This window comes from Gorilla gorilla, chromosome 4 (genome assembly GCF_029281585.2).
Source record: "Gorilla gorilla gorilla isolate KB3781 chromosome 4, NHGRI_mGorGor1-v2.1_pri, whole genome shotgun sequence".
Lineage (NCBI taxonomy): Eukaryota > Metazoa > Chordata > Mammalia > Primates > Hominidae > Gorilla > Gorilla gorilla.
Genome location: NC_073228.2, coordinates 10,197,696 through 10,455,725, shown reverse-complemented (window position 1 = coordinate 10,455,725; position 258,030 = coordinate 10,197,696). Strand labels below are relative to the sequence as shown.

At 54.9% G+C, this 258,030-nt stretch overlaps 13 protein-coding genes and 1 long non-coding RNA gene across 32 annotated transcripts; 7 read left to right on the top strand and 7 right to left on the bottom strand.

Moving 5' to 3' along the window:
* The first annotated feature begins 2,577 nt into the window (after positions 1–2,577).
* LOC129533959 (large ribosomal subunit protein eL21) lies at positions 2,578–3,158 on the top strand. Its single transcript, XM_055389449.2, has one exon. It carries the CDS (start codon positions 2,613–2,615, stop codon positions 3,093–3,095), a length of 483 nt encoding a protein of 160 aa, XP_055245424.1. The 5' UTR covers positions 2,578–2,612; the 3' UTR covers positions 3,096–3,158.
* A 15,182-nt stretch (positions 3,159–18,340) lies between these two features.
* ACTG1 (actin gamma 1) lies at positions 18,341–21,239 on the bottom strand. Of its 2 annotated transcripts, XM_004040824.5 has the most exons (6): positions 21,105–21,239; positions 20,604–20,732; positions 20,275–20,514; positions 19,560–19,998; positions 19,299–19,480; positions 18,341–19,203 (listed from the first exon to the last, which is right to left on the bottom strand). In XM_004040824.5, the coding sequence occupies exons 2-6, from the start codon at positions 20,724–20,726 to the stop codon at positions 19,060–19,062; spliced, it is 1,128 nt and encodes a 375-aa protein (XP_004040872.1). In that variant the 5' UTR covers positions 20,727–20,732; positions 21,105–21,239; the 3' UTR covers positions 18,341–19,059. The 2 variants fall into 2 exon arrangements, with proteins under 2 accessions (XP_004040872.1, XP_055245423.1); XM_055389448.2 differs by having other exon boundaries at positions 18,341–19,480.
* A 115-nt stretch (positions 21,240–21,354) lies between these two features.
* Positions 21,355–45,266, top strand: FSCN2 (fascin actin-bundling protein 2, retinal). 2 transcript variants are annotated; one of them, XM_063705998.1, is made up of 8 exons: positions 21,355–23,777; positions 26,169–27,402; positions 28,784–29,024; positions 35,327–37,620; positions 43,029–43,185; positions 44,089–44,210; positions 44,569–44,736; positions 44,822–45,266. In XM_063705998.1, exons 4-8 carry the CDS (start codon positions 36,795–36,797, stop codon positions 45,025–45,027), a joined length of 1,479 nt encoding a protein of 492 aa, XP_063562068.1. In that variant the 5' UTR covers positions 21,355–23,777; positions 26,169–27,402; positions 28,784–29,024; positions 35,327–36,794; the 3' UTR covers positions 45,028–45,266. The 2 variants fall into 2 exon arrangements, 1 of the variants encoding a protein (XP_063562068.1); XR_010133700.1 differs by lacking the exons at positions 26,169–27,402; positions 28,784–29,024; positions 35,327–37,620; ... (2 more) ...; positions 44,569–44,736; positions 44,822–45,266 and adding an exon at positions 23,913–26,095.
* Positions 45,267–47,770: 2,504 nt separating this feature from the next.
* On the bottom strand, positions 47,771–60,882 carry FAAP100 (FA core complex associated protein 100). 6 transcript variants are annotated; one of them, XM_055389445.2, is made up of 9 exons: positions 59,863–60,861; positions 59,625–59,749; positions 57,956–58,902; positions 56,911–57,067; positions 55,042–55,268; positions 53,489–53,625; positions 51,749–51,865; positions 49,182–49,268; positions 47,771–48,825 (listed from the first exon to the last, which is right to left on the bottom strand). In XM_055389445.2, the coding sequence occupies exons 1-9, from the start codon at positions 60,025–60,027 to the stop codon at positions 48,694–48,696; spliced, it is 2,094 nt and encodes a 697-aa protein (XP_055245420.1). In that variant the 5' UTR covers positions 60,028–60,861; the 3' UTR covers positions 47,771–48,693. The 6 variants fall into 6 exon arrangements, with proteins under 6 accessions (XP_055245420.1, XP_030867505.1, XP_055245418.1 ...); XM_031011645.3 differs by having other exon boundaries at positions 55,042–55,397; positions 59,863–60,857; XM_055389443.2 differs by having other exon boundaries at positions 54,628–55,268; positions 59,863–60,857.
* Positions 60,883–64,600: 3,718 nt separating this feature from the next.
* NPLOC4 (NPL4 homolog, ubiquitin recognition factor) lies at positions 64,601–145,808 on the bottom strand. 4 transcript variants are annotated; one of them, XM_055389439.2, is made up of 18 exons: positions 145,612–145,806; positions 138,436–138,516; positions 130,823–130,935; positions 120,780–120,956; positions 117,989–118,037; positions 116,492–116,586; positions 114,461–114,584; positions 112,290–112,469; positions 108,089–108,175; positions 104,997–105,068; positions 103,872–103,998; positions 96,995–97,155; positions 79,774–79,845; positions 76,785–76,880; positions 75,196–75,312; positions 73,279–73,381; positions 68,287–68,400; positions 64,601–67,123 (listed from the first exon to the last, which is right to left on the bottom strand). In XM_055389439.2, the coding sequence occupies exons 1-18, from the start codon at positions 145,624–145,626 to the stop codon at positions 66,966–66,968; spliced, it is 1,941 nt and encodes a 646-aa protein (XP_055245414.1). In that variant the 5' UTR covers positions 145,627–145,806; the 3' UTR covers positions 64,601–66,965. The 4 variants fall into 4 exon arrangements, with proteins under 4 accessions (XP_055245414.1, XP_055245415.1, XP_018881997.1 ...); XM_055389440.2 differs by having other exon boundaries at positions 68,267–68,400; positions 145,612–145,764; XM_019026452.4 differs by lacking the exon at positions 68,287–68,400 and having other exon boundaries at positions 145,612–145,808.
* Positions 145,809–145,846: 38 nt separating this feature from the next.
* Positions 145,847–157,059, top strand: TSPAN10 (tetraspanin 10). Its single transcript, XM_004040812.5, has 4 exons — positions 145,847–146,102; positions 150,947–151,088; positions 153,309–153,946; positions 156,218–157,059. The coding sequence occupies exons 1-4, from the start codon at positions 146,095–146,097 to the stop codon at positions 156,609–156,611; spliced, it is 1,182 nt and encodes a 393-aa protein (XP_004040860.4). The 5' UTR covers positions 145,847–146,094; the 3' UTR covers positions 156,612–157,059.
* Positions 157,060–158,711: 1,652 nt separating this feature from the next.
* Positions 158,712–165,232, bottom strand: PDE6G (phosphodiesterase 6G). The gene is given in 5 exon segments (XM_031011685.3): positions 158,712–159,449; positions 159,945–159,985; positions 161,484–161,688; positions 164,855–164,936; positions 165,227–165,232. Coding segments are annotated over 5 exon segments (411 nt in total). The 3' UTR covers positions 158,712–159,372.
* A 9,853-nt stretch (positions 165,233–175,085) lies between these two features.
* OXLD1 (oxidoreductase like domain containing 1) lies at positions 175,086–176,674 on the bottom strand. The gene is made up of 2 exons (XM_004040821.4): positions 176,568–176,674; positions 175,086–175,634 (listed from the first exon to the last, which is right to left on the bottom strand). Exons 1-2 carry the CDS (start codon positions 176,625–176,627, stop codon positions 175,251–175,253), a joined length of 444 nt encoding a protein of 147 aa, XP_004040869.1. The 5' UTR covers positions 176,628–176,674; the 3' UTR covers positions 175,086–175,250.
* A 76-nt stretch (positions 176,675–176,750) lies between these two features.
* Positions 176,751–184,043, top strand: CCDC137 (coiled-coil domain containing 137). 2 transcript variants are annotated; one of them, XR_002005831.4, is made up of 7 exons: positions 176,751–176,950; positions 177,784–177,917; positions 180,301–180,529; positions 181,822–181,904; positions 182,154–182,233; positions 182,572–183,282; positions 183,671–184,043. XR_002005831.4 is itself a non-coding variant. In XM_019026448.3 (6 exons), exons 1-6 carry the CDS (start codon positions 176,817–176,819, stop codon positions 182,779–182,781), a joined length of 870 nt encoding a protein of 289 aa, XP_018881993.2. In that variant the 5' UTR covers positions 176,752–176,816; the 3' UTR covers positions 182,782–184,043. The 2 variants fall into 2 exon arrangements, 1 of the variants encoding a protein (XP_018881993.2); XM_019026448.3 differs by having other exon boundaries at positions 176,752–176,950; positions 182,572–184,043.
* A 6,674-nt stretch (positions 184,044–190,717) lies between these two features.
* On the bottom strand, positions 190,718–193,891 carry ARL16 (ARF like GTPase 16). Of its 3 annotated transcripts, XM_004040820.5 has the most exons (5): positions 193,796–193,891; positions 193,639–193,697; positions 193,119–193,232; positions 192,143–192,258; positions 190,718–191,988 (listed from the first exon to the last, which is right to left on the bottom strand). In XM_004040820.5, exons 1-5 carry the CDS (start codon positions 193,854–193,856, stop codon positions 191,817–191,819), a joined length of 522 nt encoding a protein of 173 aa, XP_004040868.3. In that variant the 5' UTR covers positions 193,857–193,891; the 3' UTR covers positions 190,718–191,816. The 3 variants fall into 3 exon arrangements, with proteins under 3 accessions (XP_004040868.3, XP_063561827.1, XP_063561826.1); XM_063705757.1 differs by lacking the exon at positions 193,796–193,891 and having other exon boundaries at positions 193,696–193,775; XM_063705756.1 differs by lacking the exon at positions 193,796–193,891 and having other exon boundaries at positions 193,568–193,735.
* On the top strand, positions 193,819–212,099 carry HGS (hepatocyte growth factor-regulated tyrosine kinase substrate). Of its 3 annotated transcripts, XM_055389437.2 has the most exons (23): positions 194,080–194,199; positions 194,909–195,164; positions 195,700–195,784; positions 196,407–196,482; positions 197,046–197,138; positions 198,734–198,857; positions 200,200–200,252; positions 200,692–200,760; positions 201,472–201,596; positions 203,487–203,565; positions 203,638–203,736; positions 203,854–203,949; positions 204,798–204,836; positions 204,907–205,050; positions 205,147–205,206; positions 205,770–205,983; positions 206,321–206,493; positions 206,571–206,711; positions 206,788–206,962; positions 210,465–210,598; positions 210,687–210,806; positions 211,034–211,120; positions 211,484–212,099. In XM_055389437.2, the coding sequence occupies exons 2-23, from the start codon at positions 195,155–195,157 to the stop codon at positions 211,592–211,594; spliced, it is 2,307 nt and encodes a 768-aa protein (XP_055245412.1). In that variant the 5' UTR covers positions 194,080–194,199; positions 194,909–195,154; the 3' UTR covers positions 211,595–212,099. The 3 variants fall into 3 exon arrangements, with proteins under 3 accessions (XP_018882953.1, XP_018882955.1, XP_055245412.1); XM_019027408.3 differs by lacking the exon at positions 194,909–195,164 and having other exon boundaries at positions 193,819–194,199; XM_019027410.4 differs by lacking the exons at positions 194,909–195,164; positions 205,147–205,206 and having other exon boundaries at positions 194,065–194,199.
* Positions 212,100–212,101: 2 nt separating this feature from the next.
* Positions 212,102–213,299, bottom strand: LOC129533957 (uncharacterized). Its single transcript, XR_008680379.2, has 2 exons — positions 212,766–213,299; positions 212,102–212,618 (listed from the first exon to the last, which is right to left on the bottom strand). It is a non-coding gene; the product is annotated as an uncharacterized lncRNA (long non-coding RNA).
* An 11-nt stretch (positions 213,300–213,310) lies between these two features.
* Positions 213,311–217,470, top strand: MRPL12 (mitochondrial ribosomal protein L12). Its single transcript, XM_004040815.5, has 5 exons — positions 213,311–213,529; positions 214,204–214,390; positions 214,593–214,676; positions 216,857–216,991; positions 217,076–217,470. Exons 1-5 carry the CDS (start codon positions 213,456–213,458, stop codon positions 217,190–217,192), a joined length of 597 nt encoding a protein of 198 aa, XP_004040863.1. The 5' UTR covers positions 213,311–213,455; the 3' UTR covers positions 217,193–217,470.
* Positions 217,471–217,851: 381 nt separating this feature from the next.
* SLC25A10 (solute carrier family 25 member 10) lies at positions 217,852–230,947 on the top strand. Of its 4 annotated transcripts, none has more exons than XM_063705755.1 (11): positions 217,852–220,068; positions 224,854–224,973; positions 225,399–225,513; positions 225,614–225,662; positions 225,930–225,971; positions 226,732–226,775; positions 226,946–227,016; positions 227,342–227,434; positions 227,726–227,803; positions 229,765–229,821; positions 229,910–230,947. In XM_063705755.1, exons 2-11 carry the CDS (start codon positions 224,890–224,892, stop codon positions 230,009–230,011), a joined length of 735 nt encoding a protein of 244 aa, XP_063561825.1. In that variant the 5' UTR covers positions 217,852–220,068; positions 224,854–224,889; the 3' UTR covers positions 230,012–230,947. The 4 variants fall into 4 exon arrangements, with proteins under 4 accessions (XP_063561825.1, XP_018882950.1, XP_018882951.1 ...); XM_019027405.4 differs by lacking the exon at positions 217,852–220,068 and adding an exon at positions 220,083–222,424; XM_019027406.3 differs by lacking the exon at positions 217,852–220,068 and adding an exon at positions 223,167–223,410.
* The last annotated feature ends 27,083 nt before the right edge of the window (positions 230,948–258,030 follow it).

The window sequence follows — 258,030 nt, the reverse complement described above, 5'->3', positions numbered from 1 at the left end:
GGCACTGGCCCTTCCTGGGGCCTGACGAGGCTGTGACCTCAGCTCATGGGGACAGTTTGGATGCTGCTCATTCGTTTGCCTACATCGCCAGGACAGGCAGGATCTGGGAGCATCACAAAAAAGGGAGTTATTCGCAGCAAATATGAGTGTGTTCAAAAAGAAATCTGAAGTCAGTTTCCACGAGAATTCTGTCTACTCCGGACAGGCAGAGGCCACCTGAGCTCGGGACCTCCCAAGAAGGGATTCAGAGGAGCCACATTCCACTTTCTAGGTGTGACCCTCAGTCTGCTCCAAGTGGACTTGAGACATCCCAGTAACAACACTGACTAGCTACTAAAACAAACACAGACAGGAGCACGTGTGCACCCCGAACACACAGCAGGGCAGCAGCCATCCAGGGTGGGCAGCCTCCCAGATGGCCCCACAGGCGCGCACCCCTGCCCTCCTGTCGGCCACACCCCACCAAGGGAGGGTCTGTGTAATCAGCAGAGCAGGGCAGAGGCGCCAGCAGGCCAGTTTAGAGAGACACAGCAGACAGCAGCTTCCGTCCTGGTTCTCTGTCTCTCTGTGTCTCTCTCCCTCTCTCTCCCTCTTTCTCTCTCTCTCTCTCTGCCTCTCTCTCCCTCTCTCCCTGCCTCTCTCTCCCTCTCTCCCTCCCTCTCCCCCTCTCCCCCTTCCCTCTCTCTCCCTCTCTCCCTCCCTCTCTCCCTCCTTCTGTCTCTCTCCCTCTTTCCCCCTCTCCCTCTCCACCTCCACTCTCTCCCTCTCTTTCTGTCCCCCTCTCCCTCTCACCCCCTCTTCCCCCTCCCCCTCCCTCTCTCACCCCCCTCCTCTCCCTCTGTCTTCCCCCTCCCTCTCCCCTACCCCCTCCCCTCCCTCTCCCCCCCTCCCCCCTTCCCTCTCTCCCTCCCTCTCTCGTTTCCCTTCCTCTACATGGGGAGGAGCTCACTCCCTGCCAACAGCCAGGGGAACAAGCTTGGAAGTGGATTTTCCAGCCCAGCACGCAGCCTCATGGAAGACCACCCAGGTGAGTTGCTTCCTGCGCCTCAGCTGCTGTGAGAGATGATAGATGCTTGCTGTAAGCCCCTGTGTTTTGGAGTAATTTGTTACACAGCAGTCGAGGGCCAACGCACTGCTAAAGCAGCAGCAGGAGCAGGTGTAGCCAGGCACCTAAGAGGAGCTGCTTATAAACGCCGGGGAGTGGCTCAGCCTGTAATCCCAGCGCTTTGGGGCCGAGGATGGAGCCGGCCTGGACAACGTAGTGAAACCCTGTCTCTACAGAGAATTAAAAAAATAAAACATTAGCCAGGCATGGATCCGATGCTTCCGTAAGGACTTTGAATCTCCAGGCAGGGACAGAGAAGACATCAGAGACTCAGGATCAACAGCAGCTGCACTGAGAGCTGAGGTCCTCGCGCTGGGCCGCTCCCCCTCCCCCACTGAGCCACTCTGAGTGCGGGCGACGCTTCCCTGGGTTCCTTCTCGCCTTCTGAGAAGGCTTCTGTCGACCTGTGGCTTCAGTGGGACCTGAGCTCATCCCCGAGACCGCCTTTTTTCACTTCGTTACCGAGGGTTGAGCGTCTGGTTACTGAGGGTGGTGCGCGCCTGTAGTCTCAGCTATTCCAGAGGCTTGATGCGGGAGGATCACTTGGACGGTGGAGGTCCAGGCTGCAGTGAGCTATGATCACACCACTGCACTCCAGCCTGGGCAACAGAGAAAGACCCTGTCTCAAAAAAAAAGAAAAAAGAAAACAAAAGCAGGGAGGGGCTAGGCGCGGTGGTTCACACCTGTAATCCCAACACTTTGGGAGGCCTAGGGGGGCGAATCACGAGGTCAAGAGATTGAGACCATCCTGGTCAACGTGGTGAAACCCCCTCTACTAAAAATACAAAAAATTAGCCAGGCTTGAAGTCGGCAGGTGGAGGTTGCAGTATGCTGAGATTGCACCACTGCACTCCAGCCTGGGGACACAGAGAGACTGTCTCAAAAAAAAAAAAAAACACAGGGAAGAGGAGGGAGAGAGGAGACCTCAGAGTTGCGTGGCTTTCCTTTTCTGACCCAGGACAGCAGGGGAAGCCCCCCATTTGTGGCCAGAGCCCTGGGATGGATGGAGCCCAAACACCCTCCTCTGCATGTCTCCATTCCCTGGGGGCTGCAGGCCCGAGCTGTCTGGTCCTCCCTTCATCCATTGCACCTGGTGTTCCTTCTGCCCAGAAAATTGTTGGTCCTCCCATGTATCAGAAGCCACATGCTCACCTTCCAGGGCACTTCTGCCCACACAAGCATTTCCTCCAACATGGAAGGAGGGCCATCCCCTGCAGCAGGCAGTACTCCAGGCTTCAGGGAGCTGCCCTTCACCAGAGGGGCTGTCTGCAGACCCACGCACACGCCTGGCATATACCACGGCACTTAGTAAATGTTTGCTGACTCAGGGCATGCAGGCCAACTCTCTGGTCTCTGTTATGAACCAGAAAGTGGGGGGTGTGGTGATAACAGGACTTATTTACACAGGTTAACAACCTGCCAGTGAGGTAGGAACCTTCCACCACACTGATTAAGAAACTGAGGCAGCCTTTCGGCCGGAACCGCCATCTTCCAGTAATTCGCCAAAATGACGAACACAAAGGGAAAGAGGAGAGGCACCCGATATATGTTCTCTAGGCCTTTTAGAAAACATGGAGTTGTTCCTTTGGCCACATATATGCGAATCTATAAGAAAGGTGATATTGTAGACATCAAGGGAATGGGTACTGTTCAAAAAGGAATGCCCCACAAGTGTTACCATGGCAAAACTGGAAGAGTCTACAATGTTACCCAGCATGCTGTTGGCATTGTTGTAAACAAACAAGTTAAGGGCAAGATTCTTGCCAAGAGAATTAATGTGCGTATTGAGCACATTAAGCACTCTAAGAGCCGAGATAGCTTCCTGAAACGTGTGAAGGAAAATGATCAGAAAAAGAAAGAAGCCAAAGAGAAAGGTACCTGGGTTCAACTAAAGCGCCAGCCTGCTCCACCCAGAGAAGCACACTTTGTGAGAACCAATGGGAAGGAGCCTGAGCTGCTAGAACCTATTCCCTATGAATTCATGGCATAACAGGTGTTAAAAAAAAAAAAAATAAAGGACCTCTGGGCTACAAAAAAAAAAAAAAAAAAGAAACTGAGGCACAAGGAGGTTGTATAACTCGACTCAGATTGCACAACTATTAAGTGACAGAGCCAGGACACAATCCAGGTAGGCTGGCTCTGCATCTACACTCAACCACTGCACTTGCTGTTTTCCTGGAACAAAACCACCTGCTTGTGGGGTGCCTCCCTCCATCAGCGCCTGGACGGACATCAGCCATGTGCATGGTGGGCCTGGAGCTACCCCACGCCGGCCAGCCAACCAGGTCAGTGCGGCCTCCCCTCCATCATGATTGGTTCAGGCAATCCAGACCTCAACCAATCAGAACAAAGCTCTGCTCCAGCTCGCCTGGAGCGCCTGACTTCTGCACTTTCCCAGCATGGTGGCCTGGAGATATCTCACTCACTGTTGCCCAGGCTGGAGTGCAGTGGGGCAATCTCAGCTCACTGCAATCTCTGCGTCCCGGGTTCAAGCGGTTATCCTGCTTCAGCCTCCCAAGTAGCTGGGATTACAGTAGGTGGCTCACGCCTGTAATCCCAACGCTCTGGGAGGCCTAGGCGGGCGGATCACGAGGTCAGGAGTTCGAGACCAGCCTGGTCAATATGGTGAAACCCCGTCTCTACTAAAAATACAAAACTTAGCCGGGCGTGGTGGCGTATGCCTGTAATCCCAGCTACTTGGGAGGCTGAGGCAGGAGAATCACCTGAACTCGGGAGGCAGAGGTTGCAGTGAGCCGAGATCGTGTCACTGCACTCCAGCCTGGGTGACAGAGCGAGACTCCGTCTCAAAAAAAAAAAAAAAAAAAAAGGAGAAGTGAGAACCTCTGTTTGCCATAGAGCTTCGTGCAAATACACGCACTGATCTGCAGAGGCAGGCCCACGGGGTATCCAGGTAAGAACGTGGTGCTAGTGAGGAAAAAATTCAGATGCAAGCAGCAGAATACCCAACTGACAGGCGGTTCAATGTGTGGAGGCTTTTCTTCTTTTTCATGTAACTAGAAATCTGGAGGTGGGAGTTATCCCCATCGCGACCCAGACTCTTTCAGTTTTTCTGCTCCAACATCCTTGGCAGGTGGGCTTTTGTATGTTGTTTATAGGGCAGCTGCTGGAACTCCATATACCACACACACCTCTACAGTCAAGGCACAAAGAAAGGATGAAGAGACAGGGCCAGTCACATCTGTGCCCTTTTATAGGGAAAGACAAACCTGCCCTAGAAGCCCCTGCAGTGGATTCCCCCCAGGCCTCAACAGCCACCCATGATCGGGCATGCTATGAGGGATTCGGAGACGGCAGAGAGCCAGGTTGTCATGACAGCAATGGCCAAGCATGCTTCATTGCCAGGGTCTTGGTAGCCCTCCAAAAAGCAAAGTTCCATAGGCAGGAAAGAAGGGGAACAGATTTTGGTGGGCGGCAGGTCTGCCTGCCACAGGTGGGAAGACAAGACATGGGGAGGTTCACAGATTACCCAGGGGAGTGGGGATCAGATGAAGGGCTGCCTGGCCGGGTACAAAACCTGAGATCCTGCTGCACAGCTGGATGAGGGAAGAGCCCTGCTGCTGCTGCTGCTGCTCCAGCCCCCCTCAGCAACAGCATGGATGTCACAGATGCTAGCCACCAGATGTCCACTAGCCTCACTGCCAGAACCGGTTCTATGCTGCTCCTGCTTATGGTGTGAAGACACCACAGGCTTCCAACTGAAGGTTGGAGGTGGATGCACCTGACTGGTGGAGCCTGGGCCATGTGACTGAGTCCTGACAGCAAGGGATGCTGGGAAAGTTAGTATCTACCGTTTTTCAATTTATACAGAAAGATGAGTCCTGCTTTGCAAACTGGAGATTAACTTTAGGTGAGAAGGAGATTCTTTATACATGCAGGGAGCATAAGCTGGCACAACTTTTTGGGAAGTAATGTGGCAATACATATGAGCAGCCTAAAAAAGGCTATAGCCTGTCACCCAGTAATTTCATTTTAGATAATCTCTCTTAAAATCGTAGTAGGGGCTGCCGGGCAAGGTGGCTCACTCCTGTAATCCCAGCACTTTGGGAGGCCAAGGCGGGTGGATCGCTTGAGGTCAAGAGTTTGAGACCAGCCTGGCCAATATGGTGAAACCCCTCTCTAATTTTAAAAAACACAAAAAGTAGCCAGGCGTGATGGTGCACACCTGTAGTCCCAGCTACTTGGGAGGTTGAGGCAGGAGAATTGCTTGAACCCAGGAGGCAGAGGTTGCAGTGAGCCGAGATCATGCCACTGCACTCCAGCCTGGCTGACAAGTGAAACTCCATCTCAAAAAAAAAAAACATGGAAATTCAAATTCCAACACACTCTGCACCACAGGTCCGCCTTGAGGACAGTGTGTTAAGTGAAATAGGCCAGTCACAAAAGAACAAATCCTGTACAGTTCCACATGTAGGAGGGACCTAGAGCAGCTAAATTCATACAGACGGAAAGTGAAATGGTGGCTGCCAGGGGCTGGGTGGAGGAGAAGGAGCTGTTTGATGGGTACAGCTTTTCGGTTTTGCAAGATGAAAGTTCTGGAGATTTTGGCTGAACAACAGTGCAGATGCTCAGTGCCCAACTGTATGCTCAAAAGTGGATGGCTGGGAGCGGGGGCTCACTCCTGCAGTCCCAACACTTTGGGAGGCGGAAATGGGCAGATCACCTGAGGTCAGGAGTTCGAGACCAGCCTGGCCAACATGGTGAAACACTGTCTCTACTAAAAGTACAAAATTAGCCGGGTGTGGTGGTGCGTGCCTGTAATCCCAGCTACTTGGGAGGCTGAGGCAGGAGAATCGCTTGAACCCGAGAGGTGGAGGTTGTGGTTAGCCGAGATCATGCCACTGCACCCCAGCCTGGGCGACAGAGTGAGATTCCGTCAAAAAAAAAAAAAAAAAAAAAAAGAACCGGGTATGGTGGCATGTGCCTGTAGTTCCAGCTATTCAGGAGGCTGAGGTGGGAGGATCACTTGAGCTTGGGAGGTTGAGGCTGCAGTGAGCTGTGATCTTGCCACTGCACTCCAGGCTGGGCGACAGAGCAAGATCCTGTCTCAAAATCTGAAACAATTTCAAAGAAGGAAAGGAAGCTATGCCTGCTGCATACAAGCAGAATCTTCCTTGCGGCTCGGCCTGCTCCAGCCTCCCGGAGGATGAGCCTCTGACCAGGGCCGGCCCAGGTGCCACAGTCACAGCCAGTGGCCCGCAGTTCTGAGGCCCCTGGCACCGCTGAGGCGTCCCTGGAGCTTCCTCACCAGCCCCACGCATCCCGCCGGGGTGGCGGGGTCAGGGCCCACCTCTGGGCGCGGGAGGCGTGGGCCTCACGGGCCACGGATGGGAGCCCAGGGCAGGGGGCTGGAGCCCTCGGGGGTCAGAGCCCGTGCGCCTTCCAGGGCGGAGGCGGTCAGCCGATGGACCAGGCGGTGCCGCAGCGACAGAGGGGGTTGAGATCGGGGCTTTCCCCTGCGACCAGCTTGCAGCCTGACGTCGGCCTCGCTCTGGGGAAACCAAGGCACGGGCACGCGCGGGCGTGGCGCCAACGTCCTCGCTGCCGGCCCCGCCTCGCCCGGGAGAGCGCCCCGGCCCTGCTCCCCGCTCTACGGCCCCGCGCCCCGGCCATCTGCGGCTCCTCTTGCTTCGCGCCCGCGCCGCGCTCTGTCCACGCCCAGCCCCGCAGCTTCTCTGTGACCCCCGCCTGCCGCACCCCGGCTAGGGGCTTATTAGCGCCACAGAGCTGAGCTGGACGTGTCCAGGATCTGGGGAGGGAGCAGCCCAGAGAGGGCAGGGCCTGGCCAGGCCTCCCCAGGCGGCCCTGCGGTCCTGCAGCCACGAGGGGAGGGGACGCCACAAATCCGGGTGCCGACCCCGGCCAGGAGAGTCGGGAAATGGGCCTTGGCTGGGACCCAGGCCGACTCTGATCCCGCGGGCCTCGTAGCCCCTCCAGCCCTCGGCCATGCAAAGTGGGGGTCCCACGGGATGAGCCCCAGTGTGGGAGCCCAGCTCGGACAGACATCACCCCTCAGTGCCCCCACCTTCCGCCCCAGGAGAGAAGCTGGACGTTTGCCTGCGCGACCAGGTCCAGGCCACCCTAGGCAGTGAGGAGCAGCAGGGGGCCGTGGCGAGAGGACAGGGAGGGCCTCTGTTGGGCCTCGGAGGTGGAGACCCCACTGCTGAGCCACAGCTGGGGCATGCATTGGCTTTCCTCTGAGCATCTGTCTGGGGAACCGCCGTGGGAGGAGCAGAGCCCCTCGGGCACTGGTAGGGAAGCCAGGCTGCCAACAGCCCTGCCACCCTGGCTGCAGGTTCTGGAGCCGGGGACCTTCTAGGCTGAAGTTCTCCAAGTGGGTTGAGCCCAGGTATCCGTTTATCCTAGGTAGGCCTCCATGCCTGAAGGTCCGGGCTCCTCTGGACCACCCGTCCTGCCAGGGGGCAGACAGGCCTCCTGTCCCTTCCTGTTTCCGTTCTGCTCCCTAAACTCCAAGCTAAGTGTGTCCCTGGGCAGCTGGCTCTTAAGAGCCTGAAAGGCTGGACGGAGTCTGTTTGTTCGTTCAGAGGAATCTCAGCTATTTCCTGGGAGGCTCCATCTGAGCCTGGCAGGTCCTGGATGAGGGGTGGGTGGCCCAGTGAGCAGGTCAGCCTTGTCCTCAGGGGCTTGCAGCACACCCGCCAGGGTGGCAATTATCCAAAATATAGAAAACAAGTGCCACTGAGGATGTGAAGCAACTGGAACTCTTGTCCACTGCCGATGGGAATGCAAGATGAGGCAGCTGCTGTGGAGAACTGTTGGTTCCTCAGAAAGGTACACAGAATGACCCTATGACCAGCAGCCCACGCCGGCCACAGACCCCAGAGAACTGCAGGCAGGCCCTGGAACACATACTTCACAAGCAGAATGTAGTATAGACATATACTGCAGTATTTCTCAGCTTTAAAAAGGAAGGGCCAGGCACGGTGGCTCACGCCTGCAATCCCAACCCAGAGGCTGAGGCAGGTGGATCACGTGAGGTCAGGAGTTGGAGACCAGCCTGGCCAACATGGTGAAACCCCGGCTCTTCTAAAAATACAACAATTATCCAGATGTGGTGGTGGGCACCTGTAGTCCCAGCTACTCAGGAGGCTGAGGCAGGAGGATCACTTGAATCCGGGAGGCGGAGGTTGCAGTGAGCCGAGATCGTGCCACTGCACTCCAGCCTTGGCAACAGAGTGACACTCCATCTCAAAAAAAACAAAACAAAACAAAACAAAACAAAACATGAGAGACAGAGGTTGCAGTGAGCCTGAGATCACGCCACCGCACTCCAGCCTGGATGATGGAGAATCTGTCTCAAAAAAAAAAAAAAGGAAGGAAGGTGTGGTGGCTCACATCTGTAATCCCAACACCAACACTTTGGAAGGCAGAGGCAGAAGGACTGGTTGAGCCCGAGAGTTGGAGACCAGCCTGGGCAACATGGCAAGACCCCATCTCTATAAAATAAATAAATAAATAAAATTGGCCGGGCGCAGTGGCTCACGCCTGTAGTCTCAGCACTTTGGGAGTCCAAGGCAGGCAGATTGCTTGAGTCCAGGAGCTCGAGACCAGCCTGAGTGATACGGTGAAACCTCGTCTTTCCTAAAAATACCAAAAAATTAGCCGGGCTTGGTGGCATGCACCTGTATTCCCAGCTACTCAGGAGGCCGAGGTGGGAAGATTACCTGAGCCCAGCCAGTGACTGAGATTGCACCACTGCACTTCAGCATGGGCAACAAAGTGAGACCCTGTTTCTGAAAAATAAATAAATAAAAGTAAATAAATAAAATTAAATTAGCCAGGCGTGGTGGCACACGCCTGTGGTCCCAGCTACTCCAGAGGCTGAGATGGGCAGATTGCTGGAGTCAGGGAGGTTGAGGCTGTGGTCAAGTGTGATTATGCCAGTTCACTATGGCTTATGTTACACTGCAAGACCCTGTCCAAAAAAAGAAAAAAAAAAAAAAAGGAAGAAAATTGTTGTTTAATAGATACAGAGTTTCAGCCGGCATGGTGGCTCATGCCTGTAATTCCAGTACTTTGGGAGGCCGAGGTGGGAGGATTGCCTGAGGTCAGGAGTTTGAGACCAGCCTGGCCAACATGGTGAAACCCTGTCTCTACTAAAAATACAAAAAGTAGCCAGATATGTTGGTGCATGCCTGTAGTCCCAGCTACTTGGGAGGCTGAGGCAGGAGAATCCCTTGAACCCGGGAGGCAGAGGTTGCAGTGAGCCGAGATCGTGCCACTGCACTGCAGCCTAGTGACAGAGCAAGACTCCGTCTCAAAAAAATAAAAGAAAATAGATGTAGAGTTTCAGTTTGGGAAGATGAAACAATTCTGAAGATGTGGTAATAGAGGCACACCTTTGTGATGTAATGACTATACACTTCAACACCATTAAAATGATAAATTTTGTGTTATGCATGTTTTACCATAATCTAAAAAAAATTTTTTGGGGGGCTGGGTGTGGTGGCTCACACCTGTAATCCTAGCACTTTGGGAGGCCAAGGAGGGTGGATCAACTGAGGTCAAGAGTTCAAGACCAGCCTGGCCAACATGGTGAAACCCCATCTCTACTAAAAATATAAAAATTAGCTGGGTGTGGTGGTGGACGCCTGTAATCCCAGCTACTTGGGAGGCTGAGGCAGGAGAATCACTTGAACCCAGGAGGCAGAGGTTGCAGTGAGCCGAGACTGCACTATTGCATTCCAGCCTGGGCAACAGAGCAAAAACTCTGTCTCAAAAAAAAAAAAAAAAAAGAAAAGAAAATTTTTTTTAATCTTGCATATCGGGGAGGGAGATGGACGAGTAACAGAGGGTGGAAGTGGAGGAAGGCGTGCTTCCCGGGAGAGGACTGGGCTGTGTGGGGATGCTGTGGACGGCTGCACAGGTGGTGCACCGCACAACTGCAGGGGATGCCATTCACATAGACCATGATGCTGCATCACGTGGGAAGTATGCACCACGGCAGTCCTCTCTGGAGGGCACCCTGAGAAGGGCCACCAGCAGGGAGCTGGACAGCACGGGGACACATCCTTTCCAGCAGGAAAGGATTCCAAACGACCACCAGCAGGCGGGCAGGCCAAGCATAGCTGAAGGGAGCCATGGGAGGCCACGAGGTGCTCTGTGTACAGCAGGCAGCCCCAGCACTTGGCAGCCCACGTGCTGCACAGAGGAAAACACCTGCCCACAGCTGTCTCTGGCTCTGATGTTTAGGACCCACCTCCAACCAGGCAAGGGTCCTGTAAGTCAGAAAATCAGTCATCGGAGCCAGGATTTGCCAACATGAACCACTGAACTTCCCCCTTGGTCTCCATCCTCTATGAAAACATGAAAGGGGTTTGAAATTGCATCCAATAAACACAACGTCCATCTCCTGCCGGGGAAAGTTGGTCTGGGTGGAGGGATGCCGGTGGTGTGGACAGGCTCTGAAGGCTGCAGGAAGGCTCGGCTTGGAGAACACCCTCCACCTCTGCCTACCGTCAGGACCCAGGGATCCTGGGGAAGGGGAGCCCTTTCAGGAGTGCCCTGAAGTCCCCCAGCATGTGTGACACTTCTCAGAGCAGGCATCCCTTCCAGAAGTTTATGTTAACTAAGCTGAATGGCATTTAAGATATTGAAAACAGGCCGGGCGCGGTGGCTCACTCCTGTAATCCCAGCACTTTGGGAGGCCGAGGCGGGCGGATCACGAGGTCAGGAGATCGAGACCATCCCGGCTAACACGGTGAAACCCCATCTCTAGTAAAAATACAAAAAATTAGCCAGGCGTGGTGGTGGGCGCCTGGAGTCCCAGCTACTCGGGAGGCTGAGGCAGGAGAATGGCGTGAACCCAGGAGGCGGAACTTGCAGTGAGCCGAGATCGCGCCCCTGCACCCCAGCCTGGGCGACAGAGCGAGACTCCATCTCAAAAAGAAAAAAAAGGAAGGATAGAATTAGAAAACCATTAACCAGGCGTGCTGGTCCTAGCTACTAGGGAGACTGAGGTGGGAGGATTGCTTGAGCCCCTGAGGTCAAGGCTACACTGAGCCTCTATTGCCACTGCACTCCAGCCAGGGTGACAGAGCAAGACCCGGGAAAGAAGAAAAGAAAGAAAGAAAGGAAAGAGGAAAGAAAGAAGGAAAGCAAGCAAGCAAGCAAGAAAGAGGAGAAAGAAAAGAAAGAGAGAAAAAAGGAGAGAAAGAAAAAAGAAAAAGAAAGAAAGGAGGGAGGGAGGGAAAGAAAGAAGGGAAGGAAGGAAGGAAGGGAGAAGAAAGGGAGGGAGAGAGGGAAAGAAAAGAAAAAAAGAAAAGAAAAGGCCAGGTGCAGTGCCTCATGCCTGTAATCCCAGCACTTTGGAAGGCCAAGGTGGGCAGATCACCTGAGGTCAGAAGTTCAAGACCAGCCTGGCCAACCAACATGGTGAAACCCTGGCTCTACAGAAAATACAAAAATTAGCTGGGCATGGTGGCGGGCACCTATAATCCCAGCTACTTGGGAAGCTGAGGCAGGAGAATCGCTTGAACCCAGAAGGTGGAGGTTACAGTGAGCCGAGATCACACCACTGGACTCCAGTCTGGGCAACAAGAGCAAAACTCCATAAAAAAAAGAAAGAAATAGGCCAGGCGCAGTGGCTCACGCCTGTAATCCCAGCACTCTGGGAGGCCGAGACAGGCAGATCACGAGGTCAGGAGATCAAGACCATCCTGGCTAACACGGTGAACTCCCATCTCTACTAAAAATACAAAAAAAAAATTAGCCAGGCGTGGTGGTGGGCGCCTATAGTCCCAGCTACTCGGGAGGCTGAGGCAGGAGAATTGCTGGAAACTGGAGGTGGAGGCCGCACTCCAGCGGCGAGAGAGTGAGACTCCATCAAAAAAGAAAGGGAGGGAGGGAAGGAAGGAAGGAGAGAGGGAGGGAGGGAGGCAGAGGAGGAGAGGAGAAAAGAGGGAGGGGAGGGGAGTGGAGGGGGAGAATCATTTGTAACCACTAATGAAATAGCAGGTCCTGGCAGGGATTTCCAATGGCTGCTAATATCACAACATCAGGCTCTGTGGGACTCTTTCCCTCTCCATGAAGTTGCACCCACCCTGTGGTCATCTTCTTGCTAAAAAAATCAACCTGAATGAGATTAAACAGACCAGTCTGGACATTTACACCTAGAGCTAACTGACTATAGGAAATATAAGGGTTGAGGAACATGCCACATCAACCACAAGGATGAAATCAGCAAAATCCAGACAGGTGGAACCCTTTGGAACAAGACCTGCCTTCTTCCACAAATAACCTGAAAGGAGAAAAATGAAAGAGGGTAAATCCCGCGGTTAAAAGAGATTTAAGAGACATAGTGGCCAAATGCAATGATTGGAAACAAACCAACCGTTAAAAGAAATTTAGGCCGGTCGCGGTGGCTCACGCCTGTAATCCCAGCAATTTGGGGGGCCAAGGCGGGTGGATCACGAGGTCAGGAGATCGAGACCATCCTGGCCAACACGGTGAAACCCCGTCTCTACTAAAAATACAAAAAAAAAATTAGCCGGGCGTGGTGGTGGGCGCCTGGAGTCCCAGCTACTCGGGAGGCTGAGGCAGGAGAATGGCATGAACCCAGGAGGCGGAGCTTGCAGCAAGCCGAGATCACACCACTGCACTCCAGCCTGGGCGACAGAATGAGGCTCCGTCTCAAAAAAAAAAAAAAAAAAAAAAAAAAGAAAGAAATGTAAGGCTGGGCATGGTGGCTCACACCTGTAATCGCCACATTTTAGGAGGCTGAGGCGGGAGGATCTCTTGAGACCAGGAGCTTGAGACCAGCCTAAGCAACATAGGGAGACTCCATCTCTACAGAAAGTTTAAAAATTATCTGGGCATGGTGGTGCACGCCTGTAGTCCCAGCTGTTCAAGCGGCTGAGGTGGGAGGATTGCTTGAGCCTAGGAAGTCGAGGCTGCAGTGAGCTGTGATTGTGCCACTGCACTCTAGCCTGGGCAACACAGCAAGACCCTGTCCCCCCCAAAAAACAGACAAACAAAACAACAACAAAAAATTTAAGACAACCAAGGAAATTTGGACATTAGATGATACTAAGTATCGATCAATAATTGGTGGGTGGGGGGCATGATACTGTGATTTTTTTTTTTTTTTTGAGATGGAGTCTTGCTCTGTCACCCAGGCTGGAGTGCAGTGGCTCAATCTCGGCTCACTGCAACCTCTGCCATGTGGGTTCAAGCAATTCTCCTGCCTCAGCCTCTGGAGTAGCTGGGATTACAGGCGCACGCAACCATGCCTGGCTGATTTTTGTATTTTTAGTAGAGATGGGTTTCACCATGTTGGCCAGGCTGGTCTTGAACTCCTGACCTCGTGATCCGCCCGTCTCGGCTTCCCAAAGTGGTGGGATTACAGGAGTGAGCCACCGCGCCCAGCTTGTGGTTGTTTTTTCAAAAAGAGTCCTAGGCTGGGTGCGGTGGCTCATGCCTGTAATCCCAGCACTTTGGGAGGCCTAAGCAGGAGGACCATTGAGTCCAGGAGTTCAGCCTGGGCAACATAGTGAGATGCTGTCTCCAAAAAAAACACAAAAGCAAACAAACAAAAGGCCATGGAGGAGGCCAATCCCCAGCTGTGCTGAGCCAGGATCAGATTCTCTCAGCCCCTTTCAGCAGCACCTGTCCTCCTCTGAGTCAATATATTGCTGTTGCAGCCGGCCGCGGTGGCTCATGCCTGTAATCCCAGCACTTTGGGAGGCCGAGGTGGACGGATCACCTGAGGTCAGGAGTTTGAGACCAGACTGACCAACATGCAGAAACCCCATCTCTACTGAAAATACAAAATTAGCTGGGCGCGGTGGCGCATGCCTGTAATCCCAGCTACTTGGGAGGCTGAGGCAGGAGAATTGCTTAAACCCACATGGCAGAGGTTGCACTGAGCTGAGATCGCATCATTGCACTCCAGCCTGGGCAACAAGAGCGAAACTCCGTCTCAAAAAAAAAAAAAAAAAAAATATATATATATATATATATGGCTTTTGCTAAACAAAACTGAATGAAAGCCTTCCCATTAGCATGTCTTGTGATCTGGAAACACACATGGGGCTGACCTTGGGCCAGGTATGTGCTGGGCTGGGGGTCGCGCCCGTGCTCCAGTGGCTGCTGCACTCCACAGAGCTCCCCTGAGGGCTGGCATGGAGCCTTGTCTGGTCTGGAGCTGAAGGCATGACCTGGTCCTCACCAATCAAGAGCCTGCAACAGGGCTGGCTGCGATGGAGTGGGCAGGGGACCCCGCCAAGGCTGGGGAGCACTCCAAGCCTGGAACCAATTTGATCTGATTGGCTTTGCTGTTAGATGTCAGACTTGGAAAGTTGTGTCCTGAAGCTCACAGCTCACCCACCAGCTGCTTCTGCACAATCCTTCTTGGTTTTCTTATTTTATTTCTCCCCAACACACACTTCATTCTCCCTCCCATCCTATTCTCTCCCCATAGACACAAATCGTGTGCTTGCTACATGTCCTCAGACATGCATATAACCTAAAATATTTATTGTGATAAAAGGAAATATGTAGGCTGGGTACGGTGGCTCACGCCTGTAATCCCAGCACTTTGAGAGGCCAAGGCGGGCAGATCACCTGAGGTCGGGAGTTCGAGACCAGTCTGACCAACATGGAGAAACCCCATCTCTACTAAAAATACAAAATTAGCCAGGTGTGGTGGTGCACGCCTGTAATCCCAGTTACTCGGGAGGCTGAGGCAGGAGAATCGCTTGAACCCAGGAGGTGGAGGTTGTGGTAAGCCGAGATTGTGCCACTGCACTCCAGTTGGGCAACAAGAGCGACACTCCATCTCAAAAAAGAAAGAAAAAGAAAAAGAAATATGGAACATAAAAGTTACCATTTTAATCATTTAAAAGTGTACAGGCCAGGCGCAGTGGCTCACACCTGTAATCCCAGCACTTTGGGAGGCCGAGGCAGGCAGATCACCTGAGGTCAGGAGATCAAGACCATTCTGGCCAACATGGTGAAACCCCGTCTCTACTAAAAATACAAAAATTAACCAGGTACACAGGCACACGCCTGTAGTCCCAGCTACTCGGGAGGCTGAGGCAGGAGAATCGACTGAACCCAGGGGCCAGAGGTTGCAGTGAGCCGAGATCACACCACTGCACTCCAGCCTGGCAACAGAGCAAGACTCTGTCTCAAAAAAAAGTGTACAATTGGCTGGGTGCGGTGGCTCACGCCTGTAATCCCAGCACTTTAGGAGGCCAAGGAGGGTGGATCACCTGAGGTCAGGAGTTCAAGACCAGCCTGGCCAACGTATCGAAATTCTGTTTGTATTAAAAATACAAAAATCAGCTGGGTGTGGTGGCGCACACCTATAATCCCAGCTACTTGAGAAGCTGAGGCAGGAGAATCGCTTGAACCCAGGAGGCAGAGGCTGCAGTGAGCTGAGATTGCACCACTGCACTCCAGCCTGGATGACAGAGCCAGGATGGTCTCGTTCTCCTGACCTCGTGATCCGCCAGCCTCAGCCTCCCAAAGTGCTGGGATTACAGGTGTGAGCCACTGCTCCCAGCAATTTTTTTTTTTTTTTTTTTTTGAGACAGGGTCTTGCTCTGTCATGCAGGCTGGAGTGCAGTGGCTCAGTCACAGCTGACTGCAACCTCAATCTCCCCAGGTTCAAGTGATCCTCCCACCTCACCCTTCTGAGTAGCTGGGTTACTACAAGCGTGTGCCACCAAGACAGGCTAATTTTTTGTATCTTTTGTAGTGGGATTTTGCCATGTTGCCCAGGCTGGTCTTGGACTCCTGGGCTCAAGCGATCTGCCTGCCTAAGCCTCCCGAAGTGTTGGGATTACAGGTGTGAGCCATCATGCCCTCACTGTCACTATTTTCCATTTTTTTATTTTTTGTGGCCATCCTACTGGATGTGAAGTGATATCTCACTGTTATTTTGATTTGCACTTCCCTAATGATCCCCTAATGATGTTGAGTATCTTTTTCATCTCCCGGTTGGCCATTTGTATATCTGCTTGGGAGAAAATAACTAAGTCCTTTGCTCATTTTTTTAAATTGGGTTCTTTTTGTTGTTGATTTGTAGACGTTATTTACATATTGTGGATACTAGATCCTTATCAGACATAATTTTGTGGGGGTTTGGGGTTTTTTTGTTTGTTTTTGAGATAGGGTCTCACTGTGTCACCCAGGCTAGAGTGCAGTGGCTCGATCACAGCTCACTGCAGTCTCAAACCTCAAACTCCTATCAAGAGATCCTTTCTCCTCAGCCTCCTGAGTTGCTGGGACCATAGCAGGCACCACCATGCTCAGCTAATAAAAAGAAACTGGGGCCAGGCATGGTGGCTCACACATGTAATCCCAGCACTTTGGGAGGCTGAGGCGGGCAGATCACAAGGTCAGGAGATCGAGACCATCCTGGCTAACACAGTGAAACCCCGTCTCTACTAAAAAATACAAAAAGATTACCTAGGTGTGGTGGCGGGCACTTGTAGTCCCAGCTGCTGGGGAGGCTGAGGCAGGAGAATGGCATGAACCCGGGAGGTGGAGCTTGCAGTGAGCTGAGATCACACCACTGCACTCTAGCCTAGGTGACAGAGCAAGACCCCATCTCAAAAAAAAAAAAAAAAAAAAAATTGGCTGGGTGCAGTGGCTCACGTCTGTAATCCCAGCACTTTGGGAGGCCAAGGCAGGCAAATCACCTGAGGTTGGGAGTTCAAGATCAGCCTGAGCAACATGGAGAAACCCCGCCTCTACTAAAAATACAAAATTAGCTAGGTGTGGTGGCGCATGCCTGTAATCCCAGCTACTCGGGAGGCTGAGGCAAGAGAATCGCTTGAACCCAGGAGGCGGAGGTTGTGGTGTGAGCCAAGATCACGCCATTGGACTCCAGCTTGGGCAACAGAGGGAAACTCCGTTTCAAAAAAAAAAAAAATTGTAGAGACAAGGTCTTGCCAAGTTGCCCAGGGAACCTGCACTGGGCAGTTCCGGAAGAGCTGCAGAACCTGTTCTCTGGGAACCTGCACTGGGCAGTTCCGGAAGAGCTGCAGAACCTGTTCTCTGGGAACCTGCACTGGGCAGTTCCAGAAGAGCTGCAGCTTTCAACGCTTGGAGAGTGCGTGACTGTCCCTGGTCCCCATGCCCTGGCCAGTGCTCAGAACTACCCATCTCCTGATTTCTGCTCATCTGATAGACACAAACTGGCATCATCTAATTTGGTTTAATGTGCATTTGCTGATGCCCAGTGTCCATGAGCATCTCATAGTTTGTCCTGTAAGTGCAATGCTTCACAGGACAAAGAGAATTTCTGTCTTTTGCAGGTATCAGAGTCGCTGAGAAGAGACATGCTGTGATGTGAGGTCACAGAACAAGGTAGGGTGGGAGCCTGGAGCTCAGTAAGCTCTTTGCGATTTATCATGTCTGCCTCCACCCCGACCCCCACCAAGCTTGAGCCTCCTCTCCCCCCCATCCCCATATGGGAGGGGGAGCTAGGAAGCACCACCACCTCTGCTTGAGTAAAATCTCTTCCAACAGCAAAACGATCCCTTGACCCGACTTAACATGAAATAGTTCTTCCAAATCTTTTTTCAACTGGTAGAGATCTCCCTTCCCTGTCCCAACCTCCAAATGACTTCTGCAGCTGTAAGCAGTTCAGAGGAGCTATGCATTGGACTCCCAATCCCATCTACAGAGGCTCTCCCCTGGGACCTGCGCGGAGAAAAGCCGAAGTACAAAGGGTACTCGCTGAGCCTCTTACACCAGGTGAGGCCCTCGTTATTGGTAGATACTGAGTTCCAGGATTCAGTAACTAGCCAACTCCATGACTGCTGTGCTCTTAACACAAAGTAAAACTATCTCATATCCCATGTCCACCTGAGGGCCGGGGGGAAACTGCTACGGCAGGCCCCTGCTGATTCAGGTGGTTATTTTATGCCAAACATTTACCCAAGATGTCAAGTCATCTAGTTTTTCCCAAAAAACGGAAAAAGCCGTCTCAGGACTTCCCTCCCAGCCTGCTTATGATGTTGCTTCAGTTATTTCCAACACCCAAACTCACTAGGCTGCCTTGTTCTTGCACTTTCGGTTTGGAAGAAATCAAACTGCTCAGTTTATTGTTAAGCCGTTTTCTCACCAGCCCACGAAGCCAAGCTGAGCAGCACCCACCGCCCCCACCCCCAAGACTACCCAATACTTCCAGGTCAGTCTGTCTTTCCCAGCCCACTTGCTACTTCCCCAAACAGGAGCCATTCATCGGTTACGGCAGCACTTTTATTTTTCCTTACACAATGACGTGTTGCTGGGGCCTAATGTTCTCACGTAACAGTAGAAAACCAAAATTTGTTGTCATCTCTTTAAAGAATCGAGAATTGCGTACAAAAAAAACCTTACATAAATTAAAAGAATGAATACATTTACAGGTGTAAATGCAAACCACTTCCAACTCAAGGCAAGTAACAGCCCACGGTGTTCTGGCAAAAGACATCAGCTAAGAAAGGAAACTGGGTCCTATGGCTTGGACTTTCCAACCCTGACAGACCTGCAAGACAGAACAACTGGTTCTTGCCAGCCTCTAGAGAAATCCCAGAACACTCAGCCCTGACACGTTAATACCCTGCACAGATCAGAGGCTGCTGGCCACAGACTCACCAAGCCACAGACCTGTCTTCCACAAGCACGTTCTTACCTCAGCCACGAAGTGACCAAGCCACATGTACTAAAGGTTGAACTCAAAGATATGTACAGGGTATTAAACAAATACCAAGGGGAACAGTTAACTTGAATACAAGGTCAAAATCAGCAACAAGTTCTACAATCCAGTGCTGATATCAGATACAAGCTTCAAGGACAATTTCTTTTCGAAGGCTTATTCCAGTTTCGTGAGGCTAGCATGAGGTGTGTGCATTTGCCAAGGGCAAATTTCTATTCTCAATTAACCCATGCAGCAAATGCTACGCATCTGCTGAGTCCGTTTAGAAGCATTTGCGGTGGACGATGGAGGGGCCCGACTCGTCGTACTCCTGCTTGCTAATCCACATCTGCTGGAAGGTGGACAGTGAGGCCAGGATGGAGCCGCCGATCCACACCGAGTACTTGCGCTCTGGGGGTGCGATGATCTGCAAAGACAGCCAGGCATGGCTTCAGCTCGCAGAGCGCCCCCCCCAGTCAGGTCTCCCGAGCCAGGCAGAGGGCCACCAACCCCTCGACTCACCTTGATCTTCATGGTGCTGGGCGCCAGGGCGGTGATCTCCTTCTGCATCCTGTCGGCAATGCCTGGGTACATGGTGGTGCCGCCCGACAGCACCGTGTTGGCGTACAGGTCTTTGCGGATGTCCACGTCACACTTCATGATGGAGTTGAAGGTGGTCTCGTGGATGCCGCAAGATTCCATGCCTAGGGGACAGAGCCCTCCCTTAGTGATGCTGTGTCGCCCAGGATGAAAGAGCAGAAACCTTTAGCTCACAACACCTACCCAGGAAGGAAGGCTGGAACAGCGCCTCCGGACACCGGAACCGCTCGTTGCCAATGGTGATGACCTGGCCATCGGGCAGCTCGTAGCTCTTCTCCAGAGAAGAGGAGGATGCGGCGGTGGCCATCTCCTGCTCGAAGTCCAGGGCGACGTAGCACAGCTTCTCCTTGATGTCGCGCACGATTTCCCGCTCGGCCGTGGTGGTGAAGCTGTAGCCTCGCTCGGTGAGGATCTTCATGAGGTAGTCGGTCAGGTCCCGGCCAGCCAGGTCCAGACGCAGGATGGCGTGGGGGAGGGCGTAGCCCTCGTAGATGGGCACCGTGTGGGTGACCCCGTCTCCAGAGTCCATGACAATGCCAGTGGTACGCCCAGAGGCGTAGAGGGACAGCACGGCCTGGATGGCCACGTACATGGCCGGAGTGTTGAAGGTCTCAAACATAATCTGAGAAGGGACAAGGGGAGGCTTAGTCAGGGACAGAGACCCACGGCCACCCCATGCTCACACGCCACAACATGCCGCATGCCAGTGTGATGTGTGGAGAAAAGAAAAGAACGCAGGCAGAAACCAAATGAGAAACCTGGAGGCTTCAGGGAGGAAATGCCGGGAGAGGAACAGAGCCTGGAACAGCGAAAGAAACACTTAAATGTCAGAAATCAAGCCGGGCAGAAAATGACTGGGGAAAGGACGGGAGGAGCACGGGCGTCGGCCGAGCCTCACCTGAGTCATCTTCTCTCTGTTGGCCTTGGGGTTCAGGGGGGCCTCGGTCAGCAGCACTGGGTGCTCCTCCGGGGCCACGCGCAGCTCGTTGTAGAAGGTGTGGTGCCAGATCTTCTCCATGTCGTCCCAGTTGGTGACGATGCCGTGCTCAATGGGGTACTTCAGGGTCAGGATGCCACGCTTGCTCTGGGCCTCGTCGCCCACGTACGAGTCCTTCTGGCCCATGCCCACCATCACGCCCTGCGGGGGACGACCCGTCAGCCTCGCCAGCGACACGGAACCCACCCCGCAACGCAGAACCCAGGAGCCCCGCGGCGCCATCCACTCACCTGGTGTCTGGGGCGCCCGACGATGGAAGGAAACACGGCTCGGGGAGCGTCGTCCCCAGCAAAACCCGCTTTGCACATGCCGGAGCCATTGTCAATGACCAGCGCGGCGATCTCTTCTTCCATTGCGACCTGCCCGGAAAAGGATGGACTCAGGCGGGCGCGTCTGGAACACAGTTCCCTCCCCACGGCCCACTAATGCCCTCCCGCGGGGAAGCATCAGCCCTGCCCCAACCCCAGCGGCCGTGGCCTCCAAGACCGCAACCGCCTAGAACCCAAGGCCGGGCCTTTTACGTAACGTCCACGGCTCGGAACTCTGCGCTGCGGCCGGGCCCCGCCCTGGACCCCCGGCGCCCCCCAGCCCCGTCCGTCTGACCCGGCCCACCCCGCCTTTTGTTCCCGGGGAAGGCGCGACGAGGCCTCGGCAGCTGGAAACGGGGCCAGCCGAGATCGGGGGGCGCAGGCCTGAGACGTGCAGCTCAGGCCCCGGGGCGGGGCGCTTACCGGCAGAGAAATGGGACAGCGGAGCGGCGGAAGAACAAAGTACGAGAGCTGGCGGCGGCGACTGAGACCGACCGCGGCCTCCCCCGCCGTTATTTAAGCAGAAGCGGCGCGCCCGCGCGGCCCGGCGGCGCGCGCGGCCCCAGAACATGTCCATATATGGCGATCTTTCCGAAAGCCGGGCACCCATTGGGCCGCCCGGCAGGGACACGTGGGGCCCCTGCCCGCCCCGCCCCCAGCCCGCACCGCCTCCCAACGGCCCCGCCCGCGCCACCCCCGCGCGCTCGCGATCCTGCGCGGGCCGGCGGGCGGGTCTGGGTTGGGGCGACCTCCGGGGGTCGCCGGGAGGGCCGAAGGGCTGACGGGCCTGGCCCCTCCCCGGGACTGCCGCGCCGTGGGGAGGGCCCTGCTGCGCCCCGAAACTGCCTGACCCAGGGCGGGGCCGCGCCGGAGCTGGGGTGGGTCCCCGAGTCCCCGGCCACGCTGCGGGGCTTTGCTCCCTGGGACGTCCCTTGCAATCTTTCCCCTCGGGCTCCACGAGGATCCCGGGCGCCAGTGCCGGGCTGAGGAAGGGGCGCGGCGGGGGTCCGCGGCGCTCTGCGTCCCTGGGCGCGGGGGAGCTCTCAGGAGCCCTCACCTCGCCCCGGTCACCATAGGAAACAGCCCGCCCGTCCCCAAGCGCAGCCACCACCATGCAGGTCCCTCCACAGGGCGCCCTGCCCCGGATCTCCGTTGGTTTGAAGACCGAGGCCCCTTTCTACCCGACCCGACACATCCCTGCGCCTCAAATCACAGGCCTGATTGTCCCCAGGCGCGCGCTCCGGGTTGGGGCTACCCCGCCCCCTTATGTGCTGAGGAGGTGGTGTGGAGTGAGGCCTTTGTTTCATTCTGGTCACCTGTAGACATTATAGGGAAACTGAGGTAGACAACGGGAACCCTGACTTTTTTGAAGGTCGGCTCCCCAGCCTCGGGCGATCGGGGGGATACCCTCTTCTGTTTAGGATGCTAGTTAAGAGCAGCGATCAGGGCTGGCGTGGGTTTAGCCACAGGCTTGTCCGGGGCGCTCACTCCTCGCCAGGAGCGGCGCTGGTGCTTTGGTTACACCCCGAGAGGCGCCCGGCACTACGGTTTCCTTGTGCGCTGCGGGAATTTTCAGGGTTGGAGCGCCGGCCGCGGAGGGGTGGCAGTGAGGCCGCGCAGTGAGGGGACGGACTCGCCCGAGGTCGCAGGGCGTTCAGATTGACTCGACAGGCTGGGGGGCGGGGCCGGGGTCCCCAAGCGGAGTCCGGAGCCCTGCAACGTTAGCTCGCGACCCCGTGTTTGGGAGTGAGAACAGCGAGTCAGGGCCAGGCGGCCGGCCCAGCTCACCTGCGGGCTGCAGTCAGCCCGGACGCCGAGACCCGTGCCTAAGGCCCCCGTGCCCCAGGCCTCCCAGGGGTGCTGAGCCCCCCAGGCCCAGAATCTCCGGGGGCCCGGGCAAGGCTGTCAGGTGCGTTCCCTCCCGTGGCGAAGCCGGGGCTGGGCCTCCAACAGACCCACCCGGACTCGCGTCCCTAGGCAGAACCACACACCCTGCTCGACCCCCGGGTGAGGACTTCCACTTGGGGGGTCCCAAGATGCGACGTCACACACCGAGGGACACGAGGCGGGTGGGCAATAGCCACAAGCCCCTCCATCCTGCGTTCACCCCACACTACGTTCTGCTCCGGGCCGGCTGGGGACCCTGCCCCTCCGGGCCTCTGGTCTCCTCCGAAGCTTCTTTGTCTGGGAAGTGCGGGGAGGTGCCGGCCCCGGGCGCGCGTCCCCGTCCCCCACCTTTCTTCCCCACGTTGCGGACCCGAGGCCGCCAGGGTCGTGGGGGCGGAGGCAAGGCTGGCGCCTCGAGACCCCCGGGTTCCCCGCCACCCGCAGGGCCTGAGCCGCGGGGAGGGGCGGGGATGGGGCGCCGCCGCGGGCCGGGGGTGGAGAGCGACTTCCTCCTCCGCGGACGCGTCACGCGGCGGGGGTCAAGGTGCGGCCCAGGTACGCGGCGGGGGGCGGTGGCGCGGCCATATTTGGCGATTTCGGCGCCGCCGGAGCCCCGCCCGCCTCCGCCGGGAAGCCCGGCCCGGGGCAGCGCCATCCCCGCCCGCCGCCGGGCCTGAGTCACGGCGGGCGGGGGGCGGAAGTAACGGACGGGGGGCGCCCGCCCGGCGCTCCTGGCCTTATTTAGTCAAGGAGGCCGCCGATTGGCGCGCGGGACAAAGGGGCGGCGGCCGGGCAGCCTCGGGGCGTAGGAGTGGCCCGGGGCCTCCGAGGGGTCGGGGCGGGAGCCAGGCGTGGGGGGCCTCGGAGCCTGGGGAGTCCCGGGACCGACGGCGGCGGGGATGCGGGTCTGCCTGTCCCTGGGTTGCGGGCGGGCGGGCAGGGCGAGGCCTGGAGCCCGCGGGGCGCAGGGGGCTGGACCGCGCGCTGTGATTTTTTCTGTTTTGCAGCGGGGCCTCGCCCAAGGTCGCGCCGGGCCTGTCCTGGATATGCTCTGGGAAGCCAGTGGCGCAGGGCAGCCGCCACCCTTCTGGAACCAGTGCCGGAGAGGGCCGGGCAGCTGGGCCTGGGGAGGGGACCGCATGGATGGAGCTGGGGGTAGCTGGGCGGCCTCCGGAGCCGGGAGAGTCAGCAGCTGCACTTCCGCCAGAGGTGGGTGTGTCCTTCACATTTCAGGAAGGGAGACTTGGGGCCTAGAGAAGCGATGTGATTTTTCTTTTCTAGTTCAGTGCTGGCTTTGATGGCTTTGATGGCTTTTTATTATGACCTTGTTATGTCTTATTTTAGTTTCGGCCCATTTAGTGGATACGACAACAGTGGCCCAGGGAGGTATGGCAGAGCTGAGACTTAACCCAGGGCCTGCGCCCTCCACGGCCTGCACTGCCCCACCTCCAGGTCCTTGCCCTGTTCCTCCCTCTGCACCGGATCAGCCCCCGGACTCTGGGTCACCTCCACACCTGCTGACAGGGCCCCCCAGTCCCCACCGCCAACCACCTGGCCGGCTACTTGTCAGACAGACATGGGGGCTTGGGCATGGGTCCCCACCCCTAGCCTTTGCCTCTGTCACTCTACCTGCCTGGAATGTCTACTTTTTCTTTATATTTTATCTTATTGTATTTTTGAGACAGTCTCATTGTCGCCCAGGCTGGAGCGCAGTGGCGCGATCTTGGCTCGCTGCAGCCTCTGTCTCTGGGGTTCAAGCGATTCTCGGGCCTTAGCCTCCCGAGTAGCTGAGACTACAGGCATGAACCACCATGCCTGGCTAATTTTTGCATTTTTGGTGGAGAGAGGGTTTCACCGTGTTGGCCAGGCTGGCCTGAACTCCTGACCTTAAGTGATCCACTCGCCTAGGCCTTCCAAAGTGCTGGGATTACAGGCGTGAGCCACCTCACCCAGCCTGGAATGTCTCATCTTCCCCCACTAAATGAAACGATGGACCCTGAACAGAAAAAGGAACAGTGGTGGAAGAACTAGCAAAGCCCGCAGCCTTGAGTTTGGTCGTAAGTATCAAGGTTAATCTCTCAGTTATGGCAGTTGTCCCGTGACTGTGTAAGATGCCAGGTTAGGGGACACTGGGAATAGAGCATTGGGAAACCTTCCCACTGTCTTTGCAACTTTTCTGTAAGTTTAAAGTTCTCCCATAATAAAAAGCTAACTTGAATCCAAAGCAAGCAAAGCTTCCCTACTCTCAGCCCACCTCCCTCTTCTCCCACACCCTTTTGGACAGATGAAATGCAAGGTAATGGCCCTGTTTCCTGAAGCTCTTTCCAGGGCCTAGCTGGCTCCCTTGGGCAGGTCTGGAGTGGGCTCTGCCTCTTCAGGAACAGTGGTCCCAAGGCTGGTCCCGGTGGGCAAGGGTGGTTTCCTGCAACTCGGCCTGGCTGCCTCTGAGTTTTGGCTCAAGGGACAAGGCCAGGGTCCCACACTTCTGGCTCCTGGCTGGTGCCCAGCTTGGGGCTTGGTTCTCCTGCCCCACTGCGCGGACTGAAGCTCAGAAGGGTCAGCTGGCTGCCCCCCACCCCATCCCTGCGGAGTCACTGGGCAGCTGGCTGTGAGTGGCCAGGTGCTGCTTGTTTGGTCCCAGGACCAGGTCTCTGCACGTGTTGTCCAATTCTCACCTGGTCCCCAGACCAGGTCTCTGCATGTTTTGTCCAATTCTCACCACTGGAGGAGAGTCCCAGACCGTGGAGTTTCACAGGGAGGGAAACTGAGGCAGTCTCCTGGGTCAGGGTAATTAGCCAGAAACAAGGTCACATTCTGGGAGGTCAGAAGGTTCTGGAGGGCGGTGTGGGCACTCCACACGAGGGTTAGGGGCTTGAATGCACACAGACACTCAGGCCGAGAGTCCCTCAACCCCACCCCCCTGCCCCGCCCCACCCCCTCTGCTCCAGGCCTTCTGGAGACAGGATCCCTGTTGCAGTTTACCTGAGGCTCCCCATCCCCACTGTGAGCAGCAACCAAGGAGGCCCCTGGAAGAGCCCTGAGCTGGGAGTCGGACACCTGGGTTCTGGGCCCGGCTCAGCCCTGTGCCTGCCACGTGACCTCTCTGTACCCCATTTCCTGTCAAAAAAGAGGAGAGGGGTCTGCAATGTGAGATGTGTGGCCCATCAGGGGCTCTGAGGCTGCTTGCCCTCCCGTGTGGACAGGAAGTCTGGGGACAGGAGGCCGTCAGGTGGCCCAGCAAACCCCCCAGGCGTCTTGCCTGACACCCAGGGGTTCAGTTTTCCGTAATGAGTAAGACGTGCTCAGTGCCTCTGTGTGTCGTGTGTGAGACTTGAGACCAGGGTGCCTGCTCCTCCCTCTGTTCCCAAGGGCATAGCCCCAGGCCCATCTGTGACCCTCCACTGGGCCCGAGAAGAAGGCACCTTTCCCCAGGCCTCATTCCCCTGTGGCCTCCCAGAGCCGCACGGAGTGGGGAGGGTCTGCTCTCCACCTGGCCATTGTGGGCCCCACCCCAGGAGCTCCTGCCGCCCCCCCCCCCCACCCAGTCCCACTCCTTCCTCCCCAGAGGCCGCGAGGCCTGAAGTTTGTGTTTCCCCTCAGGGTGGTTCTTAGCTGCGGTCACAGATTGCAGGGGAGGAGCCAGAAACGGAGATGAAACCGAGGAGCCCCCACCCTCTTCACAGGGCTAAAGCCAGAAACCACCGTCGCAGGCCACAGCCTGCCTCATGTGGCCATGCCTGCTCCCTGGCAGTGTGCGTCCTGCAACCCTTCGCACCCCAGGGTCTCGGCTTCCGCAATGAATCCCCATGTTTGAAATCCCCGCTGCTCCCAAGGCTACCTGCTGCCTCGGGGTAGAATCTAAGCCCCTTCCCCTGGTGCTGGAGGCCCACAGAGTGGGCGCTGCCTGTCCCTCCACTCCTTCAGCGCCCTGACCACTGCCTGGCTGTTCCTTTGCCCCCAAAGCTCTCCCACTGGCTGCCTCCTGGCATGCCCCCATGCCACCCACGACCTCCCATCAACTCCTATTGATTATTAGCTTCTTTCACCCACTCTCTGCCCTAGAGCATTGGTTCTTGGGGCACAGCATCCTTGTCCTCCACAGTGAAGCTGGTGCCCCTGTACCTGGCATAGCACCTGCCCAGCAGCTGCTCGTGCAGGAAGCCCAAGTAGGGGTGGAATAGAGAGGGAGGAGTTCCCAGCCCTGGAGGAGGGAGCGGAGAGGAAGCCCAGGTAGATTCGCAGCTGCCTCCTATCTCAAAAACGTGGAAGGGGCTATATAACTCCAGGGCTGGGAGGGAGGGGAGTCGTTTTTGCTGACTCTCCGCACGGAGCTTCTCCTGCCTTCTAGCTGGTCAGCTCCTCCAGCTCTCCCCGCGGCAGCAGGCCAGGGAGCGGATGTCTTGTCCAGTGTGCGCGGGGCACCGAGGTAGGGGAAGCCTGTTTAACCCGTCCAGCCCCTCCTGCTCTGGCCTGCAGCTCGCCCAAGCAGCTCTGCAGAGCGACTAGGTCAGGGCCTCTCCAGGTGTCTCCACTCGAGGGACTGCTGGCGCCACGCGGAAAAGGGGAAGCGGGTCAGGGCGGGACAAGGGCAAGAGGTTACTGCTCTGGGCGCTGTGTCCTAAGGGCTGCCTCTTGTCTGCGGAGAATGGAGGGTGCTGGGGGTCAAGCCCGGACTCTGTCAGGGTACCCGAGTCTTAGCCACGCCATCCTTCCCCAGCGCGCCGCGGGGGCGGGCACAGCAGGGTGGGCGTGGCTGGGAGACTGGCTGTGCCTCGCCGCCCCGCCCGTCCCAGGCCGGGAAGCTGGGACTTGAGCTGGTCTGCATTCGGGCAAGGTGAGCCCCGGGATGTTTCTCAGGCAGGGCCCAGGGCTGCACGCCCTAACTTGGTGCGGGGTCGCGGCGGTCCAGCCCGGCTGCACGTCGTCGCGCGCTCCTTGCAGCTCCCAGCCCGCCACCCCGCGCTCCTGCGCCCCCTCCCCACGCAGTCGGCCTCTCCTGACCCCCAGGTGCACGCAGGGCGCGGGCCTGGGCCTCAGCTTCGCGCACTCCCCCCCGGGACGCGGCACCGGGGCTTCGGGTGGGCGCAGGACCCGCACTCAGCACGCACTTCCCCCGCCGAGCACTGTCTGGCAGCGGGGACGCACCCCCAGGACCACGAGCTCGGAGGTCTGGGGCCGGGAGATGGCGCCCGTGGAGTGGGTCCCGCGAGAAGGCCGGGAATGGCGGGCAGCTGTCGTTCCCACCTGGGCCGCCAGGTGGGTGCCGCTATCGCCGCGAGGCCGCACCTGTCGTGCTGCCGGAGCCCGCGCCTGCCCAGGAGCGCCAGGAGGGACCCCCGCTCCTCCCTCCGCCACTGGGCGGGGCCGGTCGCTGAGTCACGGCCGCACACCGGACGGTGACAGAGGCAGGGCTGCCTGGGGAGGGGCCGGTGACCTCAGCCAGGGCTGACGCGGAAAAGTGGGATGGGGTCACCCATGGCAGTGGATGAGGGGGTGGCCCGGGCCTCCACTCACTGCCCACGCTAGATGTCCGGGGTCCCTCCTGCGACCGAGGACAGGAGGCACCCACAGAGGACCCCAACACGAGGACCCTGGCCCTGGGTGCGGGGCGTTTTTCCAGCACTCTGCTCCCCTAGCAGATGGCCCCTGCTAAGCACCAGTTCCCAGAAAAGGAAAGGAAGGGGCTGAGAGGCTGCATGGAGGCAACACAGCAGGAAAAGGTGGCTCCAGGGCTGGAGGAGTAGGACTCAGAGCTCTCACTACATACACCTGCTGGGGACAGAGGCTTCTCCGGCTTTCCCAGGGCTGGGCCAGGCCGTGGCAGGGGCCGCCCCAGACCTGTGTCCCAAGGGGCCAGGTTGTTTGCGGCTGGGCTGGCTCCGGGAAAGTCAGAGGGGGCACTGCCGGACAGGGGATGTCCAGTGCCACCCCAGGGCAGTCACACTTCCTCCTGGGGCCGTGGGGACACAGGAAGGCCTAGGGGAGGGGTGGGGGGAGAACAGACTCAGGAGGTGACCCTGAAGGTGGAGAGGCCCGAGCTGGGGTCACACCATGCCCAGGGAAGGACCATGGTTGGCCCAACCCATGTGTCCACTTGGTCTGTGGGAGGGAATCACCCTGGGGAGCCCCCTATTCCTGGCCCCCACCCACACACACGTTGGGCTCTCTTGAAGGTTAACTGTGCCCAGCACCTTGACAAGCCCCATTTCCTCCAGTCCTTAGGACAAGGCATCCTTTGGGGGCATCACCAAGCTGGGAAGGTGAGCCCCCGAGTCAGTGTTGAGTTTGCGTATCGGCAAGTGCCTTGAGCTCACACCCCTGGAACTGGCAGTTTGGTGAGAGATGGAATTTCAAGTCGAGAACTGGCCTGGGATTTTGAACACTTAGTCCCTGTCTCTTGCTGGCACTGCTGCTGGTGAGAAATGAACGTCACTGGATTCCTGATCCAGAGTCCAGGTGTTGTGTTTCTCTAAGAGCCTTCAGGCTTTTCCTTGCTGATCTAAAACTGCTTCATGTCCCTGGTGATGCTTTTGCATTCATTATCTTGGCTACTTCCTAGGCCCTGTTCTTGCTAATTTGCTTGTATTATTTCTTTTACAATTTCTTTCTTTTGTTTTCTGTTCTTCTGTTTTGGGATTTCTGTTAATTGGGCAATTATACCTTCTGGATTTATTCTCTAATATTCTAGTTTTTTTCTTCTACTTTTTTAAACTTTCTGGGATATTTCCTTGACTTCTAACCCTTCAGCGGAGTTTTTCATTTTATTTATTATAGTTTTTAAACTTTTGGTTTTGAAATTTTTCTTTTTTTTGAGACAGAGTTTCACTCTTGTTGCCCAGGCTGGAGTGCAATGGTGCGATCTTGGCCCACCGCAACCTCTGCCTCCCTAGTAGCTGGGATTACAGGCATGTGCCACCACGCCTGGCTAATTTTTGTATCTTTAGTAGAGACGGGGTTTCTCCATGTTGGTCAGGCTGGTCTCAAACTCCCGACCTCAGGTGATCCACCCGCCTGGGCCTCCCAGAGTCCTGGGATTACAGGCATAAGCCAAGCCCAGCTTTTTTTTTTTTTTTTTTTTGAGACAAGGTCTTATTCTGTCATCCAGGTTAGAGTGCATTGGTGCCATCTCAGTTCACTGTAACCTCGACCTCCCAGGCTCAAGCGAACTTCCCACCTCAGCCCTCTCCATCCCCCAGCAGCCAGGACTACAGGTGTATGCCACCATGCCTGGCTAATGTTTGTATTTGTAGTAGAAATAGGGTTTTGCCACGTTACCCAAGCTGGTCTCGAACTCCTGGGCTCCAGCAGTCCACCCGACTTGGCCTCCCAAAATGCTGGGATTACAAGTGTGAGCCACCACACCCAGCCTTTGTTTTGAAATTTCAAACTTACCTAGTTTTAAACATCTTGACACATTTGCTTATCATTCTCCTTCTATTTCTGAGCCCTTTGGAAGCAGGTTTCAGGCACGATGCCCTTACTATTTTAGGGTGAGTTTCCTAGGAACAAGGATGTTTTCTTCTATAACCACAGAACAGTGATCAAAATCAGGCAACATCAGTATCACACTGTTTATCCAATTGACAGTCAATGATGGCGTGGATCATACAACTTCAGTAATGACACTTGTCCCAGAAATGTCCTCCATAGTGTGTTTTCCTCATCTAATCCAAAATCACGTTATAACATTTTGTTGTCGTAAACTTTTTTTTTGAAACGGAGTCTCACTCTGCACTCTGTTGCCCAGGCTGGAGTAGAGTGGCACGATCTCGGCTCACTGCAACCTCCGTCTCCTGGGTTCAAGCAATTCTCCTGCCTCAGTCTCCTGAGTAGCTGGGATTACAGGTGTGGACCACCACACTCAGCTATTTGTTGTATTTTTAGTAGAAATGGGGTTTCACCATGTTGGTCAGGCTGGTCTCGAACTCCTGACCTCGTGATCCGCCTGCCTCGGCCTCCAAAAGTTCTTGAATTACAGGCGTGAGCCACTGTGCCTGGCCAAACTATCATACTTTTAATTCCCAAGGCCTCTCTTGTTCTCTGCACCATTTCATTAACTATAGGCAATGAGACTTTTTTAGAAAGCAGACCAACTTGAATGCATGGAGCTGAGTGGTGTGGCGTTGTCCCCAAGGGAGCTGGGTGACACCACGATGGTGACCATGTGCAGAGCCCTTCTCACTGTAGAGTGATAAATGGTCCGTTTCTGTTTTGTCCCAGAAGTCAGAGGTAGAGTTAATTCCTTTCGTTTCCCCAGCACGGTTCCTGGCACACCTGGCACTTCCTAAGTGCCTGTGATGGTTGGTTCTTACGTGACTGAACTTGCGGGTGGACGTGGCATTACACGTGGGCAGGGCGTATGTACACCTGTGTGTGTGTGTAGATGCAGGTGCACAGGGGCTGGGCAGAGGCCACCTGCAGAGCTGTGGGCTCGTCCATGCCAGGTGTCCATATCTGTGGTGTGCACCTGTGTGTAAGTCCAGCTGGGCTGTAGACAGCCATCTCTTCTCTGAAAGTTGATCTGTTCGTCACTCTAAGCCCCAAGCAGCCAGGGGCTCATGGGATTTTCATGAACACTCTCCTCCTGTCCCCTGCATGTGCAAAGGTCCTGGGGCTCAGGGGTCGGAGGCTCCATCGCCCCAGTGGTTGTGAGGCATCTGGGCTTGTCCAGACACCTTCGCTTCTGCCCTCGGGGTCCCTTTGGGGACTTTTGTCCTTGCTGGGGTCCAGAGTTTTCTGGCAAGGCCTACAGCCCTCTGCCAGGTGCTCTTCCTCCCCTCCCCTTCCAGGCACAGCCCCCCACCAGCACCTTATGATTTCACAGAAGACAAAAGCCAGGAGACTGTGTGGGCTGTCTGCCCTGAGAGTTCCAAGGGGAGGCTCCGGAGCAGCCAGCCGTGAACCCCAACTGCAGTTCGGGAAGCTGCCTTCGGGGAGGGGCAGGGAGGGGAGGGGGATTCTTGGAGCAGGCAGGCAGCCACGCTGGAGAGCCCCTCCCCAAGCTCTTCATTCCAACCCTGCCCTGCCCCCTGCCTTGCCGATGGAGCCTGTCACCCTAAACCTGGCCTCAGTAAACCAACCCAGGCCAGAGAAAGAGAAGTGCGGCCCCCTCGCCCATGTAAGTGGAACTGCAGCGGAGCCGATAGCTCAGCCATGAAAAAATCATGAGGTCACCAGGCTGCAGGTCTGTGCTCAGGAACAACACCCGGGGCTGGGCCCCTGGGAGCAGGTGCTGGGCCAGGAGTGAGGACATCAAGGCCCGGTGTGCCCAGCCGGGTGGCCCTCACCTGGCTGCAGGGCCAAGGGGACAACAGAGCCTGGGCAGGGGCTTGGCACGGGGACAAGGGGGAGGGTGGAGTACCTGGGAATCACTGGAGACAGGGATGCCAACAGGAGTGGCAGTGGTGAGGGCCTGGCGCTGAGGTGGGGGCTCCTCCGATGCCTGCAGGGAGGGCTGCAGGCGCTGCTGGCCTGTGAAAGGCGTGGTCCTCAGCCGCGGGGTGGCCCCAGGGCTCCATTTCCCAGTTTTCAGGGCTCCAGTCCAGCAGGGCGAGGAGCCACCTCTCCCCCAGCTGCACACACGCAGGCCTGTGCCAGCTCACACCACCAGCATCAGCGTTGCAGGGCATCCAGCCTGGAGCACGTGCCGGTCACCATGGCAGCAGACAGCGTGCCAGCAGGAGCCCAGGCTGGGCTCAAGCATCCAGGATCAGTGGTCTAGGCATGGGGGGGTTGGGGTCCTTCCCCTTGGAGCACCAGAGGGGCCAACTGGGGGAGGGGAAGGGGGACCCTGAAGCACCAGGACAGCCTGTCCACCAGCACCTCAGAAAGGGAACGATTTCCTAAGGGCTCTCGGGAAACCTGAGGGTGGACACCAGGGGCCGGTGGGGGTGCATGGCTTCCTGGTCCTGCCCAGCTGGCCCCACACTGAGAGGGATGGAGGCTGAGGCTCAGGCCTCGGGAGGCTGCCAGGGGATTCTGCTGGCTGAGGCATTCCTTGCCCTCTGAGCTCAGGTGAGGCCAGGAAGTCTGTCACAGCTGGCTGCTCCCTGGACCAGGGGGCTGGGGGTACTGCTACCCCAAACAGCCTCTCAGTGCCCACCAGGACAAGGCACCCCCTCCCAGGTGCAGACCTCAGCTTGGACCTCAGGCACACACCGGGCAGGGGCTTCCACCAGCCTCAGAGGTGGGCGAGGGTGGGGCGTAGAGCTCTCAGCGTGGCAGTGCCTTTGAATGTCGCCATAGTGCAGCCTACACAGGTCAGAGTGGCAGACACGTGTGTACCCCATGTGAGTGGTTGTTTGGCACCTCCGGAGGTGTGGCCACAGGGCTTGGTGGGGGTCAGTGGGGGGGTGCTTCCTGTTGCCTGAGAACACCGCAGGGGGCTAGAGTGCCCCAGCCCACCACATGCTCTTGTGAGTTGTGTATGTCTGGAGTATGAGTGGGACCCTGGAAACAGCCTCCCTTGGGCAGTGTACAACCTGGGCTCCCTGCTGGGCAGCCCTGAGTAGGCTCTCAGGCTGGGATCCAGGATGACATTCCCAGGGTCCAGAGTTGGCCCAGCAGGCGACCCTTCTGGCAACCTTTGCCCACCCTCATCCATGAGCACCTTCACACACACACACACACCACACTCACACACATGCACAATGCTGCACCCATGGGCAGAGGCTCAGCCCATCACACAAGAACCCGGCCCTGTGCAGGGGTCCCAGCTGCTCAGGAGGCCAAGGTGGGAGGATTGCCTGAGCCCAGGAGGTCGGGGCTGCCACTGGCCAAGATAGCACCACTGCACTCCAGCCTGGGTGACAGAACAAAACCCTGTCTCTAAAATAAATAAAACAGAACCAGACGGCCAGGCACAGTGGCTCATGCCTGTAATCCCAGCACTTTGGGAGGCTGAGGCAGGTGGATCACCTGAGGTCAGGTGTTTGAGACCAGCCTGGCCAACATGGTGAAACCGTCTCTACTAAAAATACAAAAATTAGCCGGGCATGGTGGCGCACACCTGTAGTCCCAGCTACTTGGGAGGCTGAGGCAGGAGAATTGCCTGAACCTGGGAGGTGGAGGTTGCAGTGAGCTGAGATCGTGCCACTGCACCCCAGCCTGGGCGACAGAGCAAGACTCTGTCTCAAAAAAAAAAGGCTGTGCCCGGTGGTTCACGGCTGTAATCCCAGCACTTTGAGAGGCTGAGGAGGCCAGATCACAAGGTCAGGAGTTCGAGACCAGTCTGACCAACATAATGAAACCCCGTGTCTACTAAAAAATACAAAAAAATTAGCTGGGTATGGTGGCAGGCGCCTGTAATCCCAGCAACTCGGGAGGCCGAGGCAGGAGAATCACATGAACCCGGGAGGCAGAGGTTGCAGTGAGCCAAGATTGTGCCATTGCACTCCAGCCTGGGTGACAGTGTGAGACTCTGTCTGAAAAAAAATAATAATAATTAATAATAACCAGACTCCCAACATCCAACAATCTCAGGCACTTATTAAGTACCTGCTGTGTGCCAGAAATTTTGCTGAGAATCCAGAGGAAGAGATCCTAGCAGGTGGCCGGGCAAGAGTCTGGGGTCCTGAGGTGGAGGCAGGAGGGGCTGGAATCCCTGTAAACGGCCTCCCTCCAAGGAAGCCTGGCCCAGGCGCCCACCCTTCAGTCACCCTCCCCTGTTTAGCTCACACAGCTGGGTCAGTGCCAGGCAGCCCTACCCAACGTGGAGCTGTGGGGCCCTAGAACTGAGGAGCCGCCATCATTTCTGGCTCTGCCACCAAGAGGCTGCCCAGAGCCAGGCCCACTTAGTGCCCGGCGGCCAGGCTTCCCCCCGCTGAGCACCTGATGCCCAAGCACCCTGCCAGCCCAGATGGCGCTAATGAGGCCGTCATGCCAATCAGAGGGGCAGGCCGCCTGGGCTCCTTCTCAGCCTGGCTGGGCGTTGGGATGTGGAGGTGAAGCCAGTGTCTGTGCCTGGGGTGAGGGGACCATGGGCACAGCTGCCCCTCCGGCTTCCCCCACCGCTCACGGACCAACCGAGCTGTACCCTCAAAATCCAACGGGAGGCCGGGCGCGGTGGCCACGCCTGTCATCCCAGCACTTTCAGAGGCCGTGGCGGGCAGATCACTTGAGGTCAGGAGTTCGAGACCAGCCTGGGCAACATGGTGAAACCCCATCTCTACTAAAAATACAAACATTAGCCGGGCACGGTAGCAAGTGCCTGTAATCCCAGCTACTTGGGAGGCTGAGGCAGGAGGACTGCTTGAGCTCAAAGGTTGCAGTGAGCCAAGATTGCGCCACTGGACTCCAGTTTGGGTGAGGAGCAAGACCCTATTTCAAGAAAAAATTTTTTAAAAAGAAGATCCAACGGGAAAGTGAGGTGCAGGCAGCACCCCAGCTTGTGTCCCTAAACCAGAGACAGTTCCCTGGCATCAGTGCTAGGCCTGGGTCCTCAGTTCCCTGGAAACTGTGGGAGAGTGTGTGTGGGCATCGTCTCTGGGGAGGGGGTGAAACCCCAGACTGCGTCTCCCTAGGATGGTGCCTGGCACGTGACCTGGTTTCGCACACAGTTGGTGCCTCATAAATGCGTGTGAATCATAGAGGCGGATGAGGCCAGCACACAGGGAGAGGCGAGAGCAGGCCCTGGCGTCGTGGCGTACACTGTGCCCTGGGGGGTATTTGCATGTGGGAGTCTCTCTGCCCCCACCCTGGCCCCTGAGCGTGGGGACAGTGGGGACAGGTCTCCTCTTTTTCCTCCCCTGTGTCTGCAGGTGCCTGGCACGGTTGCTGTCCAGGGCTTAGAGGACAGAGGAAGAGCCCCTGAGTCTGTGCACACTCTGCCACCATGGCCCTGCCCACCTCTGGAGCCCACAGGTGCCCAGCCCAGGCCCCTTGCTTTTGGCTAAACTCCTGCCCTACGGGGACCCCCATGATGGCCACTCAGGAGATGGGCCCAGGAGGACAGGGGAGTGACTCCAGGCCATGACCGGAAGTGGCCTGTGGCCCCTGTTCCCAGTCCCCAGGGAGATGGGAGGGTCACACGCTGTTATGAGGAAGAGGACACCGGGCTGGCCCTGGCCCAGGGTGGCCAGCTCTGGTTTCACTACTTGGCTCCGAGCCCCTGAGGCAGGTGCAGGAGCCAGGCACGGTGAGCAGGGCCCAGTGCCCCTCAGGCTCTGGGGAAGGGGTACAGCCAGGTGGCCCAGAGCGAGGAGGTGCTGGGGACAGGTGTGACCACTTCCAGTCTCTCCTGGCCTGCTGGCCTTCATCCTCTCCCAGATTCCAAGGGCCACCGCTGGGAGCATGGGGTGGACATCGTCCCACCAGCCTCCTGGATCCACATCCGTAAAGACTCCAAAGTGAAGTGAGGCTGGCTTCACTCCAGCTCACAGCAGAGGAGGGGGCAGCCTCAGGGCCCAGCAACTTGCTCAGAGCGCACAGGAGTGCGCTGGGGCCAGGCCAGCCTAGCCCAGGGCCTCTGACTCTGCCCCCTGCCTGCAGGGCTGCACGGCCACTGTGTTCCACTCTCCAGCGTGGGCAGCAGTCCAGTGCGTCATTCTGGGGCCTGAGCAGTGTGGGCAGAAGCCGGTCTGGGGTGGAGGCGACCTGGGCTGCAGGTTGTGGGTGGGGTCCTTGCTATGCTTCTGGCAGCAGGAATCAGAGAAGCAGTAACTGGATCCAGCTGAGGGCCTGGCGGCCACCAAGGGTACCGGCGGCGATCAGGTTGCGGCCGAGCCGTGAGCGTTCCACTGGATGGCTTCTACATCCGGAAGGGCCGGGCCGGGCCGGGAGCCCACACGGGGTTGGAGGAGGGGGGCAGGAACGAGAGAGGCCAAAAGGTGCAGGGCCGTGAAGAGGGGCGCTGGGCCCACGCTATGAGGAAAAGGGGATCAACCCTGCCCTCCAGCCCCGTAGGCCCTCAGGCCTTCAGGCTCTGGACTCTGCAATCCGGGAGTGGCTGAAATCCAAGCTGAGGGTAATGAAAGGTGCCACTCCTAAGCCGCACGTCTCTGATCCGCCCTCCCCGCCCGCCCTCTGCTGCCCGTGGGCCCTCTGAGAGCTGCCCAGGCTGCTGCCTTGGGTCAGAGGCGGGTCAGAGCAGGCAGGGGGTTCATGACGCCGGCTGGGTCTGGGGGCTGTGGGCCAGCCGAGCCGACCCGGGCTTCTGGGGGACCGCGGGGGCCGTGAGCACTCAGAGGGTGCATCCCAGGCCCCTCCGGGGACCCGGCCAGCCTGAAGATGCCGACGAATGGCCTGCACCAGGTGCTGAAGATCCAGTTTGGCCTCGTCAACGACACTGACCGCTACCTGACAGCTGAGAGCTTCGGCTTCAAGGTCAATGCCTCGGCACCCAGCCTCAAGAGGAAGCAGACCTGGGTGCTGGAACCCGACCCAGGACAAGGCACGGCTGTGCTGCTCCGCAGCAGCCACCTGGGCCGCTACCTGTCGGCAGAAGAGGACGGGCGCGTGGCCTGTGAGGCAGAGCAGCCGGGCCGTGACTGCCGCTTCCTGGTCCTGCCGCAGCCAGATGGGCGCTGGGTGCTGCGGTCCGAGCCGCACGGCCGCTTCTTCGGAGGCACCGAGGACCAGCTGTCCTGCTTCGCCACAGCCGTTTCCCCGGCCGAGCTGTGGACCGTGCACCTGGCCATCCACCCGCAGGCCCACCTGCTGAGCGTGAGCCGGCGGTGCTACGTGCACCTGTGCCCGCGGGAGGACGAGATGGCCGCAGACAGAGACAAGCCCTGGGGCGTGGACGCCCTCCTCACCCTCATCTTCCGGAGCCGACGGTACTGCCTCAAGTCCTGTGACAGCCGCTACCTGCGCAGCGACGGCCGCCTGGTCTGGGAGCCTGAGCCCCGTGCCTGCTACACGCTGGAGTTCAAGGCGGGCAAGCTGGCCTTCAAGGACTGCGACGGCCACTACCTGACACCCGTGGGGCCCGCAGGCACCCTCAAGGCCGGCCGAAACACGCGACCCGGCAAGGATGAGCTCTTTGACCTGGAGGAGAGTCACCCACAGGTGGTGCTGGTGGCTGCCAACCACCGCTACGTCTCTGTGCGGCAAGGTAAGGAGGGCACAGGTGGCGACCTCCTGAGGGGTGCTGGGACCCCCCTGCTTCGGGAAGGAGGCCGTGGGGGTCTCACGGGGAGTGGTATCGTGTCTGTGTGTTCACATGTCTGTTCTGGGCTGGGGGTCCATGTGGGACTGTGTGGCCACTCAGGGTGTAGGTGGGTGGGCCTCGGGCCATGCCCAGGCGACCCCCACTGAGGGGTGGTGGCTTCAGGGTCAGAGGCAAGGGTTCCCGGCCTTTCTCAGCATAGCTGGAGAATGTCTCAGCCAAGCCCTGGGCAGCTGCGGAGTCTGAGACTGGAGAGGTGTGGGCCAGGCGATGGGCAGTGCCCAGCAGGGGCAGGAGGCCCACAGCCTGGCCTGGTGCCATGAGGGGCATGTGGGCAGGAGGCTGTGGGGGGTCCATATCTCCCCTTCTTTTCCTCCACCCCATTTTCTGGACTTCATTTATTTATTTATTTTTTGAGACAGTCTCACTCTGTCACCCAGGCTGGAGCGCAGTGGCGTGATCTCGGCTCACTGCAAGCGCCGCCTCACGGGTTCACGCCATTCTCCTGCCTCAGCCTCCCGAGTAGCTGGGACTACAGGCGCCCGCCACCACGCCCGGCTAATTTTTTGTATTTTTTAGAAGAGATGGGGTTTTACCGTGTTAGCCAGGATGGTCTCAATCTCCTGACCTTGTGATCTGTCCGCCTTGGCCTCCCAAAGTGCTGGGATTACAGGCGTGAGCCACCATGCCCGGCTGCATTTTCTGGACTTTAAAGGAAATTGGGGAGGGGCCCAGGGCAGGGCAGGGAGCTGGGGATCGGGTGGGGATAGCACCACCACGTGCCTGACCAGTGGAGCCTCGTGTCCTCAGCAGTGGGGGGCTTAAGGTCAGCTCCAGTGATGGAGGACACGGTGGGTAGGCAGCTTTACCCGGGGCCTGGGCTCCTGGTGGGGAGGCACCTCCCTGCCCCAGTGGGGCGTGGCCTGGCTCTCCCCAGTTCCCAGGTCACCAGTTGCCTGCCTGTGTGACTCCCTCCACCGCCTATGGGGTGAACCCCAGCAGTTCCTCCTTCCCCACAAGCTGAGCTCTGAGGGAAAAGCCCTGGCCCGGGCAGTCACTACCCACCTGGGCTCCTGGCTCCATGCACCCCAGAGTGACTCTGAGGTGGTCTCAAAAGGCGAGGTGGGGAGAGCCGGGTGCATGGAGCTCCTCCTCCCAACTCGGGTCCTTCCAGACCAGCATCAGCTGGGCAAGGAAAGCTCCCCTATCTCCTAGCAGCTCCCAGGTGCCCACCAAGCCCCCACCCTGATGGATGTCCAGGCCCCCTGGGCACACTGATACTCTGGGGCCAGATGGCAGAGTCCCCACCCTGTGCATGGAGAGGGGAGCCCAGCCATGGCTATGGGGTCCTGCACCTGCAGTCGGCGTCCTCGGGCCTGTCCCAGCAGTGACAGGGTCCCAGGAGTGAGGATTCAACTGTGGATGCACGGCCATGGCCCTTCCTTCCTATCACAGCCCACAGTCCAGCTGCAATGCCTGCTGGCCTGGGCCCAGGCCGGGGCGTGTGGCAATCCTTAGGTGGTTAAAGGGGGTAAGTGGGACAGTGGCAGTGAGAATGCTTCCTCCATGGAAGCCAAAGACACTAGACCTTTAGGCATTTGTATATGGACAGCTTGGAAAGCAGACTCAAAGCGGCAGTCATGGCCGTGGCCGTGGCATTGTGGTGTGATGTGCATGGTGGCGTGGAGGTGGAGGTGAGGACGGTGGTGACAGTGTGGTGGCAGCGGCGACAATGATGGTGATGGTGATGATGGTGGTGATGATGATGGTGATGGTGATGGTGGTGGTGGTGATGGTGATGGTGGTGATGATGGCAATGATGATGGTGATGATGGTGGTGATGATGGTGGTGATGATGATGGTGATGGTAATGGTGATGATGGTGATGGTGGTGGTGATGGTGGTGATGGTGATGGTGATGATGGTGGTGATGGTGATGGTGGTGATGGTGATGATGGTGATGATGGTGGTGGTGATGATGGTGATGATGATGGTGATGGTGATGATGGTGGTGATGGTGATGATGGTGGTGATGGTGGTGATGGTGGTGATGATGGTGATGGTGGTGGTGATGGTGATGGTGGTGATGATGGTGGTGATGATGATGGTGATGGTGATGGTGGTGATGGTGGTGATGGTGGTGATGGTGGTGATGGTGATGGTGGTGATGATGGTGATGGTGGTGGTGATGGTGATGGTGGTGATGATGGTGGTGATGATGATGGTGATGGTAATGGTGATGGTAATGGTGGTGATGGTGATGATGGTGGTGGTGATGGTGACGGTGATGATGGTGGTGATGGTGATGATGGTGATGGTGATGGTGGTGGTGATGGTGGTGATGGTGGTGATGGTGGTGGTGGTGATGGTGATGGTGGTGATGGTGATGGTGGTGGTGATAGTGATGATGGAGATGGTGGTGATGGTGGTGATCAGGATGGTGGTGGTGGTGATGGTGATGATCATGATGGTGATGATGGTGGTGGTGATGGTGGTGATGGTGATGATGATGATGATGATGGTGATGATGGTGGTGATGGTGATGATGGTGGTGATGGTGATGATGGTGATGGTGGTGGTGATAGTGATGATGGAGATGGTGATGGTGATGATGGTGGTGGTGATGGTGATGGTGATGATGATGGTGGTGGTGGTGGTGATGGTGATGATGATGGTGGTGATGGTGGTGGTGGTGATGGTGATGGTGACGATGATGGTGATGATGGTGATGGTGATGATGGTGGTGATGGTGGTGGTGGTGGTGGTGATGATGGTGATGGTGATGATGGTGATGGTGATAATGGTGATGGTGATGTGGTGGTGGTGGTGGTGATAATGGTGATGGTGGTGATGGTGATGATGACGGTGATGATGATGATGATGGTGATTGTGATGTGGTGATGGTGATGATGATGGTGATGGTGGTGATGGTGATGGTGATGGTGATAGTGATAGTGATGGTGGTGGTGATAGTGATGGTGATGGTGATAGTGATGGTGATGGTGATGGTGGTGGTGATGATGATGGTGATTGTGATGGTGGTGATGGTGATGATGATGATGGTGGTGATGGAGGGGTGCTGATAGTAAGAGTGGTGGAGGGATGGGGACTGTATGGACCATTTTTCAGTCTCTTGATCCTCAACCACCCTGCATCTGACCCTATCATCCCTTTGAGGGGAGAATCCCCTACTCAAGACTAGCTCCCATCTCCCACTTTAGAAGCAGGAAGCAGCAGCCACTCGCCTCCCTGCCTTCAACAGGGCTGAGGGTGAGGACCCAACCACCAGGTGTTTCAGGCTCTGGATTGGCAGCCAGGGCTGTAGGGAGCGGGACATGGCATCTCAGTCCTGGGGCATGGAACCCCACAGCTTCCAAGGCAGCTGCAGCGTGGGTGGTGCCATAGCATCACCCCTGCCCGGCCTCTGTGGAGTGGCCACATGGCAGGCCCTTCATCGAGGCATCATCTCCCTGGCTGGGCAGCCCCTAACCCTCTCTTCCCCCTGGGAGGGGAGTGAGCACCCAGGCTTGCTTGTATCCCCCCCCCATCGGCCAGAGCCTGCTCATTTCTGCCAACAGACAGCATGGCAGGCAGTGTCTGATGCTGCCAGTAACAGAAAACTGGCCGCAGGCTGGCTCAAGCAGTGACACTGATCATCTCCTGAAACGAGAGTCCAGAGCCCTGGGCATGGTGGGTTCCCAGGCAGCCACTATCACCCGCTGAGCAGCTTCCCCGGAGTCCTCCGTTCTTACCTCCTCACCGAACCATTCTCCTGGGTCAGCTCTGACCTCAGCCTGACGCCCTCACGGTAGAATGTGGCTGCTGGTATTCCAGGCCTCACATCCAGGCAGGACAAAGTCCAGAGGAAAAAGAGGCACTGGCTCTGCTTGTGTCTTCACAGGAGTCAGAAAACTTCTCCCCTAAGTCCTAGAAGACACTTCTTCACACTCATTTGCCAGAACTGAGTCCCCCAACTGCTCAGCTAGCCCCTCTGGAGGGGGGTAAAACCAGTGTTGCCCAGACCAATGTGGACTCCACTCCTCTCCTATTTTGAGGCCATGTCCCCGGAAGCAGATGGCTGAATGAGTAGCCCCAGACAGCATCCTGTCTGAAGGGGGTGTGGGGACAACTCTGGGGACACCAAAGTGCTGGCCTGGGAGGTGCGGTGGCGGGGGCAGCCCTGCGATGCTGTAGCTTCCTTCAGTGCCCGCAGGGACGGTGTTCCCACACCTCTCATGGGCCCCTCCTGAGGGCTCCTGCTGCCCCCGGGCACCGTGTCAGTGTTGCCCTCCACTGGGCCCAGGCAGCTGCTTTTAGTTCAGTATTTGCCAGGATCTAGAGCTGGTGGCAGTGGGGATGCTGGCACGAATACTCGGTCACAGTGCAGGGGACATGCTGGGCGCTCCTCTGCGTCTGATCAGTGATGAGTGTGAGGGAGACCCCAGCCAGGGGCGTGAGGGGCAGCTTTGGGGCTGACAGAAGGCAAAAGGTCCCAAGCTGTCTGGCATGGTCACAGCCTGGCATCCTCTCCCCTGGGGACAGCGTGGGATGGGATCTGGCCCCACCCTCAGGCCCTGTGGGGCTCTGCCCACCACTCCCTCCAGGTCCCCAGTTGGACAGGCCACCAGAGTCCCTGGGCCTTGTGGGAAGCTCCGCAATCTGACACACCACTCCCAGTGTCTGGTTGCCATGCAAACAGGGAGGTGGTTTGTGGGAGGAGCCAGGGACTCAGTTCACAGAAGATCCTGGGTAGGCTCTGGTGCCTGCTGTCCCCATGCTGGGCATGGGTGCCCCTCCATCCCCTCGCAGGAACCCCAGATGGAGCCTGGGGCAGTCTTGTCCTCCCCCAGGGGTCCTGGGAGACCAAGCACAGATGGTTGGGGAAAGCTGCAGAGGTGACAGGGACCAGCCCCTGGCTGGAGTCCAGGGGTGCCCCATCACCATCCGCACCATCCCCTTCATTAGGTCCTGCCTGTGCCCATCCAGCAGCTTAGGGTGAGTTATAAATAGAGGCTGGTGTAAGCCCTGGGTCAAGAGAGCAGGGCAAGGAGATTACCAGCTGATTACTGATTAGCAGAGAGAGGGGGCTGTGCCAAGCAGAAGGGCCTGGCTCCTGGGGGTGTGGAGGGAGGGCAGGGCTCCCTTGGGGACAGTGTGCAGGTTCCACAGACAGCACATATGGCCCTGGGGCAGGGTTCCCAGGGTCTCTGAGAGGTGCCTTCCAAATCTTCTCAAGTCAAGAGGGTTCTAGATGAGACCCACCTCTGGCTTCAGGGGTGCCCCCCAAAATATGCCCCCTCCCCTGATCCCTACCCAGGAGAGGCGTGAGGGGCTTCCCCATCTCCTCCCTCCAGGGGTCAACGTCTCAGCCAATCAGGATGATGAACTAGACCATGAGACCTTCCTGATGCAAATTGACCAGGAGACAAAGAAGTGCACCTTCTATTCCAGCACTGGGGGCTACTGGACCCTGGTCACCCATGGGGGCATTCAGGCTACAGCCACACAAGTGTGAGTGCACACATCCCTTCCTCCTCCATCATCCCCATTACCACCATCACCGTCCCCACCATCACCATCCCCATGACCACCATCCCCATCATCACCATCCCCACCATCCGCATCCCCATCTCCATCCCCACCACCCCCACCACCACCAGCCCCATCCCCATGACCACCCTCCCCATCTCAATCCCCACCACCACTATCCCCATCACCATACCCATGACCCATGGGCTGGGGCTCAGGGCCCATCATCCCCATCTCCATCCCCACCATCCCCATCTCCATCTCCACCATCTCCATCACCATCATCACCATCCTCATCACCATCACCACCATCTCCATCACCACCATCCCCATCACCATCCCCATCTCTATCTCTATCTCTACCATCCCCATCACCATCCCCACCATCCCCATCTCCACCATCCCCACCATCCCCACCATCCCCATCTCTGCCATCCCCATCACCATCTCCACCATCACCATCCCCATCTCCACCCCCATCTCCATTTCCATCCCCATCCCCCTCACCATCCTCATCCCCATCTCCATCCCCATCCCCATCTCCATCTCCATCCCATCACCATCCCCCCTCCATCCCCATCCCCATCCCCATCACCATCCCCATCACCATCCCCATCCCCATCACCATCCCCACCATCCCCACCACCGTTCCCATCACCTGCACCATCACTCCCACCACCATCACTGCCTCGGCCATGAGGATTGCCGTAGCAGCTCAGTCAGAAAGGAAGGCCCACTGGGGCGGGGTAGCTCCTGATGGTGGTGGGTGTGTCAGTGGAGGGCAGGCTCCTGTCCCACTCCTTGGAACCTGAGGAGGATGGGGAAGCGAGACCCTGCACCCCCATCTCCTGCTGTCCTGAGGAGACCTTTTGCTGCTCCCTCCAGTTCCGCCAACACCATGTTTGAGATGGAGTGGCGTGGCCGGCGGGTAGCACTCAAAGCCAGCAATGGGCGCTACGTGTGCATGAAGAAGAATGGGCAGCTGGCGGCTATCAGCGATTTTGTCGGTGAGCACTCTGCCTGCCAGGTACTGGGGCAGGGGCTGTCTCCACCCAGGGAAAGGACCTGCCCAGACACCCCATCTCCACCAAGAGCTGGACCCTCCCCAGCCCACGGAACGGGTGCTGTCATGGAGTCATACTTGCTAGTCAAGATAACTCGTCTTGGCAAGGGAAACAGTTAGGTCTGAGTGTCCTTATCTCCGCTGCTGGGAACCCCCTAGGCGCCTTGCCAAGGCCGCACGTGAGGCAATGGCAGGCCTGGGTCCCTAAGTCCAGGTGTGGCGTTTCCCAGGGGCCCCACCCCGCCCGGCCTGGACAGGGAAGGTGGCGGGAGGAGCAGCGCATCAGACGCTCTCCCCGCCAGGCAAGGACGAAGAGTTCACCCTCAAGCTCATCAACCGGCCCATCCTGGTGCTGCGCGGCCTGGACGGCTTCGTCTGCCACCACCGCGGCTCCAACCAGCTGGACACCAACCGCTCCGTCTACGACGTCTTCCACCTGAGCTTCAGCGACGGCGCCTACCAGATCCGAGGTGCGTGGCGGGGCGGCTGGGCACGCGGGAGCGGGGGTGGCAGCGGGCAGGTGGGCACCCTCGCCGACCCCGTCCCGTCCCCCAGGCCGCGACGGAGGGTTCTGGTACACGGGCAGCCACGGCAGCGTGTGCAGCGACGGCGAACACGCCGAGGACTTCGTCTTCGAGTTCCGCGAACGCGGCCGCCTGGCCATCCGCGCCCGGAGCGGCAAGTACCTGCGCGGCGGCGCCTCGGGCCTGCTGCGGGCCGACGCCGACGCGCCGGCCGGGACAGCGCTTTGGGAGTACTGAGGCCGCGCCCAGACCAGCCTGTCGCGCATTAAAACCGTGTCTGTCCCGCAGCTGTGGGTGGGCCCCGGGGCGCCGCTTGGGGGGTCCTGCAGCTGGAGGTGGAGGAGGCCCACAATTCTCCCCAAACCAGAGAGCGCCCAGAACGTCCCAGTGCCCAGGAACTCCCCTCTGGGAGGTGGTCTTGTGGATGGGCTGGGTGACCCAGGCTGGTGGAGGGGAGGTCTTGAGGACGTGGGGAAGACGGGGGCTGGGGGTGGGTGGGGGACTGAGCCTGGGCGGGTTAAGGCTACCAACACCGACCACAGATGACCTCACTGGACACCGCCCCTCCCCAACCTAGGTCCTCAACCCTCCCCAACCTAGGTCCTCAACCCTCCCTAGCCCCTGGCAGCCCCTGCAGTGCTCGTCCTTCCTTGTGCACTGCTCAAGGCCAGGCGAGCGGCAGAGGGTGGGGGAGAGCCAGTCCTGGGGAGGTGGGACCAGCACGGCCAGCAAGGGGAGGAACTGGCTGGGATGCCCCTCCACTAAGCCCACCAGCCTTAGGGACAAAGAAGGGCAGGTTTCCATGGTAAGAGGCTGGAACTGCCCGAGCCACGTGGGCAAGGCGGGTCCGAGTTAACCCTTGGAGGACCAGGTGCCACCTGGTCCAAGTTGGCAGGGAACGGCAGTGACCCTGGAGCTCGGGCTGTCCCTGCAGCCTGCAGTGTCCCCTGGTGGCAGCCAACGTGAGGTGGAGTCTGTGGCTGGGGCAGGACTGGAGGCACCAGGTGGAACCGCAGTGGCTGGCACTCAGCACCTCCAGGTTCCCCCGTCTCCCTGCACTGCCCTGCCTGACGTGAACTTGGCCTGCCACTGCGGGAACCCCCACTTCCATCCACATCCACAGCCTGGGGCACAGCGGGAGGCAGAGGCTAGGAAGCGGAGGGTGGGGTGGGAGGTCAGAGAAACCCTTTGGAACAGAATAATGGCTGGGCCTGGAAGGGGGAGGCCCCACTGCTGCTGCTGAGGCAGGTGGTACTCCATGCAGAGACAGCTGCCAGGTGGTGTCTAGCAGGCGCCCCTAGGAGGAGGGTGAAGAAGAGCTGCTCTCACCCCACGTGTGAGCTGCGTTGAGGGTCATGCAAGGCTACGGTGTCAAGCCAGGATCGGAGTCGGAGCAGGTGGAGGAAGCTGGAAAGGTCGAGAGGCCGCCCCTGCCACTGGGGAAGGGCCTCACGTAGTGAGAGCTCAGGTGCTGAGAGCCCAGGAGGTGTGCACTGAAGAGGTGAGGGCAGGGAGGCCCAGGAGGGGCGACGGGGCCCGGCCACGCCGTGGTCCGCAGGCTCCCCGAGAAGCTGACTGTGGACCTGCCACCTGCCTCTGAGGCCAAGCCCTCCTCAAATGCCGAGTGTTGAGAGCAGGCTCCTTGGAGGTGCCTGTGAGTTGGGTACGTTTCGCCCAGTCCCTGTACACTCTGGCGGCACAGCGGGGCTGGGGACTGCCCACTGTGGTCCCTCCTTCTCTGCCGCTGTAGATCTCCTTTTGTTCCACATGACCTGCTCTCTTGGCCCCTCAGGGTCTGCAACGCAGCTTTCTTTTTGGGGGGACCACATGGCGTCTTGAACTAGGCGTCCCCACAGCAGGATCTTGGGCTGGCAGGTGGGCATGAACGTTTGTAAACACACCAGCACTGATGCCTCCACATGGGTAGCCCTGGAGAATGCCCCAACAGAGGTCAGGACAGCTGGGGACGCCGTCTCAGCCCTGGTGGCCAGCACCGCCTTAGGTCAGGAGGCTGCAGTGCCAAGGACAGCAAGCTACCTAAACCCCCAGTGTGTGCCCAGGGGTGTGGGGACACCAGTGCGGCTCATCCGGTGTCTGCTCTTTCACAAGCCACAGTGGTGCCCCCACACCCCTTGCACAGCTGAGGCTGACAGGGTTGGATGGTGCCACTGCTCTGGACAGACAGCAGCCCCGCGGAAGGCCCCTCAGGCTCCCAGCCTCCTGAGACCTGCTGGCATCCAGCTGAGGGTGGGGAGATGAGTCCTGCAGGCGACCCAGATCTGTCAGCTCTGGGATCCCTGTGGCCTGTGATGGCGAGTGAGGGGCTGGCACAGCCCTGGGCACACACCCCTCCCCCAGGCATGTGAACACAGACCCTGCACAGTCCTCCGCCCACTCAGCTAGGGCCTGCTTGGGAGTCCCCACGGGCTGGTCTAGCCCCTCACTCTCCGAGCCCTGATGCTCAGAGCAAGACACGGGCACAAGCGCTGTACAAAGGTCAGAGCCAAAAGCTCCTGCCCAGGGGTGGCAGAGGACAGCTGGCTCGCTTGGCCCCAGCTCTCCCAGCAAGCACGGGGCCATGGCCCTATTGAAAAGGCTGGGTTTGGAGTGTCACCACCCACTGAAAATGCTGGGTTTGGAATGTCTCCACCCGCTGAAGAGGCCGGGTTTGGAGTGTCATCAGGGGGGCCGTGCTCCCTCAGATGTGGCAACCACTGAGGGAGACAAACCCTGACTAGGAGCACCCCACAGGCCCCTCCCACTCCACAGAGAGGAACGCAGGAGAGAGCCAGGCAGGGGCCCCAGGCCTCCCAGACACCCCCTTGGAGCAGAGCCCTCCTCAGGGGTAACTGGGGCACAGGGACACGTCTTCCTTGGAGGCCACCCCGGTGGTGGGGGCTCCCAAGCAGCGCCATGGCTCTGGAAGGAGCCCAGTGAGAGAGGGTGGGAAGGGGCGAGAAAAAACAGCCGAGGCCTGAAGTTTCACAGACAGGGTCGTTTGTCACAGCAGAGAAGCACCTCACGGCTCCTACCCGCACTCATCGCGGACAGCGCCTGCAGCGGGAGCGGCGCGAGCACCCTCCCCAGATGAAAACACCAGCACCAGGAGGTGGGCCGTAGCCCAGGCTGAGGGAGGAGACTGGGGGCTGGGGCTCAGGGTGCCCCCCGGGCCACAGCGCCACCCTGAGTGGCCCTGAAAATAGTGCACAGTGCTGGGTACTGCCCCGGCCGGAGGCACCTAGTTGTTGAGCATTGCGGCCACAGGCCACCCGATGGCCCTTCCTTGGTGTGGCACGAGGCCACGGGCACTTGCAGGAGCTCCCTGCATGCTGTTTTGTGCTTTGGTCTCAGGGAGCACCCTCCTACCTCGGGGTCCCAGAGTGGGCAGCCGGGCAGGTGTGAACAGTGTGACAAGGGTACCGTGGGGCACCTGGTAGTGCCACCCAGAGGGGCAGCCGGTGCTCCTGATGGTGTGGCAGCAACAGTTACAAACTCACCCCAAGTCCAAACCCCAGAAATCCTGTTTCTCTGGCCCTCCGGGTCCAGAATGCACTGCACTGCCTCCTGGCCTCAGGGGCTGCTGCGGTGGCGGGAAGGCTGCCCGGCAGTGAGGAAGGCGAGTGCAGGGGCTGCGGCCGCGGTCAGAGAAGGAGAGACACCAGCAGAGGACGCGAAGCTGGACCGGCCAGGTTCAGAGCCCGCCTCGGTTGCTCCCAATCAGAATCTGCTTTGTGCTCCACGGCCTCCAAGCACTTTCATGAGTGTTCTGCTCCTACGTGGCCAGGTCCTACCTTCCCTGACGGCTCTGGCCAGGCCAGCTCGGTTTTCCTCTAACCCATGAGGCCTGGGGGGCTGTGACAGAGGCTGGAAGCGTGGCCAGAGCCCAGGGGCAGGCCCGCCTGGTCACAGCAGGATGAGGCTGGGGTGGCGCAGCTGCCGGTACACCTGCAGCAGCCTCTGGGCGGTGGCACAGGAGCTGGCCTCATCCTCCGTGCATAGCCGGTCGCGCAGGGTCTGCACCTCCCGCAGCAGTGTCTGCAGGTGAAGCAGACACAGCTCAGGCCTCCACCTGGCCCTGGGGATGTCACTGGGTACCTCTGGGGGACCCACCACTCGCAGGACCCTACTTGGGAAGTGGCAGGTGATCCGAGGAAGAACACTCATCCGGAACCTTAAAACATGGGACACGCAGCCTGGCCTGGACGCCCAGCCCCTCAAGTAGGATGAGGGGCAGGAACAGCCATGGCCGCTCGGACTTTGCCCCAGGCCCATGGGAGCGAAGCCCATGCGCTGTGAGGACTCTGCGGCCCCAAGTGACTGGAGAGGGGCCTGGCGATGGGCGCTCCTGGCTACCCAGGTGAAGGGGACTGCCCGGGGAACCGGGTGCTCACCTCGTGGTTGGCGTGGATCTGGCGGAGATACTGCACACGGAGATCAGGAGCGCTGGAGCCCTGGGCGGCCTGCTCTGTCACCATCGTCTGGGGGGGGACACAGGAGACATACTGGAGAGGGTGTGCCCCAGCACCTGCCCCCACACCTGCCCCCACACCCCTTGGAACAGAGTGACCCTCTCCCTCTATCTGCCTGGTGCTGCCTCCCTGCCTGGCACCACCCCCACCTCCCTGCCTGGCACCCCCCGCCTCCCTGCCTGGCACCACCCCCACCTCCCTGCCTGGCACCCCTCCCCACCCCAGGGCTTTGCTGTTTTCCACCTTGCTGTTCACCTCGACTTCCTGCCCTCCAGAGCGGCAGGGCACAGAGCCCCTGGCCTGACAGTTTCTTGGAGGCGAACTCGTTTGGTTCTTTTCTCTCCACTGCTGGGATCTTCCCTGTCCCCAAGAGCCACACTCTGTGCAGATCCAGACCTGCCTACTGCCCCCTTCTCCCATCCTGGGCTTCAGGCCTGAAGGCCGCTCAGGAGAACAGACCAGCCAGGGAGCTGCCTCGGCATCTTGTGCAGAGACCCTGGCCTGGCCATTCACTCATTCACGCAGCCCAGCCCAGTGTGGGCTGTGGCACTGGCTCCCTGGGCTTGGATCTAAATTCCCAGATGGGACCAGGTGTGGTGGCTCAGGCCTGTAATCCCAGCGCTTTGGGAGGCCGAGGCAGGCGGATAACTTAAGGTCAGGAGTTCAAGGCCAGCCTGACCGACATGGTGAAACCCCATCCCTACTAAAAATATAAAGAAATTAGCCGGGTGTGGTGACAGAGCCTGTAATCCCAGCTATTCGGGAGGCTGAGGGAGGAGAATTGCTTGAACCTGGGAGGCAGAGGGTGCGGTGAGCAGAGATCTCACCACTGGACTGCAGCCTGGGTGACAGAGCCAGAGCTCTATCTCAAACAAACAAATAAAACTAAATTTCCAGATGAGCCTGGGCAGTGAGGCTCCTGCAGGCTCTTGGAGCAAAGCAACTGCGAAGAGCTCACGACACCCTGAGGGGCAGCACTGGCCTGCCTGGGGCTCCAGAAGTGCTGGTGGCTGCACTGTGTACTGGGCAGGGTCCTGAGCACTCCTGTTCGTGGGGCGGGCACCTAGCTGTTGGGGGACACTAAAGTCTGCGGCCCGAGATGAGATCTGTGTCCAGGAGGCAGCAGCAGTGCATGGGCTCCTGGGCGCTGACTCAGGCCCCCCGGATTCATGCGGAAGCCCTAGTGCCAGCACTCAGAGCCTGGCTGTGTCTGGAAATAGGGTATCTGCAGATGATCAAGATGAGGTCACTGGGGTGGGTCTGACCCCACACAACTGTGTCCTTGTAAGAAAAGGGATATCCGGACACAAACCCAGGGGCTGGAGCTCTGCTCTTGGCAGGGGATGGGACTTTCTTGGGGACCAGATGGCCCAGTGGGCAGTTTCCTCTGACAGGCAACCCCTCAGCTCTGGAGAACCCCCTGGTGCCCCCAGCACTCAGGACTAGACCCCCAAGCCCAGGCAGCCCCATCGTGGTGCCGTGAGATCACGGGGGTCATGGTGCTGCGTGACATGCTCATCAGGGTCATGGCAGTGTCACAGTGCAGGGCACAGGGTCCTTGCACCAAATGAGATCTCTGGGTCATGGTGCTGCGTGAGTTGATGTGTTCATTGGGGTCGGCCATCTGAGCCACCTGCCAGGGCTGGGCAGAGCCACTGTTCACAGAAAGGCCTGGTCTCCAAGCATTACCACAGTGCCCACGGGAGTGGAGCTGGCGTCAGGCTGCAGGCCCTGGGTCTCAAGGTTGGGCAGGCCTGGGCGTGCACGTTGATAACAAGCCCAGGTGGAGCTAAGGCAGGGACCACCCCTAAAAAGAAACTCCAGAACCGGTTTCTAGGGTCGCTGCAGACCCACCATATGGGCCAAAGCTGCGCTACAGTCCTAGCGGGCGGGCGTGACGGATGCCTTCCCGCGGGCACGAGCTTAGACTTTAGCTTGGAACTTGGAGAGCTTCTTCTCAGATCTGGCAGCTGCTGACCCAAGCTGGCTCTGGGCACAGCATGGAAGCAGCTATTCCTGTGCCAGGGAACTCCTGGGGCTGTGAGTGGGGGGAACTGCAAACTCCACTCTCTTGGCAAAGATGTGGAGGCTCCTACCACCTCGTTCTAGGATCCACGCCCAGGCCACGGCCTCTGCAGGCAGCCTCTGCCCAGCCAGAGAAGGGAGGAAACCTTGGGCTGACCTCGCAGGTCACAAATAGAAACCCACTGGCCTTGTAGCCCAGGCAGTCCTTGGACTCACAGGTGCCCAGGGGGTGACGGCACACCTGGGGAGCGGCATTGGCCTCCTGAGAGGGTCCACCCCATGCCTCTCATCGCCCACAGCCCCACTGCACAACACCGCACTCAGCGGCAGAGCGGGCTTGGATCTTCCTACAACTCCCTTGCAGGGAGCCGCAGACCCCGTGGCCAGCAGCTACAGGGTCCCATGCAGGGACCTTAGTGAGCGACCCACAGATCCTGGCCACCTTCCCGAGAGGGCCAACATACCTGCATGCGCCCGACAACGGCATGGTGCGCCCTGCAAATGTCGGCCAGAGAGGAGCTTTCCACTTGAATCTCCACGGCCTGGATGGGCCCTGCTGGGCACAGGTCGGTCATGGCCACCTGCAACACACGAGCCACCTCACTGCCTGCCTATGGCACTCCCACCTGCCCAGGGGGCTCAGGCTACACAGGAGCCTCCCCAGCTGGCAGCACGTGAGGCCCTGAGATGGTCCCAACCCCCTGCCCTGGGCTGTCCTATACCCTGAAGGAGCAGAGCTCAGTACCCTGGTTTAGCTTTTTCCACCTGAAGAACCAGCCACCAACCAATGGCAAGAACCTGCTCTGTACCCAGATGTGTCCAGGAAGACACCACCCTCAGACCTGTGGAATTCACGCAGGGCCTCGAGCCAGACTGGGGCCTGCTCCAGAAGGAGGGTACTACTGTGACACACCTTGTGGACAACCTACACGTAGATCCTGCCACGCCCTTGGGGGGCCCAGATCCGTCCCCCCACACCAGGCATCACAGATCACCTCTGGCAGCAGGGTTAGGGCATCGCTGTGGGCACTGGGAGCTGCTGGGCCTATCTATGGGACACCCACCTTGTCCCTTAGGAAGGTTGGACTGAGCTGAGCTGGACAACAAATGGCAAGAACAGGCCAAGAGCCAGGAAGCCGGGCTTATTCTGCACACACAGCACATGAGGTGAGACGCCAGGGGCCTGGGGAGCCCAGAGAGAACACAGTCACCTGTGGCTCTCCCATAGGGGCCGCCAGCACCGACCTGCAGGGCCACCAACAGACCCCAGCATCAGGGCTGAAAGGGCTGTGTAGAGGGCAGCCAAGGTACCCGAGGGCCGAGGCTTGATTCCAAGTGCAGACTCTGGGCCGGGCACAGTGGCTCACGCCTGTAATCCCAACACTTTGAGAGGGTGAGGTGGGCGGATCACCTGAGGTTAGGAGCTCAAGACCAGCCTGGCCAATATGGTGAAACCCCCGTCTCTACTAAAAACACAAAAATTAGCTGGGTGTGGTGGTGGGTGCCTGTAATCCCAGCTACTCAGGAGGCTGAGGCAGGAGAATCGCTTGAACCCAGGAGGCAGACGTTGCAGTGAGTCAAAATCGCGCCACTGGACTCCAGCCTGGAGACAGAGCGAGACCTTGTCTCAAAGAAAACCAAAACCAAGTGCAGACTCTGTGCCCCAGGCAGCCTTGCCCATCCTCAGGGACACACGTGTCCTGGCAGCCTGGGCTACCCTGCAAGAGCCTTTGCTGGTGGGACTTGAGAGTGTGCTGGAGGCACCACAGTCATGAGTCTCTGGAAAGGCGTGCACGACAGGGGCTGGAGACCAGCAGTGCCATTTGCCATTCAGCGGCTTCCGTGACGGGTCTGGAGCCCTCTGGCAGTGCAGAGGGTAGCGGGGCTGCTGCTCCTGGGGTACAGGTGTTGGTGGCAGCACTGTGGAACCCGCTGTGACTTCAGTCCCGTGCAGGGGAAGGGGGCCCCATGGCAGACAGGGATGGACAGGGCCAGTCCTTGGGGATCTAAGCTGCAAGGCCCTCCCTGCCTGAGTGGGGTCTGCTTGGTGCGAGGGGAAACTGTCACATCAGAGTCCTCCGGGAAGCTTGGGAAAAGGCTGCCAGGCCCCCACCCAGGGTGAGGGGTCCTCCCGAGCTCCGGCCCAGGGGCCCCACCCCAAGAACTGCTGGTGCCGTGGCTCGTTTCCCTGAACCCCTGCTTGCCTCTCGGACGATGAGGTGAACGTTGGCACCATCAGGGGCCACTCCCTGGATGGAAGATAGCGCTCGGGCCCTCACGACGTCCACAGCAGCATTTTCAGCAAGGAGCCACTGCAGGGTGGCACAGCACAGGGGCACGCCTGGAAGGGAGGCATCAGCCGAGAGCTCAGCCCGATCCTACCAGGTGGGCATCTGCATAGCTGCCCCAAAGTGCCCTTCCCAGAGCCATCTAAGCATCCCAGCTGTCCCCAGCCCCACCCTAAGCTGCGGCGTGGCCAGCTGACCCAGAGGAAGGAGGCCACTGCTCAACTTTCTCTGCTGAACAAGTCCTACGATGGGTGGTGGCAGTTACGATCTGTGGAAGGTGAAAACCTCACTTTGGGGGACCTGGTAATGCTCCTCGGGGCCGATGTTAGGAGCAGGCAGCTCCGCCCGGCACTGGGCAGAAACACCCCAGGAGATGGCTGCGGCTACCCTCTCTGCACAAGCCCAAATCCAGAAACCATCCAAATACCCATCTGCAGCAGAACGGTGACATCTACACCTGCGACACAGAGGGTCTCACACACATGGGGGAGCAAAGGACAGACACAAAGAAGGGACCGCACACTCCATTTCGTGGAGCTCACACACGCCTGATGAACGGTGCTGGGGCTTTGGGGTGAGCGCAGCTGCCTCCCTCCCCGGGTGCCCGCACTGTGAAGCTCACAGTTTGCTCCTTTGTGACTCTTCTGTATTTAGGTTACGCTTCCATATATAGGTTTAAAAAACATAACTGAAAAGAAATACATGGTGAGAGGGCTCCACATAAGGCCAGAGCCCAACAGCGGAGAGAACGCAGGCAAAGCTCATTTCCAGAGCAGAGCTCGCTGGGCTGGGGGGCCAGGATGCCCCAGGAGCAGCTGGGAGAGGGAGGAACAGCCCATGTCCACAGGCCCAAGGTGGGTGGGGTGAAGTGGATCATGCAGGTAATCCCAGCATTTTGGGAGGCCCAGAGGAGACCAATTGAGGCCAGGAGCTCGAGGCTGCAGTGAGCCACGATTGCACCACTGCACTCCAGCCTGGGCAACAGAGCAAGTTCCTGTCTCTTAAAAAAAAAAAAAAATCCCCAAGGCTGAGCAAAGCCAAGCAGTGCCACCAACCTGAGTGGCCGTCCTTCAAGGCAGCTCTGAGCAGCTCCGCCGACACCTTGATGGAAGCCACAGATGGGGGCAGGTACTCGGCCCGCAGGGAGGCGGGTCCTGCTGGCTGGCTGCCAGGCTCCCGACAAGTTTCCAGAAAAGTGGCCACAGGGTCTCGGGTGGGGCCGAGTGGGGAGGGGGCCCGTGTGTGTGGCGGGGCCAGGCCAGGGAAGCGCAGACACTGCAGCATGTCCACTGTGTGCCTGCTCAGGGGCAGGCAAACACCCTCTTGCTCGGGCAGGACGTCGGAGGGGCACTCATCCAGAAAGGGGTCCTCAGAGTCTGAGGGGGCAAGGGCCCCGCCCACCACCTCCCTGAGACTGTAGAACAGCGTGCAGGACACGGTCACGGGCAGGTCGAGCCCGCCGTTCTCACCAGGGCCCAGGGGTAGCGTCACCTCCCGCCGAGCACCGGGGCCGAGCTGGTCCACGGGGATGGTGTAGGTGATGGCGGAGCAGGCCGAGTCCAGGTCGAGAGCACAGGAGCTGGTGAGCACCTGGATGCACAGGGTCCACCCCTGGTCCAGGCTGAAGTTGCTGCTGTTCTCTAGCACGCAGGTGGCCATGAGCACATCCTGTGTCTGCAGGCGGCTCCAGGTGGTGCTGGTGGTGCAGGAGATGGGTCTGGGGCCCGTGCCGCTTGACAGCAGTGCACAGCTCACATTCATGGCCTCGTTGAGGCTTGTCAGTGCCTTGTTCCGCTGGTCAACCGCTTTCTTTAGAAAAGACACTCTGCGAAGGACAGACATGACCCCCGGGGCGGGGGGGGGACACCCACAGCACCAGGTGCCACATCTTGACTCAGGCCTGGTAGGCACCGAGCCTGGCTCCACGACAAGCACACGGTGGGTGTGGAGCCACGCCAGAGAGTGAGCCCCCGCCCCAGGGGCATGTTTCTCCTGGTCCCACCCACACCAAGCCTCTCTGGAAGCTGCCTCCAGCCATCTGACCTGACCTCTCCTCTTGGGCCACAGGAGGAAAGAGGACAGAGGATGAAGCTGGTGCTCCGGGGGCCTAGGCTAATCTGCCAGGTATGAGAAGCCCACCACCCACATCTGGGCCACGCAGGGGCCAGGTGGTGCATTACCCCACCCTTGGCTCCCCACAATGCTCCTAGCGGGCCTCTTTTCTCCCTTGCAGCCTTCACAGTGAAAACCAGGGGGGTCGCAGGCACTACAGAAACAGCCCTAAACCACAGGGACCTGGAGTGACAGGCCCCTCGCTCTCGGGACCCCAGTGGTTATGTGAGGGGAGCAGGGGAGGCTGCGCGCACTCAGTGTGTTCTCTCTGAACGTCCCGAAGCCAGTGCTGCGGGAGGAAAAGCACACTGGATCCTGTGCTGAGAGCAGGGAGGGTGAGGACTCAGCAGGGGACGTCTCCCGTGCCCCACTAGGGAGAAAGGGTGGGCTGCTGGGGGGCAGTCCCGGCTTATCTTCCAGAGGCAGCCGGGTAGCCTGTCACCAAACAGTGGGACGCATGAGGCTCTCAAGACATCTTAAGAGGACAAGTAATGGCCGGGCACGGTGGCTCACGCCTGTAATCCCAGCACTTTGAGAGGCCAAGGCAGGCAAATCACCTGAACCCAGGAGTTCGAGAGCAGCCTAGGCAACATGGTGAAATCCCATCTCTACTAAAAATACAAAAATTACCCGGGCATGGTGGCAGGTGCCTGTAATCCCAACCACTCAGGAGGCTGACGCGGGAGAATCGCTTGAACCCAGGAAGCGAAGGTTGCATTAAACCGTGACCGCACCACAACACTCCAGCCTGGGCAACAGAGTGAAATTCTCTCTCAAAAAAAGAGGCCAAGTAGGGTCGGGCCCGGTGGCTGACGCCTGTAATTCCAGCACTTTGGGAGGCTGAGGCAGGCGGATCACAAGGTCAGGAGATCAAGACCATCTTGGCTAACAAGGTGAAACCCCGTCTCTACTAAAAAATACAAAAAATTAGCCGGGCGTGGTGGCGGGCGCCTGTAGTCCCAGCTACTTGGGAGGCTGAGGCAGAAGAATGGCGTGAACCCAGGAGGCGGAGCTTGCAGTGAGCCGAGATCACACCACTGCACTCCAGCCTGGGTGACAGTGTGAGACTCTGTCTCAGAAAAAAAAAAAAAAAAGAGGCCAAGTAATGGCCTGGCCTGGACCGTTGCCACCCGAGGACACCCAGACCCAGGACGACCCCACACAGGGACGCTACCTCCCGAGGATGGCAGCACCAGCCTCTACCCGGTCCGAGCTGAGCTGCTCACCTCTCAGAGATGTTGCCAATTCCAGACAGCAGCTCCTTTATTTTCCGACCTGCACTCTCTGTGGTCATCCTGGCTGGGCCAGGCATCTCAGAGTCCAGGTCCAGGCTGCAGGTCATCAGGCGGCCTTTGGCGGACAGGGCCAGGAGCTTGGTGCCACCTGGTGACAGACACACATGGGGCCTGGTCAGTGGCTGGGAGGGGCAAGCAGCATGACACTCGGTGGTGTTTCCCTGGACTCCAGGAAAGCAGTTGGAAGATGGCCAAGGCCAGTGTCCAGTGAGGAAGAGAAAGTCCCAAGGCAAATGCACTGTCCCCACCCTGGGCTTCAGTCAGTGGCCCCGAGCCACGCCATCTCTGATCCCACCCGTAGCCCTCTCTTCCGCAGTGGAGACAGTCTGGCGTTTCCCTTCAAAGCCCTTCTCTCCTGCTGTGTATGTATTTTCTGTGGCGAGATTTATTAGCATGCTCACAACATGAGCACACTTGGGGAAGTGCCCTGGTAGGAGGTGTGTGGCTCTATTCCTCTCACCCCAACACTGGGCGCACACAGCTAAAACCCTCTCTGGCTTTTTCTGTGGAAAACACAAAACTAGAATTCCACAATGCCATCTGCCTTTGGTCCAGAGCAGACTCACGGGCAGGCCACACCATGACACGAGCAAGCGTTTGAAGCCTTTGGAAGAAAGGCAAGTCCGGAACAGACCTCCCTGGGCTGCTTGCCACATAAGGCCTGCCAAGGAGGCGCTTGCAGCGGACCCCCAGGATGCAGTTTCCTCCAAGTCCACAGCCAGCAAGCAGCAAACTCAGATCCTACCAGGCCCAGGGCCACACCCTAGACCCCAGAGGCAGAGCAACAGGTAGACCCACCACCAGCCCCTGGCTTGACCTTGAGACAAGAAGAGACTTAACCACTAGGCTGTATCAGCACCCGTCAGCCTTGCAAAAGAATAAGCCCAGGAAAGGAAGGCGGCCTGACAGTAGCAGACAGCCAAAAACGGTGCTCCACCCTGGGCTCCCATTTTTCATTTTAGACAGCAGCTCATACCTTCATGCGTCCTGGGAGATGCGGACAGCGAGACGACACTGCAGATGTTCAGGCTGGCTGGGCACAGCATGGGGGGCAGGCCTCCCGGGCCTTCTTCGGGCTGCTCAGGGCCCAGCGGGGTGCTTCCCCGAGACAGATCCACCACACAGAGGTCAGAAGGGGTGCTGTGGTACACGCGGCCACCCCCGCCACAGGCAGCGCAGAGCACAGGGCCTGGGAGGCAGTACTCCCGCAGCTCAGGCACCAGCTTCCCGGACTCATCCCAGCTGGCCTTGATGGCCAGCATCCGGCCGTGGTGACCAAAGGCCACCAGGCAGTCACAGTGCACATCCTCGTCAGGCAGAAAATTCTCTGCAGCTTCTGCAGCCTGTGGCTCTGTCTTCAAGGCTCCTATGAAGATGACGGGCTCCTCCAGGTGATGGAGGATCTTGACAAGGGCATTTGGGTCACCAGGGGCTGACCTGGAGGTGACCAGGGCCTTCAGGATCACACAGCAGAGCTGGCCATCAGGGAGACCACAGAGGACCACAGGTGACTGCAGGAGGGTGGCATCAGCTCCAAAGAGGAGCCCGAAGAGGGCGTCCTCCAGCGTGAAGCCCCCGAGGAGGTCGTGCGGGACCCTGGAGCCTGATGGTGACACACAGCACAGCACTGGAAGGAAGTGGGGGGCTGCAGGCTTTCCTGGGACCCCAGCTGGGGGGGTGTAGGAGGACAGCTCCACCTCACCGATCTGGCCTCCTGGCCGGGGGTCCTCCCCAGGACAGGGCTGCTCAAACAGCTGCATCTTCCATCGGGCAGGGCCCTGCACCAGCGTGACCAGCACACTGTCCAGCAAGGTGAACGCACACAGCGCAGCATCGGGAAGGATGCAGGCATCGGGGTCCACAGGGATCACGGGGGAAGGCTGGTCACCATCCTCGCTGTCCCTGTCATCCTGGCTCGTAGACCTTTGAGAACAGGGACGCATTGGTCAGGCCTGGGCAGGGTGGGATTCCCAAGTTCTCTTCACAATAACCTGGCATGGAGCAGTCTGGCTCAGGGGTTCCCGCAGTGACCCCCAAGGCCGCTCAGCAGTCCATCTGCCACATGGCCTCCCACCTTCCCCACGAAGGATACTCTTGACAGGAAGTACCAGGAATCCAAAATCAGCGTGAACGGACACCTGTCAGCATAGAACCGTCAGGCTGAGGCTCAGGCTGCAAAGTGCACAGGCTGCCCCCTCTACAGCCTGGGCCGCGGTCAACAGCTGCTGGCTCTGCACTGAAGACAGGCCTGGCTGCCCGGAGCTCGCTTCCTTCCAACCCAGATGGTGTCCACTGATCACTGACTCGGGGTCACGGTGCCTTTGCTGTCTCCTCCCTCCAATAAAGACCCAGCCTCGGGGGCGTGTCTCACCAGACAGCACCGGGCCACCAGGGCCCACACGACAGGATCCCGCGCCCCGCCGTGGGCTTAACCATGTGAACCCCACTTACTAAGGACTGTGAGCAAGACATTTGCAGAAAGAGTGCTGGGGGCAGGGGCTCCGGATATGGTCAGGGATGGCGGCCGAGGCTTCAGAGCTGGCGGCAGCCCGGGTCCCCAAGCGCGATGAGGTGGGGCTGCTCGCTCTGAAGCAGTCCGGGGGCAGCAGGAGTGTGCGGGAGGGAGGCCGCGGGCCCGCCCTCACCTGCTCCTGCCCGGGTGGTCCAGCGACAGGCAGTAAAGGCCCCTCCGGGCGCACAGCGCGTACAGCAACCTGCGCGGCGCCAGCAGCTCCAGGTGCCACACCTGGTCGGGGAACCGGAACGCCGCCTGCGGACCGGGGCGCGGGTCAGGCCGACGCGACGCGCGGGCCCGCGGTCTTCATTTTCACGTGAACCGCCGCCCCCGCCCGGTCCCTCCCGCCCCCGCGGGCCGGCGCTCACGGTCAGCAGCCCGCCCTCCTGGTCGTACACGTAGACGAGCTCGCTCCCGGTGGACAGGAAGACCTCTGCCTCATGGCACAGCACGCGGGGCTTGCCCGCCGCCAGGCCCCCGAGAGGGCAGCAGAAGCCCGCCAGGTAGCGGACCCGCGGCGCGGCGCCGGCCATCCTGCGCGCGGGCCCGTCAGAGTGAGGAGCCCCGGCCGCGCGGCGGCGGCTCCGCCTCGGAGCGCTTTACGGCAGCCCGCTGTGCGGCGCGACCTTCGCCGTAAAGCGGTCGGCGGTGCCGGGGGCGGGCCGGAAAGGACGCGCTGCAGGGACTCCGGGGGCTGGGGCGGTCGCTGGGACCCGCGGGGAGCAGGGGAGCCTTCCTAGGGGCCGCGGCACCGTGCCGCAGGTCGAGGTTGACCCGGCCGGGCTGGTGGGAGCCCTCGGCGGCTTCATGGCCCCGGCTGCTGCACGGGTTCCCCAGGGTGGGGAAGCGGGTCCTGGCCGAGCAGAGGTTGCTCTTGGGCGGGGCGTCTCCCCAGAGCAAGCGCTCAGCTCCTCGGGCTTTTGCGTAAACGCCTCGATTCTCTGGGCTCTCGGAGAGCAGCTGGGTCCTGCCGGAGCACACTCCAGCCGGGAACGGGGTGAGGCAGCGCCGGCTCTTGTCGTCCTAGGGATGGGTCTCTGCCCTGTGCTCTGCGAGCCGCCCCCGGCCGCCCCCACGTTCAGGGCCCAGCGGAGTGAGCCAGCTTAGGTGGAAGTGCGTCCCTCCCTCCGTGGCTGAACACGTGGGGACAGGGAGTACACCAATGGGGTTTCTGGGTTGGGGGCAGAGGACAAGAAAATGACTGTGAGCCAGGGCAAGACACCTCCACCGTCTCCCTCCTGGCAGCTCTCCACTTCCTCCAGGAGAGAAGTACTGACCAGAGAACGCCCGTGGAGGGGCCTGCAGTACGGACACCTGCTCCATGCCCGGAAGAGAGCGGAAACCAGGCACACCATTCACAAGTAAATGACCAAGGAACCCCGCCCCCGGCCCGCCTCCCTCCGTTTAAGAAGCCAATCTGAAGAGCGCTAAGGCCAGACACCCTCGAGGGAGAGTCTAGGGGCAGGGCTGCAAAACTGGGCTTGGAAGTTAGGCAGACATCGTGGAGTCCGGGTGCACCTGCTGGAGCACAAAGCACCACTTGCAGACATCCTGACCGCCCCCCTTTGAGGTTGGGGTGGGGACTGACCCCAAGGCAACGGGGATGTCTGATTCTGAATGTTGGGTTAGACAGACTCAAGTGCGGCACCTGGAGTCAGTTCCTTGCTCCTCTCTTCTCGCCAGGGCTGCTCTGAAGGTGTTTGGGCTGGAAATGCTGTCTTTGATGCTGGGGAGTGGAGAGAGGAGGGCCAGGTGCATCTCATTTGGCCTTCAGAGTCAGGAAGTCAGATGCCGCATCGTTGTGAATTTCCCCACAGGGATCCTCCGCTGGTCTTCTGACCGAATTTCCCCACAGGAATCCGCAGGTCTTCTGACTGCTAGGTTTAACCCTCTGAAGCCTTGTGAGTCACTCGCTCACACACACCAACCCCATCCAGTCCTCCCAGGCCATCTCTTCCATACGGATGGTAACATGCCAAGACTGTCCTAGAGGAAATGATCACGATCACGCGGAGGAGGAAACGGACGTGGGAGAAGGCCCGCCAAACCAGCAGCCTCACCCCCCGGTTTACTCCGCTGCCCACCCCACTCTGCTCCGGGGGCTGGCAGGCTTTTGGCCCCACGCCAAGCCCAGCTCCTCCTATCTGCAGCAAGATTTATGATCAGTAGTCATGTGGGGGACCTTAAGCATGGATCCCAGGGGAAAGGGGGTGAGTTAGACACAAGCAAAGGGCTCAAGGCCGGCTCTCCATCAGCTGCTGGGCTGTGCCGTGCCCCACCTGTGCTTGGCGAAGGGTGATGAGGGCTGAGGCAGCCTCTCTGTCCGTGGGTGTGGAAGATGCACACACTCCTAGCAGAAGCCTTCGAGACAGCAGCGCAGACCGCTGGACACTGCGTTTCTATGCCCAACTTGGAGGTGGTATCATCTCCCTAAGCACAAATTATATGAAGGAGTCAATTTAAGTCAGACTGAGGGGAGAGAAACCATGAAGCTTCAGGCTGTGTTGAGGGCGAGGAGGGCTGGGCCTTGAGGGACCTCTCCTCAGAGCAGCACAGCCCAATAAGGAGAACACAGCAGGAAGGTGAGGCAGGGACCCAGGAACCCGACTTCTCCCTTTTTTTTTTGACACACACAGGTTCTCACTGTGTCTCCCAGGCTAGAGTGTAGTGGCACAGTCTCGGCTCACTGCAGCCTCAACACCCCAGGCTCAAGCCAACCTCCTGCCTCAGCCTCCCGAGAAGTTGGGACTATAGGTGCACACCACCACGCCAGGCTAATTTTTTGTCTTTTTTAATAGAGACAGGGTTTCGCCATGTTGGCCACGCTGGTCTCGAACCCCGGGCCTGAGTTCTATTTCTAAGCAGTACAATTTTCTTGATTTAATGGGGGAGTGGCATCCAGAACTATGTTTTAAATTTTTTAATTTTGGCCAGGCACGGTGGCTCATGCCTGTAATCCCATCACTTTGGGAGGCTGAGGTGGGCAGGATCACAAGGTCAGGAGATCGAGACCATCCTAGCTAACACAGTGAAACCCCGTCTCTACTAAAAATACAAAAAAATTAGCTGGGCATGGTGGCGGCGCCCGTAGTCCCAGCTACTTGGGAGGCTGAGGCAGGAGGATGGCGTGAACCCGGGAGGCGAGCTTGCAGTGAGCCAAGATCACGCCACTGCACTCCAGCCTGGGCGACAGATTAAAAAAAAATTTTTTTTAATTTTTTGAGACAGTCTTTTTTTTTTTTTGAGACAGAGTCTCACTCTGTCGCCCAGGCTGGATGGACTGCAGTGGTGCCATCTCGGCTCACTGCAAGCTCTGCCTCCCGGGTTCACGCCATTCTCCTGCCTCAGCCTCCCGAGTAGTTGGGATTACAGGCACCTGCCACCATGCACGGTTAATTTTTTTGTATTTTTAGTAGAGACGGGGTTTCATCGTGTTAGCCAGGATGGTCTCCATCTCCTGCCCTCTTGATCCGCCTGCCTCGGCCTTCCAAAGTGCTGGGATTACAGGCATGAGCCACCACGCCTGGCCTATTTTTTGAGACAGAGTCTTACACTGTTCAGGTTGGAGTGCAGTGGCATAAACTCGGCTCACTGCAACCTCTGCCTCCTAGGTTCAAGCAATTCTCCTACCTTGGCCTCCCAAGTAGCTGGGATTACAGGTGCACACACATCACTACACTGGCTAATTTTTTCTATTTTTAGTGGAGATTGGGTTTCACCATGTTGACCAGGCTGGTCTTGAATTCCTGACCTCAAGTGATCCACCAGCCTTGGCCTCCCCAAAGTGGTGGGATTATAGGCGTGAGCTGCCACACCCAGCTTTTTTTTTTTTTTTTTTTTTTTTTTTGAGACAGTCTTGCTCTGTTGCCCAGGCTGGAGTGTGCAGTGGCACAGTCTCAGCTCACTGCAACCTCTGCCCCCAGGGTTCAAGTGATCCTCCAGCCTGGGCCTCCCAAGTAGCTGAGATTACAAGTGTGCACCACCAGGCCCAGCTAGTTTTTGTATTTTTAGTAGAGACAGGGTTTCACCGTGTTGGCCAGAACTCCTGACCTCAGGTGATCCACCTGCCTCGGCCTCCCAGAGTGCTGGGATTACAGGTGTGAGCCACTGCGCCCGGCTTTTATCTTTACATAGAACCAAAGAGGATGAAAGTGCCAAGGATCTTCACTGGCTCTCACATAAGACGGCCATGATCAGGTACTGGCTCACTGCATGGCCCAGGCTGCTGCTTTCTCTGATACAACCTCCCCGAGCCTCCTCACCTCAGCCTTTAAAATTTTTTTTTCAGACAGGGTCTCACCCCGTGGCCCAGGCTGGAGTTGTGATCACAGCTGGCTGCAGCCGCAACCTCCTGGGCTCAAGCGATCCCAGGAGCTGTGGGTAAATCGAGTGAACTGCACTGTGTTGAAGGTGCAGGATTGGAGTCCGGGTGCTGGGGGACGCACCCTCTCACTCCTGGAGTCCAGAAGCCAGGACACCTTGGTCACTGTCCTGTGGCCTGCTTCACCCCAGGGCCCTCCTTCAGAAATTAGTTGGAGTTTTTTTTTTAGTAACTGCTCAAGTCAGCTATGAGTCACTGACCAAAGGACAAAGTGGTGCTGAACAGTGGCTGCCAGGCTCCTATCTGAGGCTCAGAGAGCACTTGTTCTAGACGCTTTCTGTTGTCACAGGGAAAGACAGCTCAAGCAGGAACACAGGCGTGTCGCCCCCAGGCCTCACTCCTTGCTGCACCTGTGCAGTCTGGCCTTCCTGGGCTTTGTCCTTCACCTGCTGTTTGGCCACATGTACCTGTCCACAAAGCAGTGACTGTGGGGCAGTCGCAGGGCTGACAGGTGGGGCAGAGGCAGAAGAGGCACCCAAGGGCGGCCGGGCCGTCAAACACTGACACACTCTCCTCCTCCCCCAGATGTTAGCACTTTAAGAAACTTATCAAGGAGCCAAGGTTGGGAGGGATCGGCTGGGGAAGTGGGATCCCCACCTTTAAATGGACCATGCACATACACGTAAAACAGTGATATCTTGGGGACAAGTTATCAGATCCCCCCACACTGAGCAGATGCCAGACAACAGTTGAGTGCGCAGGAAGGACACACCAGGACCAGGCAGTTGCTTCAGGCGCTTTTATTAGGTTCCACTGCAGGGCTGGGGTCAATGTAATGCGAATCCAAGCCCAGTGATGCACACCTGTGAGCCGAAACAGAGCCGAAGCAGGAGCACCTGTGTCCCAGGAGCAGCTGGTTGGAGGGAGCCAGGGCCAGGCCCCACCTCCTCTCGGGACCAGGAGACTGGCAGCCGCTGTGTTCACCTGGGCAGGTGTGCACCCAGTCACCCCCACTGGGTTATGGTGCTGGTAGCATGAGAGGGTGTGTCCACACCAAGGGCAGGTGAAGATGCGAGGTGGGGCTGAGACCTCCTTCCCACAAGAGGAGGTGGCTGAGCCTCCCAGGGCCTGAACTCTCACAGCAGGGCTCACCCCCAAGCCTGTATGCTTAGCTCTGACTCTCTTTGGACAATAAAATAAAGTGCATTACTGAACAAAGAGTAACTCAAAACCAGAATCAGACAAACCGCCAATGCTTTTCCTTTAGCTAAAAGACAAAAGAAAACATGAATGATGTGAATGCCGGAACTTCAGAGTAAGGGAAATGCTGGTGGAGGACAACGGAAACTACAATAGCGTGGTGGGTAAGGACGAGTGAGTGGGAGAGGAACTGGCAACGCGGCTGTCTCTAGAAGTCTGTGCTGTCCAGCCCCTGCCCAGTGGTGGGGGAAGGCCTTGGACTCACAGGGAAGCAATGCAGGAAGCCTTGGCCACCTAGGCTCACAGCTGATCTCGGGACCAGAGGAGACAGCAGAGGACAAAACTTCAGCGTGACAGCTGCTAGGAGGGAGAGCAGACAGCCCGTGGTGGGCAAGCTGGGAGTTGCATCCGCAGCAGTCCGCTTCAACCCAGCTCCTCTCCACCCTTCCTGACCCTCCACAACAGCTCTGCCGTGACCAGACCCAACCCAACTGGCCCCTGGTCCCAAGAGCAGATGAGCTGCTTGGGCCTTCCACTTGGTGTCCCATGCCAGGCGGACCTGGAGGTGCCAGCAATGGCCCTGACCACTTCAGAAGCCAACAGGCAAATGTTCTCTGTTCATAGTGCCAAGAATGTGGGTCACGTGGGCTTACCCCCCAGGATGGACACAGAAGTCCCTAAGCAGTCTGCAGCTGGGCCAGCCTCTCCCGTGGGTGCAGAGCAGCCCAGATGTGGCCGTCATTAAGGCAAAGAAGCATCGAGATGCCCACCACTCCCCGGGTAAGAGCCATGCCCCGGCCTGGCCACGCCACAGAGGAACGCAGAGCACACACGCAGGACCCCACCAGGTGCTGTTCCAGATCGCCCAGGCTCCCTCTACTGGTACACTATCAACTGTGCAGTGCCCCAGGGAGGTCCCAAATGGCTCTCACAAGAGGCACAGCCCCTAACGCCCTCAGCCAGGCGGTGCAGTGGGACGAAGCAGCGTACTGGGGAGGGCCAGAGCATCGGCACCGGTGACCCAGCTCTCCCACCCAGGCCATCGCAGGGCAGCCTCAGGGCAGGTGCCACCACTGCTCCTGCTCAGCCCGCAGTATCTGCAGTTGCTGCAGCTGTGTGGCTTGGTAGAAAAGTCTCAGGCACTGAGGTTTACTTCAAGGGAGAACTGACTGGTGCCCCCGTCCACACTCATCACCCTGGACACAACCTCGGGGGCTTCACTAAAGGAGGGAAGGATGTGGAAACTAGTCTCTCTCACTCCCCTTTTGTGCAGTTTTTATCTTAAAAAAAAATAAATAAAAGTCTTCTGGGCAGGAATTACTGATAACTGTTATTATAACCAATGCAGACTTTAAAATCCCACCTGGACGTCGGGTGAGAGGAGGAGGGCAGGCCGCAAACCGACCTGCAGAGGGGAGCTGTGTCCAGGGCCACTGCGTCCCCACCAGACAACAGCTACTGGAAGAGGAAAGTGGCCCTCACAGGCAGGGTGTCTGCCACCAAGCAGTCAGACAAGGGGGTAACCAAGAGCTCCCAGCCAGAAAAACGTGGGGGGCAGGGAGGCCAAACAAAAAGCATTGAAAATAAGGAAAAGGCTGGGTGGTGGCAGCATCAGCCCCTCCCTATGCTCCCCAATTCCAGGTGCCATGTAGAGGTGAGAGGTCTTTCCAACACAGTGGGGGACTTGTCAACAGGATTAGGCGTGAGGAGCCGCTCTGCGTTTCCAGTCTGGAGACTGCATTCAGCCTGCAGAATACCAGCCGTGGCGCCCGCTCTCCAGGGAGGAACGTGCTGAGAAGCTTCAGTGGGTCAGGGAGCCCAGGACAGCCAGCCCCTTGTTCCTCCAGGGCTGCCCACTATGGGGCAGTTACAGGGAACACACTCAGCAACGCTTCTGGCTTCAGGAAGGGCTGGGCTGGGCCCGGTCCTAGCCAGCAGAGGGCAGGCGCCCTAGGTCCTGGGGAGGCTGCACATCTCGCAGTGGCCTGTGCCTGGCTGGTTCATGAACGTGCAGTGCTGACAGGCCCACATGGCTGCAGTGGCCGTGTGTGTGGAACCCCCGACGGCGCCGTACTCATGGAGACCTGGGAGCTGCCCGCCAACTGTGCCTGCAGGGTGGGAGAGAAATGAGCACTCATCGTTTTTGGCCCACCAGAGACTGCCAGAGTGTGGGCATGGGGGCAGGGGCAGGCAGCTGAGAGCTCCCCGCCCCCAACATCCCACCCAGTGCTGGTCCTGCCCACACAGCACTCCCACCACAGGCACACTTTTAAGTGCTTAATGCCCTCAGAAAAATGCCTCCTGCACCACGGGGAGTAACAGGGAGCCTGTGCTTGCTGGTTCCTTTTTGTTGCAGAGGGTGCTTCTCCTTGTGAATAACGTAACTCCCCGGGGAATGTGCATTTGGGTTGTTTCCAGCTTTTTTTTTTTTTTTCTGAGGTAGGGTCTTGCTCTGTCACCCAGGCTGGAGTGCAGTGGCACGATCTCGGCTCATTGCAACCTCCGCCTCCGGGTTCAAGCGGTTTTCCTGCCTCAGCCTCCCAAGTAGCTGGGATTATAGGCGTGAACCACAATGCCTGGCTAATTTTATCTATTTTTTGGTAGACCTAGGGTTTCACCATGTTGGCCAGGCTGGTCTCGAACTCCTGACCTCAGGTGATCCAGCCACCTTGGCCTCCCAAAGTGCTAGGATTATAGGTATGAGCCACCATGCCCAGCCTCCAGTTTTGAGCTAATATGAACAAAGTTGCCAGGATCATTATTCTACAATTTCTTTGTGGACCTGTGTTTTCATTTCTCATGGATAAAAACAAAGAGGGAGGCTGGGTGCAGTGGGTCACGCCTGTAATCCCAGCACTTTGGGAGGCCGAGGCGGGTGGATCACTTAAAGTCAGGAGTTTGAGACCAGCCTGGCCAACATGGCGAAACCCGGTCTCTACTAAAAATACAAGAATTAGCCAGGCCTGGTGGTAGACACCTGCGGTTCCGGCTACTCAGGAGGCTGAGGAAGGAGAATCCCATGGACCCGGGAGGGGAAGGCTGCAGTAAGCCGAGACCCTGCCACTTCACTCCAGCCTGGGCGACACAGCGAGACTCCATCTCAAAAACAAACAACAGGCCGGGCGCGGTGGCTCACGCCTGTAATCCCAGCACTTTGGGAGGCTGAGGTGGGCAGATCACAAATTCAAGAGATGGAGACCATCCTGGCTAACATGGTGAAACCCCGTCTCTACTAAAAATGCAAAAATTACCTGGGGGTGGTGGTGCGCACCTGTAATCCCAGCTACTAGGAAGGCTGAGGAAGGAGAATGGCGTGAACCCGGGAGGCGGAGGTTGCAGTGAACCGAGGTTGCCGTAAGCCGAGATCGCGCCACTGCACTCCAGCCTGGGCAACAGAGCGAAACTCGATCTCAAAACAAACAAACAAACAAACAAACAAAAAACCCAAAAACCTACCTAGGAATGAATCTGCCGGCCCACAGGGTAATGAACTGTGTGCTGAACTTTCTAAGACCCTGAGACACAGTTCTCGCGAGGGTGGCACCGTTCTGCCTCCCACTCGCAAGGTGCGAGGGTTCCAGCTGCTTCACATCTTCACTCACACTTGACATTGTCGCCTTTTTTTCATTTCAGCCACACTGATGAATGTGTAATGGTTTCTCATGTTTTAATTTGCATTTCCCTGATGACTAATGATAGTGACTGCTCCTGCATCTCCTTTTTTTTGTTGTTGCCGAGGCTGGAGTGCAATGGCGCAATCTCGGCTCGCTGCAACCTCTGCCTCCTGGGTTCAAGCGATTCTCCTACCTCAGCCTCCCAAGTAGCTAGGATTACAGGCACGTGCCACCACACCTGGCTAATTTTTTTATTTTTAGTAGAGATGGGTTTTCACCATGTTGGCCTGGCTGTCTCGAACTCCTGACCTCAAATGATCCACCCGCCTCGGCCTCCCAAAGTGCTGGGATTACAGGCGTGAGCTACCGTGCCCGACCTGCATTTCCTTTTGTGAAACGTTTCACCCTCTGCCCAGCTTCTTCTTATGCTATTTCTGTTTGATTATCAACAGGCAGAGTTATTTTTAAGTTTCAGATAGAAGTCATGTTGTGTGTATGTACTGCTAATACTGCGTCCCCCATTGGTGACTTTTCATGTTTCTAACAGTGCCCTGTGATGAGCACAAGTGTTTTGTTTAGATAAATTTATTTATCAATTTACCTATTTTTATGCCAGTGTTTTTCTGTGTTCTACCCCAAGGTTGTGCATCCTGCCTAAAAGAATCTTTGCGTACCCCAAGGCCCTGAAGAGATTCAACTTAATAACTGTTTTACAGTTTTTATTTTTCTTAAGACAGGGTATCGCTCTGTCATTCAGGCTGGAGTGGTACAATCATGGCTCACTGTGACCTCGACCTCCTGACTCATGGGATCCTCCCATTTCAGCCTCCCCAGAAGCTGGGATTATAGGCGTGGACCACTCACCATGCCCAGCTAATTCTTTTTTTTTTTAATATCTTTTTTTGTACAGACGGGGCTTCACTATGCTGTGTGGGCTGGTCTCAAACTTCTGGGCTACAGTGTCCTCCAGCTTTGGCCTCCTAGAGTGTTAGGATTATAGCTATGAGACATCATGCCCAGCCTGCTTCATAGTTTTACCTTTTACCATTAGGCCTATGACCCATCCTGAGCTGATCTTTGTGTCTTGTGTATACACGTCTGTAATCCCAGCACTTTGGGAGACCGAGGCGGGTGGATCACCTGAGGTCAGGAGTTCAAGACCAGCCTGACCAACATGGTGAAACCCCATCTCTACTAAAAATATTAAAAATTAGCCAGGCGTGGGCGCATGCCTGTAGTCCCAGCTACTCGGGAGGCTGAGGCAGGAGTATCGCTTGAACCCAGGAGGTGGAGGTTGCAGTAAGTGGAGATCATGCGATTGAACTGCAGCCTGGGTGACAGGGTGAGATTCCGTCTCAAAACAAAACAAAACAAAACAACCCATGAGGGCCGGGCGCGGTGGCTCACACCTATAATCCCAGCACTTTGAGAAGCCAAGGTGGGTGGATCACTTGAGGTCAGGAGTTTGAGACCAGCCTGGCCAACATGGAGAAACCCTGTCTCTACTAAAACTAAAAAAATTAGCTGGGTGTGGTGGCAGCCACCTGTAATTCCAGCTGCTTAGGAGGCTGAGGCTGGAGAATGGCTTGAACCCGGGAGGTGGAGGCTGCAGTGAGCTGAGATCACACTACTGCACTCCAGCCTGGGCAACAGAACAAGACTTTGTCTCAAAACAAACAAACAAAAAACCCATGAAAAAATGCCCAACATCACTAATCATCAGAGATGCAAATTAAAACCACAGTGAGATACCAGTCAGAACTTACGCCAGTCAGAACTGCCTATTATTAAAGAGTTGGCTGACATGGTGGCTTACCACTGCAATCTCAGCACTGAGGCGGGAGGATCGCTTGGGCCCAAGAGTTCAAGACCAGCCTGGGCAACATAGTGAGACCTCATCTCTACAACAAATTTAAAAAATCAGCCAGGGATGGTGGCACATGCTTGTAGTCCCAGCTGCTCAGGAGGCTGAGGCGGGAGGATTGTTTGAGCCTGGGGAGGTCAAGGTGAGACTGACCTCAAATGCCACTGCACTTCAGCCTGGGTGACAGAGTGAGACCCTGTCTCAAAAAAAAAGGAGGAAAAAAAAAAAAAAAGGTCAGGTGCAGTGGCTCACAGCTGTAATCTCAGCACTTTGGGAACCAAGGCAGGAAGATCACTTGAGCCTAGGAGTTTGAGACCAGCCTAGGCAACACGGCAAGACCACATCTTTTTTTTTTTTTTTTTTTTTTGAGACAGAGTCTCGCTCTGTCGCCCAGGCTGGAGTACAGTGGCACGATCTCAGCTCACTACAACCTACGCTTCCTGGGTCAAGTGATTCTCCTGCCTCAGCCTCCTGAGTAGCTGGGATTACAGGCGCTCGCCACCATGCCCAGCTAATTTTTGTATTTTTAATAGAAATGGGGTTTCACCATGTTGGCCAGGATGGTCTCAATCCCTTGACGTTGTGATCCACCTGCCTCAGCCTTCCAAAGTGCTGGGATTACAGATGTGAGCCAGCCACCAGGCCCGGCCAACCCCATCTCTTAAAGAAAAAAAAAAAACACCAACCAAAAACATTAGTTGGGTGTAGTGGCTCATGTTTATACTCCTAGGTACTCCGAAAGCTGATGCAGGAGGATCGCTTGAGCTCAGGAATTGAAGGCTGTAGTGAGCTATGATCACTCCACTGCACTCCAGCCTAGGCAACAGAGTGAAACCCTGTCTCTAAAAGGGAAACAAAAAAGAAAAAAAAAAAGACTGGTGTCATTGTTAGAACTGCATCAAAGGGCTGGGTGCAGTGGCTCCCAGGTATAATCTCAGGGCTTTGGGAGGCTGAGGTGCAAGAAATGCTTGAGGCCAAAGTTTGAGACCAGTCTGGACAACACAGTGAGACCTCACTGATACAAAAATATTAAAAAATTTTGCAGCCATAAAAAGGAATGAAATCATGTCCTTTGCAGCAACATGGATGCAGTTGAAGGCCATTATTCTAAGCAAACTAATGCAGGAACAGCAAACCAAATACTACATGTTTTCATTTATAAGTGGGAGCTAAACATGGGTACTCATGTACATAAAGATGGCAACGCCAGGTGTGGTGGTACACATCTGTAATCCCAGCTACTCGGGAGGCTGAGGGAGGGGAATTGCTTCAACCCAGGAGGCAGAGTTTGCAGTGAGCTAAGATTGCGCCACTGCACTCCAGCCTGGGAGACAGAGTGAGGCTCCAGCTCAAAACACACACACACACACACACACACACACACACACACACACACACACACACACGATGGGGGCGGGCTGAAAAACTATTAGGTACTATGTTTAGTACCTGGGTGATGGGATCAATCATACCCCAACCTCAGCATCAGGCAATATACCCAGGTGACAAACCTGCACATGTACCCTGTGAATCTAAAATAAAAGTTAAAATTATTTTTAAAAAACAAATAAAAAACAACAACAAAGCCCCAAGAATTCGCTGGGTATGGTGTTGCAAGCCTGTGGTCCCAGTTACTCAGTAGGCTGAAGCAGAAAGATCACTTGAGCCTGGAGTTTGAGGCTGCAGTGAGTTACGATTGTGCAACTGCACTCCAGCCTCGGCAACAGAGTGTGACCCTGTCTCTACAAAAATAAAAATAATAAAGAATTGTATGAAAAGAAAACCTCGGCTGGGCGTGGTGGCTCACACCTGTAATCCCAACACTTTGGGAGGCAGAGGCAAGCAGATCACAAGGTCAGGAGTTCGAGACCAGCCTGGCTAACATGGTGAAACCCTGTCTCTACTAAGAATACAAAAATTATCCAGGCGTGGTGGCACATGCCTGTAGTCCCAGCTACTCGGGAGGCTGAGGCAGGAGAATCGCTTGAACCTAGGAGGTGGAGGTTGCAGTGAGGCAAGATCGCGCCACCACACTCCAGCCTGGGTGACAAGAGCCAAACTCCGTCTCAAAAAAAAAAGAAAAAGAGAGGAAATGGTATAAAGGTGTTTGATGTGTCTTTTGAAGGCTGTGTTAATAGAAGGATTCTAGCGTTTGTCCAAGGCTGTAGCTCTCGGGCACTTTGGTGCTCTCAGCTGCATGGACTCAGGGCACTTGGGCTGCACAGGGCACCACGGTGCGTGAGGAGTCCCTGCAGCAATGCTGACAGAAGGTTCTCACGAGTGGGGAATCGTTCAGGACCTGGTGACTGAGGGTCCGGAAGACACGCAATGCCTGCAGTCCATTCTGTAGTGTCCACCAGCAAGAACATGGATGCTGTAGGCTTCTCCTCCTTACAGCTTTAAGCACTAAAGGGCAATTCTCAAGGAGACCAAAAGGTCCCACGCTTCCGGCGCTTCCATAAAGTTTCTGATTCTCTTAAGACAGTGATGTTCAAAGTGCTCCTAGGATGCCTGGAGATTAGTATCTCTGATGTACAGGTTTATAAAATTTACAGGGCTGTGTACCTAAGATGTACGGCCTGGACAACATGTCTGCTCCATCACCGGAGCCTGCCACGTGCCTGGCAGGGAGGCCGAGTCTCTACTCGTTGCATTGCCGATGGCACCTGCCAGGATGCAGCTGGATGCGGAATCCAGGGTACCACCGGCAGTGGGGAGCTGTGCAGAGTGGGCTGCTCTCCGGCCCCAGCCACGGGGTGCCGGGGCAGGGGGTGGGGGTACTCACTGCACAGCTGCTCGATGGTGGCCCACTGCTCAGACCTCTTCCATGTCTGGGCGAGCTCCTCATTTCTGGTCCGCACGGCCTCCAGCAGCAAGCTGATGCTGTCCTACAAGAAGCCAAAAGGAAGGTTCCTCTTCGCTGTGCCTAAGGTGAGCAGCTTCCTGCTAGAACAGGTTTCTTTTTCCCCAACACCAAGACGTATTTCTGAGGACATTTTAAAAATCTTACAGGCTATCACTATAAAATGCAAACCGCCACAACTTACATCTATAAACGCAAGTGCTAAATTGAACTAGAATTTAAATTCTTCCCAAATAGGCCCAAGTGGGCATCTGTGCCTCTGCCTTGCGCTGACGGTGCTCAACAGCCCGGAGGATAGGAGCTCATGCCTCTCGTCCTGGAGGCTGGGATGGAGGGCGGAAGTCTTGGCTGTGAGACGTGTCCTCCTCCCTCACATTTCATCCCCCTGCCTCTTTCTCCTCTCGTGTCTGGAAAAATGCACTCTCTATCCTAGCCTTCCGAGTCAAACTGCAGGGGATTAATGCATTAAGGATGGGCGCAGTGGCTCACACCTGTAATCCCAACACTTTCAGAGGCAGAGGCAGAGGCAGACAGATCACGAGGTCAGGAGTTTGAGACCAGCCTGGCAAACGTGGCGAAACCCCGTCTCTACTAAAAATACAACAATTAGACAGGCGTGGTTGCGGGCACCTGTAATCCCAGCTACTCGGGAGGCTGAGGCAGGAGAATCGCTTGAACCCAGAAGGCAGAGGTTGCAGTAAGCCAAGATTGCGCCAATGCACTCCTGTCTGGGCAACAGAGCAACACTCCGTCTTAAAAAAAAAAATAGTTCATATATGAGAAACGGATAAAGCCTTCAGGAGCTCTCAGTACCTCCAGAGAATGTCTTCCAACAGATGACTGCAAAAATAGTGCAGTATACTAGCAAGGTGGCTCTGGTGTAGAGGGAGCCTCACCTTTCACCACCTGTCCAGACAGATGGGCAGCAGCTGAACCTCGAAGCAGGAGGTGCAGTTCCCTGGGCTGACTAGGGAAGGCACAGGCAGGGAAGAGGCACAGGGTGCCTGATGTCAAATACCCGAGTGAGTGGTTTTGAGACAAAATACAGACACAAAATAAACTAGCAGGATACAAGAACAGCTTTAGGCTTCCTGACAGAGAAAGGCCGGGGGAGGAGGAGCCTCTCTATTCTGTCTCCTTCAGGGAAAGGTTCTGAGTCAGTGGCGGAGCAGCTCAGGAAGAATTTGCTCCTTTCTCTTTGGCATTTCCTGTTGGCTTGAACAGTGAAGAAAAAGCCAAAGTCGGACCCCTACACACGGCAAGAACCTCCTGGGGGCTGCTGCCCACTGGCCCTCACTACCCAGAGCAACCGCTTCTGCAAAGCACTTGCCCTCTTCTCCCCCCACGGTGTCTTAAAAATGCCAACTGTGCAGCTGTGAGCTTGGGGTCTGGAAGCTGGCCAAGCCTTCTGGGCCAAGGCAATAAAACCAGAGTTGATTTGGGAGGAGGGGAGATATGAGTAAAAAGCAGAAGCTGTGACTCTGAAGCTGTTAGAACAGGAATTTTTTAAACTGTCTAACTCTAATGCTGGAGGCAGAGCTAAATCACCTCTGCTTCCCATTCGATTGTAACAGATGAAACCGTACTTCCTCACAGAGGTGCAGACACTCAATGAAAACGCTAAAGGTGAAAAATTCATCTTTCTATCAACAAGCTGCTTGTGAAAAGCTGCTGCCTACACTCTGCCCACAGGACAAATAAGGGGGACAACCTGTGACCCCGAGCTTTGACCCAGTTTCCCAATCATGCTCTGGTCTGGGAGGAAAAAAAGCCAGACACAGGCGTCTCTTTGCAGGCAAAGCCCACTTGCTCAAGCGGACACCACACTTGGACACGCACCTGCAGAGGCATAACTTCATTGGTGACCAGGAACAGCAAGAGGTGGAAATCTGAGATGGTATCCAAGAACACAGATGAGGTATTCTGAGACAAATAGGTGGCCAAGCTATGGAAGTCCTAGAGGAATGGGAATAAACATGAATGTTCCATACAGTTCCCCAGTGCCAGACCCCGCAACAGAGCTGTTTCCTACTAAGACGCAACTCAATACACTGAATGCTGAGACACCTCTCCCTCTGCCTCTGCAACCACGAACAGGGTCCAAGAAAGAGGAGCAGGCAGCTGCAAAGCAACCTCTTGCTCTCTTCTCCCAAGAAGATGCTCTCAGCACACCTGACTACCCAGATGTGCAAGGAGACATGCTTATAAAGCTGACTCAGACTGGCCAGGTGTGGAGGCTAACACTGTAATTCCAGCACTTTAGGAGGCCAAGGCAGGCAGGTGGTCAGGAGTTCGAGACCAGTCTGGCCAACATGGTGAAACCCCGTCTCTACTAAAAATACAAAAAAAAAAATTAGCCAGGCTTGGTGGCGCACACCTATAATCCCAGCTACTCAGGAGGCTGAAGCAGAAGAATCGCTTGAACCCAGGAGGTGGAGGTTGTAGTGAGCCAAGATCGCACCACTGCACTCCAGCCTGGGTGATAAGAGTGAGACTCTGTCTTCCAAAAAAAAAAAGCTGACTCAGACAGAGACACAAACATGGAAATACGCCCCGGTCCCCAGGTGGAGAGTGGGCTGTGGGAGGGGCCTGGGGCCCCCTTCACGGCAGGGAGACAGGTCTGACTGTTCCTGTTGAGCTGTATTCTCCATCTAGGGCAGCAAGAGGGAGGAGTGTGCAGGGCAGCCGTGATGCAGCACGGACATCTTCAGCAGAACCAAACACAGAGCTTCAAGAGTGCACCCCAATAACTGGCTTTGCACCTCTGTGAGCACCCCAAGTCCCCTGGGCGGATGGGCACCGAGGGGATCAAAGCATAGGAGAAGCTTTGTCAGCCACTGAAGAAAACCTCATTATAGACATTCTTTGACCACCTTCTGAAATGTCTGTTAGCAAGTTATGATTTAAGAACAACCGTGTGTACACAGCCTGTCTACACAGTATGCAGGCGTGACAGCAAATCGGACCTGGCCTGATCTGCCAGTGAGAGCAGAGGCCAACACGGGAGCCACGCTAAGCAGCAGATCAACACTACACACGGGAAAGCCGAGGCCAGGCCGAGAGGAGCCACACAGCCCCAAGGTGCCTGAGAAGGGCAGCAGGTGACCAGACAGGGGCCAGGCCAAACCAACAGTGACGAGGCTGCTGGCAGAAGACACAAAGCAACACATTTGGGAAAATTACGAGGTCCACTGAAGATGTGGCCAGTCTGAGGACGTCAAGGGATTAGCCTTTGTGGCCGTCCATCACCTAGCCATGGGAAGGGCGTCCACGTGACCAGCAGTGCCCCACAGTAGGCCCTAGCTGGCCTGTCACAAGAATGAATCGGGAGCGTTTGAAAGCTTGATGTTTTCTGGAAAAACAATACTGACACTAGATAAACAATCAGCAGTTACCTTAAATTATGTTTCTAAAGACAAAGAGCTCACCTGTGTCTCACCCAATACATCCCGGTTTTCAATAGGAAATGGATTTTGCGAAATAGAAAAAGTGTAAACTGGATCCTTGGGGAAAGTTGTTGTGATCTAATGAAGAAAAACACAAACCCATGATAAATGAGGCTGAAAATGGTGTGGCCGACTCCCAGCCAGCCCAGAGCATCTCCCAGAGCCTGAATTAACGACTCCCAGCAATTCTGAGAATGTTCTACAAGCTCTCCATCAAAGGGAACCATTATCTATTAGTGTCATCTCTAAACGAACACTTGGAAACTCCGCCATCTTGGAGGCAAACTACACCATATCCGGGCAGCCTCCGGCCTGTGCACCGGCCTCGACATCGGACAAAAAGGGCACTGGGACTCCCCTCGCGGCACAGCTTCCCTTCAGAGTCACACAGGTTCTCTCCCTCTGCTATGGAGGAACTAAAGGCTGGTTTGACCCCTTGTCCAGGTGACAAGAAAGGAACGGAAGGGGCCAGGAGCTGACTTTGCTCAAGAGAAATTCGTGTCATTGGATTTGGAGGGCAAATGAGGAATCAGCCAGCTTTCAAGAAACAAAGCACCCTCCAGCAGCTTACTAAGCCCCTTCTGAATGCTGGGAGCCACTCCATGGAGCTGTGGGCTTTTCCAGGCAGGGGTGAATGTAAGGCCCTTGAGGAACACAGGGTTCAGCTCTTCTCTCTCCCTCAGAGCTGATACCCAAAGGCCAGCTAAGTCCTTCAGTCCTTCACTGGCTCAGACAGGCCTTAATGACAACAGAGGGCACTTTGCACCTAAGATATAATCAATAGATGCTACAGGGACAGTGGTAAATGTGCAAGAATCAATAGAAATACAACTTTTATTCTTCGTGACAGACGCCCCTCCCCAAAGAAGCACCGAGTTGAGTTGATGCTGCTTTTCTCTGCAACACAACAGCAGCAGCAGAGGTCACACCTCTTCCAGATTTAGGGGAACTATTCTGGTTCCTTTGGGACTATTTCTAAAGAATGAGTGTGGTTCTGGTCTGTTTTCTGCATCAGCAAAGGCAGTGAGTTGTTGAGCTGGCTGGCCCAGGATTTGCTGTGCCAGCGCCAGCCGCTGTGGAAGGACAGCTGAGCCACCAGCAGCATCTCTGGCCTGAGCTGGCCCTTCATGGGCAAGCGGCGGGGTGGGTCACGAAGACTCGGGCCGCAGTGCCCTGTGTCAGCTACATGGCCTCGTCAGTTCGGGATCCTGGGCCTCACTTGACTCTTCCTCAGGATGAAGATGAGCGGAGTACTCGCCTCCTGGGTGCCCAGCACGGGGCTGGTACACATAGTGTTGGTACACACAGTGCTGGGTCCCAGCTGAAGACAGGGGAGGTGCTGACCTCCTGCAGAGACAAAAGCCTGGCCTGCTCAGGCGCGTCCCTTGGGAAGGCCTAGAAATGGAGAGGGCGGCACCCCCAGAACACGTGCTAGTGAGTGAGCTAGTGGGACTGACGGGGGCTCTTACTGGCCTTGTAACTGGCCCTTGGAGGGGAACAGAACCAAAGTCCACACAGCCCATCCCAGATGTCCCAAGGAAGGGCATCAGCTCCCATCTTACACTGAAGCCATTTCCCTACCCTACCCATCGTCTATCAGCCAGATGATGCCCCCAGAACCCACAAAGAAACCCCAGTAACACTGGCTGGTGCCTTTTCCTGCCTGCCCAGCCATCCCATCCCAAGGTTTAAGAACCTTGGCCGAGGCCAGCGCCTGTGGCCCAGGGCTGGGCATGGAGCTTGACACACCTCTCTGGGCACCTGCTCTCAAGGACTCCCCATCCCTCACTTCCACAGGGTCAAGGAGCCTGGGCATCACAGAGCAGAATGCTCTCCCACAAACAAGTACTTCTGAAAAACTGCATTAAGGCAAAAACTTAACTTCCTTTATAAAAGAAGAGGAAAGAGGTGGGGAGGCTGCTTGGGGTAGAAGACCTGAGAAAGCTGGTTTTAAATCATGCCTGCTCCTCCTGGGTGCATGCTCCATCAATCTGTTTTCATCTTAATTACACCCTAGGTAGTCTAAAAACCAGATGCCTTCACGGCCTAGGTAATAAATGTGTTCTCAGGAGCTGTCAGTTGGAATGGTGCATCGATGGGCTTGGCTCGTGGGAACCTGCTGCTCCGAATGCAATGATATTTTACTGCCTGAATCACGTGCCCATCCGATTTCAAATGCAGCCTGAATAGATCCTGGCGTGGCAGCGGCGTAGGAAATGAGCCGCCTCCCATCCGCTTTGGACAGAGCTCCGGTGGGGCTGATGCACTGGCTTCTGCAAAGGCTCATCCTGCCATCCTTGCTGCCCTGTGGCCAATGGTACAGCCATGTCTCCATGACCATAAAATGCCTCCAAAAAGGAGCTGAGACACAGGGAAGATGTGGAAGAGCCAGAGGCCTTTGTGGCTCCTGGAGTTCCACCCAGTAAACCACGCTGAGCCCTCACTCAAGAACACTGAGTCACAGGTGTGTCCCCTGGGGACCACCCTGGACGGAGTGACCCAGACACACTGTGGGCTGTGGCAGCTGTGCTGGGGCTAGGGCAAGCACCTGCACGTGCAGGACAGCTGACAGCCACACACCAAGCACAGCACATCTGGACAAGACTGCTTGATGCTCCGGTGACTGGAGACCCGAGCAATGGGGGTTCGCTGCCTTCCAGAGGCTGCCTAGCCTGGGGTCAGTGGTCCTTTGTACTTTAGTACGGGGACAGTTAACCCCTAGGTTGATGTCAAGGAAATAAAAACCTGAGACTGAAACAAAAAGCCCTTAAAACTGTGAGCATTTCAGCAACACCGCACGCTCAGTGATTCTACAACCACCTCCTGGGTGCCTGTTCTGGGGTGGGCACTGCTCAAGGCAGAGGGTGCCTTAAATTGCAGCCTCCTCACTTGAGCAGCCACCACCCAGCAGTCCCATCTACAAGGCGCCCGATGGGTCCACCTGCCCAAGCTGTGCATGGGGGGCACTTACGTCTATGATGAGATACTCCACAGGCAGGGGCCGGGCCAGCTGGGTGATCTCGTTGCCAAACTTGTCTACGTCCTGCAATAGTCAGAGGGGAACAGCGGTGAGCAAAGACGATCAGTGGTAATGATTTTCCTTTCACATGCTTGTCTCACCTTTTATTTAATTAATTAATTTATTTATTTATTTTTTGAGACAGAGTCTTGTGCTGTCGCCCAGGCTGGAATGCAGTGGCATGATCTCCGCTCACTGCAAGCTCCGCCTCCCAGGTTCACGCCATTCTCCTGCCTCAGCCTCCCAAGTAGCTGGGACTACAGGCGCCCGCCACCACGTCCGGCTAATTTTTTTTGTATTTTTTAGTAGAGACAGGGTTTCACTGTGTTTGCCAGGATGGTCTCCATCTCCTGACCTCGTGATCCACCTGCCTCAGCCCCCCAAAGTGCTGGGATTACAGGCGTGAGCCACCGCGCCCGGCCTTCACTTTTTAAATTACTTCAAATCTTATTGAAGTGTATGGATAGCAGAAAGGAAAACGTGCATATTTTTGCAGTGAAACCACCTTCCACCACTTCTTGGAGCTCATTATAACCACAGCCTGAGAAAGCAGTTGTGCTCTCGGGCACTGGGACTCCCCACTGGGAGAGCACATCAAATGCCTCCCCTCCACCCATGGCGCTTGGCCTGGCACTCAGGCGCGATCTGCGACAGGCAGAAGGGTCTGCGTTCCCCTCAGGTTGGACCTGTGCCCTGTCTATCCTCCAAAAGCACATGAAGCCTCACAGTCTGAATGCTAACTCTTAGAATCTTACTCACACCTCTGAAAACCCGACTTTCCAGAAACCAAGTACTGGACATTAATAAAATAAAGGCATGCACAAATGAGCGCACACACAAATATGAAGACACGGGAACCCCACACCAATCTGTCAAAGTCTCAACTTGTTTTGCTTTGTCAGATGCACGGAACATAAAGTTTAATTATGGGGAAAAACGGCCAGCATATGTTCATTAATCATAAAATGACAATTAGATCTGATTTATGTCAAACATGCTGAGTTCAAACAGAGCTCCAGAAATAAATTCATAAGAACCAAAGCTTTTCATTAAAGATTCTGCAAGAGGGGGTCATATTTTCTATCTAAATCATCACTTAACATTATATAAATCATTCATTAAGTCATATATAAATTATACATCCATAATTTCCAATTATAGGGCCTTACATAAAAGTTTACGTTTATTGGAGCTCTCAGACCCGAAAGGATTGCCAAGCAAATCTCCCTGAGGTGTGCAGGGTGACGGGAGGCCACCCCCAGCACAACCACACCTTCCTGGGGATGTCAGGGAGCCCCGCTGTCTTCTGAGACAATCATCACAAGCTGTTACCAAGTCAAACCAAGTCCATTATCCTAATGAGAAGCCCCAGGCCCCATTTGGCCCTTGGCCCTGTTTCTTGCTTGAAAATTAAATTTCTGGCTGGTCCGAAGGTGGTGAGTTACCTCAGATGATTGTTAACAGTCAGTTACAGATCCAACTCCTTGTTCTACTCTCTCCCCCTTCCTCACTATTGTACTTGACTAGTCTTAAAAAATAATAAAAAAATTTTAAATTCAATTTCTGGCCTGAAATGTGTCTCAGTTCTCCATACCCTCACACCTTTTCTCTACTCACAGCTAGAGAGCTGCCAACAAGAACTTGCCTCTGCCCTCCCAGAGAAAAATGGTCCAAATAAATCCCACCGACATTTCCAGGAGGGCAGGAGAACGAACCTGGACTCTATTTCCATTTCACGTATTGCTCCCTGCCCCATCAAAGGCTACATTCCTGCAAATACACAGCTCTGCTCTGTTTGCCTTCCTTGGACACTGAAATGACTTTCCACCGACTTGGTTGAGGGTCGTGTGTCCTCCTTCCACGTGACGAGTGGCTGCCAGTCAGGACGGGCTTCCGCATTCTGCGCTCTGCTGGCTGTGATGGAGGCGCTAAAGACACAGGGCCCTACTGCACGCGGTCCTGGGGCCCCAGAAGAGGTGGTTTCTCAATGGAGATTTGGTAGGAGGCAAAAATCAAATCCAATCAAACTAAATCACCATTTCCAAAAATACACGCTTGCCCCTACAAGAAATAACCTGCAACAACTCACACATAATTAGCCCATCTGGAATTCATCTTCAAATCTAATTAAGCTCTAACATGCAGAAACATTTTTCCAGCACCTGTTCACTTTAATCTCCCCCTCTAGGGATTTTTCTTGTTAAATGCCCCTCTCTCTTTTTTGTGTCATGCTATTCTCTTTCAAACTTAACTACCCAACTGCACCTTTTCCACTCCCCAAGAAAATAAAGGTGTTGTATCCCCCTTTCCTCCCTGGGGAAACAGGTCACTTCTACCTCTCCCGCAAGCCTTCACTCAGATGTTTTCGCCAGCCAATCCCTAGGCCTACACACCATTTTAAAAGGCAATTACTTTTTATGGGCCTTAGCAAATGTCAGTTGGAATGCGCTGGGAGGAGGATGTCTTAATTCTAAGTTTGGCAGCCCTCAAAGTGTCAGCAGCTTTATCTCCGCCTGGAGCGAGGCACCAGGAGGTCGGAGGTTGTGGCCCCAACACCTCGCCACCCGCCAGAGGCCACTTCTGGAAGCAGTGGCGCCAAGGTCTTGACACCAAGAGAAATCCAGGGATCGATGTCTTTGTTAACTCAAAAGCAATGGGGATGCCCAGGGCACAGTGGCTCATGCCTGTAATCCCAGCGCTTTGGGAGGCCGAGGTGGGCAGATGGCTTGAGGTCAGGAGTTTCAGACCAGACTGGACAACATGGCGAAACTCCATCTCTACAAGACTGTCTCAAAACAAACAAACACACACACACACACAAACACAAAAGCATGTGGGCTTTATGCCAGGACAACAGTGAATTCCATTGATTGAATGGCATCAACCCTGCTTTAGAAAAGGTAAATGAAATCCTGAATGTGTTGCTTTTCTAAGAACTGGCAAGAAGGGGCACAAATGACACCAGGATCTGAGCCGCCACAGGATAACTCAGAAAAAACAAAGCTTTCAGACACTCGGTTTCTTTTCTTTTTTTTTTGAGATGAAGTCTCGCTCTGTCGCCCAGGCTGGAGTGCAGTGGCGCGGTCTCGGCTCACTGCAAGCTCCGCCTTCCGGGTTCAAGCCATTCTCCTGCCTCAGCCTCCCGAGTAGCTGGGACTACAGGTGCCCGCCACCACGCCCGGCTAATTTTTTTCTATTTTTTAGTAGAGATGGGGTTTCACCGTGTTAGCCAGGATGGTCTCGATCTCCTGACCTCATGATCCACCCGCCTTGGCCTCCCAAAGTGCTGGGATTACAGGCGTGAGCCACAGCGCCCGGCTGACACTTGGTTTCTTTTTTTTTTTTTTTTTTTTTTTTTGAGACGGAGTCTCGCTCTGTCGCCCAGGCTGGAGTGCAGTGGTGCAATCTCGGCTCACTGCAAGCTCCGCCTCCCGGGTTCACGCCATTCTCCTGCCTCAGCCTCCCGAGTAGCTGGGACTACAGGCGCCCGCCACTGCGCCCGGCTAATTTTTTGTATTTTTAGTAGAGATGGGGTTTCACCGTGGTCTCGATCTCCTGACCTCGTGATCCGCCCACCTCGGCCTCCCAAAGTGCTGGGATTACAAGCGTGAGCCACCGCGCCCGGCCGACACTTGGTTTCTTAAAAGCACCACTTAGAAAACAGTCCAGTCCATATGCAACAACTGGATGCACACAGAACTGGCAGCTGGCATTTCTCAGGGGCCAGCTGTGTGCACAGAGCCACTTCGTCCTCACAACCACACTGGTCACAGGCACTACTGCTGTCCAAGACAGGAAGGGTTACAAAGATGAGTGAACCTCCTAAAGCGATCAGCAAGGACAGCTGGACAGCCGTGTAGAGACTGGGCCCCCCACACTATGTGCGCAGGCTCCCCGCCTCCCAAGTCAGTGCCGGTGCTGCAGGGCCAGGGCACACGCAGGCCTCCCTCCTGCCTTTGGGGAACCTTGAAGTTGAGGCTCGGACCCCAACAGCCGTCTCACACTGAGTAAGACTCTCCCAACTCCACCGCAAGGGAAGATGCAAAATTTTCTCTTAGACTGGGAATATGCTATAATAAGTGATTCAGAATCTCTTCTGTCAATGGCAGTTTCTTGATTAATCGATAAACTTGCCTGAATAATGCTGGAAGCAAAGACAATCTCCTATGAGTGAAAAGGCTTATTTTAAAAAGTTGTGTGCTGCTGGGAAGATGCAAAATTTTCTCTTAGACTGGGAATATGCTATAATAAGTGATTCAGAATCTCTTCTGTCAATGGCAGTTTCTTGATTAATTGATAAACTTGCCTGAATAATGCTGGAAGCAAAGACAATCTCCTATGAGTGAAAAGGCTTATTTTAAAAAGTTGTGTGCTGCTGGGTCTTGTCCCAGCAAATACAACAGTGGGTTACGGGGCTATAGCAAACACAGCAGTTTGGTAACAACAAAGGAATAGATTGTAGGTAAGTGGCACAGAGGACGATGACCAGAAGTAAGACATGAGGAGACACAGATACCTTGTTTTACAATGAACAGTGGGACTAGGTCAACCAGGCAAACATCTAGAGAAGCACAAAAGCTAGATTCCTACCTGTACCAGTATCGTGCATAAATGGATTATGGATCTCAAAGTAAAATTAAATCCTAAAAGCACGGAAAGAGTATGTAGGTAGATGCATAGTTCTGAGGGAAAGAATTACAGTTGGCCGTTGCACAACGCGGGTTTGAACTGAGCAGGTCCACCTATAGGCAGACTTTTTTCAACCAAACACAGATTGAAAATACAGTATTTGAGGGCTAGGAAACTCATGTATACGGAGGTCTAACTTTACATATAAGCAGGTTGGAAGGGTCCACTTTGGGGCGTGAGTGCATGTGGACTTGACTATATATGGAGGTCCTGGAACCAATCCTCTGTGTCAACTGAGGGGCAATTGTACTTCCAAAGTACGATGACAAAGGCAGAAATTACAAGAAAAAGAGTTAAGGTATCTTTGAAATCAGAAAATATTTCAGCTTCTTTGTATAAAAGACAAAGAATGAAAACCTGGCGTGTGTTTGCAACACACGACAAAGGGTTAATATACAAAGACCTCACAAATGAATGCCAAAAATGATGAATCACTTTACAAATACTTAAGTGCACACAGAGGCTACTCACAAAGAAAACAGTCAATAAACACCGGAGACTCCCTGTGGTCAAAGAAGCACAGAGAGCAGGGTCCTGGGCCCCCCTGGTCCTTGCCAGAGTCACGGGTGCGAGGGCAAGGCTGGTCTGCAGCACCACCTGCAAGTGTCCACCCTGCCACATTCCCAGAGGAAACGTGGGAGGACACACAGACCCTTTGAGTACACAGTAAGCTTCGGCAACATAATCCTAGTTCTAGGAATTCATCCCAAGTAATTTAAAGCATGCACTAAGAATGAGTTACAGGGTCCACCAAGTGTTGTTCACAGCGCCAGATGCCAACAAACCCCACGGCCTGCTGAGTAAGCAATGCCTGGCCGCAGCAAGGGGCAGTGGGTTCCTCAGAGATGCCCTCTGGCCCCTCCACAGCCGGCTCCTTGAAGGAACGCGGTTCCCTTGCTGCTCCTATGCCCCCTCAGCTCCCCACGGCGCTCTGACTCGCCCCACCCCATCACTGTGTAGTCCTCGCCAGACTGCCTGTCCGCACAGCTCTCCAGACAGAGGACCCCAGCACTGTCCCTTGGCACCAGGACATCACCCTCCCACCTCTCCCAGACCCCTTCTCCTTGACCTCTTTAGAGCAGCCATCCTTGGAGTTGCTCAACGCCCTCTTCTTTTCTCCCTCTGAACCACGGCTTGGCTCATCTACTTCTGGGTTAATTTAGGCTTTCTCCACAGATAGTCTGAAAAGGGAACTATTGGCCTGTATCTCTTGCCTGAGCTTCCAGACCTGAGTCCTGGCAACCGTCTGTCCTGCTCCATCTTCAAACTCTGCGTGCTGGCACCTGGACTCACCATCCTCCCACACAGACCCATGGCTCTACTCTGGCACAAGTGCCAACCCTGCTCCCCAAAACCAGGAACCTGGCTTGAGCCTGTGCTCCTCTCTGCACACCTGCCAGGCCTCCGAACCTCTCAGTCCCAGCACACCACCCTCGTCCCCAAGGCCACAGGGAACTGACATGTGGCCTGGATTGCCAACACCACCAGCTTCTCACTGAGCTCCCCAACTCCAAACCATTCCCCACACTGCAGCCCAGGATGGGTCTTCTACAGCGGGGACCTCCCCTGCCCACCCCATCCGGCTGTCAGCACCTGTCCACTGCCTCTCCTAGCTGGATTTCAGCCCCACTCACTCCTCTAAACTTGCTGCCTTCTCCTGACTCAGGCTACTGGCATCCAATGCCTAGATTGTTGCAAAAGCTTCCTGCCTCCAGACCACCCCTCCTGACACCTCCAGCAGGAACATTCCAGAACTCACTTTCCATAAGTCTTTCCATGGCCTCCCACTGTCCACCACAAGCCACTCCAGCTAGACTGGCCCCCCCGGGTGCATGCTGTGCTCTCCAGGTACATAGCTTCAGCAGATTCTACTCCATGTGGCTTCCTCTCACACACTCCAGTCTCAGCACTGTGAATGGCCACCTCGGCGCCCCCTGCTCCCCAACAGGACACCTCCACAGTTTCCAAGAAGAGGGACCATGAGGGACCTGCTCACCATGGCACCCCAGGCCTAACACCTGACCCACGGGAAGCTCTCAACAGATAAACGGTACGACTGGTCCATTTTCTCACTGCTATAATGAACTGCCCAAGACTGGGTAATTTATAAGAGGTTTAATTGACTCATAGTTCAGCATGGCTGGGGAGGCCTCAGGAAACTTACAATCATGACAGGAGGGGAAGGGGAAGCAAGGCACCTTTTTCACAAGGTGGCAGGAAAGAGAAGTGCCGAGCAAAGGGGGAAGAGCCCCTTATAAATCTAACAGATCTTGTGAGAATGCACTCACTATCACTGAGAACAGGACGGGGGAACCACCCCCATGATTCAATTATCTCCACCTCATCTCTCCTTGACACCTGGGGATTGTGAGTCAAGATGAGGTGTGGGTGTGGACACAAAGCCTATCCATATCACAAAGGGTGCTAGGGGGCGTCCATTTTCTTCTTACCAATCTACAATATTTAATTTTTTCATAATAAACATACATTTCATTTCATATTTAAAATGTTCCATACTTATTTATTTAGAGACAGGGTCTCACTATGTTGCCCAGGCAGGAGTGTAGTGATGCAATCAAAGCTCACTGCAGCCTCGAACTCCTGGGCTCAAGCGATCCTCCTGCCTCAGCCTAATGAGTACCTGGGGCCACAGGTGCACACAGCATAGACTGCACGCATTACTGTTTAGTGTGGTGGCTCACGCCTGTAGTTCTAGCACTTTGGGAGGCAAGGCAGGTGGATTACTTGAGGTCAAGAGTTTGAGACCAGCCTGGCCAACATGGCAAAACCCCTCTCTACTAAAAATACAAAAAAGAAATTAGCTGGGCGTGGTGGTGGGCGCCTGTAATCCCAAGTACCTGGGAAGCTGTGGCAGGAGAACTGCTTGAACCAGGGAGGCGGAGATTGCAGTGAGCCAAGATCGTGCCACTGCACATCAGCCTAGGTGACAGAGTGAGACTCCATCTCAAAAATAAATAGACTTCGAGCTGTCTGATGCTGATCTTTAGATTTGAGACCCTCCTGCTGCCAGCCTCTCCCTCCTGCCTGGACAACACCCCCTTCACAAGTTCCTGGTCTAAAAGGCGGTCTCCACTGCAGCCTCCCCCTTCAGCTGACCCTGTGGCTTCCTGTGAGCAAGCTGATCCCCAAACCTGCACCCCATCGCTCCTGCCAGCTCCACCCACCTCTGCCTCCCATCCTCATTGTACTGACCTGTCTCCAGATGCCCCAAAGCTGTCCCTGACACACGGACCATGCCCCTTCCTCTCTGTGTGCCAATTAGCTCCTTTGCTGGACACCAGGAAGCAGTACATGCCCATGCCAGTATCTCCCTTACGTTAATAAAAACCCAAACAAGAAAACTTCTCAATCCCACTTCCCATACTGGTGACTGTCCTTTGCTCTCCCTTGCAGTGAAACCCCCCGAAAGAGTCATGCAGCTTGCTGATGTGAGCTCACCCCCATTCTCCTCTGTGAGCTCACTCTCGGCAGCTGCTCATCTACTACTCAGCCAGGCTCATCAAAATTCCCAACACCCCTGAGCTGCTGAAGGCAAAGCCTCCTCTCCTGACTCACCAGGGAGCTCCTTTCTTGCCTGTCTTCCAGGGTGCTATGCTCCTGCCCCTCCTCCCCAGCTCCTGCCTCCCGGTGCTCTCCACCTCATTCCCCCAAGGAGGGGTTCTCCTCAGCCATCCCCTCCAGGATGGACAACTCGGCCTCTCACCAGGCCTCAAGCACCACCCCAACACCATCTGTACCATGTGCCTCTCCCAAGCAATGCACTCACCCCGGGTGGTGTCTCTGCACTAGCACATCACCAGCAGATCCCCGGCCTTCCAGCCTGGCCTGGACACCCTGGAGTCTGCCTGCCTCTTCTCTCGATCACACCACACACTCAACCCCCTCACTACTGCACAGCCATCTCTACTCTCTACCCTAGTCTCCTTTTCCAGCTCCGAGCCCAGCAGCCAGAGTGATCGTCTCACAGCCCCAGCACAGCCATCTCCCTTCAGCACCTTTCAGAAGCCCTCATCTCACTTCCAACCATAGATTCAGCTTCCAGGGGCCCCTCCCACCTCTACCCCAGCAGGCCACCCTGCTTATCACTCTCTGTGTGGGGAACAGGCTGCTGCCTCTGTCTGAACAATCTCCTCCAGACACCCCCAGAGCTGCTCTGCCAGTTGACACCTTTTCTCCCCTCTCAGGACTCGACCCACCAGGGCACTCCAAGCTTCTCTACCCGTTCCGCTGGGGTGGCCCACCTCCCCTGCTGCAGCAGTCTCCCCGATGCAGGGAGCCCTTCTCCATTCTCCATGAACTCCAGGGCCTGGCAATTCACAGGTGTTCTCTGAACATGAGAGAATGGATGCTGTGAGAGCATCGCACAGTGAATCAGGTCAGTGCTACCAAGGGCTTGGCCACCCAAACACAATAGCTCTCGCTCCCCGCTCAGCTCCGAAGGGCCCAGGGCCAGCCTCCCACGCCCAGAGCTGGGGGCCTGGGAGAGACATGGCATGGAAGTACAAAATCCCCAGTGGCCCTGGGCCAGCCCACCTGTGGGCTTATGCCCGTCAGACTATTTCCTCATGGCTGAAGGAGAAGAAAATAGAGATTTTAAAACACAGTAAGGCTGGAAGCAGTGGCTCACACCTTAATCCCAGCACTCTGGGAGGCCAAGGCGGGTGGATGACCTGAGGTCAGGAGTTTGAGACCAGCCTGGCCAACATGGTGAAACCCTGTCGCTACTAAAAATACAAAAAAATTAGCCAGGCATGGTGGCGGGTGCCTGTAATCCCAGCTACTCGGGCGGCTGAGGCCGGATTGCTTGAACCTGGGAGGCGGAGGTTGTAGTGAGCCGAGATTGGGCCACTGCATTCCAGCCTGGGCAACACAGCCAGACTCCAACTCAAAAAAAAAAAAAAAAAAAAAAGTCAGTTAATAAAATCACCATGTCACAAAAGAACTGGAAGCCAGCCCCTTGTCAAAGTGCCCAATTGTTACTTGTCCTCAAGAGGCTCCCTCAAACCCAATCAACCAATTCTCCCTGTCCCAGAGGAATAAGCCCTGTGGACGCCCAGACCCTTGGCATAGGTGCGGGCAGTGAGGAGACAACTGGCTCCAGCCAGAGGGGCAGCCAGTCCTCCAGAGCACCAAGGCCACCTCTCCTCACTCCCCCACAACGATTACAGAAATCAGCCAGTGAAGGCAGTCCATGGGAAGACAGTATACTCCCGGGGCGCCAGCCAGCAAGGTGGTAAGGGCACAGCTACAAAGCCAAGTCAGATTCCAGACACTAGAGCCACTGTCCCATGTCCAGAGGAGTGGAAGTAAAAGGACTGGAGGCTGTGTGATCTCTGTGGCAGAAAGGTCGTAGCCTGCCACATCCTCACACATCACAAAGACGCAGGAAAGAGCATCTTGAAAGCAGAGGCGCAGGAATAACTTAGACCTTCTGGGCAGAGCTAGTAGCCTCGCTATGCCCTGGATGGAGTCCCAGACCATCTCAAAATGTCTCTGGGACGTGCTGACAGCAGAGATGTGCTTCCATGGTGGACCCACCACACCCTGGTGTCAGAGAGGGAACATGAGGAGGGCTCCTCTGTACCAAAGAACACCCGAGGGGCCCAGACACCACAGTGAATCACCAGAAAACATGGAGCATAGACGGAGCCAGTCGGAAGACTTACTCGGGGAACATTTCCAGAGAACTTATGATTCTAGGAGCCCAAGCTGAGGCCCAGTGGTTGTCCCGCAGGCTGCAGCAGCAGCACAACCAGGAGGGCCATGAGGTAAGCAAGCTGTGGCATGACGGGCATGAAAGGGCAAAGCTGAAGATGCCTGCACATCACATCCATACCAGGTTTTCAGCTGTGATGCCCGATGAGGGGCATGGACCTGAGTTTCACCTTCAGTGGGAAGCAGCTGAACACCTAAGCATCTAGCAGTGTTCTGTGTGTGTATGTATGTCTGCATGTTTTTGGAGGAGTCTTGTTCTGTCGCCCAGGCTGGAGTACAGTGGTACAATCATAGCTCATTGCAGCCGTGAACTCCTGGGCTAAAGAGATCCTTCTGACTCAGCCTCCTGAGTAGCTGGGACCACAGGCTCATGACACAGCACCCGACTAAGTTTTTTTTTTTTTTTTTTTTGTAGAAATGAGGTCTTGCTATGTCGCACAGACTGGCCTCGACTTCCTGAGCTCAAGCAATTCTCCCACCTTGGCCTTCCAAAGTGCTGGGATTACAAGTATGAGCCACCACACCTAGTCTATTAGTATTCTTTTTAAATGAAAAGACAGGAGACAGTCAAGCGCCTCCTGGCTGTACAACAGTCTACGAGTGTGAGTCTTGTCCCTGTGTGATGGGCAGGAGGTCCCAGCCTGCCCAAACAAAACCCCCACCAGCTGGGCTCTGGGGCTGCACATAAGGCTCCACAGCTGCAGGCTCTTGGGGCTGACGGGCAGTGAGCCACAGCCAGCCTCCCGATTCGAAGAAACACACGAAAACCCAAGGAGCCTCCCGGCCAGGGCCAGGCCTCCTCCCTGCGGCGCTGCCCCTGCGCACTCACAACTGAGCGCCCGTGTGCGCCAGCACAGCAGCCACTGCCACATGACGCAGAGTGTGTGACACACCCATGTGCATTCATGGCTGGAAAGTTATTTTAAACTCTTCTTCCTAATTATCAAGAGAGATGTTAGTATGACTTTTTAGTGAGCGACTTGGAAATATCTATCAAAACTCAAAAAACCTTCCTCCCCAGCAATTCTATTTTGAAGATATACAAAGATGTCACAGGAGGAGGTATAGGGTGTTAAATGTGGCACTTTCTGTAACAACCAGGAAGAACCAAAGGCCATCAACACAAGACCAATTAAATACATTCTGATTTGGCCATACAGTCAATAAATGCACTCATTTATTCTCCATAATTACAAGTCTTTGTTTTGAAGTTAAAAGAATAGAAAAGGAAACAAGAACTCTACCAGATGCAAAGAGTACTTATCATTAAATATGTTTTCTTCATGTTTCTCTGCAGGGCACAAGTGTTCCCTTTCACAAGAAAGGTGAAAGAGAAAAGCCCCACTTCCTGCCACCTGGCTGCCCCAGAGATGAGTGAGGCTGGCTGGCCCTAGTCCCTCGGGAAGCTCCTGGTCCTCACAGGACTATGTGTACACCCATATGCTTTCCTAAAAAACTACACGTGAACGATGACACAAATGTGCCTTCAAATCACTTCTCCAAGGTCAGCATCTGCACAGCTCCCCTCATCTGTCCACAAGGCTCTTCCTCGTTCTCTTACTGGCTACATATGGGACAGGGCAAAGCTGTAGACTCTCCTCCCTCCTGAAGGACAGTCAGGAAGCTTCTACTCCCACCCCGTGTGTGAGTGCATGTAAATGTATGTCCACATCCATGTGCAAACGCCTATATGTGTCTTCAAAAAAACAACAAAAAAAATTGATATTATACTCTAGGTATAGATGCACTTTTAATTTTACTTTCTAAGTTTTACCCCTTATCTTTAAATAATTTGCAAACACATACCTTTAGTAACCACATGCTATCCCAGAGTCCAGCTGTAACTCAATATCCCCTTGGGATGGGGCTTTTCAATTGTTTCCAATTTTTATTGCCAGAGACAACAACATGATAAACAACAGCCTTAGACAAATATTGGTGCAGGTTTTGTTTACAAGGCCTATGTTACCTTCAACCACAAAGTCCATGGGAGGACTAAAAGGATGACTTCAATGTTTGCTTTTACAGTTCTCTTTGCTCCAACTGATATTTTCCTGAAACATGAGAAATCTGTCTCAAATCCTACAGGGCTATAAACAATTTTGGGAAGTATTTCTAGCCTATTCTCGCTAACAGAGGGCAAATAAGCACTCTATGAAAACAACAGAATGATTAAGGAAATGTCACATATTTCATGACAAAAGGGAGCTCCATCCCTAAGTGCAAGAAACTTACAATAATGCATGGAAATAAAAAAGCCAATTTCCAGTCTGAAAAGGGTATTTAAAAATAATCCTACAGCAAACTCACAGTTAACGATAAAATCCTAAAAGCACTTGCTTTACAATTAAAAGCAAGACAAAGGTGCCAGAGACTTCCACTGTCATGAGTGCTGTTTGGGACATCCCAGGCAACACTGGGAAAAGCCCAGAGAATGAGAAGGGCTGATGATGGAAAGGATAATACGTGTAGGAAATGCGAAAGACTAAACTTATAAATAATAATACTGAGGAACAGATAGCAGTTGCTGGATACAAAAATTTACCTGTTTCAAACAGCAACAGTTTAAAAATGTAATTTTAAGATAGTGCTATTTTGTAACAGGCTTAAAAAAAATTAAAGTACCTAGGAATAACCTAACAAATGATAGGTAAGACCTCCACAGAGAAAACTGAAAACCTTTCTAAGAGACATTAAAGAACATGGGAACGAGGTCCGGCACGGTGGCTCACGCCTGTAATCCTAGCACTCTGGGAGGCCGAGGTGGGCAGATTGCCTGCTGAGCTCAGGAGTTCAAGACCAGCCTGGGCAACACGGTGAAACCCTGTCTCTACTAAAATACAAAAAATCAGCCAGGCGTGGCAGCGTGCGCCTGTAGTCCTGGCTACTCGGGAGGCTGAGGCAGGAGAATTGCTTGAACCTGGGAGGCGGAGGTTGCAGTGATCTGAGATCGCACCACTACACTCCAGCCTGGGCGACAGAATGAGACTCTGTCGCCAAAAAAAAAAAAGAGTATGGTATTAGTTCTGGTTTAGGAAAACTGGCCAACGGAATAGAACAGAGTCCAGTAACATCCATGATTCATGGAGATGACTGACGACAGAGAAGCATCAAAGATTAAAAGGGAAACAAAAGTTTGCTTTTATTCCCAAAACTGTGCTCATATTAGCTGATTATCCACATCGTTAAGAAAGAAATCAAGGTCGGGTGTGGTGGTTCACACCTGTAATCCCAGCACTTTGGGAGGCCAAAGTGGGCAGATCACGAGGTCAGGAGTTTGAGACCATCCTGGCCAACATGGTGAAATCCAATCTCTACTAAAAATTTAAAAATTAGCCAGGCGTGGTGGTGCACACCTGTAATCCCAGCTACTCGGGAGGCTGAGGCAGGAGAATCGCTGAACTCAGGTGGCAGAGGTTGCAGTGAGCCAAGATCAGGCCACTGCACTCCAGCCTGGGAGACAGAGGAAGACTCCGTTTCTGGGGGGGGGGGGAAAAAAAAAGAAAGAAAGAAATCAGAGGCTGGGTGCAGTGGCTCACATCTGTAATCCCAGCATCTATAATCCCAGCACTGCGGGAGGCCGAGGCAGGCAGATTGCTTGAGCCTAGGAGTTCAAGACCAGCCTGGGCAACATGGTGAAATCCTGATTCTACTAAAAATACAAAAGAGTTAGGTGGGCATGGTAGTGTGCGCCTATAGTCCCAGCTACGCGGGAGGCTGAGGCAGGAAGATCACGTGAGCCCAGGAGGCAGAAGTTGCAACAAGCTGAGATCACGCCACTGCACTCCAGTCTGGGTGACAGAGAGAGATGCTGTTTCAAAAGAAAAATATAGGTCAGGCACAGTGTCTCATGCATGTAATCCCAGCACTCTAGGAGGCTGAGGTGGGTAGGTCACTTGAGATCAGGAGTTCGAGACCAGCCTGCCCAACTGGGTAGGAGGGAGGAAGGGGAGGCAGGGGCCTGAATCCAAACCAGATAAGAAGACCCCCAGCAAAGGGGACCGTGGCACTGAGATGGAAAGCCCCTTCCCTCCCCTCCTGCAGGAAGTGAGTGCTGGGAGATGAGGGTCTGGCAGAGACTCTGGAGACACAGGAATTTCAAACATGCAGCCATTCTCCCCCCTCAAGATGTTTGCAGCTGGGTGTGGTGTAATCCCAGCACTTTGGGTGGCCTCACGCCTATAATCCCAACACTTTGGGTAGCCAAGGTGGGCAAATCACTTGAGTCCAGGAGTTCAAGACCGGCCTGGCCAACATGGTAAAACACAGTCTCTACTAAAAACACAAAAAATTAGCCGGGCAGGTGGCACACATCTGTAGTCCCAACTACTCGGGAGGCTGAGGCACAAGAATCGCTTGAACTCAAGGGGCGGAGGCTACAGTGGACCGAGATCGTGCCACTGTACTCCAGCCTGGGTAACAGAGCAAAACTGTCTCAAAAAAAAAAAAAAAAAAAAAAGATGCTTGCAAAAGTTTTAAGGTACATGGGATACCTACATATTTAAGCTGTATGAGGCATGAGGAAAACAAGAAACTTCTGGACAGACTGTATCTCCCAGCCTTTCAGGTCCAATGAGACAAAGATTTAAGGAAGACTGTCACCTCACAAAGAGCTCTACCAGGCTCTCAGATGGCACCCCTAAGGGGTTACACTGTAGAAAAAGGGAAGGATCAACAATAGACGAAGTCTCATCAAAATGCAAGTCAGCTCTGACCAGCTACTTGCCACCTGGATGGAGATGGACAGCTCACCACCACCACGTTTCCCATGGAGGAAAGGAAAGCCCTCTCTGGAAGAAAACACCCTGCTAGAGTCTCTGGCTTGTGATACACAATGAGCAGCACACCACACACACTCAGCACCCCAGTAACAAGGACAGACAGACAGATGGTCCACAGAAAACACATTGCAGCTGTAGACCCACATATGCTAACCCATAATTAGAAAAAAAAAATCAATCAATTAAAACTGATGCAGAAATAGCAGGTGATATGAGTTAGTATATAACAACATTAAATTAATATAGGTCGCGCGCAGTGGCTCACGCCTATAACCCCAACACTTTTGGAGGCTGAGGCGGGAGGACTGCTCAAGGCCAGGAGTTCAAGATCAACCTGGCCAACATAGTGACACCTTGTCTCTTTATTTTTTTATTTTTTATTTTTTTGAGACGGAGTCTTGCTCTGTCACCCAGGCTGGAGTGCAGTGGCACAATCTTGGCTCACTGCAAGCTCTGCCTCCCAGGTTCACGCCATTCTCCTGCCTCAGCCTCCCGAGTAGCTGGGACTACAGGTGCCTGCCACCATGCCCGGCTAATTTTTTGTAGTTTTAGTAGAGACGGGGTTTCACCGTGTTAGCCAGGATGGTCTCGATCTCCTGACCTTGTGATCCGCCCGCCTCAGCCTCCGAAAGGGCTGGGATTACAGGCGTGAGCCACTGCGCCCGGCCGACACCCTGTCTCTTTAAAAAAAAAAAAAAAAAAAAAAAAAGAAGACAGAGTCTAGCTCTGTTCCCCAGGCTGGAGTGCAGTGGCACGATCTCGGCTCACTGCAAGCTCCGCCTCCCAGGTTCACGCCATTCTCCTGCCTCAGCCTCCCGAGTAGCTGGGACTACAGGTGCCCGCCACCACACCCGGCTTATTTTTTGTATTTTTTTTTTTTAGTAGAGACGGGGTTTCACCGTGTTAGCCAAGATGGTCTCAATCTCCTGACCTTGTGATCCGCCCATCTCGGCCTCCCAAAGTGCTGGGATTACAGGCATGAGCCGCCGCGCCTGGCCGAAAAAAGTTAATATAACTGTATCCTCTATGTTCAAAGAGTTAAGTAGAAACACAGGAAGCAATTAACAACTTAAACTTTTGGAATGAAAACTACAATGTCTGAGATGAACAATATGCTGGATGAGATTAACTGCAGATGAGACACTGTAGAAGTCCACATCAACGAATGTGAAGACTAATAGAAATTATCCAAAATGAAACACTGAAGAAGACTGAAATGAAATGAACAGAGTATCAATAAACTGCAGGACAACTTCAGGCAGCCAAATACATGTGTAACTGGAGCCCCCAAAGGAGCAGGAAACACCAAAAAGAAAAAACATTGAGTAGCTGCAACTGGCATGATTCTAAAAAAGGTCCCGAAACATCTCCCACAGTCTTCTCATCTCCACCCCCATCCTTGAGACAGGGTCTCGCTCTGTCACCCAGGCCTGTAGTGCAGTGGCACAATCATGGCTAACTGCAGCCTTGACCTCCCCGGACTCAGGTGATCCTCCTACCTCAGCCTCCTGAGTAGCTGGGACTACAGTTCATGCCACCACATCTACTTTTTGTAGAGACACGGTCTCGCTATGTTGCCCAGGCTGGTCTTGAAGTTCTGGACTCAAGCGATCCTCCTGCCTTGGCCTCCCAAAATGCTGGGATTACAGGCATGAGCCACCATGCCAAGGCCCCATCTTGTCATCTTTAGAAACTGAGACTGTCTGTGTTGCAATGGTCGGCTTTGGTGTTACTGATCTCAAACCCAGTGCATGTAGCTCCACTTCTGGTGAGAAGCCCTACGCCATGGAAGCATGAGTAGCTAATATCCAGCCCCAGAAACGTGACAGAAGCCTTTAGTGACAAGCAGGGTTCAACCACAGCTGACGAACGGCTGCTATAGGCAGAATGCACCCAAATTAGAAAGGTCCAAGACAGGTTCACACCATTCTCCATGTACAGAGTTCTTTTTCTTACCATACTTTTACCTTATAAAACACATCAGGCACGTACTGCTCACTGCTAGACTCCTTGGCGTAGCCAAGCTCCGGGGCGTCCTTGCACGGCAGCAAACACTCATCACGGACCAGTGCCATACACTGATTGGACACCTGGTACCCTTCAAAGTGGACTTGGTTGTCAGGACCACCTGCAAGAGAGAGACCTTTAAAAAGAGTCTACCAAACGGCATTCAAAACCAGTCCATATCTGTTAACTCTTCACCTCTGATCAACAGAAAAAACAAACCCTCAAGAGTTTGTCAGGGCTAAGAGTTAAAAAATGTTCAGTAGTCGGCCGGCGCGGTGGCTCATGCCTGTAATCCCAGCACTTTGGGAGGCTGAGGCAGGCGGATCACGAGGTCAGGAGATCAAGACCATCCCGGATAACACGGTGAAACCCCGTCCCTACTAAAAATACAAAAAATTAGCTGGGTGCGGTGGCGAGCGCCTGTAGTCCCAGCTACTCGGGAGGCTGAGGCAGGAGAATGGCGTGAATGGCGTGAACCCGGGAGGCGGAGCTTGCAGTGAGCCGAGATTGTGCCGCTGCACTCCAGCCTGGGTGACAGACTCCATTTCAAAAAAAAAAAAAAAAATTCAGTAGTCAATGGCTGGGTGGCCACAGCACAAGACCTAGACACGCAGGTCAGGACACGCTGCAGCTCCGCACACACTTGGCTCCACACACAGGTGCCACTAAGGACGTGCCATATCAGAATCAGGAAATCAAGATTGTTAAACTTTTGAAAAAAAGAAAAAAAGGAAAAGAAAAGGCTCAGATTACGCCTGTAATCTGAGCACTCTGAGAGGGCAGGGCGGGAGGACTGCTTGAGCCCAGGAGTTTGAGACCAGTCTGGGCAACATAGTGAGACCCTATCTTTACAATAAATCAATCGATCAAAAAAAAAAAAAAAAAAAAAGATTGTTAAACATTGTCTAGCATCTGCCCCTAAAGCCAGGCTTAGTGTCATCAGCACTTGGGCTCCTGGTTCATAATAACACCAGGGGTGTAAATGGCAGATAGATCCCTAGGCTCACGGTAAGGATGGGAGGATAAATTCATCTGGAGGCAGAGATGGGGGAGGGGGTGGGAGAAGAGCAAGACGGAAACTATTTTTAATACAAATCCAGTCATGGTATTGTATACACAGCAGCCTCTGTCTTACAGAAACCTACAAGGCCGCCACGCACAGTCAATGCCACCAGGTGTCATCACACAGTGTGGAGGTGCAGGTGCCACTCCACGGCTGTGGGCAGACCTGGGAGCCCAGCTCCTCCACGGTTTCACCCTCCACACCGCCCACCCCGTCCTTCTCTCCCAGTCTCCACTCCATCGAAGCCTCCAGAATGGCTTCATGTGGGGACAAGAGAACTACAGATCATGGCTGAGAGGCGGCAGTGTGGTCCAGTTAGACCAGGTCCCTGAAGTGAGCTGGGCAGATGATGCCATGGGGGCAGCCTGAGCCTTTGGAGGAGGCAGGCAGGCATGGGGGAGACGCCCACCGCCGCAGAGGTGTGCTTCCAGAACTGAAGTTACGTGCTGACTACAATCTCATTATTTTTTAGGTATTTATTTATTGTTTTAGAAGTAAGGTCTTACTATGTTGCCCAGGCTGGTCTCTAACTCCTGGCCCCACGTGATTCTCCTGCCTCAGCTTCCCAAAGAGCTGGAATTACAGGTGTGAGCCACTGTGCCCAGCCCTCAACATTTGTTATAGTTTTGGATGAAAAAAAACCCTCAATACCTCTATTTCAGTTTCTTTGACAAAAAGAATCACTTATGATCAGAAAACAGAAACGTAGTGCACGTGGCTTTCAAACATGCATCAGAAAGCAAACCTGACGGCCACACAATCAAAAAAGGTGAGGGAGGAGGTAGAGCTGGCCGCCATGAAGCTCTCAACACACACAGGAGGCAAGTGATGGCTGGCTTCAAAACCCTGGGTCAAACTCGCTCCAAAGGCACAGTTCACCAGCATAGGATTTTCTCCCTGCCCCAAACCCAAATGCTCAGGAGGCAGCCAGCCCTGCACAAATGACCACTAATATCTCAGCAAAGATACAGGCACCTCACTTGCCCGTGTGCTTGGTGGCATAAATGACGCTGAAAGAATGCAGGGCTCAGAGGGAGCAGAGGCAAATGCTGGATAGAGCGCCGGGGAGCCACGGTGCAGATATCTGGTTAGGACACCATGAAAACCTGGACTGGGCTTGGCGCAGCAGCTCACGCCTGTAATTCCCGCACTTTGGGAGGCCGAGGCAGGCAGATCACCTGAGGTCAGGAGTTCAAGACCAGCCTGGAAAACATGGTGAAACCCTGTCTCTACTAAAAATATAAAAATTAACCGGGCATGGTGGCGTGCACCTGTAATCCCAGCTACTCAGGAGGCAGAGGCAGGAGAATCGCTTGACCCCAGGAAGCGGAGGCTGCAATGAGCTGAGATCATACCACTGCACTCCAGCCCGGGCAATGGAGCAAGACTCCAACTCCGGAGTAAAATAGAAAGGAAAAAACAAAACAAAAAAAAACCTGCTCTGGTGTTTGGACTGGTCATTAACACGATAGGTCATTCAAGAAAGAAAAATCTAGCAGTTGAGAATAAGAGAAAAATGGAAAGCAGTATTTATAAAACTGAAGGCTGTTTATAAACAGCAAAATTGGCCATATGGATAATCTTCAAGGGTAAATTCACGGAGATGAACTGCAAACTCCCCTTTCCACATGCAGCAGCAGGAAATACATGTCCTGATGGGTTTGTGTAACCCTGCCAGAACGGCTGGCAGGACAAGTTAACTATCATTCCCTTCACAAATCAGCCAGTCAGGAAATCCCTACGTGGGAAGGATCACAGGGTCTACAAAGAGGCAGTGACAGCAAAACCTCAGCTGCTATTGAATCTGAATGCATTTCTGGTTTTTTAACCAGATCCCCAGCAAGTAATTTTAACAGCCCGTAAATGTAGAGTATGCTAGACTATGAGGACACAGACGCCCAGCCCAGTGTGGGGGGTAAGTTCTACACTGCACTGTCCTTCCACAGGGCTCCTCAGGGTCACTCGAGCAAAGCGCACACTTCACTGGGGCTCTTATACTCTGAAGCCTCATGCCAGAGAATACTTGAGTACAATGAAAGGGGAAAGAGTAAGAAGGACAGATGCAGAGGGAGAGGCGAGGCCTCCGCATCCCAGCCAGGACCTGAGTGCTGTCGGCAGGGGCGTCCCACACCCTATGCCACATGGCTCAGTCTGAACCTTCCTGTATAAGGAGTGACATGGGACGGGAATGCAACAAGTACAATTTGCAACAGCGCTATGGGGTCCCCGCATGCCCGTGACCAAGAAACCCTAACACAGGGGAAAGAGCACACTTCACTTGAGTTAGAAAAACCTTCATCCGAGCTGTAGTGATTAAAAGCACGCATGAGGATAAGCACTCCTCAGTCGGCCACCACCCTCGGGAAAGGGAGAACATGGCGAGTCTGAGCACCAAGAGGGGTGATTCACACAGACACAAAGGGGCTGCCACTGCCTATCTGCTTATAAATTAGGTTATTTATTGTCTCTCAGTTCTAAAACCTTTCAGTAAATACCAATTCCAGAGGCGAAAAAAGCCCAAGGATGATCTACATAATCTCTCAACTCTCAACAAGAGGTATGACTCAAATTCAAGGTGGTAGCCCCCAAGTTAGAAACTGTAATTCTAAAAATGTGCCAGTTCTTCTGGCCCATGGAATAATTTCTCCACAGAAACAGTAATTAGACTGGGTACAGTGGCTCACACCTGTAATCCTAGGACTTTTTGAGGCCGAGACAGGCGGATCACTTGAGGCCAGAAGCTCGAGACCAGCCTGGCCAACATGGTGAAACCCTGTCTCTACAAAAAATATAAAAATTGGCCAGGTGTGTTGGCATGCGCCTGTAATCCCAGCTACTTGGGAGGCTGAGGCACAAGAATCATTTGAACCCGGAGGCAGAGGTTGCAGTGAGCCAAGATCGTGCCATGGCACTCCAGCCTGGGTGACAGAACAAGATTGTCTCAAAAAAAATTAAAAATAAAAAAATGAAAGATCCTCGATTTCACTCAGAATAAAATAGACATTAAAACCACACTGAAATACTGGGGAACTGTTCCATATCCCACAAGACTCTGAATGCCGGCTACACACTTGTGTAGGCAAAAACCACTACTTACAATGATAAGAGATTAGAAGCAATTCTATTTTATAAATAGCCACAAAACAGACAGGCACAGTTGTAATGCACACTGAATTCTCTGGGACTACAATAGTGTAAGCTGAGGCAAGGGCACACTCTTCTGCTTGGAACTGGGTGGGGAGCTGTTGAGTCTCTCAGGAAGCCACGTTGTTGACGGCAAGGCCAGCTGAGAGGCCTGGACCCAGCCCTGTGCTCAGCCCTTGCCCACACAGGCCAGCACGGATCCCGCTGTGCTGTCCTCACGAGTCAGTCCAGAAGCACTGACGCCCCTAAACGTACGACTTTATTCTGTTTCTTTCCCATCACTTTCCCTTGATGTTACAGTTAGGATACTACTCTGCCTTCCATTTCAGAATTCTGTGTGTCGGCAGCCTACGTTAACTATGTTACCCACGAATTTTATTTCTGCATAGTAAAGGGGTATCACAAAGTGTTCTAAAAACAGGAGTTGAGTCTGATAGGCTTGGAAACTACCAGCCTACACTACTGTACCCAGATATCAGCCTACATGTGGCAGGGGTGTGGGGATGTGACACCGAGAAGAGTATGACGACACTTTTCTCCCCGTCTCTAAATACAACGCTGGCCAGGCAGAATTCTAAATGACATGAGCGCCTTTGTTCTCTGCTCCCCTCCTGGGTGCCCAGTGCCCACTGCCTGATGCCCCAGCTGCTCTCCAGCTACCCTGAGTCCCCCACCATGACAGCACCCTTCCCAGGGTGCCCTAACAGGTTCTGTAATGCAGAATTCCCAAATCCTCCTTCAATCCTAGCCCAAATTCCCAACCCTTCCCTTAAGCACTCAACCCAAGCAACAACTTAGGAAAATAAATCTGACTCAACTAATTCACATGTGAAATAGTTAACATGTATTAATTATTAATATAATTAGTGTGTGAAAGATGCCTATCACCCTCAAAAAGTATATTCATTTCAAAAATCAATCTAAATGCATCTTAAATCAAGGAACTGCAGGCTGGGCAACACAGCAAGACTTCATTTCTACTAAAAATTTAAAAATTAGGCCAGGCGCAGTGGCTCATGCCTGTCATCCCAGGACTTGGGAGGCCGAGGTGGGTGGATCACGAGGTCAGGAGATCGAGACCATCCTGGCTAGCATGGTGAAACCCCATCTCTACTAAAAATACAAAAAATTAGCCGGGTATGCTGGCAGGCTCCTATAGTCCCAGCTACTCGGGAGGCTGAGGCAGGAGAATTGCGTGAACCTGGGAGGTGGAACTTGCAGTGAGCCGAGATCGCGCCACTGCACTCCAACCTGGGCGACAGAGCGAGACTCCGTCTCTAGGGAAAAAAAAAAAAATTAAAAATTAACTGGGTGTGGTGGCGCACGCATGTAGTCCCAACTACATAGGAGGCTCTTGGGGGCGGATCACATGAGCCCAGCAGTCGCACCAGTGAGCTATGACTGCACCACTGTGCTCCAGCCTGGGTGACAGAGCAAGAACATGTCTCAAAACAAACAAACAAAAAAAACACAAAAACCCGGCAAGCTCAAGAATATGCAGCAAAGTGCAAAAACTTCGCAGTCAGCTTGAACACTTTTCTTTCTTTTTTTCTAAATGTTTTATTTATTATTTTTTTGTAGAGATGGGGATTTGCCATGTTGCCCAGGCTGGTCTCAAACTCCCAGTCTCAAGGGATCCTCCTGGTCAACCTCCCAAAATGCTATGATTACAGATGTTGTAATCCCAGCACTTTGAGAGGCCAATGAGGGTGAATCACCTGAGGTCAGGAGTTCAAGATCAGCCTGGCCAGCAAGGCAAAACCCAGTCGCTACTAAAAATACAAAAATTAGCCAGGCGTGGTGGTGTGCACTTACAATTCCAGCTACTCTGAAGGCTGGGGCACAAAAATCGCTTGAACCCAGGAAGCAGATGTTGCAGTGAGCCGAGATTGCGCCACTGCACTCCAGCCTAAATGACAGTAAGACTGTCCAAAAAAAAAAAAAAACAAAAAAACCCCGCTTTTTTGCTTTTTTTTTTTTTGAGATGGAGTTTTACTCTGTCGCCCAGGGGAACATCCTTGTCCATATATACATACACATATATATATATATATTTTTTTTTCTTTTCTTTTCTTTTTTTGAGACAGAGGCTCACCCTGTCACCCAGGCTGGAGTGCAGTGGCACAAACTCAGCTCACTGCAACCTCCGCCTGATGGGTTCAAGTGATTCTCCTGCCTCAGCTCCTTGAGTAGCTGGGATTACAGGCGCCCACCACCATGCCCAGCTAATTTTTATATTTATAAAGAGATGGGGATTCGCTATGTTGGCCAGGCTGATCTCGAACTCCTGACCTCAAGCAATCCACTCACCTGGGCCTCCCAAAGTGCTGGGATTACAGGCGTGAGCCACCACGCCCGGCCAAAAAAGTGGACTTTTAATGAGAGCACTGGCCTAGAGGAGAGCTCTGTGGAGGTCCTGATTCTGTTATGAGTTTTGGGGTTTGTGTTTATATAGTTTTATGCTGTTAAGTTCAGAATTTTTACCATAAAAAGAAAGGAGGAATTTATATCCCACAAGCCCAGTAAGAAAGTCCAGTATAACTAAGTTAAGGATAAAAAGCTACCAAAAAGAGGAACAAAATATATTAACGAGGTGGTAATATTTACAGTACAAACTGTCCCTGTTATACCTGTAGCCACTGCAGTAACAAACTTGGATCCAAAATGTCCGTCTGGAGAGAGCCGGCACATGTTGGGATGCTTGTTCTGGAAGTCTCCTGCAGTGATACACTCTTCTGAACTTAGGAAATAGGTGTCCTAAGACAAGAGAAGCAGCCTATCAAATTTTACAGCATCATGCCAAAATATACTTCTATTTCTTCTTTAAAAAATAAAAACTAAGCCAGGAGCAGTGACTCACACCTCTAATTCCAGCACTTTGAGAGGTGGAGGCGGGAGGTCCACTTGAGGACAAGAGTTCGAGACCAGCCTGGCCAACACACCAAAATCTGGTCTCTACTAAAAATAAAAAAATTATCTGGGTATAGTGGCGCACACCTGAACCCAGGAGGAGGAAGCTGTAGTGAGCCGAGATTGTGCCATTGCACTCCAACCTGTGCGACACAGCAAGACTCTGTCTCAAAAAAAAAAATAATAAAAAATAAGAACCAAACTATAAAACTCAAAACCACTTTGAAACAAGTATCTACAATTCCTAACCATTAACAATTCCTCATCTAAAACCACTCACGACTAGAAAGGCCAGAAGCACTATGCAAACCACCCCGCCATGGGCTGAGCCCTGTAAGTCACTGCTTTATAAAGGTAAGATGGGTTTAGCTCTATGAGACCAAGAGATCCGGCCTTCATTGATCAAGAAGAACTTCTTGAAAAATAATGGGGCCTGAGGGCTGGGCGCGGTGGCTCACACCTGTAATCCCAGCACTCTGGGAGGCCAAGGCAGGCAGATCACAAGGTCGAGATCAAGACCATCCTGGCTAACACAGTGAAACCCCATCTCTATTAAAAATACAAAAAAATTAGCCGGGCATGGTGGCAGGCGCCTATAGTCCCAGCTTCTCCTGAGGCTGAGGCAGGAGAATGGCGTGAACCCAGGAGGCATTGCTTGCGGTGAGCAGAGATTGCGCCACTGCACTCCAGCCTGGGCGAAAGAGCAAGACTCCGTCTCAAAAAATATAAATAAATAATGGGGCCTAAAAGCTAGAAGCAGCGGTGCAGAGAGACCCTGACAATGCAGGCCAACACCATCGTAACCAAGCCATAGGGCCACACGCACAGTCCTGTCTCCACCTCACCTTATTTCGACTGTAGCGGACGGTACCCTTTCGGGTATCTTCTGAGACGAGGTCTGTAAATATCCAGCCAACCTTAATAAAAAGGAAAGTAGCTTTTAAACATCTCCTCAAGATAGATGATGAATGGCTGGGCACAGTGACTCACGCCTATAATCCCAGCACTTTGAGAGGCCGAGGCAGGAGAATCACGAGGTTAAGAGATCGAGACCATCCTGGCCAATATGGTGAAACCCCATCTCTACTAAAAATACAGAAATTAGGCCGGGTGCGGTGGCTCACGCCTGTAATCCCAGCACTTTGGGAGTCCGAGGCAGGTGGATCACCTGAGGTCGGGAGTTCGAGACCAGCCTGACCAACATGGAGAAACCCTGTCTCTACTAAAAATACAAAATTAGTTGGGGGTGGTGGCGCATGCCTGTAATCCCACCTACTCAGGAGGCTGAGGCAGCAGAATCACTTGAACCCGGGAGGCAGAGGTTGCAGTGTGCCAGGATCGCGCCATTGCACTCCAGCCTGGGCAACAGGAACGAAACTCCATCTCCAAAAAAAAAAAAAAATTAGCTGGGCGCGGCCGGGCGCGGTGGCTCACGCCTGTAATCCCAACACTTCGGGAGGCCAAGACGGTGGATCACGAGGTCAGGAGATCAAGACCATCCTGGCTAACATGGTGAAATCCCGTCTCTACTAAAAATACAAAAAAATTAGCCGGGTGTGGTGGCGGGTGCCTGTAGTCCCAGCTACTCAGGAGGCTGAGGCAGGAGAATGGTGTGAACCCGGGAGGTGGAGCTTGCAGTGAGCCGAGATTGCGTAACTGCACTCCAGCCTGGCCCACAGAGCAAGACTCTGTCTCAAAAAAAAAAAAAAAAGACAGATGATGAATGTTTTCTGGCTTCTGCCCAGAGAGCTTAAAAAGAATGTTCTCAGTCCGAAACTCCTTTTTGTGAGCCAGGTGAATCTACATCAACAGGTTCCTCAAGTAAGATGCCAGGCCACACCCAGGGATCTCCATCTCTGTTCAGTAGAAACTGGCCACCCTCCCTCTGGTGCTGCTGGGTTAGAGATGAGTTTCCTCAGCACCAGCTCTGCCCAGCACCATGCTGGGTGCAAGAGACACAGCAGTGAGTGAGACCAACAGAAGGTGAGTGAAAAAGGCACTTAAACTCCCAAGAGGAAGACAGACAACAAGCAAGCAAATACACATTTCAGAGAGTAGGTCTTTCCTGACAAGCTAAGAAAAAGGATTCCTAGAGAAAGGCACATAATATAAAAGGGGTAATATAATGCAGACTTCACACAGCTGCTCCTGGGAGCTCCACCTCAAGGCCGGAAGGAAGCATCTGAGGGTATGAGGATCTGAAACCTGTGACCCAGCAACCCCTGCACGTTCAGTGTGGCAGTGCCTGTGTGCTGTGTGATCCTTAGGCCCGCCTCTGCCTGTGAATTCCTGCACCAGAAGCCCATCACGAGGCCACAGGAGCAGCACTTGAGTCCCGGCAATTGCCACTTCTGTCCTCGGGAAGGATCTGCGGCCCATGACCCTCTCCAGCACTACCTGACACACAACTCTTCCCATCCACCCCCAGCAGACATGACTAGCCCACTGGGAGACTTTCACTGTCTTTAAAGATGCCCCAATGAATGAAAAACCCAAGGTGGTGGCAACAGAGAAAATGAAACTTAAAGGGTTAATTATGCAGTAAATAAAGCAAAATCAAAATCAAACTGAGAAAAATAAGGGCTTAGAAACTCATATTTTGGGCCAGGCACGGTGGCTCACGCCTATAATCCCAGAACTTTGGGAGACCAAGGCGGGTGGATCACCTGAGGTCGAGAGTTCAAGACCAGCCTGGCCAACATGGTGAAACCTTGTCTCTATTAAAAATACAAAAATTAACTGGGCGTTGTGGTGGGCACCTGTAATCCCTGCTACTTGGGAGGCTGAGGCAGAAGAATCACTTGAACCCGGGAGGCAGAGGTTGCAGTGAGCCAAGATTGTGCCACTGCACTCCAGCCTGGGTGAAAGAGCAAGACTCCTCAAAAAAAAAAAAATAAAATAAAATAAAAAGAGAAACTTGTGTTTTGGAGAAAATTATTTAAGTAATTTCAAGATTATGAACTGTAAGATTATAACAAATTAGGTCAAAAAATTGGACCAATCTCTTTTAAACAAGAGAACTTCCAGAATTTGAACCAAAATATGCCCCTAAATGAAGGTGCTGACTCCTTGTTAGAAACAGGATGTTTCTTTCCTAAAGATAGTAAAACTGTGTGGACTGCTCACTGACACTACTAGGTTTTAAGTCACATTTGCAGTCTCACCCCCTTCATCTGTAGAGAAGATTAAATAATCTAGAGATTATTTTTCATGGTCTGAGTTGATTAGGAAATAAAGGATAAAACATACTTATTAACATTAAACTTGTAAGATATGTTCAAATTCATGGCTCTACATGAATTTATTAAAATTGTTCCTGGGAACTGTATCAATGTCAGATAAACCAGATCAATAGGATAAAAAAGGAAATCCTTTTCTCATCTTCTAACTGTTCCACGAAACTAGGAAGAACTGTAGGCTCAGAGAGCTAAATTATAAACAGGAAATTAAATGATGATTGATGACGGAGCAGCAGAAGCTCCGAGTGCATGGCACAGAACTTGAACACTGGCAATGGAATGCCAGCCTTGACTGTCCTCGGCTTCCAAGCTACATGAAGGCAGAGCTCAGGCAGAAGGGACACACATGCACAGAGGAGCCAGCAGGGGTGCGGCTGGGGTCTGTTTCCCACTTGAAGCAGTCCTCATGAAGTGTGGCTGGAAGGCTGAAATATAACAGCCAGATCTGCACTGGGATTTTTTTTTTTTTATGCTCAAGAAAATGTTCTCATTTTAGTTTAAGTCAGAGGAACATAAAGGTTATTGGTGCCCAAAAAACATATGTGAAGTTTCAAAACATATGGTGCCTGCACCTGACCTTGTGCAGCCGGGGAGAGCCAGTCCCCGACACAGCCCAGCCACTCCCCCAACTCCCCCTGGCCTGGATGCCCAACAGAGCCTGGCCACACCCCCTGCTTGGCTGCCGGATGCCTCAGTACCTTCCGCAGGCCAAGTTTGGCAGCAATTTCATCGACCACTTCAGCTTTTGGATCCTCAAGAAGCTCCAAGCTGTTCTGTGTACCAATCTGCAGGGAATCAAAGGGAGAAGATGGACTTAGAGCAGAGGCTCAGGAAGCAGCACCCCAAGCCCTTCCACTTCCAGCTCTAGGTCACAAGGAGTGCTGGGGGCCTCCTTGTCAGAAAGGAGAACTATAGCCACAGAAAAAACACATGCGACACGCCTCCCGGCTTCTCTCCTTCTCGGGTTGTGCTGCACCTTTTACCAGGGCTGCAAAACATGTGGCACGCAGGGCCCAGCTGATGTGTACTGCACAGCTCTGCATCAGGAGCGCTCAGGACTAAGGTAAGGCAAGGTCTACACACTCTGCCTGTTTTAAAAGTTCCTTCATCAGGGAATTAAGTCACTTTCAAACTTCCTTGGATAAGTAGCTTCACTCCAAACAGGTTTGGCTTAATTAGGCAAGACTCAAACTGTAAGGTAACATCCATTCCCACAAAACAGCCTTGGAAAATCTGTGTGCCACTCCTGCAGAGACAATGCTTGGCTTCATAGCTAAGATACTCAGTTAGAGGGACACTATGAACTCCACAGAGAGCGATGAGCTCACCAACCCTAAGGAAGGGAAAAGGTGTTCAAAAATCAACCACCTCCTTTCATCTGGCACAGGGCGGTCGATGAGTTGTAGCTTCGACTGGCTCCCATGCAACTGAAACCAACCACAGCACATCACTTCCCAGAGTGGACCAAGCTTACCGAAATCATTAATGTTCACTTAAATGTAGCTTGCGGGTCATTAATAGGTATCATTCTATGCAGAAACCACAGCCATAAGAATAGGAAAGGTAAAGGTAATCCCAAACTGAGTTACAGTAACTGGGCATATCCTTGTAAATCAGTCAAAATCTGGCAAAACCACAAAGAACTTTACGTTTGCTGGGTATTACCCATATGGAGGTCATTAATACCTCCAGAACGTAGGTTAAATCACAAACTCAGAGAAAAAGCTAAGGAAAAGGAGTTGTTTAATGACATGTGGCAGCATAAGCTGCATAAGCAAATTTTTGTGTGTGTATTTTTAGTAGAAACGGGGTTTTGCCATGTCAGCCAGGCTAGTCTTGAACTCCTGGCCTCAAGTGATCTGCCTTGCCCCTACAAAGTGCTGGGATTATAGATGTGAGCCACCACGGCTGGCCTCAGTTATACTTTTAATAGAACCGTTGAGCTCTCCATGAAAGAGACCCTTTAAAAAAACTGAATCTGAATACTGTGTGCTTTGAAAAGCAGCATCCTGAGTACAGCACAGTGACCTAAGGGTTGAGACTTCACTGGCGGGGTCTCTACTGCCATCTAGTGTCTCTTCTTAAAAGAACCACGGCAAAGGCCTCATGAAACACTACATCTATTGCTACACAAAGATACCAAAAATGTCACTGAAAATCAGTATAAATACAGCCAAGAAAGACACACATTTGTGCAGGGGCCACTAGCAAGCCTGTACACCAGCTGTTACCCATGCAGAGCCTGCAGTTTCAGACTCTGATCAACAAACTCTGAAAGCAGCCGCAGGGCACCCCAGCCTGCCTCCCAGTCAGGTTATCTAAATAGGAGGCTAGCCATCCGGTGATCTCCACAAGACAGTGTTAGGTGGAAAAAGTGCACATATTATACGCACAAAGAAACAAAGAAGGGGGATAGTATGAATGTGCGTGCATGCATGTGTGTGTGTATGTGCTTACACTAAAAATGTCACACATACAAAAAAAAACAAAACTAGCCAGGCTCAGTGGCATACACTGATAGTCCCAGCTACTTGGGAGAAAGAGGTAAGAGGATCTTGCTCAGGAGCGAGACCTTGTTTCAAAACAAAACAAAACAAACAAACAAAAAACAAACTTTTGCCAAGCACAATGGCTCATGCTGGTAATTCTAGTACTTTAGGAGGCCAAGGCAGTAGGATCACTTGAGGCCAGGAGTTTGAGACCAGCGTGGGCCACACAGAGACCCTCCCTGTATAAAAAAAAAAAAATTATACAATTAAACAATTAAAAAAAAATCAGGCCAGGCACAGTGGCTCACGCCTATAATCCCAACACTTTGTGAGGCTGAGGCGGGTGGATCACGAGGTCAGGAGTTTGAGACCAGCCTGACCAACATGGTGAAACCCTGTCTCTACTAAAATTACAAAAATTAGCCAGGCATGGTGGCGGCACCTGTAATCCCAGCTATTCAGGAGGCTGAGGCAGGAGAATCACTTGAACCAGGAAGGCAGAGGTTGAAGTGAGTGGAGATCATGCCACTGCACTCCAGCCTGGGTGACAGAGTAAAACTCCGTCTCAAAATTAAAAAAAAAAAAAAAAAAAAAAATCAAACTTCAGGAACTCCAACTAAAAAGATTTAGGCTGAGCATGGCGGCTCATGCTTGTAATCCCAGAATTTTGGTAGGCTGAGGCGAGTGAACTGTGTGAGCCCAGGAGTTCCAGACAAGCCTGGGTAACATGGCGAGATCTGTCTCCATGTATATAAACATATATACATACATATACACACACATACGTATATATATACACACACACATATATATACACACATACATATATATACACAAATATATACACACACACACACACACACACATATATATATATATAAGTCAGACATGGTGGTGCATGCCTGTAGTCCCAGACACTTGGGAGGCTGAGGCAGGAGGATTGCTTGAGCCCAAGAGGGCTGCAATTGAGGCTGCATTGAGCCGTGATGGCACTACTGCACTCCAGCCTGAGCAACAGAGTGAGACGCTGTCTCAAAAAGAAAAAGGTTTTAAATTCTAGGGGCTACCTATAGAGGAAAGCAGTAAAGGGAAATGAATATACCTTGTTTGTAAACATGACTTTGGAAATGTGCACATTTTTTTTCTTTTCTAACTTTTAAAAATATTTCTGGCTGGGCACAGTGGCTCCTACCTGTAATCTCAACACTTCAGGAGGCCAAGATGTGAGGGTCACTTGAGGCCAGTAGTTCAAGACCAACCTGGGCAATATAGCGAGACCCTGACTCTACCAAAAATTTAAAAACTAGCTTGGCATGGTGGCATGCACCTGTAGTCCCAGCTACTCAGAAGGCTGAGGCAGGAGGATCGCTTGAGCCCAGGAGGTCAAGGATGCAGTAAGCTATGACTGCACAACCTCACTCCAGTCTGGGCAACAGAGCAAGACTCATCTCTAAAAAATAAATAAATAAAAATTAAAAATTTCTAACATACAGTTAATTTAAAGAATTTTACAGTGAATACTCATATACCCACCACTAGATTCAGCATGAACATTTCCTATGCACTATCTGTCCCTCTAGTCACCCAACAATTCATTTTATTTTTATATTGGATTTCAAGTGTATTACAGACATAAATGTACTTCTCCCTAAATAGTACAGCATGCATATCATTAACTAGCATTCAATATTTGCTTACTTTTTTACTTTTGCAATAAAATATATGTAAAATACTCTACATAAATATTATACATAATTACAAAACAAACTGAAATTTATATAAATATACACACACAGCCCAATTCCCAAAAACCGGAAATACAATGTGTAACTAGTTGATGGCATAATCATACCGAGAGGGCCTTCCAATGACTTCCAAGCACAGTGACTAGCTGTGCACACACCCTGCGGGATATACCCTCAGGACACTTCTTTCCCCTCCAAACAAATCTTAAATTGTTATCAGTCCTATTTTGGTGGCAGTTTTTGCTACTCTGGTGACACTCTGGTGATTGGTGCTGAGGTATGTCTGTGGCCTTCTCCATGGTTCCTAAGACACTGACTGCTGCATGGTGGAAGAGACACAGAATGACACAAGGAGGACTGAGCACCCGGACACTACGGAGTCAATGAGCAAACCTGGACACAGCAGACGAGATAAAAACACTGGATCAATAGTGGCAAATGTACCGGTTGTGTAAGAAAATATCCTTATCCTTAGTAACATACACCGAAGGTTTTAGGAGCCATGATCTCACTCTCCAATAACTCAGAAAATGTTGTGCACGTGCACCGGTGTGTGACAAAGGGGGCACAAACAACAAAGCGAACAGGGCAAGGCCTCTCCGAAAGGGCGTCCCCCACAGCCTCCAAACGCAGAAACTCAGGAACTTGAATCCCGTCATGTTTACCTGAGGTGGCTCATAAATCGCAGCCACTTCAGCCCTGATGCCAAGGGGAATGTCTTTGTGCTCCGTGTACCGTCCATATAAGTACCCGAAATGCTGGTTCCCTGTCTTTCTCCAGAAGTCAAGAAAGCGGTCAGCGACGGTGTGATTCTCAAACATGATATTGTCCACATGCCTGTACTTCTGTAGAGTTAACAAGAGTGGGCTGATGAAAACATGCCATCAAAAGAAATCACTTGTTTTTCTAACACAAACCATTCATAAATATCTTTTACCTAGTTCTTTAAAAAACAAACCAATAGGGTGTGATGGTGCATACCTGTGGTCCCAGATACTCAGGAGGCCGAGGCTAGAGGATCGCTTAAGCCCAGAAGTTCAAGTCCAGCCTGGGTGACAGAGTGAGACCCCTTGTATCTTAAAAAATAAACATCTGGGCTGGGCACAGTGGCTCACGCCTGTAATCCCAGCACTTTGGGAGGCCAAGGCGGGCGGATCATGAGGTCAGGAGATCAAGACCATCCTGACCAACATGATGAAATCCCGTCTCTATTTTTTTTGTATTTTATAAAAATACAAAAAATTAGCCAGAGCCAGGCGTGGTGGCGGGCGCCTGTAGTCTCAGTTACTCGGGAGGCTGAGGCAGGAGAATGGCGTGAACCCGGGAGATGGAGCTCGCAGTGAGCTGAGATGGCGCCACTGCACTCCAGCCTGGGCGACAGAGCAAAACTCCATCTCAAAAAAAAAAACAACCAATAATAATAATAATGATAATAATCTGCTATTCTATTCAAAAAATAAAAAAACAATAAACATTACTTAAGAAAAAAACCAGTCAGGTGCAGTGGCTCATGCCTGTAATCCCAGCACTTTGGGAGGCGAGGCAGGCGGATCTCTTGAGGCCAGGAGTTGAACCTCAAAAATTATTCAATACAGTGAAACCCTGTCTCTACTAAAAATACAAAAATTAGCCAGGCATGGTGGCTCATGCCTGTAATCCCAGCTACTCTGGAGGCTGAGGCAACAGAATCACTTGCACCTGGGAGGCTGAGGTTGCAGTGAGCCAAGACTGCACCACTGCAATTCAGCCTGGGCTACGGAGTGAGACTCTGTTTCAAAAAAAAAAAAAAAAAAAAACGCTCTGCCCTTTAGACCACTTCAGAGTCCAGTGGCGGGACAGGGGGTTATAGGAGGATGGAGATGGGTTTCATCTATCAATAAATTCAAAATAATTCCATTGTGATTTAACCTAAAATACAGGTTTTCACAATCTCTGGGGCAAAAAACAAACACGTTTTCTTTTTTTTTTTTTTTTTTTTTTTTTGAGACGGAGTCTCGCTCTGTCACCCAGGCTGGAGTGCAGTGGCGTGATTTTGGCTCACTGCAACCTCTGCCTCCCAGGTTCAAGTGATTCTCCTGCCTCAGCCTCCTGAGCAACTGGGACGACAGGCGCCCACCACTACGCCCAGCTAATTTTTTGTATTTTTAGTAGAGATGGGGTTTCACCATATTGGCCAGGCTGGTCTTGAACTCTTGACCTCAGGTAATCCGCCCACCTCAGCCTCCCAAAGTGCTGGGATTACAGGTGTGAGCCACCTTGCCCGGCCAAAATAAAGTAGTTTTCAAGAAGAAAAAAGGAATAGAGAATAGGAGGTTTCCAAAAAAGTCGAGGAGGCCACGGAATTCTCTCTAAGGAGCCGTTTTCTCTAAGGGCACAGTGGCAGGAGGAAGGCGAGGCAGGCTACTCTCAGAGGCGGGACAAGGACAGCAGAACATCCAGAAAGGCCGGAACGCTCCCTCCTTCCTGAGCCACATTCTCTCCTTAAGCCAGCCTGGACAGGTGCTCAGAGCTGGTCCAAGGGGTGCCCCTTTACCAACCTTCGGAGCCAGTTTCCTCACAACCACTGAGGATTTTAAATAATCACCAGGAACATTCTGCCTCCATATGAGCCAGCAAAACAGAGAACTGAGGGCGCGCACTCCATACCTCCAAGAGCAAGAAGCCTTAAAAATGACATATTCAGTGTACCACTTCCACAAAAGGATCATTCAATCCATCAAAAGTACTGAAAATCCACCACGCATAGTGCTAATAGCATTCCACTCCAAGGGGCTCTTCTGGAAGTATCCGTTTCTCAGCCATGAAAACAAATCTAGACAGACAGGGAACATCTCACCTGTCTGTTCAGCGTGATGGCGCTCGGCTGGCACTTAGTACAGATGCCATTCGGCCACGGGAGGTGCCCCTCGCACCCTGACTTAATCTTGCAGCTGATGTTCTCCAGGGCAACAAACTTCCCCCTACATAGAAGAGAAGCAACTTAATTAAACATCACATTGGTGAAAAGTTGAGCAAGAGGCTGGAAATGACATGCTAAGTATCTTATACCTCCTGAACAGTGTCTCAGGAGCTAAGCACGTGGCAGCAGCAGGGAAGATGGGCTAAGGATGATTCTAATGGAAGCTCTACCTACAGTTCCAGCACATTCCGAATCCCAGCTTCTGTCCCACATACTTCAACCATACAGGAACACACAACTACTTTCCTACCAAACTGTGGTGTTTTTTACCATCTATCACTAACATCCAAGAAAGCTTTCAAGAATACTGTAGAATATCCACTGATCTCACCTGTGCCACTGAGCAGGCATGAGGCTCCTACAGGTTTCATTAAATTGTCAGAAACTTTGACATTAGCCCAGTACTTAGATATTTGTAAAAAATTCTTATTCATGGGAAAAATCTGTTTAGGATATATAATTAAGGCATCTTTACTCTGCTTTAGGCTAAAATAAAAACTACTGTTGAAGATTGTCAATGAGAAAATCCTGGACCCTACTCTGAACTTTTTCTTTTTCTCCAGCTTTACTGAAATATAACTGACAAAAAAAAGAAATCTGTATCTTTAAGATGGACGTGAGGTTTTGTTTTTCAAATAAAAACGACATATTTACAGTGTACGAAATGATATTCTGAAACATGTCCACACTGTGGAATGGCTAAATTGAGCTAATTAACATGTGCATTACCTCACATACTGCTCATTTTTGGTGGTGAGCCATTTTTGGTATCATAGCATCTAGGAAGCAATGACTCGTCACTGAATCTGCATGTTAACAGCAGCGACAAACACGCCCCTACTAGAGACTGTGTTCCTTGACCTAGACTGACAAAGGCTGACCAAGTCTCTTTCACTACAATCAATCTGCACCCACTCCTTAGTCCAGAGAGTTCCACAGCTTTCCCCACTGACAAGCAATAGTGGGTTTCTAGCAGGTTTTTTCTTCTGGTCTAACATTTTTAAAAAGTCATTTTAGGATGTCAGCGGGTTGTCAGAGAAAAGCTACAATCAGGCGAATATGACATCCTTCACAAAATGTTGCTGACTTCAGTTCAGCCACCATCTCCTCGTCGCACTGACAGGAATTATAAAATAATAGCTGAAGCCTGCTACTTTCTGGTAGGGTGTACAGAGAGCCAACAGGAGAAGGTCATACAGGCAAGGGCTTGCCATGGCTTAAAAGAAATCAAAATGCTCAGTTCACCCCTTTCTGGCCACTGTTACCACCTGTGCCCACCTGGCTGAGCCTGTGGGCAACTACTGTGGTACCATGAGGATTAGTGGCTGCAGCCCCTGCTGTGGCTGAAAACCAAGCTGACTCAGAGGCCAGGCTCTGGGGAAAGGGTTACCAGGCACTGAGGTGGGGAAGCTGAGATACTCACAGGGTAGTTGTTTTTCTGAAAAGCAGAGAATGAACTCAGACCACAGAATCAACAGGCCACCATCACAGATGCTAACTTGCTGGGGTGGTGTGTGTGGGGACAGCCTCTGTCTGACACTGCACTGTGGCCATGCAGCCAGGCGCCTGCACAGTCGCCGCCTTGCTAGCTCCCTTCTAGAACCAGGTTGGCCAGGCGAGGCGGCTCACACCTGTAATCCAGCGCTTTGGGGAAACCAAGGCAGGAGGATCACTTGAGCCAAGGAGTTCCAGACCAGCCTGGGCAACATAGTGAGACCCCATCTCTTAAAAACATATATGTGTACATAAAAAATAAATAAATAAATATAGAACCACGGTAACTTTCAAAGGCGTGTGACCCCTTCTCATCTTTACTTCTCTCATTCACACGTTCACTGGCTATAAGCAACAACTGCCAGCTACACAAAAACGAATTTACGCACAACCAGGTTACAGCAAGTTGCTTACTTGTCAGCCCCTCCAGTCAGCTTCCGGATGTAGGCGTGGAAGGACATGTGCTTCACGGGAGGCTCGAGATGGTTTAGATAGTCCTCATCGAATGGCTGCCAAGACACAGAGTAAGCGAGTGCAGTCTCACACCTGCTAGGCACTCCAGGCGCTGAGCCTCCGCTACGCACAGGGAGAGGCCAGGCAGCATGGCCTCAGCAAGTCAAGGCCCACAGTGAAAGCAGGTACTAGGGTCTCCCTTACCACTCTGAGTCAGAACCAAGTTTTTCTTTTTTTAATTAATTTAATTGTTTTTTGTTTGTTTGTTTGTTTTGAGACAGAGTCTCACTCTGTCACCCAGGCTGGAGTGCAGTGGCACAGTGGCACAATCTCTGCTCACTACAACCTCCATCTCTGGGTTCAAGCAACTCTTCTGCCTCTGCCTCCCAAGTAGCTAGGACTACAGGTGCACGCCACCACGCCCAGCTAATTTTTGTATTTTTAGTAGAGACGGGGTTTCAGCATACTGGCCAGGCTGGTCTCAAACTCCTGACCTCATGATCCACCCGCCTTGGCCTCCCAAAGTGTTAGCTTTACAGGAGTGAGCCACTGAGTCTGGCCAATTTAACTGTTTTAGAGATGGGGTCTCATGCTGTTGCCCAGGCTGGAGTATGGTGGTGCAATCACGGCTCACGGCAGCCTCGACCTCCCAGCCTCAAGTGATTCTCTTGCCTCAGCTTCCTGAGTAGCTGGGACTACAGGCGTGAACCACCACACCCAGCTAATTTTTTAAATTTTTTGTAGAGACAGGGTATACAAAAAAAGAGTTGCCCAGGCTGAACAATTCCTAGGCTCAAATGATCCTCTGGCCCTGGCCTCCCAAAGTGTCAGGACTACAGGCGTCACTGCACATAGCCAGAAGCAAGTTTTCCTTGTGTGCCAGTTATCTGTTCAAGATTAAAATGAATCTCTATTAAACACAAAACGCTCTAAGTCAACTGAGTTTCAGGAAAATTGTGCAAAAAGAAATGCCACAAGATGAGGCAAGAGGTGCCTCATGAAGAAAATCAGGTTGGCCTTCCTGCTGTAAATCCAGCATTAACAGTTCCAGTCAGCATTATTATGGTAACTCTCAATCTCACCAGGACAAATCAACAGAAGACATGTGAGATTCAAGGCAAAGTAAATCAAAATAATGATAAGCACGGAAGCCGACAGGCTCAGCTTTGTGTCAGATCGGAAAAGGATTGTCCAGGGAGCCCGCTGTAAATGCTGCCCCTTTATCACAGCCACACAAATGCTTCAGCCATTCATAATCCAGCGAGAAGGTCACTCCCATAAATAAAGGCTCGTCCTGTGTGCAGCTTGCACTAGGGGAATATGAGGCCCAGGGCAATAAATAGGTAAGTTCTTTGAACCACTACAGCCAAGTGCGTGGACTCAGGGCAAGCACTTAAGACAGCTGTCTACCCGCAGCCCCCCACACTGGCCCAGAACTTACTCCGCAGAGACTCTCACCTCTAGAGGGACGCAGTGCACGCATTTCCCCAAAGGGCCGTGGCGGCATCTGAGGAGAGTACAAGGCAGAAAAAGGCAGAGCAGTGAGGATGTCTGTGTTCCGCTGCTGCCGTCTCACACGCACGTCCTGCTTTAACAGAGTGTTTCCCTGCCCACATGGAGTTATATTCCAGATGGCACATGGATAAACATTTATATCTTAATTGTTGTTTTGTTTTGTTTAAAGACAGGCTCTCACTCTATCGCCCAGGCTGGAGTGCAGTGCTGATCGTGGCTCCCTGCAGCCTTCACTCAAGCACTCCCACCTCAGCTTCCCCGAGTATCTGGGACTCCAGGTGTGCACCACCACACCCAGAAGTTTACTACTTATGTTGATACGAATTAGAAAAAACTGACCCGCACATCAAACCTGTGACTTCATGGTTATCCACTGCTTAAAATGACACAAACCAAAGATAAAAGTGAATGAACTCAAAGTCAATGTAAGTAGTTTATTGGCCGAAGGCAGTGGCTCACACCTCTAATCCCAACACTTTGGGAGGCTGAGATGGGTGGCTCACCTGAGGTCAGGAGTTAAAGACAAGCCTGGCCAACATGGTGAAACCTCATCTTTACTAAAAATACAAAAATTAGCCGGACATGGTGGCAAGTGCCTGTAATGCCAGGAACTAGGGAGGCTGAGGCAGGAGAATTGCTTGAACCTGGGAGGCAAAGGTTGCAATGAGCTGAGATTGTGCCACTGTACTCCAGCCTGGGAGACGAGAGTGAAATTCCACTCAAATAAATAAATAAATAAATAAATAAAATAGTTTTTTTTTTTTTTTTTTTTTTTTTGAGACGGAGTTTCACTCTGTCACCCAGGCTGGAGTGCAGAGGTATGATCTCGGCTCCCTGCAACCTCCGCCTCCTGGTTTCAAGCGATTCTCTTGTCTCAGCCTCCCAAGTAGCTGGGACTACAGGTGCACACCACCATGCCTGGCTAATTTTTGTATTTTTAGTAGAGACAGGGTTTCACCATATTGGTCAGGCTGGTCTCAAACTCCTGACCTCAGGTGATCCACCTGCCTCAGCCTCCCAAAGTGCTGGGATTACAGGCGTGAGCAACTGCGCCCGGCCAAGTCCATTTAAAGAAAAGTGTTAAATAGCCCAGGTGTGGTGGCTTGCGCCCTGTAATCCCAGCACTTTGGGAGGCCGAGGCAGGTGGATCACAAGTCAGGAGATCGAGACCATCCTGGCAAACACGGTGAAACCCCGTCTTTACTCAAAATACAAAAAAATTAGCCAGGCGTGGTGGCGGGCGCCTGTAGTCCCAGCTACTTGGGAGGCTGAGGCAGGAGAATGGCGTGAACCGGGGGGACGCAGCTTGCAGTGAGCGGACATCGCGCCACTGCACTCCAGCCTGGGTGACAGAGAGAGAGTCCATCTCAAAAAAAAAAAAAAAAAAGAAAAGTGTTAAATAAATAATAACAAAGCTGGTACGTGAACATGGCAAAGGGCCTGAGAGCGGTGCATAAATAATCCAAGTTTGGAAAATACCTACTTCATGTGCATTTTGGGAAATAACAATAACGAAAAAACCTTGTCCCACGGCTTTCTGACATTTTCAGTCACAGAAGCCTTGGGAGCACAACACGCACAATCTGAAGGAGAGGTATGTTAGTTTACGAGGGCGCCGGCGGCCGTCCCTCTGGGGCTCAGTCAGACCCCTTTCGAAATGGGGTCAGAATTCTTACACGCATATGAGCCCTGTGCTGCGGAACAGAGGTGGTCTCTGTGCTTCCTAATAGGCAGGATCTAAGTGATGATGGCTCAGAATTCTCTCTCACACACACACGCTCTCAAAAGCTGCTAATGAAGCCATGAAGACACAGATCATGCAAGCAAGCCAGTGCCAGGCCCCTGGGAGGAGACACAAATGGAAGAGGCATGCCGGCTAATGGCTATGGCTACAAAGTGGCTCCATGCCAATGGCAGCTGAGCGCCATTTATGGCTCTCTGATCTAAGACATAAAAGTTGCTAATGCAGCATTTGGAATCCCAATACCTCAAAGTCAGCACCCCGTCACATCTACAGAGTGATGCATTTTAAAAAAGACCCCACTGCAGAGACAACCTTCGCTCAGACAATTTCACATGGCCAAGTATAAACTCAGATCCTTCTCACTGGTTTATTTAAAAGGAATTGCAAAAAATCTAAAATAAACAAATGTACATATGCATAAGCACTTCATATAGCCCCAGGTGAGGAGGGAATATTCCAAGGCACAGCATCTTCTGCAAGTGAAATGCTTGCTGCAGGGATGGAGAGCGCACACTAGTGTGGCAGGTCAAAATCATCCAACCGCTATGAAATGAGAGACAGCACTCACCTCACATGGATGCACACACACAACCACCTGCCCCTTCCCTCCTCCCTCCCCTGCAGCTGCTGATTAATACCCCACTCTGCACGGGAATCAGCATCTCCAGGGGACATCACAGTAAAGACTTGGTGTGAGGCCCCCAACTCCCCCAATACCTTTCCAGTCTCTTTGTACCCAAATGCTTCAAAATTCTTTATGGGAACATATTTTGAGGTTGAAACTGATAAAAAGCTAAAAAAAAAAAAAAACCCAAAAACTGATAAAAAGCTAACAAGATAACCTGAAGTTTAATCTGAAGATAGTAAAACTTAAGACTTAACATTTCTTCATCAGATACTTATTAAAACAGGACATGTTATAAATATTTCCCTTTATTCACCCATTAAGATCACCACATGTAGGACCCTGGAATCTCATGGATCACTTACAGCTGTGGGTCTCGGCTTCTGTAAATCTTCCCGTCCTGTTTGCTGAGGTACTGATCAATCTCATCCTCCACCACGTTGGGAGCGCCAAAGACCTTGAAGCCCAGTGGAGCTGACGTCTCCATTTCAGATGAGGGCCCAGCAAGGCTCGAGGGAAACAGGAACAACAAATCGCCATGCCTGTTCAAATGATAAACAGAGGCTGATGCCTTCCCTCACCACCTGAGCTTCATGGAAGCCCAACTTGGATATCTGCAAAAAGCAAATGCCAACCACCCCTGTAGGCCTAAATAATGAGGTTTCTAACTTTTAAGACGAGAATTCTCTTCTAACATCTCCCCTATGTTTCCTGGCATTATAAAGACCAGTATGCAGGTTCTCTGTCATTTAATCTCTCTTACAACTTTACCTTAAACTCTGTGAAGCCTCCATACACCCAAATGATTTTGCTTGCACACACAGCCACAATGGACCTGCTGGGTTTCAGGGCCTCTCCTCCCGCCTCTCACCCTCTGCTTGGCCCCACCTCCCTCAGCCATTCCTCTGGCCTCTGGGAGGCTCTCTCCTCCCCCAACACTGCATGTGCTGGTTGCATGTATCTCCACTGCTTTCTCAGCGTTCACATACACACGTAAGCACAGACACGCATAGGAGCTGTCACTGCTTTTAAAAAGTGTGACTGGCCAGGCTCGGTGGCTCATGCCTGTAATCCCAGCACTTTGGGAGGCTGAGGCAGACGGATCACGAGGTCAAAAGATCAAGACCATCCTGGCCAACAGGGTGAAATCTTGTCTCTATTAAAAATACAAAAAGATTAGCTGGGCATGGTGGCGCACACCTGTAGTCCCAGCTACTCGGGAGGCTGAGGCAGGAGAATCACTTGAACCCAGGAGGCGGAGGTTACAGTGAGCCAAGATCGCACCACTGCACTCCAGCCTGGTGACAGAGGGAGACTCCATCTCAAAAAAAAAAAAAAAAGTGGGATTACCAGAGACATACTTTTCTATTTCAACAACCCCTCATAAAATCCTCCAAATATAAGGAGTCCACGTCTAATTGCTATGACAGTGGCTGCCTCAATTCCCCAGTGAGGCTGCTTAACCACCCCCTCAGCCACTCCCACAATGACAAGTATGCACACCGTCTGTCAGCTTCTGCCATCATCAACACCACCCAAAAAGGCCCATGGACAGACGTCCCTGTGGTTTTCCTTCTAAAGGGCAAACTCCCAGGAGTCAGACTTAAGGGTTTCTGCTTGTCTCTGAAGCTACTGACGTACTGCTTTCCAAAAAGGCTGCCACAAGTCACATTTGGTTTTCTATCACTTTCAGTCTGAAGTGTGTTCTTCCCTTGGTCAGAGTCACGCTGCCAACTTGGTGCCAGGTTTGACTGGCATGGCAAACTGCTGACCTCGGAGGCTAACAAGCATCTCCACTCACAGTCCACAGAAGCCGCCTGGGGTCCCAAGTGACCAGAGATGGCTGCCAACACTAACCCTCCAGGCCAGCCTTGGAAGAAAGGCTGCAGCATGTCCTCTGACAGATATCTAACTGCTGCCAACAAGACACACACACAGGAGACAGACTGAGAGGGCAGGATCCACAGCTCTAAACCAACACAGTGAAGGAAGAGCAGAGGCCAAAGTGCAGGCCCTCAAGGACACACAGACACTGGGGCTCAGGTGCAGCTCTTCAACTAATTTCTTTCCTCCTCCTCTTCCTAATTTGGGGGTGATGAACATTACCGAACATTACCACATCAGAGACGTCTGTTTCTTTTTTTTTTTTTTTTTTTTTTTGAGACAGAGTCTTGCTCTGTCACCCAGGCTGGAATGCAGTGGCGTGATCTTGGCTCACTGGAACCTGCATCTCACGGGTTTAAGCAATTCTCCTGCCTCAGCCTCCCAAGCAGCTGGGATTACAGGCATGTGCCACCACGCCCAGATACTTTTTGTATTTTTAATAGAGACGGGGTTTCTCCATGTTGGACAGGCTGGTCTCGAACTCCTGACTTCAGGTGATCCACCTGCCTTGGCCTCCCAAAGTGCTAGGATTACAGTCGTGAGCCACCGCGTCCAGCCGAGACGTCTGTTTCTAATAGCAGATTACATATTCCTAAACAGCATCTAACTACTAATATAAAAAACTTGACTTACACACAAGATCAGTTTTAACAAATATACTCTAAAATCGATGAGCTCTAAAGAAAGTAGAGGAAATCCCCAGGGTCAAACCCAGCAGTGCACTCAGACAGCAGCCAGCAACACAGAACTCAGAGCTGCTTGCAGGGCCAAGGCCACTCTCAGTAATTCACTCACAGCTTTGGGCCTACAGTGGTTTGCTGGGCACTGGGAGACAAGAACTTGAGCTTCCCTGCCCAGAGGGGGCAGCTGAGTCTGAAACTTCCACATAAATGCAGATAACCAAAGGACGTCTGAACAGCTGTGAAAAACCCACCAGCTGAAAATAGGAACCAAGGAGGAATCCCATCTGCCTCTATCCAGTACACAGCAAAAAAAACCAACAAAGTCACCTCTGAGACTCTGTAACTAAAGGCCTGCTAGGCCATGCATCTGGAGCAGAACCAGGGATGATGCCATTTGGTTCAGAAAGCCCAAAGACAGAAATTAACTCAAAGGAGTTGCAGGTCCATCACACCCCCCTGTGCCAACAAAAGCAAATGCAAACCTCTGTAGAAAAGCTGCTAAATCTGGGCCAGGCGTGGTGGCTCATGCCTGTAATCCCAGCACTTTGGGAGGCTGAGGTGGGAGGATCACGAGGTCAGGAGATTGAGACCATCCTGGCTAACACAGTGAAACCTCGTCTCTGCTAAAAATAAAAAAAAAAATTAGCCAGGGGTGGTGGCAGGCACCTGTAAATTCCAGCTACTCGGGAGGCTGAGACAGGAGAATGGCATGAACCCAGGAGGCGGAGCTTGCAGTGAGCTGAGATCGCACCACTGCACTCCAGCCTGGGCGACATAGCAAGACTCCGTCTCAAAAAAAAAAAAAAAAGAAACAAAAAGAAAAGAAAAGCTGCTAAATCTGGATCCTTCAGGATTCCTCAAGACCAAGTTTGGTCAAATATAACCTGTCATAAGAACCAAAAAACCAAATGTAGAAGAGTAACACACGGGCCGGGCACAGTGGCTCACACCTGTAATCCCAGCATGTTGGGAGGCCGAGGCGGGAGGATCATGAGGTCAGGAGATTGAGACGATCCTGGCTAACACGGTGAAACCCCGTCTCCACTAAAAATACAAAAAATTAGCCGGGTGCGGTGGCAGGTGTCTGTATCCCCAGCTACTCGGGAGGCTGAGGCAGGAGAATGGGGTGAACCCAGGAGGCGGAGCTTGCAGTGAGCCAAGATGGTGCCACTGCACTCCAGCCTGGGCGACAGAGCAAGACTCCGTCTCAAAAAAAAAAAGAGTAACACACTACCACACAAGTAAGAGTGGGTAGAGACATAATTAACAGAGAGTTAGACTGCCAAAGACCCAGACACAGAAATTATGAATTATGTCAACCTCTACATGGGATATTAAATGAACAATGGAATGGAAGAAGAGGGTGAGTGACAGAGGCTATCCAAAATGACCAGGCGGGATTCTAGGACATGGAAGTGGCAGGCGCCAAAGTCAGTGGCTCTTCCCAAATCTCCCTCCTGCAGACAGCTAGACCGCATGCCAGGTCCCGCCGACGCATCTACAGCAATGCAGGGGGCAGGGATACAAGTGGGGGCAGACAGATGCCAACAGTCACGAGACCCAAGAGGCGGGCCCCCATGTCTCACAGCCCGGATAGGGAGTCCTCAACCACCCAGTGGTCTTCACTGGAGGCCAGTGGGCCAATGTGGCAGCAGAGCAGAAACTAGGAGAAACCAGGAGCCACATGGCCCCTGTGAGTACTTGAAGCCAACAGCCAGATTTAGGGGAAAAAAAAATCAGATTATGTATTTATTTATATACTTTTGAGACAGGATCTTGCTCTGTTGCCCAGCTGCAGTGCAGTGGCACAATCACAGTTCACAACAGTGTGGACAAAGACCCTGTCTCTAAAGAAAAAAAAAGGGGGCCAGGTGTAGTGGCTCACTCCCGTAATCCCAGCACTCTGGGAGGCTGAGGCCAGCAGATCACCTGAGGTTAGGAGTTCGAGACTAGCCTGACCAACACGGAGAAACCCCAAGTCTACTTAAAAATACAAAATTAGGCCGGGCACGGTGGCTCATGCCTGTAATCCCAGCACTCTGGGAGGCTGAAGCAGGTGGATCACGAGGTCGGGAGATCAAGACCATCCTGGCTAACACGGTGAGACCCCGTCTCTATTAAAAACACAAAAAATTAGCCGGGCGTGTTGGCAGGCGCCTGTAGTCCCAGCTATTCGGGAGGCTGAGGCAGGAGAATGGCATGAACCCGGGAGGTGGAGCTTGCAGTGAGCTGAAATCGCGCCACTGCACTCTAGCCTGGGCGACACAGCGAGACTCCGTCTCAAAAAACAAAAACAAAAACAAAAACAAAATTAGCCGGGCGTGGTAGCACGTGCCTGTAATCTCAACTACTCGGGAGGCTAAGGCAGGAGAATCACTTGAACCCGGGGGGGCAGAGGTTGCGGTGAGCTGAGACCATGCAACTGCACTCCAGCCTGGGCAACAAGAATGAAACTCTGTCTCAAGAAAAAAAAAAAAAAAGAAAGAAAAGAAAAGAAAAAAGGCGGGGTGCCAGGCGCAGTGGCTCACGTCTGTAATGCCAACACTTTGGGAGGCTGAGGCGGGTGAATCACTTGAGGTCAAGAGATTGAGACCAGCCTGGCCAACACGGTGAAACCCTGTCTCTACTAAAAACACAAAAATTACCTGGGAATGGTGGTGGGCACCTGTAATCCCAGCTACTCAGGAGGCTGAGGCAGGAGAATCGCTTGAATCTGGGAGGCAGAGGTTGCAGTGAGCTGAGATCGCGCCACTGCACTCCAGCCTGGGCAACAGATTGAGACTCCGTCTCAAAAAAGAAAAAAAAAGGTGGGGGTACAGCACCCCATGGTCCTGCTGAGGGAATGGCCTGAGTCTGTCAGGCCTCTGTTTACCGCTTTGCATCGGCAGGAAATCCAGGACACAAAGGGTCATGCTGGAGGGTCTTGTGAACGTGAAATCAGCAAGACCTCAGAGGTGGGAAACCTTACAGGTCAATGGACCAAGTTCCTCAACAGATAAATTTCAAGAAAAGGAAAGAGATGGAAGGGGAACCTGAAGATTACAAGAAGTAAGACATACAAATTTCCTTAAAAAGCAAGACTAACTGGCAGTGTCTAGGGACAGACACTCAAGTAACGAAAGCATAAAGAGCCAGGCACGGTGGCTCACACCTGTAATCCCAGCACTTTGGAAGGCCAAGGCGGGTGGATCACGAGGTCAGGAATTCGAGACCAGCTTGGCCAACTTAGTGAAACCCCACCTCCACATAAAATAAAAAAACTAGCCAGGCATGGTGGCACGAGCCTATAGTCCCAGCTACTCAGGAGGCTGAGGCAGGAGAAATGCCTGAACCCGGGAGGCAGAGGTTGCAGTGAGCTGGGATCACGTCATTGCACTCCAGCCTGGGCGACAGAGCGAGACTCCGTCACAAAACAACAACAAAAAAAAAGAATAAAAAAATGCAAACCGGTGATTACTGTTAGGGAAGCTTCTGCAGTGGCTGCCAATGCCTTATCCCCAGACCTGCTTGGTGCTTGCAATGGTGACACATAAGGTTCATCCATCAAGGCATACACTATTTTCTGAGGTGTTCAGTACGCATTTTGTTTAATAATTAAAAAGAGGAGGGAGAGTCTTCCCTCTTCCCTCTCCCCTCTCCCCTCTCCCCTCTCCCCTCTCCCCTCTCCCCTCTTTCCACGGTCTCCCTCTGATGCCGAGCCGAAGCTGGACGGTACTGCTGCCATCTCAGCTCACTGCAACCTCCCTGCCTGATTCTCCTGCCTCAGCCTGCCGAGTGCCTGCGATTGCAGGCGCGCGCCGCCCCGCCTGACTGGTTTTCGTATTTTTTTGGTGGAGACGGGGTTTCGCTGTGTTGGCTGGGCTGGTCTCCAGCTCCTAACCGCGAGTGATCTGCCAGCCTCGGCCTCCCGAGGTGCCGGGATTGCAGACAGAGTCTGGTTAACTCAGTGCTCAATGGCACCCAGGCTGGAGTGCAGTGGCGTGATCTCGGCCCGCTACAACCACCTCCCAGCCGCCTGCCTTGGCCTCCCAAAGTGCCGAGATTGCAGCCTCTGCCCGGCTGCCGCCCCGTCTGGGAAGTGAGGAGCGTCTCCGCCTGGCCGCCCATCGTCCGGGATGTGAGGAGCCCCTCTGCCTGGCTGCCCAGTCTGGAAAGTGAGGAGCGTCTCTGCCCGGCCGCCATCCCATCTAGGAAACATGGAGCGCCTCTTCCCGGCCGCCATCACATCTGGGAAGTGAGGAGCCTCTCTGCCCGGCCGCCCATCGTCTGAGATGTGGGGAGCACCTCTGCCCTGCCGCCCAGTCCGGGATGTGAGGAGTGTCTCTGCCCGGCCGCCCCGTCTGAGAAGTGAGGAGACCCTCTGCCTGGCAACCGCCCCGTCTGAGAAGTGAGGAGCCCCTCCGCCCGGCAGCCGCCCCGCCCGAGAAGTGAGGAGCCCCTCCGCCCAGCAGCCACCCCGTCTGGGAAGTGAGGAGCGTCTCCGCCCGGCAGCCACCTCGTCCGGGAGGGAGGTGGGGGGGTCAGCCCCCCACCCGGCCAGCCACCCCGTCCGGGAGGGAGGTGGAGGGATCAGCCCCCCGCCCGGCCAGCCACCCTGTCCGGGAGGTGAGGGGCGCCTCTGCCCGGCCACCCCTACTGGGAAGTGAGGAGCCCCTCTGCCCGGCCAGCCGCTCCGTCCGGGAGGGAGGTGGGGGGGTCAGTCCCCCGCCCGGCCAGCCGCCCCGTCCGGGAGGGAGGTGGGGGGGTTAGCCCACCGCCCAGCCTGCCGCCCTGTCCGGGAGGGAGGTGGGGGTTCGGCCCCCCGCCTGGCCGGCCACCCGGTCCGAGAGGTGAGGGGCGCCTCTGCCCGGCCGCCCCTACTGGGAAGTGAGGAGCCCCTCTGCCCGGCCAGCCGCTCTGTCCGGGAGGGAGGTGGGGGGGTCAGCCCCCCGCCCGGCCAGCCACCCCGTCCGGAAGGTAGGTGGGGGGGTCAACCCCCCGCCCGGCCAGCCGCCCCGTCCGGGAGGGAGGTGGGGGGGTCAGCCCCCGGCCTGGCCAGCCGCCCCGTCCGGGAGGTGAGGGGCACCTCTGCCCGGCCGCCCCTACTGGGAAGTGAGGAGCCCCCCCGCCCGGCCAGCCGCCCCGTCCGGGAGGGAGGTAGGGGGGTCAGCCCCCCGCCCGGCCAGCCGCCCCGTCCGGGAGGTGAGGGGCGCCTCTGCCCGGCCGCCCCTACTGGGAAGTGAGGAGCCCCTCAGCCCAGCCAGCCGCCCCGTCCGGGAGGGAGGTGGGGGGGTCAGCCCACCGCCCAGCCTGCCGCCCTGTCCGGGAGGGAGGTGGGGGGTCAGCCCCCCGCCTGGCCAGCCGCCCTGTCCGGGAGGGAGGTGGGGGGGGTCAGCCCACCGCCCAGCCTGCCGCCCTGTCCGGGAGGGAGGTGGGGGTTCGGCCCCCCGCCTGGCCAGCCGCCCCATCCGGGAGGTGAGGGGCGCCTCTGCCCGGCCGCCCCTACTGGGAAGTGAGGAGCCCCTCTGCCCGGCCAGCCGCTCTGTCCGGGAGGGAGGTGGGGGGGTCAGCCCCCCGCCCGGCCAGCCACCCCGTCCGGAAGGGAGGTGGGGGGGTCAACCCCCCGCCCGGCCAGCCGCCCCGTCCGGGAGGTGAGGGGCGCCTCTGCCCGGCCGCCCCTACTGGGAAGTGAGGAGCCCCTCTGCCCGGCCAGCCGCCCCGACCAGGAGGGAGGTGGGGGGGGTCAGCCCCCTGCCCGGCCAGCCGCCCCGTCCGGGAGGTGAGGGGCACCTCTGCCCGGCCGCCCCTACTGGGAAGTGAGGAGCCCCTCTGCCCGGCCACCACCCCGGCTTGGAGGTGTACCCAACAGCTCATTGAGAACGGGTCATGATGACAATGGCGGTTTTGTGGAATGGAAAGGGGGGAAAGGTGGGGAAAAGATTGAGAAATCGGATGGTTGCCGTGTCTGTGTAGAAAGAGGTAGACATGGGAGACTTTTCATTTTGTTCTGTACTAAGAAAAAATTCTTCTGCCTTGGGATCCTGTTGATCTGTGACCCTACCCCCAACCCTGTGCTCTCTGAAACATGTGCTGTATCCACTCAGGGTTGAATGGATTAAGGGCGGTGCAAGATGTGCTTTGTTAAACAGATGCTTGAAGGCAGCGTGCTCGTTAAGAGCCATCACCACTCCCTAATCTCAAGTACCCAGGGACACAAACACTGCGGAAGGCCGCAGGGTCCTCTGCCTAGGAAAACCAGAGAACTTTGTTCACTTGCTTATCTGCTGACCTTCCCTCCACTATTGTCCTGTAACCCTACCAAATCCCCCTCTGCGAGAAACACCCAAGAATGATCAATAAAAAAAAAAAAAAAAAAAAGAGGAGGGAGAAAAAAAGGCCAAGCAACAGAAGAGAAGGAAGGAGGGCAAGAGCAGCGGGACACAAGCGTGGTCGTGAGCTGAGAGTTCCTCTGGCTGGAACAGAGCGTGTGCACTCACAGTCATTCTCTTTACCTTTAGATAATGGTTACGTGTTCCAGATTTAAACTTTTTTTTAAAAAATTACCAGCTACATTTGATTTAAAAGTGAAAAATGTGCCTGTAGTCCCAGCTACTCGGGAGGCTGAGGCTGAAGGATCACTTGAGCCCAGAAGGTCGAGGCTGCAGTGAGCTATGATCGCACCACCGCACTCCAGCCTGGGTGACACGGTGAGATTCTGTCTCAAGAAAAGGAAAGAAAGGAAAAGGAAAAGAAAGGAAGGAAGGAAGTATCAAGATGCAAAACCCTTCAAGAAAGAAAGAAAAGAAGGAAAGAAGGAAGGAAGGAAAGAAAAGAAAAAAAAAAGAAAAATATCAAGATGCAAAACCCCTCACCAGCTCAAAAGGAGGATGAACCAGTGTCACTCTGGAAATGAACATCAACAACAAGAGGTTTCGTTTCACCTCATCACACGGGTAGGCAAACAGTAGGTGCCCAATAAATCTTTAAGAACAAATGAATGCTACGATTTCATGTTGTGTCCCTAGACATAGTAATTTGTGAATCTAAAAGTGACCAAGTGCAAAACCAGCCCATCATTCTGGCTGGTAAACAGGCTCACAGCCAACTGCCAGCAGGTCCCAGGCCCACCACTGAGCCAGTGGCCACAGCACATGCAACCTGCAGCGTCGAGAGGAAAACTGACCACTCCCTCCTTAAGGACTGAACTGATCTAAGGCACATGTGAGCAAGTGCCCAGACGGTTTCGATGGGAGCCAGCACCCGTGTTCCGTAAAGGACCAGTCAATACTTTCAGCTTTGCAGGCCTCACGGTCTATCACAACTAAACTCTGCCCTTGTAACATGAAAACCGGCACCAACAATGCGACCTGGCTGTGTTCCAATAACACTTTACAAAAACAGGCAGTAGCCAGGCTGTGACAAGAGGTCTCTGAGTCCTGAAGGTCCTGAATGACCAACTCTACAGGGTGGCATGGGCCACTGCACTGCCAGCACTCCTACCCAAGCCAGCAGGGCTAACATGATTTCCCGGCACACAGCTGTGTTCAAAGGTCTTTCACTCCAGACAAGCAGCTGAGTATGCAGCTCACTCCACGCCGTACATGGACAAAGACAATAACTTTCTCCTCAGTGACACAAATTCCAGAATTCTGCAAAGTCAATCAAATCTGCTCAATAGTAACTGCAGATTCAGGATAATTACTGAATCCCTGGCAAGCAACACGGTCATGTGTATTCTGGTCAGTTGATAAGACCATAATGAGTTGTGTGATGAGGAAAGAGGATAAAACTCGGCAACCTCGGGCAGATCATGGGGACCTCATATCCCCCCATTCCCTGCTTCCTCCTCAGAGGACACTTACTTGATTTTTAGCAAGTTGAGGGATTTGTTGGAGGAGGCTGTTATCTCTCCGGTCTTGTTTCTATTGATGTAAACCGAGAAGCCATTATTTTGGAAGCCAAACTCCTTTGCAACCTAAAACAAGGCCCAAAGAACAGAAATTTAATGAAATGCTAAAGTATCACTACATATACCATACACACCAGACATTACTAGAAGAGTATTCACCAAGTTTGGAAAGTGCCCATCATTTACCAAACTCCTCTTGCTATTTTGCTCTTTTAAAGAAATTTGTACTGTTCACAAAGGTGTCAATCAAAATGAATAAAGTGGCCAAAAAAGCAAAGGTCTTGTCAATGATGAAACTTTGTAACACATTTAAGACTTTGAAGCAAACAAGAGTTAATGGCTACCTTGTTTTGTTTTCAGACAGAGTCTCGTTCCGTAGCCCAAGCTGGAGTACAGTGGCACGATCTCGGCTTACTGCAACCTCCACATCCCAGGTTCTGGTGATTCTCCTGCCTCAGCCTCCCAAGTAGCTAGGATTACAGGTGCCTGCCACCATACCCGGCTGATTTTTGTATTTTTAGTAGAGATGGGGTTTCACCATGTTGGCCACGGTGGTCTCAAACTCCTGACCTCAGGTGATCCGCCCACCTTGGCCTCCCAAAGTGCTGGGATTACAGGCATAAGCCACCATGCATGGCCAATGGCTACGTTTGAAAAGTTCAATTTCCACTTTTTAATTCAATTGTAAAAACCCAATTCCAGGCCAGGCGTGGTGGCTCATGCCTGTAATCCCAGCACTTTGGGAGGATGAGGTGGGAGGATCACCTGAGGTTAGGAGTTCGAGACCAGCCTGACCAACAAGGTGAATCCCCGTCTCTACTAAAACTACAAAATTAGCCAGGCATGGTGGCACATGCCTGTAATCCCAGCTACCCGTGAGGCTGAAGCAGGAGAATCACTTGAAGCTGGGAGGCAGAGGTTGCAGGGAGCCAAGATCGCGCTATTCCACTCCAGCTTGGGCAACAAGAGCAAAACTCTGGCCGGGTGTGGAGGCTCACACCTGTAATCTCAGCACTATGGGAGGCCAAGGCGGGTGGATCACGAGGCCAGGAGTTCGACACCAGCCTGGTCAACATAGTGAAACCGTCTCTAGTAAAAATACAAAAATTAGCCAGGCATGGTGGCACACACCTGTAATCCCAGCTACCCGGGAGGCTGAGGCAGAACTGCTTGGGCCTGGGAGGTGGAGGCTGCAGTGAGTCGAGATCATGCCACTGCACTCCAGCCTGGGTGACAGAGGCAAGATTTTGTTTCAAAAAAAAAAAAAAAAGCAAAACTCTGTCTCAAAAAAATAAAAAACCCGGCTGGGCGCGGTGGCTCACGCCTGTAATCCCAGCACTTTGGGAGGCCGAGGTGGGCAGATCACGAGGTCAGGAGATTGAGACCATCCTGGCTAACACGGTGAAACCCCGTCTCTACTAAAAATACAAAAAATTAGCCGGGCGTGGTGGTGGGCGCCTGCAGTCCCAGCTACTCGGGAGGCTGAGGCAGGAGAGTGGCGTGAACCCGGGAGGCGGAGCTTGCAGTGAGCCGAGATCGCGCCACTGCACTCCAGCCAGGACGACAGAGCGAGACTCCGTCTCAAAAAAAAAAAAAAAACCCAATTCCAATTCTGAAACCTAACACAGAATGGTGCGACTAATTCAATCATAAAATGTCCACTGTGCAGGGCACTTTGCTAGATGCTAGGAATATTCACTCATTCCTTCAACAAACATTAAGCAGTTCTATGTGCTCAGCTCCATTCTGGGTGTTCAGACCACAAAAATGAACTAGAAAAGACAAGGTTTCTGGCCGGGCGTGGTGGCTCATGTTTGCAATCCCAGCACTTCGGGAGGCCAAGGCGGGTGGATCACTTCAAGTCAGGAGTTCAAGACCAGCCTGACCAACATGGTGAAACCCCATCTCTCCTAAAAATCCAAAAATTAGGCCAGGTGCGGTGACTCACGCCTGTAATCCCAGCACTCTGGGAGGCCGAGGTGGGCGGATCACGAGGTCAGGAGATAGAGACCAGCCTGGCCACCTTGATGAAACCCCATTTCTACTAAAATACAAAAATTAGCTGGGCGTGGTGGCAGACGCTTGTTATCCCAGCTACTCAGGAGGCTGAGGCAAGAGAATTGCTTGAAACCAGAAGGTAGAGGTTGCAGTGAGCCAAGATCGCGCCATTGCACTCCAGCCAGGGCGACAAGAGTGAAACTCCATCTCAAAAAAACAAAAAAAAAAAACAAAAACAAAAACAAAAATTAGCCAGGCATGGTGGTGCACGCCTACAGTCCCAGCTAGTCGGTGGGCTGAGACAGGAGAATCACTTCAACCTGGGAGGTGGAGCTGCAGTGAGATGAGATCACGCCATTACACTCTAGCCTGGGCAACAGAACAAGACCCCACCTCAAAAAAAGGAAAAAAAAAAAGACAAGGTTCCTGCTGTCAAGCAGTTTACCAACAAATGGGGGAGACAAAGTCAACAAAGGTCGAAATAAGCACTATGACAGAAAAGGAAAAGAAACCTCAGATGGGAGGCTAGAAGTCTCTCTGAAGAGGTTCAACTGAGCAGGGCCCACCCAGCAGTGCGTAAGCCTGCCACACGCGAGCTGGGAGAAAAGGCCACAGGGAGCAGGAGCAAGCACAAAGACCAGGAGGCAGGAAGGGCGTTGGAAACACGGAGGCCAGAGGCCAATAAACAACAAGGAAGATGGAAAGAGATGAGGCTGGCGAGGCAGACAGGGCCGTGGGAAGCCACACAGACGAAAGGCAGGGGGAATCATCATCCACAAAATCCCTGTTTCTCAACACCACACTGAAGAGGAAGCTAGAGTGCCAATCCTAGAGACAAGAGAGATGGGCTGAGACAGGGGATGAGATGGGACAGGATGGTGGGGATGAAGGCAAGAGCACACCTTCCAGCGGTGGTCATCGCCAGGCCCAGCTGACGAGCAGGACCAGGGGCAGGAATGGAATGAGAGAAAGGAAGGAGGTCAGAGTAAAGCTGAGAATTCTAGATTGAGAAACTATGCAGACGGAACACCTGTGCAGGAACCATGAAAGGAAAGGCTAAAAAAGGAAGAAGACTAGAGGGAAAATCAGGACCTCCATTTGACACTGAGATCGGAGGTGACAACCAGACACACTGCAGTGAAGCCCTCCAGCAGGCAGCTGGGCGCATCTGTGTCTGAGCCCAGGCAAGGGGCCAGAGCAAGAGCTCTACACTGAGGGGTCATCAGAGTAGATGTACCCAAATAAAAGGAATGTGAATCTCGGTAAAGAAACAAATCATAAAAGAACAATCACATGGAAATTCTAGAACTGAAAAACACAAGAACAGAAATAAAAAATTCACTGAACGGGCTTAGCAGCAGAAGGGAGAGAGCAGAAGAATCAACCTAAACATAGGTGAATAGCTTGTGGTCCTAGCAACTCGGGAGGCTGAGGTGGAAGCACTGCTTGAGCCCAGAAGTTCAAGGCTACAATGAGATATGATCACACCACTGCACTCCAGCCTGAGCAACAGAGTGAGAATCCAACCAACTCTAAAAAGAAAAACATAAATGAATCAATAAAAATAACAGCTATATAATCTGAAGGCAGAGATTTGGGGAAAAAAAAAAAACAGCCTTAGGAACCCATGGTACAGCATCAAATGCTCCTCACTAGGAAAAAATGAGGGTTGGGCGCGGAGGTTCAAGCCTGTAATCCCAACACTTTGGGAGGCCGAGTTGGGCGCGGAGGTTCAAGCCTGTAATCCCAACACTTTGGGAGGCCGAGTTGGGCGGATCACCTGAGGTCAGGAGTTTGAGACCAGCCTGGCCAATATGGTGAAATCCCATCTCTACTAAAAATACAAAAATTAGACAGGTGTGGTGGTGCACCCCTGTAATCCCAGCTACTCAGGAGGCTGAAACAGGAGAATCGCTTGAACCTGGGAGGTGGAGGTTGCAGTGGGCAGAGATTGCGCCACTGCACTCCAGCCCAAGCGACAGAGTGAGACTTCATCTCAAAAAAAAAAAAAAAAAAAAAAAAAAAATTAGCCAGGTGAGCTGGCACGTGCCTGTAATCTCAGTTACTCGGGAGGCTGAGGCAGGAAAACCGCTTGAACCCAGGAGGCGGAGGTTGCAGTCAGCCAAGATCGCGCCACTGCACTCCAGCCTGGGCAACAGAGTGAGACTCCATCTCAAGAAAAAAAAGAAAGAAAAGAATGAAAATAGAACAGAAAAATACTTAGAGTGGGGAAAACCCCAAAATTTAATGAAAAACATCAAATAGCAACTCCAGGAAGTTCAGCAAACTCTCTCAAGTTAGGATACAAAGAACACCACTGCGAGGCACACCAGAGTCACCCTACTGAAAGCCAGAGGTCAATGAAGACGAGAAGACCAAGAAGACGGTGGAACGACAGCTTCAAATGCTCAACAGGACCGGGCACCGCGGCTCCCGCCTGGAATCCCAGCATCCAGGAGACAGAGCGGGGAGGATCACTTGAGGAAATCAAGACCAGCCTAGACAACATGGTGAAACCCCATCTCTACCAAAAAATTAAGAAATTAGCTATGAAGCTGACGTGCGAGGATCGTTTGAGCTCGGGAAGTCAAGGCTGCAGTGAGCTGTGACTGTGCCAGTGCACTCCAACCTAGGCAAAAATAATAATAATAATAATTTTAAAATGGACTGGGTGAGGGTGGATCACACCTGTAATCCCAGCACTTTGGGAGGCCGAGGCGGGCAGATCACCTGAGGTCAGGAATTCGAGACCAGACTGGCCAACAGAGTGAAACCTCGTCTCTACTAAAAATACAAAAATCAGCTGGGCATGGTGGTGCGAGCCTGTAGTCCCAGCTACTCGGGAGGCTGAGGCAACAGAATCACTTGAACCCGGGAGGCGGAGGTTGCAGTGAGGCAAGATTGTGCCACCGCACTCCAGCTTGGGCGACACAATGAGACTTCGTCTCAAAAAAAAAAAAAAGAAAAAGGGCCAGGTGTGGTGGCTCACTCTTGTAATCCCGGCACATTGGGAGGCCGAGGCAGGCGGATCATGAGGTCAGGAGATGGAGACCATTCTGACTAACACAGTGAAACCCCATCTCTACTAAAAACACAAAAAACATTAGCCGGGCGTGGTGGCGGGCGCCTGTAGTCCCAGCTACTCGGGAGGCTGAAGCAGGGGAATGGCATGAACCTGGGAGGCAGAGCTTGCAGTGAGCCGAGATCACGCCACTGCATTCCAGCCTGGGCGACAGAAAGACTCCGTCTCAAAAAAAAAAAAAAAAAAAAAAAAATTGATGCATGGTGGGGAACAAAAATGAAATGTCAACTCAGAAATCTGTTTTGAAGCCGGGTGCAGTGGCTCACACCTGTAACCCCAGCACTTTGGGAGGCCAAGGCGGGTGGATCACCTGAGGTCAGGAGTTCGAGACCAGCCTGACCAACATGGTGAAACTCCGTCTCTATTAAAAAGACAAAATTAGCCGGACTTGGTGGCGTATGCCTGTAATCCCAGCTACTCGGCAGGCTGAGGCAGGAGAATTGCTTGAACCCAGGAGGCAGAGGCTGCAATGAGCCAAGATCATGCCATCACACTCCAGCCTGGGCAACAAGAGCGAAACTCTGTCTCAAAAAACAAAAACAAAAATTAGCCAGGTATTGTGGTGCACACCTGTAATCCCAGCTACTTGGGAGGCTGAGGCAGGAGAACTGCTGGAACCCAGGAGGCGGAGGTTGCACTGAGCCGAGATCACGCCACCCCATTCCAGCCTAGGCAACAGAAAAAGACTCCGTCTCAAAAAAAGAAATTTGTATTGAATGAAAATATCCTTGGGAGGCCAAGGCGGGCGGATCACGAGGTCAGGAGATCAAGACCATCCTGGCTAACATGGTGAAACCCCGTCTCTACTAAAAATACAAAAAATTAGCCAGGCGTGGTGGTGGGCGCCTGTAGTCCAGCTACTCGGGAGGCTGAGGCAGGAGAATGGCGTGAACCCGGGAGGCGGAGCTTGCAGTGAGCCAAGATCACACCACTGCATTCCAGCCTGGGAGACAGAGTGAGACTCCCTCTCATTAAAAAAAAAAAAAAAGAAAGAAAAAGAAAATATATCCTTCATGGCCGGGCACGGTGGCTCACGCTGAAGCGGGTGGATCACGAGGTCGGGAGTTCAAGACCAGCGTGGTGAAGATAGTGAAACCCCATCTCTACTAAAAATACAAAAAATTAGTCAGGTATGGTGGCGGGCACCTGTAATCCTAGCTACTCGAGAGGCTTAGGCAGAGAATTGCTTGAACCCAGGAGGCAGAGGTTGCAGTGAGCCGAGATCATGCCACTGCACTCCAGCCTGGGCAACAGATGCCATCTCAAAAAAAAAAGAAAATATCCTTCATATAAACACAGGGCAAAACGAAAACATTTTCAGGTCAAAAAAACCCAAAGGTCTGTGATCAACAAACCTACCTACAACAAAGGCTAATGGATGTTTTTCAGTCTGAAGAGAAATACCACCAGACAGAAATAGTCTGGGGGAATCCATGGGAAAAGTAAATAAGGAAGAAACTGTGAAGATAAGCTAAGAAGTACATAATATGCAACTATCACAGTAAATGAAATATTTTGTGATTGGTTAAAAAAAGAAAAACTGTCATGGAAATCCTGGACACAATGCAGGTCAGGAGACCAGGGAGGAGCCAGGGACGATTCTTTGAGTCAACTGTAGTTATACCTACAATTCATACTTTTTTTTTTTTTTTTTTTTTTTGAGACAGTCTCACTCTGTCGCCCAGGCTGGAGTGCAGTGGCGCGATCTCAGCTCACTGCAAGCTCCGCCTCCTGGGTTCACATCATTCTCCTGCCTCAGCCTCACCAGTAGCTGGGACTACAGGTGCCCGCCACCACGCCCAGCTAATTTTTTGTATTTTTACTAGAGATAGGGTTTCACCGTGTTAGCCAGGATGGTCTCAATCTCCTGACCTTGTGATCCGCCTGCCTCAGCCTCCCAAAGTGCTGCGATTACAGGCGTCAGCCACCGCGCCTGGCCACTCTTATGAAATACTTTTTTTTTTTTTTTTTTGAGATGGAGTCTCACTCTGTTGCCCAGGTTGGAGTGCAGTGGCCCCACCTCGACTCACTGCAAACTCTGCCTTCTGAGTCAAGCAATTCTCTTGCCTCAGCTTCCCAAGTAGCTGGGATTACAGGCACCTGCCACCACGCCCGGCTAATTTTTGTATTTTTAGTAGACGGCGTTTCACCATCTTGGCCAGGCTGGTCTTGAACTCCTCACTTCGTGATCCACCCGCCTCGGTCTCCCAAAGTGCTGGGATTACAGGTGTGAGCCACCACGCCCAGCCGTGAAATATTTTTACACTTACTTTTGGGCTCTTGGTCCTCTAATTTTAAGCAGTGATCAGCTGTGACAAACATCTCATCCTATAGCAATCCAACCCAACTGTGATAGAGAAAAGCAATGCAAGAGGCAATTTGGGAATAGGGAAAATAAGAAAATGAGGAAAAGAGAAAAGGTATCGATGGCAGTAACAGTAGAGGATGAAAAATATCCTGAGGGTCAATACCCAGGCCACAGATACCTTTTTCAAAAATGTTGCTGCTGTTTCTCTCTTTGTTGCTGTGATCCGCTTCACTCCATCCGGGGACTGGACACGAATTATCTGTTGCAAACAAAACATGATGGTTACTGCACAGCCTAGTGAGGTCCTGATCTAATACTACGGCTTCCATCTGTGGTCTTTTAGCATCTGGGTCACTGAAAATTAAAGCCAAACCTCACTCTTCACCTTTCAATACCCAGCTCAATCCTTCTAGAAGATGATGCCGAGGGGTGAGACTCATCAACATATGGGGAGATATTTTAAGAGTACTGTCCCCTCAACTCTTAGTTTCACTCAGAAAACAACTTTAATTCCTAATCACTATTTATAGAGTATATGTAAAACACTTTTTGTCTCTTCAGACTTAAAACAGAGAAAAACCCACCATGAACCATGAATGAACTGTGTTCTTTAAAAAAGATGTTACTTTGGGGGGAAAAAAAAAAAAAAGATGTTACTTTGTTCCAGGATCTATATACAAACATTAGACAGTCTTCAAGAGTCCTACAATTTAAAAGAATCACAGGAAATTTTCTAATTGTTACTTTTTTTTTTTACTTTTTTGAGACAGGGTCTTGCTGTCACCCAGGCTGGAGTGCAGTGGCAAAATCACAGCTTACTGCAGCATTGACATCCAAGGTTCAAGTGATCCTCTGACCTCAGCCTCCCAAGAGCTGGAACCACAGGCTTGCACCATCACAACAGGTTAATTTTTTTTTTTTGTAGTGACGGAGTGTCATATTTCCCAGGCTGATCTCGAGCTCCTGGGCTCAAGTGATCCTGCCACTGTGCTGGGATTACAGGTGTGAGCCACCACGCCAGCTATTACGTACTTTCCCTAAAAAACGTTTAAAAATGGCCAGACACAGTGGCTCACGTCTGAAATTGTAGCACTTTGGGAGGCCAAGGCGGTGGATCACTTGAGCTCAGAAGTTCAAGACCAGTGGGCAACATGGGGAAACCCCATCTCTACTAAAAATACAAGTTAGCCAGGCATGGTGGTGTACGCCTATGGTCTCAGCTACTTCGGGAGCTGAGGCACGAGGATCACTTAAACCAGGGAGGTCGAGGCTACAGTGAGCCGAGATGGTGCCACTGCACTCCAGCATTGGTGACAAAGTGAGACCCTGTCTCAAAAAGAGATTAGGCCGGGCACAGTGGCTCCTCCCTGTAATCCCAGCACTTTGGGAGGCCAAGGCGGGCAGATCACCTGAGGTCAGGAGTTCGAGACCAGCCTGGCCAACATGGTGAAACCCCGTCTCTACTAAAAATACAAAAATTAGCTGGGCTTGGTGGCGGGCACCTGTAATCCCAGTTACCCTGGAGGCTGAAGCAGGAGAATCGCTTGAACCCAGGAGGCAGAGGTTGCAGTGAGCCAAGATCGTGCCATTGCATGACGCAGAGCGAGACTTCGTCTCAAAAAAAATAAAAATTTAAACTTAAAAAAGAAATTAAAATTAAAAGCAATAAAGGTCTTTAATGGTAAAATTTAGTAGGGTTTTGAAAAAATATTTTCAGCTGGGCACAGTGGCTCACACCTATAATCCGTGCACTTCAGGAGACCAAGGCAGGAAGATCTCTTTAGCCCAGGAGTTCAAGATCAGCCTGGCCAACACAGCGAGACCCCATCCTAATTTAATAACGTGTGTGTGCATATATGCATATTAAATTGTACATATATATATATATATATATTTTTCCCCCCACGGCAAGCCTAAAAAGGTTGGCAGATCTGGAAGACTACTGGACAAACGGCACTACTTTCTAAGACGACTTGATGTTTATGCTGATGAAAGCCATCGTGAAGGTGAGTTATCATGCCTGGCCGACAGCACAGGCCCCTGCTTTAGACGAGGAGGATGAAATGGCATGCTCTGCAGCAAACAAAGACCTGCTCCAACCATCTGCGGGACGGGAAGGAAGGCAGACAGGAACATGCCATAAGTGTCCTAGCTTCTCCTCTCAGCAAAGACTGACGGTGTATTCTATAGCTTCTTTCTCTCTCATTTCCTGCATTACCATCTCTTGTATTTAGCTCATTTTTTTTTCCCCGAGATGAAGTTTCAATCTTGTGGCCCAGGCTGGAGTACAACGGCGCAATCTTGGCTCATTGCAACCTCTGCCTCTTGAGTTCAAGTGATTCTCCTGCCTCAGCCTCCTGAGTAGCCGGAATCACAGGCGCCCACCACCACACCCAGCTAATTTTCTTTTTTTTGAGACAGTCTTTTTCCGTTGCCCAGGGTGGAGTGCAGTGGCGCAATCTCGGCTCACTGCAACCTCCACTCACTGCAACCTCCGCCTCCCAGGTTCAGGCGATTCTCCTGTCTCAGCCTCCTGAGCAGCTGGGATTACAGGCATGCACCACCAAGCCCAGCTAATTTTTGTATTTTTAGTAGAGACGGGGTTTCAACATGTTAGTCAATCTGGTCTTAAACGCCTACCTCAGGTGATCCACCTGCCTCAGCCTCCCAAAGTGCTGGGATTACAGGCGTGAGCCACCAAGCCTGGCCTAGCTGATTTTTTATAGTGAAACATTTCAATTCCCTTATTTCCTTTTTTATTTCTTTTTTTTTTCAGCTCTTGTTGCCCAGGCTGGAGTGCAATGGCGTGATCTCGGCTCACTGCAACCTCTGCCTCCCGGGTTCAAGCGATTCTCCTGTCTCAGCCTCCTGAGCATCTGGGATTACAAGTGCCTGCCACCACGCCTGGCTAATTTTTAGTATTTTTAGTAGAGATGGGATTTCACCATGTTGGCCAGGCTGGTCTCGAACTCCTGACCTCAAGTTATCCACCCGCCTCGGCCTCCCAAAGTGCTGGGATTACAGGTGTGCACCACCACACCCGGCCTCCCTTATTTCCTTTTTTATAAATTCTGTAACTATTTTCTGTGAGGTTACCACGAGTGTTACATTAAACATCCTCTTCAACCACTATGCAGATGAAAACTGTCACAAGCCGTTGTCTAAAAAAGATTTCCACTGATACAGGACAAAACACCATAAAGGCTTAGAGTCTACTGGGATTTGTCCGCTTTTAGTAAAGTAACTAAGCCTAATCTAGATTTTCCTAAAATAGGATAACCCTGTCCTGCATTTTCCCGTAACTTTCACTTGGCAGAAAAGGCTCCACCCAATATGTTCTCAACTTTTAAGTCAGGAGATTGAGACCATCCTGGCTAACACGGTGAAACCCCGTCTCTACTAAAACTACAAAACATTAGCCAGGCGTGGTGGAGGGCGCCTGTAGTCCCAGCTACTTGGGAGGCTGAGGTAGAAGAATGGCGTGAACCCAGGAGGCAGAGCTTGTGGTGAGCAGATCGCGCCACTGCACTCCAGCCTGGGCGACAGAGCAAGACTCCGCCTCAAAAAAAAAAAAAAAAGAAAAGAAATACAATTCTTTATACTTCTAACGTCTAGTATACTTCATTCTAGATTCAATACCCCAGAAAAATGTTTTCACAATATATAGCATTAGGTAAATACTTCTACTTATTTGTTTCTAAAATCTGTCTGCCAACACTTAGCTATCTTAAAAAGGAAAGCTCTGTTCTAATGAAGGGGAACATGTGAATGTTCCTTCAAACGATGACTCTGGAACAAGAGCATGTTACCGCCATTCTTTACAGAGCTAAATGGTTCAGGCTGCAGAATTCTAAGGTGAAGAAGTCATCCTACTTGATCCTCTACCACAGAAGATGGGAGTCCAGGTTTCCAAGGCCAACTCCAGTATTTAACAAGAGACAAACATAATTTGTACGATGTAAAGTTCTGGCCTAGCCTCTGACACAGACTACAAAATGAAATACACAGGAAGAGACAGACCTGACAACATGAACACACAGCCTCTTGGTAACTTAAGTTTCCCTATTTATAAGAAAATAAGACTAGAACGCTTCTTGGGGAAGTTGAAGAACCGGTGAGATACAGTTAAACCAACAGAAACTCTTTTCTCCCCCCAAGACAGAGTCTTGCTCTGTCACCCAGAGTGGGAGTGCGATGGCGCGATCTCGGTTCACTGCAACCTTTGCCTGCCGAGTTCAAGCTATTCTCCTGCCTAGCCTCCCAAGTAGCTGGGATTATAGGTGCCCGCCACCGCGCCCAGCTAATTTTTTTTTTTTTTTTTTTTTTAAGAGTCTCACTCTGTTACCCAGGCTGGAGTGCAGTGGTGCGATCTCGGCTCACTGAAACCTCCGCCTTCCGGGTTCTACTAACTTTTCTGCCTCAGCCGCCTGAGTGGCTGGGACTACAGGTGTACGCCACCACGCCCAGTTAATTTTTTGTATTTTTTTTTTTTAGTAGACGGGTTTCACCATGTTGCCCAGGCTGCTCTCAAACTCCTGAGCTCAGGCAATCCACCTGCCTCGGCCTCCCAAAGTGCTAGGATTACAAACGTGAGCCACCATGCCCTAATTTTTGTATTTTTAGTAAAGATGTGGTTTCACCATGTCGGCCAGGCTGGTCTCAACTCCTGACCTCATTATCCACCTGCCTCGGCCTCTCAAAGTGCTGGGATTACAGGTGTGAGCCACCATGCCCAGCCCAGAAACTTTTCAAAAGATCTCTTTCTTAAATTCAAAATAACTTTTTAAATCAATTTCAAAAGAAGAGTGTTTTAATTCCTCACAATCTGAGACATTCAACGAGATCCAATGCTGTCAATGAGAGCCTAGCCTTATACACTAGTGGGAAAAAAAAAATGGCCTTGTCTGAAACACTTTTCACTTGTCAATGGTTATTTTAACTCAGTTAAAAGTACAAAGGTAGTTTGAAAGAAGGTTTCAGTGCTAATTCCTAACCTATTTCTAGGCAAAGTCACCAATGATTAACACTTTTTTTTTTTTTTTTTTGAGACAGTCTTGCTCTATCGCCCAGGCTGGAGTGCAGTGGCGCAATCTGGGCTCACTGCAACCTCCACCTCCCGGGTTTGAGCGATTCCCCTCCCCCAACCTCCGGAGTAGCTGGGATAACAGGTGCATGCCACCACACCCGGCTAATTTTTTATTTTTAGTAGAGACAGGGTTTCACCACGTTGGTCAGGCCAGTCTTGAACTCCTGACCTCGTGATCCGCCCACCTCGGCCTCCCAAAGTGCTGGGATTACAGGCGTGAGCCACTGCATGGCCACATTTTATTTTTCAAAGGAGTCAAAGGTTTCTTGGCTGGGCATGGTAGCTCAGGGCTGTAATCCTAGCAATTTTGGGACCCCAAGGCAGGAGGATCCCTCGAGCTCAGAGACCAGCCTGTGCAACATAGTAGAGACCTCATCTCTATAAAAAAATTTTTTTAATTAAAAAGATTTAAAGGCCAGGCGCGGTGGCTTATGCCTGTAATCCCAGCATTTTGGTATGCCAAGGCAGGCAGATCACAAGGTCAGAAGTTCGAGATCAGCCTGGCCAACATGGTGAAACCCCATCACCACTAAAAAAAAAGAAATCAGCCATGCATGTTGGCGAGCACCTGCAACCCCAGCTACTCGGCTGAGGCAGGAGAATTTCTCGAACCTGAGAGGCGGAGGTTGCAGTAAGCAGAGATCGCACCACTGAACTCCAGCCTGGGCGACAGAGTGAGACTCCATCTCAAAAAAATAAAATAAGGTAAAAAAAAAAAAAAAAAAAAAAGGAGTCAACGTTTCCTAAGTTTCTCCTGGGCCATATATTCATTCCACTCATCTCCAGGTTGGGAAACATGGAGGCACCAGGAGGGCCCCTGACTGGAGAGATGATGGAACCACCAGAGAAAAGCCTTGCACATAAGTGCTCGGTTCTCCTGGAGACCCATTTGTTTGTGTGTGTGAGACAGTCTCATTCTGTCGCCCAGGGTGGAGTCCAGTGACGCCACCTAGGCTCACTATGTTGTCCAGGCTGGTCTTGAACTCCCGACCTCAGGTGATCCACCCACCTGGGCTTCCCAAAGTGCTGGGATTACAGGTGTGAGTCACCGCGCGGGGCCTGGAGACCTATTCTAGACAACACCTGGCAAAACTGCAGAGACTGTCACAATGCTACAGTATGAACATTACTCTTCACCCAATACTGCTAAGCTTCCCCCAGAAATCCCAAATCTTCCTTAATATTAACCAAAATGCTCCTGTCCAATGGTCAGTTTTTTTCCCATCACATTTACTTTTGGGGAGAAACTTCTCACAACTTAACGAGGGACTGGTTTTCTCTGATTTGTCACTGATATTTTTTACGTTAAGGCGGAGTGTGTGACAATTTTTTTTTTTTTTTTTTTTGAGACGCAGTCTCGCTCTATAGCCCAGGCTGGAGTGCCATGGAGGGATCTCAGCTCACTGTAATCTCCACCTCCCGGGTTCAAGCAATTCTCCTGCCTCAGCCTCCCAAGTACCTGGGATTACAGTGCGCCATGACGCCCGGCTAATTTTTTGTATTTTTAGTAGAGACGAAATTTTGCCATGTTGGCCAGGATGGTCTCGAACTCCTGACCCCAGGTGATCCACCCGCCTCGGCCTCCCAAAGTGCTGAGATTACAGGCGTGAGCCACTGCGCCCGGCCGACAATTTCAATTTCAGGTAAAAAGTGAATCAACATCATTTACAACATTCCTTTTAAAGAGGAATTGTCAAGTTGTCCTTCCAAGCAAGGAGCAAAGCCGGCAAGTTACTGTGTTTTCATTTTCCCAGGTCCTCTGGTGGGGAGGGAGCTCTGTAACGTCCCCGTCTGCAGAGCTGCTCTCCTTAGTGACTCATGACAAGGCACTTGCTGGGAAGGGGGAGAGCAGGAGGAGAGAATCAGAGGGAGATTAGGATAAGAGGTGTCCCTGGCTCTGAGAGGGGCAGGACTGGCTGGGAGTCCCTGGAATTAGACCAGGAAGTCTCCTGGAGCCGGGAAACGGGGTGGGGAAGGAGGGCGGTTTCTCTTCGCCACAGTCCATCCTCCCTGCAGAAAGGCTCGGCCTTTCCCTGCCCAGGGCGGGGAACCGGGGTCGTAAGTCCTCCGGGGAGGGACAGGGACGGGAAGCAGCCGAGGGGGTGAAAGTCCCCGAGAGGGGCCCAGCCACTACAGAGAAAGCCCTGGCGAGAGAAGGGAAAGGGGCCGAGTCGCGGCGCCGGCAGGCCCGCCTCCCCCACAGGCCGAGGCCGGCAAATCTGCTGCCTCATCCCGGCGTCCCCGCTCCCGCCCGGCCGCCGCACTCACGATGCTCTCGGCCATGGCGGCTGCTCCTGCCTCCGGGCTCGAGCCCCGGGCCGCCGCCGCCTGCCGCCCCAAGGGCCTCGCAGACCCGGCCGCGGCCTCAGCCCCGGCCCCGGCCTCCCTACGCCGCCGCCACCGCCGCTCCAGCTTCGCCCGCCCGGCTCCGCCAGCCGCCGACGTCCCGGTGCCTCGCTCAATACGCTCCCCTCGGGCGCGCTGCCGGGAAACCAGGTTCCGGCCCCACCAACGGCTCGACGCATGCGCAGGGCGGCGCCGCTGACCCGCCCCCGCCATCCCTGCAACTGGAGGAGGGGATTTTGGAAAGATGCGTCTGAAATTACTTCTGCTCGTCCTCGGAAACCCAAGCGGTACAGGAAAGTCCAAAAAGGAAGCAAAGACGAGCATCCGAAGCCTCACCCAAAAATAACTACTGCTGCGTATTATAGCGTATTATAATTGGGGAAACAGCATTCCAAACTTCTCTCCATGCACAGGTAAGTAGAGAAACAATTTCAGGAAGGCAGGATCACACCATGGTTTTTTTTTTAAGTATTTTTTAAATTTAACATTAGAAAAACAAATGAGTTTAAACTGCATTTCAGGCCGAGCGCGGTGGCTCATACCTGTAATCCCAGCATTTTGGGAAGCCAAGGTGGACGGATCACCTGAGGTCAAAAGTTCGAGACCAGCCTGGCCAAAATGGTGAAACCCCGTCTCTACTCAAAATACAAAATTAGGCCATACGCGGTGGCTCACGCCTGTAATCCCAGCACTTTGGGAGGCCGAGGCAGGTGGATCACCTGAGGTCAGGAGTTGAAGACCAGCCTGACCAACGTGGTGAAACCCCGTCTCTACTAAAAATACAAAAATTAACTGGGCATGGTGGCGCGTGCCTGTAGTCCCAGCTACTCGGGAGTCTGAGGCCGGAGAATCTCTTGAAGCGAAGAGGCGGAGGTTAGAATGAACCGAGTTGGTGCCACTGCACTCCAGTCTGGGTGACAGAGTGAGACTTCATTCATCTCAAAAAAAAAAAAAAAAAAAAGACATCACTTCACAGATTCTAAGGATTTTTGGAGTTGGATGCCAGGAAACCGGAAGACTAAATGTATACATATTTCACAACATCACAATTACTGTGACAGTTTTTTTAAAGTATGTTAAATTACATTAATTGATTAAATTATGTTAGTAATTGTATTAGTTTGCTCAGGGTGCCATTGTAACTACCCAACAGATTGTCCCTGCCCACTGCCTAGACTTTATCAAGACAGAGGAATTGCAATAAAGAGTTTAATTCACACAGAGCCAGCTTGTACAGGTTACTGAGGTTTTATTACTACTCAAAAAAAATCAGTGTCCTTGAGAATTCAGGGATCAGAGTTTTTTGGTGTTTTTTTTTTTTTTTGAGTCCGAATCTCACTCTGTCACCCACACTGGAGTGCAGTGGCGCGATCTCGGCTCACTGCAACCTCCACCTCCTGGGTTCCAGTGATTCTCCTGCCTCAGCCTCCCGGGTAGCTGGGACTACAGGCGCACACCACCATGCCTGGCTAATTTTGTATTTTTCGTAGAGACGGAGTTTCTCCATGTTGGTCAGGCTGGCCTTGAACTCCCGACCTCAGGTGATCCGCCTACCTGGGCCTCCCCAAAGTGCTGGGACTATAGATGTGAGCCACCGTGCCCGGCTGGGGAAACCACGGTTTTAAGGATAATTTGGTGGGTATGGGGTCAGAAAGTAGGGAGTGTTGATTGGTTGGGTCAGAGGTGAAATGATAGGGAGTCAAAACTGTCCTCTTGTGCTGAGTTGGTTCCTGGGTGGGGGCCACAAGATATGAGCCAGTGTATCAATCTGGGTGGTGCCAGCTGATCCATGGAGTGCAGAGTCTGCAAAATATCTCAAGCACTGATCTGTTTTTTAATAGTGATGTTATCCTGAGAAGCAATTTGGGAGGTTTAGAATCTTGTAGCCTCCAGCTACATGACTCCTAAACCATAATTTCTAATCTTATGGCTAATCTGTTAGTCCTGAAAAGGCAGTCTTGTCCCCAGGTAGGAAGGGAGTTTGTTTTGCAAAGGGCTATTATCATCTTTGTTTCAAAGCCAAACTATAAACTAAGCGCCTCCCGAAGTTATTTCAGCCTACACCCAGGAATGAACAAGGACAGCTTGGAGGTTAGAAGCAAGATGGGTTCAGTTAAGTCCGATCTCTTTAACTGTAATAATTATCTCAGTTATAAGAAAATATAACAAAATCTCCCACAGACTGGGTGGTGGTTTGGAATTACTTTTCTTTTTTTTTTTTTTTTTTTTTTTGAGTGAGTCGGATCTCCCTCTGTCACCCAGGTTGGAGTGCAATGGCGCGATCTCAGCTCACTGCAACCTCCGCCTCGTGGGTTCAAGCGATTCTCCTGCCTCAGCCTCCTGAGTAGCTGAGATTACAAGCGTGCACTACCACGCCCGGCTAATTTTTGTATCTTTAGTAGAGACAAGGTTTCACCATGTTGGTAAGGCTGGTCTCGATCTCCTGACCTCATGATCCACCCGCCTCAGCCTCCCAAAGTGCTGGGATTATAGGCATGAGCCACCATGCCTGGCCTGGAATTACTTTCTAACAGTCCTGGGAGCTAGAATCCCAGATCAAGGTGTCAGTAGACGTGGTTTCTCTTTTGTTTTCTTCTTTTTTTTTTCTTTTAAGGCTGGGGTCTTGGCCAGGCGTGGTGGCTCACACCTGTAATCCCAGCACTTTGAGAGGCCGAGGCAGGTGGATCACGAAGTCAGGAGATCGAGACCATCCTGGCTAATATGGTGAAACCCTGTCTCTATTAAAAATAAAAAAAAAAAATTAGCCGGGCGTGGTGGCGGGTGCCTGTAGTCCCAGCTACTCGGGAGGCTGAGGCAGGAGAATGGCGTGAACCCGGGAGGCGGAGCTTGCAGTGAGCCGAGATCACGCCACTGCGCTCCAGCCTGGGCGACAGAGCAAGACTCCGTCTCCAAAAAAAAAAAAAAAAATAGAAAAGACTGGGGTCTCACTCCCATCGCCGAGGCTGGAGTGCAGTGGCACAATTGTGGCTCACTGTAGCCTTGACTTACCAGGCTCAGGTGATACTCCCACCTCAGCCTCCTGAGTAGCTGGGAACACAAGTGCTCACAATCACACCTGGCTAATTTTTTGTATTTTTAGTAGAGACGGGATCTTGCTATGTTGCCCAGGCTGGTCTCTAACTACTACTAGGTTCAATCAATCCACCCACCTCAGCCTCCCAAAGTGCTTAGATTACAGGCATAAGCCACTGTACCCAGCCAGGTTTCTTCTTATACCTCTCTCCTTAGCTCGAAGATGGCACCTTCTCCCCGAGACCTCACGTTTTTACTTCTGTGCATACATCCCTCGTGTCTCTCCATGTGTCCCACCATGTGTCCCAATTTTCTTTTCTTGTAAGGATGTTGGATTAGGGCCCACGCTAATGGCACTTATTTATTTATTTAGGGATGGAGTCTTGCTCCTGTCACCAGGCTGGAGTGCAGCGGCACCATCTCGGCTCACTGCAACCTCTGCCTCCTGGGTCCCAGCAATTCCCCTGCCTCAGCCTCCCGAGTAGCTGGGATTACAGGCATGCGCCACGATGCCCAGCTAATTTTTTGTACTTTTAGTAGAGACAGGGTCTCACCATGTTGGCCAGGCTGGTCTCAATCTCCTGACCTCGTGATCCGCCTGCCTCGGCCTCCCTAAGTGCTGGAATTACAGGTGTGAGCTACCGCGCCCAGCCCCTAATGGCCTTTAAAGGCCCTGTCTCCAAGTCCCATTCTGAGGTCCGGGGGGCTGGAACTTTATCATAAGAATGTAAGGGGCACAATTCAGCCATAACAGTGGTAGATGATGATCGTTTCATTAAAAGATTACCCAGACTTTGGCCGGGTGTGGTGGCTCACGCCTGTAATCCCAGCACTTTGGGAGGAGGAGGCGGGCAGATCACTTGAGGTCAGGAGGTCGAGACCAGACTGGCCAACATGGTGAAACCCCATCTCTACTAAAAATACAAAATCAGTCAGGTGTGGCGCCTGTAATCCTAGTTACTCAGGAGGCCGAGGCAGGAGCATCGCTTGAACCCAGGAGGCAGAGGTTGCAGTGAGTCAAAATCACGCCACTGCATTCCAGCCTCAGCAACAGAGCGAGACTCTTGTCTCAAAAAAAAAAAAGGTTACCCATCCTTAGAACAGACTGAGATGGAGGCCGTGGACAGTCCCTGTGACTGTGACCCTGGCTGTGGAGCTGCTGCAGGGCCCATGAGGTTGGGTTTGTCACCTTTGGGGAGCTGAAGGGAAGCTAGAGCCCAGAAGCTCAGCCTGCAGCTCTGGTCCTCGCCCCGACTTCCCACCTGCAGCATATCCCACTTCTCCGAGGAAGATCTGAAGACTCAGAGTGGCCTTCAAGGCCTCACCTGATCCAGCCCTGTCACCTCATGGACCTCCCTCCCACCCCCATCTCCGCTTGCCCCACACAGCCAGGTGACCTTTCCTCCTAAAACTTGCCCGGTGTGCTCCCACCCAGGCGTCTCACCCGCGCCTGAAACCCTCTGCCTGCTCCATCAGTACATTGCCTGCTGTGCTGCACCACCCAGACCACCTCTTTGGACTGCTGAGAGTGTTGGTGGCTGAGTCCGGGCACAGTGGCTCCAGCCTGTAATCCCAGCACTTTGGAAGGCCAAGGCAGGAGAATCACTTGAGTCCAGGAGTTCAAGACCAGCCTGGGCAGCACAGCAGGACCCTGTCTCTACAAAAAAATTCAAAAATTAGTGAGGTAAGGTGGCGTACATCTGTAGTCCCGGGAGGCGAGGTTGCAGTGAGCCGAGATTGCGCCATTGCACTCCAGCCTGGGCAACAAGAGCGAAACTCAGTCTCAAAAACAAAAACAAAAACAAGGAAGGAGGTGATCTGGTGGGGGGACGCTGTTTCATTCGTGCAGTGAACAAGCCGGCGGATAGATTGGTGCTGGGGCTGCCCATGGGTCTCTTGGGATTGGGGTTGTGAACCAATTTACCAGGGTCTGATTCCCTGGTTGGGAGCTGATGGAGCGGCTGCTGACCCTGCCGAGCTGAAGTCCGCATGGGGGGCTGCAGTGAGAGCCACAAGGCTGGCACCCAAACATGCCTGCCTGAGTCACACCTGCGCTGAGCTTAGGGGACCCACAGAGCCAGGGCTGGGGAGAAATGTATCTCCACAAGCAGAGGCCTCCTTAAGCTCTAAAATGTGATTCTTCACATGACTCAACTGTGACTCTGGCATCTGGGTGGGGCTCGCACCTCCCCCATTCCCACGCCCAGGGCTGCACTGTTCACAGACTAGCCCAGGGCCGCAGTCAGGACCAGCCCAGCAGCCCAGCCACAGAGGAGCCAGCGAACCTCTCCCGGCGCCTGTGCTGGGGGCTTTCTGTTCCAGCGTCAAGGATGGAGGAGGGGGAGAGGAGCCCCTTACTGTCCCAGGTGAGCCGTGCCAAGTGGCCTTGCCCTGAGGTTGGAGATGTCCCTAGCCCTGAAGTCCTAAGGGAAGTCCCTGGGCTGGGTTCACACCCACCCCTGCCCCTGGTGCCACCCCACACCTCAATGCTGAGATTGGGTTGAGGGGGTGGTTCTAGGCAGCCCCCTCCCCCTTCCCCACTGCACAGTTCTCTCAGCCCCATGCTGGCCTCTGGTCAAGGGATCTGCCGGATCTCCCTGAGGGCCTTGGGGGCAATCTTTGGCTCAGGGTGCAGGAGGGGGTGAAGGCAAATGTCCCTTGCAGCCAGCCTCCAACGGCCTCTAGCCCCCAGTGGCCCCAGTCTGGCCAACCAGGCACTGACAGCCTGTCCTTTTGCTTCTAGTGACTTGTTGAGGTCTTGGGGGTGATAAATAACCCTCCTCTGGGGCCGGGCACAGTGGCTCACTCCTGTAATCCCAGCACTTTGGGAGGCTGAGGACGGAAGATTGCGTGAGCCCAGGAGTTCAAGACCAGCCTGGGCAATGTAGCGAGACCCTGTCTCTACAAAATATTATATATATATATATATATATATTTAGATGGAGTCTCGCTCTGTCACCAGGCTGGAGTGCAGTGGCACAACCTCGGCTCACTGCAACCTCCGCCTCCTGGGTTCAAGCAATTCACATGCCTCAGCCTGCTGAGTAGCTGGGATTACAGCCACATGCCACCACACCCAGCTAATTTTTTTAGTCGAGACAGGTTTTTACCATGTTGGTGGCTAGGATGGTCTCGATCTCCTGACCTCGTGATCCACCCGCCTTGGCCTCCCAAAGTGCTGGGATTACAGGCGTGAGCCACCGTGCCCGGCCTACAAAAAATAATTTTAAAAAATTACTGGGACATGGTGGCAGTGCCTGTAGTCCCAGCTACTCAGGAGGCTGAGGAGGAAGGACGGCTTGAGCCCAGGAGTTTGAGGCTGCAGTGAGCTGAGAGCCTGACGCTGCGATCAGCTTCTTCCTGGTGAAACTGGATTGGAATGGGATCCTTGCCCAGCACACAGCCATGGCTGCTTTTTATTATTTATTTATTTTTTGAGATGGAGTCTCGCTCTGTCACCCAGGCTGGAGTGCAGTCACGCGATCTCTGCTCATGCAACCTCTGCCTCCTGCTCATGCAACCTCCACCTCCTGGGTTCAAGCGATTCTCCTGCCTCAGCCTCCCAAGTAGCTGGGATTACAGGTGTGTGCCACCACGCCCGGCTAGTTTTTTTTTTTTTTTTAGTAGAGGTGAGGTTTCTCCACGTTGGTCAGGCTGGTCTCGAATTCCCGACCTCAGGTGACCCACCCACCTCAGCCTCCCAAAGTGCTGGGATGACAGGCGTGAGCCACAACGTCCAGCCCGGCCATGGCTTCTTATTCTCCTTTTTAAATAAACTCTTCCCAGCAGAACTGGGCACCTGCGGGGCTGCCTCTTCCCCCACAGAGAGAGACCAGCAGGACTTTCCTGCCAGTGGGCCAGGGGGTCCCCTCTGAAGGCCCTGCAGTCCCCAGACAGTCTCCCTGGGCTCCTGGGCACCCTCCTCCCTGTCCTGGGAGCCTGTTGGGCAGGGCACTGTCCTGTCCTCGGCAGCAGGGCCCAGTGCCGTGTCCACACTCAGTGCGGGCTGTTGGTGGGGCCGAAGAATGGGTGCTGGGATGTGAGGACTGGTTTCAGAGGGGAAAGAAAAGGGCAGCCATGTGGGCCAGCCCCTGTGGCTGGTGAGGAAGCCCCTCTACACAAGTTCCATGCTGCAGGCACACACAGACTGATCCACGCAGACGCTGTTTCAAACTCTGGGGACGCAGCCCCGCCTGTGTGCTGCGGGAAAGCCAGGGCGACCCTGACCCGGGGAGGCCACAGCCACCCACGCATAGGACCGGGAGGGAGTGGGTGTGTCCACTGAGCACCGCCCTGCTTGGTCTTCACCACAGCCTTTCAAGGGTCTGCTCATCACCCTGTTCTAAAGGTGGGATCCCACCAGAGCTGGGACCCTCACTGCTCCTTCTGCTGCTCAGCCGAGCGGGACGGCCCTGAGGGCCCCCTGCCCCTGGCTGTCCGCATCTCTGAGCTCCAGTGCTGCCCTCTGCCATCCGGCATCCTCCCATCCCTCCAAGGCTCTGCCACCATGCTCTTCCCTGACCCCTCACCAGTTGTCACAGAGTCTGGGTGAATGCGGTCTCACCCTGTTCCTCTTCCCTCTGCAGGATACTGCAGGCCAGAAGCCCCTCTCTGTGCACAGTCCACTCACCTCAGGCTGCCTAGGTCCAGTGCCCAGGGAGGACCAGGCGGAGGCCTGGGGCTGCAGCTGCTGTCCCCCGGAGACCAAGCACCAGGCCTTGAGTGGCACCCCCAGGAAAGGACCAGCCCCTTCCCTCTCCACAGGGAGCAGCTGCGTCAAGTATCTGATCTTCCTCTCCAACTTCCCCTTCTCCCTGCTGGGGCTGCTGGCCCTGGCCATCGGGCTCTGGGGCCTGGCTGTCAAGGGGTCTCTGGGAAGTGATCTGGGGGGGCCCCTGCCCGCAGACCCCATGCTGGGGCTGGCACTGGGAGGGCTGGTGGTCAGCGCAGTGAGCCTGGCTGGCTGCCTGGGCGCCCTCTGTGAGAACACCTGCCTGTTACGTGGCTTCTCCGGGGGCATCCTTGCCTTCCTGGTGTTTGAGGCCGTGGCGGGAGCCCTGGTGGTGGCCCTCTGGGGCCCGCTGCAAGACAGCCTGGAGCACACCCTGCGTGTGGCCATCGCCCACTACCAGGACGACCCAGACCTGCGCTTCCTCCTCGACCAAGTCCAGCTCGGGCTGAGGTGCTGCGGAGCTGCCTCCTACCAGGACTGGCAGCAGAACCTGTGAGTCTTGGAGTGGGCGAGGGACAGGGCCACCACAGGGTCGCAGAGGCCACACACCCTTGTGCGTGTACACACAGTCACTCACACGTACATACTCATTCGTGCATGCCCACATGCATGCACACGTATACCCACATGTACACGCATATCCACACTGGCACGTCTTGTCTTGTGCTCACAGGTTTCACGTGTGTGGACACACACCTACACACTCCTCTACACTGACATGAACATGTTCTCGTGCACACACAAAGCCTCACACTCAGGCACACACTCATACTCAAACATGTTCATACACACACGTGTCATGCACACAAGGTATGGGGTGCTTGTCTCTCCTTGTTCCATGGGCTCAGGGCCCCAATCAGCCCTGCGGCCCCCACAACGTGCAGCGTGACTCTGTTCCCCCTGCCAGGGCCAGGAGGACTACCCAGGAGCTTAGTTGAGAAGCTGAGCCCACAAACTTAGAAAGTCATTTTTCTGCTGGGCACGATGGCTCACACCTGTAATCCCAGCACTTTGGGAGGCTGAGGTAGGTGGATCACCTGAAGTCAGGAGTTCAAGACCAGCCTGGCCAACATGGTGAAACCCCATCTCTACTAAAAATACAAAAATTAGCCAGGCATGGTGGCAGGCACCTGTAATCCCAGCTACTCAGGAGGCCGAGGCAGGAGAATGACTTGAATCCAGGAGGTGGAGGTTGCAGCCAAAACGGCACCACTGCACTCCAGCATGGGCAACAGAGCGAGAATCCATCTCAAAAAAAAAAAGGCCGGGCACAGTGGCTCACGCCTGTAATCCTAGCACTTTGGGAGGCCAAGGTGGGCGGATCACGAGGTCAGGAGATCAAGACCATCCTGGCTAACACGATGAAACCCCCTCTCTACTAAAAAATAGAAAAAAATAGCCGGGTGTGGTGGTAGGCGCCTACAGTCCCAGCTACTCAGGAGGCTGAGGCAGGAGAATGGCGTGAACCCCGAAGGCGGAGCTTGCAGTGAGCTGAGATCACCCCACTGCACTCCAGCCTGGGCGACGGAGGGAGAGTCTGTCTCAAAAAAAAAAAAAAAAAAAAAAAGAAAATGACTTTTAGGTGAATTCAGGACATTGTTCTGGAATCTGACTCCACAGTTTCCCTCCACCGTGAGTGTCATTAAACTCCGTGCATTTAGGAGCCAGTGCAGGATTTTCTTATATTCTGCTCAAGGGTAGCTGTCTTTTTGTTTGTTTGTTTTTTTGAGACGGAGTCTCCCTCTTGCCCAGGCTGGAGTGCAGTGGCTCGATCTCGGCTCACTGCAAAGAGGGTAGCTGTCTGTTTTATCAGCTATCCCCAGTGCATGCACACCCCAAGCAGCACCTACTCTCCATGCCACACCCAGGACAGACGACATGCACTCTGTCTCCCAAGCCTTCTTGGTGCATGTATCCAGGGGCAGCTGAACACAAGAGATGAAGTCATGGGCGACCCTGAAAACTGGCCATTGGGACCCAGCAGTGGCTAACAGGCGGGTCCTTCCAGACTCTGCAAAGCACCACAGAGGTTGGTTTTTGGCCACGTGTGACTGGGTTGGTGGCAGCCCCGCTAGAGTGTCGTGATGCCACGTCTGCTGCTGGCCTCGACCCCATCCCCTGCCTAAGTGGGGCATACTCTTCTAGAGTGGAGAGGGCATGGGGATGAGCCTGCAGGTCTGCTGGGCCCGTGTGCAGAGCCCCAGACATCAGTGGATGCCTAGGGCACCTGGGGACTGCCTGACCTGGGCTGTGATGAGATCAACACTCCCTAGCTACTCTGGGAGCTCCTCCCCCACCCCTGCTTTCTGTCACTGCCCGGTACTGCCTCTCAAGCCCTTGCTCTTCCCAGTAAGACCTGTGGACCATTCCAGAAGCCTCTGCCAGAGTTCCATCCACCCTCCCCTGCTCCAACTCTACCTTCTCAATGAGCTCAGCAGCCTCTGCGGAGGGAGGTCCTCTTATCAATGCTTGTCTGTTCCCCCTTCAACCGTCTCATTAAATATCCTCCTGCTAGTCAACACAGCCACCACCCCTACCTGCAAGCGCAGAGGACTGCTGTGCACAGGGATACGTTATAGAGAGCCAGGTGCTGTGTGTGTCCGTGTGTGCAGGTGTGTGCGAATATGAGGACGTATGCACGTGTGTGCATGTGCCTGTGTGGCCATGGAAGGGTGAAGGTGGGTAGGCGCCATTCGCCTCTGTGCCTGGTCCCAGAAGAGCGGGCCCTCCCCGCCAAAACTGACGATTCCATGCGCCTTGCAGGTACTTTAACTGCAGCTCCCCCGGGGTGCAGGCCTGCAGCCTTCCCGCCTCCTGCTGCATCGACCCCCGCGAAGATGGAGCCTCTGTCAACGACCAGTGCGGCTTCGGGGTCCTGCGCCTGGATGCGGACGCAGCTCAGAGAGTGGTGTACCTGGAGGGCTGCGGCCCCCCGCTCCGGCGGTGGCTGCGCGCGAACCTGGCGGCCTCGGGCGGCTACGCAATCGCGGTGGTGCTGCTGCAGGGCGCGGAGCTCTTGCTGGCCGCCCGGCTACTCGGGGCCCTCGCTGCCCGCAGGGGGGCGGCGTACGGCCGCGGAGCGCGCAGGGAGGACCGCGCTGGCCCCCAGAGCCCCAGCCCCGGCGCCCCGCCCGCTGCCAAACCCGCCCGGGGCTGAGCGCACGCCCCGGGGTCCGAGACCGCCACGCACAGGGATACAGGGGACGCCTCCGCCCGGCTAAAAAGCGCTGCCTGCGCCGCAGCCGCCGCTTGATTTCGCTCGGGCTTCGGGTGACTTTGCCGCAGGACCTACCCAGCTCGCTCGCTCCGCGTCCCCCATGCCAGCCCCCAACGCAGGGCGCCCGGCGAAGCCACGGGACTGGAGGGAGGAGCACGCGGGGCCGGAGGAAATCCTGGAGCTGACCCTCACCTCCGAGCCCCCACTCCCACCCCAGCCGCACAGTTCCCACCTCCTGGCACCTCCCTCCCCTGGGGCCGCCAGCCCTTCTGGGCTCGTGATGGTGGAGCTAAGGTCCAGGCCTCTCCCTCCCGCGTGCATTTTTGGGGAGATAGTAAATGTTTTATTCGGGTGTATCATTCATACAGTAAAGACACCAATCTTCAGAGGCAGCGTGGGGAATTCTTACCCATCGAAGACCGTGAACCACCGCAGGTCCGAGCGGGGAGTTCCAGCCCCTGGCGGCGCGCTCAACCCCAAGTCAGCCCTGCACTGACTACATTGCCAGGGCCAGCGGGGCCTGTTTCGGGCTTTCACATAAGTGGAATCCCAGAGGGTCTGTGCGGAGTCAGATCTGGCCCTTGCTGCGAATGGACTGGCCCATGTGAACATGGGGCTACTGTGAGGGCCCCTGCTGCTGGGCCAGCTTGCAGAGCTCTTGCTTCCCCTGGATGTGGTGTCAGGAGTGGGATCTTGGTTACAAATGGGCATGTTTTGTTTTTGTTGTTTTGTTTTGAGACAGGGTCTCGCTGTGTCACCCAGGCTGAAGTGCAGTGGCAGGGTCTCAGCTCACTGCAGCCTCCGCCTCCCCAGCTCAAGCAATCTCCCACCTTAGCCTCCTGAGTAGCTAGAACTACAGGGGCCCGCCACCACGCCCAGACAATTCTTTGTATTTTTTTTATTTTTATTTTTTGAGATGGAGTTTCGCTCTAACATGTTGCCCAGGCTGGAGTGCAATGGCACGATCTTGGCTCACCACAACCTCTGCCTACCAGGTTCAAGTGATTCTCCTGCCTTAGCATCCCAAGTAGCTGGGATTACAGGCATGGACCACCATGCCTGGCTAATTTGTATTTTTAGTAGAGACAGGGTTTCTCCATGTTGGTCAGGCTGGTCTCGAACTCCTGAGCTCAAATGATCTGTCCACTTTGGCCTCCCAAAGTGCTGGGATTACAGGTGTGAGCCACGGTGCCCAGCCTCATTATTGTTATTTTCTTTTTTTTGTTTGTTTGTTTTATTTTTTGAGACGGAGTCTCGCTCTGTCGCCCAGGCTGGAGTGCAGTGGCAAGATCTCGGCTCACTGCAAACTCCGTCTCCTGGGTTCACGCCATTCTCCTGCCTCAGCCTCCCAAGTAGCTGGGACTACAGGCGCCTGCCACCACGCTCGGCTTTTTTTTTTTTTTTTGTATTTTTAGTAGAGATGGGGTTTCACCGTGTTATCCAGCATGGTCTCAATCTCCTGACCTCGTGATCTGCCTGCCTCAGCCTCCCAAAGTGCTGGGATTATAGGCGTGAGGCACCGCGCCCAGCCTATTGTTATTTTCAAATACAGACAGGGTCTTGCTATGTTGCCCAGGCTGGTCTTGAACTCCTGGACTGCAGTGATCCTCCCGCCTTGGCCTCCTAAAGTGCTGAGATTATAGGCATGAGCCACTGTGCCCAGATACAGCCAGTTTTAGTGGGCACTGTCTAAGGATGAGCTGGCTGGGTGCTCTGGGGGAGTTGCTAGTGTCACTGTGCCTCAGTTTCTCTCTTGTGAGGTGGGAGTAGGAGCTCCGGCCTCCCAGCATGTGGTGTAAGCCATGTCCAGTCTCACCTTCTCTGTGTGGCCTGCTCCAGCCACCTGCATGCTTCATTGACTATGGCCCCTGGGTGTACACCGAGGCCTTCTGCCTTGACCCAGCCATGGGCTGACATTACGTGTCTTGGGGCCACCAGCAAGGCTCAGTGAGAGTGTGAGCCCAAGGGCTGTCTTCCCACTCAGGCAGGCCAGCCCCTCCTGCCCCACTGCCCACCCCTTCACCCATGTGCTCCTGCTCAAGTGACCCCACCACAGGCGCTGTCCCATGCACAAATATGCCACGGACAGGCAAGGGCATACTAATTTTATTTTGAAATAGGGACTGCAAGGGCGGGCTGTATTGAGAAGGATGGCCCCCTGGTGTGATGAGTTTGGGGCCTCATCTGCTCACCGTGCACGCCCTGGAGTCCTGCTACCCAGCCCTGCTACCAAGGGCACCCTCCTAGGAAGGGATGCAGAGACAGGGAGCTTCTCTGTATCCCCTTACAGGCAGGACAGGGGGCTGGGGTGCAGAAGCACTCTGGGGAGACCTGCCCTAGCTTTCCAGCTGGGAGGAGGGGACGATCCGGGGTCCAGCAGGCTCCCGGGCTGGGGTCCACTTCCCGTTCTCCCTGGGAGTGGAGACTGGCCAAGCCTCTCTGCGGGCAGGACTGAGGGGTGGGCCTGTGTCTCCAGATGTTGAGCAGGGCCTGGCCAGCCCCTGAGGGGGCATCCTAGAGGGAGGTGATGGGCTCCTGGTGACTGGTATTAATATGTAGGGGGAGCCCTGAGGTTGCAGTCCCATCCTGGTGTCCAGGTGCCATCTGGGCTAGGGAGGCATCTCCTGAACAGGAATCCTGAGCAGGGTTTAGAGCACAGCGGGCAGGAGGGGGAGGGTCTGGACCTCAGCAGGGCCTCGTGCTAGATGATGCCATACTGGGCCAGCTCGTGCAGCTCCAGGTGGTTGAAGGCCTCCCAAGGGCAGATGACCGTGATGTCTGTGGGAGAAACGGGCCACGGATCAGAGAGGATCCCACGGCCTAGGGACCCCCCCCATCCCCTGTGGCCCTGTTTCCCACAGCCCAGGTGTAGCCCTACAGTGTGCTGAGCGGGGACGTGCGGACGCTGGCGTGGGGCCCTCCTCTGGGGACACACTGGCTGTGGGGGAAGGAGGGTGGGTGCAGCAGGTCCAGGGGAGGGAACCAGAGGAGGGTGCGGCTTGCTGAAGGGGGAGGAGGCAGCGAGGGGTTCTGTTCTTTCCCAAACCCCTCCCCTCACCTGGTGCAAGTGTCCCAAATGGGAACAGCCCCACCCTCTAGATCCAGTGGATCTGGAGCTCAGTGTTGGGGGAAGAAGTGATGGACAAGCTGGGGGTCCCTAAGTGAAAAGCAGGGGAGGTGGGGGCCGAGGTGGGCTGCAATGGGCCCCGGGCGTGCTGGGTGTGCCTGGGGGGACCTGGGCAGACCTCGGGTTGGTACTGGCAGCCGTCATACCTGTTCCCAGGCCTTCCATTCCAGGGATGTCGTCCCCAAACCTGCAAGGACAGAGCAGTCAGTGACATGGCCGGGCCCAGCCCTGGCTCAGTCAGCCTGAGGCCCGAGGTCATCTCTAGCCTTCCTAGGAGATGAGGCGTTTGGCTGGGAGCCCAGTGGGCAGAGACCCGCCTCCTCCCCAACCTCCCAGGGCTTGGTGCGTCTGAGGAGGCTTCCTTCACAGACCCAGGGTGAATCTGCTACCCAGAGCATCATGGGGCTGAGGCCTAGAAAAGGAGGTGCAAGTCCCAGGATGCTGGGCAGGTGCATGCCCTGGGGAAGTACAGAGGGGGTGCGTGGTTGGTGCATGGTCTGAGTGTAGATTTGTGAAGGTGGCTTGTCTGTGAGTGTGCCTCACGTACATATGTGGAGGTGTGAGCGTGTTTGTGCACGCACATAAGAGTGTCATGCCCGTGTGTGCGCACACGTGTGAGTAGACAATCCTCGGTGCGTTGATGGGAGCGTGGTGCCTGTGTGCGCGCACGAGTGAGTGGACACTCCTCGGTGCACTGATGGGAGCGAGGTGCCCATGTGTGCCCATGTGTGAGTGGACACTCCTTGGTGCACTGATGGTAGCGAGATGCCCGTGTGTGTGCATGTGTGAGTGGACACTCCTCGGTGCATTGTGCCATGGCTGTCCCTGGGTGGCAGTGGTTGTATTTTTTTTTTTTTTTGAGACGGAGTCTCACTCTGTCGCCCAGGCTGGAGTGCAGTGGCGCGATCTCGGCTCACCGCAAGCTCTGCCTCCCGGGTTCACGCCATTCTCCTGCCTCAGCCTCCCGAGTAGCTGGGACTACAGGCGCCCGCCACCACGCCCGGCTAATTTTTTGTATTTTTTAGTAGAGACGGGGTTTCACCTTCTTAGCCAGAATGGTCTGGATCTCCTGACCTCGTGATCCACCCGCCTTGGCCTCCCAAAGTGCTGGGATTACAGGCATGAGCCACCGCCCCCGGCCGTTTTGTTTTTTTGAGACGGAGTTTTGTTCTTCTTGTTGCCCAGGCTGGAGTGCAATGGCGCGATTTCAGCTCACCACAACCTCTGCCTCCCGGATTCAAGCGATTCTCCTGCCTCAGCCTCCTGAGTAGCTGGGATTACAGGCGTGCACCACCACGCCTGGCTAAATTTGTATTTTTAGTAGAGACGGGTTTCTCCATGTTTGTCAGGCTGGTCTCAAACTCGCGACCTCAGGTGATCTGCCCACCTCAGCCTCCCAAAGTGCTGGGATTACAGACGTGAGCCACCGCGCCTGGGCGGCAGTGCCTGTATTTTCAAGCATGGTTGGCAGTAGCATCTGGAGCGGGTGACAGGAGCCCCCAATTCCCCTTCCCCCTCCTCCATCCCTGCTCAGGCCCTCAGGCACCGCCCTGCCTACCCCAGCTGTGAGGCTGGGACCACTCACCCAGTGAAGTGGCCCCAGGCCCTGCCCCGCCCTCCCCTTCCTGTGCAGCCTCAGGGCCGCCTCCTCCCTTTCAGAGGCCCCATCCCCCAGCTCTGCTTACCCTTGAACGCCTTTCTTTGGGGGCTTGCTCTTGAACTGCCTGGTCTGTCGCTGCTTAAATTTAGGGGGCCCTTTCCTGGGGGTGACAGGTCCCCCGGCCACCCTGGTGGCTGACCGGAACTCAGCCTTGGGCGGTTCCAGGTTCATGGTGAGGCTGACGGAGACACCGTGGCAACCTTGGCTCCTGGACTCCCTCCTGCTGCAGTCTGGGGGCAGACCAGGCCCGGGTCCCAGTCAGCCCTCCTGCTTCCAACCCTTGTGGGGGTCTCAACCCACTGGTGGAGGGGCTGAGACCCAGCCCCGCCAGCTCCAGCATCATCCAGACAGCAGCCCCTGCAATCCGCCCTGGGGTAACCAGCCTGCCAGCTCTGCTTGGGTCCACCCGCACACTCCCATTCCCCTTGCCTAGTGGATGCCCCCCTGCAACGCTGGCCACACACAGCTCCGGACTCTCCCCTGTCCTGGCCTCCCTCGCCCCAGCCCACAATCCACAGCAAACCTAGCCTCCCAACCTGTGGCAGGTCCTGAGCCTGGAGTCCTCACCACCTCCTTGTGGGTGACCACTGACAACTTCCTGCCCCTTCCCCTGCGTTCCCCACCCCAGGGGAGCGTGACTCCAGTCGGCATTTAACTGCTACTCTGGGTTTTGTTTTGTTTTGTTTTGTTTTTGAGACAGAGTTTTGCTCTTGTTGCCTGGGCTGGAGTGCAGTGGCACTACCTCGGCTCACTGCAACCTCCACCTCCCGGGTTCAAGTGATTCTCCTGCCTCAGCCTCCCCAGCAGCTGGGATTACTGGCGCCTGCCACCATGCCCGGCTAATTTTTGCATTTTTGCATTTTTAGTAGAGACGGGGTTTCACCATGTTGACGAGGTTGTCTCGAACTCCTGACCTCATGATCCACCCGCCTCAGCCTCCCAAAGTGCTGGTATTACAGGCGTGAGCCGCCGCACCCGGCCCAGCTGCTACTCTGCTGAAAGTCCTCTGTGGTTCCTGCTGGGAATGGGATGAGACCCAAGTGGCCCCTCCCCGGCCTGCCAGGCCCAGCAGATGAGCCTGCCTCTGAGCTGCCCTTCCTGATGGTTAGTGGGCTGCCTCCATCTCAGGTCCCCGCTCAGGGAGGCTTCCCCTGAACCCCCGCCCTGCAGCCACTGTGTCCTTAGGTTCTGATTTGCCGCTTCTCATCACGCGTCGAGTTAGCCCTGATTCCAGGCTGGTGGGCGTCTCCCGGGCTGTTGCCCTCTGATTCTTTTTTTTTTTTTTTTTTTTTTGAGACGGAGTCTTGCTCTGTCACCCAAGTTGGAGTGCAGTGGCGAGATCTTGGCTCACTGCAACTTCTGCCTCCCGGGTTCAAGTAATTCTCCTGCCTCAGCCTCCGGAGTAGCTCAGATTACAGGCATGCGCCACCACACCCCGCTAATTTTTCTTTGTGTTTTTAGTAGAGATGGGGTTTCACTATCTTGGTCAGGCTGGTCTCGAACTCCTGACCTTGTGATCCGCCCGCCTCGGCCTCCTAAAGTGCAGGGATTACAGGCGTGAGCCACCGCGCCTGGCCTAAAAAAGTTTTAATACCTGCCAAAGTAGCCCCCAAGGATCCTATTCCAGAGCTGTGGCTGGAATCTCACCTTTTTTTTTTTTTTTTTTTTTTTTGAGACGGAGTCTCGTTCTGTCGCCCAGGCTGGAGTGCAGTGGCACGATCTCAGCTCACTGCAAGCTCCACCTCCTGGGTTCACGCCATTCTCCTGCCTCAGCCTCCCCAGTAGCTGGGACTACAGGCGCCCGACACCACGCCCGGCTAATTTATTTTTTTTTGTATTTTTTAGTAGAGATGGAGTTTCACCATGTTAGCCAGGATGGTCTCGATCTCCTGACCTCATGATCCACCCACCTTGGCCTCCCAAAGTGCTAGGATTACAGGCGTGAGCCACTGCGCCTGGCCAACCCCTCTGATTCTTATTGATGGGCTTATTGCTTTCTGCCTCTTGTCTGTGCTTTGCAGTTGGGGTGCTGTCAGTTCCCTTCACCCACTCACGGAGGCATCCCTGAGCCCCCTCAGCACCATGACGGGCACCCCGCAGTGCTGATGGAGAATGACCCACAAAATGGGGGGCAGGGTCCCCAGGCACGGCGCCCCTGGGAAAGGGGCCTGTCTCAGAGACTCGGTGCTGAGCTGTGAAGCCCTGCGTCCCCCAACCCCACTTCACAGAGGGACAAGCTGGGGCTCGGGGACGGAGGGTGCTGGGCATGTGTTCCCCCTGCTGGGGGAATCACCAGGCCCTCTCTGTGTCTGGAGCCAGCTCGGGGAGCAGGGTTACCCGCCTGGTGTGGCGTGGCGTGGCTGAGGGGCCTCAGCCGCTCTGGACGAGATCAGTGTCCCTGCACTGCTGCACAGGGTGGCCTCTCCTCCTCCTCTCCCTGCAGCCTCTCCCCAGATGCCCTAAGCCCCAGTGACCTGGGCCAAGGGCAGTTCAGCTTCTTCTAAGCCTATTAACAGCAGAGGGGAATTCCTAATCTCCCATCGAGCTGCTGTCAGCTGCACATGCTGCCGGAAAGTTCTGGAAGGAGGCACATGACACAGACAGGAGGGGCTGCTTGCCCGCACTGGATGCCCCAGGGACCACCTCTTGGGGTCCCCTTTCCTGCCCCTGGTCTTTTTGGCTGGTATTCCTGACTCCAGCCCTGGGCTACCACCAGCTGTTTGCCGAACTTCAGGCGTGAGAGTGATCAGAAAGCAAGGGCAGGTGGCCCATTTCGGGGACGCGGGCTCTGCAAGGGGTGCTGGGCACCTGGGATTGGGGTGGACCCTGCCATGGCACCTTCCCTCACTAAGGTTCAGCCTCTGTCCCCGGGACTGGGACCAGCACCAGCCTGTGCAAAACCAGCACTCAGGAGCCCGGTGGTCCCAGCTGCTCAGATCCCATGGCACCCAATCCTCATATCCTAGATAGCACAGGCCCCATCCAGCTGCTTCCCCAGCCCTGGGACATGGGCTGTCCTGGGCAGCTCTGGGCCCTGATGGAGCTCCAACCATCAGATGCCATCCACGTGGAAACCGCTGCCTGCGCTGCCCTGGCCCGACCCAGCCTGTGACTGGCATCCACTCAGGTCAGCTGAGCCCACGTGGCCTGAGGTTCCCAGACCATCACTGGCCTGGGGATGGTGGAAGCACTGGTTACCATGGGGGAGCAGAGGAGGAGGTTGGCTGGGAGTCCTCTCTGAATAACAGGGTGGCGGGTAGGCTTCTGCAGACCTAGACCTCAGCCACGGTGGTAAAAGCCTGTCAGCTCCCTGCCCCTTGGGTGATAAGCAGACCCCCACTAACTCACTGGGGGAAGTGGCTGCCAGGAAAAACAGCGGGGTTGGCCACTACTCACCAAGTGCAGGGCAGGTCTCAGGGGGCTGTGCTGTGAGTGCTGGGCCTTCCTCTGAAGGGTGCCAGCCCCGGCATTTATCTCACTGCTTCGTGAGCTGATTAGGCGTCTCAGTGCCACCCTAATGAGATTGTTGGGCCTCGAGGCGGGGCACAACCACCAAGGTTCAGGGGATGGGGAGGAGGGGCTCAGGTGCTGTCAAGGGCTCCAAGGAAGGACACCCAGCAGATGGGGCCGGGACAGGGAGAGAAGTGTGACCCTGAACAGCCAGGCTCCTGCAGCTGCCCATCTTCCAGATGGAAGCAACCACAGTGTCTGCTGTCTTGGGGCTCCCTATTGCCTTTCCTGACCCCGCCTGATCTCTGAAGGGCCCACCTTCATGGTCCCCAAAACCCTCTGCAGCCTGGCCCTCACCCGCTGCTGTGGCCTCACATCTCGCCCCTCCCACCCCAGGGCCTTTGCACCTGCTGCTCCTGAAACCAAACAAGGACCCCCCCCTTAGGGGCCTGTGTGTCTTCCCAAGCACAGAAGCAAGGACAATGTTGAGTTCCTTCAAGGGCAAGCCAGGCCCCCAGCCAGCCCAGAGAAGTAAATGAGCAGCCGATCCACAGGAAGGTCACAAGAACGTCACAGGAGCTTAGAACAACAGATGGAAGCCAGAGTCCCGAGAGTCTCCATAGAAGCAAACCATGCCATCTTAGCAGGTGCCCCTCAGTTGTTTTCCAGAAACAGGGACTCCTACCAAAGGGGCGTGCTGGCACACAGACCTCAGATGAGCGGGAGCTGAGGACTGGCCTCTGACCACCCTTCTCTTACCTAAATTTCTTCCTGAGGGGCCTGGAGGACGCCATGCCCACAACCCAGAGCTAACATTCTTTCCTGCGGATCCCAAAGTTTTGGACAAAGATTCGCTTCCGCACCAAATCAGAAAACCTTTGGGCCGGGCGCGGTGGCTCACGCCTGTAATCCCAGCACTTTGGGAGGCCGAGGCGGGCGGATCACGAGGTCAGGAGATCGAGACCATCCTGGCTAACATGGTGAAACCCCATCTCTACTAAAAATACAAAAAATTAGCCGGGCGTGGTGGCGGGCGCCTGTAGTCCCAGCTACTCGGGAGGCTGAGGCAGGAGAATGGCGTGAACCCGGGAGGCGGAGCTTGCAGTGAGCTGAGATTGCGCCACTGCACTCCAGCCTGGGTGACAGAGCCAGACTCCGTCTCAAAAAAAAAAAAGAAAACCTTTGAATCCACCTATGACCTGTGGTCCCTGGCTTCAAGATCTCCTTGCTATTTATGGCAAAACCAGTGTACAACCTCCCTGTACTGATTTATGACTTTGCCTGTGACCTCTGCCTCTGCACCTTTAAAAACCCATAACTCAGGCCGGGCGCAGTGGCTCACACCTGTAATCCCAGCACTTTGGGAGGCTGAGGCAGGTGGATCACAAGGTCAGGAGATCGAGACCATCCTCGCTAACATGGTGAAACCCCGACTCTACTAAAAATACAAAAAAGTTAGCCGGGCGTGGTGGCATGTACCTGTAATCCCAGCTACTTGGGAGGCTGAGGCAGGAGAATGGCGTGAACCCGGGAGGCGGAGCTTGCAGTGAGCCGAGATCACGCCACCGCACTAGAGCCTGGGCGACAGAGCGAGATTCCGTTTCAAATAAATAAATAAATAAATAAATAAATACCCATAACTCGGCCGGGAGCAGTGGCTCTCAAACAGCGCTTTGGGAGGCTGAGGCAGGAGGATCACTTGAGGCCAGGAGTTCAAGACCAGCCTGGACAACATAGTGAGACCCCCATCTCTACAAAAAATAGAAAAAATTAGCTAGGTGCAGTGGCTCACTTCTTATTTTATTATTTTATTTTTGAGACAGAGTCTCGCTCTGTTGCCCAGGCTGGAGTGCAGTGGCATGATCTCGGCTTACTGCAACCTCTGCCTCCTGAGTTCAAGTGATTCTCCTGCCTCAGCCTCCTGAGTAGCTGGGATTACAGGCTCCCACCACCACGCCCAGCTAATTTTTAATATTTTTAGTAGAGACGGGGTTTCACCATGTTAGCCAGGATGGTCTCAATCTCCTGACCTCGTGATCTGCCCACTTTGGCCTCCCGAAGTGCTGGGATTACAGGTGTGAGCCACCACGCCCGGCCACAGTGGCTCACTTCTATAGACCCAGCTACTTGGGAGGCTGAGGCAGGAGGATCCCTTGAGCCTAGGAGCTCGAGGCTGCAGTGAGCCATGGTCAAACCACTCCAGCCTGGGGGACAGAGAGAGACCCTATCTCTGAAGAAATATGAAAATTTTGAAAAATTAAAAATAAAACCTGGACGGGCATGGTGGCTCACGCCTGTAATCTCAGCACTTTGGGAGGCCGAGGCAGGTGGATTACTTGAGATCAGGAGTTCGAGACCAGCCTGGCCAACATGGTGAAACCCTGTCTCTACTAAAAATACAAAAATTAGCTGGGCGTGGTGGCATGCACCTGTAGTCCCAGTTACTCAGGAGGCTGAGGCAGGAGAATCACTTGAACCCAGGAGGTGGAGGTTGCAGTGAGCTGAGATTGCACCATTGCACTCCAGCCTGGGCAACAGTGAGACTCTGTCTCAAAAAATAATAATAAAAATATAAATAGTAAAATAAAATAAAATGTATGAGTACTCCTTTTTTGGTATCATGTATCACAGACAATATACAAAGACAATCACATGAAAATACATAAAGCTCCAAATAGACCTAAACAAAGACCCTATAGCCTTGATTGTAAAACTCTAGCCGTGAGACTGGCAAAAATCACTAGTCCAGAAAGGACGGCTGGATTCAAGTTATGCCGCAATAAATGGAACAAGTCAAAAACCTCTTGTCCCACATGGCCCAATCCCTCACTCAGCCCCAGAGGAAACAAGATTGCAATCCATATCTTTTTTTTTTTTTTTTTTTTTTGAGAGACAGGATCTGGCTCTGTCACCTAGGCTGGAATGCAGAAGTGAAATATCAGTGGCTGCAGGAATTCAAGGCTGCAGAGAGCTATTATTGTACCATTGCACTTTAACCTGGGTGACAGAGCGAGACCTCAACTCTAAAATAGTAAAATAGGCCAGGCATGGTGGCTCATCCCTGTACTTTTGGAGGACGAGGTGGGTGGACCACCTGAGGTCAGGAGTTTGAGACCGGCCTGGCCAATATGGTGAAACCCCATCTCTACTAAAACTAAAAAAATTAGTGGGGCGTGGTGGCAGGCGCCTGTAGTCCCAGCTACCCAGGAGGCTGAGACAGGAGAATTGCTTGAACCCAGGAGGCGGAGGTTGCAGTGAGCCGAGATCATGCCACTGCACTCCGTCCTGCAGCCTGGGCAACAGAGTGAGACTCTGTCTCAAAAAAACAAACAAACAAAAAAGAGTTAATTACATGGGAATGGGAATAAACTAATAAAGGACTATGATAAATATTTTTGACTTTTTGTTTGAAATGTTACTGATTTTTTGTTTCCCAGAGTCAAGACTCTTTCTCGCTCTCTCTCTCTCTCTCTTTCTTTCAGACAGTCTCACACTGGTTGTTTGGGCTGGAGCGCAGTGGTGCGATCCAAATCACTGCAAACTCTGCCTCCTGGGTTCAAGCAATTCTCCTGCCTCAGCCTCCCAAGTAGCTTGGATTACAGGTGTGTGCCCGCCACCACACCTGGCTACTTTTTTGTATTTTAATAGAGACGGGGTTTCACTATGTTGGCCAGGCTAGTCTTGAACTCCTGACCTTGTGATCCACCCACCTTGGCCTCCCAAAGTGGGATTACAGTGTGAGCCACCATGCCCAGCCTCTTTTTGGCTAATGTTTTTGTATTTTTAGTAGAGATGGGGTTTCGCCGTATTAGCCAGGATGGTCTCGATCTCCTGACCTTGTGATCCGCCCGTCTCAGCCTCCCAAAGTGCTGGGATTACAGGCATGAGCCACCATGCTCGGTCTCTTTTTTTTTTTTTGAGACAGTTTCACTCAGGCTGGGAGGCAGTGGCATGATCTTGGCTCACTGCAACCTCTGTCTCCTAGGTTCAAGCAATTATCCTGCCTCAGCCTCCAGAGTAGCTGGGATTGCAGGCGCAAGCCACCATGCCGGGCTAATTTCTGTATTTTTAGTAGAGACAGGGTTTCACCATTTTGGCCAGGCTGGTCTCGAACTCATGACCGTAGGTTATCCACCTGCCTCAGCCTCCCAGAGTGCTGGGATTACAGGCATGAGCCACTGCATCCGGCCAACAGGCTACATTTATTACATAGTAAAGTGAATACCAGGACTCCAAAGGCAGGAGGTGTAAGTTTGACTTTTTATTGGGAACGGAGGTTGTCAGGTTAAAAAGCAGCAAATGAAGCGTGAGTAAGGAGACTCCTTGTTGCCACAGATAGACATGACCCCGTAAGATGTGACATAGGAGGTGTTTCAATTTGTGACCCCAGCCCAGAGGTGACAAGTGCTTTTCCATTCAATCTAATACAGCTGATTCCTACTAAGAAGGAACACAGGCCGGGCACGGTGGCTCATGCCTGTAATCCCGGCACTTTGGGAGGCCGAGGCGGGCGGATCACAAGGTCAGACTGAGACCATCCTGGCTAATATGGTGAAACCCCGTCTCTAGTAAAAATACAAAAATTAGCCGGGTGTGGTGTGGTGGCTGGCGCCTGTAGTCCCAGCTGCCAGGGAGGCTGAGGCAGGAGAATCATTTAAACCCGGGAGGCGGAGGTTGCAGTGAGCTGAGATGGCGCCACTGCACTCCAACCTGGGCGACAGAGGAAGACTTCATCTCAAAAATCAATCAATAAATAAATAATAAAAAAGAAATTAAACGGTGATGTGGAACACTCTTTAAATTGTCGTTCACCACGTTTCATATCTTCACAGTAATGCAAAACACAGTCACTTGCAGAACCGGTTCTGATGACTTAAATACCAGGTACAATTTTAGCCCTCTACGTAATTGCCTGGAAGTTACTTATGTTTACATGAAATGAAACTATTAGGCCGGGCACGTTGGCTCACGTCTGTAATCCCAGAACTTTGGGAGGCCAAGGTGGGCGGATCACCTGAGGTCAGGAGTTGGAGACCAGCCTGACCAACATGGAGAAGACCTGTCTCTACAAAAATACAAAATTAGCCGGGCGTGGTGGTGCATGCTTGTAATCCCAGCTACTCAGGAGGCTGAGGCAGGAGAATCGATTGAACCCAGCAGGCAGAGGTTGCAGTGAGCCAAGATCGTGCCATTGCACTTCAGCCTGGGCAACAAGAGCGAAACTTCATCTCAAAAAAAAAAAAAAAAAAAAGAAGAAAAGAAAAAAAGAAAAGAAACAAAAGGAGACTATTAGGCTGGGCATGGTGGCTCACACCTGTAACCCAGCACTTTGGGAGGCTGAGGCAGGTGGATCAGCTGAGGTCAGGTGTTTGAGACCAGCTTGGCCAACATGGCGAAACCCTGTCTCTACTAAAAATACAAAAAATTAGCCAGGCATGGTGGCAGGTGCCTTAATCCTAGCTACTGGGGAGGCTGAGGCAGGAGAATTTTTTGAACCCGGTAGGCGGAGGTTGCAGTGAGCAGAGATTGTGCCAATGCTCTCTAGCCTGGGCGACAGAGACTCTGTCTCAAAAAAAAAAAAAAAATGAAGCTATTAATACTTTTCTACAGCAGTAACTACACACAGGAAGACCAAGACAAACACAAGTTAAGGAATGGAGCTTTCCCGAAGCGGCTGTGTGTAAAGACTATAAACTGTTTTTCGTTTGTTTTTTGAGAACAGACAAACTCACTGCAGCTTTGACCTCCTCAGGCTCAAGCAATCCTGCCACATCAGCCTCCTGAGTAGCTGGGACTACAGGTGCTCACCACCACACCCGGCTAATTTTTGTATTTTTTGTAAAGATAGAGTCTCACTATGTTGCCCAGGGTGGTCTCAAACTCCTAGACTCAAGTGATCCGCCCGTCTCAGACTCCCACAGTGCTAGGATTACAGGCGTGAGTTGCCGTGCCCGGCCGGACATACGTAGTTTTTTACCATGGCTTTTCTTGTGTTCTCTATCTACAGGCTAAGCAGATTCTGTGTGCTGCCCTGGGGTCTTTAATTACTTCAAGTGCTCATGTTGAACTATGAATATGATTGTGTGTGTGATTGTTTTGTTTTTAGAGACAGGGGTCTCACTCTGCCACCCAGGCTGGAGTGTAGTGAGGTAATCATGACTTACTTCCGTCTTGACTTCCTGGCCCAAGTGATCCTCCTGCCTCAGCCTCCCAAGTAGGTGGGACTACAGGCACACACCACCATGCCCAGCTAAGTTTTTAAAAATTGTTTTGTAGGCTGGGCATGGTAGCTCATACCTGTAATCACAGCACTTTGGAGGCCAAGGCAGGAGCCCAGGAGTTTACGACCAACTTGGGCAACGTAGCAAGACCCCCATCTCCACATACAGACACAGACAAAAAACAATGAACCGGGCATGGTGGCACTTGCCTATAGTCCCAGCTACTTGGTAGGCTAAGATGGGAAGATCACTTCAGCCTTGGGGGTTGAGGCTGCAGTGAGCTATGCCTGATCGTGGCAGGAGGCAGTCGAATGCCTAGGCAGATAGGGGCAGGTCCCCAGTGAAACCCCACCTTCAAGCCAAAGACAAAAAGCCTGAAAGCCAGCCAGGCACAGTGGCTCATGCCTGTAATCCCAGCACTTTGGAAGGCAGAGGTGGGTGGATCACCTGAGGTCAGGAGTTCGGGACCAGCCTGGCCAATATGGTGAAACCCCGTCTCTACTAAAAATACGAAAATTAGCCAGGCATGCCGGGTGCAGTGGCTCATGCCTGTAATCCCAGCACTTTGGGAGGCTGAGGCGGGTGAATCACGAGGTCAGGAGTTCAAGACCAACCCTGGCCAAGATGGTGAAACCCCGTTGCTACTGAAACTACAAAAATTAGCCATGCGTGGTTGTGGGTGCCTGTAATCCCAGCTACTTGGGAGGCTGAGGCAGGAGAATCACTTGAACCTGGGCGGCAGAGGTTGCAATGAGCCCGAGATTGCGCCACTGCACTCCAGCCTGCGACAGAGTGAGACTGTCTCAAAAAAAAAAAAAAAAAAATCAGCCGGGCATGGTGGCAGGTGCCTGTAATCCCAGGTACTTGGGAGGTTGAGGCAGGAGAATTACTTAAACCCGGGAGGCAGAGGTTGCAGTGAGCCAAGATCGCACCACTACACTCCAACCTGGGTGACAGGGCGAGACTCTGTCTCAAAAAAAAGAAAATCTTTAAATCTACCTATGACCTGGAAGCCCCCTCCCTTCAAGTTGTCCCTCCTTTTCTGACCAAACCAATGTACATATGATAGGTATTGATTGATGTATTATGTCTCCCTAAAAAGTATAAAAGCAACATGTGGCCATGTTGGGCACATGTTGCCAGGACCTCCTGAGGCTGTCACAGGCATGTCGTCAACCTTCGCAAAATAACCTTTCCAAACTTATTGACCACTAAAGAACTCATCCCTGTAACCAAAACCTGCCTGTTCCCCAAAAAGTATTGAAATAAAAAATAAATAAATTGGCCAGGCATGGTGGCTCACACCTGTAATCCCAGCACTTCAGGAGGCTGAGGTGGGCAGATGGCTTGAGGTCAGGAGTTGGAGACCTGCCTGACCAACATGTCAAAACCACGTCTCTACTAAAAATATAAAAATTAGCCAGACGCTGTGGGGCACGCCTGTAGTCCCAGCTACTTGGGAGACTGAGGCAGGAGAATCGCTTGAACCCGCGAGGTGGAGGTTGTGGTGAGCCGAGATCACGCCACTGTACTGCAGCCTGGGCCACAGAGCAAAACTTCATCTCAAATAAATCAATAAGTAGATTCATTGAGGCCTGTCTCAGATACTTTTGGTTTATAGCTCTCACTAACTAAACAACTCATGAAAACTAAGCAGTTGGCCGGGCACAGTGGCTCATGCCTGCAATCCCAGCACTTTACAGGGCCGAGGCAAGTGGATTACCTGAGCCCAGGAGTTCAAGACCAGCTGGGTGATATGGCGAAACCCCGTCTCTAGTAAAAATACAAAAAATTAGCTGGATGTGGTGGCACGCGCCTGTAGTCCCAGCTACTTGTGTGGCTGAGGCAGGAGAATTGCTTTGAACCCAGGAGGCGGAGGCTGCAGGACTAAGCAGTCCGCGCACTTGCTTTGGGGATCCTGGGTACCAAAAATACGGACCTGGGTCTTTGGGCGACTTGGTGGGGAGTGGCATCCCACGAGCACAGGATGAGGAATCTTACTTCGGGAATTCTTGCTGAGAAAAGTGTGTCGGCAAGGCCGCCCAGCAGAGGAATTCATTCACCGGCTCAGGTTGTCTTAGATAATAGGATAGCCTTAGATTACATCTTAGCTGAGCAGGGAGGAACGTATAAGGTTGCAAATCCCATGTCCTGTACTTACACAAATGAATCTGCAAAGATTAAAAACTCATGTAGGTGACATTGGAGAACAGGCCACTTGGTTATGGCAGGTTTCCCTGACTGTCACTGAGGACTGTTTTCTTTCCTTGTTTTCTTAGATTTCTTATTGAATAATCCACATTTTCAGGATTGCTAAACTTAGGCATGTCAGCCTTGCTAATTTTTTTTTTTTTTTTTTTTTTAGGCGGAGTCTCGCTCTGTTGCCCAGGCTGGAGTGCAGTGGCGTGATCTCAGCTCACTGCAAGCTCCGCCTCTCGGCTTCACGCCATTCTTCTGCCTCAGCCTCCTGAGTAGCTGGGACTACAGGAGTCTGCCACCACACCCAGCTAATTTTTGAATTTTTAGTAGAGACAGGGTTTCACCATGTTAGCCAGGATGGTCTCGATCTCCTGACCTCGTGATCAGCCCGCCTTGGCCTCCCAAAGTGCTGGCTTTACAGGCGTAAGCCACCGCGCCTGGCCGTTTTTTTTTTTTTTCTTTTTGAGATAGAGTCTTGCTCTGTCACCCAGGCTGCAGTGTAGTGGCACAATCTCGGCTGACTGCAACCTCTGCCTCCCAGGTTCAAGCAATTCTGCCTCAGCCTCTCGAATATCTGGGACTACAGTTGTGTGCCACCATGCCCCACTAACTTTAGTATTTTTTTTTTTTGAGATGGAGTCTTGCTCGCTGTCGCCCAGGCTGGAGTGCAGTGGTGCGATCTCGGCTCACCGCAACCTCCACCTCTGGGTTCCAGCAATTCTGCCTCAGCCTCCTGAGTAGGTGGGATTATAGGCACCTGCCACCGTGCCCAGCTAATTATTGTAATTTCAGTAGAGAAGGGGTTTCCCCATGTTTGGCCAGGCTGGTCTCAAACTCCTGATCTCAGGTGATCCACCCACCTAGGCCTCCCAAAATGCTGGGATTACAAGCGTGAGTCGCCATGCCTGGCCACGTCCTGCTGCTCTTACCAACTCCCCTGGGAGCTGCGGCTGAAGGAGCTGGAAGGACTGGTTCCAGGTAGTGCTTGGGCCACTGAGGGCTGATCTGCAGCCCCTGCCAGGCTGGTGGAAGGGCACCCGAGGACCCCTGCCAGGGATTGATGGCAGCTGGTCAGATGGGCACTTCCAGGCTGCCTGTGGGCTTCTGTGCCTGCCAAAGGCTTTGCCACAGCGACTCAATGAGATCAGATGGCCTTCCCTCTGCTGCACGCTGAGAGCAACCAGAGCAGGCCTTTGCCAGGACTTGGGGGAAGCTGGGACCTGGCCTGGAAGGGGCGCTGGGGTCACTGTCATTTGACTGTTCAAGGAAAAGGGGTCCTATTTATTTATTGAGTCAGAGTTTCATTCTTGTCACCTAGGCTGGAGTGCAGTGGCATGATCTCAGCTCACTGCAACCTCTGCCTCCTGGGTTCCTCAGCTTCCTGAGTAGCTGGGATTACAGGCGCCTGCCACGACACCCCGCTAATTTTTGTATTTTTAGTAAAGATGGGATTTCACCACGTTGGTCAGGCTGGTCTCCATCTCCTGACCTCATGATCTGCCCGCCTCAGCCTCCCGAAGTGCTGGGATTACAGGTGTGAGCCACCACACCCGGCCGGGGGTCTTATTTTACCCTCATAGCAGGGTGATGGCTGCAAGAGCTCCGGAGGTGCATAATGCCGACCTGGACCTGCTCGCTTTGAAGATGCAACACAGGCCTTATGGACAACCACACAAAAGCCTCCTGTTGAGGCCAAATCAGCAGCCATTCTGCTTGGCAGACATACTGCCAAAAAAACCACCCCCAAAACAAAAACCTCCTGTGAAACCACCATAGAGAATTTATTTTTTTCTCAGGTGAAGTCAGTAACTAATTCTTCCTATTCCCGTTGGACACAAGGAGTCTGTGAGGGGGTGTGAAGGAAGGAGGCTGCGGCTGCGTCCTGGACTCCGTCCTGCGGGAGGGAGTCCAGCAGGGCTGGCTCAGCCTCCGCACCTGGTGTGCAGCCGGATCTCCATCCTGAGGAAGGCCTTGAGGTTCTCATCAGCCACGTGCTCCTCCAGGGCAGCCAGGGCCCGCTCCCCACCGTCCTGGAAGTGCTGCAGCAGCCTGTCCGCGTACTCCACCCACACGCAGTTGGGGCAGCCACTCATGCAGCAGTTTGTGGGCGGCTGGAGCTCAGGTGGCAGCGATGCCTTGGGCGGCCTGGTGCCGTCCGCACCTGCCTGGGAGCCCACCTCTACGTGGTCTGTCCCGAATTTTCTGCGCCCATCAGGGGCTTGCGCTCCGGGATGGTGCCTTTGAAGAAAGCTGCCACCTCCAGGAAGCCTCTGGCAGCAGTCCGGGCTGGAGAACCGGCGAGCCCCCTGAGGATGCAGACAAACATGTGACTCTCCAGGAAGCTGGTGAGGCCCGGTCTACCCCCAGCAGTGAGGACATTTCAGCTCTCCTGTCGTTGGGCAACTGGCTCCATGTCCTCAGCTTTTTCACTTTCTGTGACTTTAGACATGTTATTTCACCTCTCTAGACTCAGTTTCCCCACTGTGCAATGGAAGTCATAGGTATGACACGGTATGATTCACAAGAAGTGCCAGAATCAGGGCCTGGCGCCGGGTGTGCACTCCAGCACATGGCGGGGGGTGGGGGAGGCACTCGCCACCTCCAGCTAAGATGGCTGCTCTGTGGACACCAGTGTGCGAGAGGTGTAACCCTGTAAGCTCCTGGCCAGCCCAGCACCTCTACCAGTATAACCAAGCCCCACCACCTCTGAGGGACCAACCGGAAGAATCGCACCACCCTTTATCCAAGTTTCCCTGTCACAAAGCCCAGGCCTCTCAGGCCCCTCTCATCCCAGCGTGAATGTCCTATAGGCAGTCTTCCCTCGCTCCCCTGCTCTATCTACCCAGGATCACGGACTGACACGCTACCAACTTCACTTATTTAACTAGTCCTGCGAGGAGCATCATCCGCTCCATGTCCACGGCCAGTCCCCAGAGCCCAGGAGGGCTCGCACACAGGCGCTTGGCAGATACTGAGAAACAGGAAAGTGGCCGTTCACCGGGCTGCTTCCTCTCCCGAGGCTAAGTGGCCCCTCCACAGATTCCGGGGCGGGGACTCGGTAAGAGCCGATGGAGGAGAGGAGCGAGGGGTCCTTCGGCGGCGGCCAGCGCGCGATCTTCCCGGCTCCGTCCCCACATGCGGGTGGAGGGGCCGAGGCTCCTCCCGGTACGTGCGGGTCCCCGGACAGCGGCCTCTCGGACGTGCCCTTCGGCGCTGCCAAGACCCCTCCTGGTACTTGCCGAGCCACGGGCCGCGGCGGCTACCGCCCGGCCTCCCTCGACCACCCTACGCAGCAGCATCGCCCGCGGACGGGATCCGGCAACCCCTGACCGTGAGCGGCGGGCGCTCCGGCCAATCCCGGACCTTCAGGAAGTCGCGCCGCTCCAGCCAGCGTGGGGCTGAGCGCAGGAAGCGGAAGTGCCGATCGGTGGGGCGGAACCGTGCAGGAAGGCGGAAGTGACTTCGCTAGGGAACCTCCCGGCGTGGAGATGGCGGGAGCTGGTCGCGGAGCAGCGGTGTCCAGGGTGCAGGCGGGTCCTGGGAGTCCCCGGCGAGCGCGGGGGCGGCAGCAAGTGCAGCCGCTGGGGAAGCAGCGCCCAGCCCCGTGGCCCGGTCTTCGCAGGTGACTGCGCTGCCCCGCGAGGCCGCCACACTTCCCCAGAGAAGGGGACGCCTTGAAGGCTCCGCCCGGGACCCCCTAGGGAGCGTTCGCTCGGACCCCTTCCCCAGGTCGGGCTCAGTGCCCTCCTCTGTCTGTGCCCGCGGCCCACGCTCCGCCAGGATCGGTTGAATGAATGGAGGCGCGAGCGAGTCCTTGGTTTTGCCTTTCCCGCGTCCCAGTGTCCCGTCTTTGCGGTTCTGGACGAGGTCAGGGCGGAAAGGCCTCCTGGGCTTTCGGAGTGCCTTTCGGCCTCGCGTCCCGTGAGGAAGCGGTTCAGGGACAGCCACTGAGTGAGACCGAGAGGAAATATCCCTGCTCCCTGGACTGCTGGACTGGCTCGCACCACAGAAGCCAGATGTGGCCCCTGTATAGATAGATTTTTTTTTTTTTTTGAGACGGAGTCTCACTCTGTCGCCCAGGCTGGAGTGTGGAGTGCAGTGGCGCGATCTTGGCTCACTGCAAGCTCCGCCTCCCAGGTTCACGCCATTCTCCTGCCTCAGCCTCCCGAGTAGCTGGGACTACAGGCGCCCGCCACCGCGCCCGCCACCACGCCCGGCAAATTTTTTGTATTTTTAGTAGAGACGGGGTTTCACCGTGTTAGCCAGGATGGTCTCGATCTCCTGACCTCGTGATCCGCCCATCTCGGCCTCCCAAAGTGCAGCGATTACAGGCGTGAGCCACCAAGCCCGGCCAGCCCATGTAGATTCTATTGCCAGACCCAACTATTGCTTCTCTTATTGATTCTGCTTGTGCTTTACTTGGGACGGGTCTCACCCCCGTGTTCTTCCTCCCAGCAAAGAGAAGAAGAAAGTGAACTGCAAGCCCAAGAACCAGGACGAACAGGAGATCCCTTTCCGGCTCCGGGAGATTATGAGGAGCCGCCAAGAGATGAAAAACCCGATAAGTAACAAGAAGAGGAAGAAAGCAGGTGTGTGCAGGCCCATACTGGGCGGCAGTGAAGCTTTGTGTGTCTCAACCCGCCCAATCGCCCAAATACTTCAGAACGTTTCAGGCAGAGGAAATATGCCAAGACCCGGTGCTCAGAAGGTGGGGGAGCGTGGCCAAAGCTAAAGCAGTGGCTGGCAGCGGGTGGCGCTGTGGTTCCAGACGAGGCTTGGAAGGAGGCTGTGGGGTGGGCGGGGAGGACCCGTTATGGGGCCTCAGGATCCATGATAAGGAGCGGCGTTTTTTTCTCCCCAAAAGTAGCGAAGATTCATCAGAGTTTTTAGCAGGGCATGGCCAATTCATGTTTACTCTAAGCAAAAAAAAGGTCACCGAGCGGTGATGGAGTGAGGGAGAGTGGACCTGGCAGCTGGCGGGGCTACTGCCAGGGAGAAGCCATGATTCTTAGGACAAGAGTGCTGAAGCAATGGTAGAGAGAAGTGGGTGGAGTCAGGAGCCGAAGGAGGAAATTCGATCAGGCCCCTCTGAGAAGTCTGCCTTCCTCCCCCAAGTCTGGGTAGGGTGTCCACATGTCCACCGCTGCAACCCAGAGGTAACACTCTGGGCACGTTGGGAAACGGAGTCCACTGTGTGTATATTTTGCTTATAGACACATTTCTCTTCCCAAACGTGGCACTGGTTTTACAGCAAAGCTGTTTTATAATTTGTGTATAAACTGTAGGCTTCTTGTTGGGGGTTATATGGCTGCCAAAGGGATAGTGAGATAGAGGTGAGGAAGGTGCAGGGAGGAGGCGCATTGGCCTGGGTAGCACATGGCACGTTCTGAACCATGCTGCACTGAATTGGCACCTTTGTTTGTTTGTTTGTTTATTTATTTATTGAGATGGAGTCTTGCTTTCTCGCCCAGGCTGGAGTGCAGTGGCGTGATCTGGGCTCACTGCAACCTCCACCTCCTGGGTTTAAGCAGTTCTCCTGCCTCAGCCACCTGAGTAGCTGGGATTACAGGTAACGCATCACCACACCCGGCTAATTTTGTGTGTGTGTGTTTTTTTTTTTTTTTTTTTTTTTTTTTGAGACAGTCTCGCTCTGTAGCCCAGGCTAGAGTGCAGTGGCACAATCTCAGCTCACTGCTACCTCTGCCTCCCCTGTCCCAGTTCCAGTTCCAGCAATTCTCCTGCCTCAGCCTCCCGAGTAGCTGAGATTACAGGCACACGCCACCAAGCCCAGCTAATTTTTGTATTTTTAGTAGAGATGAGGTTTCACCATGTTGGCCAGGCTGGTTTTGAACTCCTGACCTCAAGTGATTTCCCCACCTCAGCCTCCCAAAGTGCTGGGATTACAGGTGTGAGCCACTGTGCCTGGCCTTTTTTTTTTTGGAGACAGAATGTCGGCTCACTGCAACCTCCACCTTCCAGGTTCAAGCAAGTCTTGTGCCTCAGCACCCCCAGTAGCTGGGATTACAGGCCTGTGCCACCATGCTCGGCTCGTTTTTGTATTTTTAGTAAAGGCTGGGTTTTGCCATGTTGGCCAGTCTGGTTTCGAACTCTGGCCTCAGGTGATCCGCCCACCTCAGCCTCCCAAAGTGCTGGGATTACAGGTGTGAACCACCATGCCTGGCAATATGCATGTCTTCACATAGTTATGAACACAACCACCTGCCTGGCACTGTCCACCTCCTGTGTCCTACACTCGCCCGGGGTCCTGCGCTTGCGTTCCAGTGGATATCTTAGGTCTGCCCACGTTTCTTTTTTTTTTTTTTTTGAGATGGAGTCTCGCTCAGTCGCCCAGGCTAGAGTGCAGTGGCGCGATCTCGGCTCACTGCAAGCTCCGCCTCCTGGGTTCACGCCATTCTCCTGCCTCAGCCTCCCGAGTAGCTGGGACTACAGGCGCCCGCCACCATGCCCAGCTAATTTTTTTGTGTAGTTTTAGTAGAGACAGGGTTTCACCGTGTTAGCCAGGATGGTCTGAATCTCCTGACCTCGTGATCTGCCCATCTCGGCCTCCCAAAGTGCTGGGATTACAGGCGTGAGCCACTGCGCCGGCAGGTCTGCCCACGTTTCTCTGTGTAGCTCCACTGGGCTTCCTTCAGCAGCTGTGCAATGGAGTCTGTGGGCGATCAGAGGAGAATTCATTCAACCAGCCACCTAGGGGTGGACATTAGGTTGTTTCTGCTTTCCTTTTTCAGCTGTGCTGCAGTGGACATCTGTGACAGGTGCCACTGGGCTGGGGAGTCGCGTCGCCGGGGATGCGGGGCCGGACATTCTACATCCTCTTCAGCTGCTGTCGTTGGGGTGCTTCCAGCCAGCCTGGTCTTCCCTTCCTGTGGCTTTGGGAAGGGAAATGAGCATGGGCCACCTGCCTGCCACTGTCTGCCTCCTGCCTCCTCTGAGGCCTCCCTTTGTCCTCAGCCCAGGTGACCTTCAGAAAGACATTGGAGAAGGAAGCAAAGGGAGAGGAGCCCGACATCGCAGTCCCCAAGTTCAAACAGAGGAAGGGGGAGTCCGACGGGGCCTATATCCAGCGCATGCAGCAAGAGGCCCAGCACGTGCTGTTCCTCAGCAAGAACCAGGCCATCCGGCAGCCAGAGGTGCAGGCAGCTCCCAAGGAGAAGTCTGAGCAGAAAAAAGCAAAAAAAGCGTGAGTGGAGGCGGGAGGGGGAGGGGTCTGCCCTCGGAGCCGGAGCGAAGACATTGGGTTCCCATGACGGGCCTCTGCAGGGACCCTGTTTCATAGCCATGGGGCAGCCTGGATTCAGGGAGACCAAGGCAGAGCTCTGGGAGTTGGCGAGTCCGAGCATCCAGCTGGGAGCCAGTGAGGGTGTGGCCTCCAGGAGGCTGCGGAACCTGGGAACTCTGCAGAGACCTCGCTTGGTCCTTGCTTTCACAGGAAAAGCACCAGAAAGCCCTAGCCCTGTGGGAATCAGCCCTGAGGGGGTCGGTCTGAGGGTGACGTGCCCGGGGTTTCTGTTTCCATTAGAACAGAATGTCTCTCCTCCAAGAGACTACACCTTCCTCATTCTCTAAAAGCTTTGGCCGAGTACAGTGGCTCACGCCTGTAATCCCAGCACTCTGGGAGGCTGAGGCAGGTGGATCACGAGGTCAGGAGCTCGAGACCATCCTAGCCAACACGGTGAAACCTCGTCTCTAATAAAATACAAAAAAAAAAAAAAATTAGCCGGGCATGGTGGTGCATGCCTGTAATTCCAGCTACTTGGGAGCCTGAGGCAGCGGAATCGCTTGAATCCGGGAGGCAGAGGTTGCAGTGAGCTGAGATCGTGCCGCTGCACTCCAGCCTGGTGACAGAGCGAGACTCCATCTCAAAAAAAAGAAAAAAAAAAAAGCTTTGAAGGTTTGAGAGGTTGCTTTCAGCTCTGTAGATTCCCTGTTTCTGGATTGTTTTATTACTTATAGTTACCTTAGCCAATGAAAGTTCATCACAGAGAACGTGGCCCAGATACAGCCTGGTGCCACGGTGATCTCCAGAGCTGTCGCTGAAGGTGAAGCTTCCAGATTCACATTGAAGGAGACGTGATATATGATACTTGTTAGGCCCTTTAGACACAGCAGCACCGGATGGGCTGGATGAGTCTCTGTTGGGTGGTCTTTGGCAGCATTCCCAGCCTTCATGCACAAGGTGCCAGTAGCCCTTGCCCACGTGTCTGCACACATTGTCACATATTCCCTGGCAGATAGCCGTCCCCAGCTGAGAACCACTGGGGGACCTGTGAGGGGCCTGTTGGGGTCAGAGCCTTCTTTGGTGGGCAGCTGTGGGTTTTGGGGTGGTAAGGGGAGCGGGGACTTGGAGGCAGCCACCTGTTCTTGGGTCCCTGCTCTGCCACAGGGGATCCCTTGTGGATGGGGCGGCCTCTGCCTCCTCCCTGGGTGGAAAGAGAATTTAGGAATCTGAGTGACATGTGCTTTCTTCCCCAGGTTCCAGAAGCGGCGACTAGATAAAATCCGACGGAAAAAGGAGGAAAAGGCGGCAGACAGGCTGGAGCAGGAGTTGCTCCGAGGTAGCTCTTCCCAAAGCAATGGTGTCAGCAGTGGTCCGGGTGGGGCCTGGGCGCAGGCCTTCTGTTCCCCACCAGCCCTGGCTGCACTGGGCACCTGTGGTTTCCCCTGGGGTCCACAGCCATTAGACCACTGGATGAGTTGGTGTTCTGTCCCAGCCCTATGGGAGGGAGGTGGGCGGGTGGTGGCTCTGGGTGTCAGGGGTGCAGTGGCTGTGGGCAGCAGTCCTCAGTTGTATTCTGCTCCTCCAGACACAGTGAAGTTTGGTGAGGTTGTCCTGCAGCCCCCAGAGCTGACTGCCAGGCCCCAGTGGAGCGTAAGCAAGGACCAGGTAAGTGGGGCATGGGGACAACTTGAGTTTGTTCCCCAGTGCTGCCAGGGAACAGAAGCCTTGGACAGGCTGGACACGGTGGGTCACACCTGTAATCCCAGCACATTGGGACGCCAAGGCAGGCGGATTGCTTGAGCCCAGGAGTTGATACCAGCCTGGACAACATAAGGAGATCCTGTGTCAAGAAAAAAAAAACCCTCAGCCAACGTGTGCGCTGTCTGGTGTGTGGCCTGAGAGTGCAGCGTTCTCGCTGACGGGAGAGCTGTTGAAGCTGTGAGGCTTTCTGTTGCGTCCCCTCCTTTCCCAGCCTGTGCCTCACCCTCCCCTCTCTCCCTCAGCCTGGCAGGAGATCGCAGATGCTGAGGATGCTTCTGAGCCCCGGTGGTGTGTCCCAGCCTCTGACCGCCTCCCTGGCCCGCCAGCGGATTGTGGAGGAGGAGAGAGAGCGGGCCGTGCAGGCCTACAGAGCGTTGAAGCAGCGGCAGCAGCGGCTGCACGGGGAGCGACCCCACCTCACTTCCCGGAAGAAGCCAGAGCCGCAGCTGTGATGGAGAGACACCTGGGGCCTGGCCACGCTCTGGGGAAACTGGCACTAGGAGCTGCTACACCTGGGTAGGAGAGAGGCAGGCCATGCCAGCAGTGTGGGGTGAGGCCTCCAGCTACTTGTTCACACGTTGGGCACTAGTGGGTCCACATCTTGCAGGGGGTGAGTGCCCGACGGACTAGGGCCAAGGCCTGGTTGACAGACGGCCCGTGGGGCCCGGTGTCACTCACAGTTCCATCTCTTTGTTTTGAACGTCCATTCTGAGTCTCAGCCCAGGTGGACCTTAGGAAGGGCTGGATCCCTGTCCCTGAGCACCAACTAGCGAGACAACTGATGAGGCTGGCTCAGTGTGTGACGGAGGCCCCCGGGAGTCAGCAGAGCCAAGTGTACAGTGCACATCAGGCAGAGCAGGCCACGGGCAGGGACGACGCATCGGGACACGGCCACTGGGCACATCTGGACCACCGGGAAGGGCTCTGCAGGGGACCGTGACTACAGGCCAGCTGTGAGTGGTCCCCTGCAGAGGCTGCCCACCCAAGGTTTGGTTGGGGTGAAACATGATGACAACACATACACTTAAGAAGGTGGGAACCGGGGGCCGGGCGCGGTGGCTCACACCTGTAATGCCAGCAGTTTGGGCAGCCGAGGCGAGTGGATCACCTGAGGTCAGGAGTTCGAACCAGCCTGGCCAACATGGTGAAACCGCACCTCTACTAAAAATACACGAAAAAAAAAAAAACAGTGGGAACAGAGTTGTCACCTACCTAACAGGGCTCTGAGGGAGCTGGGAGGCCCAAAGTGGCTGGAAGAAGGTAAAGGAAATTCCTGTCTTGGGCTCGGGGTCACAGAGTGGGGCCCAGGGGGAGTTCCTGCTGAGGGCAGGGCCTTGCCAGGCTTCAGTCTCCAGTGCCAGAGGAGGAAATGCCCAGGCTGTCAGCATTTCCAGATGAGAGCAGAAGGGAGAGGCTTAAACCCAAGTCACACATCCAGCAATGGAGTCCGACAGCCCAGCACCATCTGGGAACTGAGAAGCACCTCTGCCCAGCCCCCACACCGTGTGGAAAGTGAGGAGCACCTCTGCCTGGCCGCCACCCCATCTGGCAAGTGAGGAGCGCTTCTGCCCGGCCACCCCATCTAGGAAGTGAGAAGCCCATCTGCCCAGCCGCTGTGCAACCTTCCAAGTGTGAAGTGACAGCCTTGTGTGTGATGTTTTCTGCCTTCCCCAAGTTTGCACTTTTGACATTAAAGTTTACTTTTTAGTTAAAAGTTTTAAATTGGAGAATATATATTTAAAGTCAGGGCTGTTTTCCTCTTATGGGCATGTTTCCCACCTTGTGATGGACCCGGCGGCCCCAGCCCTCGCGTTGGGATGTTGTTTTTGCAGCAGCCAGAACTCAGCCCCAGATCACAAGCAGCAGCTGGAAGGGGGTGGCCTTTCCCTGGCAAAGGGCTGGGATGGCAGCGGGTGGCACTCCCACTCGCTCAGTGCCTTTGGTTTTGGGTGTCAGTATCGGCCCGTGTATGGCTAAGCAAAGGGATCCCACAGGGCTGGGAAAGCGCTGATGCTCTCCACTGCATCCATGATTCTCAGGTTTCAGCTGCTGGAAGGGAAACCCCTGGTGGTTTTTAGGGCCTCTTTGTTGCCCAGGCTGGGGTACAGTGGCATAAGCACACTGCAGCAAGTTGTCGGGCTCAGGCAATCCTCCCACCTCAGCCTCCCAAGTACTTGGGACAACAGGTGCTCACCAACACACCCAAATAATTTTTTGCGCTTTTTGTATAGATGGGGTTTCGCCACGTTGCCCAGGCTGGTGTCGAACTTATGGACTCAAGGGATCTGCCTGCTTTGGCCTCCCAAAGTGCTGGGGTTACAGGCATGAGCCACTGTACTTGGCTTTTTTTTTTTTTTTTTTTTTTTTTTCTGAGGCAGGGTCTTGCTGTCACCTTGGCAGGAGTGCAGTGGCACGCTGATCTCCAAGTCCTGGGCTCAAGATTAGCCTGCCTTGGCTTCCCTCAGTGCTGGGGTTCCAGGAGAGACCAGCTCACCCCTCCTACTTTTCTTTTTTTTTTTTTTAATGGAGTTTTGCTCTCGTTGCCCAGGCTGGAGTGCAATGGCACAATCTTGGCTCACCACAACCTCTGCCTCCCAGGTTCAAGCGATTCTCCTGTCTCAGCCTCCCAAGTAGCTGGGATTACAGGCATGCACTACCATGCCTGGCTAATTTGGTATTTTTTAGTAGACACGGGGTTTCTCCATGTTGGTCAGGCTGGTCTCGAACTCTTGACCTCAGGTGAGCCGCCCGCCTCTGCCTCCCAAAGTGCCGTCCTGCTTTTCTTACTTATCCTTTACTTCTGGAATCTTCAGGAGGAGGTGATGTGGGCATGTCAGGGTCAATGTTTAAGAGGCGAAGGCCATGGATGGACCTCCCCGGGCCTTCTACTCTCCATGGGGCAACGCTGGTCTCTCCATATAAAGGGAAAACTGAATTTGCACAAAATCGGGGTGCTGACAAAACCAGTGATCCCAGATGGGTCACCTACTTGTACACACAGGTCTCGCAGCACCCTAGTTGTAAACTTTCCTACAAAGAATTTTCCCAGACTAGCCAGATTTTCTCCCAGCCAACCTATCACACATTTATTGATGTGATTTTTTTTTAAGAAAAAAATATTAATGTTATAATTTCACATACCGTATAATGCTATCCTTTGATTAGCGTTTAGTTTGATGGGAACTCCAAACTGTTAAAGGAAATTCAGGCCAGCTGTGGTGGCACCATGCCTGTGGTCCCAGCTACTCGGGAGGCTGAAATGGGAGGTTCACTCAAACCTGAGAGGTCAAGGCCGCCCCACCGTCTGGGAAGTGAGGAGTACCTCTCCTGGCCGCTGCACCATCTGGGCCTGTGAGCCGTGATTGTGCCTCTGCACTCCAGCCTGGGCTGTAACAGAGCAAGACCCCCATCTCTAAAACAGAAAAGAAAAAAAATTCCTATCCAGGTGCTACATCTGCGCTGAGAAGAGTCCACAAGCAGAGACGACTCTGAGAACAGTGGTGTCCTCGGCAGCATCAATTTCCCCAGACTCAGGAGTGAGTTGGGCTCTGGCATGTGCACCGAGGGGGGTCCGGCGTGCCTGGCCCCATGTGGGCGGCAAGCCACCCAGGTGCCAAGGCAAGAGACTGAGGACACAAGCTGTTCCAGTATAATAGAAGAATAGTTATACCAGACATAGATCTTAGATATGATTATATATGAATATCATTAATCATTAGTTTGTAGCAATTACTCTTTATTCCAATATTAATCCTCGCTATATAATCATAATCTAGGAAAAACCAGGCCACAGAGAGATAGGAGCTGAGGGGACATAGTGAGGAGTGACCAGAAGACAAGAGTGTGAGCCTTCTGTCATGCCCAGACAGGGCCACCAGAGGGCTCCTTGGTCTAGCGGTAACACCAGGGTCTGGGAAGACGCCTGTTGCCAGGCGGACCGTGGTCTAGTGGTAGCGTTAGTGTCAAGGAAAAACACCTGCTACTTAGCAGACCCGGAAAGGGAGTCTCCCTTTCCCCCGGGGAGCTTAGAGAGGACTCTACTCCTCCACCTCCTGTGGAGGGCCTGACATCAGTCAGGCTCATCCCCGCAGTTATCTGGAGGCCTAACCGTCTCCCTGTGCTGCTGTGCTTCAGTGGTCACACTCCCAGTCTGCCTTCACGTTCCATCCTGTACACCTGGCTCTGCCTTCTAGATAGCAGTAGCAAATTAGTGAAAGTACTAAAAGTCTCTGATAAGCAGAACTAATAATGTAAGCTGTTTCTCTCCTTCTCCTCTCTCTCTCTGCCTTGGCTGCCAGGCAGGGAAGGGCCCCCTGTCCAGTGGACACGTGACACACGTGACCTTACCTATCATTGGAGATGGCTCACTGTCCTTACCCTGACCCTTTGTCTTGTATCCAATAAATATCAGTGCAACCTGGCATTTGGGGCCGCTACTGGTCTCCACAACTTGGTGGTAGTGGTCCCCCAGGCCCAGCTGTCTTTTACCTCTGTCTTGTGTCTTTATTTCTACACTCTCTCATCTCTGCACATGGGGAGAGACCCACTGACCCTGTGGGGCTGGTCCCTACACCCCAGAACAGCCGCTGAGTTGCAGGGACTCTTAAGGTTGGGTGGGGGTCTGGGTGATAAGGCCAGGGGAGTCCCCAGCACCCCTCACCCACTCCACAGGACACCCCAATTGACACCGTGTGCCAGCGAAGTGGGGACCTGATGGTTTTGGGAAAGTGGGTTATTGAAAGTGGCCTGCAGTGCACGGCCTGTCAGGAGCAGGCAAGGAGTGTCCTTATTCACCCACCCCGAGACCGTCCTCCCGTGGCACCATGTCATGCCTGCGTAGGGCTCCCTGGCTGGAACCCACTCTTGAAAACCACCTAAGGGGTGCCAGAGTGTGGCTGCCAGCTCCAGACCACGTCGGCTCCACCTGCCTGGAACCCAGCTGCCACCAGTGCTGGCTGGGAACACAGGCTTGCTGTTTTCTCCGGGTATTGGGAAACCTGTACTCTTAGGACTCATTCAGGATCAGCATGTCCAGCCCAAGGATTGCTTCAGGAATGGCACTCCCTCCCAACTAAAGGAACGTTCCTCCAAGCAAGCTGAGAAGCGCAGCCCACCCGCCTCCAGCCGGGTGGCCACAGGCACCTCAGGCTCCCACCTCCCTATATTTTCATGCCTCACAGCAAAAGTCACAGTGGGTATTTCTTTTCCTTTTTTTTTTTTTTTTTGAGACGGAGTCTCGCTCTGTAGCCCAGGCTGGAGTGCAGTGGCACCATCTCGGTTCACTGCAAGCTCCACCTCCCAGGTTCATGCCATTCTCCTGCCTCAGCCTCCCGAGTAGCTGGGACTACAGGCGCCCGCCACCACGCCCAGCTAATTTTTTTGTATTTTTAGTAGAGACAGGGTTTCACCGTGTTAGCCAGGTCTCGATCTCCTGAACTCATGATCTGCCTGCCTCGGCCTCCAAAAGTGCTGGGATTATAGGCGTGAGCCACCGTGCCCGGCTGACACTTGGCCATTTCAACCAGGCTTTGCTAAAGTCCTCTGAAATTGGCAGACTGAAACCCAATTACTGGGATCACAAGTTGCCTGTGAAATCTGCAAGGACCTGCTGTCAGGGCTCATTAAACCCCAAAGTATGGCACCTTGGCATGCAGACTACTCTGACCCAGAGGAGACTGGAAGGCCTCAGCAGCCAGGTCTTTGTCCTTCCCTCCTGGTTCCTGCCCACTTTTCTGCCACAAAGTGAGTCCCAGAAACCACAATTCTTTTTCCCCACAGCAGGTCATAGAAACTAGAACTCCTCTCTCCCAAAGCCAGCCATAAAACCTAGCAAGGTCACTCCCTCCTCCCTGGAAGACCCTCATTCCCGAGGGGTCCTGCCCTATCCCCAGGGGAAGGGGAATTGTGCACAGTGGCCTTGCTGGGTTTCCCCACTGTGTCCATCACCAGTTAGACGGACGTTAGGCCAGAGCCTGTGTGTCCAACCACATTTCTGCATGCCTGTTCACTCGTCAAACCTAAATATAAGAATAAAGGTTTTCACGCCGGGCACGGTGTCTCACGCCTGTAATCTCAGCACTTTGGGAGGCCGAGGTGGGCGCATCACCTGAGGTCAAGACTTCATGACCAGCTTGGCCAACATGGTGAAACCCTGTCTGTACTAAAAATACTAAAATTAGCTGGGCGTGGTGGCACACACATGTAATCCCAGCTACTTGGGAGGCTGAGGCAGCAGAATTGCTTGAACCTGGGAGGCAGAGGTTACAGTGAGCAAAGATTGTGCCACTACACTCCAGCCTGGGTGACAGATCAAGACTCCCATCTCAAAAATAAAGTAATTAATAAAGGTTTTCCCTGGGTCTTTATTGCTGAAGGCTCCTGCGTCATGTAAAACTTTATTTACTTATTTTTTTTTAGATGGAGTCTCAATCTGTCACCCAGGCTGGAGTGCAGTGCGTGATCTCAGCTCACTGCAACCTCCACCTTCTGGGTTGAAGCGAGTCTCCTGCCTCAACCTCCCAAGTAGCTGGAATTACAGGCAGGCGCCACCATGACGGGTTAATTTTTGTATTTTTAGTCGAGAAGGGGTTTCACCATGTTGCTCAGGCTGGTCTCAAACTTCTGGCCTCAAGCGATCTGCCCATCTTGGCCGCCCAAAGTGTTAGGATTACAGGTGTGAGCAATCGTGCCCGGCTGTCATGTAAAACTAATACATTTGCTATGCTTTTAGGCCGGGCATGGTGGCTCATGTCTGTAATCCCAGCATTTTGGGAGGCTGAAGCGGAAGGATCAATTGAGGCAAGGAGTTCAAGACCAGCCTGGGCAACACAGCAAGACCCCATTTCTACCAAAAATACAAAAAATTAGCTAGGTGTGGTGGTGCATGCCTGTAATCCCAGCTAACCAGGAGGCTGAGGTGGGAGGATTGACTGAGCTTGGGAGGTTGAGGCTGCAGTGAGCTGTGATCCCACCACTGTGCTCCAGTCTCGGAGACAGAGTGAGAGCTTGCCTCAAATAATTAAGTAAATTTGTTAATGCTTTTCTCTTGCTCACCTGTAGTTTGTTAGGTGTGTTGGCTGTCACCCTTATGGGTGAAAAAAGGTATTGTATCTTTCCGCCCCATGGTACTAACAGGACAGAGACCTCAGGTGTCTAGTAGCTGTTTGGTGGTGGTAAGGGGCAGGGGGAGCAGTGCATGGGGATTCATGTGGTGTCTAAGAAGGTGGCATCCAGGCCAGGCGCAGTGGCTCACGCCTGTAATCCCAGCACTTTGGGAGGCCGAGGCAGGTGATCACGAGGTCAGGAGTTCAAGACCAGCCTGGCCAAGATGATGAAACCATCTCTACTAAAAATACAAAATTTAGCCGGGTGCGGTGGCAGGCACCTGTAATCCCAGCTACTCAGGAGGCTGAGGCAGAAGAATTGCTTGAACCTGGGTGGCAGAGGTTGCAGTGAGTCGCTGAGATTGCACCACTACACTCCAGCCTGGGCGAGAGTGAGACTCTGTCTCAAAAAAAAAAAAAGGTGGCATCCAACAGGGCACAGGCTGTGTACAGTTGAGAGCCCATGACACACTGGAAAGCGGAGACTGGAGCCCGAGCCACCCTGAAGCACACGCCGTGCTGCGAGCTTTTCCCAGGCATCGCACACAGCCCTACACGGGAATAAAGACCCATTTCCCCACAAGCAAAGTGCAGCAGGTTTGTGCCATGGAGGAGGGTGGTGGGTGCGAGGCTCCTTCCGTGACCGAAGGAGCCTAGGCTGCCAGCTGGGAAAACATCTGTAGAAAATTCACATCTATTCTCAGGACTATAGGGTTTCTTATTCAATCGTTGTAGTCAAATGACGGCCCCCAAAAGGTGTGTCCAAATTATAACCCCTGGAACAAGCAAGAGTGACCTTGTTTGGAAAATAGGGCATTTGCAGATGTAATGAGGAATCATCCTGGATTTCCAGCGACAGATGTCCTTGTAAGAGAACACAGAGGCACAGGAGAGAAGCTGCGTGAAGGTGGAGGCGGAAAAAGGCTTTGCAGGCCACAGCCCAGGCGCGCCGAGGAGCACCGCAGCCACACGCGGGCAAGGCACGGATGCTCCCTCGGAGCCTCCAGAAGGAAACTACCCTGGTGAAAGCCCAGCTTTGGACTCTGGCCTCCGGAACTAAGAGAGCAAATTTCTGTTGTTTTGGCAGCTGCAGGACACTGACCGTCAATCAACACTCCCACAAGTGGCCATGGCTGAGAACCAAAGTCAAGGAAGGGCACTGGGGAACCATGGGAGGCACGGCCACCATTTCCTGTGCTTCATCTGAGCCCCACCTGGCACACCTGTGGGCGTTTCACGGCAATACCTGTTCACTGAACAAGTGAACCAGTGAGAATGCTGGCTCTTGTTTTTTTTTTTTTTTTTTTTTTGAGACCGAGTTTTGCTCGTCACCCAGGCTGGAGTGCAATGGCGCGATCTCAGCTCACTGCAACCTCTGCCTTCTAGGTTCAAGCGATTCTCCTGCCTCAGCCTCCCAAAGTGCTGGGATTACAGGCATAAGCCACCACGCCCAGCTAATTTTTTGTATTTTTAGTAGAGACGGGGTTTCACCGTGTTAGCCAGGATGGTCTCGAACTCCTGACCTCGTGATCTGCCTGCCTCAGCCTCCCAAAGTGCTGGGATTACAGGCGTGAGACACCGCGTCCGGCCACCAGCTTGTTTCTAACTCGAGGCCTGGCTCTTACTACCACACTCACTTCACCTGCCTCATGCCGTCTGTGGCAGATGCAGGGTCAGAGTACCAGCGGCTCAGCAGGTTGGAGGTTGTGCTACAGCAAGAGGCCAGGTTTCAGTGGCACTGTGCAGTCCATACGCCTTGGGGGCAGTCCAGCAGGTCTCCAGGAAGGAGGTGAGCCAACCCCAATAGCACCACTCTAGGATACAGAACACTCGGCCATGTGCAGGCCCTGCTCACCCAGTCTGGGGACAGGTTTTTATTTTTTTCTTATTTTTTTTAAGACGGAGTTTCGCTCTTGTTGCCCAGGTGGAGTGCAATGGCATGATCTCGACTCACTGCAACCTCCACCTCCCAGGTTCAAGGGATTCTCCTGCCTCAGCCTCCCAAGTAGCTGGGATTACAGGCATGCGCCACCACACCCAGCTAATTTTGTATTTTTAGTAGAGACAGGGTTTCTCCATGTTAGTCAGGCTAGTCTCGAACTCCCGACCTCAGGTGATACACCCGCCTTGGCCTCTCAAAGTGCTGGGATTACAGGTGTGAGCCACCATGCCTGGCTCCTGGGGACACTTTTTTCAGAGGCCAGATGTCAACTTCCATCTCCACATGCCTCAGTTTACGCATCATTGCATCTCAGCACAGAGCCCCATCATGTAGGGTTACTTTGGGTTATTCTGCCCCTGTGAGAAGAAACTATTGGCAGCAAAGCCATACTGCCCTCTGCCATCTCTCCCCAGCTCAGGCCAGCTGTGCCTCTGCCGTGAGGTCAATCATTGGCTCTGTGGGTGGCCTGGAGCCAAGCCAGCACCCCTGCCAAGCCAGTGCCTTCACGGGCGCTGATTTCTGCCGTGGTGATGTTCTGCTTGGCACAAGCAATGATGTCTGGAAGCCTGATTAATGACTTCATCTCCTCCATGGACATGTAACAGGGTAGGTCGCTGGAGATAAAGAGGTGCCCCATCAGAGCAGTGGCAGCCACACACCTGCCCCGGACCCCCAGCCACACCACCTCCCTACCGAGCCATGCTCCCGGCTGTAACCCCAGGGAGCCCCCGCCCTCGCTGTCCTCCCTCTCAGCTCAGGGACGCGTACATTTTATTGAAGAGTATCAGCACCGATGCTTCTGCAAGTTGTTCTGCAGAAAGGAGACCTAAGAGCTGCACACAGGATGCAGAGAGCTGGGTGGGGTCAGAGGCGTCCATCACAAACTGGTGAAAAAGAAAAAGACAGCAGCAATGCCCCGCTGCCAAACTTCCTCCCCTGGGCCTCACAGACCTGGCACTGGGAGAGAAAAACTGCATTTTTTAATTAATTTATTTTTTGAGACGGAGTCTCGCTCCGAGTGCAGTGGCACGATCTCCGCTCACTGAAACCTCCGCCTCCAGGGTTCAGGGTTCAAGTGATCCTCCTGCCTCAGCCTCCCAAGTAACTGGGACTACAGACACCCGCCACCACGCCTGGCTAATTTTTTGTACTTTTAGTAGAGACGGGGTTTCACCACGTTAGTCAGGATGGTCTCCATCTCCTGACCTCGTGATTCGCCCATCTCAGCTTCCCAAAGTGCTGGGATTACAGGAGTAAGCCACTGCGCCCAGCCCAAAGCAGCTTTAAACAAAGCTTTGGGAACAAGCAGAAGCAGAGGGAATCGAGTTTTATGAAGACGACCTGGTGTCACTCGTCTCTGTCCTCATGTGGCCATCAATTCTCCATACTGGAATCTGCGGCACAGGCCTTATCAAGATGGGACCAACCAGAGGTACGTATAAGTCCAACATAAACACAGACGTACCGGGGAGTGACACAAAGGGCTAAGTCTGTTCTCTGCGGAGCAGCAGCCCTGCCCTCAGCAAGCCCTCTGTGAGCTCCTACCGGGGACCTGGGAGCGCAAGCACCAGAAACCAGACGGGGTGCCCAGCAGGAAGCAACACTAGCTAAGACCTATTTCCATGAGTAGTATAGTCACTAAATAACCCAAACCCCTTTCTACACACAGCAAGGTTGGGGACTGGACATCACAGAAATGTAGACACACTTCCCTAAAGGAAGCCCATATAGGATTACAACCCACCAGGAGAGAACGGCAGTTTCCATAGTAACTGGACCAGATGGGGCCCATGCACCCCCCAAGCTCCCGGATGGTGATCTTTCTCTGTGCCACGATGTCAGTAAGATTGGTGCCCACCTATAGGAAAAACCACGAGGCAAAGAGAACAATACAAGCGCTGTCCCATTGTGAACTCCTGAAGAGCACCGTGCCCACACCTTACACGGTGGCCTGAACCCCGCAGACCCATTCTCCCTAACGCAGGAACGGCGAGCAGGGACCGACGCCCATCAGTAGCTGGACTCGCTGTGGGGGCGACCAGCCACAGGAACCCGTTGCGAGGGGAGAGGAAGTGCCCGTGGAAGGCGGCAGGCCCCCTCATCCCGCGCCAATTATCCTCAGCTCGGGCCGTCCCCCCCTCCCGAAGGCTGGCCTTAGGTCACGACCTGACCCGCTGATCGGCGTGCACTTACAGGAGCCCGGAGCTCTTCGCCAAGCGCAGAACTGACCCCCCGCAACTCCACCCGCGGGGGCGGACACCTACCGTGGGCCGTGTCGGGGGCGGCTCCCCCAGGTCGCCTTTCCCATCTCGGGAGCTCACCTGTGCGAAGCGGTCAAGGACCCGAGCAGCTAAAGGGTGAGTCCCCGCCCCAGTCCGGGTGCCCCCCGCGCCCCGGTCCCGTCCCCGCGCGGAAGGATATCCTGCAGCCGTCTCACCAGCAGCGTCTTCCCGGCGCCCGTGGCTCCCAGCAGGAGACACATCCGTGCTTCGCTCCACCCGGCACCCGTAGCTCGGCGCCGCGGGGCAAGGCCCGCCCACCGCCCACCCTCATTGAATAGTTCTCACCTTCGGACTGCTCATTGGTTCTTAGGGCTCATTGTTCCAAGGGCGCGCCCAATTAGCGCGCAGCGTTAGCGGGAGAGCGGAAGACCCCGCCTCCTCGCGGCTCTAGGGCCGGCGCGGTGACGTGCGCGTGCGCGCACTGGAGGGAAAAGGCGGAAGTCGGGGGGCGCGCCAGCTCGTAGCAGGGGAGCGCCCGCGGCGTCGGGTTTGGGCTGGAGGTCGCCATGGGGCGAGGCAGCGGCACCTTCGAGCGTCTCCTAGGTAACGCGTCCCCACCCGACGGCTCGGCCTTGGTCAGCCCGCAGCCTCCGCCCGGCGCTGAGTCAGCGCGGCCCCGAGGGCCCGAGGGGCGCGGACCGGCCGCCCTGCCCGCCTCTCCCCGGCCCGCTGTCCTCCCGGGCGCGGAGCCGCCGATCTTGGACCCTCGGCGCTGCCGTGGGGTCGGCGTCCATCGGGCGTTGGCGAACTGGGCTCTGCGAGGGTCCGCGCAGGGCGCCAGCGGCGCTCGGCGACCTCGCTCCTCCGCTGGCCCGGGCATTCGGCCGATTTCCTCTTGACCGACAAGCACCCGGCCGAGTGGGCCACAAGGCCTGAGTCATGAAAGTGGGTGACTCAGTCGGATGTTAGGCTCGCACTTGGGCTTCTGACCCAAAACACTGGGCCTCGAAGGGTGGAGCCGGCAGTGTTCTCTCTGGGACCTTCGAGCTCTCTTGGGGCTGCGGGTCCCAGACCCACCTTTTGTTCCCACACTGGCTTCGGGAAGTGCCTAATGGTTTAGGAAGGCGTTTTCTCACGTTTTTGGGGGTGAAAGCTGATCCTATCTGAGCCTCATGGAATTGACGCGTTTTGGGAGGGAAACGAATGTTGATGTGCACGTACCCAGCAGCACGTGGAAAATGCGTCTAATGTTTGGGGGTAGGCGCTTGGGTGGTCGAATGGGCTGCCCCAAGCTTGCCTTTTTGTCAAGTAGGGTTTTCAAGGAGACTTCAAGTGAGACACCTTCCTTGCCAAGGGAACCAGTAAGCAGACTGAGTATCTCAGCCACACAGGTAGTTCAGTGCTTCAGGGATGAATCCGGAAGTTAACTACTGAATCAGTATAGAAAGTGGACGTGGCTTGGCTTGTTAGATCGTTTCTGTATCCGGGAAAGGCGATGTGGGCAGAGCTGGAGCTGCCCCCCAGAGGGGCCAGTTGTTGGAGACAGCAGTGATGTGGTATGATGACAGGTATGCTGGCGAGTCCTCCTTGGAGCCCCGTTCTGCCCTTATTTCCAAAGCACTCGGCTTGGAGCGAGGGGCCTGGAGTCTACACTGCAGGCCTCTCTGGCCCTTGCCCAAGCTAAGGTCCCATTGAAAGCGGGAGCATCTGGGCGAACGGGGACTCCAAGGGACGGGTGATAGGGTTCTTTGTTGAGAAGCAGCCGAGCCTGATGTTTAAGAGTGAATCAGCCTCTGTCTCTGGTGAGCTGTGTGACTCACGGCAGTGCCCTCGCCTCTCTGCTGAGTGTCTTTACCTTGCTCGCGGGTTGTGGGAGGGCTTGGACCAGCACCTGGTGTGCTCTTACGCTGTTTGCTGCTTCCCTGGGGAGGATGGCACTTCCCTGCCCATCAGCATGCTCAGGAGGATTCTGTCATGGTTTTTCATTTGGTCCAAATGTCTAAAGGGGAAGGAGAGAGTCCCCCTCAGCTGCTGCCAAGCTGGGGTGCTGCACGGGGCGTCCAGCAGGATAACCCCTCTCTTTCATGGCATTTTCTCTCTCAGACAAGGCGACCAGCCAGCTCCTGTTGGAGACAGATTGGGAGTCCATTCTGCAGATCTGCGACCTGATCCGCCAAGGGGACACACAGTGAGTTAGCGGGGCCTGTGCCCTGACGCGGAGGAGCAGCCGTGCACTAAGCTGGGCTCGCTTGGTGCCCGTTGGTTCTCCACGACATAGCTGACCGTGTTAGGCTCTTATGTGGAGAACTGCATGGTCTACATGCTAGGATTTTTTGATGTCTTGGAGGATTAAGGGGTTTTCTCTGTTCAGCTTGCAGATACCTGGTTATGTTTGTATTTGCTTCGGGGTTCTCAAAGACTAAGATGGTAGACAGACTTTTTTTTTTTAAGACAGGGTCTTGCTTTGTCACCCAGGCTGAAGTGCAGTGGCGTGATCTCAGCTCACTGCAGCCCCTGCCTCCCAAGCTCAAACGATCCTCCACCTCAACCTCCCGAGTAGCTGGGACTACAGGCATTCACCATCACGCCCGGCTAATTTTTTGTATTTTGGTAGAGATGGGTTTTTGCCGTAATGCACAGGCTGGTCTCAGACTCCTGGGCTCAAGCAATCCTCCTGCCTTGGCCTCCCAAAGCACTGGGATTACAGGCGTGAGCCACTGCACCTGGCAGCAGATGAACTTTTCTCATCTTAGTTGCTGAGACTATTTTTTTCCCGTTTTTCTCTGCTTTTATCAGTGTTTCCTTTTCAGAGCAAAATATGCTGTGAATTCCATCAAGAAGAAAGTCAATGACAAGAACCCACACGTCGCCTTGTATGCCCTGGAGGTAAGTAGACCCCCGTGCCTCAGTGGCCCCCAGGGTCCCTACCCCCTACTAGTCATGACAGCATGAGAAGAGTTTGTCCTGTGGCCTTGCCCACCTCCCTGGGCATACATCAAGCAGGAGAGTTTCCATTCAGCCTTGAGTGCCTGTGTGAACAGTGCCACCTAGGAGAGGGTCACGCTGAGGGAGAGACAGGAGATAGGGGAGGGAGTGGGCACCACTTCTTCAGCCGGTTCTGCATGAGTAAACACCAGAAGGCGGATCTCATTGTTGTGCCTGGCAGTGAGACTTGGCGTCATGTAGCGGTGCTGTGCAGGCTGCTGAGTCTCAGATGTGGGTTCCCCACTGGCCTGACGGGCCTGTTGAAGGGCTGCTGTCCCACCGGGTTCCCCACCGGCCACTGACGGGCCTGTCGAAGGGCTCTGCTGTCCCACCGGGTTCCCCACCAGCCACTGATGGGCCTGTTGAAGGGCTCTGCTGTCCCACAGGGAGGTGGGTCTGTCCGGGTGGAGGAGGGGCCCTGCCCTGACCACTGGCCCAACCCTTCCCTTCCTGGGCATCTGCAGGTCATGGAGTCTGTGGTAAAGAACTGTGGCCAGACAGTTCATGATGAGGTGGCCAACAAGCAGACCATGGAGGAGCTGAAGGACCTGCTGAAGGTGGGTGAGACGGGGGCACGCGGGTGGCCACCCAGGCTGGCACCTTTGCTTCTCCAGGTGTTTACTGGGCACTGATGACAGAACAGCACCAGGTGTGGCGGAAAATGTGCAGGTGCAGATCGGTGGTCCCTGCACTGCACAAGCTCGCACTCATGAGTCGGAGAGACAGGGCCGTGATCCCCAATCCAGGGAGGCCAGGGTTTAGCAGGAGCCGGCCTGGGGTGCTGTGTCTGGAGGACCAAGGTGACAGCGACTCTGGGGCCTGGGGGAAGCTTCCGGGAGGCAGGGCTTGGGCACCTGCTGTCTTAGGGAAGGTGAGTAGATGCCACTGGGTGGGCAGGGCAGGTGGTGGCTATTGTGTGTGAGAGTGGCTGTGGTCCGGAGGGCAGGCTGGCCACATCCCACAGGCAGGGGCCTGGGAGGGCTCTGAGTGGGGGCTTGTAAGATCGGATGTGTCTGGCGGGGATAAGAGCTGTTTTGGAGAGCGAGGGCTTCATGCTTTCCTGGGCAGAGGAGGAAAAGCCCTCCAGATCCCCAGGAGATTCTGCCGGGGACATCTGCAGGGATTGTGCTGGGGACACCTGCAGGGACTGTGATGTGGACTGTGATGCAGCGGGGATGCTGTTGCAGGTGTCAAGGAGAAAGGGTGTCCCATGTGGTCAGGCTGCTCCCCTTCTGTCCCGACCTGTGGGCCAGACCTGGGTCTCATAGGAGACTCCCTGGACCCACACAGCTGAGAACCTGCCCGGGGATCCCAGTGGACAGCCAGGCCTCACAAAGGCCCTCACTGGCCACTTTGGCTGGCTTCCTGTCCCGTCCTGTCCTGGCTGAGAGGCGGAAGGTGCCGGAGTCTGGCCCTGCCCGACCCTGGTGCTCCTGAGCTCCTTCAGTCAGGCTGCAGATCCTGAGCCGGTTCGCTCCTCTGGGGTGAGGCAGGGCTGTGAAGGGAAGGCGCCGCTGAGGATGCAGAGGGGTTCTGGAAAGGAGCTTAGGCTGAGGTGCAAGTGCCCTGGAGCCTGCTTGCAGCAGCCTCTGATCGCACGCCGTTCTGCGCATCACAGTGGGACGGCGTCCCTGAGAGGGCCCTAGACGCGAGGCCCCGCTGCACTCTAACCGGGGGAGAGGGTGGCTGCACGGGGTCTGGAGCCCGCTCTGAATTTGGAGGCATTTCTGGAGCGGCTGCCCCCTGCGTCTCCCCGGCTGTGACTGGAAGGAGGGGCGTGGGCGGAGCCCCGCAGCGCCCTTGTGTTCTCAGCCCCAACACCACGCTGCCATCGTCAGGCCTGCCGGGCCCTGCCTGTTGGAGGCTGACAGGAACTGGGGATCCTGGGGTGGGCAGGTCCTGTGGGGAAAGGGAGAGACAGATGGTCAGGGGCACAGAGACGCGGCGTTGTTTGGCTCCAGCAAGTAGAGGCAGGCATGAGGTTTGAACTCAGGTTGGTGCATGGCCCCCACGCCCCACTCGGGGGGCCCTCTCTGGCCTCTATGTCAGCCCCATCTGCTCAGAGGCTGAGGTCTGCCAGCTGCTTCCTCACACTGAGGCCTCTGGCGCCTGAAGTGTCCTGTGACCCTCACCCCCTCCTCCCTGCCTGCAGAGACAAGTGGAGGTAAACGTCCGTAACAAGATCCTGTACCTGATCCAGGCCTGGGCGCATGCCTTCCGGAACGAGCCCAAGTACAAGGTGGTCCAGGACACCTACCAGATCATGAAGGTGGAGGGTGAGTCAGGACTGAGGTTGGGACCAGGTTGAGGCTTGGAACTGCTGGGCAGTCAGGCTCAATGGGCACAGTGGCCAGGGGCTTGGGAAGATGGGCTGTTCCCTGTGTTGGGAGGGAGGAGGGCGGTGGCCTGGAGCCAGGGAAGACCGTGCGTGTGAGGGCGGGTTCAGACCAGCTCCTGCCTTTCTGGACCCACGGGCAGGAGCAGGCAGTGATGGCAGACAACACACAGGTGAAAAGGCAGCAGACAGCCTGTTTCAGAGTGGCAGGACTCCTGGGGGCCGGCTTGGGCTGTGCAGTCAGGGAAGGCCTCTGGAGGAGCTGTCCGAAGTGTCGAGACTGGAACAGAAGCCAGAGCCGGCGTGAGCAGGCAGGCAGCACCCGTGGGCAGACACTCAGGGTTGAGGCCCCAGGGCAGAAAGGTGGCCAGCGTGCCAGAGGAGAGTGCAGCCGGGCCTGCGTGCCGAGGGCCTCCAGGCTGTGGGCTGGAGTTCGGGGTTGCTGTCAGCGCAGCAGGAGGCCTCTGGTGGGTTTTCTTCTAGGCCGTGGCAGCCAAGGTGTGTTTCTTAAGGGTCCCTCCCGGCCACTGTGGCCGTGGAGAACCAGGGGATTGTGTAGAGAGAGGTGGGGGCTTCAGGATGCATTTGGGAGTCTTGGCTGGTGCTCAGGGCCCACTCAGAGAGAGGTGGGCATGGCTGTTCACATCTGTGCGGGTCCTCTGTGGCCCTGAGTCTGCTGAAGACGAGGCTGAGAGCGTGGGGAATGGGGCAGGCTCCAGGGGTGGTGCGTCCCCGCTGCAGGAGTTGGACGCTTGCCCTGTGGCTGCAGGGTGGGCAGGACCAGTGTGGAGAACACGGGAAGAACGCAGGGGGCGCTGCACGAGCTGCCTTGGACCCTCAACTTTGGGGTGGTGGATGCTGGTGGTCTGTGCTCCTGTCTCCTTCCTGGGGTGGGAGCTTTCCTGGATTTTTTCTGGGGTCTTGTGTCAAGAATAGCTCAAGGTCTTGTCCTCAGGATCAGTGGGAGCCCTGGCCAGAGAGCAGAGGGTGAGGGAGCCACTCAGCAGGCGGGGCCACGCAGGGGCCTCACGCCATGATGGAGTGGGAGCAGTATCTCAGGAAGAGGGCAGCAGGGCCTGGCTCTTGTCTGCCGCCACAGTGAGGACAGAGGCCCCATGGGGACACCCAACCTTGGGGGCAGGAGGCTGTCTCGGTGCCCCCAGACACCTTCACTTGGGTGCACAGTCACTGCTGCGTTGCAGCTGCCAAGAGTGAGGAATGGGCTCCCGGAGGTCTTGCAGGCCAGGTGGGAGCAGGCAGTGACTATGGCTTCATCTCTCCAGGACACGTCTTTCCAGAATTCAAAGAGAGCGATGCCATGTTTGCTGCCGAGAGAGTGAGTGTGGGCGGCCGCCAGGGGTTCTGGAGTTGGGCTGCTCAGGAAGCGTGAAGGGGAGCGCTGGGAGCCCGGCTTGTTTGAGGGTTGGTGGCTGAGCTCTCGTCTGTCTGGGACCTGAGGATGCCTGTGTGTCCTGGGCGGAGGCGTAGTAGCTGTCTCTGCAGGGCGAGGTGGAGACGCGGCTCAAGGGCCTTTAGAGTGGCTAGGGGGCTCGGGAAAGGAAAACAAGCACCTTTGATGAGGAAGGAAGTCCCTTCCTCAGGCCTCGGCAGCTTCACCCCAGGCCACGCCGCTGGGAAGGGCCGCCCGGGGCAATGCTCTCGCTCGTGCTGGGGTCCTCTCTGGGTCCGTTGCCTTCTGTGGGGCGGGGGAGGCTCTGTGCCTCTGGGGCTGGTGGGGCGGGAAGCGTGTGGTCCTGACTGCTGCCCCTCCTCAGGCCCCAGACTGGGTGGACGCTGAGGAATGCCACCGCTGCAGGGTGCAGTTCGGGGTGATGACCCGTAAGGTGAGTTCCCACCTGGGGGGCTCTGTCTACAGCCCCGGCCAGACACCAGGTCCCCTGCCGTGCACAAGGCCACCGTCCCTGCTGAGCCTTTCCTTCCTGGTGGGTGGTTCAGGAGGTGAGTGCAGCTCGCAGCGGGTGGCAGTGTGGCGTCAGGAGGGGGACAGTGAGGGCCCACGTAAGGGGGCCTGATGCCGCTGCCTGGGCCGGGCCCAGCCTCACTCTGAAATTATAATGTTTTAAACCTAGGGCTACAGGCCTTGCCACAGTCACTCTGCTGCTTGCCAGGGCCGTGCGGCCCCCTTCTCTTTGTGGCTTAGCCCATCTGGATTCTTACCCCTCGAGGCATCTTCACACCAAAACCCCCTCCAGGCTGGCAACCGGCAATGCTTGGGGTTTGGGGTGTCAGCAGGTTCCAGCACCCACTGCACTCACAAAAGCTCTTGTTTTATCAGCAGAATTGATGTATATTTTTTCTTTGCCCTTACTTTTAACTTACCTTATTTTCCCCAAAACGGTGGCTGGCGTTGAGACTCCCGGGAGCATGTCCAGGTTCCCCGGCCTTAGGGTCTTCCCAGGCACTTGTTCTGCTTGTCCCTTGCCTTCCCCGACCTGTGAGGCCCAGCTTCAGCATTGTACGGGGTGGTTCTGGGCCGGGTGGCGCATCAGGGTCCCCCAGTGCCTGTGACCAGGCCCACCCGCCCCATCTTACAGCACCACTGCCGGGCGTGTGGGCAGATATTCTGTGGAAAGTGTTCTTCCAAGTACTCCACCATCCCCAAGTTTGGCATCGAGAAGGAGGTGCGCGTGTGTGAGCCCTGCTACGAGCAGCTGAACAGGTGAGTCCCCGCGCCCCATTTGGGCTGCAGGCAGGGCAGGCTCTCCAGGCTGGGTTTTCTGTCCCTCTTGGCCATGGTGCCTGAGGCCTGCAGACCCCAGAGGGCCCTCACAGCACAGCAGCTGGAAGGTCAAGGGAAACCCAGGGTGGCCGCGTGCCCTCGGACCCTGCCCCACACTAGGGCAGGTGGGTGTGTGAGACAGGGCGCTGCGGCTCTAGGGACCGAGGCTGCCCCGACAAACCTGTTGCTTGGGTTTGGGTTTGGGTTTGTTTGCATTTCAACTTTCGGAATAAAACTTACAGAAAAGTTGCAAGAGTAGCACAGAGAAGCTTCAGGGCCGCAGCCGGTGCCTCAGCGGTCGGTGTTTCGTCGCAGAGTTTACTCTGCCCCCCTCTCCTGCGCGTGTGCATGTTCGTGTTCACACAGGTTTTATCCTGAATTTGTATGAGTGCAGATGTCATGCCCCTTGGCACTCAGGTCTTCGCCTGTGATCTCTGAGAGGGACAGTGCTCTCATGGCCACAGCGGTCACTCGGGACTGCGCTGCCACCCAGTGCTGGCTTCTGCTCTGTGGTCCACGTTCCATTGCTGCCGTGGTCCCAGCAGCGTCGCTGTGGGTCTGGCCTGGGTCGCGCGTGTTTTGTATGTGGGCTGTGCTCCCTGCTTGGTTCCCTTTTCCTGGAACGTGTCACTGCCTCCCTATCTCGCTCCGTGGACATTTCTGGGAGGTCAGGCCGTGGCCACCTGGCCCCCTGTTCAGGTCTGAGGCTCCCACCTGCTTAGGTTCGGGAAGCCCAGGAGTGAGGCCATGCCCTCCTCAGGACATCCCATCCAAGCCAGCCATGTCCGGTGATGGGCCGCTGCCCGGAAAGTTCCTTTTCCTTCTTGTAACTGAGAAGAACTTGCCTTGAGCCACGTCAAGTCCCATCCGTCGCAGCCACTGCCCACATGCTGTGACCCAGCGGCTCCATGGCAGGGCATCCCAACGCCATTCCTGCCTTCACACACGCTTGCTGGCGTTTCCCTGTCCTGGGGGCTGTGCAGGTCTGCCTCGGTGTGGGCTTTTCTCTTAGAAAAGAGCCCCAGGTCGGCCGAGCACGGTGGCTCATGCCTGTAATCCCAGCACTTTGGGAGGCTGAGGCGGGCAGATCACGAGGCCAAGAGATCAAGACCATCCTGGCCAACATGGTGAAATCCCGTCTCTACTTTTTAAGTATTTTATACTTAAAATTTTTGTATTTTATACAAAAATTAGCGGGCTTGGTGGCAGGTGCCTGTAGTCCCAGCTACTCGGGAGGCTGAGGCAGGAAAATCACTTGAACCTGAGAGGCGGAGATTGCAGTGAGCCAAGATTGCGCCACTGCACTCCAGCCTGGGTGACAGAGCAAGACTCCATCTCAAATTAAAAAAAAAGAAAAGAGCCCCAGGTCAAAGGTCAGCGTGCGTGGTTTGAAATTGCGACCATGCTGTGAGCCTGCAGCCCTTGGACTGCCTGGGGCGCCCGGGAAGAGCTTACTGGGCATGACAGTCACTGTCTGTTTGCCCCTTCTTGGGTGGGGCCCATCCCACAGTGGCCATGCTGTGTTTGGTTTCCCGAGTGCCGTAGGAAGGTCTTCGCAGGCCGGGCTGGTGTCCTGAATGTCCATTTTCAGGAGAGGAACTGGGGCTTACCCTGAGGGACTCACCCGAGCCCTTGTGGCTGGTGTGATGCCCTCGAGTCCTGCCCTGCTCTGCTCTGGAGTGTGGCCATTGGGACACCTGTGGCTGTGGAACCACTGTCCTCACTCTGTGGGGACACTTAGAGGAGCCCGCAGAGGTATGGTTGAGAGCTTTGGCGGGGGCAGGGCGGTGTCAGCGCATGGTGACCTGCAGCATTCCTTGTGCCCCACAGGAAAGCGGAGGGAAAGGCCACTTCCACCACTGAGCTGCCCCCTGAGTACCTGACCAGCCCCCTGTCTCAGCAGTCCCAGGTACTCAGCCCCCTCCGTCCCGTGGGCACCTCTTCCCCGGGGCCCCCCCTCACCCTCCCCGCTTGTCCTCAGCTGCCCCCCAAGAGGGACGAGACGGCCCTGCAGGAGGAGGAGGAGCTGCAGCTGGCCCTGGCGCTGTCACAGTCAGAGGCGGAGGAGAAGGAGAGGCTGGTAAGCTGGGTGGGGCGGGGCGGCCTCAGCAGGGGCCCAGCTCCCCTGGATGTGCCACGGTGGGGCCGGAGGGGCGTCATGTGCACCCAAGTGACGCCCCTTCTGATTCTGCCTCAGAGACAGAAGTCCACGTACACTTCGTACCCCAAGGCGGAGCCCACGCCCTCGGCCTCCTCAGCACCCCCCGCCAGCAGCCTGTACTCTTCACCTGTGGTGAGCGGCCCTCGGGCTGGAGCTGCCTCTCCCGGAAGGCAGTAGGGTTGATGGGGGACGCGGGTTCCCGAGCTGATTTAGTCAGGTTGGTGGGGGATGCGGGTCCCCGGGCTTCCCAGAGAGGACAGCCCCAGCACACGGGCGGACATCAGGGCAGAGCCCCACAGCTCCAGGCCCCCGTTCCTCCTGGTCCCTGGTTCGGCCCTCGGGACTGAGGACATGGGACAGGCTGTGGGAGAGGCGCCTTGCTGGTGAGACCCTGTCTCTTCCACACCCCTCCCGCCCCACAGGAACTGAAGGACTTGCTTTCTGGGGCATCCACGTCACCTCTCCCTGGCCTCAGCCCCACTCTCAGTAGAGGGTGAAGAGGCAGCCTGTTTTGCAGAGGTTGGGTCAGGGACAGCAGGTTGAGAAAGTTATTTTGTAGGTTCCGTGGAGTGGCCAGGCCGCTGCAGGCCCAGGGGCTCAGAACAGCCCTGCCCCAGTGAGCCACCCCTTCCCTTCTTCCCCTCCTTCCGGGCTGTTGGCTGGGGCCCCACACGCTGGACCGTGGGGGCTGTCCAGTGTCCACCTTGAGGCCCCAGGGCTGGCCCGGTGCCACCCTGTTCCTCCCATAGCAAGGTTAGGAGCCTTGTAGGACAGCAGTGCTGTCAGCCTCTGTGGAGTTCTAAGCATCTGGAAGAGGAGAAAAGATGGCTGCTCAGATGCCAGGAACCAGAGGAGGGCACGGAGGGAGGGCCCAGGCTGCGGCTCTGGTCTCCAGGATCTGTTGCACTGGGGCCATCCCTGTCCCTGCCGAAGCAACTGGCTCTGTCACCTGTGAGACTCAGATGCCCCTTTCTCCCCAGAACTCGTCGGCGCCTCTGGCTGAGGACATCGACCCTGAGGTAAGGCCCGGCATGGGGTGCATCCTCTCACGGTTTCTGGCCTTGGGAGTGACCCCTTCATTGCCTGCAGCTCGCACGGTATCTCAACCGGAACTACTGGGAGAAGAAGCAGGAGGAGGCTCGCAAGAGCCCCACGCCATCTGCGCCCGTGCCCCTGACGGAGCCGGCTGCACAGCCTGGGGAGGGGCACGCAGCCCCCACCAACGTGGTGGAGGTGAGGGGGCCACTCCCGGCATTCCTAGTGGCAGGGTCCCTTGGAAGGGGTGGATGCGGGACAGGTTGGAGGCCCCACTCATTCTCTCTCTTCCAGAACCCCCTCCCGGAGACAGACTCTCAGCCCATTCCTCCCTCTGGTGGCCCCTTTAGTGAGGTAAGCTGTGGCTCCCTCCACGGGCCAGGGCAAAACATGGCCTCCTGGCCCACAGCGCCAGGCACACGGCACAGGTGCCTGCCCTAACCAGAGGGCCGTGCCAGAGCAAGGGTGTCTGCCCCAGCCCGGCCCCGGCCTGCCCCGGCCTGCCCTGCCCTGCCCTTTGTGGCCTCTCCCAATGGAAACTCTATACCAGGCTGTGGTCCAGAGCTCGGGCCACTCTCTGTGGACCTAACATGGTTCCAGAGCAGCCTAGAACCATCAGATGAGTCCTTGGCGTTGCCTGGGGCTTCTGGGCTGGTTGGCTGTCAGAGCACAGGTCCCTGGAGAGGGAGCAGGCAGTGGGGCCCTGAGCCAGCTCTGTCCTGACCAGGGTTTGCCGCTGGACAAGGACCCCGCCTCCAGGGCCTCGCCTTCCTCGGCTGTAGAAGGGGCTGCTTGCATAAGGAGCAGATGAACTCTGCTCCAGGCTTGAGTATAGCTGGGTGCCTCCATCCCAGGCCCCACCAGGGAGGCTGGCTGGGGCGTGGCCACACTCATCCAGAACCCTGCTCTGCCTGCAGCCACAGTTCCACAATGGCGAGTCTGAGGAGAGCCACGAGCAGTTCCTGAAGGCGCTGCAGAACGCCGTCACCACCTTCGTGAACCGCATGAAGAGTAACCACATGCGGGGCCGCAGCATCACCAATGACTCGGCCGTGCTCTCACTCTTCCAGTCCATCAACGGCATGCACCCGCAGCTGCTGGAGCTGCTCAACCAGCTGGACGAGCGCAGGCGTAGGTGCCCGCGCCACGGGGCCTCGGCTCAGGGGCAGCCAGGTGTTGTGAGCGCCGTCCTGGGCCAGGGCCTCCCTTGAGGGTGCTGGGCTCTTGTGAGTCCTTCATTGGGGCCGTGGCTTCCTCCAGAGAGTCTCAACGGGAGGTGGTCTCGGTGATGATCATGCCCTGCCCTGCCCTGCCCAGGACCCTCTGCCTGCCTCCCCCAGAGCCCAGCGCCTTCAGAGCCCTCTGCAGAAGGTTGGGCACAGGGCGGCCCATCCGCGTGTCCGTTCTACCCAGGAGCTTCTCAGCACTGTGCCGGAGTGGTCAGGGTTGCTCTGTCGTCTGCCCACAGTGTACTATGAGGGGCTGCAGGACAAGCTGGCACAGATCCGTGATGCCCGGGGGGCGCTGAGTGCCCTGCGCGAAGAGCACCGGGAGAAGCTTCGCCGGGCAGCCGAGGAGGCAGAGCGCCAGCGCCAGATCCAGCTGGCCCAGAAGCTGGAGATAATGCGGCAGAAGAAGCAGGTGCAGTGGCTGCCCAGCCACGGGCCGGGGCCGGCTGGGGGACCTCGCGGCATAACCAGCATGTTTTTGCCGCACAGGAGTACCTGGAGGTGCAGAGGCAGCTGGCCATCCAGCGCCTGCAGGAGCAGGAGAAGGAGCGGCAGCTGCGGCTGGAGCAGCAGAAGCAGACGGTCCAGATGCGCGCGCAGATGCCCGCCTTCCCGCTGCCCTACGCCCAGGCATGTGCCATCCTCCCGCCACCCAGAGGCTCGTAGGCTGAGGACCAACTCTCACCACTGTCTCCTTCGTCCCCAGCTCCAGGCCATGCCCGCAGCCGGAGGCGTGCTCTACCAGCCCTCGGGACCAGCCAGCTTCCCCAGCACCTTCAGCCCCGCCGGCTCGGTGGAGGGCTCCCCAATGCACGGCGTGTATATGAGCCAGCCGGCCCCTGCCGCTGGCCCCTACCCCAGCATGCCCGGCACCGCGGCTGGTAAGGACGGGTCGGGGCAGAGACCATGCTTTTTTTCCCTCGTCTTTATTTTAGCCGAATTTACAGAAAAGCAGTAAGAATGGTGCGAAGGGTTTTCCCAGTTGCCCCGATGTGAATGTTGTCTCTGCTTTTTCCTGTTTCCACGCAAACGCGCTCACACAGGCTTTCCTGCTGGAGCCGTGTTTCAGTCCGTGCGTGGCAGGTACTGCCCTCTCCCCTGAATGCGACAGCGAGCATTTCCTGAAACCAGCCGGTGCTGGGCTGCCGATCCTCGTCTGTAGCAGGCTCAGCCCTCATGGACTGTCCCAGTGGTGTCCTGTAAACAGCACGACCCCTGCTGCGTGGCATTTACCCCCCTCCCCGGCCTTTAATCTAGAGTGTTCCCCAGTCAGCTTTTGTGTTTTGTGACATCAACTGTCCCAGGAGCACTGGCCTGTCATTCGGCAGACCGTCCTCAGCTCAGGTTTGTCTGGTGTCTCCACACGGTGACCATAAGGCTGTGCTTTCCTCAGAGTGGCAGCCGAGGTGACGTGCATCCCGTCAGTCCCCTTGCTGGCCGTTCGGCTGAGACGGGGTCTGCCAGGGGATTTCACTGTGAAGTGACTGTTTTGCCCTTTATCAGGTGTCTCTTGGGGGAGGCTTTCCAAATACCCTGGGACTCCTCAAGGTCTAGCATTTTTTGCTAATGTTGCCTGTGTTTGTTACGGTGTTTGCCAAATAGCGCCTTCTAATTCTGCTGTTGTCTTTCCACTGGCGGGAGGTACTCTCCCCACTCTCCTGCTTATCGTCAGTCACAGCGGCGTGGAGACGTGTTTATTTTTTCTCTCAAAGGTGACACTCCTCTGTCATCACTCTTTATTTTTAGAGTCTCGCTGTCATCCAGGCTGGAGTGGAGTGCCATGATCATGGTTCACTGCAGCCTCGACCTCCTGGGCTCAAGCAATCCTCCCATCTCAGCCTCTTGAGTAGCTGGGACTACAGGATTGCACCACCATGCCTGGCTAATTTAAAAAAAGAAAAAAAAAAAGGGCTGGGTGCGGTGGCTCACGCCTGTAGACCCAGCACATTGGGAGGCTGAGGCAGGTGGGTCATGAGGTCAGGAGTTCAAGACCAGCCTGCCAGGATGGTGAGACCCTGTCTCTATTAAACATACAAACATTAGGTGGGCGTGGTGGCACGTGCCTGTAATCCCAGCTATTTGGGAGGCAGAGGCAGAGAATGAATTGAGCCCGGGAAGTGGAGGTTGCAGTGAGCCGAGGTTGCGCCACCACACTCTAGCCTGAGCAACAGAGTGAAACTCCATCTCAAAAAAAATGTAGAAATGAGGTCTTTCTGTGTTGCCCAAGCTGACCTCAAACTCCTGACCTCGAGTGATCCGCCCTTCTCGGCCTCCCAAAGTGCTGGGATTACAGGCGTGAGCCACCACGCCCGGCCCCGTTACTTTGATGCTCAAAGTTTCCCAGGTGTGGCCATGGGAGGCGTCAGTGGCTTCTCTGTTGCGTAGGGCCATTGGTTTGGGATGCTCCTGAGTTTCTGTTGCTAGATACTCTGTGCTCGTCTTGTATGTTCTCAACCCTGGAAGCAGCCATTTCTCCAAGGAGCCCTTGTTCCCTTTAGTGGAGGGTGGTCTGTATCTTGGTTAGAAGCCAAGATCGAGATTCTGGGTGTGCTCACAGCTCTAGGTTGTTAGCAGACAGAGCTGGAAAGTGTGTATATGAATACAAGGGCACAGTTGTGGGTGTGTCTGTGTATGTGCGAATACATGCGTCTTTGTATGTGATAAAAACCGTGAGTGCAGCCAGGTGCGGTGGTTCACGCCTGTAATCCCAACACTTCGGGAGGCCGAGGCGGGTGGCTCACCTGAGGTCAGGAGTTGAAGACTGGCCTGGCCAACATGGTGAAACCCCCTATCTACTAAAAATACAAAAATTAGACAGGCGTGATGGTGCACACCTGTAATCCCAGCTACTTGGGAGGCTGAGGTAAGAGAATCACTGGAATCTGGAAGGTGGAACTTGCAATGAGCCAAGATCATGCCATTGCCCTCCAGCCTGGGTGACAGAGCGAGACTCCGTCTCAAAAAAAAAAAAAAAAAAATCCATGAGTTAATTCCAGTACTTGCAATTTTAATCCAATAGCAGTTTTCTTTTGCATTGTTTTCAATATACTCAATTGCTCAGCCCTAGAATACACAAAAAGTAGTTTTAAGAATGCTAACCTGGCCCACTGTGGAGACGATGCCTCCTAACTGGAGTGTAACATTTGTCTGTAGTTCTTGTCATTTGTAGCCTGAGGCCGTGGAGTCCAGATTCTGGGTTCAGAAGTTACTGGAATTCACTATCCCATCCCATTGGTCAGACCATGTCACTCATTTCAAATACAGTTTGGTTCATTTTTTCTGATTTCATTCCATTCTAGGATTCTCCTCCCATCCTTGTTGGTTTATCTTCTTTTCTTTTTTTTTTTTTTTTTTTTTTTTTTGAGACGGAGTCTGGCTCTGTCGCCCAGGCTGAAGTGCAATGGTGCGACGTCAGCTCACTGCATTCTCTGCCTCCCAGGTTCAAGCAATTCTCCTGCCTCAGCCTCCTGCGTAGCTGGGATTACAGGCGCCCGCCACCATGCCCAGCTAGTTTTTGTATTTTTATTAGAGAGAGGGTTTTACTATGTTAGACAGCCTGGTCTCGAACTCCTGCCATCATGATCCGCCTGCCTCGGCCTCCCAAAGTGCTGGGATTACAAGCATGAGCCACCACGCCCCGCCTATGGTCCTTTTTTTAGAAACGTGAAACCTGAACTTGGTTCCAAAAGTCACAACAAAAAGGAAAACTCCTGGCCGGGCGGTGGCTCACACCTGTAATCCCAGCACTTCGGGAGGCCGAGGCAGGTGGATCACCTGAGGTCAGGAGTTTGACACCAGCCTGACCAACATGGTGAAACCCGTCTCTCCTAAAAAGACAAAAACTTAGCTGGCTGTGGTGGCGCACGCCTGTAATTCCAGCTGCTCGGGAGGCTGAGGCAGGAGAATCGCTTCAACCCAGGAAGCAGAGGTTGCAGTGAGCTGAGATCGCGCCACTGCACTCCAGCCTGCGTGACAGACTATCTCAAAAAAAAAGTAAAACTCGGCCGGGCGCGGTGGCTCACGCCTGTAATCCCAGCACTTTGGGAGGCCGAGGCGGGCGGATCACAAGGTCAGGAGATCAAGACAATCCTGGCTAACATGATGAAACCCCGTCTCTATTAAAAGTACAAAAAAAAATTAGCTGGGCGTAGTGGCACACGCCTGTAATCCCAGCTACTCGGGAGGCTGAGGCAGGAGAATCGCTTGAACCCAGGAGGCAGAGGTTGCACTGAGCCAGGATTGTGCTACTGCACTCCAGCCTGGTGACAGAGCAGGACTCCATCTCAAAAAAAAAAAAAAAAAGTAAAACTCAAGAGTAGGGTGTCCCTTCCTCTCCTCCCTGTTGCCCTGGCTGAACCATCTCCCCTGTCTTGTTTGTCACAGATCCCAGCATGGTGAGTGCCTACATGTACCCAGCAGGGGCCACTGGGGCGCAGGCGGCCCCCCAGGCCCAGGCAGGACCCACTGCCAGCCCCGCTTACTCATCCTACCAGCCTACTCCCACAGCGGGCTACCAGGTATGCAGGAAGGCCGCTCCTCTCCTTCCAGGGCCAGCCCCAGCCCCAGCCCCAGCCCCGTCTCCCATGGCACTCATTCCCTCCGCAGAACGTGGCCTCCCAGGCCCCACAGAGCCTCTCGGCCATCTCTCAGCCTCCGCAGTCCAGCACCATGGGCTACATGGGGAGCCAGTCAGTCTCCATGGGCTACCAGCCTTACAACATGCAGGTACAGTGACCTCCAGGCTCTGCTGGGGGCCGGGGTAGGGGAGCAGTTGAGGCTGAGGGTCCTTTGGTGAGGCTGGCAGGCACTGGGTGGGCTCCACCCCTTCTGCTCCTCCCCCTCCACTCTCTGGGTGCTCCCTGTGGTCACCTTTGGATTGTTGCAAGCCAGAAATATCCCCACCTGCCTGGTCACAGGGCTACTCTCTCACATCTGACGTCTTCCCACAACAGAATCTCATGACCACCCTCCCAAGCCAGGACACGTCTCTGCCACCCCAGCAGCCCTACATCGCGGGGCAGCAGCCCATGTACCAGCAGGTGAGCCATTCCCGGGGCCTCACAGCGGCACCCGCAGGGCACCCTCAGGCTTCATGGTTTAGCACTGGGTCCCCTGGCCCCAGTGGGGATTGTCCCGTACGTCTGCTCACAGGGGGAGACGCATACCCGAGGCCCCTTCTCAGCAGACAGAACGAGGACACAAGTCTTAGGGCAGACACACGCGTCCGCAAGTGTAGACAGGAAAAACCGTGAATTTACTTGAAAGGCAAAGGCCGCATGAGCTGCAGTCAGTGGACATGGATTACAAGCACTTGTGGGTCTGTGGCTCTGCTGGGACAAAAGCCTTCCTCCCTGGGCTGGGGAAGGGAGGACCAGGACCATGCCTGCTTTCCTCCTGCACAGATGGCACCCTCTGGCGGTCCTCCCCAGCAGCAGCCCCCCGTGGCCCAGCAGCCGCAGGCACAGGGGCCGCCGGCACAGGGCAGCGAGGCCCAGCTCATTTCATTCGACTGACCCAGGCCATGCTCACGTCCGGAGTAACACTACATACAGTTCACCTGAAACGCCTCGTCTCTAACTGCCGTCGTCCTGCCTCCCTGTCCTCTATTGCCGGTAGTGTCCCTTCTCTGCGAGTGAGGGGGGCCTTCACCCCAAGCCCACCTCCCTTCTTGTCCTCAGCCTACTGCAGTCCCTGAGTTAGTCTCTGCTTTCTTTCCCCAGGGCTGGGCCATGGGGAGGGAAGGACTTTCTCCCAGGGGAAGCCCCCAGCCCTGTGGGTCATGGTCTGTGAGAGGTGGCAGGGATGGGGACCCTCACCCCCCAAGCAGCCTGTGCCCTCTGGCCGCACTGTGAGCTGGCTGTGGTGTCTGGGTGTGGCCTGGGGCTCCCTCTGCAGGGGCCTCTCTCGGCAGCCACAGCCAAGGGTGGAGGCTTCAGGTCTCCAGCTTCTCTGCTTCTCAGCTGTCATCTCCAGTGCCCCAGAATGATACAGCGATAATAAAATGTATTTCAGAAAGCATCAGCGTTTTTTCTTTTTTTAATTAATTTTTTTGAGATGGAGTCTCACTCTGTCACCCAGGCTGGAGTGGTGATCTCCGCTCACTGCAAGCTCCGCCTCCTGGGTTCAAGCGATTCTCGGGCCTCAGCCTCCCGAGTAGCTGGACTACAGGTGCACCCCATTACCATGCTGGGCTAGTTTTTGTATTTTTAGTAGCGACGGTGTTTCACCATGTTGGCCAGGCTAGTCGTGAACGCCTAACCTCAGGTGATCCACCTGCCTCGGGCTCCTAAAGTGCTGGGATTACAGGCATGAGCCACCGCGCCCGACCTGCATCAACGTTTGCTCAGGGGCAGGTGGTCGGGCTGATGGCCCAGCTGCAGGCAGGGTCATTTCCAGCCTGTCCCTCCCTGAGGCTGCGTGCCAGGGTTCACCTGTGCCCTGCGCCGCTCTGCACTGACCCCGCCGGTGGCTGGGGAGGAGTTTGGGCTTGGCGCCTCCTTCGTGTAGTGGCTGAAGCTTCCCGGGTGCTCCTCATTCCTGGGAAGGGAGTCGGGTGATGGGAACGGTGGGGGCTCAGCGCTCCGAGTCCGCGGCCGGGGGCGAGCAGGGCTGAAACGCGCCTCCTGAGTGTTGAAAGCGGCAGGCGCCGGCCTTTGCACCCAGAGGCCAGGGCGTCTCACTCACCTTCACATCTAGGCTTCTTAGGGGAGCGCGGCTTTGGCTTTTCCAGGAAGGAATGGACTCCAACGGACAGGGAAAGAGGAGGTGTGGAGAGGCGGGCAGGATAAGCAGGCACTGGGCCCAAGCCGCCCTTGGAGGCTCCGCTTGTTCTGATCTGAAGGCGGAGGCTCTGCCGTGCTCTCCCAGGAAGCCACCTGGACGTTTGGGGCTTTAGCTAGGAAAGAGGATGTCGCCTGCGGCTGCGAAGGCGCCAAGGCCCAGACCTCGCGCCTCCGCCCGCGACGGCGGCACTGGGGGCCCGGAGCGGGCGGGGGGCCCGGAGCGGGCGGGAGACGCGGGTTACTGCGGGCTTCGGGGCCCTAGCCTCGACCGCGACGTTCGCTCGCATCGCGCACGGACAGAAACCCGTGAGCTCTGAAGAAAGAACACCTGAATCCGGAGCCCAGCCCCCGTCGCTCGTTTGCGCAACCCCAAAACCCGGCGGGACGAGGGTCGCCCGACGTCCAGCTGCCGCCACAGACGACGCTTTTGCGTCTGCGCAGCGCGCCGCCTTGTGGGTAATCTGAGGGTGAGACGAGGCTAGCGCGAGGTGCGGCTAGAGCGTCATTTCCGGCTCGAATGCCCGGCCGCCGTGGCGGCTAGAGCGTCGCCTCCTCCCGGGGAACCGCGTGTGACCTTCCAGCCCGCGGACCGATGCTGCCGGCGGCCGCTCGCCCCCTGTGGGGGCCTTGCCTTGGGCTTCGGGCCGCTGCGTTCCGCCTTGCCAGGTACGCGGGATCCTGGGGCGCCAGGACCGGGCCGGCAGGCAGGTTAGGGGGCGGCCGGGCACTGAGGGGTCGATCCGGGCGGAGGAGGGCGGCGGGGCCGGCCTCCCTGCAGCGGCCAGGCCGGGCTTGGGGGGTCCCATCGGGGGCGCGGGGAGGAGGCCTCCCGGTGCGCACGCCCCTTCCCTCCTGGGCCGTGGAAAGCGCCGGGGTCGGCCCCAGATGACCTTGGACGATTCCCTGTTCCTCCCTTGGCCTCAGCCTTTTCCGCAGCAAAGGCCCATCCGTGGGTGCGGCGTTTTGCGGCCAGGGGGCCCCATGTTTTGGGAGGCTTTGCGCAGGAAGATGCACCTAAGTAGTAGTTTCGCCACCGCTGGGTTGATGTAGTTCATTCAAACCAGAAACTTGAGGTTTGAGCGGTATGGCTGCAAATAAACACGTGGCTTTCTAAGGCTCTTTGAAGAATTTAAAGTAACTTGCAAATCTTATCAATACGGACCCCTTGAGGTCTGAGAACCCTGGACTGGTACCAAGGAGCTAGGTAATTTCCGGCCCTAGTGATTACCAGCCTGAGCTTATGGCACCCACCAGTCCCCCAGTTGTCCTGCCCCCCTGGTTTCTGCAGCCCCTTCCATTCCAGGACTGACAAGTCTGTTTTAATTGGGGGTGGGGGCTAGGCGACAGGTGCCATGTGTCTGTGCCGTGCGACATATGAGGAGCAGCGGCCATCAGAGGTGTGAGGCCCTCGCTGGTGCACCCCTGGATAACGCCCCCAAGGAGTACCCCCCCAAGATACAGCAGCTGGTCCAGGACATCGCCAGCCTCACTCTCTTGGAAATCTCAGACCTCAACGAGCTCCTGAAGGTATCGTGAGAGGGTGGCACAGACCCAGGGGCTGGAAGTTTCGGGGCCCCTGTGTTTTGTTCCTGGTGTATTTTGGGAGTTTGGTAAATTGTCAAAAGTGTGTTTGTCCAGGTGCAAGGTCCATGCCAGGCTAGTTGCCCCTCCTCAGTAGGTTCCGGCTGGTGTGAGGGCCAGCTGTGGACACTGTTCTCTATCTCTGCAGAAAACGTTGAAGATCCAGGATGTTGGGCTTGTGCCGATGGGTGGTGTGATGCCTGGGGCTGTCCCTGCTGCAGCAGCCCAGGAGGTGAGTCCTGGGCAGAATGAGGCATTTCTGGGGTGCCCAGTTCGCCTGTGGCCTCATGTGCCGTATCTCAGGTTCTGCAGCTACCGTCATTGTCTGCAGCCTGCACACCTGTGCGGCCTCCTGCAGCCTCCGGGGACCTACTCCCTGCCGTGGATGTGCACGACTTTGCATGTGGAGACCGTGTTTCTAATGGAGGGAAACAGACGCTAAGCTGAGAGAGGAAAAAGAGGCTGGGCGTGGTGGCTCACGCCTGTAATCCCAGCGCTTTGGGAGGCCGAGACGGGTGGATCACTTGAGGTCAGGAGTTCGAGGCCAGCCTGGCCAACATGGTAAAACCCCGTCTCTACTAAAAATACAAAAAAAATTTAGCTGGGCCTGGTGGCACATGCCTGTAATCCCAGCTACTCGGGAGGCTGAGGCAGGAGAATAGCTTGAACCCGGGACACTCTGTCTCAAACAAACAAACAAACAAACAAAACAAATAAATAAAAATAAAAATAAATAAATAAATAAGAATACAAAAATTAGCCGGCGTGGTGGCAGGTGCCTGTAATCCCAGCTACTTGGGAGGCTGAGGCAAAAGAATTGCTTGAACCAGGGAGGCGGAGGTTGCAGTGAGCCAAGATCATACTACTGCCCTCCAACCTGGCAACAGAGCAAGACCCTGCCTCAAAAAAAAAAAAAAAAAAAAAAAAAAGAGGAAAAAGAAAGGAAGAAATTATACCAAATAGAACATTGTAAGCATTGTGGGGAAAAGGAGGGAAGAAGCTCAAGGTGGGAGGGAGAGTTCCAAGTTCAAGGTGGGCTTCGGGCTTCGAAGAGGAGGCAGACATTGTAGAAGAGAGCATGGCCTTCCTGGCGGAGGACGGGGAGGCACCAGGGTCACCAGGCAAGAGGGTGTCTGACAATTCAGGGAGCAGCAGCGAGGTAGGGGCTGGCGCAGGCGAAGGGGTGTAACAAGCAGCTCTGTCCTTGGGTCTTTGCAAGGAAACCAGCGAACTTGAAGCCGCCAGTTGCGTTTGGTCATCGGGTTGCGTGAACCTCTCCACCGAAGACCTTTCCCCCACTGGGCAACCAGGTCGTGTACTGTAGAGTGTCCCATGTTCCAGATGCGTGGGGTGCCCATGGGGCAGCGTCACTCATGCCTGAGAACTGGAAGGTAGTTTAAAGGCTGATTAGATTCAGGCCGAGCGTTTGGGTAAGAATAGCTGGGATTACTGTAGAGCCTGTTGTGTAAACTGGATCGCTTTTGAGGAGGGAGAAGATGTTATTAATAGCTTTCCCAGGCCGTGGGGACACGCAGCCCCCTGCCCTCGGGTGGTGCTGGGTCTCCATGCGCCACGTCAGAAGCGCAGCGTGCCCGTCAGTCCCATGGCGGGTTGTCAGTTTGTCGGCACATGTGCACTGCAGTGTGGCTGAGAAGGGAATGGCGCTGCTTTTATCTACAAAGCACTTTTGGTGTCGTTCTTTCCTGTCTCATAAGTTACGCTTTCTAAGCGAGAGGGGAGTAGAGTATTGAGGGAAGGACTGTGAAGCATGTTATTTATTTATGAAACCGAGTCTCACTCTATCACCCAGGCTGGAGTGCAATGGCGCGATCTCAGCCCCCGCCTCCCGGGTTCAAGCAATTCTCATGCCGCAGCCTCCCGAGTAGCTGGGATTACAGGCGCGCACCACTAGAGACAGGGTTTCACCATATTGGTCAGGCTGGTTTCAAACTCGACCTCAAGTGATCCACCTGCCTTGGCCTCCCAAAGTGCTAGGATGACAGGCGTGAGCCACCGGAGCCATCGCTCCCATCCAAAGCATGCTACGAAGAGTTATTAGGCAGACCTGCCTCTGACTAGCATGAGAGAAAAAGCACCAGCTGGACTCACGAGGCCAAGGCAGGAGAATCGCTTGAACCCAGGAGGTGGAGGTTGCAGTGAGCTGAGGTTGCACCACTGCACTCCAGCCTGGACGACAGAGTGAGACTCCATCTCAAAAAACAGAAAAGAAAAGAAAAAGCACCAGCTGGTTAAGAATTGATGAGTTGGGAGACGTGACTTCCAACTCCAGGCTTTGCTGGGGCCTCCGCTGCACCTCCCTTTGGGGCTTTAGACTGGGGTGGCCCAGCAGTGGAGGCGTTAGCTCCCCCCAGCCCTTTGTCACCTGGCTTCCCTTCTTTCCTGCTCCCTAAGGTGGTGGAAGAAGATATCCCCATAGCGAAAGAACGGACACATTTCACCGTCCGCCTGACTGAGGCGAAGCCCGTGGACAAAGTGAAGCTGATCAAGGAAATCAAGAACTACATCCAAGGCATCAACCTCGTCCAGGTCTGTGCCGCGGTGGGGGTTCTGAGGCAGGTTCCGTTGTGGCGGCCCAGGGCCCCCAGTCCCTGACTTTGCTCTCTCTGGCAGGCAAAGAAGCTGGTGGAGTCCCTGCCCCAGGAAATCAAAGCCAATGTCGCCAAAGCTGAGGCGGAGAAGATCAAGGCGGCCCTGGAGGCGGTGGGCGGCACCGTGGTTCTGGAGTAGCCTCCAGCTCGGAGGACTTGTGTTCAGGGGTCCCTGGGCCCCGGGCGAGGTCCCGCCCTCCCGTGGTCACTGGCTCCGCCCCCAGCACCAGGCGCCCAGTGGAGCCGTTTGGGAGAATTGCCTGCACCACGCAGAGGGGCCGGACAGGCCGCACAGACCTACTGTGGCGGGAGGGAGGGGCGGCTGCTGCCTGGTGACGGCACCCGGAGGCCCACCAGGACGCGCCACTGGTGAATGTGCCTCTGGTGGCTGCTGAGAAAAATACACCGTGCAGCTCAGTGTGTGGAGTGCCGTGCTCAGGCCAGGCTGCCGGGCCAGTGCGGGGATCGAGGCTGGTACGGGATGGGAGGCTTGTTCCCTGGCTCCTCAGCAGACATCTGAGAGTCTGCAGGCATTCATCAGGTCCCCGATGTGCAGGGCCCTGTCCTGAGACCCCACAGTGGGCCTGGTGGACGGCAGTGGTGTGGAGGACCTGGGCAGCGGGAAGCCTCCCTGTTTTCAGTGTTGGCCCTCTTTAAGGCAACAGGAAGTTCAGCACTCGCCTGAGAAACCGAGGCAGCCTTGGAGCCAGCGATGCCACCCCTAGCTTAGGCTGCAAGTACCCCTGAACCTAAACCCGGCCACGGGGCTGCGCAGGGGGATTGGGGAGGGGTGTGGGATGCACCTGCCATCTGCAGGGTTGGGGTGTCAGCTGTTCCTCTGGGGCCCTTAAGTGGGGTATCCCGGGACCTGGGCAAAGCGGCAGGAGGGGCTTGTGGACATGGGGACTGGGAGTGCCGGGGTCAGCTTGGAGCACTGGTCACTGTGCACTTGGTGAGGTGTGGCCCAGTGCTGGGCAGCCCTTGGCAGCCACTCTCGGGCTGCAGACCCCTTGGTGCCACTGCTGAATACAGGGGGTGTGGCCCCATGGACTGGCTGGAACGGCCAGGGCCTTGCTCTAAGGACCCGTGGCCTCCTTTTCTTGGGCACACCTGTTTTCAGCCAAGCCTGGGAGAGAATCAGCGGATTTCTGTCTCAGCTGGCCCATGACCAAGGCCAGCCCCCAGGCTGTGGGCCCACAACGAGGCCAGAGACAGGCCATGTTCCGCACCTGCTTCGGGAAACATGCCCGGTGTGACGGCCCCGTAGGCCGCCATGCCCTCCAGCCTCAGTTTTCCTGGTGGAAGGATCCCTTGGATGGGACCAGAAAGGGGCACCGTGTGTCTGGGAGCTGCCCACTGGCTGGGACTCCTGGGGGAGCAGGAGGGGCAGGGAGTTTCAGGCTCACTGTGCGCGTACACCCTGCCTGGCCCAGGTCCTCTTGCAAGGCCTTCTGGTAGAGTTTATCTGACTAACCTGCTGTCCCCAGGAAAGGCTGTCCCAAGCCAAGCCTGGAAGTCCCCATTGGCCATGGTAGCCATTTTGAGGGGTTAATGGTCTTCCCTCAGGAGGTGACACTGCCACTTGGGGCTGGGTGCATTCTGCCTGGTGCCCTGCTGACCCCAACTGCCTTTCCCCTCTGGAGGGCAGCGAACATCTGAGCTCAGGGACGAGCCCTGCTTGGGGTCAGACAGACATGCTGTCTTCATCCAGGCTGCACCCAGGCCAGATAGACCAGCAAAATCTCTGCCCGCGACTCCTCACTGTCTACCCTGGCTCAGGCATCTGCCAGGCCACTCGCAGGAGCCACCGAGAGGCCCTTTCCTCCCTGCCGGGGGACCCCCAAAATAACCTGTGGATGCCAAGCAGCAGGACACTACGGTGGATGCCAGGCCGCAGTCGGAGGCTGGACGGGGAGCCCTGTCCCGTGAGCTTGCTCAGTCTGCCCCAACCACCCCCTTGGGCCTACTGACATAATTTACGATCCGTTTGAGAATCCATCAGGGATCCTTGTGAGTCCCCGACCTGCAGTTCTAGATTCATCATTTGAAAAAGCGTCTGGCCCTGGATGCATTTCCTGTTTTCCAGGATTCCTCGCCTTCTGACTGCTCTCCCGGCATCTCTAGCTCACAGAGTTCACAAACTTCAGTCCCCTACAGCTCCTTGCACTTTTGTTCTATTTTTTTAATGTTTTATTTACTTATTTATGTATTTATTTTTATGAAACAGGGTGTCAGTCTGTCACCCGGGCTGGTGGTGCAGTCTTGGCTCACTGCAGCCTCCACCTGCCGGGTTCAAGCAATTGTCCTGCCTCACCTTCCCAAGAAGCTGGAATTACAGGCATGCGCCACCACGCCCAGCTAATTTTGTATTTTTATTAGTAGAGACAGGGTTTCACCCTGTTGGCCAGGCTGGTCTTGAACCTTATTTTTATCTTTTTTAATTTTAATTTTTTTTGAGCAAGTTTTGCTCTTGTCACCCAGGCTGGAGTGCAATGGCACGATCTTGGCTCACTGCAACCTCCACCTCCCAGGTTCAAGCGATTCTCCTGCCTTAGCCTCCCTAGTAGCTGGGATTACAGGCGCCTGCCACAACACCCAGCTAATTTTTGTATTTTTAGTAGAGACAGCGTTTCACCACGTTGGCCAGGATGGTCTCGAATTCCTAACCCCAGGTGATCACCCACCTTGGCCTCCCAAAGTGCTGGGATTACAGGCATGAGCCACCACACCTGGCCTATTTTTATTTTTTTAATATAGACACGATCTCACTCTGTCACCCGAGCTGGAGTGCAGTGGCCTGATAAAGGCTCACTGCAGCCTCAGCCTCCTGTGCTCAAGCAGTCGTCCTACCTCATCCTCCCAGGTAGCTGGGACTATAGGCACGTGCCATCATGCCCGGCTAATCTTTTGATTTTTTTTTAGAGATGTGGTCTCACTGTGTTGCGCAGGCTGGTCTGAAACGCCTGGCCTCAAGAGATCCTCCTACCTTGGCCTCCCAAAGTGCTGGGATTACAGGTGAGAGCTGCCCTGCCCAGCCTTTTTTGTTCTTTGTAAAGCTCTTCAGTTCCCGCTCCTTACCCGCTGGGCCCTGCTCTTTCTGCTTTGGAGCAGTTCCTCCTTCAGCAGGGAGCCAGTGTTCTGTGGGTTGGGGGGTCTCTGCCAGCAGCCAGTTTCAGCCCTGTCTTGCAGGTGGCCTTGGGAGGGACAGGTTGCAGCCCAGGCCCGCCCCTCTCCTTCCTGGAGTGTCTCACAGACTCAGGGGACACTGGCCCTCCAGGCCCTGCTTCCCCCAAGGTTTCCATCCATCGCCTCTGATTCTTGGTAATTGGGAGCCGATGGATGCAACTCATCTTGGTTTACACTGAGTGAGACAGGCGCTGTGGGCACAGCCAAGTCTGCGGGACTCAGTCAGGTGTGAGCCTGGATGGCCCCGGACAAGGAAGCCCGTCCTCTTGCTGGGAAATTTCCGTTAAGATTGGGCCACTTCCCCTGCTTCCTAACGGTTGAGTCTGTTTGCTCTGGGCCTTTTAAGCCCAGCGTGATCCCTCTGAGTCCCTGCGGTGCATTTGCGCCATCTCCACGCTTCCTGTCGAGCCCCAGCCCAGGCTTGGTGCGGGCAGTGCTGCACCGCACTCTCCTGGTTGCCTCCTGAGCACTTCCACCCGCTTCCCCACCAGGCGTGGCTGTGTTTTCACCCCCAGTGTCCATCTGGCACCCTTCTCGATTGCCAGGTAGTTACGGTCTGTGTGGGCAACACCTGAGGGACCCAACCAAACCAAGGTCCAGGATACACTTCCGGGCAGGGGTACCGCCTCTGGTTAGCTGCTCACTCCCCAGCCCAAATCTTCCGCTGATGACTTCTGGGGTCAGAGGCCACCTAAGGGTCTAGAAAACAGTCTCCTCCAGTTGGCCGATTTAGACAAATAGCCTGCCTGCCTACGTTGGGGTTACGGCCCAATAAACCCACAGCCAAGCTGAAAATCCTAAGTGTGCGTCTTGCGCTTCTGACACAGCCAGGGCATCGCTGGATGCACAGAGGCAGGGCTGGACACATTCTGGTGCTTGAGGGGTTCCAGGGACCACGAGTTGTTTTTCCGGTGCCCCTCACCCTTCGCCCTGGAGGGTGGGGGAGGCCGGACAGCAATGACCAAGCTGGAGCTGCAGGTTCTTCATCCCTGTGGCCCAGCCCTAAAGCAGCCTTGGGGACTTAAATTTCATTTTGCCCAGCAGGTGCACCTGGGCCAGGAACACACCAGCGCCTCCTTGTTCTTCGCAGGGAAGTGGAATCCAAGCAGGGGCCCAGATGCAGGCAGGCATCTCCTGGGAACAAGAGCCCCAGAATCCACCCCACTTCCAGGGTGGTTGCCTGGGGCGTCTGGTCAGAGCCAGACCAGAACTGAGCAGGAGCTTCCAGGCATCTGTGTGTGGGAAGGGAGAGGCAAGTCCTTCCTAACCGCCTTTTTTCCCAGTTTTCATTCAATCTGGCCCCACGCAGGTTCTTTTTTTCTTTTCTTTTTCTTTTTTTTTTTTTTGAGATGGAGTCTCGCTCTGTCGCCCAGGCTGGAGTGCAGTGGCGCGATCTCAGCTCACTGCAACCTCTGCCTCCCGGATTCAAGCGATTCTACTGCCTCAGCTTCCTGAGTAACTGGGATTACAGGCGTGAGCCACCGCGCCCGGCTCCCGAAGCCGGTTTTCTGTTCTCTTGCAGCTGGGCCGGGGCTGAGCCCTCGTGGGGGCAGGGGTTGCAGACCTGTGGACGCAGGGCCCACGCCGCACACACGTGGCCCCCGCCAGGTGACTCACGAGCCAGCGGCTGCGCGGCGGGGTGGCCACCGGGTGCAGGTTCAGGGCCAGGGGCCGGGCCTCCTGGGGATTGGCAGGGCGCCCGCCGCGGTCCCGTGTGCCTGGGGCCGGTCCCCGGGCGGTGGCCTTCGGCCCAGCGCTCCGACCTGGGGAAGGGAGGACGCTAGGGGCCCGGGGGAGTGGAGGCGGCCACGCAGCAGCCCCGAAGCACCCGCGCGTCCGCAGGCCGGGCCCACCGCGCTCGGCGCCCCTCGCGGCCGCTTTAAGGCGCCGGGCCCGCCTCAATCGCAGGGGGCGTGGCCTAGCGGTCCCGCCCCCGGGGCGCGCGCGCGCATTGGCTGTGCGGGGTGCGGGCGCGCGGGCGGCGCTTTGAACCGGGCGCGGGGCGCGGGGCGCGGGGCGTTGCGGGCCGGTACACGCCGGGGTAGGGCCGGGGTCGGGTTGTGGTCGGGCCGGGATTGGGCTCTCCTGGGCCATGGCAGCCGAGGCGCGCGTGTCGCGCTGGTACTTCGGGGGGCTGGCCTCCTGCGGGGCCGCCTGCTGCACGCACCCGCTGGACCTGCTCAAGGTGAGGCCGGGGCCCGGGACGCGGGGCGGATGGGACCCTGGCGCCGCCGAGACGCCTGCAAAGGCAGCAGCCCGGCCCCACTCACCCGGGGATCGCCGCGCCCGGGGCTCCCTCCTGGAGAGCGCGAGGAGGCCCCCGACACCCGGATGGCCGATCCCGGGTGGCCCTCCAGTGGTGGCCGCCGAGCTCGAGGCCTGCAGGGCGCAGCCGCGCTCCCCAGCTTCCCAGCCGGCTTCCCAGTTCTCGGCAGGTGGCGATCCAGCCCCAGCTCTACACTTTAATACCTGGTGACCTTGGGCGAGTCACTTGGCCTCTCTGAGCCACCCACCCCCATACATTCAAGAACGCTCCTTCCGCCTAGTTAGAAGTTGTGGGGGGAGTTCTGTGAAGTGCACAGGTGTTGGCATCTAGAGACGTGCTGGCTGTAGCACACCCAGGGTGTGGGCCAAGCCGCCCCCCACCCAGGGGTGTTTAGCACGCCGCCGGACGTGTCCCTGGGCAAGTGGGGTGACCCGATGCCCCGGCTTTGGGCTGCTTCCTTCGGAGAGCTGCGTGGGCACTGGAAGCGATGTTAGGACCAGCACACCCCCAGGAGAGATGCCAGGAGACCCTGCACGCGTGTGGTCCTGGCCCTATGAAAGTGGGCATTTCTCAGCACGAGAAGCAGCCACCGTTTTTTTACTTTTTTTTTTTTTAAATGCTTATGGGGCAAAATAAGACAGAGCTCTCCTTGTTTCCCAGGGACAGCCAAGGGGCGTTGTTTTCTGACCGTGTCTTGCCACAGAGAACAAAGAAGAAAGGGCCTGAGGCTTTGCACAGTCTGCCCAGCAGGCCCTGCCCTGTGAACCTGGCTGTGGTCACTGGGCAGCCGCCTGTCTGGGGGACCTTTATTTTAGCAGCCTGCCCAGGGGACTTGTATTCCAGCAGCCTTTGAGGGGACTGGCTTTACTAACGAGCAACAATGCTGGCCGCTGCGTGAAGGCCAGGTGAGCAGATGTGGGCGTCTTGGGGCACCTGAGACTTCACTGATCCTGGGAGAGGCCTTCAGAGCTCCCAGGCCACAGGCAGCCACAGCCAGTGAGATGCAGCCACAGCAACAGGAAGGCGCTGGCATGGGCAGAAGGAGACCCTCCTTGGCATCGGGCTCTTCCTTTCCTCCTGGGCGCCGCACAGGTCCCCCTCCCCCAGGGCCTCTCCCACGTTCATCTGGGTGTTGAAGGCGGGACCTGCGTGCTGCTGTCCCTTGTCTGGGGCCCTCTGAGCCCCACTGCCCCTTGGCCCTCCCCCACCAGGCGCTCTCTAGCTGCAGAACACCGCCTGGGGGAGGCGGGACTGCCCTCTGGCCTGGAAGGGCGGGAGGAGCCAGCTGCTGGCAGCCTATGGCGCTGTGGTCAGGGTGTGCTCCTGAGGACTGCTCACCAGGCCTCTCTGCCTGGCCGTTGGAAAGATCTTTTAAAGCTTCTTGATCACTTTGTCCCATGTCCCTACAGTCCCTACCGTCGCATCTGGCCGGGACGGGGGCTGCTGCCTGTGTGGCCCAGTCCCTCTGTTCTGCTGGGCTCGCACAATGGGAGGCCCCTCTCTGTCCCCACCCATCCTTGCCGACCCCTGGGCATGCGTGACAGGGGCCGCGCACGTGCAGGTCACACTGAGCAGCGGATGGAGTTCTTTGGGGTCAGTGCTGGGGGTGGGACCCAGGAGCTGGGATCCTGGGCCAGGTGCTGGCCTTCCTGTCTGGCCCTGGCCAATCCCCCTTCTGCCTGGAGCTCTCAGCTGGCCAGGCGAGGAGGCAGAGATCCAGTGAGTGGTGGAGGCCAACGGAATGGGAGGTTTCGGGCTGACAGCCCCGGGTGCCTGCCCACAGCTCCTAGGTGCTTTGCGGAGGAGGCCGCTATGCCCTGCCACCAGCCACACCGTCCCCTTGTCTGCTGCTGAGCTCCTGCTGCCTTTCAAGGCCTTCTATGGCTACCTCCTCAGTCTCCCATGGTCCTGCGGGCTCCCTCGCCGTTTCTGAGCGCCCACAAACGTTTGTCCCTCTTGAGACGTGGTGTGGTGGATAAAAAGTAGGGCTCTGGGGTCTCCCCGCTGGGCCCAAATCCTGATGGCACCAGCGGGTGCGTTACCTCTCATGCCTCAGTTTCCTCATCTGCAGAAGGAGAATGGCGAGCCCCTGCGGCCAGTGCAGCCAATACTCAGGTGGTACGCGGGGCACTCGCGGGGCTCGCGGACACTCTCAGCTCCGTGTCCACTGGTGTGGTTGCTGTTGGAAAGCAGTGGTGTGAGCTGGTTCCAGGCACGGGTGTGGGGTCCCCGGGCAGGGCCGTGGGAGGCCTTATCACTGCCTCCTGCCTCAGTTTCCCCCTCTCTGGATGAACCTGGCACCGATCCCTCGGGGTCGCTGTGGGGTCTGAGAGCACTCACTCCCGCAGGTGCATCTGCAGACGCAGCAGGAGGTGAAGCTGCGCATGACGGGCATGGCGCTGCGGGTGGTGCGTACCGACGGCATCCTGGCACTCTACAGCGGCCTGAGTGCCTCGCTGTGCAGACAGGTGCGTGGTGTGTGCCAGCCTTGGGCTCCCCATGGCCCCTCAGGGCTCCCAGACTGGGGCTGAGTCCTGCAGAGGCATCCAAGCTACTTCCGTCCCCTTTTCAAGACTTTGTGCAAGGAAGGACCCACCAGGCCGAGAGCTGGTGACCCCAGGGTGGGCCTCCCATGGGCACCCACCCAGTTTGCAGGGCTGGGCCTGAGACCGCCACTTACCGGTGGGGAAGCTGAGGCCCAGGGAATGAGAAAGCAGGGTGCAGCTCTAGATTTGTGAACTGGCTCAGCCGCATGCTGGCACAGTGGCCTTGGGAAGGCCCCTCAGGGTCCCTGTGGCCCCTCGGGCTGAGGGGGATCCCTGGCTGGGCCGGGTGGCGAGGCTGAGGGGTGTGGGGCATGCCCGTCCCTCCAAGCCAGGCCCTTCTCCCCCAGATGACCTACTCCCTGACTCGGTTCGCCATCTACGAGACTGTGCGGGACCGTGTGGCCAAGGGCAGCCAGGGGCCTCTCCCCTTCCACCAGAAGGTGTTGCTGGGCTCCGTCAGCGGTGAGCTGCCGGGCGGGAGGGGGAGGGGCGCGGGGTGGTCAGGTCGGCCGAGGACGCCGTGTGTCAGCACGGCTCATCTCTGGGGTTTGTGTCACCGCAGGTTTAGCTGGAGGCTTCGTGGGGACGCCCGCAGACTTGGTCAACGTCAGGTTGGTGTTCCCCCACCCCACCTGCAAGGCCAGGGGCTTTCTTGTCCCCAGACAGGCCAGGACCTGCCAGGGCTGCTTGCAGGGTGGGGTCAACCTGGAACAAGCCATTGAGACCCTGGTGTCCTGGGCATAGGGGGGTGGGTGTCCCTGAGCCCCGGCGTGCCCTGTCCTGTGGGCCCCGCTGACCAGCATGAGCTCCCCTGTGCTGCCAGGGCTGCCCATGCCCCTCGGCCCGCCCGCCCCTCCCGCCGCCTGCTTCTGTTTCAGGATGCAGAACGATGTGAAGCTGCCCCAGGGTCAGCGGCGCAAGTGAGTCATGGGCGGCCTTCTCGGGGTGGTTGGGGTGCAGGAGGCTCGGGCGGGAGCGGACCCCTGGCTGCTCTGCCGTGACCTACCTGGGGCTCCAGCAGGCCGTGGTGCCTGCACGGTCCATGGAGGGTCCTGACGGCTGTTCTGGACTCGGGGGTGTCACTCTGCCCCCCCAGGACCTTTGGGTTCTTCCTGTGGGGAGAGCCTTGTTGGATTGGGGGCTGGGCCTGTTTGCACCCCAGGGTGGTGAGTGCAGAGGCGAACGCCCCAGGTATGGAGAGAGCGCATGCAACAGAAACGCCCGAAGGAGGCGCTGCCTCCCTGCCCAGTTCAGGGCAGCTGTGCCCTCCTGCCACAGCCTGGGGTCTTTCCAGGGCCCGGGGTCCGCTCCAACTGCAATGTGAGCCACTTCCCCCGCCTCTTCCAAGGACCCCTGGGGAGTTCTGGCTTCTAGCTGTGCACACAGACTGTGTTCCCCCAGGACCCCGGGGGCTGGTGGGCAGGAGGCCTGCATGCTAGGAGCGGTGCCCAGCCAGGGACTCTGTTGGAAAAGACGGAACCTCCTCCCTGAGGGCCGGGCGGGGTGGGCGAGGTGGCTGTGGGATGTCAGGACCAGCCTCGTGTTCCCAGGGAGAGATCTTCAGGCCCATGAGGCCTCTGCTTCCTCAGAACCCCCGGCCTGCATCGGGGCCTGGGAGGACCCTCTGTGGGAGCCGGTGGTCAGGGGGAGTCTCATGTGGTCATTCTGTGTCCCCGGCAGCTACGCCCATGCGCTGGATGGCCTGTACCGCGTAGCTCGTGAAGGTGAGGGGCAGGTGCTGTGCACAGGCAGGGTTCTGGGGGGCAGGCAGGGTGGGCAGCGCTGTAGAAGACTGGGCGCCGAGGGATTTGGGCCAGGTGCCTGGCCTCACCCCTTGCCTCACCCCTTGCCTCACCCCTGGCCTCACCCCTTGCCTCACCCCTTCCTTGTGCAGAGGGTCTCAGGAGACTGTTCTCGGGTGCGACCATGGCATCCAGCCGAGGGGCCTTAGTCACTGTGGGCCAGGTAGGCCTCCTGCGTGGGGTGGGTGTGGGCAGTGCCTGCGACCATGATCTCCATCTTCAGAGGGGCCATAGAACAAGGCACTGGGTGCCGAAACCCTCCTGGGGAGCCACCAACTGTGACCTTGTGGGGCAGGGTGGGGGGCATGGGTGGGTCAGGGCTGCAGCCTGTGAAGGACCTCGGGCAGGTGCCTCCCCTGTCTGGGCCTCACGGACAGACAGACGGAGCAGATGCTTGGCCATTGCCAGGTGGTGTCGCCTGGGGCCCTGTGTGCTTTCCCCAAGTTGGGGTCCCCCCTGCAGCCCTGACCGCCCTTGTGCCCCTGCAGCTGTCCTGCTACGACCAGGCCAAGCAGCTGGTCCTTAGCACCGGGTACCTCTCTGACAACATCTTCACTCACTTTCTCGCCAGCTTTATTGCAGTAAGTGGCCGGCATGGCTAGGGTGGGCGTCCCTGGGCCGGCCTTGGGCGCTGAGGGCACCCAGGATGGGGCGAGGGCTGGGGGAGGCAGGGGCCTTGGGCATCTGGCAGTGCCCCCTGGGGCTCATAAGTAGGTGCCAGGGCTTTGGGAGCTCATGGGTCAGCCTAGTGCCCCCGCCAGCATGTTCCTGGCCCGCCCTAGGAGTCAGGTGGAGGGGCTGGCATGTGGGTGGGATTCGGCGATGGTGCCTGGGGTACCTGACAGGCCGCTGGTGACGAGCCCTCTCCTCAGGGTGGATGTGCCACGTTCCTGTGTCAGCCCCTGGATGTGCTGAAGACTCGCCTGATGAACTCCAAGGGGGAGTATCAGGTGAGTGGGGCCCTGCCTGTGCAGTTGGGCTGCACAGCCCAGCGAGTCCCCTCACCTCTCTGGGGGGTGGACACTCGCACTGGGGACCCAGGGAAGAGTGTCCCTCCCTTCTAGTTGCCTGTCTCTGCACAGCACTTGCCTTGGGAGAGGGTTGTGCCTTTGAATGCCTTTGCCTTGTTTTTGTTTTTAGAGAAGACTTCTTGGCCCGACGCAGTGGCTCATGCCTGTAACCCCAGCACTTTGGGAGCCTGAGGCAGGCAGACTGCTTGAGTCTAGGAGTTCAAGACCAGCCTGGGCAACATACTGAAACCCTGTCTCTACCAAAATTACAAAAATTAGGGGCCAGGTGCGGTGGCTCATGCCTATCATCCCAGCACTTTGGGAGGCCGAGGCAAGCAGATCACCTGAGGTCAGGAGTTCAAGACCAGCCTGGCCAACATGGTGAAACCCCTTCTCTACTAAAAATACGAAAAATTAGCTGGGTGTGGTGGCGTGTGCCTGTAATCCCAGCTACTCGGGAGGCTGAGGCAGGAGAATCGCTTGAACCTGGGAGGCGGAGGTTGCAGTGAGCCGAGATCACACCACTGCACCCCAGCCTGGGCAACAAGAGTGAAACTGTCTCAAAAAAACAAAACAAAACAAAATTAGTCAGGCTTGGTGGTGCATGCCTGTAGTTCCGGCTACACAGGAGGCTGAGGTGGGGTAATCCCTTGAGCCCAGGAGGTCCAGGCCACAGTGAGCCGAGATTGCACCACTGCATTCCAGCCTGGGTGACAGAGTGAGACTGTCTTAAAACATTTCTTTTCGGCCAGGCACGGTGGCTCACGCCTGTAATCCCAACACTTTGGGAGGCCAAGGCGGGCAGATCACAAGTCAGGAGTTGGAGACCAGCCTGACCAACATGGTGAAACCCCGTCTCTACTAAAAATGCAAAGAAATTAGCTGGGCCTGGTGGCGCACGCCTGTAATCCCAGCTACTCAGGAGGCTGAGGCAGGAGAATTGCTTGAATTCGGGAGGCGGAGGTTGCAGTGAGCCGAGATTGCACCACTGCACTCCAGCCTGGGTGACAGAGCGAGACTCTGTCTTAAAACAAAAACAAAAACAAAAAACACATTTCTTTTCTTTTTTTTTTTTTTCCCCTCACTGCAACCTCCACCTCCTGGGATCAAGCGATTCTCCTGCCTCAGCCTCCCAAGTAGCTGGGATTACAGGCGCCCGCCACCATGCCCGGCTAATTTTTCATATTTTTAGTAGAGACAGGGTTTCACCATGTTGGCCAGGCTGGTCTTGAACTCCTGACCTCAGGTGATCCGCTTGCCTCGGCCTCCCAAAGTGCTGGGATTACAGGCACGTGCCACCACTCCTGGCTAATTTTTGTATTTTTAGTAGAGACAAGGTTTCGCCATGTTCGCCAGGCTGGTCTTGAACTCCTGGCCTGAAGTGATCTGCCACCTCAGCCTCCCAAAGTGCTGGGATTACAGGCGTGAGTCACTGTGCCCGGCCAAAACATTTCTTTCACAGATTAACAGAGGTGGTGCCGTTCATGGCAGTCTGTGCCTCATAGGTGCTCTGGGTCTCCTGTCTTGGGCCCCCGCCAACTCCATGGGGCTTCCACGTTTGCAGAGCCCGTGGCTCTGTCCCTTTTCTTCTCCCTGACCCTGCCGTGCTGCATCCGTGATTCTCATGGTTCTGTTCACAGCCCCCTCTGCCCACTGGACCCTGGGCTGCACCCTCGGGCCCTGGTTGTACCGCATGAGCAGGCAGGGTGGCCGTTGACCTGGCTGGTGCCTGCAGACCTATGGTCACCTGTTACCAGCCAGCAGCCGCCGCTCACACCCACACCCACACCCCACACTGAGAATGCCCAGGCCACCGTGCCTGGCTGGTGCCTGGGAGGGGATTTTCATTGCCTTTTGGGGGAGAAGCAGCCTTTTTGATTGTTTCACTGCGTTTTCTGCAGGGCGTTTTCCACTGCGCCGTGGAGACAGCGAAGCTCGGGCCTCTGGCCTTTTACAAGGTGCAGTGGTGGCGGCAGTGGCGGCTTGGGCAATGGGGAGCGGGTCCCTTCGGGCTCTGTGTCTCTCATTTTCCCTGTCTCCCTCCAGGGCCTCGTCCCAGCTGGCATCCGCCTCATCCCCCACACCGTGCTCACTTTTGTGTTTCTGGAACAGCTACGCAAAAACTTTGGCATCAAAGTGCCATCCTGACCAGCCGTGGGAATGGCTGGGCTGCCAGGCCAGCCACGCTAGGTTCTTCCAAAGAGTCCCAAGCCCAGCACCTGCTCCTGGGGCCGCGACCTCCCCGGCCGCGGCCACCCGTCCTCTGCAGCAGGCCCCTGCTGTCCCCCCACCTGCTGGCTGAGCTCCTCCTGGCCTCGTCCCCTCTCAGCTGTAGCTGCACCACTCCCTGCTCTGTCTCCCAGGCTCTCCCGGCTGGGCACTGCGTGGCCTTGCCCCTCTCCCGCTGGCAGCTCCTCGGGGGAACAGGGGCTGCCAGAGGCTGATTTCTCCCCTCTCCTGGGCCAGGGGAGGGGTATTATCCCTGCCTCCTGCCCCCGATGCCCAAAGCAGCATCTTCCAGCACTTTCCATCGAGGACTTGGGTGGCAGAGTGTGGGTGCAGCCTGGCTGTTGCTCACCCAAGTGCTAGCTCTGCACTTTGTGTCCGCTGAGAGCGACCAGACCTTCCGTGTCCTCGAGCAGCTGCAGCTCCCCTTGAGACCCCGCAGCTGGGTGGGATGAACAAACAATGCAGACCACAAGCGAGTGCCTGGGAGGGAGTGGCCCAGAGTGGTTCTGGAGCCATTGTGGGTGAGAGTTGAGGGCCACCGAGGTCCCGCTCACTGCTGCCTGCCCTGCAGTGGCTTTAACAGTTAGTTTTGCCAAAGCCTCTCCGCTCACCAGCAGGCGGTCTCTGTCTTCAGGGATTGTGCCTGCGTCCCTCGGGCCCCTGGGCCCTCCCGCTTGGCTCCCTGGGGGAATGGCCCAGGCGGGCCGCAGTTCCTCCTAAGGGCCTTCTCCCCGACAAGGAGTCCGACAGGGCGGATGCTGCGTCCTCTGCCTCCCTGGTCGCTGGGCTTCACCCCACCTGGGAAGGGCAGTGTGCTCTGTGGGGGCTGCAATCAATAAATGCCGGGAGCTGCCACGTCTGTTCCTGCCTGCACTGCCTGCCCGCTGGCTGCCTTGCTGTCCAGACCAGTAGGACCCCCTGCACCCCCTAAGGAGGACCGGGCCAAGGCCTTTTGGGGAGGAGCCAGGGTCCTCGCTGTGCATTTGGATGAAGGAATTGGGGAAGTAGGAGGAACCAAAACCGGTGTGGGGGGAAGGGAACAAGACGGTGAGGCTGGGGTTGAGGGTCTCAGACATTGTAGACTCCATGGGGTCCCAGCTACTCCTTGTAGACATTGTAGACTCCACCAACAGCAAGCACTAATTTTTTTTTTTGGACAGGATCTGGCTCTGTCATTCAGGCTGGAGTGCAGTGGCACGATCTTGGCTTACTAACCTGGGCCTCCTGGGCTCAAACCAGTCTTCTACCTCAGCCTTCCAAGTAGCTGGTGCTATGGGCGTGCACCATCATACCTGGCTAATTTTTGTATGTTTTTGTAGAGTTGGGGTCTCGCAATGTTACCCAGGCTGGTCCCAAACTTCTGAGCTCAGGGGATCTGCCCATCTTGGCCTCCCAAAGATGCCCTTTTTTTTTTTTTTTAAGACAGGGTCTTACTGTGTCACTCAGGCTGGAGTGCAGTGGCGCAAATGGCCTGTAGTCCCAGCTACTTGGAAGGTTGCGGTGGGATCGCTTAAGCCTGCAAGTTCGAGGCTGCAGTGAGCTATGATCGCACCACTGCACTCCAGCCTGGGTGACAGAGTGAGACCCCATTTCAAAAAAAGAATGTAATGGTGGGCCGGGTGTGATCTCTCATACTTGTAATCCCAGCACTGTGGGAGGCTGAGGCAAGATCTCTTCAGCCCAGGAATTCGAGACTAGCCTGGATGATATGGTGAGATCTCCATCTGTACAGAAAATTTAAAAATTACCTGAGCGTCATGGCACGCACCTGTAGTCCCAGCTACTTGGGAGGCTGAGGTGGGAGGATTACTTGAGCCCAGGAGATTTAGGCCACGGTGAGCCATGATTGTGCCACTGCACTCCAGCCTGGACAACAGAGCAAGACCCTGTCTCAGAAAAAAAAAAAATCTTTGATATCCTTGAATATCCATTCAGTGCTCAAATTTCTCTGACTGCCATGTGCATTTTGTGAAGAGCTGGTTTTGTTTGAACTGGGGACCAGTGGGAGCTCTGAGGTTTGTACATGGTACCCAGTGCCCAGGTTGGAAATTCACACCCAGGGAGTGGCTGGGTAGGTTCAGGGGGAAGGCTGCTGCTTCCTGAGAAACCAGGTGGTTCAGAAAGGCAGCTCTAGCCAGCAAATCCCAAAATCTGCAGATGCAGGGACCACATTCTCAGAGCTGCTTTGATGGGAGCCCTGGAGGAAGCAGCCGTCATGCCAGGGCACCGGGGCCACCCCAGAGGCTGGCATCACCCCCAGCCCCTCCCTGCAGTCAGCCCCACTGGGACAGTGCCAGTCAGGGGATGAAAGTGCCCAGTCTGGTTTGGCAGGGCCAGGCCTGGCAGTGGGCCACCACAGGGCAGGGTGCAGAGGGTGGGGTGGGAGAGGAGGCCAGTGGGCAGGGCTCCTTACCCACCCTCCACAGAAGCCACAGCTCCCCAGGGCCAGGGCACAGGCCCAGGGTGGGGGTAGGTCAGAGGGGATGTCAGTCCTGGGGTTTCATGGCCCTTACCCCACAGGCCCTGCAGGCCACCTGGTCCGAAGGCCAGAAGCCAGTCAGCTTCACGCTTGGGGACCAGGGAGAGATCTGGACCCTGCTGAGTCAGCATTTCAGCAGTCACCTGCTGAGTCAGCAGTCATTTCTGTGCTTTTTTTTTTTTTTTTTTTTTTCTCTCCTTTTGGATGGATTTTTGCTCTGTCACGCAGGCTGGAGTGCAGTGGTGAGGTCTCGGCTCACTGCAACCTCCACCTACCAGGTTCAAGCGATTTTCGTGCCTCAGCCTCATGAGTAGCTGGGACTACAGGTGCACATCACCAAGCCTGGCTCCTTTTTGTGTTTTTAGTAGAGACGAGGTTTCACCATGTTGGCCAGGCTGGTCTCAAACTCCTGACCTCAAGTGATCCACCCCCTTCAGCCTCCCAAAAGTTCTGGGATTACAGGCATGAGCCACCGCATCCAGCCTCCATGCATTTTTTTAAGTGACTTCATAGTTTACAAAAAGTTACACAATAATCATTTATTGTCAAGAAATTTCAACAAGGATGCCAAGACAATTCAGTGGGGAAAGAAAAGTATTCGCCTGGCGTGGGGGCTCACACCTGTAATCCCAGCACTTTGGGAGGCCGAGGCGGGTGGATCATCTGAGGTCAGGCCAACATGGTGAAACCCCGTCTCTGCTAAAAATACCAAAAAGTTACCGAGGCATGGTGGAGCACACCAGTCCCAGCTACTCGGCAGGCTGAGGCAGGAGAATCGCTTGAACCCGGGAGGCAGAGGTTGCAGTGAGCCAAGATTGCACCACTGCACTCCAGCCTAGGCAAGAAGAGCAAAACTGTCTCAAAAAAAAAAAAAAAAAAAAAAAAAAAACTTCTGTGCTTTAAAGGACACTATCAGGAAAGCGGGAGACAGCCCGCATAATGGGAGGAAATCTCTGTAAATCATATCAGATAAGGGACTACAGTCTAGAACATATAAGAAAACTTACAAGAAAGAAAGTTGTTAATGGCACAGGATGGGAAAGAAGGTATACAAATGGCCAATAAACACAGGAGACACCACTCGGCATTATCAGTTGTTAAGGAAATGCAAATCCAAACCACCACAGATGCGGCGGCATCCCCTAGGCTAAAATCAAAAGGACAGAAACTGACCAGTGTTGGTGAGGCTGTGGAGAAATTAGAACCATCCAGCGCTACTGGGAATGGAGGGTGGTGTGGCCGCTGTGGGATAGAGTCTGGCAGTTCTTCAAAGTGTTAAACACAGTTACCATCTAACCCAGTAATTCCACGCCTCTGTACGTACCCAGGAGGAAAGAAAACATGTATTTATAGAAACCTGGACACAAATGGAGATGGGTGTGGTGGTGCGTGCCTGTAGTCCCAGCTACCCAGGAGTCTAAGGTGGAAAGATCACTTGAGCCCAGTAGTTCAAGACTAGCCTGGGCAAGTTAGTGAAACTCCACCTCTGCGAAAATTTTTAAGTATTAGCCAGGTGTGGTAGCGCACGCCTGTGGTCCCAGCTGTTCGGGAGGCTGAGGTGGGAGGATCACTTGAGCCCGGGAGGTGGAGGCTGCAGTGGGCTGAAATTGTACCACTGCACTCCAGCCTGGGCAACAGAGTGAGACCCTGTCTCAATAAACAAAGAAGCAAAATGAAAATGTAGGGCCGGGTGCGGCGGCTCACACCTGTAATCCCAGCATTTTGGGAGCCTGAAGTGGGAGAATACTGAGGTTAGAAGTTCAAGACCAGCCTGACCAACGTGGTGAAACCTTGTCTCTACTAAAAATACAAAAAATTAGCCAAGTGTGGTAGTAGGCACCTGTAACCCCAGCTAAGGCTGAGGCAGGAGAATCGCTTGAACCCGGGAGGTGGAGGTTGCAGTGAGCTGAGATTGCGCCACTGCAGTTTAGCCTGGGTGACAGTGCGAGACTCCGTCTCCAAAAAAAAAAAAAGAAAATAAATGTAGCGTTTAGGAGCACATATTGAGGTGGTAAAACAAAAAAGGGGAAACAGTCCCCATAAAGTCAGAAGGGTGTGGGTTGGGAAACCTGTAACTGGGAGCTGGCACCAGTGGCTTCTGGAAGCTTCTGGAACACTGGTTCTGCTCCCCACCATGGCCTGAGCATCTGCCTTATCATCAATCACTTGGCTCTCCATATTTTCTTTCTTTTTTTTTTTTTTTTGAGACGAAGTTTTGCTCTTTTTGCCCAGGCTGGAGTGCAGTGGTACGATCTCCAACCTCTGCCTCCCAGGAGGTATGATCACTGCAATCTCTGCCTCCCGGGTTCAATCGATTCTCTTTTCTCAGCCTCCCAAGTAGCTGGCATTACAGGCATGCGCCACCATGCCCGGCTAATTTTTGTATTTTTAGTAGAGACAGGGTTTTGCCATGTTGGCCAGGCTGGTCTCGAACTCCTGACCTCAGGTGATCCACCTGCCTCGGCCTCCCAAAGTGCTGAGATTTTAGGTGTGAGCCACCACGCCCAGCCTGAAGCTCATACTTTAAAAATATTTTTTTGTGTGTGGCCGAGGGCAGTGGCTCACTCCTGTAATCCCAGCACTTTGGGAGACTGAGGTGGGCAGATCACCTGAGGTCAGAAGTTCAAGACCAGCCTCACCAACATGGAGAAAGCTCGTCTCTACTAAAAATACAAAATTAGCCAGATGTGGCGGCCCATGCCTGTAATCCCAGCTACGTGGGAGGCTAAGACAGGAGAATCACTTGAACCTGGGAGGCAGAGGTTGAAGTGAGCCAAGATTGTGCCACTGCACTCCAGCCTAGGGAACAACAGCGAAACTCCATCTCAAAAAAAACAAAAAATAATAATAATTATTATTATTTTTGAGATGGGGTCTCGCTTTGTCACCCAGGCTGGAGTGAGATGGCACAATAATAGCTCACTGCAGCTTGAACTTCTAGGCTGAAGCGATCCTCTGGCCTTGGCCTCCCATAGCCCTGGGACAGCAGGCATGAGCCATGGCCCAGCTGGTTTTCTGAAGTTATGGAGATTTTTATTGCAGTCTCGTACCTGCTACACTTTTGTGAACCGCTGCATGCATGTCTGAAAAGAACACGTGTTGTCTCTCGGTTACACAGCTTAATTTGGGTATTCATGACTTTTTGATTAGGCATGCTAATTGTAATGTGCAAATCTTCTTTTTTTTTTTTTGAGACAAGGTTTCGCTCTTATTGCCCAGGCTGGGGTTCAATGGCTCAGTCTAGGCTCACTGCAACCTCCGCCTCCCGGGTTCAAGCAATTCTCCTGCCTCAGCGTCCCGAGTAGCTGGGACTACAGGCACCTGCCACCACACCTGGCTAACTTTTGTATTTTTAGTAGAGGCGGGGTTTCACCATGTTGGCCAGACTGGTCTCGAACTCCTGACCTCAAGTGATCCGCCTGCCTTGGCCTCCCAGAGTGCTGGGATGACAGGCGTGAGCTGCCATGCCCAGCCGTAATGTTTAAATCTTCTATGTCCTTGCTTGGTTGTGTTGAGCCAACCTTGTAAATTCTGAGATCGCGTGTGAAAGGTTCTCCCTGTGGTTCTGGATCTGTCCAGCCCTCTGTGCACCTCACAGTCCTTCCTGACGTGATCCAGCCCCGCGTCTACGCTTGCCGCTTTAGTCTCAGGTAAACATCTTAGTGGCACAGAGCCCACCAGTCTGCCCAGACAGGGGAGAGGCGGGTGAGTGGTGGCAAACGATGTGACCCAGTTCTTTTTTTTTTTTTTTGAGATGGAGTTTCACTCTTGTCGCCCAGGCTGGAGTGTAGTGGCATCATCTTGGCTCACTGTAACCTCCACCTCCTGGTTCAAGTGATTCTCCCGCCTCAGCCTCCCAAGTAGCTGGCATTATAGGCATGCGCCGCCATGCCCAGCTAATTTTATATTTTTAGTAGAGATGGCATTTCACCATGTTGGCCAGGCTGGTCTTGAACTCCTGGCCTCAAATGATCTACCCACCTCCGCCTCCCAAAATGCTGGGATTACAGGCATGAGCCACTGTGCCCGGCCTCCATGTGACCCAGTTCTGATGGCAAGACGTGAGGAGAGGTGCCCTGGGAGCCCTGATGCAGTCCAGCCTCTGTGGACACACTTCTGATGGTCACACGGTTACGTTTGGCAGACCATTCTTTTTTTCAGTGATGGAATATTCTTCTAGGTCCTATGTAATCATTGTTGTTTTCACTTCTATTTTGTCTAAGGTTAATATCACCGTACCTGCCTTATGTTCTGCCTTTCCGGGTCATTTTGTTTTGGGTGTGCATAAATACTCATGTGGCGATTCAGGCCGGATGCAGTGGCTCACGCCTGTAATCCCAGCACTTTGGGAGGCCGAAGCAGGTGGATCACTTGAGGTCAGGAGTTCAAGACCAGCCTGGCCAACATGGTGAAACCCCGTTTCTACTAAAAATCAAAAATTAGCTGGGCATGGTGGCACGCACCTGTAGTCCCAGCTACTCGGGAGGCTGAGACAGGAGAATCACTTGAACCCAGGAGGCGGAGATTGCAGTAAGCCAAGATTGCACCACTGCACTCCAGCCTGGGCTACAGAGCTAAACTGTCTCAAAAATAAATAAATTAATAAAATAATAAAATAAATAGTCACGTGATGCTTCAGGTCATCTGACATCCTGCCCCCCACCCCTTAGTAAAATGCCTGCTATTTTGTTCAAGCAGCCACCAACCCACCCCAGTCCTTGGGCCTCAAGGACACCAGGGCCTGACCCCAGCTCCCAGCATGAATGGGGTTGGTTTAAACCAGTCGGCATGGCCCACAGTGATTGGTTTAGGCAGGGGCCTGTCACCCACACTGGGCCAATGATATGTAAGATGTTTATTGTAGCTTCTGGGATGGAAGCTTCTCTGCCAGCTTGTGGGTTGGGCAAGGACGACACTCCCGGCCCTACCGGCGGAAGCTCTGCTCCTGTCGTGCGTGAACCACGCAGCAAATGGCCTTGGAGGCTGCTGGCAGCCATCTTGTGACCATGAGGCAAGTCAGCTCGGGCCGAAGCCGACGACGCGAAGACAATGAGGAGAGGGAGAAAGAGCCGATCTTTGGTGTGCATTGGCTGTGACATGCTGCCGCCTCTCTGGAGACCGGGTTCATTATACTTTTCCTGGTATCTTCTCATGTTTGCTCTGCTGGCTTTGGGCCCGAGTTTTACTTCCTGGGTGTATTGTGTGTGCCTGTTTTGTGGTGTTGGTTTTGCTCCTGGGTTTGTTGACTCTTGGGTGTCTGCTTTTTTTTTTTTTTTTTTTTTTGGGACGGAGTCTCATGCTGTCACCCAGGCTGGAGTGCAGTGACCTGATGATCTTGGCTCACTGCAGCCTCTACCTCCTGGGTACAAGCGATTCTTCTGCCTCAGCCTCCTGAATAGCTGGGATTACAGGTGCCTGCCACGGCTAATTTTTTTACTTTTAGTAGAGATGGGGTTTTGCCATGTTGGCCAGGCTGGAATTGAACTCTTAACCTCAGGTGATCTGCCCACCTCCACCTCCCAAAGTGCTAGGATTTATAGGCATGAGTCACCGTATCCAGCGTTTTTTGTTTGTTTGTTTGTTTGTTTGTTTTGAGACAGAGTCTCGCTCTGTCACCCAGGCTGGAGTGCAGTGGCGCGATCTCGGCTCACTGCAAGCTCCGCCTCCCAGGTTCACACCATTCTCCTGCCTCAGCCTCCTGAGTTGAGTATCTGGGACTGCAGGTGCTGGCTACCACACCTGGCTAATTTTTTTGTATTTTTAGTAGAGACGGGGTTTCACCGTGTTAGCCAGGATGGTCTCCGATCTCCTGACCCGGTGATCCACCTGCCTCGGCCTCCCAAAGTGCTGGGATTACAGGCGTGAGCCACCGCGCCTGGCCAGCTCTAGCTGGTTTTACGGGTGAATTTTTACCAAACATTCATGGAACAGAAAAATCCGTGTCTTGAAATTTTCACAGAAGGCTAGCATGATCTCAACTCCAAAATGAAAATTAAGACACATCTGTTTCATGACTGTAGATGTAGAAAGCCTAGATAAACTATTAATAAATTGAAGTCAGCTGCATATAAGAAATGTCAGACCTCATGATCACGTAGGGGTTATATCAGAATTTCAATGTCAGGAAACTAACTAATGTAATCTGCATGTTACATTAAGAGTAAAGAAGGCTGGGCGTGGTGGCTCACGCCTGTAATCCCAGCACTTTGGGAGGCCGAGGCAGGCGGATCACCTGAGCTCAGGAGTTCAAGACCAGCCTAGCCAACATGGTGAAACCCCGTCTCTAGTAAAAATACAAAAATTAGCCGGGCATCATGGAGGGTGCCTGTAGTCCCAGCTACTCAGGAGGCTGACGCGGGACACTCGCCTGAACCTGGGAGGTAGAGGTTGCGGTGAGCCAAGATCGCGCCATTGCATTCCAGCCTGGGCACAAAGCGAGACTCCGTCAAAAAAAAAGAAAAAAAAAAAATTAAAGAAGAAAATTTCTGCAGTCATCTCAACAGCTACAGAAACAGCATTTTGTGCAATTCAATACTGATTTGCAGGGTCCAGGGGTCATGGCTCATGCCTGCAATCCCAGCACTTTGGGAGACAAAGGCAGGTGGATCCCTTGGGCTCAAGAGTTCAAGATCAGCCTGGGCAATGTAGCAAAACCCTATCTAAAAAAATAAGAAAATATTAGGCAAGCATGGTGCATATGTGCACAGGGCGCACACCTGTGGTCCCAGCTACTGGGGGTCTGAGGTGGGAGGATTGCTTGAGCCCAGGAGGTTGAGGCTGCAGTGAGCTGTGATGGTGGCCCCGGACTCCAGCCTGGGCAACAGAGTGCAACCCCGTCTCAAAAAAGAAAAATACTCATTTGCAACTTTTATTTTTTTAATTAAAAAAATTTTTAATTTATTTATATTTTTGGGGACAGAGTCTCGCTATGTCACCCAGGCTGCAGTGCGATGGCATGATCTCAGCTCACTGCAACCTCCACCTCCTGAGTTCAAGTGATTCTCCTGCCTCAGCCTCCTGAATAGCTGGAATTACAGGTGACCACCACCACGCCTGGCTAATTTTTGTATTTTTAGTAGAGACGGGGATTCACCATGTTGGCCAGGCTGGTCTCGAACTCCTGACCTCATGATCCACCCATCTCAACCTCCCAAAGTGCTGGGGTTACAGGAGTGAGCCACCGTGCCCGGCCTCATTTGCAATTTTAAAAAATCGCTTTGCAATGCCGGGCGCGGTGGCTGACGCCTGTAATGCCAGCACTTTGGGAGGCCGAGGTGGGCGGATCACGAGGTCAGATCGAGACCATCCTGGCTAACACGGTGAAACCCCAGCTCTACTGAAAATACAAAAAAAAAATAGCTGGGCATGGCGGCGTGTGCCTATTATCCCAGCTGCTGGGGAGGCTGAAGCAGGAGAATGGCGTGAACCCGGGAGGCGGAGCTTGCAGTAAGCGGAGAACGCGCCACCACACCCCAGCCTGGGTGACAGAGCAAGACTCCATCTCAAAAAAAAAAAAAAAAATTGCTTTGCAACCTAGTAGTAGAAGAGCAATTCCTTGATCTGATAAAGAGCATTCCCTTAACAAGATATAGCAAAATTTAAAACCCATGAATTATAGAAAAGATACACATTTGATTATGTAATATTTTTAAAAATATGCATGGCACAAGACTCTATAAACAAATATACACAATGGAAGCCATGGTGGGAGGTATCGGCCAGGGCCACGTCTGAGTCCTTGGCAGAGCTGGGTCACGCAGTGAAGAGCTGGGAGGGGCCTGGACAGGGCAGCAGTGGGTCAGGTTTGGGCGTAAAGAAGACGTCCCAGCTGGTGGTTCTTCAAACAATTAAACATACAGTGGCCGTGCAACCCAGCAGTGCCACTCCTAGGTGAGGACCCAAGATAAATGAAGACGTCCGGCCAGGCGCATTGGCTCACACCTGTAATCCCAGCACTTTGGGAGCCTTAGACAGATGGATCACTTTCAGCTCAGGAATTAAAGACCAGCCTGGGCAACACAGGGAGACCCTGTCTAGTTAAAAAACACAAAAATTGCCAGGCGTGGTGGCTCATGCCTGTAATCCCAGCACTTTGGGAGGCCGAGGCAGGCGGATCACCTGAGGTCAGTAGTTTGAGACCAGCCTGATGAACATGGTGAAACCCCGTCTCTACTAGAAATAGAAAACTTAGCTGGACGTGGTGACTAACACCTGTAATCCCAGCTACTCGGGAGGCTGAGGCAGGAGAAGCGCTTGAACCTGGGAAGCAGAGGTTGCAGTGAGCCGAGATCACGCCATTGCACTCCAGCCTGGGCAACAAGATGAAACTCCATCTCAAAAAAAAAAAAAAAAAATTAGCTGGGCATCGTTGTCTTGTGCCTGCGGTCCCAGCTATTCTGGAGGCTGAGATTGGAGAATTATTTGTGCCCAGTGAAGCAGAGGTGGCAGTGAGCCAAGATCATGCCACTGCACTCCAGCTTGGGTGACAGAGTGAGACTCTGTCTCAAAAAAAAAAAAGTCCACATAAAATGTTGTGCGCGCCTGTGCATAGCAGCACATCCATAATCACAGAGAGGCGGAAACAGCTGTGTCCATCAACAGAGGTTGGTCACACAGGGGGTCCTGCGCCCATGCAGTGGACTCTTGGGCCTTAGAATGAAGTTCTGATCCACACGGCAGCACCGACGGACCTTGGGCACTGTGCTGTGTGAAATAAGCAGACAGATGCTTTGTGGCAGCACTTACAGGGGCATCCTGAGCGACTTTATGGAGACAGCTCTTAGGGCTGGGGAGGGAGGGATGCGCGAAGGGGGTGGGAGCTGGAGGGTGGAGGGCTCTTTCTGAGATGAGGAAATGATCTAAAACCGCCTGCGGCGACGGCTGCACAAGCTCTGAAGATGCAGAAACTCGCTGAGCTGGACGCATTCTGAATTGTGTGGTATGTGAAGTATGTCTCAGTAAAGCCGTTAAAAAAAAACACCCAGGAGCCAGGCGCAGTGGCTCATGCCTGTAATCCCAGCACTTTGGGAGGCGGAGGCGGGCGGATCATCTGAGGTCAGGAGTTGGAGACCAGCCTGACCAACATGGTGTAACCTCGTCTCTGCTAAAATACAAAAATTAGCTGGGTGTAGTGGCGGGCACCTTTAATCCTGGCTACTTGGGAGGCTGAGGCAGGAGAATTGCTTGAACCTGGGAACAGGAGGTTGGGTTGCAGTGAGCCAAGATCGCGCCATTGCACTCCAGCCTGGGCGACAGAGCGAGACTCCGTCTCAAAAAAACAAAACAAAACAAAACAGCCAGGCAACCAAGTAGACAATGGAGGGAGGGGGTGACAGCTGGGGACACCCACTGTCTGCTGGTGCTCCGGGCGGTGCTCCCCACTCCCAGCCCAGTCGCCCCCTGCTCCTGGCCTGGATTTGAGGCCTAGAGAGACACCTGCCCTCCCCTGGATCCGTGCCCCGCAGAAGTACAGTCTTGGTGCCCAAATGTGCGCCCGCTGGGGCAGAGGAGAATCCGCGGGGCCTGAAGCAGAATCGCGCCCTCCCCCCAACCTGCCGGCTGCCCGGGCACTCCCCATGGGCCCAGACGCAGGAGACAAAGGAGAACATGGGGGTTCAGGCATGCACTGGGGCGCAGACAGGGTCAGGCAAGACAAGAGGGCAGGGCTGCCGGGAAGGACGAGTGCCTCGGGAGCCTCTCTGCAGGTGAGACACAGTTTGAAGCATTGACTGATTTGTTCTCTCGCAGTGAGGCAGGAGAGGAGGGAATAATTGGGGTGACCCAGGGTTGAGGCGTGAGCAAGAGAACAGCAAAGGCAGCCAGTTCTGGGTAACACTGGGCCTCACTCCTATGGTAACAAGACAGTTTCCACTTCAGCCTCTGATTGGCTGTGAGCCAATCCTTCATAAGGAGTCACCAGTTGGAGGCCTCTAACGGGCACCTGGGGTGTTACCAAATTCTCCTGGCTTCCTAAAAACCCTGGGGAGCACTGCCATAGAGGCTCTGGGGCCGCCTGCTCCGCCCGCTGCCTCTCTGTGTATTGCACCTTGTGGTCTTCAATGAATCTGTGCTTTCGTCACTCCGTTTTTTGCTTGTCTTGTCTTTCGTTACTTCATTCTTTTGTTGCTTTCTTTGTACGTGTTCAATTCTTTGTTCTGCACACAAGAACCTAAACAACTCACAGTCGAGACCTTCCAACCAGTAATACCAGCGGCCCCTCCCCTGGGAAGCCTCCAGAGGATGGGAGGCTGCCTGTAAAAGCTGAAGGGTCCTGAGTCTTCTGCATGATTCCAGAGACTCCTGGGATGCCCTGGGGTGGGGGGCAGGGGAACGCTGGGGCACGGGTGGACCCAGGAAAGAGACGTGTAGAGCGCCTTGCCGCACCACCCTCCTCCCAGGCCATGTCATCTGCCACCCAGGCCAGGGCTACACCTCACCTGCCACTCAGGCCATCCCATACCCTCACCTGTTGCCCAGGCCACACCCACATCCTCACCTGTTGCCCCTCCTCCTTGCGGCCCAGGAGGTCTCTGAAGATGCAGGCTCTACCTTCTGCCCGGCCCCCAGCCCTCCACCCGAGAAGTGGATGTGAAGTCGCTCTGTGCATCTCCGCCCCACTCCCACCCGTTGGCCCTTGCCCTGCTCAGGGTCCCACGCTCTTCCCTCCTCCTGCCCCTCGTGGCCCCTCCTGTCTGCCCTGGCCCCCCACACACATCCAGGGGGCAGTTTGCTTCCTCCATTGACCTCCCCTCTCTGTGACATTATCTGTTTTTACAAACTTCAGGCATCTAAGCCGGGCGCATTGGCCCAGGCCTGTAATCCCAGCACTTTGGGAGGCCGAGGCGGGCGGATCACTTAAGCTCAGGAGTTCGAAACCAGCCTGGCCAAGATGGTGAAACCCCATCTCTACTAAAAATACAAAAGATTAGCCGGCTGTGATGACGCGCACCTGTAATCTCAGCTACTCGGGAGGCTGAGGCACGAGAATCGCTTGCACCCAGGAGGTGGAGGCTGCAGTGAGCCGAGATCACGCCAGGGCACTCCAGCCTGGGTGACAGAGCGAGACTTCGTCTCAAAAAAAACCAAAAATCCAAAAGAACTACAGGCATCGGCTGTGTCCCCACTAGGAAGCCGGAGGGGAGCAGGGCTGGGTGTGTCGTCTCTGGCTGCGTCCCTGCGGCCACAAGGCCTGTTCTTCCTCTGTGCCCTGCCTGCCAAGGACCCAGCCTGGTGAAGGATGGATGAACGAATCATTGAGCAAATGAATGAGTGTGCGAACAGGTGAGTGAGGAGAAGCCGGCAGAGGCAGTGGGGTGGATGGTCCACCCGGCTGGCCAGTGGCCTGTCACTCCCTGAGTGGCCTCTGGGTGGCAGCCACGTGGCGCTGTCAGCTCAGGAGGGCTTGGGTCTGGGATGGGGCTGGGACATGGCCAGCCAGGCAGGGTGAGGAGGGTGGCAGCGCCCAGTGCAGCCTGGACAGATGGGGTGCTGCCCGGCAGGGCTGCCGTGGGGGCTCCTTTATGCCAAGCCAGCCCTGGGGGAGGCCTCGGCTGTCCAGGGTGAAACAGGGTCAGGGTGGTCAGGCTCGGTTTATGGGGGCGGCCTGTCCTGGTGGAGGGTCCTCCTCACCCAACCCCAGCCTGCTGCAGGCTGTCTGCAGGCGAGATGGCAAAGACGGTGTTGTCCAGTTTGCTTGGGACATGAATGGTCTGGCAAATACGCAACGACACAGCTCTGGGGCCCAGATCCGGCCCAGGTGGCCGCCTGACAGAGGAGGTGCCCACAGAGCTTCCGTGAGAGGGCAGCCCAGGCCCAAGCAGCACTAGAACCCCGGCTTTGGGCTTTTGGGGACTTAGCCGGCCCCGGGGCCAGGGGTAGGATCAGGTTTCCACAGGCCAGATGGCCCCGCACAGTCACCACCGTCACCGTCACCATCAGCCGGTGCTGGGCGGGCACCATGTGGACTCCACTTGGCACTGGGCCGATGGGCGGATGGCAGAGCCAGAGCAAAGGCCTCGTCAGCCCCTCGGGGAGGGCACGGCAGGGCCGGGCGACTCAGGAGGGCTGCGGGGTGATGTCTGATTGAGCCTGGAAGGACAGGCCGACCACAGGATGGATGCCACAGCATGCTTCCCGGGGTCTGACCCCACGCTGGAGACAGAGGGGCTGGGCTGGGCAACCTAGACCCCGGAGCCCATCTGTCCAGCCACCAGCGTCCGTCTGTCTGGGTCCCTGCTAGGGAGAGTCTGCAGCAGGGAGAACCCGGCAGCTTCGAGTGTGGAGGGGAGACTCTGGCTGCCTGAGGTGAGTAACGTTGGGGGATGATTGTGGGGCTCCGTTGGGACTTGGCAGGGTTCGGGGGGTGGGCACTGCAGGGGAAGCAGCTGCAGGCAGGGTGCAGAGGAGGCCCAGGTGAGTCTCCCGCGTGGGACTTCCAACCCCTCCAGGGTCTCTCCAACCCACTTCAGCTTGCAATCCACCCTTCTGCCCTGTGACCATATGTGGTCACCCGCCCTCAGGGCACAAACGGGGTCCAGCTCTATTTTCCAGGGACAACTCCAGACCCATGATCCCGGAAGCTCGGGGCCTGCCTTCATCCCAGCACCCAACCCCGAGAGCCCCCAGTGACGGAACTGGTGCAGCGGCCACCACTGCCTGGACCCGGGAGCAACACCGAGGCTGCACCTGGCAGCAGGAACAGGGCAGCGATGGGCTGTCTGCAAGGGGTCCCCCCTTCCGCAGCAGGTCTCTTGGCTGCAGCTCAGCCCCAGCCCCTGCAGTCCCCAGAGTCCCGGTCACTGGGGGCTCTGCAGGCCACCCTTCCAGGGGCATCCACCCACCCCCGAGTCCGGGTCAGGCAGAACCCAGGGCCCACCGTCCCCTCCTGCAGGCTCAGGACCTCCCGGGGGGAGTTCCCTGTGTGATGCAGAGGGCACGCTCACCCTGCTGGGAAGGCTCACTGCTTCCCAAGGGGTCTGAGCTTTACTGGCACCTCACTGCAGTCCCTTCCCCGGGGAGACTCTGGGGCTTCCCCTGTGGGACCAGGCACCCGGAAAGGCAGCTGTGTCCCTGCTGAGTCACGCGCGCCATCCTGCAGACGGGAGGGCATCTTCCTAGCCTTTCCTCCAGCCAAGAGTGGAGCTGGGACCTGGGAACCTCCCTGGATCCACCCCTGCTCTCCGGCAAGGCGTTCCACCAGCCTGTGTCTACACACGTAGCCCCGCAGAGCAGGTTTCGTGATGCCTGGAGACACCCACTTCCCCTTCCTTCTCCTGGGACTTCTCAGTCACACGGGCTCAGCTGCAGAGGGTGCGTGACCTGGGCTGAGCTGGTCTTTGGCAACTGGGGACTTTGGTTTGACGGTTGGTGGAGGGGAGACTCTCCTAACTTCCAGGGGTGTGAGTCGCAGGCGGTGCAGATGATAAGACAGTGGCCGTTGCCTAGGGCTGAAACCAACACAGCGGTGGGCGGAGCACAGGGAACTTCAGAGAGGGAGCCCGGCCCCCGAGTCAGCTGCTCCTGCGGGTGCTCCCCAAATCATCTAGTGATGTGATCCATTTGTCTTTCCAGCCCATTTCAGTTGAGTTTCCAATGACTTACAACCAATAATATCTCAACTGATACTTGGGCTTTTCAAGCACTAGAATTGTGGTGACGGCAGGAACGTTAACACGCTCTGGGGCGGGGCAGGGACTGCAGACTGAGCGGGCTCCAGGTGAATGCCAGCTTCCAGCCCTGCTGAGCCAGGCTGGGACGAACGTGCGTCTCCACCTACTGTGGGCCAGCGCTGCGTGGCTCACTCCAGGGAAGACAGCAAGTTGGCTCAGCCGCTGCTGTGTGGCTGCTGCTCCCCGGAGTTTATGGCTGTCCGTGGCATCTGCCAGGGTCCATCTGGTTTTTTGTGGGAATCGTGCCCATGAATTTAACAGGGATATAATGGGCATTGCCATCTTGTCATTTTTTTTTTTTTTTTAGACAGAGTCTCACTCTGTCGCCGAGGCCGGAGTGCCGTGGCACGATCTCGGCTCACTGCAACCTCTGCCTCCTGGGTTCACACGATTCTCCTGCCTCAGCCTCCCGAGTAGCTGGGATTATAGGCACCCACCACCACACCCGGCTAATTTGTGTATTTTTAGTAGAGACGGGGTTTCACCATGTTGGCCAGGCTGGTCTCGAACTCCTGAACTCAGGTGATCCGCCCGCCTTGGCTTCCCAAAGTGCTGGGATTACAGGTGTGAGCCATCACACCTGGCCTATGTTTAATACTTTTTTAGAGATGGAGTCTCGCTCTCTGTTGCCCAGGCTAAAGTGCAGTGGCACGATCATGGCTTACTGCAGCCTTGACCTCCCAGGCTCAGGTGATCAACCCACCTCAGCCTCCCAATTAGCTGGGACCACAAGCACGTACCACTGCACCTGGCTAATTTTTTATTTTTTATTTTTTTTGAGACAGTCTCGCTCTGTCATCCAGGCTGGAGTGCAATGGCACAATCTCGGCTCATTGCAAGCTCCGCCTCCCAGGTTCATGCCATTCTCCTGCCTCAGCCTCCCGGGTAGCTGGGACTACAGGCGCCCACCACCACGCCCAGCTAATTTTTTGTATCTTTAGTAGAGACGGGGTTTCACCGTGTTAGCCAGGATGGTGTCCATCTCCTGACCTCATGATCCGCCTGCCTCGGCCTCCCAAAGTGCTGGGATTACAGGCGTGAGCCACCACACCTGGCCTAATTTTAAAATTTTGTAGTAGAGACAGAGTCTCACTATGTTGTCCAGGCTGGTCTCAAACCCTTGGTCTCAAGTAATCCTCCTGTTTTGGCTTCCCAAAGTGCTGGGATAATAGGTGTGAGCCGCTGTGCCCGGCCCGTAATCACAGCTCACAAGTGACCTGTATGGTTTCCTCTCTCCTTGTGTGGCTGCCTGAGACCAAGCTCAGGTCTGGAATGTCGGCAAGGATTCACCCACTCTTCTTCTTATTTATTTATTTATTTATTTATTTATTTATTTATTGAGACGGAGTTTTGCTCTTGTTGCCCAGGCTGGAGTGCAATGGCGCAATCTTGGCTCACTGCAACCTCTGCCTCCCGAGTTCAAATGATTCTCCTGCCTCAGCCTCCCGAGTAGCTGGGATTACACGCATGCACCACACCTGGCTAATTTTGTATTTTAGTAGAGACAGGGTTCTCCATGTTGGTCAGGCTGGTCTCGAACTCTCAACCTCAGATGATCCACCCGCCTTGGCCTCCCAGAGTCCTGGGATTACAGGCATGAGCCACTGTGCCCAGCAGGTCACCCATGCTTGTCTCTTTTGTGGCACTCCCGGATGCCCATCCATCACTCCCTCTATCCATCACGGCCTCTAGGGTGGCCCCACGAGCCCACTCGTGTTGGTGCCCCAGTGAGTTACCCCCACCTGGAGTGTGGGTGGGAGCGGGCTCCCTTCTATGAATAGGTTGTAGCCAAAGTGACGGGCTGTCCTTCCAAGGGGAGGTCACGCCAACACTGGGCTTCTGTTTTCCTCTCTCTCTCTTACACGTTCTGAGCAGAGCTGGCTGCCAGGTGCTGAGCCGCCCCAAGAAAAAGCCCTCGTGGCAAGAAACTGAGGCCTCCAGCCAGCAGTCAGGGACCCGAGGCCTGAGACGGCGGAGGGTGAGCTTGCAAAGGGACCCCACAGTCGGGCCTTGAGAGGCCCACAGGCCTGGCCCACACCTCGGCTGCAGCCTTGTGAAGGTCCCTGAGCAGGGGACCCAGACTTCTGTCCTACAGAAACTTGGAGATAATAAATGCCTGCTCTTCTACGGCACTGAGTGTCAGGTGATTTGTTACGGGCAGTAGACAGCTAATACCCGCTCCTTAGGACACCAAGTCTTCGCCTCCTGGAGGCCCAAGCCCCAGGGAGCCATGCCTGACTTGCCGCCTGTCGATGGGCCACACGTTCCTTGTTGATGCCATTCCGGGGTCCCCTCACCCCGACATACTAGGAGCCAGTTCCGAGGGAGGCTCTTCTGCCACCAACCCTGGCCCAGGGGGACGCTGAGCTCCTCCTTGATGCTGAGGGCCGGTGGCTCCTTATCGCCTGGCGACCAGCGTGTCCTCCGGGTCCTTTTCCAGTACTAGCACCTCCCAGCTCAAAAACACAACCCAGCACTCCTGTTCCTCCGTCTCCCGGCCCTCCCTCGACACTGGGCCGAGGCAGCCTGTGCACCTGCCCCAAGCTCCCAGGAGCTGACCCAGCAGCGGATTCGGCCTGGTTCCCGGCATCCTTACCGGGATTTGGAAAATGCTCCTTTCAATCAATAAAGGCCCCACGCGGGCCTTCTTCCGCCCTCCCCTCCAGCATCCTCCATCTCCATTTCCACCCGTCCTCCCCGTCCTGCCAGGCCGCAGCTCCTTGCAGAATAACCCACACCCTCCAGTCGCAGGGACAGAACACCCTAGTTACTGGCCTAGAATTTTGCGGGGGACGAGGACGGGGCAGACCCTAAGGAGGACACTTGCCTCAGGTAAGACCTTTGCAAGGTCCCAGCAGTGGGAGCCACTCCCGCCACTGCGGAGGGAACAGAGGGCAGGGATCTAAGAGGCTTCTACCCAAATACCGCGTCCAGGTCATAGCGTCCCACCCCCTGCTGCCACCAGGGCCCTGACTTCAACACGGGAGGCAGACCAGACGCCACCGCCCTGGGATCAGAGCTTGGGCCCGAGGGTTGGCCCCGTCTGCACTCTGGCTTTCGGAATGGGCTCGCTGTCAATGCTGTGGTGGAGCTGCATTCGTTTCCAGGGCTTCTGTAACAAGGTGCCATAGAACAGGGCTCCAACAGCAGCCCATTCTCCCACTGTCCTGGAGGCTGGAAGTTCGAGACCAAGCTGTCTGCAGAGTTGGTTCCTCCTGAGGCCTTTCTCCCTGGCTTGTAGATGGCCCTCTTCTCCTGACTCCTCACACAGGGTCATCCCTCTGTGTGTATCTGTGTCCTAGTCTCTCTTCTTTTTCTTTTCGCTTCTTTTTCTTTTCTTTTCTTTTTTTTTTTTTTTGAAGGCAGGGTCTCTCTCTCTCTGTTACCCAGGCTGGAGTGCAGTGGTGTTATCATAGCTCACTGCAGCCTAGACCTCCCAGGCTCAGGTGATGCTCCTACCTCAGCCTCCCAAGTAGCTGGGACCACAGGCATGTGCCACCACACCCGACTAATTTTTATATTTTGTTGTAGAGATGGGGTCTCACTATGTTGCCCAGGCTCAACTGGCTTTAAGCCATCCTCCCACCTCGACCTTCCAAAGTGTTGGGATTACAGGTGTGAGCCACTGAGCCTGGCCCTTATCTCTTTTTCTCAGGACACGACTCAGGCCGGGCACGGTGGCTCACGCCTATAATCCCAGCACATTGAGAGGCCAAGACGGGCGGATCACCTGAGGTCAGGAGTTCCAGACCAGCCTGGTCAGCATGGTGAAACCCCGTCTCTACTAAAAATATAAACATTAGCCAGGTGTGGTGGCGCACACCTGTAATCCCAGCTACTCGGGAGGCTGAGGCAGGAGAATCGCTTGAACCCAGGAGGCGGAGGTTGCAGTGAGCCAAGATCGCGCCATTGCACTCTAGCCTGGGTGACAGAGTGGGACTCCGTCTCAAAAAATAAAAAAAAGTGGGGGATGGGGGTGGGGGTGGGCCAGGCGCGGTGGCTCACGCCTGTAATCCCATCACTTTGGGAGGCCGAGGCGGGTGGATCACCTGAGGTCAGAAGTTCGAGACCAGCCTGACCAACATGGTGAAACTTCATCTCTACTAAAAAATACAAAAATTAGCCGGGTGTGGTGGTGTGCGCCTGTAACCCCAGGTACTCAGGAGGCGAAGCAGAAGAATCACTTGAACCCAAGAGGTGGAGGTTGCAGTGAGCCAAGATCGTGACACTGCACTCCAGACTGGGTGACAGAGCAAGACTTCATTTCAAAGGAAAAAAAAAAACAAGGCCAGCGGTCATGTGGGAACAGGACCCGCCGTAATCCCCTCTTTAGAGGCCCTATCTGTAAATGCAGTCCGGTTCTCAGGAAATGAGGGTTAGGACCTCAGTAGACACATTCTGAGGAGAGAAGTTCACCGCCACGATTTCTGGGTCTTCTGGATCTCACCGGAGGCCTGAGCTGCTGCCGGCTGCCCTGAGCTTTTTTCTCGCCTTCAGTCTCGGTGACACCCCTGCACCTCTCAAACGCGGGAGACCAGGCTTGGTGGTGAGTCCCGTCCGCTCGGGTCCAGGCCAGGCCATCCCGGGTGAGCCCCACAGCCGTGCGCCGCCACCACCCCATGCCCAGCAGGGAAGTCGGTGGAGAAACACCCGCCGCGCTGGCGGGGGGAGCACTGAGGCTGTGAGCGGCACGCAGGGCGGGAGGCGCGGGGCAGGAAGCCCAGTGGTGCTCCTGGCCCTGGACAGTCTGGAGGTCCCAGGGGCCACCGCACAGTGCAGGCTTGGCCTCTCCCGGGCTTCCTGCGGGACCCTCTCCAGCCCTCCCAGCCCCTCCCTCCCCCAGCCTCCCTCCCCAGCCCCTCCTTGAAGCCACAGGGAACCCAGGACACATCTTGGTCCTCACCCCGCACCAGGGGCTTTGAGACCACCCCTCGGCACCCACACCTGCCCCCTCTGGGCACCCCCCCCCAACCCAGGCTCCCCTCACAGCCCCAGGCCTGAGGCTTGTCTGTCCCCATCAGAACTTGCTGCCCCCACACCCTGTGGGGAATCCAGGGATCGCGCTGCTCCTCCCCGCCCTGTGCCCCTGCCTCCCCGCCGGCGCTGCCCAGCACCTGCAGCTCCCGCACCTGTTGCTGATCGGAGCCTGGCCCCGTCCACCTCCGCCATCCCGCCAACTGGCCTGATTTGATCGAGCCTCGCCAGATGCAGCCGAATGTGACTTCGCAGAGCCTGATGACCTTGATGGTAGCTCGGGGCGAGAGTGTCTGGCGAGGCAGATGCCGGGACACAGGTGCCCTCATTACAACCTCCCCTTTTGCAGGAGGATGGGGGGCTCACTCAGGGAGAGGAGGGGCGGCCATGGGAGGACGACTTTGAGTCCCTCCGTCCAGCCTGCTTCCCACAAGCCAGGGCCAGGCTGGGCAGCGCCCACCAAACTTTCCCTAGGACCCGGCTCCAGGGGGTCTGAGGGTTTCCCTGGCAAGCCACCTCCAGAGCCCTGGGTGCCCCATCTGTGAAACGGGGAGGGGAGCCCAGCCTTCCACAGAGATGGACCTCCAGGCGCGGCCACACCCGGGTCACACACACACACACTCTGGTCTCTGACCAGCCCCATCTCGGCCGAGGGTCCATCCTGGTGCCCTGATTGGGGAACACCTGCTGCATGCAGGGTTGAGGTGGCCGGAGAGGCTGGAGCGAGAGTCCTGGTCACCAGGGGCCTCCGAGGCTGCCTACCCCAGTGCCTGCACCCGGCACCGTCGCTGGGAGCCCATGATCAGATGTGCAGCCGGGCCAGAGGGACACACCCTTCCCCCACCTCGCTGCACTGGGTCTTGGGTGTGCCTGGACGGGAGCCCCTCGCACCTTAGCCCTGGAGGCTCGCCCCGGCCAGGCCTTCTGGGGGAGAGGCAGCCCCTCCAGAGCCCTGGCATCCTTGCTGCTCCCAAGAGGCCCTGAAGGAGTGAGTGACACGCGGGGGCCTCACACACACACACACACACCCGCAAACACATCCCCCCTCCACAAACACCCCCACACACACACACCACACACACTCCACAAACACACACCTCACACACACCTCACACACCCCCACAAACACACACACACCCCACAAACACACCACACACACACCACACACACTCCACAAACACACCACACACAGAAAACACAATACATAACACCACACGCACACCACACACACCACACACACACACCACACACACCCCACAAATACACACACCACACACCCCAAACACACAGCACACACACCACACACACCACACACAGAAAACACAATACACACCACACACCACACACACCACACACACACCCCCACACACATCACACACACCACACACAGAAAACACACAATACACAACACACACCACACACACACACCACACACACCCCACAAATACACACACCACACACACCACACACACCCCCCACATCACACACAGAACACACACAATACACAACACACACCACACACACACCACACACACACCACAAACACAAACATCACACAAACACACACAATGCACAATACACACCACACACCCCACAAACACACACCACACACACCCCACAAACACCACACACACAACACACACAACACACACACACCACACACACCACACACACACACCCCCACACACATCACACACACCATACACAACACACATCACACCCACACCACACACCACACACACACCCACAAACACACACCCACAAACACACACACCACAAACACCACACACCACACACCCCAGAAACACCCACATCACACACACTACACTCAGAACACACACAATACCCAATGCACACCACACACAACCCCACACACACACCACACACCCCCCCACACACACCCCACAAACACACATCTCACACACACAGAACACACACAATACACACCACACATCACACACACAGCACACAGAACACACACAACACACACCACATACACACCACAAACACACACAATACACACCACAAACACACACAATACACACAACACACAACACATAAACACACTATACACACATGACACACATACACACATCACACACACCACTCACGATACACACACACCACACATGATGCACACACACCACACACGCACACCACACACAACACACACAACACACATGACACATCCACACTCAACACATGTGGGGCACACACAGAGACACACACTACACAGACACAATACATGACATACATGACACACACAACACACGAGACACAAACATGGCACACACACCGCACGCACAACAGACACACACACGACAGAAGGAGAGACAGAGTTTGGGTCAAGAGCCACATCCCCTGCAGATTCCTGGGCTAGGCACACTCAGACCCCGGGCTCTGCAGGCAGCTCCACTGCACCCAGGGTCTCAGTACCTCTGGAGGCCGTGTCCCCCAGCCTCACTCAGCGCCTTCAGCCCCCCGCCCCAGCCACAAGGCTCAGGCCCACGGCAGCCCCTCAGGTCAAGGGACTCACCAAGGTTGGCCCAAACTCTCCATAGTCCATTGGCTCACAGAGACACATACACACAGACGCACACAGATGGACACAGACACACACCGACATGCACAGATGCACACAGATGCATATTGAGACACACACAGATGCACACAGACACACACACATGCATATTGAGACACACAGACACACACAGATGCACAGACACAGACACACAGATGCACACAAATGCACATACACAGATGCACATAGACACAGACGCACACACAGAGACACACACAGATGCACACTGAGGCACACATAGACACACATAGAGACACACAAAAATACAGACACAGATGCACATAGAGACACACATAGACACACAGGCACACACAAACACACATAGAGACCTACATACAGAGACACACACGCAGATGCACATAGACACACACGGAGTCACAGACACACACACACACACAGATTCACATAGGGACACACAGACACACAGATACATATAGAGACAGACAGGCACATACAGACACACACAGACACACACTGGCAAACATAGAGACACGGACACAAATAGAGACAAACACACACTTAGAGACAGAGACACACAAAGACACACATAGAGATACACACGGGCATGCACACAAGCACAGGCACACACAGACACAGACACAGACACACATAGACCCACATAGAGACACACAGACACACACATAGACACATAGACATACATATTCTCTGCCAGAACAAGCCAGTCTCCAGACGTGGGCAGGTATGAGGGGCAGGGGCAGATGCAGAGTGACGGCCTCTCCCCAGCCAGCCGTCCAGATGCTGGGGCAGGTCCGGGTGCCCAGGGGCTGGTGGCGCAACTGAAGAGCCCAGCTGCGAGGGGAGTTTCCTCAGAGGTGGCTTTAAATCTCTGCCTCTGGCCAGCAGAACTGGCTGTGGCGGAGAGAGCAGTGTGTCCAAGGGGTGCCTCCCAGCAGGGCGGGTCAGAGGCTGGGCTTCCTCGCACAATCTCCAGAGAAAGGGAGCTCCTCCCAGGCCTGCCTGTGGCTAGACTGACCTCTCCACCTGCTCTCTTGCCCAGGCTGGAGTGCAGTGCACTCCATCAAGGAGTGACCTGGTGCTCTTTTTTCTCTTTACTTAAAAAAATACTATGAAAATAACACATGCACGTATTTAAAAACCAAATAGGGCTGGGAGTAGTGGCTCATGCCTGTAATCCCAACACTTTGGGAGGCCAAGACAGGAGGATCGATTGAAGCCTGGAGGTGAAGACCAACCTGGGCAGCATAGTAAGACCTCAAAGAAAAAAAGAAATTCTACACAAACTTCCAAAAAAATAGAAAAAGAGGGAACATTTTCCAGCTCATTTTATGAGATCAGCACTACCCTGGTACCAAAACCGGGCCATTTCCTTATTACAGGAAAAAAAAATTGCATAAATATCATTAATGAACATAGGTACAAAAAATTATTAATAAAATGTTAGAAAATCAAATCTGGATATATATATGTAGTGACCAAGTGAGATTTATCTCAGAAATCCAAGGTTGGTAAAACATTTGTAAATCAATGTAATTCAACCATAGCAATAGACTAAGAAAGAAAAACTATAAGATCATCTCATTAAAAAAGAAATAAAAATTTGATGAACTTCAACATCCATTCATGATAAAAACTCTCAGCAGCTATGGATTGATGGAAACATTTTCAAATTGATAAAGAGAGTCTGCGAAAACCCTAGGAAAGGCCGGGCGCGGTGGCTCACTCCTGTAATCCCTGCACTTTGGGAGGCTGAGGCAGGCGGATCATGAGGTCAAGAGATCGAGACAATCCTGGCCAACATGGTGAAACCCCGTCTCTACTAAAAATACAAAAATAGCCGGGCATGGTGGTGCACGCCGGTGATCCCAGCTAGTCAGGAGGCTGAGGCACAAGAATCACTTGAACCTGGGAGGTGGAGGTTGCAGTGAGCCGAGATCGCGCCATTGCACTCCAGCCTGGGCCACAGAACGAGACTCCATCTCAAAAAAAAAAAAAAACGAGATATCATGACACACCTACTAGTATGGATAAAAATATCAAATAAACCGGCCAGGTGCATCGGCTCATGCCTGTAATCCCAGCACTTCGGGAGGCTGTTGCTCTGTTGCCTGGGCTGGAGTGCTATGGCACGATCTCGGCTCACGGCAGCCTCCACGTCCTGGGCTCAAGCAAATCCTCCTACCTCAGCCTCCCAAGTAGCTGGGACTACAGGCATGTACCACCATGCCTGGCTAATTTGTATTTTTTTTTTTTTTTTTTTTTGTATAAATGAAGTCTCGCTATGTTGCCCAGGCTGGTCTTGAACTTCTGAGCTCAAGGGATCCTCCTGCCTTGGCCTCCCAAACTGCTGGGATTACAGGTGTAAGCCACTCCACCCAACCTCAGACACTCAACTTTCTTTCTTTTTTTTTCTTTCTTTCTTTCTTTCTTTTTTTTTTTTTTTTGAGACAGAGCCTTACTCTCTTGCCCAGGCTGGAGTGCAGTGCCACGATCTCAGCTCACTGCAACCTCCACCTCCCAGGTTCAAGTGATTCTTGTGTCTCAGCCTCCCAAGTAGCTGGGACTACAGGAGCCCACCACCACGCCCAGTTAATTTTTGTATTTTTTAGTAGAGATGGGGTTTCACCATGTTGACCAGGCTGGTCTCGAACTCCTGACCTCAAGTGATCCACTGGCCTCAGCCTCCCAAAGTGTTGGGATTACAGGCATGAGCCACTGCGCCCAGCCTCAACCTTCTAGTGAACCCTCCATGCTCTGTTATCTTTTATTCCTCTTGGATTTTTGTTGTTTCTTTTCTTTTTCTTCTTCTTTTTTTTTTTTTTTTTTTTTTTTTTTTGAGATGGAGTTTCGTTCTTGTTGCCCAGGCTGGAGTGCAATGGCACAACCTTGGCTCACTGCAACCTTCGCCTCCTGGGTTCAAGCAATTCGCCTGCCTCAGCCTCCCAAGTAGCTGGGATTACAGGCATGTGCTACCACGCCTGGCGAATTTTGTATTTTTAGTAGAGACAGGGTTTCTCCGTGTTGGTCTGGCTGATCTCAAACTCCCGACCTCAGGTGATCAGCCTGCCTGGGCCTCCCAAAGTGCTGAGATTACAGGCGTGAGCCACCATACCCAGCCTTTTTGTTGTTTCTTCTGAGAGATTTCTTCAACTCAATTTTCCAACCCTTCTATTAAATTTTTTAAATTCCAGATATTCTATTTGCAGCCGGCAAGGGCTCTTCCTGTGCTCTGCTTGTTTTCCAAAGCATTCCGTTCTAGTTTTTATGGGAGCATCATCCTTTCATATCTCTAAGGATAATCAGAGTGGTTAAAATGTTCTTGAAGTTTTCTTCTGTTCCCTGCAGTAGCTCTGTTTCCTCCAGTTTCCTCTTTCCCAAGCGATTGGTCTCTCTCACATACCTAGAGGTCTTGCTTTGCATTCACATCTAAGGGCAAAAGGCGCTAGGACGCAGTGCAGAGGTCCATTCGCTTTGTCGTAAGGTTTGTGCCTTTCTTAGTCCTGCAGTGGTTGAGTAAAACCTGACCATCCCACACCCTCAAATACTAAGTGCCCCTGGGTAGTGATGTGGAGGGGCCTTCTTATTAATGTGAGGAAATGCTTGTGTTATAGGTTGTGGTGAGAAACGCTGGTTACAAAACTATATCAAAGTAAAAATGTATTAATGCACAGTAAAGACACCTGGAAAAAAAATGCCCTTTAATGCTCACAGAGGTTCTCTCCGAGGGGCAGCCCCACCACCCTCCTGTTTCCCTTCCTGCATTTCCACGTTTTTCTGGGCCCAGATGCAGCCTCCCCTCCCACCCCTGGTCCCTCCGCCCTGGCTTCTGGCTGTCACTTTCGTCCCTCCTCCTCCTCAGCCCCTTGCAGAACTCCAGGGTGGGGCTTCTGAGTCTTGCTGGCAGGCACCGAGCCTTGCAGGCAGTATGGGCTCCATAAGTCTTGCCGGACACCGAAATTAAGTTCTGCAGGTGCCGTCTCCAGAATCCCCAGCGCAGATAGACAGACCCACATCTCAGGCGTGGGGGCTGCAGACCTGCCCCCGGCCCTGCTGCAGCCCGCCCTGCAGCACAGGATCAAGCACACCTCCAGGAGGGCCCCCTGCAATGAGTAGGACCCTGGGGACTGGATGGAGGGCAGGTCCCCCCACCCCCACTGCTGCATGGGAAGGCCCTGCCCCCTCCATTCCCAGCTGCCCTCTGTTTATATGTCTCACCAATGTCAAGGGAAACCAGAACTGGATAGCAGTTGAAACACAT

Excerpts from the sequence above, each read along its gene's own strand:
- LOC129533959 (XM_055389449.2), top strand. The coding sequence starts at position 2,613 with ATGACGAACACAAAGGGAAAGAGGAGAGGCACCCGATATATGTTCTCT.
- ACTG1 (XM_055389448.2), bottom strand. The coding sequence starts at position 20,726 with ATGGAAGAAGAGATCGCCGCGCTGGTCATTGACAATGGCTCCGGCATG. Across the intron at positions 19,999-20,274 it reads ACAGAGAGAAGATGACTCAG|ATTATGTTTGAGACCTTCAA; the intron begins GTGAGGCTCGGC and ends GTCCCTTCTCAG. Across the intron at positions 19,481-19,559 it reads GTTCCAGCCTTCCTTCCTGG|GCATGGAATCTTGCGGCATC; the intron begins GTAGGTGTTGTG and ends TCTGTCCCCTAG.
- FSCN2 (XM_063705998.1), top strand. The coding sequence starts at position 36,795 with ATGCCGACGAATGGCCTGCACCAGGTGCTGAAGATCCAGTTTGGCCTC. Across the intron at positions 43,186-44,088 it reads CAGGCTACAGCCACACAAGT|TTCCGCCAACACCATGTTTG; the intron begins GTGAGTGCACAC and ends TGCTCCCTCCAG. Across the intron at positions 44,211-44,568 it reads GGCTATCAGCGATTTTGTCG|GCAAGGACGAAGAGTTCACC; the intron begins GTGAGCACTCTG and ends TCTCCCCGCCAG.
- FAAP100 (XM_004040809.5), bottom strand. The coding sequence starts at position 60,027 with ATGGCCGGCGCCGCGCCGCGGGTCCGCTACCTGGCGGGCTTCTGCTGC. Across the intron at positions 55,398-56,910 it reads ATTGGCAACATCTCTGAGAG|AGTGTCTTTTCTAAAGAAAG; the intron begins GTGAGCAGCTCA and ends TGTCCTTCGCAG. Across the intron at positions 48,826-49,181 it reads AGATCCACGCCAACCACGAG|ACACTGCTGCGGGAGGTGCA; the intron begins GTGAGCACCCGG and ends CTTCACCTGCAG.
- NPLOC4 (XM_055389439.2), bottom strand. Across the intron at positions 105,069-108,088 it reads CCAAACTTGGCCTGCGGAAG|GTTGGCTGGATATTTACAGA; the intron begins GTACTGAGGCAT and ends CTTTTTATTAAG. Across the intron at positions 67,124-68,286 it reads CCTAGTAGCTGGGATTACAG|GCACAGTTGGCGGGCAGCTC; the intron begins GTGCGCACCACC and ends CCCACCCTGCAG.
- TSPAN10 (XM_004040812.5), top strand. Across the intron at positions 151,089-153,308 it reads GGAGCCCCTTACTGTCCCAG|GATACTGCAGGCCAGAAGCC; the intron begins GTGAGCCGTGCC and ends TTCCCTCTGCAG. Across the intron at positions 153,947-156,217 it reads CAGGACTGGCAGCAGAACCT|GTACTTTAACTGCAGCTCCC; the intron begins GTGAGTCTTGGA and ends TGCGCCTTGCAG.
- OXLD1 (XM_004040821.4), bottom strand. The coding sequence starts at position 176,627 with ATGCTGCTGCGTAGGGTGGTCGAGGGAGGCCGGGCGGTAGCCGCCGCG. Across the intron at positions 175,635-176,567 it reads CCGCCGCGGCCCGTGGCTCG|GGGGCTCGCCGGTTCTCCAG; the intron begins GCAAGTACCAGG and ends CTGCATCCTCAG.
- CCDC137 (XM_019026448.3), top strand. The coding sequence starts at position 176,817 with ATGGCGGGAGCTGGTCGCGGAGCAGCGGTGTCCAGGGTGCAGGCGGGT. Across the intron at positions 177,918-180,300 it reads CAAGAAGAGGAAGAAAGCAG|CCCAGGTGACCTTCAGAAAG; the intron begins GTGTGTGCAGGC and ends CTTTGTCCTCAG. Across the intron at positions 182,234-182,571 it reads GGAGCGTAAGCAAGGACCAG|CCTGGCAGGAGATCGCAGAT; the intron begins GTAAGTGGGGCA and ends TCTCTCCCTCAG.
- ARL16 (XM_004040820.5), bottom strand. The coding sequence starts at position 193,856 with ATGTGTCTCCTGCTGGGAGCCACGGGCGCCGGGAAGACGCTGCTGGTG. Across the intron at positions 193,698-193,795 it reads GCTGGTGAGACGGCTGCAGG|AGGTGAGCTCCCGAGATGGG; the intron begins ATATCCTTCCGC and ends ACCGCTTCGCAC. Across the intron at positions 192,259-193,118 it reads GAAACTGCCGTTCTCTCCTG|TTTGTGATGGACGCCTCTGA; the intron begins GTGGGTTGTAAT and ends CTTTTTCACCAG.
- HGS (XM_019027408.3), top strand. The coding sequence starts at position 194,163 with ATGGGGCGAGGCAGCGGCACCTTCGAGCGTCTCCTAG. Across the intron at positions 194,200-195,699 it reads CACCTTCGAGCGTCTCCTAG|ACAAGGCGACCAGCCAGCTC; the intron begins GTAACGCGTCCC and ends TTTCTCTCTCAG. Across the intron at positions 200,761-201,471 it reads TCGGGGTGATGACCCGTAAG|CACCACTGCCGGGCGTGTGG; the intron begins GTGAGTTCCCAC and ends CCCATCTTACAG.
- MRPL12 (XM_004040815.5), top strand. The coding sequence starts at position 213,456 with ATGCTGCCGGCGGCCGCTCGCCCCCTGTGGGGGCCTTGCCTTGGGCTT. Across the intron at positions 213,530-214,203 it reads GCTGCGTTCCGCCTTGCCAG|GCGACAGGTGCCATGTGTCT; the intron begins GTACGCGGGATC and ends GGTGGGGGCTAG. Across the intron at positions 214,391-214,592 it reads ACCTCAACGAGCTCCTGAAG|AAAACGTTGAAGATCCAGGA; the intron begins GTATCGTGAGAG and ends CTATCTCTGCAG.
- SLC25A10 (XM_063705754.1), top strand. The coding sequence starts at position 224,039 with ATGCGTGACAGGGGCCGCGCACGTGCAGGTCACACTGAGCAGCGGATG. Across the intron at positions 225,514-225,613 it reads GTTGCTGGGCTCCGTCAGCG|GTTTAGCTGGAGGCTTCGTG; the intron begins GTGAGCTGCCGG and ends GTGTCACCGCAG. Across the intron at positions 227,804-229,764 it reads ACTCCAAGGGGGAGTATCAG|GGCGTTTTCCACTGCGCCGT; the intron begins GTGAGTGGGGCC and ends CGTTTTCTGCAG.